General features: G+C 44.1%; 1 protein-coding gene and 1 pseudogene across 3 annotated transcripts; one reads left to right on the top strand and one right to left on the bottom strand.

Moving 5' to 3' along the window:
• Nucleotides 1-5,581: 5,581 nt before the first annotated feature.
• LOC132436648 (60S ribosome subunit biogenesis protein NIP7 homolog pseudogene) lies at nt 5,582-6,391 on the bottom strand (annotated as a pseudogene).
• Nucleotides 6,392-49,745: 43,354 nt separating this feature from the next.
• CCBE1 (collagen and calcium binding EGF domains 1) lies at nt 49,746-285,398 on the top strand. Of its 3 annotated transcripts, XM_060029157.1 has the most exons (11): nt 49,746-50,210; nt 50,649-50,729; nt 242,208-242,260; nt 251,177-251,311; nt 253,615-253,767; nt 263,550-263,653; nt 272,495-272,615; nt 278,089-278,228; nt 278,309-278,344; nt 279,088-279,123; nt 281,380-285,398. In XM_060029157.1, the coding sequence occupies exons 1-11, from the start codon at nt 50,080-50,082 to the stop codon at nt 281,611-281,613; spliced, it is 1,224 nt and encodes a 407-aa protein (XP_059885140.1). In that variant the 5' UTR covers nt 49,746-50,079; the 3' UTR covers nt 281,614-285,398. The 3 variants fall into 3 exon arrangements, with proteins under 3 accessions (XP_059885140.1, XP_059885142.1, XP_059885141.1); XM_060029159.1 differs by lacking the exons at nt 49,746-50,210; nt 50,649-50,729 and adding an exon at nt 233,511-233,708; XM_060029158.1 differs by lacking the exons at nt 49,746-50,210; nt 50,649-50,729 and adding an exon at nt 233,729-234,783.
• Nucleotides 285,399-288,358: the final 2,960 nt, after the last annotated feature.

The raw sequence follows: 288,358 nt of genomic DNA, 5'->3' as shown, positions 1-288,358 counted from the left end.
AAAGCTTTTAAGATGCTTTACTCAAAGTAGATGGCTGTCATCTACTCAGATGAGAAGGGTGTCTTCTTTTGAAGGTTCTCTAGAGATACAGAAACCACAGAAACTGTTTTGGGGGTGGGGTGAAAAATGTAACAGAAATATAACAATGTCGTGTCATCAAAGTGAGGGTTTTAAGGATCATGATGTTAGATCTGCAGCCTCCTTGCTGAGGCCCTCATTCCCTCTGGGGGATGATTCAGGGGTCAAATTACTGCATATTTACGTACAGACTCACTTCTGAGGGTAGCAGTTTCCCCCACTCTCTAACGGTGTTTATCACTCCTAAGCCTTACTCCTTTACCCCCTAATACTTCATTGTGTTCACTCTAAAAGCAAGATATTCTCGTACATATCCACAACACAAGAGCCAACTTCAGGAAATTGAATATTAATACCACAATGTTGTCCAGTCTCTAATGCATATTCCAATATTGTCCATCATCCCAATTAATGTCTTTTAGAGCATGCAGCCCAGGATCACGGCGTGCATTTCATTGTCATTTAGTCTCCTTTGTTCTGGAACAGTTTCCCAACCTCTCTTTGTCGGTTAGGACATTGGTATTTTTAAGAACGCAGGCCACTTATTTTATAGACGATTCCTCCATTTGGTTATGTCAGGTGTTTCCTCAGAATTATATTCAAGTAGATTCTGAAGGCTCTTCCATGAAAAGTTAGAAATCATGGACTCTTCCAGCGGCTTCCCATCTTCTTTAGAGTAAAATTTATATACTTTATCAAACCCTACAAGGCCCTGCTTCTCCGCTACGGGCCCCTGGCTCTCTCTCTGCCTCGGGCCCTTTGCACTTGCTGTTACCACCTCCTGGTACACTCTTCCCCTGGATCTTTGGCTGTCTTGTTCCCTCACTTCATTCAGGTACGTTTAGCCACAAACTGAGTGATAATCTCAGATTCCAGTCCACACCTTCTTTCATTGTTTGGAGCTCCCTTCCTGCCAGACTTCTGAAAGCCTTCCTCCCCCTCTCTCCTCCCCCCAGAATGTACCTGTAGTATGCAACTAACCTGGGGTCCCTTCAGTGTCATTTTATAGGTGGAGTTTGTATTTAGAGCACTATTAATTTAGGTGAGAGTGACATCTAGTGGACCCGTGGTGACAGTCTTTGAGCTAAAATCTCTTGATTAGCCCCAAAGATCCAGGGAGGGGCACAACAACAACAAAACAACAAAAAAACCCCACCCTGGTTCCTAGATAGATTCCATTGTGAGATCTGGAGAACTCAGTGAGATTCCTGTTGACCTTTGATGAGTTAAAGATTTAGGTTTCTATTACGTGTGTTTTGGAGGAAGAATAGAGGACAGGTCTAATATGAGAAAAAGAGACTTTGGTATGTGAAACAACTTAAGCTGCTATTAATTCGTTTTTTAAGAGGTTGATTTATCACCCAAAAGGTATGAACATGAAATTAGTGTATTCTGTCACCAAGTGGTGGTAATGATTCACTATTTGCGAACTAGTGTTCCAGCTGCTGAATTGTCCCAACCTCATTCATTCAATAATGTACTTTTTCCCCAGTGATTTAAAATACCACTTTTACTATATACTAAATTCCTTTGTGCTTTTGAGCAGCAGTCTGTTTTCGTTATCCATCCATGTTGATATACAGAGATGGGAAGATTTTAAAAGATGTTTTGTTTCTTCTCTCCAGGATGTGGTGGCTGTAGCCCCACCTTTCCCTCCCGCTCCTGCTGACTGCTCTGGTTTGTTTTTTGTAATAAGAACCCCCCTTGACATGTGCACTGTTTTCACTTTCTCTCCTTCCATTCCCTCCAGAGCTCTATCAATCAGGCTTTTGTGCCCAACAGGTCACCAGAACTGTCCTAGTCAAGGTCACCAGTGATGCGGGTTCTGGTTTGCCCAGGATGGTCCTGGTTCTTACCTGTTGACCTGGCATAATTATGAATTGTGTTCCCTTTCACTCTCAAAGGTGTTCTGGTTCGAATGACAAATTATCACCTTCCTACCAATAACAACGAATACGATACACTCTACCCTGATTTACACAAGTAGTTAACATATTCCCACATTTCCTGTATTATCTGTGCTTCCTCTGTCTTTCCTAAGAGCGGGTATAGTCTCTTACGTAGCCACAGCACAGCAATTACTTTCATAAATTTCCCCTGAAGCAATACTTTTACCTAATGTACTGTCCCTGTTACAGGTTTGTCTGTTGGCCTAATAATATCCCATACAGCATCCCTTTCCCCCCACCCCTGTAAGCCCCGCCCCTGTGCCAAGTATAGGATCTAATCTAGGGCCAGGCTGTGTATTTACCTGTCATGTCTCTGGCTTCCTTTAACCTAGAACATGTCTTTGTCTTTTACAGCATTGACATTTTTGAAGAGTACAGTCTTCCCCTACCTTTTTATTCCAGAACATTCCACCTTTTCTGTGAATCACACTCTTTTAATCACAGAGCTCCACTGCCTCACTGGGTGCTGAAGAGAAATTTATGGCCACATTTCCTCCTTAATTTTCCCAGAGAACTGGGTCCCAGGCTCCTGGCAGGAATCTGGGCAGTGGGGGGAGGGGGCAGTGAGGGAAGGCTGGGGTCTCCTGACACATTGGCTGCGGGCCCCGACCCTTTCCCCATCTATGCCCCATTGCTCTGTTCTAGAAAGCCCTTGGCTTGGCCACTGGCTGACCCCAAGTCTTGGGCAGAAGGTTGGATGTGGTGGGTTCTGCGGGGTGGAGGGGAGCCTCCTCCATGTCATGGGACCAGAAAAGGAATCATGGTGCCTGCTTAGCTGGCCTCGCCCAGTCTGATCTCCCTTCCTCCCTCCTGCCTTTCCCCTGCCACCCAAGCCCCTCCGCTCACAATTGTCAGTTTTTCTCTCTTTCACCTAAAGTCATTCCAGGTGCCTCCAGGGACATGGTTACCATCTGTTGGGAAACATGGCTCTTTGGAGCTGCTGTTCCCTCTCTTCAAGGCCTCCATAAACTGCTGCTCTCCCAAGTCAGACTCAGAGGAATCTCGGACCAAATGCTATTTTCGCAACTGAACAAGAACTCCTTCATTCTCACACCAGGGCCCCCAAATATCTGTGCCTCATTCAGGTTAGAGAAAGACCTCCTCCAGCCAGCCTTCCCAGGGAGCCTGGGGGAGCTCTGATAAACGTAGCCTTTGACCATGAGCCCATGGTGCTGTACGTGGCCTCGCTGGAAGAAACCTTGGCAGGGGTCTCCTGCCGTGAACTGGTCCTGATGTGGCTCCCACTCAGCTTTGCTTGTTAGGGGCAAGGCTTATGGGGCCTGCTTCTGCTTCTCCCTATCAGACTGTCCCAAGGGAGTCCCCACCTGTACTCCTGGGCTATCCCCCCTACCCACACTTGCCTCCCACTGATTCTTTTCTGGCTTGACCCCTGACCTCCTCGATGAGCACTTGTTGATTCCCAACTCAACTGAGCCCACGGGGACCTCTGGACATCCGACCAACTTGCTCACTTCTTTTCTAAATATTAATTTACAAGAAGTTGACACAGCTAAAACCACTTCAACCTGGCAGGGAGAGGCCCCAGCCCTGCCCTGGCAAGTCCTTGCTCACTGGAGCCCGGACTCAGCAGAAGGTTGCACCATGGGAGATCTGGGAAGGACTGAAAGAAGATGCCAGGGTTCCCAGGAACATCCTCCCTTCTTCAGAATCCTAAGGCTCTTTGTCTTACACAGAGGCACATGCTTTGGCTGTGCCTTTGTTCTACAGAACACTAGGCCTAGGGCTAAGGAAAACAGCACGTTTACACATCCAGAGGGTCTGTCCATCATGAACAAATGATTTACTGCTCACCATATGAAAACATGGACTTTCTCTTCTGAGAGTTTGAGAAAAATCAAAGGAAAAGTGAAATTAATGGATCAAAGAGAGCTTGGGCAACAAACTGAACAAAGACATTCGCTTTCCAAAAGCATGTTTAAACATTTTATCTAAAAAAATCTTCCCAAAGTTTATAAATAGCACCTATCTATCAGATCCAGCTTCAACCTTGGAGAAGTACTTCCAGCTTTATGACTGAGTTTGTGGGCCTGTGGCCAAACGGGTTTGGAGGGGAAACATTTTTTTTTTTGCTTATTGTTGCTTCCTTCTGAGGCCACACTATTTATCTGGGTCATGGGGTTACTCAATCAAATATTTATTGAATAACCAAACAACCATTGGAAAAATTCGATTTAGACCATATTGTATTTCCTATCTGCCTTACAGTCTCAAGGCGGTTGAGATCACTAATGCTTCTCTTTAGTTTTGGAGCTTAGAAAAGCATCCACTTGGTTAGAAAAGGAGGAATACATACAGAAGCAAATATGTTCCTATGACATTTGACAAATAAAGTATCCACACATTCAGTTGCCCCATTCCTGTATCTGTTTATGAATGTTTCTCTCCATTTTAGCTGTTTTCTCTGTACTATGTTGACTGTGCCAATGACATCCACTTGAAACTGGGAATTAAATTTTGGTCTCCTTAATTTACTGTAGGAACAGGTCCCTAGAGACTATAAATCCAACATAAATAGTGTGTGTGTTGGGAGAAGAGGATATACACGCCTATTTCTACTAAATGGGTGTGGAGAGAATCCCTAGGGCTATTTACCAATCTTTCTGCTTCTCCGCTTTCTGGGGACATGGAAAGATTTCACTTCTCTGCCCACTTGAAGTTAGGGTTGGCCATCTGAGGAGCCAATGAAATGTGATCAGAAATGAAAGGTCCCACTTTGGGGTGGATGCACCCTTTTCCATGTTCCTTTCCATCTTGCGTGGCAACCGGTCACGTTTCAGTTGGTAGAGATTCCACCAGCATGGGTCCAAGGGTGAGGACAATATAAAGAAGTATCCCCCCACTGACCTGAGATGGACATGTAGCAGGAGAGGAAAATAAGAATTTACTCTAGGCCACTGAAATATCAGGGTTGTTTCCATGTCGGGGAACAGAAGGTTTCCATGTGCCCCTGTGACAGGCCCCAGACTTTATGAGGACAGACACTTCTTTGGTCAGGACCTCGCCCTGTGTATATCTTCATCTAGCTATTGGTTCGTATCCTTTTTTTTTTTTTTTTTTTTTAACTCTTACCATTTATTCAACACTCTCATTTGCCAGGCACTGTGCTAGATGCTTTACGATCACGATTTCCACTTCTAAAAACTATTCTTAGGAAGACAGCTAGGCTGCTTTTTGAAACAGAAGGAAATGAAGCTTATTAAAGTTTAATGACTCATCTAAGGCCATACAGCTGGTAGATGTGAGAACTGGTGTTTGAATCCAAGTTTTTTTTCCACACTACACAGCACCTACCGTAAAGAAAATCGGCAGAATAAACTGCTCTTACTGTTTTATCCAAATTTCATTTGTAAAATTCCACACACGACCTACTATTCTAATGGCAATATCTCTTTCATAGTATTAATAAATAAGAAAATTCATTACGTTCTTATCATGTGTTTGGAAAACAGTGTTATCACAGATAACAATACGCTATTCTTGTCCTCAGTTCCAACAATTTAGAACCTGTTACTCAAAAACAAGAAGCCCTCTGATTCAAATATAAAACACAGCATTCTAGTTAGTCATAATCACAAAGATCCAAAACCCCGTTTTTGAGCCATTTCTGCATAATAAGAATCCAGCCTGCATTTGTCCATAATAGAATATTAAACTAAGAAGTCCCTGAAGAGGTCACAGTGTTGACAAAATTCAACATGATGGTGGAGCCTACACAGACACAGGAAACAAAGCTAGGCCCTTCCACACAGCCACAAGTCCTCGCGATGATTTCATTTTAAGTCAATGTCTCTTCATGCCGCACATATTCCCCAATGTCTGCTTGATGAAATACCACAATCGCCATGGGGTCTACTTTCCTGCAGTCTTGTGTAGACTTTGCTGCCACCCCAAAACCCAAAGGGATGTCTGCCATGGAGTGCACCACAACTCCCTGGTACTGAGAAGTATTTTCAGTGATTCGACCAAGTCCAGATTTCAGCACATGGTTCCCATACAGGAAGGATTGCTCTGCTCCAGGTTTTATCCACACTTTATACTTGGCATACGGTGCTAAGTAATCCAGAGCCGTGATGTGCAACCGAAACTTGTGGGTCTTCGTGAATTTTCCGAAGCACGTCCCCAGCGACACCAGCTTGTCACCGGAGATGCTGGCGGCCAACTGCAAAATCTTCTCACTCACGTAGTACACCCGGTCATTGTGCAGCCTGAAACAGTAGGTGCCGTCGGGCCTGTCGACCAGCAGCTGCAGATTCTCCCCGATGTATTTTGCTATCTTCTCAAACATTACTCGCGTCTCCTCTTCAGTCAGAGGCCGCATTTTCCCGCTGGGTTGGAACGCCGGATCCTCGTTGGTTCGTATCCTTTAATGTCCTTCTATAATAAATCGGTAATCTAGTGAGAAAATGGTTTTCCTGAGTTTTGTGAGCTGTCCTAGCAAATTAATGGAATCCAAGGAGGGGGTCATGGGAACCTCTGATTTGTAGCCAGTCCGTCAGAAGGCCAGGTGATAACCTGGATTTGGGGGTGGTATTTTGAGTTGGAGGGGGTAGCTGGGACCTCCAGTTTGTAGCCGGTACCTCAGAAGCATGGGTAACAGCCTACACTAGTGTCTGAAGTGGAGGGCAGTCTTGTGGAACCAAGCCCTTTCCCTGTGGAATCTGATTCTATCTTTGAGTAGATGGTGTCAGAATTGAGTTGAATTCTCAGACACCCCATTGTCATCTGAGAATTGCTTGTTGGTGTGGGGAAGCTTCCGCACACACAGGTCTGAATGCAGTTGAGAACCCTTTTACAACATTACAAGAAAGAGGCGAGCTCAAAAAGAAATGGGCTCATTTTCAAGCAGGAAGGAACAAAATAAAGTTAAGGGATTTAAAAGGCTAAAAGAAGGCTCAGTCCTAAATAGCAAATGATAAAATGAAGAAAACTTAAAGCAGCAGAGGGACAAATTAAAACTCAACCTTATATCAAAGGACAAATGAAAGGTGTGTATGATCATCACACTTGATGCTAAAACCTGTTAATGAATTAAGCCGTCTCTGAGTAAAATTCCCATTAATGGTGTGTCCAAAAAATCCTTTCGCTTGTACAAAATGGCTCAAGAAAAAGAGATGAAGCTTGCGTGTGACTCTCTGTGAGGTCTGATGGCTTCAGGGAATAGAAATTAAACCGATAAAAAGAGGCATAGGAGCAAGAAAGCAAAGAAATACAATAAATATGAGACAGGTCTGAAAAGAAACTATAGCTATCGGCATATGGAGCTGACTGGAAGAAAATGAGACAGGCTGGGACCTGGGACCCTTTGCTGCAGTGCTGCAGTGCTCGCACCTGGACACAAAAGACAGAGAAACTATAAGGAACTAAAAATAACGAATTGCATGCCTGCGCAGTTGGGACAAATTCTGGACAATGAGATACAAAGAGACCAAAAAGCCCAACTGCCACTTCTGAAGAGCTAGGAGCAAAAGCAGGGGATGGGGAACAAAAGCAGGGTACCACCCCACCCATGCCTCCTGCACACCACCTAAGGGGTGAGCAAACCTACTAAGCTACCCCTGCAGCCCGACACCTGGACACAACCGTACCCTCACCCCCACATAAGGAATCAGCTTGCCCCCCACCTCCGCAAGTGAGCTAGCTAGGGAACCTCTTGTTTGTCCTCACTCCCCGCTGCTGCAGCAGGGGCCCCAATAAAGCCTTGCCTGAATTTCTTGTCTGGTCTCTGATCAATTTCTATTGATTAAGGAGGCCAAGAACCCTGGTCGGTAACAAAAATATACAAGAAGCTATGTTTTTGACCAAAGAAGTATTAACCAGCCTGGACAAAAGAAATGGGGCTTATTTATGACCTACCTGACTTTGGGATTCTACTCATCTAAGAGCAGGAAGTGGGCTGAGAAAGCCGCTCATCCCAAAGAGGAAATATTCTCATCGCCCACTTCACATGTGGCCACAGAGAATAATGAAAAAGAACTCGAAGAAATTGGACCCAGGCTTCAGGACGATGATTGGGTCAGAGCTTTTCCCAGGAAACAAGATCAGAACATAATCAAGGGACTTTCCCTGCCCCGGGGTAGGAGCCCTCAACATGTCTGCTGTTGACAAGTATCTCCCATGGGTCTCTCATGCTCTCATTTCTGAATGGCGGTACTTCTTGTAGTTATCCTGTCCTTGTTCTACCATTGAAGGGTGGTTGTGTGGAGGGCAGATTATGTGACTTTGTTGTTCATAGGTCCCTGAATCAGTAGGTGCTATATCCAGACCTGACGTAAAAATGGCTGTGCATCTCCCCCAATCCTGGGTTTAGAACTAAAAGCTGTATTGAGATGAAACTTGCTGGCATATATTCCAGCAAATACACTTGGAGGAGCGTATTTGGCATGCAGAAAGGAAAGTGAACTGAATATTCAGTAGCAAAGAGGTCAGACTCTAGTAGTCATTAGGGCTGTTCCCCAACAATTCCAGTTCTTCTAAGCATTAAAGGGATACAGCATCTTGCCACCTTGATGTTTAGCAGGCCATGTGAGTTGCCTTGGGCAATGAAACAGGAATGAAAGTGACTTGTACCACTTTCAGGCAGAAGGCTTAGATTCAGTACAGTTGACCCTTGAACAACACGAGTTTGAACTGTGTGGGTCCACTTCAAGGGGGATTTTTTTCAATAAGTACATACAGTACTACACCACCGCAGGTGCGCAACCATGGGTACCGAGGACCACCTGTGAGACTTGAACATCTACAGATTTTGCCACATGCAGGGCTCCGGAACCAATCCCTCGCTGGGTACCAAGGGACGACTGTACTTGATTTGCCATTTTCCCTTCCCCCTACCATGGCAATCAGCAATGTTCTAGAAAGTGGATACTCTGGCAACCTAGGTCCCCGAGTAAGGACAATGCTGAGTAGAAAATCATGCTCAAAAAAAAAAAGAAACAATAGGAAGTCCTGCTCACCCAGGATGGACATGTAGCATCAACGAGAAATAAACTTTGCTGTTTTAAGCCTCTAGGATATTGGGGTTTTTTGTTTTTTGTTTTGTAAACTGCAGTACAAGCTGGCTAAGGCTGACTAATGTAGGTGAAAATGTTTAAATTGAATATTAAAATCTGAAAAGGTTTTCCTCATAGATAAAAGGCAGTGTCCCTTAACAGATAACCTTGCTTTTACTGAGCAGTTCTGCTAGTTGGTTCTCCTAAAATTCTGTTGAAATTTTAGTGAAACAAATGAGATATTGGTTTTTTTTGTTTGTTTTTGTTTTTGTTTTTGTTTTTCGCGGTACGCGAGCCTCTCACTGTTGTGGCCTCTCCTGTTGCAGAGCACAGGCTCCGGACGCGCAGGCTCAGAGGCCATGGCTCACGGGCCCAGCCGCTCCGCGGCATGTGGGATCTTCCCGGACCGGGGCACGAACCCGCGTCCCCTGCATCGGCAGGCGGACTCTCAACCACTGCGCCACCAGGGAAGCCCCAAGATATTGTTTTTTTTTTAATTCAAAAAATTAAAAATTTTTATACAGTTTTTAAAGGTGACTTTCCATTTATAGTTATTACAAAATGTTGGTTATATTCTCCATGTTGTATAATACATCCTTGAGCCTATCTTGCACCCAATAATCACCTCATTATGGGATACCAAAGATGTCCCATGCTCTCACTGTCTGGTAACATCTTTTTCTTACCTTCTTGACATTTGTATTATACCAAAATTCAACAATATATTCAATTTTATTTGTTAAAACTCACCTGTCCTAAGATAATACACAATATTTTTAAATAGATGAAAGAAGACAAACACATTTATTTTTATATATTTATAGGAAGAGGAGAGCTGTCCTGAAGCATTTGGTGGGAATTAAATTACTGCTGTTGAACACTAAATCGGCACGTTAATGGTACACGTTATCCACAGTGTGTATGATTTTGCAAAAGATAAGAAAACATTCTTCAAATCAATGCTGTATTCCTCTTCTGCAAAGTCCAAGGACATCATATTAATTAATCTTAATTCTGTGAAAGTTAATCTGTGAGAAGTCAAGATAATCGAGTTGAGGATTGTTGATTTCTGATGATCTAATTTGCTTCAGGGGATAGGGCTTCACAAAATGTAGAGAAGTGGAGAATTAACAGATTTCCTTCAAATCCCAGATGTGTAAAGCAAACTTTTGGCAAGTGCTGAACTATAGTTAGTTCGTGAGGGGATTCTTTGACAAATGCCTGAAATGTGTACATCTTCACTGTTTACTCTTTTGTTAATATTGTCCCTTCAGCTTGGAATGTTCTCTTTTTCTCCAACCGTCAAAATACCACTTGTATTTCCAGATCCAACTACAATGCTAATCCTTCATGAAACATTTGATAGAGGCAATAATGATAATATAATAGATTATATTTTTAGTTAGAAGTAAGACAATAATATTTAGGTTCCCATGTGCCAGACACTGGGTTAATGCTTTGGGTGATTATCTCACTTAATTCTCATTGTACTCTTATGTCTTGGAACAGTTCTAATCTGCATTAGTCATTCATTGGCTCCGAATTCCATAATTACAGAAATGCTCCGTCTTGTCTTTGCAGCAGATCTACCTGGGTTTGATTCCTAACTCAAAAGCTCACTAGACTAGCTGTGTGATCTTGAACAAATTATTAAACTTTTCTAAACCTACGTGTACAAGGATTAATAGAACTAAAAAGTCATGACCATAGCTGTGGTCCTGGGATGGTCCTTCATCAACAATCCAGGATGCCCTGGGCCTCCCTTTTGTGTTAAAGCCCATGTCATCTTGGTTCTTGGCTTACTCTTTTATTTTGGTAGAACACATCCTCCAGATGCTTTTCTAGGAAATAAACATGAGCCAGAAGGCTGTTTGTGAGACCTCACGTGTCTGCAGTGTTACTGATTTGACTGCTTCTTCAAGGTGCCTGGAGCCTCCTCTTCCTGACCTCTGCCGATTCATCTATGTTAATCGGCTTGTTTCTGGGTTTTCCCCTCTCTTTGTTCTTGTGGGGTTATGCTTCTTTTAAAATCCCTTTATTGTAATGCAATTCTGTTGGAATTTTAGCAGGAACACAGATACCCACAATTATTCAATCCACTATATTTGATCAGAAGTAAGGACTTGTTATTGTAGCATGAAAATTTAGAAGGACAACTAGAGTTCTAGAAGGCCATACCTCTTTTACAGAAATGTTGGAATATAGAAAGAGGAGTTGGGGAATGGAGTGAATGATTCTCATTTGGAACAAATTGATGTTGAAGTGCCTCAAGGACATTCAAATTGCGATTTCTTGGAGACCTTTGGATAGAAGAGCCTGGAGCTTAGGAGATAATTCTAGGTTAGATAAGGTTACATGCAAGCTATCAGGGAGGAGACAGTGGATAAGTGTGTGAGGAGAGCAAAGGATGGAGGACAGAATATCAGTAAAATATCAGATAAAAGAGAGCATTTTGTAAGGACTAGATTATTACCCAGGAGTTTGTTTTGTTTTGCTAAATACCTTCCAGTTTCTGGGGTTACAAAATATATTTTAAAGCAAAGCTTCAAACTCCCCTCTTTATTTTTCAAATAGACTTTATTTTTTTGGAGCAATTTTGGGTTCACAGCACAACTGAGCAAAAAAGTACAGAGGGTTCTTCCCATAATCCCCTGCCTCCACATACACACTCCCCCTCCACTATCAGCTTCCCCCACTGGAGTGCAACAGGGATTATAATCAGTGGACTACACTGACACATCCTTATCATTCATTTCCAGCTAAAGTCCATTGTTTATTTTATTCAGTGCTCACTCTTGGTGTTGTACATTCTATGGGTTTTCACAAATATATAATGACATGTATCTGCCATTATACTATTGGACAGAATAGTTTCACTGCCCTAAAATTCCTCTGTGTTCAGTTCCTTTTAGGGAGCTGGGCAACTTACCCTGATCTCCAGTACTGCTTTCTGAGTCTTAGTCTTCATGAAACCAGAACAGTGAGATAATGGAGCGTTGCTCCAAAAACTGTGGATTACCTTAAAAAGTCCAAGTGATTTATAGCACTTCACTAAAAACTCCCCTCCTCCTTAACACCCACAGACTGCAGACAGGCTAGAACCAGTCACCTCCCCATAGAAATGGGTCATCCTAGCTCATGATCCAATAAAAGCTGACAGGAAGCCAGACACTCTTGACTACAGTTCCCAGGCAAAGTCACACATACACGTACTACATTCAAATGTAGCATATGAAACATCCTCTGAGGGGGGGGAAAAAAAAGCTAATCACTTAAAGTGGGAGAATTTGCCCCTGTCACAACAATGATTCCATAAATCATTGCCCAGGATGTGGCCCCTTTGAAAGGAATTAGAGGAATATAACTCTCAACTGATGATGAGAGTTTCTCTGGCGGGGGTTGAAAGAATTCTCAGGAAAGAGCTTTGAATCTGCACAGGTGTGTGGCAGCTATTTGATTACGAGCTCAGCGTTCTGTGCCATGCAACAAGACAGAGACAAGTTTGATCTGAAAACATTCAAGGGCAAGTGTCACCGATCATTCGCCAAGATGATGAAAAGATCACTGTGGGGCCTTGTAGACTGTTTCTGAGTGAAATTACCCCCAATATATCCTATTGTTCTCGAGGACAATGGCTCTCCATCTTGGTTGCTCGTTAGAATCACCTGGGGAACGTCTCCAGCTAGTGATTCTCCAGGTGTCCTGGGTAGAGTTCTGATTTAATTGGACTGAGTGGCGCCTGGGCGTCTGTCTATCTGAGAGTTTCCTTCTGGTGATTCCACATGCAGCCAAGGTTGAGACCTCGTGTATGAGTTAGCTTTGCCTGCGCTCCCAATAGCTGAAGAAGGTCCCTTCAGATGTCAGCATCCAATGGGCAAAGGGACCCAGTAAGTAACAAGGCCGCAGTTACACGATTTTTGTTGCAGGAGTGTTAAGCGAACATCCTCACATTACAGATAAGGAACCAAAGCTGAGGGAGGTGAGGGCCCTCACTCCGGGTCATGAAGCAATAACTGTAACAGCTCTAGAATCAAGTTCTCCTCTAGGGACCAGATTTTGTTCTTTTGCTTTTCTGTCACGTTGTGTTCTAGTCCACATTCCATATATCAGCTCACCAGGCGTTTTTCAGAAAGCCCTCGTATGTTAGCACTGAGAGGGGCCTCTGTCTACATTCTTGACTGTGTATTAGGGGTTTGTTTCATGCAGAGGTGGCTGGGGGTAGGCAGGGATGGAGGGAAGGATCAGAATGGGTGAAGACTGGATGCCCTGCCCCTGTTTCCATCAGAGCAACTCACAGTATATTTTGGTCTTCCAAAGAAAAAAACATTTGAAGGCAAGTGTCCAATGCTAAGAAACAGAAAAGTAATATTAAAAGTAATAATTGAGTCCAACTAATCCTCCAGTGTTATAAAAGGGGAAACAAGGCCAAGAAGTTAAGACATTTCCAAGCCTCAAGCAGATGATGGCCCAGTCAAAAGTAGCCTCTCACTCTGTATCCTTATTTTCATAGTTATAACAACGGACCATGAAGTGACCAAAAGTTTCAGAATGATCCTAAGTAACAGTGATATTGAGCATTACCGTATTATTTCTGATTTTAGTAAAAACACAGTGTTTGGGGCTTCCGTGGTGGCGCAGTGGTTGAGAATCTGCCTGCCAATGCAGGGGACACGGGTTCGAGCCCTGGTCTGGGAAGATCCCGCATGCCGCGGATCAGCTGGGCCCGTGAGCCACAACTACTGAGCCTGCCCATTGGGAGCCTGTGCTCCGCAACAAGAGAGGCCGCGATAGTGAGAGGCCCGCGCACCGCGATGAAGAGTGGCCCCCACTCGCCGCAACTAGAGAAAGCCCTCGCACAGAAACGAAGACCCAACACAGCCAAATAAATTAATTAATTAAATAAATTAAAAAAAACCCACAGTGTTTGAGTGTGAAGCCTCATTGTAGTCTAGATGGATCTGTGTAGTGATGTGAAGAAAAAAATCTGTTACAAGAAAGTTCATTAGAGTTAATGAGACCATTATAAGCATCTGCAAAAATCACATGACTTCTCTCTTATTTCAGCTATAGGTGTGAAATATTAGCAGACTTCCAAAAATCAAACTTCTTCGTATTTCCAGGTAAATACTTCTTGGTTGTGGTGGCTCACTCTTTTAATACATTCATTTTATTTTAACTTTTCATTTTGAAATAATTATAGAGTCACAGGAAGTTGCAAAGACAGTACAAAGTGGTCCCAAATTCCTTTCACCCAGTTTCCCTCAATGGTTACAGTTTATGTTAACTATAAAACAGTATCAAAATCAGAAAAATTGACCTTGTTACAATAGGCAATGTGTAGTTTTCTCTCTCTCTTTTGTTACTTTCATAGTATTGTTTTGGTGATTTTTTTATTGTGGTAAAATATAACCTAACAAAAAATTATCCTTTTAACTGTGTTTAATTGTACAGTTCAGTGGTGTTAAGCACCTTCATAATGTTGTATAACCATCACTACTATCCATTTCCCATACTTTTTCATCATCCCTAACAGAAGCTCTCTACCCATTAAAGAATAACTCCCATTTCTCCTTCCCTGCTGCCCCTGGTAACCATTGTTCTACTTTCTGCCTCAGTGAATTTGCCTATTCTACGTCTTTTAATGTGTTCTTGATTTCAATTTACAGTTTTGCATGAATGTCCCTATTTGTATAGTTTGATCATTTTGGTGCTTTACCAGCTACTCTGTGTAGCTGAGAGCGTCACAAATACACACATTGGGGAAAAGAAGATGTTGGTCAAAGCGCTACAGACTTCCAGTTATAAAGATGAAAAACATCCTGGGAATCTAATGTACAGCATGGTGACTATAATTCACAATACCATATTATATACTTGAAAATTGCCAAGAGAATAGATTTTAAATGCTCGCACCGCCACCACATCATGGTAATTATGTGAGGTGACGGATATGTTAATCTTATTGTGATAATCATTCACAATAGAAAAGTGTATCAAATCACCAGGTTGCACACCTTAAACTTACACAATGTTATATTGTCAATTATATTTCAGTAAAGCTGGGGACAAAAAGGTAGAAGCAGTTGAAGGCCCAAACCAAGCCACTGACTTTACTTCCTCCTCCCATGGAAGATACAGACCCCTCCCTTCTCAATCAGGAAGCCCAATTACATTGATCGATATTAGACCTTTTTGAAACAGGCAGAAGGAAGAAATGTTGCGTTCCCTTTTATAGACTTGGAATCAAATGTAAGACTGCTTAGCTTTACAGAGGAAGTGACTGTTCTCTTAGCCAGCCCTGGAAATGGTTTAAAGATGAGACTTCACATTAAATACAAACAAATAGTATATAATAAAGGATAGTTTATTTAATTGACTCTGTTATCTTTATCAGGAATCATTAGTGCCTTGATTGTTTGGTAGATTTCATAAAATAATCTGTGCTTTTCTTTATTCTTTGCTTAGGCAATATTCTTTCTAGCCTTTTTATGACTCCTAATGAGGATAGTAAGTTATAACATGAGACTAGATTTTCCAAAATGTGTTCCAATAGATGTTGTGGGGAGGAAAAAAGAAATTTTCTGTGGCCAAATACATTTGGGACAAATTGGATTAAACTAATTTAAACGAGTTTTTTTGCTACACGATTTCTCAAACCTTTAATATGCCATGTGTGGTATGACTCTCCAGGCCATGTAGCATGTAGTGTTTCCAAAACTAATTTTTCTGTAGAATTCCTTTTTCGGGGCCAACTTAAAAGCAAGGTGCCAACAGAACACACTTTAAGGAAATCAAAATTAAGAAGAAAAGAAGCAACAAAGGCATGTTATGTAATTTGTTGAACATCAGTGGGCTTGAGTAAGTTGACAGACTTCAGCTGTAACATATGTCAATCTGGTATATTAAGGAACGTGTTAGTTTTCAAATACAGTAGATGATTAGGGCATACTGCCAACAGAGAGTTGGCAGTACTGTCAATGATTAGTAATGAAGTAAAGAACGAGCCTGTGCATTCGTCATACGGATGCAAAACCATTTGGAGTTTTCTTAGGAGTATAACAAAGCTGCATTATTGCTTAGAACTTGTGAAAAGATTTAAAACAGAAGAAGTTGTCTTGGACCTCAGTAAAAGGACTCGAGGAGCGATCTCACCAATAAGTGAAGTAAAAATTTTGTATTAAGAGAATAATTGTGCTGTCACCCAAAAAACAGTCCTTAAAGATATATATGTGTGTGTATGTATATATATCCACATACAGTTGACCCTTGAACAACACGGGTTTGAACTGCATGAGTCCACTTATATGCAGAGATTTTTCAATAGATGTGTACTATAGTACTACACTATGGCGCAGTTAGTTGAATCTGCCGGTGCGGAACCACAGATACAGAGGGCCGACCATAAAGTTATATGCAGGTTGTCGATTGCATGGAGGGTCGGCTCCCCTAATGTCTGTGTTGTTCAGGGGTCAAATGGATGTAGAGAAAGAGAGAGAGGCTGATGTTTAAGGCACTGGCTCACGTAATGGTGGAGGCTGGCAAGTTCAAAATCTGCAGGACAGGCCAGCAGACCAGAGATCCAGGGAAGAGTTGATGTTGCAACTTGAGTCTGAAGGCAGAGTGTAAGCAGAATTTTCTCTTCCTGGGGGAGGTCAGTCTTTCTTCTCTTAAGGTCTTCAATGGATTGGATGAGGCCCACCTCATTGTGGAAGGTCATCTGCTTTACTCAAAGTCTGTTGATTCAAATTCTCATCTCATCTAAAAAATACTTGGACAACAATATCTAGACTAATGTTTGACCAAATATCAGGGTATTGTGACCTACCGAGTTGACACATAAAACTAACTAACCATTACAGTGACCTATGATATAAACTATCAAAATTATGTAAGCTTAAAATGATCTGTGTCAACTTCATGTTGGGTCCCTAAAATATCTTAAAACTTAATAAATCCATCAGCAAAAATATTCTGTGAATCAGCCAACTCTTCTCTTGAAGTCATTTAGACCAGGGGGTGACCAAATATGGCCTGTGGCCTTGTTTTTGTATAGCCTGGGAACTAAGAATGGTTTTTGCATTTTTAAATCATTGGGAAAAAATCAAAAGTAGAATAATAGTTCATGGCTCATGAAAATATCATGAATTTCAAATTTCAGTGTCCATCACTAAAGTCTTACTGGAACTCGGTTCCTTCACTTATGAATTGTCTACGGCTGTTTTGTACTATGCTGACAAAGTTAAGTAGTCATAACAAAGACCATACGGCTCCCAAGGCCTAAAATGTTTACCATGTGACCCTTTAAACAGAAAACCCTGTTAACCCCTGTTGTAAACAAACAACTAAGAGAAAGAAATTTTAATATGTTACTGGATTGAATTGGCATCCGATTACAGGCTGAAGGAGACATGTGGAAGATGAGTAGGTATAATGGGTTATTTGCAACAGCAAAGGATGATCTACCTTCTGTAGAAGAGTTAAGCCCCAAATAACGACTTTAATGATATGAATTCTATGCTTTTTCTTTGGGTAAGGCAGGAAGGACAGTTTCCCTCAGTTAGCAACTGGTATATATCCTACATTTTCGTGATCCATTCATCTGTTGATGGACACTTAGGTTCCTTCCATACCTTGGCCTTTGTGAACACTGCTGCAATTTTCATGGGAGTGCAGATATCTCTTTGATATCCTATTTTCATTTCCTTTGGAAATATACCCAGCCTTCCTGGCCACCTGAGATAGCAGTTTCCTCACAAGTCAAGCAAAATCCTCTCTTGGGCAGGGTCTCCTAGACTCAGAGCCACAGGTCTGTCAGATTTCCAGCCACCATAGTGGCTCTAATCACACTAACTTAATTCTTTCTGGAGTTGGGACACAAAGGTTGTTTGCCTTTCTGGGTCTCTTAAAAGTGCCAGGTAGAATGCATTTGTTAAAATGAATTCATATTTATTTTGCTTTGAGCAATTTGGGACCACTGAGATAATTTGGAGTTCTAAAGTTTAGAATCCCTTTCTACAAACTTTTAAGTATTTGGATACCCCAGAAAGAATGATTCCCTTGTCCTATCTCTTAGAGCTAACAATGAAAAGTTTGAATGGGCCAGAGATGAATATTCAAATAAATAAGAGCATTTTTCGAATTCTAGCCTCTATTGGTTTCATACGGCAATGGCACCCATCTGATGTGGCCAACCCGGAGGGAGCTGAGTCACAGACGGGCTGCCTCACAAACAGATGACTAACACACCAGGCACTGGTACCCACAAAAGGGGGGTGGGTAGCGGAGTTGAGAGGGAGGAAAAGGGGGGGAGGGGCACTCAGAGCCCAAGCAGGCAACCTTAAGATTATTGCCAACTGACACGTCTAGGAGGTCTTTTTGGATCGGCCCTTTTGCCACCATTTCACTGGACCTGGAAACCAGCACGATCCCAGGCTGTTTGTTCTACCTGACTGTTAAATGGGGTCTCTGGCCACACTTGCATGTGATATCAGGAAATACTGACTAGGATTAAATTACAGGGCTCCTTTTTCTCTACTACAGAGAGTAGAGATTCAAGTTCAAGGTCTCGTTTATGACCTTTGATGAGTCCTTTAGTGGGTGGTCTCAGTTTTCTCATCTGTGAACTGGAAACAATAAGGAGATGGATGGCAGTCTTAGCATATTCAGCTCTTTGCATGACACCTTCAGAGACACCTGGACAAATTGAACTGTGCTGAGGAGAGTTGGCCAGGATGATGAGGGGGATGGAAATCCATACATTTTTGAAGAAAACGGGCATGGGCAACCTGAATACAAAAACACTTCGGAGGGCAAGATAATTGTCTTTATTCTAAGAACTCTTATGTGGAAAAGATAGTAAGTTCAAAAACTTGGGCCAAGGTGGGCCAAAGGGTGGAAGTGACAAGATTCATATCAAGGAAGATTTTTTTCAGTAGTCAGAGGTATTTTTTAAACGGTGTGCTCTGCTTGTGTGACGGTGAATTTCTTTTTACTAGAGGAATCTAAATAGCGGATGAACAACCACTTATAAGTGACTTTGGGCTTCAAATGGCAGAAGCAATTGGAACACAGTAAAGTTGTCCTCAACTTGGAAATTCTAATTCTCTATACCTGTCCTGATTATTTTATTAAAAAATGAACTAATGGATGAGAAAAAACATTGGAAAGACTTAGATTTATGGATGTCAGAGATGTCACAGATACAGTGATGACAACAGGCGTAGCAAGAGGGCCTTTCAAAGCTCGTGTTCCTATAATGGTGCCGGCATGCCGTCAAAGGTGAGTGGCTAAAAGTACACTCTGTTCAGTGAGAGGAAGAGAGCTGAAGCTTTTAACCACAAGAAGGAAATGGTTTCAACTTTTCCTTGATCTCCACCCATTTGTATTTGATGGATTTGTTGGATGAAGAAATGGAAGGTTAAGATGGGATTAGGGGAAGGAAAGAACAACTAACATTCATTCAAATCAACGACTAGTGTTAGAGCTACCCTATAAAGAGAGAGGAACTGTGGCTCTTGTCTTTGCCCTTTTGCCCCATGGTGAGCAGTCATGGGACTCACCAATATGTCCCACAGAGGGTGACAGTGAAGGGTGTCTGCATGATGGGGACGAAAGCTGCAGACCCACTCTTTCTGAGCAACTCACACTTAGAATTTCCTGCTCAGTGTCAATGAAACGGAGACCAAGACGTCATCCTACAGAAGGTTCGGTGCATGACAATGCTTAGACTATATTAACTCTTGGGTATGCAGCCTTGCACATGTTAGTTTTCAAGTAAATGTCATGCATTTTATACACAGGGTATAAAATATTAGCACACACTTTAGTGCTGGAAGTATTTTTTGTTTTATCAGATTTATTCACCGTTAAGTAAGCCATGTGTCACCAACCTTGTCCTGCAAACAGTTCCCATTTACCACAGAATGGTGAGTACACTCAGAATTACTCGGTGGGGGCATTCTTGAGGAAAGTGACATCTCATTTATATTAAATCCAATGTTTCTTCTACTTTAATAGTTCAGACTGTCCCTCCTTAATGGTCAGCTGGATAACTGCACTTATTTGGATTACCTAGAAGAGTATATCTTTCTTGGCAAGGCACCCAGAGTTGGTGGTGGCCTCAATGAAATCTTCAACAGGTTTTTATTCTGATGATGATTAAGGGTGTGACCTAATGTTCTGTCTAACCACTTGAGTATGAGGCCAAACTATTAAATATGATTTCCGAGAACTCCTTAGAGGCAACAACTTTAAACAGAGTAGGAAGGAAAGGAGCCCCAGAGATATATAAAGAACTCTGTTCTGCTCAGGAAATAATGACCATCAACTGCAGAAATCCAAGAAAAAGCCTCAAGACTGAACCAGAGATGAACAAAAAGAGTTGATAATAAGGCAAAGGGTTAAAGCAGGCTTCATTAGTATTTTCCAAATGAGGCTATACATGGGCAGGAAGTGGTTTAAGACTGTTCGGGAACCCGAATCTATGAAAAATCAGAGTGAGGAAATAGGGAATATTCATTTAAAATAAAGTAAATCATGAAAAGGGAATTCTCTTCTTTATTCATAAATTTATTTATTTATGGCTGCATTGGGTCTTCGTTGCTGTGCACAGGCTTTCTCTAGTTGCGGCGAGCGGGGGCTACTCTTCTGCGGTGCGCAGGCTTCTCATTGCCGTGGCTTCTCTTGTTGCAGAGCATGGGCTCCAGGGCACTTGGGCTTCAGCTGCTGTGGCTCGCAGGCTCTAGAGTGCAGGCTCAGTAGTTGTGGCACACGGGCTTAGTTGCTCTACGGCACGTGGCATCTTCCCGAACCAGGGCTCGAACCCGTGTCCCCTGCATTGGCAGGCAGATTCTCAACCACTGCGCCACCAGGGAAGCCCTGAAAAGGGAATTCTAATCCCTCTCTTCTGTGACCACTTGGATTCCTCCTCCTTAAGAGTAGACATAAATACTACATTATCTAATAGAATGTGTGAGGGATGGAGAGGCAGATGAGAACAGAAAATTACTGTAAAGTGCTTCCCGATGGCATAGAGATACCTTTATCATCCACTTGTGTGAGCCTGAGGCTAGTGAGGGCTGGGCGTACAGAGTTTACACCATCCCTAAAGCAGTCTGCCTGTGACATGGGACAGCCTTGGAAGCTTTTAGCTCCCAGTTGGTCTCCCAGTGGAAAATAGCTCCCCGAGGTCACCCAAGGAGGACTCTCTGGAAACTGCCTTAGTTCACAGGCTAAGTCCACTCCAGCTCCCCTCCCTTCAGGAGCAGCCCATCCTGTAGCTCACCCCCACTCTTCCCCAGGAGGAAAAGAAATGCAAGCGCTCCAAGCTGAAGTTAGGACATGGTGAGTAATATAGAGATGGACTGGGAATGAGTGAAATCCCATAGAATTTTTCTCTGTTTCAAGACTTTTCTCCTCCTGTGAGCTGGCGAGGCAATTCTCTGATGTCATGACTGCAAACACCCAGCATTTGATACTCCAGAAGGGAAGCAATGAAGAAGGTGGAGCATGGAAATCAGGAGTCCAGCCAAAACATCCCAAAGTGAGAAAGACTCCCTGCCTGCCCTGAATCACTCTGAGGAGCAAGTGGTTATCAACACCTTGGGAAGCCCTAGCAGCTTCCATCCCAGAGGTCCTGGCAATAATCTCCTTGGTAAATCCAGGGCTAGTCAACAGTTCAGAGAGTGCTTGCTCCAAGTTGCTGGGCTAGGCCACGCAGAATACACAGCTATGAAAAACGACATCTCAAGGCTATAAGTGTTAAGTAAGAAGGATGATACGGGAGTCTGTGAGTTCTCAGAGCGGGAGAAAACCAATGACAAACTCTTGAGTATCTGTCCTTCCATTTCAGGCTAAGCGCGTGCTCCAGTGACCTCTAGCTTTGGCCTTGTCCCAAAGGCTTAAGGTAGGGACACAAGCCCAGTCTACATTATGGAAACCAGGATTGTGTTATGACAATGGCAGTGACTAACTAAAGGAGCGGGGAATCCGCCAAGTGAGCACATTCTATTTACTGATTCTTTTTTTTTTTTTTTGGCGGCACGTGGGCCTCTCACTGCTGTGGCCTCTCCCGCTGCGGAGCACAGGCTCCGGATGCGCAGGCTCAGCGGCCATGGCTCACAGGCCCAGCCGCTCCGCGGCATGTGGGATCTTCCCGGACCGGGGCACGAACCCGTGTCCCCTGCATCGGCAGGCAGACTCTCAACCACTGCGCCACCAGGGAAGCCCTATTTACAGATTCTTAAATGGGTCACCTACCTTTTTTTTTTTTTCTATGAATCTATTAATGTTTTCAGGACCATAGAAGCAATTCAGCAATGGAAAAGACAACTGTAATTTATTACCTAACTCTCTGCCTAAGTTTTGGGCTAGGATGGGAGAAAAGAAAATATAGATTTTTGGGGGAACTTTATGATCTAATTTGGAACTTATGATCTAGTTTGGAACATCAGATGAACGTACAAAATGACTTGATTCTTGGGGAGTGAGGTGGGGATGTGTCAGTGTCAGAGGTTGAAGAAGCGAGACGGGTTAGTGAGCCTGTAATGACACAGAGAAGAAGGGCTTGGGTTAGACATACAAAGGTTGGGTTGCATTTGGGGTCTGGGTGCCTGGCAAGGGCAAAGGCAGAGAATTTTGGGGTGTGGAGCACAGAGTGATCCACCTAACAAGAATAGAAGATTTGGTAGTGAGGAGTAATCAGAAAAAGAGACGGGAAGTACAGGAGTAAGGGCATGGTTTTGAAGTCAGATTTGAATCCCAGCTCTGTTTCATTGTAGCTGTGTGATCTTGAGCAAGTTAGTTAACCTACGAATCTCAGTTTCCTCATCTGTAAGATGGAGCTGTATACTTTATCAGGTTTTAAGGATTAAAAGAGACAACTCCATACCTGGACTTAGAAGGTTTAAACAAACACTAGCTCTTACACTTTTTTAGTCTCTATGAGCGTAGGGACTATCTGTCCTATCTGTCATTGTTTTCTAACACAGCGCATAGTAAACTGTCAATACATGGTTCTGAATAAATAAATGAGTGAATGAACAGAAGATATGAAAGAGCAAAGTAGCCTAAGTAAGCATACCCATAAGGTCACCAGAAGTACCAAATTTCTTTAAATCAATTGCCACATTTATTTAGATAGAATTTCCTCCTTTGGAGTATTTCCTCCTTGGGTCATGGGAAAAGCAAACACACAAAACACAGAGAACCTGATATCTCATTGATGGCATTAAAAAGAGGATTATCCAGGGCTTCCCTGGTGGCGCAGTGGTTGAGAGTCCGCCTGCCGATGCAGGGGACACGGGTTCATGCCCCGGTCCGGGAAGATCCCACATGCCGCGGAGCGGCTGGGCCCGTGAGCCATGGCCGCTGAGCCTGCGCGTCCGGAGCCTGTGCTCTGCAACTGGAGAGGCCACAACAGTGAGAGGCTCGCGTACCGCAAAAAAAAAAAGAGGATTATCCAAAAGAATAATGCATGGTAACATTATCATGTTCAAATAAATCCAATTATTTATTTGTAAAAGTTCAATGAGTGTTCAGGTTTCTCTATAGCAAAGCAACAAATATCTCTGTCCATTATATAAAACCCTAGCTCATTTGTTCAGGTGCACAATAGAGAGAGCTATGGCACAATTTGAAGAACAGTATTTCTTCAACTGATAAATGATGCGTATACAATTCCGATTAGCCACAATAGCCAAAAAAAAAAAATCTGATATTCAATTTAGCAGGTTAGTTTATTGTAATATAAATTAATTGGAATTTTAAATCTGACTCTGCATGCACCTGGAATATTGTATGTTGTGTCTGACTGAAAGAGATAAACGGATTTGGCTGGGAGGCCAAGAGAGGAAGGTTAATAATATTATCGTCACACCCATTGGGCGCTTGCTTCCGATGTGTGGTATCTCATAGTCCTCACAGTTCCAGGGATTAGGGCAGGTAACCTTGGAGGTCCAGTTTGGAATTCTGTCTCCCGCAAGCCCTCAATATGATCCATGTGTCTTATTCATATCTCCCAATGTGCCTTCATATCTCCCAGCATCTTTCACAGAGAATCCTCTTCTAAGAGTAAGTTCACTTTGCTTGCATTGTTCAGACAACTGCTTAGCTCAGTTCTCGTCTTTATTTGGCCTGCACGCACATCGCTAAAGTCTTTTGAACTCAAGTGAATCTTTAAAATATGTCCCAGACCCAGTGTTAAGAGAATTGAAATCACAATAACATGGCAAATTCTTGCTATTTTACCTGATCTCATTGTTAATTACAAAATTATGCAGAATGAGTCTTCGAACTTACAATGACGTCAGCGTACATCCCGTCTACTGCTGTTCCATGGGCCCAAAACACTTTCAATAGATACAAATTGGAATAGGAATTGGAAAAACTTTTGCCCTTTGTGTAGCCGGTTTTCCAGAGAAGTATTTTTCACTGACACGGTGGAAATCTAGACAGGCTTCTCCCTCAGGATCATCATAAGAGTGTGGAAATATCAATCAGCCCTAAATACAGTCCAAGATTTTATGTTTTCTGGTTTTTACAAACTGTCAGTTTTGATTCTCATTGAGCAACAAGCAGTTTCGTTCTTTATTGGAATAAACAGGGCGAGTAACAATTCCTTCTTTCCAAGTGCTGGATCTTTCCATTCATTTAAACTAAAAAAATATTTCTGGTATGCCTATAAGAGGCAAGAATGTAGGACGCAGAGTATGCATTAGAAAGGATTTGCAATGCCTCCCTCAGGTCATTTCCCTCAGGTGATCAGACTATCTGTGTTTTGTTTTCTATTTAAATCTTTGCAAACACAAATTGGATACAAATTCTCTTGTGGTGGAATTGGAAGATACCTTAAGAAATGAATAAATTAAGAATTGACATTCCTGACTAAATCTTCATTTTAAAGCAAACAAACCTAGCATCATATCTCTGAGCAAAGAGCTTACATATAATGAGCCTGGATACCATCCCCCACCCCCACCCCCGCCCCGCTCTGAAGCCTGAGGCTCTGCAATGGGGTCAAGGGACTGTGGGTAGAGGATGTTCTGTAGGTAGATGATGATGGTAGAGAATTAGTCGCTGACACTCAGGATGGGGATGTGAGCACAGCTGAGGCCATAAGCTTAGGTCTTTTCCTCATCCGATTGAAGGGCACATCTCATTCCCTTCTGTCAAGAGCACCATGTTTTAAAGGCTCCATTTGAGGCTCCCTTGCTCTAAACTGGAGAACAATCACAAAGGAAGGGATTTTGTTTTTTCTCTTTTTACACTTCAGGAGGCTTTCCTTCCAGCATATCCTAGAACCAATATCCTAGAGCCTCTGAGTAGAAATAGATTTTTTCCACCATTTTTTCTGTACATGTTATGGAAATTCTTTAGCCTGATCACAGATCTTCACATCCCAGCCAGTATATTCAACTGATGGGTTGGTGGTTTTAGAAATCAGTCCTGATCACCCATCATAATTCCCTGGGATTTCTTTCTCGTTTTATTCAGCGACTTAGTGAGATTACTGTGTGGAATCCTCCTCTTCTCTATCTTAAAGAGAACAGTCTTCTTGTGGCATAATTTTCTTAAATCTGTTCAGTTTCCAGTGACAAATCCATGAATTTTTTTCTCCCTACTCCCTTATTGGTCTAAATCCATCTCTTGATGGGCCTCCAAGGAGAACAGAAGGATTCACTCCATTGGCTTTGAGCGTGTTTTGCTGCCTTGTGTAAAAATCTTTGCAGGCAAATTGCTTGAAGCATGAGTCAGATTGTATTATAAGAAACTCCCCAATACTGCCCAATTCCTTTGTTGTGACAAACAAACTATTACAAAGCTTAAAGAATGTTTTAGCTGAAAGGGGTCACAGACCCTATTGAGTCTAGCCTTCTCATTCTGCAGACAAGGGAACTGAGATTCAGACAGTTTTAATGAATGAGCCTAAAGGGAAATTGCATAGAGACTGAAGATCTTGTACCAGAGCTCCCCATGTTAAAGTACAGTTCAATCTCATCTGAGTTCCCCTGAAAAGAGTATAATCATGAATACAAGCTCTGTTTTGATGTTAATTTTAACCACATGTCCCAGAGTCAGGTTTAGCACTTAACTGGCTCTTGCCGACATTCCTGCTAAAGCATATAAACTGCCAGGATATTAAATTTTGCTTCATCTTTTGTCTGATAGAAATGGAATCTTTGAGTAAGGTGGTATTTGAAATTCCTCATTTATAGTTAGAATTCCACTATTCCCTGTTCATTTTTATGAAGTGTTAAGCTGGTCATGCGGCCATACCCAAAAAAACAATGCCCAGGGTATTGCTTGTCCCATCAAGCTGCCTGTTACTGTGTGTAAAGGGGAAATTTTAGCCTGACTTTGGAGTAGGCGCAGATGGGTTCAGAAAATCTACCTGTCAGGCCATTAACACATTTTTCGTTTTTCCCCCACTCATCAGTAACAATATATTTATGATGACCATAAGAATCAGAAGTTCCAGAGTTTGGGACCGTATTTAAGATCTTACTGTATTTTTATCACTGTCTGAATTATTATTAACCTAGCCTTTAAAAAAAAACGGCCAGTGGTTTCCGCCATTTGACTTAACCAAACTGAATCCTAATTTTCTCTAAAACAGTGGTTTTCAATTAAGGGTAATTTGGCTACTCCTAAGGACATTCAGAAAAGCCTGGAGATGGTTTTTTTTTTTTTTTCGGTACGCGGGTCTCTCACTGGTGTGGCCTCTCCCGCTGCGGAGCACAGGCACCGGACGCGCAGGCTCAGCGGCCACGGCTCACGGGCCCAGCCGCTCCGCGGCATGTGGGATCTTCCCGGACCGGGGCACGAACGGTTAGAGAAGTAATTACTAAATTAGAGAAGTAAATTAGTAATACTAAATTAGAGAAGTAATTTAGAAGTAATTTTTGCCGATGCTGAGAGTTTGGAAAGTAGCAAAAAGTGTAAAAATCACTTGAAATCCCACCCCATAACAATTGTCTCTGTTAACATTTTTCTATGCACAGGGTTTGTTATATTTATTTGGTATCAAATTATATCTGAATTTTTCATCCTTACTTTTCTCACCAAAATATATGTTAACTATTTCCTGTGTCATTCAACATGCTCTGCAAACAAAATGTTAATAGCAGCCAAAAATTCAAGCACAAGAAGCAAGAAGAACTAGAGTCCTGCAGCCTGGGGAACAAAAACCACATTCACAGAAAGATAGACAAGATGAAAAGGCAGAGGGCTATGTATCAGATGAAGGAACAAGACAAAACCCCAGAAAAACAACTAAATGAAGTGGAGATAGGCAACCTTCCAGAAAAAGAATTCAGAATAATGATAGTGAAGATGATCCAGGAACTCAGAAAAAGAATGGAGGCAAAGGTCGAGAAGATGCAAGAAATGCTTAACAAAGACCTAGAAGAATTAAAGAACAAAACAAACAGAGATGAACAGTACAATAAGTGAAATGAAAAATACACTAGAAGGAATCAATAGCAGAATAACGGAGGCAGAAGAATGGATAAGTGACCTGGAAGGCAGAATGGTGGAATTCACGGCTGTGGAAAAGAATAAAGAAAAAAGAATGAAAACAAATGAAGACAGCCTAAGAGACCTCTGGGACAACATTAAACTCAACAACATTCGTGTTATAGGGGTCCCAGAAGGAGAAGAGAGAGAGGAAGGACCCAAGAAAATATTTGAAGAGATTATAGTGGAAAACTTCCCTAACATGGGAAAGCAAATAGCCACCCAAGTCCAGGAAGGGCAGAGAGTCCCATACAGGATAAATCCAAGGAGAAAACACTGAGACACATAGTAATCAAATTGGCAAAAATTAAAGACAAAGAAAAATTATTGAAAGCAGCAAGGGAAAAACAACAAATAACATACAAGGGAACTCACATAAGGTTAACAGCTGATTTCTCAGCAGAAACTCTAAAAGCGAGAAGGGAGTGGCATAATATACTTAAAGTGATGAAAGAGAAGAAGCTACAACCAAGATTACTCTACCCCGCAAGGATCTCATTCAGATTCGATGGAGAAATCAAAAGCTTGACAGACAAGCAAAAGCTAAGAGATTCAGCACCACCAAACCAGCTCTACAACAAATGCTAAAGGAACTTCTCTAAGTGAGAAATGCAAGAGAAGAAAAGGACCTACAAAAACAAACCCAAAACAATTAAGAAAATGGTCATAGGAACATACGTATCAATAATTACCTTAAATGTGAATGGATTAAATGCTCCAACCAAAAGACAGAGGCTTGCTGAATGGATACAAAAACAAGACCCATATATATGCTGTCTACAAGAGACCCACTTCAGACCTAGGGACACATACAAACTGAAAGTGAGGGGATGGAAAAAGATATTCCATGCAAATGAAAATCAAAAGATTTCATTTTGATTACTCCAGCTGGAGTAGCAATACTCATATCAGATAAAATAAGACTTTAAAATAAAGAATGTGACAAGAGACAAGGAAGGACACTACATAATGATCAAGGGATCAATCCAAGAAGAAGATATAACAATTATAAGCACCCCAATACATAAGGCAACTGCTAACAGCTCTAAAAGAGGAAATCGACACAATAATAGTGGGGGACTTTAACACCTCATTTACACCAATGGACAGATCATCCAAACAGAAAATTAATAAGGAAACACAAGCTTTAAATGACACAATAGACCAGATAGATTTAACTGATATTTATAGGACATTCCATCCAAAAACTGCAGATTATACTTTCTTCTCAAATGTGCACGGAACATTCTCCAGGATAGATCACATCTTGGTCACAAATCAAGCCTCAGTAAATTAAGAGAATTGAAATCATATCAAACATCTTTTCTGACCACAATGCTATGAGATTAGAAATGAATTACAGGAAAAAAACGTAAAAAACATAAACATAAAAAACATAAAAACGTAGGCTAAACACTACGTTACTAAATAACAAAGAGATCACTGAAGAAACCAAAGAAGAAATCAAAAAATACCTAGAGACAAATGACAATGAAAACACGATGATCCAAAACCTATGGGATGCAGCAAAAGCAGCTCTAAGAGGGAAGTTTATAGCTATACAAGCCTACCTCAAGAAACAAGAAAAATCTCAAACAATCTAACCTTACACCTAAAGGAACTAGAGAAAGAAGAACCATCAAAACCCACAGTTAGCAGAAGGAAAGAAATCATCAAGGTCAGAGCAGAAATAAATGAAATAGAAACAAAGAAAACAATAGCAAAGATCAATAAAACTAAAAGCTGGTTCTTTGAGAAGATAAACAAGATTGATAAACCATTAGCCAGACTGATCAAGGAAAAGAGGGAGAGGACTCAAATCAATAAAATTAGAAATGAAAAAGGAGAAGTTACAACAGACACCACAGAAATACAAGGCATCCTAAGAGACTACTACAAGCAACTCTATGCTAATAAAATGGACAACCTGGAAGAAATGGACAAATTCTTAGAAAGGTATAACCTTCCAAGACCGAACCAGGAAGAAATAGAAAAATGTGAACAGACCAATCACAAGTAATGAAATTGAAACTGTGATTAAAAATCTTCCAACAAACCGAAGTCCAGGACCAGATGGCTTCACAGGTGAATTCTATCAAACATTTAGAGAAGAGCTAACACCCATCCTTCTCAAACTCTTCCAAAAAACTGCAGAGGAAGGAACACTCCCAAACTCATTCATGAGACCACCATCACCCTGATACCAAAACCAGACAAAAAAGAACATTACAGACCAATATCACTGATGAATATAGATGCAAAAGTCCTCAACAAAATACTAGCAAACAGAATCAAATGACACATTAAAAGGATCATACAGAATGATCAAGTGGGATTTATGCAAGGATTGCAAGGATTCTTCAACATACACAAATCAAGCAATGTGATACACCATATGAACAAATTGAAGAATCAAAACCATATGATCATCTCAATAGATGCAGAAAAAGCTTTTGACAAAATTCAACACCCATTTATGATAAAAAGTCTGCAGAAAGTGGGCATAGAGGGAACCCACCTCAATATAATAAAGGCCATATATGACAAACCCACAGCAAACATCATTCTCAATGGTGAAAAACTGAAAGCATTTCCTCTAAGATCAGGAACAAGACAAGGATGTCCACTCTCACCGTTATTATTCAACATAGTTTTGGAAGTTCTATCCACAGCAATCAGAGAAGAAAAAGAAATAAAAGGAATACAAATTGGAAAGAAGAAGTAAAACTGTCACTGTTTGCAGATGACATGATACTATACATAGAGAATCCTATAGATGCCACCAGAAAACTATTAGAGCTAATCAATGAATTTGGTAAAGTAGCAGGATACAAAATTAATGCACAGAAATCTCTTGCATTCCTATACACTAATGATGAAAGATCTGAAAGAGAAATTAAGGAAACACTCCCATTTACCATTACAACAAAAAGAATAAAATACCTAGGAATAAACCTACCTAGGGAGACAAAAGACCTGTACACAGAAAACTATAAGACACTGATGAAAGAAATTAAAGATGATACCAACAGATGGAGAGATATATAATGTTCTTGGATTGGAAGAATCAATATTGTGAAAATGACTATACTACCCAAACCAATCTACAGATTCAATGCAATCCCTATGAAACTACCAATGGCATTTTTTACAGAACTAAAACAGAAAATCTTAAAAGTTGTATGGAGAAAAAGAAGACCCCAAATAGCCAAAGCAGTCTTGAGGGGTAAAAAAGGAGCTGGAGGAATCAGACTCCCTGACTTCAGACTATACTACAAAGCTACAGTAATCAAGACAATATGGTACTGGCACAAAAACAGAAATATAGATCAATGGAAGAGGATAGAAGAGATAAACACATGCACATATGGTCACCTTATCTTTGATAAAGGAGGCAAGAATATACAGTGGAGAAAAGACAGCCTCTTCAATAAGTGGTGCTGGGAAAACTGAACAGCTACATATAAAAGAATGAAATTAGAACACTCCCTAACACCATACACAAAAATAAACTCAAAATGGATTAGAGAACTAAATGTAAAACCGGGCACTATAAAACTCTTAGAGGAAAACATAAGGAAGAACATTCTTCGACATAAATCACAGCAAGATCTTTTTTGATGCATCTCCTAGAGTAATGGAAATAAAAACAAAAATAAACAAATGGGACCTAATGAACCTTAAAAGCTTTTGCACAGCAAAGGAAACCATAAACAACATGAAAAGACAACCCTCAGAATGGGAGAAAATATTTGCAAACAAATCAAGGGACAAAGGATTAATCTCCAAAATATATAAACAGCTCATGCAGCTCAATATTAAAAAAACAAACCCAATCCAAAAATGTGCAGAAGACCTAAATAGACATTTCTCCAAAGACGACATACAGATGGCCAAGAGGCACATGAAAAGCTGCTCAACATCACTAATTATTAGAGAAATGCAAATCAAAACTACAATGAGGTATCACCACACACTGGTTAGAATGGGCTTCATCAGAAAATCTACAAACAACAAATGCTGGAGAGGGTGTGGAGAAAAGGGAACCCTCTTGCAGTGTTGGTGGAATGTAAATTGATACAGCCACTATGGAGAACAGTATGGAGGTCCCTTAAAAACCTAAAAATAGAATTACCATATGACCCAGTAATCCCACTACTGGGCACATATCCAGAGAAAACCATAATTCAAAAAGACACATGCACCCCGGTGTTCATTGCAGCACTATTTACAATAGCCAGGTCATGGAAGCAACTTAAATGCCGATCGACAGACAAATGGATAAAGAAGATGTGGTGCATATATACAATGGAATATTACTCAGCCATAAAAAGGAACGAAATTGGGTCATTTGTAAAGACATGGATGGATCTAGAGACTGTCATACAGAGTGAAGTAAGTCAGAAAGAGAAAAACAAATATCACATATTAACACATATATGTGGAACCTAGAAAATGGTACAGATGAACTGGTTTGCAGAGCAGAAACTGAGACACAGAAGTAGAGAAAAAACATATGGACACCAAGGGGGGAAAGCGGTGGGGTGTTGGGGGTGGTGGTGTGATGAACTGGGCAACTGGGATTGACATGTATACACTGATGTGTATAAAATGGATGACTAATAAGAACCTGCCGTATAAAAAAAATAAATAAAATAAAATTAAAAAAAAATTCAAGCACATAGAGGTCCTCTATCCAATCACTTATTTAACTTACTTTTATCTTCATCTGTGGATACTCTTAAGATAGTGCTTTCTGCACTAGTTATAGAGCACATCTTTGAAAAACAAATACAAAAGGAGTGTATCCCTAATATTGTCAAATTCTGGTTTTATACAACTTTCACTAGTTGACATAGTGATTGAAACAACTCAACCATTTCTTGCAAGGATAATCAGGACAGGAGCCAAACTTCACCAGTGCCAGGAAAAGTGACAATAATTCTTTAAATGTTCATACCTGGCTTATTTATTCTCCTGGAACCAATAGTAACCTATGCTTTCCTGCTGATACTGTCTAGTGATTTTCTTCTAAGGACTGACAGTATGATATGTATTCCATGTGGTGATTGTGTAACTAGACAAAGGCATATTAAGGCTTTAAATCACAGAATTTTGACAGCTTACAATTTGAATTACTTTTCATTAGAAGGACTTGTGGGGCTGCGTGTGGAGTCCTGGGAGCCATGTGAGCCCTCTGGTTGACCACTTAGCAGTGACAATACTCGCACATGGATGAGGCTTGAAGTGTTAGCAGATGCAAATGGTTTCAGGATTAAGTTTTTTTTTTTTTTTTTTTTTTTGCGGTACGCGGGCCTGTCACTGTTGCGGCCTCTCCCGTTGCGGAGCACAGGCTCCAGACGCGCAGGCTCAGCGGCCATGGCTCACGGGCCCAGCCGCTCCGCGGCATGTGGGATCCTCCCGGACCGCAGCACGAACCCATGTCCCCTGCATCGGCAGGCGGACTCTCAACCACTGCGCCACCAGGGAAGCCCAAGGATTAAGTTTTAAATGTTTACCTCACTATCCTTTTATACACTACAAATCGACATCTCATGTTAAAAGAGATGTACAGACCAGGTGTGTTCGTTTTCTAGGGCTGCCTTAACAAAGTACCACAAACTGGGTGTCTTAAAACAACAGAAATTTATTGTCTCATAGTTCTGGGGGCCAGAAGTCCAAAATCAAATTGTCGGCAGGGCCGTGTTCACTGTGCAAACCGTAGGGAAGGATACTCCTTGCCTCTTCTGGCTTTTGGTGTTTTCCAGCAATCCTTGGCATTCCTTGGCTTGTACATCACTACAATTACCGCCTCTGTCATATGTCACACAGCCATCTTTTCTCGTATGGCTTTTCTCCTCTTTATAAGGACAGCAGTCATATAGGATTAAGGGCCCATCTTACTCCAGTATGACTTCATCTTAACTCATTAAATCTGCAATGACCCTATTTCCAAGTAAGGTCACATCAGAGGTACTGGGGTTAGGATTTCAACATTCTTTTTTTTTTGGCCACATTGTGTGGTATGTGGGATCTTAAGTTCCGTGACCACAGATTGAACCCATGCTCCCTGCAGTGGAAGCATGGAATCTTAACCACTGGACCGCCAGGGAAGTCCCCTCAACATATTTTTTGAAGGACACAGGAAAATGGAAAGTTAAAGCCCTGAGTAAGTGAAATACCCCCTATGAATATCTGTTCCTATTGCTTAGCTGGAAACAATGAATACATAATAAAAACATGTTTCTGGAATTGTGGGATGGATTTAATGATTAGAATAATGGATTTGTAGAGACATGGATGGATCTAGAGACTGTCATACAGAGTGAAGTAAGTCAAAAAGAGAAAAACAAATATCGTATATTAACACATATATGTGGAACCTAGAAAAGTGGTAGAGATGAACCGGTTTGCAGGCCAGAAATAGAGACACAGACGTAGAGAACAAATGTATGGACACCAAGGGGGGAAAGTGGAGGGGTGGTGGTGGTGGTGGGATGAACTGGGAGATTGGGATTGACATGTATACACTAATATGTATAAAATAGATAACTAATAAGAACCTGCTGTATACATTTTTTTTTTGATTAAAAATAAAAAGAATAGTGGGAAGTTCCCCTTTGGGCACTTACCAACATATGTTCTGCTTAAATTCTAGACTTCAAGAGTATCATATGAGCATTCTAGAAGCATAGCATTTCTACGTATAACGGTCATAATTTTAGCAAGGAAACCTCCTGAGCTAACTACTGTTTTCTGGGAATTTCCCAGATTTCTCTGGATTTCAACATGAGTGATATGACCCATAACATTACTGTGTGATATAGGAGGATATGGCTGGAAAGAACAAATTTTTCTAATTCCTCACATGGTCCGCAATTTGGCTAATTGAGTCCATCTCTGTTGCAGATGAGCCAAAGTAGAAGACAGTTCCCAGAATGAGCCTTGATTAGAAAAGTCTGCCCCAGTATATTCCAGCTACAGGCCAACTGGCAATGTCTTGAATCACTAAGGAGAGCACTGCAATGTGGTTTTCCTCATACTTGCTCTCCTCGTCATTCTTGATAAGTCATTATTGGCCACTAGGATCTTTCAGAAAGCACTTATATAAACCCCAAAACTCACTGATTTATTCATTGTCATGTAATAAATCAATTAGGTACAGACATTGTCTGTAACCAACATGCCTTCTTCAACCAACTGTGCTTATAGAATATCCGTAGCTGTATGAAGAATTTGTAGCATGTAAAACAAGCCTGCTGGTGGGATGATTTATAGAATACTCCTAGAATAAGTTCAACTAAGATACTTACAAAGGTTAAGATGATTTTTCTTTACTTTAGAACTGATGAGGGATAGCAGAATGACATCTTGTATTGATTATATGCCACTTAGTAGAATTGAAAGCACTATCTAAATGTTACTCATTGCCCCTGTCCTTGGGGCAGGCACATCAATTTATAGGAGGGAAATCTGAGACAGAGATAACTAAGTGACTTTCTTCCGATCCTAAGTGTTAGATAAAATCAGTATGTTTATTTATGATTTCGATAGTCACTAAGTGCATGCTCACAGGAACATGTACACAGTATGTGTACTGAGCACATTTTACATGCCCAGTACTCTCTCCTGTGTAGGACTTTCATGTATTATCTAACCTCCCTGTATCCTTTGTAATGAGAATTGTCATCATCTCTACTTTAAAGATGAGCAAGCTGGGGTCTAGACAGCTTAAGTAACTTGACTATGGCCCAAGCTTGTAAGGTACAGTGTGGCTAGGAACCCATGGGGTACTTCCAAAACCTATCCTCTTCCTAAGACTGGTTTATTCCCATTCCTTTAAATAACATCCTTAAGTTGTCTCCTCTGCCTCTTTTGAAGACATCCTATAGCTGTGTTTCCAGCTGATGCCCATTCCAGAATATATCATTGATTTAAGGATGAGCTTAGTCCTGTGAGCAGTAAAGTTTAGGATCCAAGATGCAAAAAGCAGTACCGCATCCGGTCAGAGCCATCATCCTTGTCATTGTCTATGTCAGACTGCCCGTCATGTCCCTGCTCAAGGTCAGCATGCACTGCCGTAGAGGCCCAGACAAGTGTGTGTGAGGGGCCGTCATTTCTTTGCCCCAGGAGGCCAAGACTCTTCTAAATTGCACGCGGTTGGAGGTGTCAGGAGTGGCAAGTGCCTCCCTTGCATTCCTTCCAACTCACGTGAGCTGTTATTCTTCCCGTGGAAAGCAACCACTGGATGGTTTAGTATGAGAATGAGGATTATGTGAGATTATAAATAACACTCCCTTCACCTCCCCCCCACCCGCCCCCCAGGAGCATATTCCAGGAAGACGTTTTGGGAGGCTAGAGGAAGATGAATAAGTAGAAACAACCTTGGCCATCTGGGACTGTGTCTAAAACATGAGTTCTGAGGTTAGAGCACTGTGATTTCAATCTGCAACCCTGTGCTGCTGTGAGGACCACCACTTCTCTCTGACTTGTTCCTAAAATGTATGATTTATGTACAGAAACACTTCCCCCCAAAGCAAAATAAACCCAGACAAAATACAACCAAACAGCTGACTCTCATGATTGAATTATATGAGGCGTCAGAAAACTGTCTGGATGGCATTCCTTGATGGGGAACATAAGCGATGGGAAAGAATAGCTTACTAACTCCATCACTGTGAAATTTCTTTTACAAGTTTTTTCCTAATGTTTCATTGGGGGAAATGACAAAGCTGTTTCCATTCAGTCTCATTGGCTTGTTGGCCCTGGAGGATGGAGGAAGGCGCTGTTCCTTTTTGATACTCGTAAAATATCTGTCGCTATCATCCTTAAATGTGAGGCCATAGCCTCACAACTGCCTGCAAGGGGGCGGGTTCAGAGCGAAGCACAGAGACGCCTCCTTCCCCACCCCATCCCCACGGTGTCTGCCCTCCATTGCCTCTGGCAGACCTCACCATGATTACAGTAACCTCCCAGCAGGGACCCGGCCACCTCCAACAATCACATCTCATTAAACAGTAACTTCCAACCTCCTCTCCCTCTCGGCCTCCGAGCTGAACGGTGCCAATAGGGAAAACTTCTGATGGAATTTTCATTCAATTTCCTTTCCCTCCTCCAGAGAGGGAAGGTCTGGTGACGTGGCTAAGCAGTGAAGAACTTCAAGAACTGTAATCTAAAGGGTCTAGAAACCCACAACCATCCGTTAATTAGACGAATAATAATTGACCAAGCCATGAGCGTTAACCCAGATTCACAGAGAGGGAAATGGAATTCCAAGCCCGTGTCTCATCCTTAACACCAGCTGCAGAGAGCGCTTAGGACCCTCATCTCCAGATGCCTCTGCTTCAGCCCTCAGCCCACCCAGCGAGGCAGCTCAGCCCCTGCTGGGGTGGGTGTCAGTTTTCTGTCTACTTTCTATTTCTATTTCTGGGGCACCTACACATTCAGTCATTCCTCTGCTACTTGTGATTTTCCTCAGGAAAGCCAGCTACAGCTGGAAGTCCTCAGAAGCTGCGTTGATAGAAAAGAACCAGAAAATCAAATAACAGAGGGCCCAGCAAGGTTTCTGACCTACCCTGTAGCCCCCAGCCCAGCTGAGGGGCAAGTGAATGTGGTTGGGGTGAGACAGGCTGACCTGGACACTGGACACCAGCTCTCAGGTTTGGAACCCAGAGCAGCTGATCTTCCTCACCGTGATGATGATGATGATGATAAAACTTTGCAAATGGCATCATAAGTGACATGTGAAACGAGGATACTCAAGTCCCTTCCTTCAACCATGGTGGAATCATTTAACAAATAGGAGATGTTCATCCCACGTGAAGAACACGACGATGTGCAAAATAGATCTTTTCTTTATTCAACAGTCATTTGTTAGGAATGTATTATGCACGAGGCCGAAGTGAAATATTCAGAGATTTACACATTTCCTTGTCTTAAATCCTAAACCAGGGCTCGAGGCTCTAGCCAAATCCTAAGTGGCCCTGAATTACTTTCTTGCCAATAATGTAGCAACATGTCCTCCTTTTGTTTGCACGTCCACCCCTCACCCCCCCCTCCCTGCCCCCAACCCCGGGTGCCTGAGGTTTCTCTGACTGTGATAACAGTTGCAGGCATACACTTCCGTTTGCTTGCCAAGGTCCCTCTTGACTCCTTATGAGTTTTCAGGTGGCTGCCTGGAATTACGCACGGTCTGTGGCCACGGAGCTCAGCAGAGCCGTTGGCTCACACGGGGACCGCTCCTAGAACCTGAAATAAATCACCCAACTTGGCCAACTGCTCATAAATGGCAAGAACATGCCGCAGGACACAGTGCGGAATGAACTTCAGAGTCACTTCCTCTTTCTTTAAGGGACCCCCAGGCCTTGTTTGCAGGCAAAGCCCAAGCTGTCTGGCCTGATGACTCAGGCCATTAAGGGAGATCAGTCCAGTCCGTGAAATAATGGTAACAGACCCAAATGAGGTTTCGGTGGGGAGGGTGGCCTGGATAGACGCCTCATGCAAAACAGCCTTTGTAGATAAGAGCCAGAGCCAGTCCTTAGTGGCTAAGCATGTGCTCTCCCAGACCAGACAGCCAGCATCAGATTCCAGGTCCCACCACTTACTGATCCAGGGACCTTGGTGGCATGACTGGCTTTCCATGCCTCAGTTTTCCTCATCTATAAAATGGGGCTAATCATATCTACCTGGCAGGCTTGCTGGGGAACTGGATGACATCATCTCAGAAAATCACTTAGAACAGCTCTTGGGATATAATGAATAGTTGATAAAGGATGGTCAGGACTGTTATTGAAACAGGATGGGGCACAAGCTTAACAACCAGGGGGACGCCGGGAGGCCCGTGTTCTCACCATGAGCACATGAATTTCACAGAGCCGTGAAGAATGTGCACATAATCCCCAGTCTGGCACTGACACCCCAGCCTGGCAATAGATAGTGATATCACAAATGGGGTTACGGCCCTTTCAGGGACATCCCCACCCCCTCCACGGCCATGGGGAAAAGGCCCATCTCGTGGGAAAATATAAGGTGCTCATGCTCAGGGAAGGGGGTTTCGAATTGTGTTGGTCTCAGTTGGATCTCGGGGGAAAAAAAATGTCTTCCTTGACACCCAGTTTTCTATACAAAAGTCCCCCCTCTCCCAGGAATGACAGTCTTTTTAGCGCTTAGGCTCAATCTTACTGTTTTCCTTCAATCCCCTAAACAGCTGCTCTAAGTTTTCTTAACCTTGACCTTAGATTTCAGGGAATTCAGGGTAGAAGAAAAGTAAAGCCGGCCTCAGAAGTAGTCACCGCTGGCTGCAAATGTCTTCATGTTGTGAAGGCAGCCTATCATTGAGCTGGGGCCACTTCCACACTGTTCAGAAATGTCCTGATTTCCAGCGACAAGGCCTAATAACTCCTGACTGGTAAAGTTTCCTAATCAATGACACAACTCAACCCGCTCTGACTTATTAATTGTATGGAGGACAACGGTTTGGCCTGAAGAGCAAGAAAACAGTTTTTGTAGGAAGCGGCTGTTAAGTGGAGGTGACGGAAACCACTTGTCTTCTGACCCTTTCCTTTGAGACTTGATTGATTGTTGATGGTGTTTTTGCAAGAAGTGAGAAATAAATAAATAAATACAGAGGCACGGAGCTGTTACCCGTGGTATGGGAGCTCCTGAAAGAGTCACGGGTGTTTTGTGCGTTGGGGTCAAACGCAGGAGTCTCCAATGACGGTGGTCTTTTTCAGAATGTTGGGCTTGGGTGCTGGGAGTACGGAGGGGAAGCTATGCGGCTTGCTTGGCTTCCTGTGGCAATTCCACTAAGCTACATTGGGGTCCAAGTGGATGGCCACACTTCACAGATCACTCATCTGTAAAAGAGGGATCTTAGCTACGAGGATTGTGGGAAGGAAGCTGAGGAACGGTGGCCTCTGATTCCTGTGTCCTTGCTTTGCTGTCCCCACTCCATGAAGGCTGCCTACCTCCTTTATCCACGAATTCATTCAGCGTTCATTCCTGCAAACATTTAAGCAACCAGTTCTACGCTGGAGTCTTCAAAGGAAGTGAAACCCTAGCAAACCTGCTCCCAGATCCTGCAGAAGGAAAGAAGCCCTGTTGACACTGTGATTTTAGCCCAGTGAGACTGGTCTGGGACTTCTGACTTCTAGAGCTACAAGATAATACATTTCTGTTGTTGTAAGCCACTACACTGTGGTCAGTTCTCGTAACAGCCGCAGGAAACTCATACAAGGTGCTCTTTCCTTTCTGCTCTGATTGCCCCTCACCTCCTGCATGCAGCACCCAGCTTAGCTGTGGCTGGGTGTCTCGCTTGCCTCCGGGTCAGAGCTGGAACTCTCCGGGGACATTTGTTCTCTTATTTATTTTAGTTGCTAACACATCCAACATTGCCTGTTGTACAGCAAATACAGCAAAATCATTTGATTTTTTGTTTGTTTTTTAATGAATGAAGGTAGGGAATGTATTTCTCCCTTCTCTTACAGCAGGAGAAGAGCGGGCACAACCACGCCATGCCACGCCAACGCAAGCAACACATAAACATCGACATCGGAAAGAAAGGACCAGAGCAACCGCTCCGGCCAGCAGCAGGTGAGCTGAGGAAAGCATGCAGGAAGGGGCGAGAGTAGTCAGAACAGACGGCTGTCTGATATACTCGAGGGAGTCTGAAACCAGAACGTTTAAGGGCTGCTTTGGGTTTGGGAAGACTGAGAAGATAAACAGAATTCTAAGAAAAATATTTTCACAGTTCCTCTCGTCAGTGCAGGACAGCGGAGAGATAAGGTAACTGCTGAACTAAGATAGGAACACGAAGCCAGGAGGAGACAAAGAGTCTAAGAGGTGAGATCTGACCACGTTTAAAGGCGTAAAGGAGATTCCGCCAAGGGGATGGATGCCGTGACCAGGAAGAAGCGATGAGAAGATGGGAGCTGGACTCCAGGGCAGGCTCGGGGCAGAAGAGGATGAAGCAACAGGGATTTGGAAACAGGAGATGAAAAATGAGAGTGAGAGGTGGATGAATATCTGTTTCGAGCAGTATTTCTCAACCTTGACACCGTGGACATCTCAAGCCAGACAATTCTTTGCTGTGGGATGTGGGGTGGAGGCTGCCCCGTGCACTGCAGGAGCGGCACCCCGGCCTGTGTCCACTAGATGCCAGAGCGCCCAGCCCCCCAGCTGTGACACCTAAAATGTCTCCGATGTTGTCGAATTTCTGCTGGGTGACAGAATTGCCCCCCGGGTGAGAACCAATGATTTCACAGAAGAAAAAGGATTGGGGAGGTAACGTACTTTAAACTTGTGTACTTGGGGAAGGACACACTTTAAGGAAGGGCAGAGCAGCAGAAGGAAAGCAGAAGAGACCAGGGAGTCAAGCTGGGGGACAGAAAGTGAAAATTGGTGGGTGAAAGGACAGAATCTGACCAAAGGAGGAATTACAGCAAAATGATTGATGAAAGAGAAGAACGGACCAGATGGAAGCAGAAATCAGAAACAGGAGAGAAAAAGACCCGAAAGGAAAGCAGGGATGACTGGCCAAGAAGGAAGGACACAGCCTGAGAGGGAATGGACTTCAAAGCGGGTCACTCGGGGATTTAATGACGGGTTACTGACACGAGGGGTCTGGCCCATTAGTCTTGTTATCAGGACGTGAGGATTTGAGAGCCAAATACATGTCAGGCTACATACACATAACTTTCAGGCTCATTATAATTATCCCACAGATAAATGCTGGAACCGAAAGAAGACTTGACACGTCCAACTCCCTTTTTGATGAATTATCAAGGCGGTCATCAGCGATCAAACCAAAGAAACAACACTAAAAGGTACACCTCAGGTCTAAACATCACGGATCAGACAGAAGGAAGGTAAACAATTGCCCTGATACACCCCAAGCCAAACGGGACGCATGTGGATTAAACGAACCTAAACCAAGGCCGCTCGTTTTATCTGACATTCCTTTGGGATTCTGCATTGTTGGTAAAGATTAGGATGGAAGAATGCAAACCCATGCTGATCTGAAACATCCACAAGCCCACAACCTCTGAGGAGTGTGTGTGTGGAGGGGGAGGGGCGGTGAGAGGGAGGGAGGGTGAGAGAAAGAGAGAGGGATTCAAAACTCTTCCAGCTTTCTTGAGCAAACCTTGGTTTGCAACTGCTTACCCTCCATTATTCTTTCTAGATCTCAAAGAATCAGTTTCCAACCGGAAGGTGATTCCACGGGACTACGCTGTACTCTTGATATTTTCAAAGCATTTTGCCTAGGTATTTCTCCGTGGTGACTACAAAAATGCCCCGCCCCCCCCCCCCCCAACAACCCTGCATGCTTTCCTGACAGCCTAGTTCCGTGAGAGTTCTAGGTCTGATAAAGACCTGTCTCAGGTCCAGGGCTAGAATGGAAGGATGGTGTGCAAACGTGCCAGAGCTCCAAGGGTTTGGAAACTGGATCTCAATCTTCTCATGTCAGCATTCCCACGTAACTCAGCAGACTCTCTAGCTCCACAAGGACAGGTCCCGTGGATAAAGCTCAGCATTGCTGCAAAGAGAGAGGTCAGCTAATACACAAAGGTGAGGACTTATGGGGTCAGCTGGTTGGCACAGAGCTGCCGAGGAAGGACCGTGCCTGAGCACGAACCGTGATAGTCTCAGGGTCACTGATTATCATGGTGGACCTTGGGCTTTCCCTGGTTCTCATTACATCCCTGGGCAACCATCCTGGATGTAGTCTGTCTCTTAGGAGAAAACTGCCCAGATTCTTACTTCTCCAAAGGGCAGTTTAGTGTAGTGTTAAGAGCATGAACCCTGGGGCTAAAAATGCCCCAATTCAAACCCAGCTCATTACTCATAACTCTGTACCTTAGGCAAGTGAATTAAAATCTCTACCTCAGTTTCCTTATCTGTAAAAAGCAGGTGATAATAGAATCAGTGACAGAGGATTATAATAAGGATTAGATGAGATAATACTTGTAGACTTTCTTTTTTTTCTGTTTTTTTTTTGGCCGTGCTGTGTGGCATGCGGGATCTTAGCTCCCAGACTAGGGATTGAACCTGTGCCCCCTGCAATGGAAGTGCAGAGTCCTAACCACTGGATAATACTTGTAAAGTGCTTTTAAAAATATCTGCATGGGGCTTCCCTGGTGGCGCAGTGGTTAAGAATCCGCCTGCCAATGCACGGGACACGGGTTCAAGCTCTGGTCCGGGAAGATCCCACATGCCGCGGAGCAACTAAGCCCGTGCACCACAACTACTGAGCCTGCGCTCTAGAGCCCGCGAGCCACACCTACTGAGCCTGCGCGCCTAGAGCCCGTGCTCTGCAACAAGAGAAGCCACCACAATGAGAAGCCCACGCACCACAACGAAGAGTAGCCCCCACTCGCCGCAACTAGAGAAAGCCCGCACCCACCCAACGCAGCCAAAAATAAATAAATAAATATATCTGCATGTACCAAGTGCTCAATAAGTATTTGTTGTTATTCTGTCTGCCAAATTCTTGGAAAATTATCATCATCCATTAAAAGCACTCAGGAATGTGGCTTTCTTGGTATTTTATCGTGAATAGGTCTCATTGCGGATAACAGATGTACTGCGTGTTCTGTCAGACTCTAACAACCTTTACCCTGAGTGCTAAGATTTTTCTGCCTCATATGGACGGCCTCATTTTCTTTAAACAGAACTGCCCTACCGAAGACTGTGGCCTCCTTAGGCAGGGCCCATTACTCTGCTGCAATTTTTCCCAGCCTGACCCAGTTAGAAACGTTCAACAGAAAATAATGCAGTCACGCGGATGCATAGGTTTGAAGAGAGGTTCACACCACTCTAGAACTGACCACAGGTGGGTTTTAACTAGCCAGTTCCTTGAACACACTTAGATCATGATTTGGTTTAAAATATATAAAAGTCAGACAGGCACAATATTCAGAAGCACGACTATTCTCTAAGGCAAAGTATGTACATTCTAATTTCTAGCAACTGTTAATGGACTTGACTTACCCAGGGCCTTAGTCACCCCCTAACATTTAATTAAAGCACAATGGTAGGGACTTCCCTGGTGGCGCAGTGGTTAAGAATCTGCCTGCCAATTCAGGGGACATGGGTTCGATCCCTGGTTGGGGAAGATCCCACATGCCACGGAGCAACTAAGCCCGTGTGCCACAACTACTGAACCCGCATGCCACAACTACTGAAGCCCATGCTCCTAGAGCCTGTGCTCCGCAACAAGAGAAGCCACCGCAATGAGAAGCCTGCACGCCACAGTGAAGAGTCACCCCCGCTAGCAGCAACTAGAGAAAGCCCATGTGCAGGAATGAAGATCCAATGCAGCCAAAAAATAAATAAAAATAATCTTAAAAAAAAAGCACAATGGTAGTGACAGCAATGTGAATGCTGCTACTTAGTTTAGTCTGTCCTGTGACAGGACGTCTCTACCCTTAGCCATCCATTTCACAAGGTATCTTTTATGGAAAGTAAGTTAAATGTGACAGGGTGGATGGCCCACCATAACTGCACTCATTTTCAAAGATAAACAATTAAAATAATATTTGCTTTCATTTATTATCTCTGATGCAGCAGTCATGTTATAGATCTCATTTACTTTTTTCAATAATCCTGTGACTTGGAGATCGTTGTTTCTAATTACCTATGGATAAACTGAATCCCAGGAACTTGTTCAGGGTCAAAAAGGTTTTAGGTTTTGGAGCTGGATTTCAAATCTAGGTAGCTCTAATTTTTAAGTCTAATTCCTTTCTTTTCCCAGTGTTATTTCTCTAAGTCCATTTTTTAAAAGGAGGGAGGTAAAGTAAACCTCATATCCACAGGAAAAAATATTTTTAATAAGTAATAAGTAGGTACTTTTAATAAGTAAGTACCCATTCTCTGCTAGCATGGGCATTATATTTATTCCACCATAAAAGATACCTTGGCTCAAATAAGAAAACTTTTATTAAAGTCAACATTGTTATTAGCTGTCAAATTGGCTTGATACCATATTACTGAGCTAAGTATCTCCAAGTTCTCAATAAATATTAAATAAAAACTCTTACTTCTATGGAGGTAAGGGGTATAAAGAGAGTAAGCTCTACAAAAATAAAGCAGAGAAGTTGTGGTATAGAAATGGCTGATGCTCCAAGGAGTCAGCTCATAAATTCTGGGTTAATTCTAATGCCACGTTCTCTACCAGAGACCTCATAACATGGGGCCGGTGGCCATACCTCTAATGCCAGCCCCTCATCCTTCCTTTTCATGCTTGTGGGGACCACAAGAGATGGGGCCCTCCCAGTTGCACGTCCTGCCTTCCCTATTTGTCCCACAAGGAGCTGCAGAATTGAATGGAGCTAGAACGCTCTTCTAGAAGCCCTGGGTTTGATCCCGCAGCTGTGACTAGTCAAGGAGACTGCCGACACCCATGGTCTCGACAAACTGCTTTTGGAACAAACCTCAGACAGGGACTCAGAGTGTGTGTGTGTGTATGTGTTAGAACTTTCAAGAACATGACACCCAAATCACATGAATAATTTTTCTTGATGTTTTTGAGACATTCAACCAACTAACAAGAAGTCTTTTTAAAAAAATTTTGCACATTTTTCTCTTAGCCGCCTATATACATATAAGGTTAACTAATCTTTTAACATTACCTTTATTTCAGAGTTTGGCAAAAATTGTGTGATTCTGTCACAGACAGGAATCAGATGTTTCTTCCTGTCTTGGGAGAAAATTCCAGAGACCCACAGCTTCAATACACTTTCAGAATTTGTACAAGTTAAAATGAAGGTAGACTAAGTGCAAAGATAGTTGTATACACCCCCAAACCAGGGCTTTAAAACCCTTTTACTGTGTGAACATGTTTGAGTCTTCTTGCCTTGAGCATTTCCTCACAATGGCTTGGAGACTGGAGCATTTTAACAGTCTTCAAGGTTTACCCCTAATTCCCTAAGCAGACCTGGCCATATGTCAATCAAAACTGAAACTGAAGGAAAGGTATCAGGGTAACCTGTTTATTCTAGGGATATACGGGATATGTGAATCACTCACAGTTCTGTAGGGGCTCTACCCATGCTTGTTGGGTCTCGTTTCTATGAAAATACCTTTAGATGACTGCTGCTATATTCCAGGGAGACCAACAGGAAAAATCTGTGATGTTTTTGGAGAAATTTATAGGCTTTTTCTTCATGGCTACCTTGAATCTTGTAACTGATCATGCAGTTACACTGAATCGATGTCTGAGAATCTGAGAAGTGATTTGTGATCTGCTTTACACATAGCACAGGACTTATACAATCCTACAAACTAACTTCACTTCAGCTTAATTTTATTGCCCTATCCTGATTCTTCCTTTGTTTTTTTTTTTTTTTTTTCCGTACGTGGGCCTCTCACTGTTGTGGCCTCTCCTGCTGCGGAGCACAGGCTCTGGACGCGCAGGCTCAGCGGCCATGGCTCACGGGCTCAGCCACTCCGCGGCATGTGGGATCCTCCCGGACCGGGGCACGAACCCGTGTCCCCTGCATCGGCAGGCGGACTCTTAACCACTGCGCCACCAGGGAAGCCCCTTCCTTTGCTTTAATTGCTTTATCTAATCCTGCTCCATGCCATATATAATACTATAAATAATGCATATACTATATAAAGAAATGTGTACCCTGTAAAATAGTATGTATTTTTTCAGCCACCATAAATCCCTTTCATAAGGAAAAATTTAAGCAAACAAATAATAGAGGTATGAACTGCGTCCCCACTTGGTGGTGTTTTGCCCTTTAATTTGTCTTTTTATTGATCGTTCTTTTCTAATACGATGTTGATCTTCTCCAAATAAGATGTTGGAGTTCCTCAAAAAGGAGTGGGGAAAATGGGTGAAGGTGGTCAAAAGGTACAAATTTCCAGTTCTAAAATAAATAAGTCCTGGGAATATAACGTCCAGCATGGTGACTATAGTTAATAATACTGTATTGTATATTTGAGAGTTAGGTCTAAGAGAGTAGATCTTAAATGTTCTCATCACAAGAAAAAAAAGTGGTAACTTTGTGTGGTGATGGATTAAGTGGACTTGCTGTGCTGATCATTTTGCTACAGATAACATATGGAATCATTATGTTGTACACCTGAAACTAATACTTTACGTGTCAATTTGCCTCAGTTAAAAAAATAAAAGCTAAAAATAAAAAAAAAAAGAGTGGTTCTTATCTCCAAGGGTACTCTCTGCCCGATGGCCTAGTTTTTTCACTTTGTTTGTGTATACTGGCCTCTATGTTCTCCAGCCCGTCAACCCCTCTTCTCCCCCCAGCCCCAGACAACTCAGCAGCCCTTAACAATACCTGGCCCACCAGGGAGTTGAACCTACAGCACAGTCTGCATTCAAAGCCCTTGGTACAGCCTCGAACCCCTAGGACATGGCAAATTGTATAACTATGCACGCTCTGCTTTGTCTCAGGGAAGCTGACAGGCCTATATGGAAAACGTCGCAGACAGTGCTATGCTGAAGAGAAATAATCATATGCTCCCCCGAGGAGTATTTAGGTCCGTATCATCAGTCTTTGTAACACGCCTATGAAAGAGGCAGGAGGTTCGTCCTCTCAGCCAGTGTTTCTTAAGTGAGGGAATGGGGCAGATCGTTGGGGAGCTTATGCTTGGTTGGGGAGAGAGTTAGGGTCTCAGGAGAGACAACCGAAGACCCCAGAGGTCCCTGCCATACTCAGCTGCATTCCGACATCTCCCATGCAGGGTGCAGCCTGAGCCAGTGCAGGGTTCGTCTTTTACAGGAGTGTTTAACTTTTCAGGGGACTGGAATCCATACAGGCCATCCACATCTCTTTCCGCTCGGCTGTGCTTTCCAGCCCAGCTCCCAAAGCCCCACAAGAAATGTCTTGTGCGGTCAGTAGCTGCCAGTGAGTTTAAACTCCAGGCCTCCAGGCAAAGGTTTTAAAAAAGGTCTCTGCTCCAGCTCACCTCTTCCAGAAATGCCCCCTGAGCACCCAGCCTCGGGGTTTCCTCCCAGGCAAACCTGGCCTGTTTGCTGGACCCCAGCACCTCCTCTGACACCTCCTTCTCATCTGTGCTCAGTGGAGGGGCTGAAAATAAGGAGGCCTCAAAGTCAGCTCAGTCCCCAATCTTCCGCCACACAGCTGTGCGTAACAGACATGATTTTGCTTTTATCATTTGCAGCCTGAGTTACTTTCTCCGTAAAGCTGCATGTCCCCATATGTGGCTTATTAACTATTTAAGGAAGCCAATAACAAATCTCCTATACCATTCTCTCCTACTTGTAGAACTAAGACCCATAATACAACAGTGGAAAAGCAAAATTGAGTAAAGAGGAGAAAAAAAGATAGCCAGATATCGAAATAGAGCAATAGGGAAGAAAATAAAAATAGAACCTCCTAGGGACTTCGCCTTGTGTGTGGTCCAGTCAGGGGTTAGGCCTCCAAGCTTCCACTGCAGGGAGCATGGGTTCTATCCCTGGTCTTGGTACTAAGATTCTCACAAGCTGCATGACTTGGCCAAAAAAAGAAAAAAAAAAAGGAAGAAAAATGAAATAGAACCTTCTACAGAATGGCCTCTTCTCTGCAAGACGGAGACTTTTTTTTGGCACAATCTAAAGTGATACAATTTTTATAATCTCCACCATGGGTTTATTTTTCAAGTGCTTAGAGAGGTATCTCTTTAGGAACCCAAACAACTGTTGTGAAATAAACTATCTAGAAAGCAGAAAGCTGGAAAGTTAAAACTGAAAATCCTGTGCAATATAATCATTTAGGTTAAAAATGGTAACAGTTAATGTCTACTGAGCGCTCAATATACGCCAGGCACTGTGAAAACATCATATGCGTTACCTCATTTATTACTCTTAAACACTCAGGGAGTTTTCTCCATTTTACAGATGAGGAAACTGAGTTTCAGAAAGGTTAGGTAACTTGCACGAGGTCACGTAACTTATGCAAGGTCACAGACCAAGGAAGCCACACAGCCTGGGTTTGAATCCAGGTTTATTTGTTGTTTTTTTTCCTGACTGTATGATGGTCACTGGCAGGTTTGGCAGCTTCTGAAGTGTCTCCTGAACTACCACGTGAAAATCCACTTCTCTTGTATGTAGCACCGTATTCCAATATCAAGTGTGTTTTATGCTCTGCCACGTCTAAGTTTTGTAGGAAAGAAACCCACCTCGCTGAAGTCGCACTCCTAGTTTCAAGGGATATGGTATCAAATAAAATCGTAAATGTGAAAAACCTTTGGAAAATACAAAAGCAATCTACAGAGAACTGAGGATACCATTGCTATTTTAAAATGTCAAGATGTATGTGATATGCACGGTGATTCTCAGTTGCCCAGAATATTTTGAATCAAAACACCTGCTCACCTAACCAATTAGCACACCGGTAACTTGTGAACAAGCTACCTTTTCACCTCCTCGGGCAACCTCCTGCTCTTGCAACTTATTTCTGGGCCACGACCACTTGCTTGCTCAGCGGGGCAGGTTTATGTCACGAGCTTCTTTTTAACAGGCACAGAAACGCCTAACGTGCAACAAAGTGTGAAGATGCAGGCGTATATATATGAGTTACAATTGGGTCACCACCAGGTGAGCTGATTTACCGTACCGCCCCGCAGCCCGGGTTTTCAGAATACCCGTTAACAACCCCGCGTTAACTAGCAGGGGGCAGGCGCTGATTAACGGCCCCCTTCCGTGTCTCACCTGATCTTCCAGGAGTTTCCAGCTTTCGCATGCGTGCGTGGTTTTGAAGCAGCATTAAAGCTGCTCAGGGCAAGAGGATTTAAACCCCCCGGCCCCCAGAAAGAGCTGATGAGAGCTCGTTGCTTGTTCGACCGGAGGACTAAGAAGCTTTAATGAAGACAGACCACGCTCTAGAAATGGTGAAACCATTTCAGGTTTCAGAGAAGGCAGTTTGGGAGAGCCGCTGGAGCCTTCACCTCCTCCTTCCTCCCTTATTCTACTAAGGAGAACCGAGGTAGCGGGAAAGGACAGTGTAGGCGCTCGAGGGGAGAAGCCAAAGATTAGCCTGACCCGGGTCCTTGGAAAGCAACCGACAACAGGAAGGAAGCTTATTAACCCCTCTGCTCCCCCTCCCTTTTCCCGGGGTGAGAATCGGCTCCTCCTCCCGGGCGTGCGACCCCGGGGTAAAATGCAAGCTGTCGCCTGCTTTCCGCACCCTGCGCGCGGCGCCCGGCGGAGGAAGAAGCAGGCGGCAAGGGCGCCGCCCCAGGCCGCGTGGAGCGAGTTCGTCTCTCCGGCGTGAACCTCCCGAGCGAGACGGCCTGGACCCCGCGACCGTCGCGCCAGCTAGGCACCGCAGGCGCCCCATTTCCCGGCCTCTCTTCGGAGCTGGCAGTCTGCACCCCAATCCCTAGCCTTAATCCTCCTCAACACCACGGCGCCACCAGCCCCGGTGCCTCGCGCAGGTGGCGCAAACGCCCCCGCCCTCGGGCGCCCCCTGCCGGGGAGAGGGAAGGCGGCGGTGGACGCGGAGGAGCCGGGCGCAGGGCGGGGAGAGAGCTCCGGCGCCGGGAAGAAGCCGGGAGCTTCCCTGATGGTGCCGCCGCCTCCGAGCCGGGGAGGAGCGGCGAGGGGGCAGCTGGGCAAGAGCCTGGGTCCGCTTCTGCTGCTCCTGGCGCTGGGACACACGTGGAGCTACCGAGAGGAGCCCGAGGACGGCGACAGGTAAGCGCTGCCGGTCCCTGCTTGGTGCGCCGCGGCTCTTGGGGTGCAGCCGGTGCCTCTTCCCCCCCACAGCGGTGAGCCTCACGCCCTCGCTTCCCCGGGCGCTCAATTGTTCTGGCTGACGTTAAACTCTGCTCCCGGGTGAGACCCTCCGCGCCCTTAGCCCTGGCTCCTCCATCTGTGGGTCGGGGCACCGAGATACCCGCGCGCCGCCTTCCTGCCGCCCTCCAGTGCCCCGTTTCTTCACCTTTTCTTTCCCCTGGGCCTGGGCTCCCTGCGTTGGACCCTCGCCGGGTCCACCCCTGACCCTGGAGTCCGCTCCGCGCCCGCGTTGGGGGAACCAGCGCCTGGTCGCCGCGCGGGACGCGGATGCCCAACGCGCGCTGTCCTCCGCTCTCCAGCGGAGAACCAATGAAGTTCCTCCAACTTTTTCCACAGAGAAATTTGCTCGGAAAACAAAATCGTCACGACCACATACCCGTGTCTGAAGCCTTCAGGCGAGCTCACGACGTGCTTCAGGTAAGTGTCGGGGCTCCACCGACTCCGTCCGTGCGCGCCCGGGCTGTTCGGGGAGGCGGCGCCGCGCAGGAGGGGCTTGGAGATCCGCTCGGGGACCGGGGCCACGGTGGTAGGTGCTGGGTGAGTGCCCCTCGGTGCAAACGCGTTCTTTTCTTTTGCGTGTGGTTTCTGCGCCGGAGCAATGATGGGCAACTGAGTGGCGGCGGCACCTAGAGTTCGTGCTCTTAGAACCTGAGGGGAGGTGGTTTACTGCTTCCTCGAATATTTGCGTGATGGTTGGAGGAAACGTTGAAAGTTTCGTAAAGAAAGCGGGTCGGATGGTGGGTGTAAACTATGCGGCATAACAAAGGTGAATGGCTGTTTTTGCGTTTGTTTTGAAAACCTAAAGGCATACAACCAGGAAATCCTTGGTTCTTGGCTATCTTTTGACTTTCTGCCAGGACAGAGTGTAACAGTGTCACGGCCTCTGTGGGCAGGAGGATGGGGGAGGACTGCGGGCATGACTTGGGTTAAGTGAAAGCGAAAAGCGTCAAGATGGTTGAGCCACAAGAAGAGGATCAGTCTTCCTGAAAATTCAGCTCACAGAGCCTGGGTGCTTGTTAAAGCTAAGCATGAATAGGGCTAGGGATTCTATACTGTGAAAAATGCTCCCAGGTGGTTCTGATTCTCAAGGTGAATCAGTGTTCCCTGCTTGTAATTTCTGGAGGTGAGGGTTGACTTGTCACCATAGGCTTCTGTGCCAGTGCCCTCCTTGGAAGGAGGTACCCACCATAAGCGCTTATCAGTTGCCTGCTTTTTAAAGGTTCTGTGGGAGGTACAGGGATCACACACTCCACCAGACTCCATCTCTGTCTCTGGGAATCGTGCACTGTTTGGGGTGCTAGGCTGACTATTGGGTAGTATAAGGTAACACAGCAATCCTCAAAAGTGAACTTGAAAGAGAAGGAAGTTGCACTAATGATGCGGTAGCAGATGAATCCTTTGAGCTGTTAAAAAAAAAAAAAAAAAAACCAAAAAAAGTGCTCAAAGGTTCAGGTGTAAGTGGTTACAGGGCTGGTCAGTTTAGGGGTACAAAGGCACCATCAGTTACATCACGTACCATGCTGCTTAAGTGAAGCAACGGTCAAGTCTTAGCCTTGGGAAGGGCGCCTTCTCTGGGAAGTGGGTGGTGACACTGAACGAGACATGTGAGTTAGTGGGGAAGAGGGAGTATGGTTCAGTTGGCACGTGAAGACTTGGAGAGGTTAACTGGGTAAGCAAGGTCACCCATCTGGAGACCTGACCTGGTGCTAGCCCTGTGTTTCATCCACACTATTTCTTAGGACACATTTTTTCCCCTGTCACCGCAGCATAAAACCTGTAATCTAACATGGAACGTATCCCTGAGACGGTTTGCTCATTTATTTGGTCCCTGAAGGGTAGACTGCACATAAGTCGGTGACAGTTACAGAAGGCACGTCCGATTTTCAGAAACCATGGGTGCCTGATTAGTGTTCGAAGCTGATTTCATTCGTTCAGCTGTTACTTGTTGCTTTTTATTTTTTAACAGAATTTAAAAACTGGTGTTTTTCTGCACTAAGCCTCTGTAGGAGACATTAGCAGTGTCTTGATATGTTTTCATTAACAGCTACTCAAAGAAACAGCTTAGAGAGCTAACAAAAAGGATATCTTATTTGTAGGAGAAAAGAGCTTAGAGGAGTGGGAGGATGTTTTCAGCTGAAGAAAATGGTAATGGTCCCTGTGAATGTTGTTTCTTTGGTTTTCCTTTAAGAGTTCTGTGTGTACTTCATTAGTCTGATACAATTGCTATAGTTTAGTACCTTCCTAAAGACAGTTGGCAGTTCCTGCCCCCGTTTTAGCCCCAAGAATGGAGGAATGCTGTGTGCTCTTCGGTCTGTGAATTCTGATTGTCCTGGCCCTGTAGACCCTTGCTACTCCCGGTGTGGTCTGGCACGGGCGTCTTCTGGGAGCTTGTATTGTCTCAGGCCCCTGCCCAGAACTCCTGAATCAGAACTTGCATGTGAACGAGATACGCATTAAGGCTTGAAGCGCTGCTATAGTAACCAGAGTCATGGTGCAGACCTGTTTGGACAGATCCTCTGGAGCTCAGAGGCCCCTGCAAGTGAGTTAGCTCTTCTACCACAGTAACTTAAAATCAGACAAAGAACCAGCCTTCCAGGAAATCGGACTCGTGGACTGTTGGCTGACCCTTAATTAAAGTGAAAGTAACGTAGCAGAGCTACTACTGTTCTGGGAATGCTTTCTGACTGCCTAGAATCCCACTCTTAGCAGATGTCTCTGGTGAATGGCTTTTTGCTGAAGAGAATGTATACCGGAAGTCACTCCTGAATTTAGAAGGTGGTCTTTTAACACTGGCTTTTGAAAACCCATGGACATGGAGGTATAGTAGATGTAACGTCTGATTTGCCATTATTCCTAAAAGTCATATGGAGACTGAGGTGATATGGAAAAGAGATGGGGTCGGAATACTCTGTCCTGGACCCCACCACGCTTGTACACTTCTGTTCTCCATGGTTTTACGTAAGCAGCACCTTTCCACTTAAGCCTTATATGAAATGACAGTTGGAAGATTTACTGTGTATTCACCAGTGTCCTATGCACTTTACATACATACAGCTGTAATCCTCAAAGCCACTCTGTAGCATGTGCGTTGCCTCAGTTTTACAGAGAGAACCGAAGCTCGGATTAAGTCCGCTTGCCCAGGGTCGCAAAGTTAATCCACGGGAGACTCGAGGTCAGACCCAGGTTTGTCTGAGTTCAAAGTCTGGGCCCTTTCATCATCCCGGTGGTGTCTACAGATGTGGCTGAACTTTCCAAATCTGACATCTAAGTAAGGAAGAAAACTATACATTTAGAGGCTATAAACTCGAAAGAAGTAGATAACTCTAGCAGCCCCTGTGACCGCAGTGGTTTTCTGAGTTACCGCTGCTCTTGATCTGTCTCAAACAATTGAGCTTCCCTTACCGTGTTATACACGACGTTGGTTCCTACATGCATAGCTTTCCTTCCTTGTAGGATTTCATCGTAATCACAGGGTCCGTCTCTAGGGACTCTACCCCAGTGTGCATTGAGCCAAGTCCCCAAAGCTGATGAAACACTGAGCGAACGCCTTTGGCAGCTTCATCGTAGAGGGCATGTTTGCTCAGCGCTACGCTCTGACATGGAGCGTATCGTTTTACCAGTAGTTAAGATTTCAGAGTGTGTGTGATTTATCTAGACTCTAAATTTATCCTAGCCAAAGCAAGCCCATAAAGTTATAATGGCACTTACCCCTCTGTGGCTATTAAAAGTTCTTCCTACAAGTTAACTTTTTTCCTCCTTTCCCAGACGATGTAGTTTTTGAACGAAAGGTCTGTGTTTACCTTTTCTTTATGGGGGTCTCATCAAGAAAATGATAGTCTTTTTAGAAATAACATGAGTGTAGGAAACATCAAGAAATCAACTTGTATTGAGTGAGCCTGTGTCCAATAAACATGTGCTAATTAACTCTTTGGATCCATTAATCAATTAAGGACTTGAGCCTCTGTTATGCGCTTAACATATTCCTAGAAAATGCTTGAGCGTAGTCCCTGGTCACGTTTTACAGACTTGAGTCTTAGACCGAGGCCTCTACGACTGTAACCAGTATACAATGTACATGATCGAGTTCAAAACTGTGTAGTTTATACTCTGATGGGGAAGAGATTAGAAGCAGCTACGAATGGCTTTATGGGCGGGAGAAGACTTGATTGTCCTTCAACGTGGTTCTTTAACAGAATGTTCGGTGTTTGTTGCATTAGCTGTGATCTTCAGCTCTGTGGTTCACAGACCTACAAGTAGAGGCTCTCAGCTGTATTTGTCCCATCAGTGCTGTCTCATGAGGGTCCTGTTCCCATGGGAAATAATGATATGGGGATGCAAAAACTCCCACTTAGGGTTTGGCAGCACTGTTGCATTATCTCAATTAAAATGTGGAAGTTAACATATTTCTGCAAATATGTTTATTTGGAAATTAGAGAGCAAGAAGGTGGCTTAGTTAGGGCGGCACCACCAGAGGGAGAGCCCCGGACTTTAGCTAAGTTTCCATTGGAGGAAGGGCTGGAGAATGTGCTATCTGGCAGGTTTCTAAGTCGCTACACAGGGCTTTGATGTCAAAACATCCACAGTAGAAACTCTCTTCCCCAGTTTGAATTCCAGCTCTACTGCTTCTGTGACCTTGAACATTTCTCAATCTGTACTCTAGTGCTCTCCTTTAAGTAAATGAGGGTCACGTTAGTACTGCAGTGATAGGGTTATAGTGAAGATGTAAATGAGTTGATATACATAGGAAGCGCTCAGTGAGTGCTGCCGCTCAGGCTCGCTGCTGTGTCTCCCCAAGTCTGGCGTGGTGAGTGCACAAGCTGGGCGCTCAGTAGACATCTGCTGAGTTTTGAGCTTTGCAGTAGACATTTTTGAAAGAGCAAATTCAGACCCTAGCCAGAAACCCTGAGGGTGTTTATAGCAGTCACACGTCAGCTGTTTTTAGTTGCCTCTCCAATTGTAGGCTGGCCCAGAAATCTAGTGCCTTGGGAAAATTATCAATACAAAAAGGATATCTTCTGCTTCCTGCCTCCTACCTGACTACACGATGTTCTCTATTCACGTAAGTATAAAAGTAGGCAGAAGGCATAGTTACCCCATTTTAGAGGCTCTTAGAGATCTGCCCCTTGTCCAGGGTCATGAAGGGTTTTATTGGCAGAGACAACTAGCGATTAGGTCCTCAGCCCAGTTCTGGTCCCTCCCTTCTCCCTCCCCGTTCTGTGGCCAGCATAGCTTAGAACCTGCTCTGAATCACTGTTGGCTTATTCAGGGCTTGTGGGCCCCCTTTAAGAAAGCATTTGTATCTTCATGACTACTGTCCATATTCTAACCATAAGGAGGAAGTAGTCCAAATATTAAGAACAGAGCAGGGGACGGATGGGGGTGGCTTGCGTGCAAAACTGCCTGAATCACAGATACGTTGGAGGCAGCCTCATGTTTCCCTGTTAGACCCTATCTCCCACTGGATGGTTAGCTTGCTGAGTGCCTGGTTCCTCTGTCCTCTCATGACTGTAGCCTCAGAGGCTAGCCCTGTGCCTGGACAGGGTCCATACACATTGTCACGTACACAGGATTCGGGGGATGAATGTTAATTTTACAAGTAAACAAGGAGATGTGACTGAAATCTTTCAGGTCTTCCAGAACTTCTGTTGCTATCCGAGTATGCCCGCTGCTTTCAGCTGAGTTTCTTTCTGCTGGAAAGCAGTTTGCTTACACCTGTGAGCTGCTGCCATTGTTTGCGTTAGTTCCCACCTTGACCGTTAAACTTTAATTGCTAATGTGTTACAGGTGCTGCTTCTGGCAGTTACATAGCTCATTCCATGGACTTGTTACTTTAAATAATACCTGAAGAGGATGTGGGCAGTCCTGCCCAGTGTGTTGATTGCCCTGTGGACGCTGGCTTTGAAGTGGTGGTGGATGCAGTTTTAAAGGGGATCTCGCTCCCTACCCACACCCTTTTCTTTAGCTTGAGCAGGTGTCAGGAGAGAGGGGGGGTGGAGGATGTTGGCCCAGGCAAGGTTCTCTCTCACTTTTCACTCATTCTCTAGGGAACAAGACAGAAGGGTAGGAAACAACCAACAATTGAACTGGCCACAATTGTGAACAGGACACAACTGGTGTCCTTTGAGACCAGGTCCAGTTGCTACACATTGTCCCCAAAGTTGTTGATGCCTGACTCGCTACATTCACTTCCCTTCATCTTTTCTAAGTGAAGCTGTGGGGTGGATGCACCCGGAAAAAGCAAATATGCTCTTTTTTCTAGAATACCCTATTTTCTCAGATGGTAGTTTGCATTCCAATCGGTAGTTTAAGTTCAGTGGTTCAGCTTACGCAAACTCACTACCTTCCTGTGCAGTGGGATCCTGGCTGCTCTGCGTTAGAGGGTCTGCCTGATTCGGGGCATTGCTGACTATCCAGCGAACGAAGGTCTCCATCCTTTCTCAGCTTATTGCTTCTAATTTGGGGGGTGAAAAGGTAATCAGCTGTAACATCGGCAGCTTCTCTTCTGCCAAGCCAGGTTCTTTTCCATATAAAGTCATTTACCAATTTCAGAGTTTTACCAGCGATTGCGTTCCTTGTTCAGAGCTTGCTATGTGCCGAGCACATTCTAGGCACCCAGAATACATATGTGAATAAGTCAGGAGAAACCCCCAAACCTCTGCCCTCATGGAATGCATGGATTTTAATTCAATTTATCTTTTTTAGTAAAGGAATTTCGAGCCAAGGATGTCCTTGGGGACGTTTGTTAGATGATTATCTTTGGCACACATCCGATGTTACATTTGGGGGGCCTAAGAGCTTAATTTCCTGTGGCCCAGCTGTATCGTTTCAGCAAAACAAACCCTACGGCTCCAGGCAGGGACACAAGAACCCGGGGACGGTGGTAACTAATGTGTTTTTCTTCTCCTAGCAGGAAGGGAACTAACACGTGCCACAAGTCCCTTCTAAGAATTATTGGAATGTGAAAGCATTCCAAAGAGAAGGCCAGTTCTCTGGCTGTGTGTCCTGTGAGACAGCATCAGAATGGGCCAACTAGGAACAGATACCTCGTGTGGACCCGGTTTGCCTCAGCCTAGGTTGCCCCATGTTTGCCAACAGTAACTTTAAGCAGCGTGTTAAGAGAAGGCGTGCCCCTCCTACATTCCTCGACTCCAATAACCCATTACAGGTCTGTGTTCATAAATGCATCTGAACTGTATGGACAACTTGTTTACATCCTGAAGTACCTGTATAGGGGTCGGAGTGGTGTTAACCTCTACATGTTTAATCCCAGTCAAGCAAAGTACATCTTTCTAGCTCCAAGGTATGATTCATGTGAGTCAAAACTAGGTGTGAAAGCTTGGAAGAACAACTATATTGCCTCCTTGTTTGGTGTGTTAGGACGTGAACCAGGTTATCTTTCCGCGCCCTTCATGACTTTAGAAACTTGGACCACGTCCATTCTAGCCTTTTCCATTCGCCACCTTTCCACCCCTTGGCCACTGCTCTGGGGTGTTCTCTGGTATTTGCCCGTGCTGGCGTGAGGCCCCCATCCTTAGTCCTCTGGGAGAAGTTGGAGCAGCTGTCGGTGGCTGCTGGTACAGAGAACCGGTGGGAAGCTGGGAGGGCCCTCTGCACTGGGATCTGGCTCGGAAAGTTTGGTATAAAGCAGGGATTGGCCTGCTTTAGTCGGGCAGGTGGCATGTCTTTATACAACCCAGGATCTAAGAATGCTTTTTACCTTGTTTAAAGGGTTAAACTGTGCAACAGACCTTACTTGGCCCCCAAACCTCAGATATTTACTGTCTGGCCCTCTTCAGGGAAAGTTTGCCAACTTCTAAAGTGCTGTCTTAATGCAAATACATCCATATATGACCTCATCCACAGGTCTGAGTCCTCAAGGGGGCAACCTTGAGGACCTTTAGGCTGCTGCCTCTTTGAGGCCTTTGCCTTTGTATTGCCTTATTGTATCTGGGTCTCTGGCCCGAGCATCTTTTCATTGTGACTTGATTTCCTGATCTCAAGGAATCAACTATAGTTATTATTGAGCTGGGACTTTATTTCCAGTCATCTTCCCTTAAATGATTCTCTAAGTGAATGTAACTCGTCGGGATGTTTTTAAGAAGCTGATTTTACTGCAGCTAGTTAAGTGCTGACTTACTGCTGCTTTTCTCTGTGTTCCCAGACTGGCCTTCCTTGCCAGTTGAGTAATCCTCGGATTGCCTTGGCTAGTTGCCCACCATCCTTAATTCCATATGTCCTTAATTCTCAGCTTGTGTAGTGATTGTCACATGCTTTGACTCAAAGCCAGCTCTCCATAAACTTGTTTTGAATTTCTACAGTGGAAGGCCTCACATTCAAAAATCCAATGAGAGTATAGATCTTATTTGAAGAACACACATCTAGAGAAAGTTATTTTCAATGAAGAGTGTCCTAAATCAGTGTTGCAACATTTCACTTTTCCTTTTACGGCTAAAAAGTGTCATAGGTTGGCTCAGTTGCACTGGGCCCAACATCAGTAATTAAACTTTTGAACTTAAACTCTGAACTGCCTTTTTAACAGTACCAGCTCTTTGATTCCATGAAGATCACGGAGACTCCTAGAGTGATGCCTTTCGACACTGAGGGTGGGGCAAAGCGGAGAAGGAAAGAACTACTGAAATACTCTGAGGAGAGAGAGGCAGAGTCTAATGGTATTTTGGAGAAGGGAAAGGAGGAAAATGTTGGAATGCACCGCTTGACATATTAGGCAGATAAAGAAATGCCCTGGGGTATAGCAAAGAAGAAAATTATAGGTATAAACACTTGATAAGGAGTAGAGAGTATCCTATGGAGATGAAGGCGGGTGAGAAAAAGATGTGGATATCAGTCATGTAGGAGCCTCTGACCTTGGTAACAGCCACTTTAATGGACTCAGCTGAACGGAGGTTAAATGAAAGGCAAACTAAGCTTATAAAGGTCGACAGATTGACAAATGCAATTTTTGTAACGTCCTGTGTGTGTTCAGCACTATTCCTTCAGAGGTCGGAGGCCGTCTAGAAGCCAGTGTGGAGACCAGGCTGTTAACTTCCCCTCCAGCTCTCCCCTCTCTTTGCTTCTACTTGGACTTGCTCTTGGTAACGTGTCCGTGTGTCACTCTGGAATCTTCCTATAGTGAAACGACTCACGGCTCTTGTGAAAAATGACAGGTCAGAGTGGAGGCTGGCTTCCTGGGAGCCCAGCAAGACCACAAGACTGTTCATTGGAGGCAAGGTCATTGCCCAGAAGGTGCACTGGAATTTAGTTCTGGCAGATTCTGAAAGCTTAGAGGAACCTAGAATGTAACATCAGTGGGGTTTTATCTCTGAGAAAGTTTGGCTGAAGGATTTTAAGTCTGTAAAAATCGACTTCAATTTTATGTCGGTTTTCTGGAAATCACTGCTGCCCATCAGCTGGGAGGGCATAGGGAAAGGTAAGTGTGAGGCTCTGCATAAAATCTACTTGGAGGTCACTTAATCGGGCTGCATTTTCTACCTGGAACACAGGTGAGAGGAGGGGAGGGAAAAGGGTGGGTCTGGGGGAACTTTGAACGCAAGAGCAGAGATCACAGAGAAACGCAGGCTTGTGTGATTTCCTCTGGTGGCCCTGTGTGAAGGCTCGCTCTCAGGAACTAGCTTGTTGTCCTGTGAATGCTCAAGTCCCGGAGCAGGTGTGTGGTGGAGCCAGACAGGCTGACGCCAGAGCCTGTTGTTAACCACTAGGCTCCTCTGAAAAGCCTGACAACTGTGGTTACCTTGCCTGCTGCCAACCATAAATTAAAGAGACGTTTAGACGAGGGAAGGAGGACGCTAGAAATAAGGATGTCAGTCCTGCTGGTAAAAAAAACATAAGTTGGACAAGTTACCAAAAGTAGACACATGAACCAACAACCTGTCCTGCCCCATGTTTGCCGGGAACGCCTCGGCAAACTACCGTAGACTGGGAAGCTTAAACTCGAGACTTTCTTGCAGTTCTGGAGGCTAGAGGTCTGGGACCAGTGTGGTGGCAGGGTTGATCCCTTCTGAGGCCTCTCCTTGACTTGCAGGTGGCTGTCTTCTCTCTGTGTCTTCCCAGGGTCTTCCTTCTGTGCTTGTGTGTCCTAATCTCTTCCTCTTACAAGGATACTACTACATACGGCATTAGAGCCCATTCTCATAACTCATTTTAACTCTGGCCTATTTAAAGCTTTGATCTCTAAATAATCACATTCTCCGGTACTGGTTTTAGGACTTCAATGTGTAGGTTTTGGGAGGACACAATTCAGCCCATCGTATCCCCCCACCAAAAAAGCCCAGCACACGCTGGGGCCATGTGACAAAGGGGACGGTTTTCATACACACTGATTTCCATGGGCGTCACTGTGCACGTGGTGACACTGAGTTATCCAATGAAATTAAAGTATCGTTAATACCGTTGAAGAAGAAAAACATGAAACCATAATGTTGTTTGTAGTGATCCCTTCTGTGGTACCTCCTCCTCTAGCTAAATGATGGAGGCTGTGATCTGTTCTAACTCCCTACATCAAGACGTCACTGTTGCAAATGCTGAGGTCCCCCCCCCCCCAGACCTACTGAATTAGAATCTGCATTCTAACAAGCGTCCCTAGGTGTTTCCTACGCACATTAAACTGGGAAGCGTTGTCCTGAACATCACTGTACCGTTCCGGGACTCCTTCCTCATGCGTGGCTCTTCTTTGCTTCCTACTTGCAAAACACTGCCTGTGGCTTTACAGCCTAGACTGCGCTTGGAATCACCTGGTGAGATTTATTTTCCTGCCTTTTTTTTTTTTTTTGGCGGTACGTGGGCCTCTCACTGTTGTGGCCTCTCCCGTTGCGGAGCACAGGCTCCTGACGCACAGGCTCAGCGGCCATGGCTTACGGGCCCAGCCGCTCCGCGGCATGTGGGATCCTCCCGGACCGGGGCACGAACCCATGTCCCCTGCATCGGCAGGCGGACTCCCAACCACTGCGCCACCAGGGAAGCCCACCTGGTGAGCTTTAAAAAAAAAAAAATTCCATTGTCCAGATTGATACCCTAGACCAGTTTCATCAAACTCTGGAGGTGGGTGCCAGACACTGGGAATTTTTGAAGCTCCTTGCACGATTCCATTATGCAGCCAAGGTTGAAAACCTTGGAGCAGAAAGCAAAAGGGGGTGAGCCGCCTGATTCCTTGCCAATGGAGAAATGGTCCCTGTTTCTTCCTTCTATGGCCATTAGGCCTGGGTCCTCATGTCTTGTGCAGTTACTGCAGGTCCACGCCCCTCGGCAGGGAAATTTACAGTTAGAGCTTGTGTTGGTGCCTGGTGTCTCCTGCTTCTTCTGTTGGGTCCTACTTTTTCCCTCCTGGCATCACCTTTCTCTTCTGAGTTGGATGGTTCGAGGGCAGTCAGGAGAGTGATGAAGTGGGCTGAGGTGGATCAAGAAAGGTGGTCCATTCCTCATGAGTGTTGTTTCTTAAGCTGATCAGTCCTAAATCGCCTGGTGCAAATTCCATCACTTTTCATTTCCTCTTGCAGCCTCTCAGCTTGGTGTCTGGAGCTACTTGGTGACCTTTGTTGAATTTTTTAAAAAATGTTTTGTTGCTGCACTGCATGAATTTTCTCCCAAGATATAAACATGGCTCAGCATATTATAAATGAAAGCTCTTCAGTGTCAAGCTGTGTCTTTCTTCCCTTGCAAGCATCAAACACACAGTTTTTTCCACTTAGTGTGATAGGAAATCTATGTGCTGGCAGAGATTCTCTTCCCATTCTGTTTTTGTGTTCCTCTTCAACTCTTCAGGCCTCCCCTCTGATAACTGAAGAAACTTCTCAACCCCCACCAAACACAAGGCTTTTTCTGGGGTTGCGTTAACTTTGTGCAAAACGCAACAATGTGCTCTGTGGTTTGACTGCATAGGTGTCACCTAAGCCCTGTATATACCATATGGCCGCGAACCAGGCAGTCCCCAAGGAGGTCCATATGGAATGCATCGTTACATACGTGTACAGTAAGTCCCCTACCTATGAATGAGTTCCCTTCCGAGCGCACATAAGACCAGTTTGTAAGTCCAACAAAGTTATTCCACTAACACAATCGGCTATATAGTACCGTACTGTAATAGGTTTATAATACTTCTCACACAAATAATATATAAAAACAAGCAAACAAAAAATATATATTTTTAATAGGAATAGAAAAGAATTTTATTTGAGCCTGAGGACTATAGCCCAAGAGAGACAGATTTAAGAAGTACTTAAACTGTGTTCCACCTGACTGCAAAATGGGGGAGGCTTATATAAGCAACAATCACAAAGTTAGTTAGTCACGTGAGTCGTGTATCAAGAATCATAATTGGAGCCGGCAGGAAGTCAGGATGCTTGACAGATAAGGATTGGTTGGGGTCTGAAGTGGTTGCACAGGTACAAGGGGAGACCTTGAGACCTAGGCGGCTGCTAGCAGATATTAAGAACGACTGATGGTATCCTTGAGTCTGATACAGTACAGAGAATTCAAGTTCTCAGTGATACAGGAACATGTCTGAAAGCACATCCACGATGGCCACCCGGCTCCATTTTGAATGCCTGAACCACAGTTATTCCCTTTTGATTTTTAAATGGTTAAATCAGATTTTAGTGGTTAAATCAGATGTACAGTGCCTGTTTGACAGGCCAGAAGACAGGCTGTTGTAGTTAGCATAAAGGTCAAGCCAAACCATGTGTAAGCCAGAATGACTTCCCATGTCTGTGACAATTACTTCCATCACTGGGTAAGATGGGAAGCCGTCGGAGGTTAGGAAGTAAGGGGGTGGCAGGATCTAATTTAACCTTAAAATAAAAGTCTCCCCAGCTACCGAGCAGAGACTCACTTGTGGGCCTCTCTCAGCCGTGGAAAAGAGGCTTTATTTTGAGGAATTGCGCAGGAAACCACGTATCTGAAGTATGTCAGTCATAGTTTCCAGGGGACAAACACGCCTGGGTAAAAGTAATCAGTTAAGTAGCATTTATTTTGAGAGTTGATAGTAAAGAATTATTGAAGAAAAAGCAACAGTAGTTGCATTTTCAGGCTGGTTTTGTGAATGATGTAGCAAAATGTTTGTGAAAACTGAAGAAGCACTTGATACCATTCTCCTTGGATATACGTGTATTTCTAGCTCAGAGGAATTATATATAATTTTGACAAATTCATTCTCCTGAAGCTGTCAAAAAATTAGGTCTTATTTTAGTTCTCCCTAAAAGTACTAAAATTGGCAGGAATAAGTACTATCTTTAGAATATACAGGTTAACATATATCCTTATTCCTTTGAGATCTTTTTGACCCATTTTAGAAGCTCTGGTTCTTCATCTTTATCAAGGGCAGAACTACCCAATTTTTTTTTTTTTTTTTTTTTGCGGTACGCGGGCCTCTCACTGTTGTGGCCTCTCCCGTTGCGGAGCACAGGCTCTGGACGCGCAGGCTCAGCGGCCATGGCTCACGGGCCCAGCCGCTCCACAGCATGTGGGATCTTCCCTGACCGGGGCACGAACCCGTGTCCCCTGCATCGGCAGGCGGACTCTCAACCACTGCGCCACCAGGGAAGCCCCAGAACTACCCAGTTTTTAAAAATACGCTGGATTAGGAAAAAAAATACCAAGAACAAAAACTTTGCTTGGTGTAAGAGACACCAGTTAGGGGAGGGTATCTTCTTGCTTAGAGTCAGACAGCTCAAGTGTTCAAGTATTCATCGGCAAGCACTTTCTCTTAATTTTCCCCACACTAAAGAACATGGTCCACGTGGATAGCCATATGAAGATTAATAATCTCATACTATGTAGTATGAACTACTACACGAGGACTAAAACATTTTTAATCTTACAGTACCTTGCAAAGTACAGTACAACAGCTGGCATCCAGGGGCTGGCATCGAGTGAACAGGCAAGAAGAGTTACTGACTGGAGGAGGTGAGGGATGGTAGAGCTGAGGATCGTCAGCAAGGGGAGACAGGGCGAGCTGCAATTTCACGCCTGACGCTGATGCCACAGGTCCCGGTTCCTTGCTGCATTCAATTCTATCTACCCTCTTAAAAAAACGGTCCAGTGGTGTTGGGTAGTAGCTTTCCTCTTTTCTCATCATAGATGACATCCTGGGTTTGAAATAAAGATACTGTACTACTGTACTCTGTATAGTACTGCACAGTAAAGTACTCAAAAGCACAACCACTTGTAGAGGACGCACGCACGTGACAATGTACGCCAGACACGTGAACTAACTTACACGACTGGGCGTGGGAATGCGTGAAAGTTCGCAACTTGTATGTAGGGGACTTACTGTAATTGCTATTCTAGTCAAAAAGAAAGATGCGGTCATGCTGATTAAATCATAGAAATAGAAGTTACTATAAATTAAGGAAATATAATTGCATTTCCTGGGTAGATGTGCTTCTGAGGTTCTTAATGAGGGATTTCTTTGAATTGGAGGCTGGCAAGACGCGAAGTGGTTCCTAAGTGACCTGAGTTCTTAAACTTCCAGAGTCTGTGACAGCATGATGAGTGTGGCATTCTATTAGAAAGTATATAATAGGAACGGGTAGTTAAAACTTTAGGCGAAGATGTGAAAGGATGCTGACGATTTACTAGGCATGTCTGCCACCCCAACTATCTTCGAGTCCTTTCCCAGAGACCCCTAGTATTTGGGAAACACATTTCCAGGTCATGGCTCACATGAAAATGATCATCTGTGGAGGGCACCTTGAGGTCAATGACAAAGGAAGCTTAAGGCTGGAGGCTCCGGTCCAGGAGGCTTCGGCAGTCCCGACTGCCGCTCTGGTGTGCCAGAGCAGGAGAGGTTGAGGTCGTGGCACACCTGGAGCCGTTTCTGGGTAGTCATTGCTGCTGGGGTCGGGGGGATGGTGTGCACCCATGGGGATGCTCCAGTGTAGACAACCCCCTTGCAGCGTTTGGCCATCGAGCTGTTTATTCACGCTGTACCTCCAAATTTTGCCTCTCCAGTGACTCCTTTCTTGGCTGTTATTAAGTCCAATTTCTCCTGTCCATCCTTTAAAATATGACTTGCATCATCTTTAGGCTGTTTATTCATCCCTTAGTTCATACACAGCTTGACTCTGGGTGGTCCTGACACACTTGGTATGTGCTCATTCCATTTGATGCGATGGAAGCCTTAGTTTGGGGAAGCCTACGGTGCTGCAGGGACCATAATTAAGTCCTCTTGCCCTGAAGAGGGGAAGGTTTCATCCATACTTCTTAGGACTCTGCAGCTGAGAGGCTTGGCTCCCAAAGGAAAGTACCATCGTGAAGATGAGGGGAAAACACCTTCTTAGAGAAGCGTGTAAGGGAAGAATCGTGCTTTCTAGTCGCTACAAAAGAGCGCAAGAAGGAGGTAATTGTCTCTTTTTAAAACTTTACCTTTTTGTATATGATAGCAGTACTTGCTCTTTACGTGTTTTACATCATGAATGACTGGGAACTGGAGATCCTCCATAATCTTGCCCCTCCAGGATAATGACAGCCAAGGACTGGAGTGTATTTTCCTGATCTTTTCTGTGCCTTTACTAACGGACATACTCGTAGTTATTACTTGCGGACATAACGTAGTTATTACTTACAGAAACAGGTTTGTTCTGTGGTCGCTTTTTTCACGTAACAATAGGTAAAGAACGCTTACCATTACGCGGAATGCTAATTCATTTTTACCACATAGTATTTTTATTGCATGGATGCATCCTAATTCATCTCTTCACTGGAGAGCTGCTTCTTAAGCAGTTAGCAGACGCTGAGGGTTTTGGTGGGTTCAGGCTTTACATTTAAGGTGCAAACTTCAAATATATCAGGTTTTACCTAAACGAATCAGGAGGGAAGAATCTAGAGTCACCAGATAGCATTTTGGTCTGGAAGCTGCAGGACATGGCCTTTAGTGTACAGCTCTACCGCTGCCCTCCTAGGATTCCTGTAACCCTCTGGCTCTGGTCCTAGGTGTGGGATGGTGGGACTTTGACCAGGTTCCTTCTAACTCTGGTGGTCTGTGACTGATCTCTCCCTTCCTCACGGAGAGCTAAGCCAAAGGAAGCCGGCTTCGTTTATAGCCCAGGGGATTTGCTTCACCTGGAGATACTGTGGGACAGTCTGGGTACTTATCTCTAATCAGCCTGAAAAGCAAGATAGCCATCTGTGAGCTGTCATCTCTTAAATGCCTTTGGTAGTTTTTCTTAACCCAGTTACTTAAAGGGAAAAAAAGTCTTTTTACTCTCCAGGTATATACTGTTGAAAGTGAGGTCCTCTTTGCTGCAAACGCATGCTGGGTGAGCACAGGGGTCCATCTTTCTCGGCACAAGTGTTACGCTCTCTCCTTACGCCCGCCACTGCTGTTTGCTTTTCCTTCTGCTTTCTTTCCAGGTGTGCTGCCCCACAGAATAAGGAGGGTGGAGTATCAATTTCCTCTCCTAAGGCAGAGCCTTACTGCCATGGCGGACCTCCCCCTTTCTAGAAAGGAGAAATTGTTTAACTTGGGGAGACATGGTAATAAAGATGGGAAGGAAGGGTGACCTCAGGTGACAAGGCTTTCTCGTAAAATCTCCTTCACATCTTTTATCCTAACGTACTGGGCTTAATATTTGTCTTAAAGTTCCACAGAAATTTTATTACAAACATGTTTCAACACATGTATATCCTTTGGAGTTTACTTTTCCAAGGGTCCTTGGAAAGACTTCATGTGCTAATTGGCCTCCTGCAGCCGAGTTGCCAGTATGATCATGCCGCTGCCCTCGTTCTGGCTCCATATTTGGCTGTCTGGCCAAGGGGAATAGATGATGAAACAAGGCTGTTAGCTACATAATTTAGATTAAGGGCTTTTTTGGGTGTGTTTGTTTCAGCCAGATTTACCCACATGAAAGGATGAGGCTTCTCTCGAATTACCCAGATAATGATCAGATTTTTAATACCCTTCTCCATGCTTAGGTGGTCCTAGTTTTTAACAAAATGGTATTACACTTGAGTTTTGAACTAAATCAACAGGCTCCTCGTTCATTTGAAGCTTGATTTTTTATTTTTCTGCTCACTTTCTCTTTTGCACCCTAGCTTGCCTTGTCCACATCTTTTTTTTTAACATCTTTATTGGAGTATAATTGCTTTACAGTGGTGTAAACTAACTCTACAGTTAGTTTCTGTTTTATAACAAAATGAACATATATCCCCATATCTCTTCCCTCTTGCGTCTCCCTCCCACCCACCGTCCCTATCCCACCCCTCTAGGTGGTCACAAAGCACCGAGCTGATCTCCCTGTGCTATGTGACTGCTTCCCACTAGCTATATTTTACATTTGGTAGTGTATATATGTCCATATATATACTACCACTCTCACTTTGTCCACATCCTTTTGAAAGAGTTTTCGTTAGGGTGGGCTTGTAATTTGGATGGAAATAAATCTCTATGGCAGCCTTTGCTTTTCAGTGTACTTTACTTGCGTCGTAATCATAAAGAAAATGTGCAAACTTACCTTTTTTGGAAGATGAGGAAAAGCTGACCATATTTTCCTTCCATGTATTTAATTATGAAAACTTCAAATAACTCTACAAGAAAATTTCCATGTGCTCATCAGTAATTAAGATTTTGCACCATTTGCTTTATCTCTTTTATTTTCTAAAGTATATTAAACTCCAGACATGTCATTTTACCACAATATATTTTAGTATTCATCCCTAAGAGAGAGTTTTTTCACACTGCTAAAATGTCATCATACCCAAAAGTTTTAAACATCCCCCCACAATAAACTTTGGGTTTTGTGGAGTTCTCTCTCTTGAATTAAGTCATATGGGTGAAGGGGGTACCTCTGTCACCACTAATGATTGATCTTACTTTTGAACAGGTGTGTGTATTTCTGAGAGTTTCTAGAATAGAAATCCCATACTGTACCTAGCATGCCACATTGTAGCACCATTTGTAGTAGGGTGGAACTCTGTATGAGGCCATGGCCCAGGGATAGTTAGTTTCACAAGTATTGTGACATTTTATACTTATCGGTATTTATATTTTACTTACATTTAGGGTTTAGGGGCCTTTTAAACCCAAATGAACAGGCCTTTAAAATTTTTTTTTAAAAATTTATACAGTTTTTAAAGGTTACTTTCCATTTACAGTTACTACAAAATATTGGCTCTATTCCCCATATTGTATAATACATCCCGAGCCAATAGTTTGTACCTCCCCTGCCCCCCCCACCGCCCCACACACTGGTACCCACTAGTTTGTTCTCTATATCTGTGAGTCGTCTTTTTTTGAACAGGCCTTGCTTCGCACTATTGGTGGCAAAACTGTATTCACTGACACTCAATACATTAGCTTCACTAATAACAAAAACAAAGCAACTTAGATTTTCTGAAATGAAAGGGAGCCATAATTGTTCTTTTGTCTTTATTCTGATGTCTATTCATGTACCTTTTCAATGTTTTGTTAAAAACATATTTAAGGGCTTCCCTGGTGGCGCAGTGGTTGAGAGTCCGCCTGCCGATGCAGGGGACACGGGTTCGTGTCCCAGTCTGGGAAGATCCCACATGCCGTGGAGCGGCTGGGCCCGTGGGCCATGGCTGCTGAGCCTGCACGTCTGGAGCCTGTGCTCCACAATGGGAGAGGCCACAACAGTGAGAGGCCCGCCTGCGGCGAGCCGTTTCTGACCGGCAGAATAACGAGCCGCCACACGCAAGATTCTTCTCGTATCACACTTTATTGAAGCACAGCTTGGTTGAAGAAAGATGGAAGGAAGACCCCGCAATCCTATAGCAGTCTGCTTATATAGGGATTAAGAACATGTGTCGCTCTGTGATTGGCTTTCGCCGATGGTGCGATTTGTGAGCCAGCATCGGATAGGTCGCTACTTTAAAACCTCATTAGTATACTTAGCGCAAGCGCAGTGGCCACAGGAAGGATGACTCAACTTATTTCAGCTTCCTGCCGCGTAGCAGTTAGCTGACCGCGCCCTACACCCGCCTACCACAAAAAAAAAAAAAAAATTTAAAATCAACGGTATAATTTACTCTCTGCGTAGTTAACATCTTACAGACACGATAGTTTTAAATATTTAAATTACACCAAGGCTGGTAAGACAAACAGCGGGCCCTCAACCCCTCTCAGACCTTCTGGTTCCACAGAAACTGTTCCAGTTTTTCAACCTTATTCTTAATGTTTGCGTCCATACCGCTAAATAACTTGTATTACAGCATAATTTATTTTTATTTTCCGGTACTGTCTTTTGACTTCCCTCTATGAGAGGAGAGAGCTTGGCTGTCAGCCACCATCCACACTTATTTCCCCTCTTTGCATCGTCTCGGTATAGTTCTGGATAGGTTGGTTTTCGTTGTCTACGTTATGACTGCAGAGATGTTATTGACATCTCATCCCTACTTGAACGCAATGACTCCTCTTTTTCCTACTGTATTTTGCCTTCCCTATAATTCATAATTGTCCTATCTTTTGCCTTTTAAAAAAAAGTACAGAAATACGAGTCCAACCCCCAAGCTGCCCTCATTTGTATAAAGTCCCTCTCAATATAGTCAAACTTAATAGGTGTCCTATCGTTTCACCCATCTTGAAGAAGTTCCTCGCAAAACCTCGAGGTCTGCTGTGATCCAGGCTCGTTTCTTTAAGCCTGTTGTGGCCTCGGGAGTTCCCTTACTGTCTTGTGAGCCTGGGAAATCTCTCTGGTGTCAGGTTCCAGGTTTCCTGGATCCCATATTTTCCCCTTTCCTGATTTACTCCTTTAGGTGGAGCATATAGTCTAGCACTTCCCCGAGAAAAAAGGGTCTTGGGAGGGGTATTTTTTGGGGGGGGTTGGCAGTTCATGCATCCAGCCGACTTGGTCTCTGCCGGATGCCTTTATGACATTTCAAAGGTAACACGTCCAAACAGACTGATTTTGACTCTCCCTCCCCGCTCCCGACACACAACCTGCTGCCCTCACTTGTGGTGCTAATACCCGGTGAGTCGCTCTAGACAGAAATGCAGAAGCAATTTTAGATCATCGCTTTTCACATCCTCTGCATCCGGTCTCTCATCACATATATTCGAGTCTGGGCTCTGTCTCCTCTGCTACCATCACCTTTGGCCTGAACCATTGCAGCTCTTTGCTTCCTGTCCTGTCTCTTACAGTCTGTTCCCGTGCAGCAGAAAGTGAGATCCTGAACCTTATAACAGATGCTGTCTAACCCAGGTTTAAAATCCTTCAGTGCCTTCTCATTACCCTCGAAACAAAATCTCTACTCCTCACCCAAGGCTGTAAGACCCTGAGTGATCGGACCCCTGCTCGTCCCCCCTTGTCGTGTGTTATCCTTCCTCAGTTTAGCTCAGTCTCCTCCTGTCTTGGAATGACCGTCTTACTTGTCTCAGCTTGTTGCTCGTTCTGTTCTCTCTGCCTGGATAAAAGGTCTTCCCCTTGCTTTTTTAAAAACCACTAATCCCAGCTTCCAATAATTCAGAATTCAGTGTCACCACCTCTGTGAGGTGTTTCCCAAGCCCCCTACTGACAAGTACATCTCCCTGTCCTTATGGGTCTCTATTTCAGGTCCTTGTTTTATTCTGTTATAGCACTTAAAACCATTTGTAGCTTATTTTGTCTCCCCCTGACTAGAGGAGGACAGGGGCCGTGCCTGTTTCAATTATTTTTGTATCCTGTGTGCCTAGGGCAGTGCTTGGTCCATTTTCCCTGCAGAATACATGTCTGTGATAAGGGTAAATGAATACATATGGTTTCTGTATAGTAAGATCATTCTCTGAAACAAAGCCATGTTTATTATGTGGATTTGAATTTATCCTTGGATCTATTCCAGATATGTAAGGCAGTTTACAATACATAAAACATGAAGAGATAGCATATATTAAAAGGACAAAAAAAGGCTGGAAACTTAAGAAATGGAGCCAGCTTTGAGGGTAAGAATGTGCTACGGGTGGGCCATTGGGCTCTGAGCTTTTTAGCAGCCAGTGAGAAAAGATCGGTTATACGAGTCCATGTGGTAAAAAGCTGAACATTGCCTGGGAGAACTACAGCTGTTCTTTGTGTTAAGACCAAAGAGAAGTTTCACTCAGGCATCACTGTGAAAATACATAACGTGATGAAAATCATCCCTATACTGGACACAGTAAGTTTCATAGGAACAGTCCTTACAATGACCTTCAAATGTAGACCGCCGCTGTCCTGTCAAGTACAGCTTGCTTAAGGCCCATGGATGGGGCCTGTATGATGCCGTCGAGGCTCTATGTGCCGCATAATGACTGCTGTATGTGCTGTGTGATGGTGGCTGTTGTTAATTTGGTTTATGGCTCTGCCTGTTTCAGGAGATTACCTACGTGGTGGGTGGGGAATACACTTTTGGGCTTTTATTTGTAACTTCCTCTGTGTCCTAACCAAATACTGGTGGCCATTACCACGGCATTTTCTTTCGTACTTGATCCTGTTAAAATATCTTTAGAGATCCCACTTCTTTCCTTCCAGACTTCTCTGCCACCTTCTATCCAATCTCTAGGTCTGGTGATATACTTCCTCTGGCAGCATCTTCTAGCTTAAACAGTGTCTGTCTCCCAGATGGTACTCTGAGAACGTCCGAACCTTCTTTATCTTCATATTTGGTAACTGTCCCTTCACTGTGGATGGACCAGCTATCTCCTCTCTCCTGAACGCTGTGGGCCTTTCCCTTAAGAGCTTAGACATGTTCACAGTCACTGGGATTCTAAAGAGAGTGGAGATTAAAAGACTGAGGAAGTTCTTTTCCTTAGCTTTGTAAAGTCAGTCTTTGAATGTGGGAGCTGTCCACTTAGAGTGAGGCTGCACAGAGCAGATCTGTACTGCAAGGAACAGAAACGTTCATGAGAATTTCATAACCCTGTGTGTGCGTGTGCACGTGTGGGTGTGTGGGTGGCAGGTGATGTTGCTGTACATTTTAGCTGACGTTGCTTGATTTTTTTTTCCTCTATAAACAGCCCAAAGTGAAACCAGTCACTGGACATAGCAATCATAGAGGATGAGCCGAATTAAGAGATTTTACTTAGCACCACGGGTAGGATACAGTGCAGACATTCCTTCTGCGGGATCAGCTTCAACACCACACATTGGATACAGTGCAACAGATTAGAGAATGCCCTTTGCATCACAAAGCAATCACTGTCCGTAAGGAAGCTTTCCTTCAGGAGCTAGACGTGCTCGTGGCAACAGCAGCTGTTGGGACGCTTGGTTTGGGCAGCTGACTGGCTTTGGGGGTCTCTCCTTCAACGTTCTTCCTGACCTAAGTTGCATTTAACTTTGGGGGCTTTAACCCTCCCGTTTCCATTTGATGCTTTATGAAAAGCCATTGGCGATAAAGATGAGTTTAAGAAAGTACAAATGATAGTCTTGAAGATAGAAAAGGAAAGGCCTTTTGAACAAAATTTGGATCTGATTAAATGCTGGATTTGCTCAGGGATGTTTAGGTTTTACAGCCACAAACCATTGTTACTAATTCCTACAGAAAATAACTTTTATTGTAAACCTGAAGCTTGAGATCCTAAAGCCATTTTCGCCCTGGGAGCAATTTTTTTTTTTTTTTTTTTTTTGCGATATGCGGGCCTCTCACTGCTGTGGCCTCTCCCATTGCGGAGCACAGGCTCCGGATGCACAGGCTTAGCGGCCACGGCTCATGGGCCCAGCCGCTCTGCGGCATGTGGGATCCTCCCGGACCGGGGCATGAACCTGTGTCCCCTGCATCGGCAGGCGGACTCTCAACCACTGCGCCACCAGGGAAGCCCGAGCAATTATTTTTATAATACAGTTGCTGATTATACAAGATTTCTTAGACATGCAAATACTGTGTAATAGCAGAAGAGATTGTATTGTTTTTCTGGACAGTGCCAAATATGCACTTAGAAACATAAATTTTGGTTGTGTTCAGAAATACGGACTTTGCTTGTAATAACTGTAAATATGTATTGAGCACGTACTGTGTCCCAGGCGCTGTGTTAAAGCAGTATGTGATTTTCTTTACCCCTCTGGGCAATCTTCTGAGTAACTGCAGTTACCCTTTGAACAATGCAGAGGTTGGGGGTGCTGACCCTCCACAGTCAAAAATCTGGTATAACTTGTAGTCGGGCCCTTCTGCACCCCTGGCTGTATTTACTGCTGAAACATATTCGAGTGTAAGTGGACATGTGGAGTTCAAACCCCTGTTCAAGGGTCAACTGTTCTTGATCATTTTACAGTTGAGATAAATTAAAGCTTATCCTGTCGAGCAACTTTCTCAACATCACTTGGCTTGTAAGTGGTAGAGCCATGGTATAGTGTGTCCAATTTTTAGTTTATCCTTGATTCATTCCTTAATCAGCACTTTGTTTCTTCTAGTCATCTATTGCTGCGTAACACACTACCCGAACTCTTCGTGGCCTGAAACAATGATCTTTTGGCTCGCGGTTCTGTGGGTTTGTAGTTTGGGCAGGACTCGCCAGGGATGGGTTGGCTCTGCTCCATGTGGTCCTGGCTGGGGGTTGCGGGGAGGACTCAGCAGGGGCTGGAGGAACCAAGATGGCAGGAGTCATGTCGTGGGAGGTGTGCTTGGTGCCGGCCGCCAGCCTCAGTGCCTCCGCTGTCCTCCAGGTCACCCCTCCCCACCTGTACCCTCATCGTTCAGTAGTCTGGGCGGGCTACTCATTCCAAGAGCACAGAGATGGAAGCGGTGCAAGGTGGAAGCTTCGAAGGCCTAAATTATTGAAGGCTGGAGCTTGTATTGGTCACTTTCACTGTATACTGTTGATCAAAGCAAGGAATAGAGGGCCAGCCCAGATTCAAGGGAGGTGGCCTGTGCAGCTGCATGGGAGGATTGTTGGAGGCTGTTTTTGTAGGTCTCAAAGCTGTAGATCTCTAAACACCACCACCCCGTGGACCATAATCCTTCTTCACTTGATGTCTTTTTTTTTTCCTCTTGACTTCTAGTCTCATGGGGCTAGTATGATTCTCCAAACAGCTACTCCAGCCATTCTTTTGCTATGTCTTGTATTCCCTCTTGATTTCTGTGCATAATAGCAGTTTAGAGCTCTTGGCCCCAAGTTCTAGTCCAGTTATGCCTGCATTAATGCACTATTATCCAATGAATAAAGACAGTCCCCATGTCCACCACTAAAGGCCTTGCTACTTTCTTCTCTGTCCTTTTGAATGTTCAAGTTCCATTCTTCTCTTGCTTGAATTCGTTATCTCTGTACTTAACTCCAAACCAGCATCCTGCCTCCCTTCTTGTTGCCGTGGGGCCACCATCTTCCTGGCTCATTAAACCTACTTTTTTGGTGTGAGTTTTGATCTTCCTTCCATTCCCTCCATCCTTTCCTCTATCTAATCCAACACCTAATAAGAGCCTTTGAACATGCCTTTTTTTTTTTTTTTTTTTTTTTTTTTTTTTTTTTTTTTTTTGCGGTACGCAGGCCTCTCACTGTTGTGGCCTCGTCCGTTGCGGAGCACAGGCTCCGGACGCGCAGGCTCAGTGGCCATGGCTCACGGGCCCAGCCGCTCCGCGGCATGTGGGATTTTCCCGGACCGGGGCACGAACCCGTGTCCCCTGCATTGGCAGGCGGACACTCAATCACTGCGCCACCAGGGAAGCCCCTGAATATACCTTTTTTTCTTCCCTTCACCTCTCATGTTCAGGCTTGTATCACCTCATCCCTCACTTAACAGTGTGTTCAACGTAATCACCCTCCCGGCCTTATCTCTTCCTACTCCACTCCTCTTCCTGCAGCTGCTGGTCTTTGGAAATGCAGTTAACAAAACCTACGTTCTTGTCACTTACCTCCTCAAGGACCCTCTCCTCCTTCTGGTCATTTCTTATTGTTGGGCACTTGAATGGCTTTCTTAGTTTGCAGGACCTGCCAGCAGCTTGCCTCCCCCAAACTCTGATGTTTAAGTGAGAATTCTCCCCTAGTGGTATTCAGCTACTCTCTGCAGAGCTCTGTGCGAGGCCAAATTGTAGCACAGCTTTGAATGTCAGTCTTTGGGTTTAGATTTTACTTGGAAAGCTTTCCAAAATGCTTTGTACAATGGAGTGATAAGATGGAACACTGCTTGGGAAGACTGATGTAGGCTGGTGGGGTGCCTGGTAGTGAATAGAATGTTTTGCTAAGGAAGAGACAGGCAGATCTACTTGGAAGTTGTGGCCCTGGGGAGGTGGTTACATAGTTGGGGTTGTATAGGCTGTAAGCCATCCCATTGCTGTGAACACACATGCATGACTTTAGGCAAGTCTGAATTATGAGGAAGGCTGATAACATCTCCAGCCTCATACGTCTTCCCTTTAGGGATCATCCTTTCCATCCTAAGCCCACATTTCCTCATCTCAGACGTGGGTCGATATTTCACTTATTTTTTCCCCACCTTAGAGGAAAGAATCTGTTACCGTTTATATATTGATTGAAAATTGCAGCGGATAGAATGCTTGTATCCTCCCCCAAATTCATGTATTGAAACCTAATTCCCAGTCTGATGGTATTTGGAGGTGTTGCCTTTGGGAGGTGATTAGGTCAGGAGGGTGGAGCCCTCAAGAGCGGGATTTGTGCCCTTATAAAAGAGGCCAGAGAGCCCTTTGTGCCATGTGAGGCTACAGCAAGAAGACAGCCGTCTGTGAACCAGGAAGAGCTTTCACCAGACACTGAATCTGCTGTCACCCTGATTGTGGACTCTTTCCAGTCTCCAGAACTCTGAGAAGTGTATGTTGTTTAAGCCACCCAGTCTGTGGTCTTGTTACAGGAGTCTGAACAGACTAAGAAAAACATTCTTACAAAAGTGTTCATTTCTTTAGTTGTGGGATGAAAAAATTAATGGGAATGATACTGTAACCATAATAAACATAACACTTCTGGGTCTTGCCTTTAATTAAACAAAAAAAAACCCAGCATACTCTTCTCTTCTCCTGTCCTGCTTTCCTGCTGCCTGGAACACAGACATAGTATAGGAGCTAAAATAGAATTACATGTTGGGGGTGGAACAGCAAGATGCAGTAGCCCGTCAGCACATTGCCTGGGTTGTTCACGCACATTGTAGAAGCAAGAGAAATAAACATTAATCAAGTCAGTTATTTGACTCTGTAGCAGACAAATAGACATTCAAGCTAATGGAACATCTGTAATGACAATGATCACAGCTCCCATTTGTTGAGCACCCAATCTGTGCTGCACACTGGGTGCATTTTATACAGTGACCCCACAAGGTTGGTAATCTGTACATCTTTCACCTAAGGAAACAAGCTGGATGTGGCTAATAAACTTGACCATGGTCCTGTTCCTGGGAGGTGCCCCTGCAGCCTGGGCTCCATCTGGGTCTGCCTGACCCCCATCTGGGTCTGCCTGACTCCAGGCTCAGGGGCTTCTCATTGTGCCGCTGACACCCATGTCTGCCCAGAAGTTCATGGAGAGACCTGAGGAACCCCAAGTGATACCCAGGCTGCTCATTTCTAGTCCTTCATGATGTCTGGGGGCAAAGTCATCAGGGCATAATAGGTCTTTCTCCTGTCTGAGCCTTTGGGCACATGAAGCTCTGCTGGAGACCTGGGTCTGCAGGCAACTTTCCTGCAGCTGCAGGGACAGGCCTGGGCTGCTACCACTGCACACAGGTCCTGAGGGGGATGGTCCCAAATCTCCCCTCCCTTGCCTTAAATCCTCTCTCAGCTACGGGATTCTCCTTGTTACTGCACCCTCCAGCACTGTGGTCATGGCCAGGATATCTTTGCTGGTTCAGGGTTGGGACTTTCAGGGAGGGGTGTAGCCGTTGGTCTCTCTAGGTTTCCTCAGGGACAGTGGGATGTCTGGTGAGGACAGGAGTAAATCGGCACAGGCGGTGTCAGCCTGGACAAGGGGACATGGGACGGATCCTTGTTACTCAGGAGTGTGTCCACTTGTAAACATCATCTGTGAGTGTGTGAGGGTGGAGCAGGTTAGAGGGAGAGCTGGCCAGTTCTGTATTGGAAATAGAAAAAAGTGCAACTAAAAAGGTAATACTTGATAAACCATTTACAAAAATATTACATGTACAGAACCACCACCCAGTGCAATAATTATGATATTTCAGTTTATAATACGCCTAGTAAGTTAGCTACACACACTGGAGGCCTTTGGCAACATGCAGAATCCATGCCTAGGGATTTATCTTAAGGAAATAGGATGTGCAGAAAGATACAGCCAGCCGTAAGGTGGTTTAATCTGTGTTGTTTTTGGTTTTGGATTCCATATACAGGTACCTCGATATTTGTCTTTCTATCTGACCGACAATATGATAATCTCTAGTTCTATCTGTGTTGCTGCAAATGGCTGTTCTGTTTGTTTTTTAATATAAAATTGAACAAACCTAAAAATGCAACAGTGGGGTTGTTCTTTAGAGCATATCTATACAGTAGAATGCTGTTTAAATGAATATTTTCTGAAATAAAAGGATACTCATGTGAAAAGTCACATATGAAGTGTATCCATTGCTGTAAATTGTGGGTATGGATAATACTTGAATTTTTATCCAGTCTTAACTATTTAGGTGACTGTGTAACTCATGGCCTGGCTGCTGGGTAGTGGGGCTATTTTTCTTCCCAATTTTTTTTGTGCAGGTTATTCTTTGTTCCTCCAGACCTACTCTCCACCCTTTTCCATCCTCCTTTGTATCCTGTGTTCCAGAGCGTGACTCTGTAGAATGAATCAAATGCCTTCTGGCTTTCTGCTGGGTTTAGCCAATAACCACCCAGCAGCAGGGCAGAGACTGGGAAGAGAGAGGTTGGCATATTTCTTCCCCAGCTCCCTTCTTCCACTCCTGTGGGTTGCTGTTGGCTGAGTGTCTGTGAAAGGCCGCCACCCCTCCCAGACCTTCAGCCTCCATCTCTGGATTCCTGCAACCGTCCCATCCTCTTGCCCATCAGGCCGATAGGGGTGGACAGCCTCCTGCTGTTTTTACCCCTCGATGCTTCACATCCTGGATTGGTTTCCCCAAACCCCGTGGACATCTTCGTAAATAGCTCTGTCGCAGAACTTCCCTCCTGGATCCCAGAGGACTACATCGATAGTTTCTAAGGTCTGCAGTGAGCATACATAGGAAGTAGAAAAATGTGCCTTGGAGCTTTGTCGTAGCTTTTATGATAATAGCAAACTCTGTCCGTGTTTGGACAGTTTCCACGAGCCCTGCATACTTCTGAGTGATCAGTTTCTGGCTGTATCCTCATGCAGAATTTGCTCCCTGCTTTCACAAAAATAGAGGGAGCTTTCCCAGCAGGCCATTAAAATATTGATGCTTTTTCTCTCTAAAGGGACTCATCTCGAAACCCTAATGCATACACTCTAACCCTTAACCGCCCCCGCAAAAGACTAATCTCCCACAGGGGAGTCTGTGTGGTTTGCTCCCCGCTCCTGTGGAGTTACCGCCAGCTTTATTTACTAGTGTTTGCATGTTCTGTATCCTTCACGTGTTGGTGAACTTGATGGATTAACCTCAGCCCCCAGTGTCCTGCTCAGTTAAAGCCACATTCCTCAGCGGATAGTAATAGCCACAAAGCAAACATGTTCACTGGACCCATTTGCCCTGTCTCCTGGTTAGCAATATGCTTTTCAACGAGGGACACTTACCCAGGAAGAACCTGGTCCAAAGTATGTAAATGAACTCCGTTTATATGAAATGTAACCATAAACACGGCTGCTCTTGAGCGCACCGCTCCTCGACATCCAGAGGTTAGCTTTTATTTTTGCCTTCAGAAGGAAATCACATTTTCCTGTTGTCTACATAGTGAAATGATACCCAGATATCTCCACAAGATTGACGTGTTTGCAGTTGGATCTATACAATGAGCATCGCCACATAAATTAGTGGTTAAAATGTTGTGGTATACCCCAAATTTTGAAGAAGAATTTCATATTAGATTGCTTTACTGGGTGAGCTTAATTATCCAATACTTACTTGGAAGGAGACAAATTCCTGTGGATTCCTTCCTCCTGTGATTACATGCCATCTAGTCTGGTGTCTTAGTTGCTGTCAACCATGGGGATGTTTAATGTTAATACACTGAGCAGAAGTCAACACATTTTCTGAGCTGTAAGCAGTCAAATCAGGCTTAAAATGTTGATACAGGGAACATCCTCTGTAGCTAAGAAGATACAATTATTATCTTGTGAACAGAGATCTTTGCCTGTGTCCTTAGGAGTAGTCAGCTGCTGTCTGGGGGCGAGCACCCTTGTCGATGGTGGCACAGGCTCGGCCTTCGGGGTTTTCAGATGGTTGCACGTGCACTGAGGAGAATGCCAGCTGATGCATAGAACTGCTTTGGCCTTTGTGTATGATGACTCCTGTGCCAAAACCAAGCGGAGATCACGAGAAGATTACAGTGGAATCTTTTTGAAGTCGAGGCTGACTTTAGCTACTGGCCTCACAGATGAATGTGTTCCCTAACAGGAAGTGGACAGAAGGGTATTTAAGAATGCGGACCCTATTCCTCTTGTTATCGGTCTTTCGTTTCGCTTCTGCCTCAACTCACCCCTTAAATGTCGGTGTTTCTCAGATCACTAGAGCGTCAGGAGTTCGGAAGTGGGAGGAGGTACTCAGTGGAGGCAACCTAGTTCAAAGGCCGGGAGTGGAGGCGGATAGAGGATTTACGTTGAAGCAGCGTTTACGTGGTACACCTTCTTTTCATGTGGAGTCATGTGACCATTGGGCATGTCTTGGGCAGGGTGGGTTAATGCTCAGAGCCCTTACAGTGGGTCTCTTCTTTCAGTCTGTGCTCCCCACCTCCCCACCCAGTCACTACCCAGGGAGATCTCATCTGTTCCCATTTACTTCATCATGAACTGCCCATTGCATGTGGACGGTTCTTTCCCTTTTCCAAAGCTCTGGTCACCCACTCCCTGGAGATGCTGCAGGCTCCACAAACACACTATATTCAAAGCAGAAGGCATTTCTCCTGCCTCTCGCCCCTCTGCCTCTGGAGATCATGGTTCAGTGGCTTTACCACCAAACCGCAATCCTGGGAGTTACCCATTTCTTCCCTGCCCTTCAGAACTCTCCAGGTTCATTCAATTCATATTGAGGCCTGTCCCTTTTGCCTCGTGAGTCTCATGAGCTAGGTCTTTTCTGTCCATCCCCATGGCCATTCAGCTCATCATTTCTTGCCCTAAATGTCCTCTGGTCTCAAGTCTCTGAACTCTTCCTCCTGACTTTCTCCCGCATTGCCTGACATCCTCCTAAGAAGACCAGTCTGAAGGCATCCAGCTCCGCTTGGCTCGGCATTGCACAGACACCCTCTTAGCTTGGCCGACCATTGACACCAGTCCACAACTCCATCTCTTCCCCCTGCACCCTGCTCCCAAGTCCCAGCTTCTCTGAACTCTGCCATGTCAGTGAAGACTTGGTCATCCACATCAGGACGCTTCTGAGAATAAGATGCTATCGATAATTACACTGACATAATAGGCAAATATGGAGACTGTCCCAGGCAAATGAGGACCACTCTTCCAGCAAATTCCCATCATCATCCTTAAAACTCAGCTCAGATTATTACCTGCTCTGTGCTTTCCATAGCCACTCCAGAGAAAAATACAAGTTTCTCCCTCTGTGCTTGGCATTGCTTTTTTCAGGCTGTTATACTGAAGCATGTGTGTGCTCGTATCTCTCCCATATGAGGGTCTTAACCACCCTCCCTGCAATGATCATGGGCTCCATGACAGTGCAATATTTTATCCTTTTTTGTATCCCTAGCACCATGCCCGGTGTCAGGCACATGGGAACTACTCAGTACATTTTTAAAGTCATTCATTCATTTTCTAAACCTAAGCACCTTGAACTTGGAGCCGTTCTCTAGGTTTCATTCTGTTGTATACCTTTAATATACGTGACTTGATTTAATTACACGCAGGCTTGCCTTAGGGCTCTTGCATTTATGCTGCCTGTCAGCTCTCCCTTTCCTCCGCGTGGCCAGCTCCAACCTGCGCTTTGGTACTGAACTCAAATGGTATCCTCCTCTTGAACCTGCTGTCGCATTCTGACCCCCCCCCCGTACATTCCCAGATCTTCTATTATACATCACATTTTGTAATTTACATATTTGGGTGACTCATTCCTCCCCACCTCCACTAGACTATTAGTACAACGAGGAAGGAACCTGTCTATTCTGGTCACTTTCCTGCCACAGTGGCTGGCATCCAGGAAGCACTCAATATTTAGGGAAAGAATAGAGTTGATTCTCATTGTTTGTGGACTGCATATTTGCAAACTTACCTGTTCATTAGCATTTATCTGTAATCCCAAAATCAGTACTTGTGGGACTTTTGTGGTCATTCAGACACATCCAGAGGAGTGAAAAATTTGAGTGTCCTGATGTGCGTTTCCAGCTGAGGTTGAACAAGGTGATACTGTGCCTTTTTTCCCTGCTCGTACTGTAAACAAGAGTCCTTTTATAATGATCCTTAGTGGCAAGTTTTCCACACTTTTGTGTTTTTTGTTGGTGATTTTACTGCGTAAAATGCCCCTAAGCATCATGTAGAAGTGCTGTTTAGTATTCCGAAGCATAAAAAGGCTGGGATGTGCCTTCCAGGGAAAATAAGTGCGTTAGATAAGCTTTGTTCAGGCATGAGTTAGTGCTGTTGGTTGTGACATCAGTGTTAGTGAATCAATAATATTTATTAAATGTCTTCAAACAGAAACACACATAAAACAAGGTTATGTATTGGTTGGTTGATAAACATGTTGTGACCAGAAGCTTTCAGGAACCTCAACCTCCCTAGGAGCCGTGGCTCAGTATTTGCTAATTTCATGTTTGTTGCAGTTATAGTTGTGGCAGCTGTAGTAAAAGGTAACTACCATGAATAATGAGGATTAATTGCCCAGGACCCATTTCTTTAACTGGAAATTAAAGCTCCAGGAATTTCAGTGTCTTATATCAAGGCAGACAGCTAGTGAGCACAAGCCTTGAAGCTTTCATTCATTTAACAAATGTTTATTGAGCCCCTACTCTGAGTCAGACCCTGCGTACATTCGACCCTCAGATCCTTAACCCCCAAACCGAATGGATGTGAACACAGAGTCCTGACTTCTTCAGTAAATCATTATAAACAAATAAGCTCAGTCACACACGTCACCAAACTCGTTTTGAGCTGGACCAAAAAAATTTACTGTGTTTTTTTTTTGGTCTCCAGTCTGCAGGTCCATAGAGACGCCTGTTAGATGGCTGAGATGTTTTTTAAGTTGCAAAATTTTCTAGATGAATTCCATAATGGGAGTATGTTAACAGTATATTGTTGGAACATCTCCAGGGAAAATAGCTTCGGTCAAGGGGGGAAAATACACATTAAAAAAAAAAAAATTACCAGTCCATGATCATCAAGTAGTCACAGGAGGAAACACTTTACAAAGATGTATTTATTTATACATTTCCCCTTAGTTCCAAAGTCTGCCAGGTATTGGGATGTCAGGGTAAAAAAAAGGGCATTTGTATATCTGTGGTTGATTGACCTTTTGACCATGGAATTATGAAATTATTCCAATGAGAGAATAGTTCCTGCTGATTATTTCCATGAATTAATTTTTTAAGCATCTCAGGAGGAATTTTGGGATTACTTTATATCATCTTTGAAAGACAGATGAGGTTGGGTTTTCATTTATTGTAGAGGCAGAAAACAGGAACCATGTCTTTGACTTAGGTGGACATGACTGTTTATAAATTTTCCCAACAAAGGAGGCAGTAAAGAACACATACAGACAAGTCAAAGCTGAGAACTTGTGCAGTATTTATATAGTGTGTTTAAAATAATTTATATTCACCAAATGCTTAATCTTAGGCTCAAAAAGACTTTGTCCTCTGCACAAACGTACCCAGAATATAACAAGGGGAATACTCTGAAAAGAGCAACTAAAGTTGGTGTTTAGGAATCAGAACATAGTTGCTGAGAATGAAACATTACACTGTTTTCCTTAGTAAACAAGACTGATGCTCAGATAACCCCAAGAATCAGGGAAAGCAATCCTTGTTGTTAAGGAGGATTCTGAGAGTTGATTCTTCACTTTGAAAGTGAAGATGGTGGCTGTGTAGCGAGTGTCCTGCCTGATCAGATAGGAGGCACATGTAGTCAACATTTGTCTTGGGGTCTCTCTTTTCCCCTCTCCGTTCTGCCTTTCAGAGCTGCTCAGTTCAGCCACCTTCTTGGGGTTCCCTGGCTGTTCAGTATCGCTCACTACACATCGGCCTCAAAGCTTCAACGCCTTCCCTTCTATTCACCTACAGGCCTGGCTGAGGTCTTGTCCCCTGCATGCTTTGCTGGGTAGCTTGGCTAAATCTGAACTGCTTTGTGTTGCAACACAGGTATGTGATTGGTGGCTTTGGAAAGTAATTGCGTTTCTATACAGGACTGCTAGAGATCATGGGGCCAAGGAAATGGAAGGCCCAAGATAGACCCTCAGGCAATGAGGGCAAGGAGTTGGAGATATTGTGGGGGGCCCTGGCCTGTCCTTCCATTGCCCCAGGGAATTGTCAGTGAAGCCAGTAAACTGTGTGAGACCGTAGATTCATCTTCCCAGTTGTAATCGGTTTTTTCCCCTGCCTTGTAGGACCTCTGGGCTTAGCTAATGGCTGATTATAGGGGTGGCCTCTGGGTACATCTTCCCAGAGGTAGATGCTTTTGGCCCTCCCTACACTCGAACCAAAAGTTACGGTCACATGAGTAGAAAGTAATACTTTCCATAGTGGAGGAGGAAGCCTGGGAAATTAGCATTTGGTATGTAAGAATCTTTGTTCATTAGACAAATAATAAGTCCTGTGTTTACAACTCCATCACTAAAAATGCTGACCTCTTAAAATATATTAGTTAGCCAAACAGTTGCCCACTAGATACACATGTGAGTAATTAGGCCCAGATGCTGTTCCTGACCATCAAGAACTAAAAACTAATGACCTGGAATTCATGGCCTCAAAGCAGAGTCCTTAAAAATTCTCCCTTTGTTAAGACCAACGTAAAGCAGTGGCTCTCTGGAAGGTAAATTAACTTCCTTCCTTATGTCGCAAGCTAGCCATTACCGAATACCCAAGAACATTTAGTGTTCAAGCAGTTAGCTCCTCTCCTAAGATTTAATATAGCTTAAAATACCCCTTCACATGTTCTACAGTGACATGAGCCACAACTATGAATGCTTTGTAGGGTTTTCAGAATTTTTCTCTGCTGTTTAAAAATAGTACAAAACATAATTGGCTTTCTTTTTTCATTAAGTATGAGAATTTCAGTCATCTGTTGTGTCCTCTCCAAATCCTACCCCATCCTCTTGAAAGGAACACTCTTCTTTCTGATCCACTTGAAATGGACCTGCTCGTTGACAATCTCATTGTAAAATTATAGTGTGCAAGTTCTGTTCCTTGGGAGTGGTCATCAGTCTTTTTGGAAGACTCCAGAGTGGAAATTATATTTTAAGACATCTCATTGTCCCTGCCTTTTCCTTCTACTCCCCCCGCCCCAACCACCATGTTCTGTAATCATGGGTGCCACGTTCAAAATAGAGTCGGCATTTAAGCTGAATCACCAGACCAGAATGCTTACAGGTTTGTGAAAACATCCCAGACTTGTTATCATGCTTCATAAAAAAGTGAATGGGGTGGTTCTCTTTGCTTTCCAAGTGGTGTGTGTATTTCTGGCATGTTTAGATGGGGCTTAAAAGTCTGATGGCTGAGTGGCAGTCCTTTGGAGCCCAGGTACTGGGACCTCGTGTGGAGACGGGCTTTGGCCAACAGCCGTGACCTATGGGCTCTCTGCAGCCCCACCAGGCTTTTGTGGGATGTTTTGACGCAGAGGAATTATTTCTGCCTCAGGGGTTGGTAGAAGGCTCCTGCGCTGAATCTGGCGGCTGCCTGATAACGTTTTACTGTCACACAGCCCCTCCCATTTCCTTCATGTTGTTTATAGCAGCTTTCCTGCTACTGTGGCAGAATTGAATAATTGCAACAGACTGTGTGGTCCATAAAGCCTAAAAACATGTACTATCTGGCCCTTTACTGAAAACTTGCCAAGGAGATGCTAGATGCAATTTTTTTTTTTTTTTTAACGAATCTTTGAATCCTCTCTCCTCGTGGCACTCGCCTTTCTACTCAGTGGCTCGGCCCTGACTTTCATCACGTTACTCCCAATGGGTGACCAGTCTTGCAGAGCTATGCTTGGGGACTGGTTCTCCTGACCCGTGGTTGCAGACTTTGTTCTGGGATTTCTATGTTGAATGGGGCCCATCAATGTTAGTCACAAACGTTATCTACAAGTGTGAAGCTGAATTTAAAAACGGAAAGACACTTACCCCTTCATGGTCAGGCTCCCTCTCTGTTTAGATGACAATGTCAAGACCCTCAGGGACTGAGGGACTGTCTGCGGTCACACGTGCGGGTAGTGGCCGTCAGGGTCTACTCCGGGTCTCCTGGCCTTTGTTTCAGTTCTCTTGCCACAAACACCACACACACTTTGCTGCCACACAAGTGCGCTTGCCCAGACAACACGTGCTGTGTAAGCTTTTGTTTCATGTGAACATTTTCTTCCTTCGTTTCTACTGTTTGACTTTTTACTAGATTGGCCAGAGACATGACTTGTATTCAGAAGAAAAAGCACAAATCCTGTTAATGCTGAATATGCATCACATTTTCCTTCTTCACTGTTTATTCAGTCAGTACTCAGCCATCAAACAGAATAAAATGTGTGTTTAACTCTTCCTGTCTGCAATTCTAATGCTAACCATTTTTTCCAGCCGAGTTTTTTTTTAATAAATTTATTTATTTTATTATTTATTTAGGCTGTGTTGGGTCTTTTTGTTGCTGTGCACGGGCTTTCTCTAGTTGCGGTGAGCAGGGGCTACTCTTCGTTGCAGTGCACGGTCTTCTCATCGCGATGGCCTCTCCTGCTGCGGAGCACGGGCTCTAGGCACATGGGCCTCAGTAGCTGTGGCACACGGGCTCCAGAGCACAGGCTCAGTAGTGGTGGCGTATGGGCTTAGCTGCTCCGCAGCCTGTGGGATCTTCCCAGACCAGGGCTCGAACCCGTGTCCCCTGCATTGGCAGGCGGACTCCTAACCACTGCGCCACCAGGGAAGCCCTCCAGCCGAGTTTTAAACCATCGAATTATGCTGCTTTCTCGCTTCAATGTGCTATTTTAGCAATGTTAACGCTGCCTGGCTACATATATAACCTTCTAGAATCAGCAGTTTTATTATTAATCTTCCCTCTTGAGCTGACATGTTTGCTTATCGTGTATCTAAGTGTTTACATTTTGTAAATAACATGGTGGTCTTCAAATAATCCATTTCTGATATGACTTTCTATGTCCTGCTCATCGGAGGGATCAATGTTAAACTGGATAGTAGCTAATACTATTTGATTTTGAATTATAATAAAGGATTAGTCCAGTGGAAAACAGTACTCTACCTACTTCCCAATTTTTTTTTCCACCCTTCACTGTCAGCATGGAATTTCTCTCTTACAGAGCAGCATTGATGTTGAGGATGAATTTGGGGGCTTAGTGGGTGACCTGGGGCAATTTTCTTAACTTCTCTGAGCTTTTTTTTTTTTTTTTTTCTCTGAGCTTTTGATTCCTTACCTATAAAGTAGAACTAATGGTACTAATCTCATAAAATTGCAAGGGGAAAACTGGTAGAATGAGTGAAAAGCACATAGTACTGTGTTTAGTATGCTGCAAAGCCTCCAGATAGAAGCCTGTAAGCTCTGTGATTTGTTAAATGGCTTTTCTACTTAAAGCCATGAACCCTCAAATACATTGGTTTTTTAAGCAGGTAGACTTAAAAAATGACTAGATTGAGTTTGCCCTTAATTGGGCGTGAAGAGTTTATCTTGCGCCTTTCTTGAAGGAGTGACCCTCAGCTGTGTTCAGGGTGTCTGTCAAAGGCCTACTTTGGTCTCCCCAGGCCCCTGGGGAAAAGGAGGGATGTTTGCCAGCTCTGTGGGGTTGGGAGAAGAAGAATAGCGTAGTTCTTTGAGAGAGCTGGAGGGAAGGGTGTGGCATCATCGGGGATGTTTTGTCCAGGCTGATGCCACACATCTACGTGATTATTTTTTCGGAACATAGCAAGAAAGGGGTGCTGGGAAGTGAAATGGTTAGAACAGGCCGATGCTGCTGCTTTTTCAGCGTTTTCTATAAACGCACTTTTACAGTGGGGCTGGCGTCAAACTATACTGGAGCTGAAATTCCCTTCTGCAGCTGGAGAACTGGCTTTTCTCACTTAGCTCTGAGTCCAGTTGGGATGTCAGTGGAAGCTTCTTTCTTCCTTTCCTCTTTACTGTCACAAAATGTTATTTGTACAGACTCAAGCTTTATTAGAGTATTATAGCATTTTATTCTGAGATATGGATTTAACACTTTAGAGAAAGTCAAAAGGGAGTCAGTTTGTTGTGTTACCTTTACTGCTCATAGAAACAAAGGATGTAGAAAGCCTAATGGTCCCATTATCCTTCGGGCTAAGGCTTGACCTCTGCCAATGTGACAGAAAGAGACCTGTTGCTGCTATGATTGGCAAAGAGATTCAGCTGGGCTTCTTGTAACTAACATCCCATCAGTGATGGAAAAGGGCTGAATTTTCCTTGATTCTTTGATTCCAAGGCTGAAGCTCCTGGGAAAGGTATATTATATAAATGACATTTCTTTTCACTTTGCTTCCCCAAACATGAAACTTACATGCCGTGGTTTCTGAAGGCACACGGTGATGTCACTAGGCTCTGATCCGTAACTTGTGTACTTCCTTACCCCCCACTTCCCTTTTCCCTGAGGGTCTTGCCTCGAAAATTGCCATACTTAGAACTGTAGAAGGTTAATCCAGTCTCCGACAGTCACTTTCCATCTCAGCACAGGATCCTTGCTAAGTGCATGCTTGACCCTAGCGAACACATTTTTTCTCAGAAAAAAATCAACAGTGCAGAGAAATCTCGATTAGTTCTGTGAATGACTGTCAGCCTAATCACTTAAAGAACCTAATAAACTCAGTCTAAAGGGAAGAACCAGCATTTAGCACGCCCTCTTGGCAAAGCCTGTCCTGAAAAGGTGGTAGTGGTTTTTCCCTTAGCAGTGCCTGGTTTTGTTTCCTAGCAAGGCAGTCTGTGTACTCGTTTTGTTTCCTAGCAAGGCAGTCTGTGTACTCACTTTTAAACACCTGCGGCAAATCCTAGTGCCTGCGCCTCCTCTCCCTAGATCTGCTTCATTGTGCAAAGGAAAATTATCTAATCAGCCCACATATTTCCCCCAGAACACACTGGAGTTGGTGGGATCCTGGGGCTTTTTCTCTCTGTAGCCTGGGCTTGGGGTTTCTGTTCACACCTTTGGCGAAAGGGAAGTGGGTAAGAAGTCATCACCAGCTGGGGGGAGATTAAGAAATCCTACCCAAAATCCAGGTTCATTAGCTGGCCATGGCCTAGGAACAGTCTGTTCTTAAAGTCTTGGAAAATTCACTGTGACCCCTTCTGTGCTATAGTTTTTCAAGCTACACTAAAGTCCCTTTCTTAAGGTTCTGTGGCTACTCCTCGTGCACGGGAAGAGAATCTTTGTTTCCTTCTAATTCATCTGTTACTGCTGTTTCCTGACCGCTGATGGTTAACCCTGTTTCCCGTTTGAGCCGCCTTCCCAGGTGCGGTTTGGCTGGGGGGCGGAGATGGATGTATGTTTTCAGATGGGAGCTGCAAGGCAGTAAGAGTGGAGGAACAACTGGAATTGAAGATGCTTAGTAGCTGAAAGCGGGGAGGTGGGTGTAAGATCCAAGCAGAGTGGGTTAGTGGGAGAAGTGTGGGCCTGGCATGTTTGGGGAGCTTTCCCAGGACAGTCGAAATGCTTGACCATTCACATTCCAGCTGGGATAATAACTTCAGAGGAAATTGCACTTAGCGCACGTTTTCTCTGAAACCCTTATCCCTTGCACTGAAAGGACTGGGCACCTTTTAATGTGTCTGAGGCTTTCTGAACCCATTCACATTAGGAAGTTTCCCAGGGAATGATAAAAGCTGATGGGAACAGAGGTTGGATGTCATTGGCATGCAGGCCCCTGGGGAGGCATGAGGCACTTGGGAAAGAGTCGGAGCCTGTTTCGAGTGGAGTGGCCCCTGCTCTGTGGGTAACTGGGCTTGGTCCTTCCCCATCCCGTTTAATATGCTTTCCAGGCAGAGGTGTGGGCCCTGGAAACTAGCCTCTACTGCTGTGCATTTTTTAAAAACGGAACAGGTCCTCTTAAATAATTCTATGGAAATTGTTTTTGGTTCTGTGGGCGGAAGCTGTTCTAGGTAGCTCCGTGGATTCTGCCGTGTTTCACATCACCTCTGTGGCCCTGAAGCTGGGCTAACATGCAGAGGAGGGAGAGGGGGCTCCGCAAGGTGGCTCCCCAGCTGGGACCATGGCTCTCACCCACCCCCAAACTAGTACCAACACAAGTGGACAGAGCCAACCAAGCCCCCTCCCTCCTTTCCCATGTATCCCTCAAAGCAACCTTGTCATAGTTCCTTCGTTCCACTGGGGACTCCGTGCCCTGAGCTCCTCGACGGTGGCCTTGGCTTAGTCACTCTTGGAGCTCCTGCACCTGGACTGGAGCTGCCCAGCCCCCCCTTGCATGCCGCACGCCGGCATGCCACGTGGAAGGATGTTTGTTCCATTAAAATCCAGCAGTAGCTGAGGTGGTTGGAAGAGCATGTGCTTTGGAATCAGCAGGATGTGGGCTGCATCCACATCTGCCACTAGGCAGTCACAACGGCAGTGGGGCCCTTTCCTTAACCTCTCAGAGGCCCAGTTTCCCCATCTGTAAAGTGACTCTGCTGAGGATGAAATAAGCTAATGTGTGTAAAATGCCTGTCACGTGTTCGTAAAGTGCTCTGTTGTTAGGAAGAATTGGAAAAAGGTGGTCAAAGGCACAAACTTCCAGTTTTAAGAAAAACTAGTGCTAGGGGTGTAATGTACAGCATGACGACTACAGTTAATACTGCTGTGTGATACATCGGAAATTATACAGTTAAGAGAATAGATCTTAAGTTCTCATCCCAAGGAGAAATTTTTTTTATTGAAGCTGTATGAGATGATGGATGTTAAGTAGACCTATTGCGATCTTTTGACAACACATCAATCAAACCGTCATGCTGTACGCCTTAAACTTTTACAGTGAGGTATGTCAAGTATTTCTCAATAAGCTGGTTTAAAAAAATAACAAAAGTGCTCTAGTAAGTGTAGCCACCCTTTTGCAGAAAGCCTGAACTTAAAAAGGACTTTTTCCATTTGATAAATGAGGAGAGCTGGGTGTGGATTTGTCTCGCATTTCAGTGTGGAACATTGACTGCACCTGGGGCCGCTGCACACATGGAGGGAATTTTCTGGGCTTGTATAGCTGACTGAGGAAGTCCTAGTAGGGACTGGACAGGGCTGAGCCCAGAGGCACGACCGCCAGGTTCCACGGGGCACCGCACCAATCTCCTGGAGGCCATTCTTCTCCGGAAGATAAGGGGGAGGGATAGAAGTTTCCTGAAGTTTCTTGTGTCTTAATAACTAAACAGTAATCATGTGCTGCACTTCATGGGCTGCTTCCTGTCCAGGCTTAGAAATACACACTGAGCTTTATAAAATAAAAAAAAAAAAAACTGGCTTGATAGATCATTTTGGTTTTTTAAAATTTATCTTATTGAAGTATACTTGATGTACAATAATTAACTTACAGGTGTACAATATAGTGATTCACAGTTTTTTGTTTTTTTTGTTAAAGAAGATGTTGGGGGTAGGAGTTTATTATTTTTGCTGTGTTGGGTTTTCGTTTCTGTGCGAGGGCTTTCTCTAGTTGTGGCAAGCGGGGGCCACTCTTCATCGCGGTGCACAGGCCTCTCACTATCGCGGCCTCTCTTGTTGCGGAGCACAGGCTCCAGATGCGCAGGCTCAGTAGTTGTGGCTCACGGGCCTAGTTGCTCCGTGGCATGTGGGATCCTCCCAGACCAGGGCTCGAACCCGTGTCCCCTGCATTAGCAGGCAGATTCTCAACCACTGTGCCACCAGAGAAGCCCTGATTCACAATTTTTAAAGGTTATACTCCATTCATAGTTATTATAAAGTATTGGCTATATTCCCCACGTTGTACAATATATCCTTGTAGCTTATTTTATACCTAATAGTTTGTACCTGTTAGCCCCCCACCTCTGTATTGCTCCTCTCCCCTTTCCCCTTGGTAACCACTAGTTTGTTCTGTATATCTGTGAGTCTGCTTCTTTTTTGTTATATTCACTAGTTTGTTGCATTTTTTAGGTTCCGCATATAGGTGATACCATATAGTATTTGTCTTTCTCTGCCTTACTTCATTTAGCACAACGCCCTCCAAGTCTTGATAGATTACTTTGAATGGTCCACTTCTCAACCACTCTCCCTTCCCCTGTGTTTGAAATTCCCGCAGTTAATTTGTGTCGAGAGAGATCAGATGTACCAGCAATGCCAGCCATTAGTCTGAGATCCTCACAGCTCTAACCTGGGCGTCTCAGAGGAGCTGAACATGGTTGAAGAAGTAAAGGGAGATGAGAGGAAAGTAGACAGAGCCCGACTGTCAGGCCCTTTTCAAAGCCAGGTTCTGGGCTGTGCTGGAGGTTGCCCCATCGCGAGCTGAGTTGCTTCACAGGCACCAAAAAGTTGTTCAATTCCAGCTGCTGATACCTGGGTTGACAAACCATCAGCCAAGGGGTTCCAGAAACATCTGAGCTTGGGTCATCTCAAGGGTTCTGTGAGGCCAGCCACCTGTTCTCCAATCATTTGTATCCCCAGGTCTTCAAGACGAGCAGCCAGTTCTGTGTGGCTCCGTTCTTCTCTTTTCTCCATCACTGGATTGAGGGGAGGGAGCCATGAGAGTGGTACCCACTGCTTCATACTCGCTGAGCAGGCTTCTAACTTGGTCTGTCTTGCGAGCTGTCCTCAGTCAGGGCCCACAGTTCCTAGTGTTGTATGGGGAGACCTGACATGAGTCACCCTGGGTTTTCACTGTCCTTCCTGCGTTCTTCCTGTTTGGCCTTATTTACCTTTGTTCGTCCTTGTCAGTTTGATGTAGGAATTTGCTCATACTTGGTTATATCTAGTAGCTCTGAGATGGTCTGGAGATGACAGTGTGTGCAAAATCTAAAATACTTCTCAGCCTTTGGGAGTAACCCAGTAAATTCTTTAATTTTTATTCATGATTTCTCTCTCCCTGTCTCTCTCACATGCTCACAGTGAGAACACTTTTTTTTTTTTTTTTTGCGGTACACGGGCCTCTCACTGTTGTGGCCTCTCCCGTTGCAGAGCACAGGCTCCGGACGCGCAGGCTCAGCGGCCATGGCTCACGGGCCCAGCCGCTCTGCTGCATGTGGGATCTTCCCGGACCGGGGCACGAACCCGTGTCCCCTGCATCGGCAGGCGGACTCTAAACCACTGCGCCACCAGGGAAGCCCGAGAACACTTTTTAAAGAAATTTTTACTCACTTAAAACTCCTTAGGTTTTAAAAGCCTTGTTTTATTTACTCAGAACCAAACTTATGTTCAGTTTGTTCCATGAAAACAATTGAAATATGCACCAGGGAACAGAACATGTGAAAATTCTGTCCGTCCTTAAGTATCTAGTTGAAAATTGCATATTTTAATAAATCGGAGATCATCGTTCACAGGTGGAGGGGACAGGTCTGTAACCCGCGTGCGTTTATTTTTTGACTCTGGACTTCACTGTGCAAAGTGGCCAGAACCTTTTAAAGAGAAGAAATGAACAGACACGGGAGTTTGCTGCCAGCACAGTTGTTAGGAGTAAGTCCTGCAGACTAAGCTGGGTCATTACAAAATCTGATGGAAAAGAACATGTTCATTGTAGAAAATTTGGAAAATACAAAAACCTACCAAAGTATGAAAATAAGTCAACCATAGTTGCATTATTGATGTTTTAGTGATTAGCCTTCCAGTCTTAATGTGTATGTGTGTGAGTATACATTTCTCATTACTGCTCTCATATGTACATATTTTGAATCTTACATTTTTCCATATAGGGTGACTATTCATTCTCATGTCATTAATTAGACCCATTAAAATAATAAGGGAATTATATTTGGGGATGGCTTTTTTAAACATCTTTATAGGAGTGTAATTGCTTTACAATGGTGTGTTAGTTTCTGCTTTATAACAAAGTGAATCAGCTATACATATACGTATATCCCCATATCTCCTCCCTCTTGCATCTCCCTCCCACCCACCCTCCCTATCCCACCCCTCCAGGCTGTCACAAAGCACCAAGCCAATATCCCTGTGCCATGCGGCTGCTTCCAACTAGCTATCTACCTTACTACGTTTGTTAGTGTGTATATGTCCATGACTCTCTCTCGCCCTGTCACAGCACACCCTTCCCCCTCCCCATAACCTCAAGTCCATTCCCTGCGTCTGTGTCTTTATCCCTGTCCTGCCCCTAGGTTCTTCAGAACCATTTTTTTCTTAAATTCCATATATATGTGTTAGCACATGGTATTTGTTTTTCTTTCTGACTAACTTCACTCTGTATGACAGACTCTAGGTCCATCCACCTCACTACAAATAACTGAATTTCATTTCTTTTTATGGCTGAGTAATATTCCACTGTATGTGCCACATCTTCTTTATCCATTCATCCGATGTTGGACACTTAGGTTGTTTCCATCTCCGGGCTATTGTAAATAGAGCTGCAGTGAACATTGTGGTACATGACTCTTTGAATTATGGTTTTCTCAGGGTATATGCCCAGTAGTGGGATTGCTGGGTCATATGGTAGTTCTATTTTTGTTTTTTTAAGGAACCTCCATAGTGTTCTCTATAGTGGCTGTATCAACTTACATTCCCACCAACAGTGCAAGAGGGTTCCCTTTTCTCCACACCCTCTCCAGCATTTATTTTGGTAGATTTTTTGATGATGGCCATTCTGACTGGTGTGAGATGATATCTCATTGTAGTTTTGATTTGCATTTGTCTAATGATTAATGATGTTGAGCATTCTTTCATGTGTTTGTTGGCAGTCTGTATATCTTCTTTGGAGAAATGTCTATTTAGGTCTTCTGCCCATTTTTGGATTGGGTTGTTTGTTTTTTTAATATTGAGCTGCATGAGCTGCTTGTAAATTTTGGATATTAATCCTTTGTCAGTTGCTTCATTTGCAAATATTTTCTCCCATTCTGAGGGTTGTCTTTTGGTCTTGTTTATGGTTTCCTTTGCTGTGCAAAAGCTTTTAAGTTTCATTAGGTCCCGTTTGTTTATTTTCGTTTTAATTTCCACTTCTCTAGGAGGTGGGTCAAAAAGGATCTTGCTGTGTAGGGGATGACTTTCAATAGACTCCATTTTGTGACCATTTCAAGGCTGTAATTTTTTTGTTACTGAATACATGGTGGATATTTTTAGGCAGAAATGAAACCAAATATAAATAGGGATTAAAGAAGAGAGTCTGGGAAACTGTTACCAGGGTTTATTTTTATTATTTATTTTTTGAAGAGTCTAGCCTCAGCACCAATTTGTTGTTTTAGTCGCTATTTCTATTATTGGATAAAATCAACTCAGCAAATTTCTTTTGGAATTTATGCTCCCATGCATAGACCACAGAACGATCAGAGCCTGTCACATTGTTTCACATTGTTTTTCGAAGGCTGGTGGTCTCCAGTGTGTGTTCACGGGTTAACGTGGGCTCAGTGACTTTCTAGGGGGAAATGCTGCAGGGCCCTGGTCGTCGCCCATGTTCATACAGTGCTGGTGGTTCTATTTGCAGTTTGGCTGATGGTTAAAGCGGATGGGTCAGCACCTAATCAGCAGAGACTCGCTGCACACCAGGCCCTCATCAGGAGGTAGTTTTGAAATCATTGCTACACAAGACCCATCAAAAACCTCTGCAGAGAGATTTTAGGGTGGGATAATTATGTCTTCAGGGCAGTTGTTCTAAACCACATTAGGTCACAGAGCTATTGAAGAGCTGGCCATATACTCATGCAATTCTGCATTAATTTCCCAGGGTTTCTAGCCCCCTAGAACCGAAGCTTACTGTCTTGACTTAGATGCTCTAAGCTCTCTCCCTGCATTGCACCCCCTCCCCCTCTTCAGCATTGTCTGAGCACTGGCCAGTGTTCCTCTAGGTGACCGTGCAGGTTCTCCTCTTAGCAAGTTCTCGGCCACTCCTTGGCTGTGGTCACCTCTTCCTGCAGGCGGTCCTCTAGGGTGGGGTCCTTCTCAGGACAGTCGAGGCCTGCTCCTTTGCCTATGTCCAGATCTGACCCACAGGAAACTCACACTTCCTCGGCACCAATAAATTCTGAGAATGATCATCCGTCTTGGTAGCCTTTTAGGCTTTTATGTTGTGATTCCAGCATGAGTCCCTATGCCTTACAGACTCCAGTGGACAGTGGTTGCACTTAAGTTGTTCCCTGGAACCCCTCTCAGTTGGTTTGAGGCAAGAGGAGGGAGGGGGTGGACCCCATTTCTTCAAAGAAATTCTCGCTATCCCTCTTACACTGCTGTCTTTTGATACCCTTAAGGTAGGTGGTGGGCAAAACCTAAATGAATTGGTTTCAAAACCACTTATTTGGGACTTCCCTGGCGGTCCAGTGGTTAAGACTCCTCGCTTCCACTTCAGGGGCATGGGTTTGATCCCTGGTAGGGGAACTAAGATCCCACATGCTGCACAGACAAAAAACAAAACAGACAAAAAACGCTTAGTAGGTGTCGGATAGGGTGTCTACAGCTCCCTTGGAATAAGGGGGGGAAGGGTCTTTGCGCAGATGATTTCGTCCTAGTTTATGGACAATCTGAAACAAAGTGTTTGATTTTAACATCTTAACCTGGCTTGCTCTTTCCATGGCCAAGAGTAGGGACCCCAGCGGGATGGGGGTCTAGGAGAAGGGAATGCCTTTGGATTGGGAAGAAATACTATGGGTATGCTGAGGGCTTCTGCAGGAGTGATTCTGGAAGGAAATGGGTAGCTTTGAAACCTTGCTTTATTTTTCGCTCGCTGAGAAGCACGAGGACTTGTCCAGCATTGGCGTGACATTTTCCGTACGCTATCAAATACCACATGTGTGAAATACCCAGATATAAATTCTGGTTCTCAGAAGCCATCTGTGGATCTGTGACATTCCTAGGATTTCTAAACCAACAGATGACTTACATTGGGAACAAAAGTAGTGTTTTGTTAAAAAATTTTTCATTGTTTTTTTTTTTTTTTACTGAAGTATTGTTGATTTACCATCTTGTTTTAGTTTTAGGTGTACAGCATGATGATTGAGTATTTTTACAGATTAGGCTGCATTAAAAGTTCTTGCAAGATAGTGGCTATGATGACCTGTGCTATGTAATATATCCCTGTTGCTTATCATTTTTCATATGTAGTAGAAAAAGCAGACTTCAGAGCAATAATTTGAGATAATATCTATTTTTTCATTAATATCTTGTGGGAGAAGCAGGAAAGTCTTTTCTCTGGGCTTTAATTCATTTGTAAATGATACTCCTACTTAGGGATTGGCAAGGATATTCCTTTGTCGGGGGTGGGGGGTGAGGGGTGGATGAAGCGTCTCTCTCCCCACTGCCAGCAGCCCCCCAAGCTTGGAGTTAGCAATAATATATATGGAGGGAGGAAAAGAGGTACCAGGGAGACATCTGTACACAGAAACATTTTTCCCACACATTGTACCAATTAGAGAGTCATTTTTATTTAGTAAATTCTTTGTAATGGCAAATGGTCCTTGAAAGGATTAACCACATGGGCATTTAATTACATAATCAAATTGCTCTTTTCCTGGGTGTGGTGGTTCTAAAAAAAAAATAACTATGACTGGGAAAAATTGTGTTTTTTGGAGCATGCATTTCTTTACTTGAGGACAGGTTAAAACGGCTTGCTAGGATGATCGGGTCTGGGAGGGGTACTTTATATAGCCAGAGATCATAGGAACAGCAGACTTGATACGTTCAGTCAATAGACTGCTTAGATCAGAGGTCCCCAACCTTTTTGGCACCAGGGACTGGTGGTTTCTTGGAAGACAATTTTTCCTCTGATGGGGGGCGGGGATGGTTCAGGCGGTAAGGCAAGCGATGGGGAGTGGCAGATGAAGCTTTGCTCGCTCGCCCACTGCTCACTGGCTGTGCGGCCTGGTTCCTAACAGGCTTCGGACCAGTAGCAGTCCGAGGCTCGGGGGTTGGGGACCCCCCTGCCTTAGATGATCTAGATCAGTGTTCAAATTATGTTCCACAGAAGGTTCATCCCGTGGGATGTTTCATAGGGGGAGAGTAAGGGTCTATGGTCAAATCTGTTTGCACGCACTCCTTGTATCCCTGATTTGGGCATTCGGGTTCTGAGAAGACTTGCTGTCTTCTCAGAACCCGAATTAAGGCACATTAAGGGTTCTGAGAAGACTTGCTGTTTAGAAACTTGGTTAACTGGATTAAAGTGTTTCCCTAAGTAACTTGACCAGGGAACACCCTACACCCCAAGCATTAGGACTTGTGCCTTGGGAACATTTGAGTGTCCCCCTCTTGGGAATGTTCTAAGCTTCCAGACCAGCTGCTATGACTTGAGATGCTTTTCAGGATCCAGTTAAATTGCTTTGAAACCAGCAGAAAATTTGCTCTAATGGCCTCTGGTGTTTTGTTTTCTTTACCTCAAGGGTCAGTTTGAAATTAAAATCACATATTTAAGTTAAGATCTGATGAAAGTTCAAACAGGATAAATAATAACAGAGAGGGATAAATAACATGAAATAATTGGATATATAAAACGCACACCAGTATTTATTTGTGTATACACACACACACAGGCTTTGAATGCAGTCCTAAAAAGAGGGCTTTGATAATGATTCCATGCAAATAAATAACTCCATTAAAAGTAAACAAGAAGAGTTGGTCTAAGTCTTCTATTTTGAATACATCCAGTTATTTTATAACTATGCTTTAAATTAACACATCTAGGTCAGAAGCCATGGCTGGTCCCTGGCTCCTAGGTAACTGATTTTTTGGAGAAATATATTGGAGCTTAATAGCAAGTAAAAGACACTTGGGAGAAGACAGAAAGGAAAGCAATTGAAGGTAAATTTGCAGTCTGCACTGGTGCCACCCGAACACCCATTCACGAACTCACTAATTTTTAACAGGATGACCTTTTTTTCCTACATTTACCTTCAGTATTCCTCCTGTGACTTGCTTTATTCCTTCAACATTGTGTTTTAAAGAATCAGTTTTTTTTCTACGCCATTGACTCATTTTCACTGCAGCATAGTCTCCCATTGTGTGAGAACATCACAGTTGATTCTACTGTTGATAGACGTATGGCTTGTTCCTAGGTTTTTGCTTTTACAACACTGCTGCTATAAATGTGCTTGGGAATGTCTCCTGTTGTACACGTGTAAGTTTTTCTAGAGGGTGTCCCCAAGAGTGGACCTGCAGAGTCATGGGGAAGGGGGCTGGTGAGCTTGGCTAGAGAGTGCCTGTTTTCTCCAGTGGTGGTGTCCGTTTAGACTCCCACCAGTGATGGATGAGGGCTCTCATTGATTCACACCTTCCGGACAATAGGCGTTGTCTGACTTTGAAGTTTTTATCATGTGGATGTGAAATGGTATCTTTGTGGTTTTAATGGGCATTTCTAATTCCTAATGAGGTTGGGCATCTCTCCATGAGTTGTTAGGTCATACGTGTTTCCTCAGTGAAATGCCCTTTACCCATTTTGCTACCAGGTGGCTTTTCCTTTACTAGTTGATTCTTCATGGATTTTGAATACTACTACTTTGTCAGTTCATGTGCTACAGAAACTTTTTATGGTGTCTTTGGATGAAAAGATATTTGTAAATTTAATATAACTGAATTTATGAATCTTTTGATTCATAAATACTTTTTGTACTTTTTGTCTTAATATTCACCTGCATTGTCTCCTAATGTTTTATAGTTTTGCCTTCTCAAACCCACCTGGAATTGATTTTATGTACAGTGTAAGATAGAACTCCAACTGCATTTTCCCCTGATGGAAAAACCAGTTGTGCAAGCCTCCCTTATTTAATACTTCATCTGATCTTCCATGCCATCAGTCATAAATCAGTTTTCAACATGTGCATGTATCTGATTTTGGACTCTTGATTTTTTTGTTCTGTTCACCTGTTTCTCCACTCCAGTATCAAACTTTTGATTACTATAGGTTTATGTACCTTGATATCTGGTAGAAAATTATCCCTACCTTGTTTTTCAGAAGTGCTTTGGCTCTTCCCGGCTATTTGCATTTCCTTTAAAAAAAGAAAATTTTTTTTAGAATCAGCTTAGGTTCCACCAAAAGTAATTGAATGTAAAAATCAAAATTTTTTAAATTAGTTATTTGCAAATTGAGTCTTCATGTCCATGAACATAGTATATTTATCCACTCTTTTGTAAGTTCCTTAATACCTTTTAATGAAAATTTCTATAAAAAGCTTATGTCTTTTATTATATTCCAAAAATTTTTAATACTATAAATGGAATCCTTTTTAAATTTTATTTTCTGTTCCTTGACATTTGAGATTTATATTTTTTGTATCCTGTAACAGTGATAATCTGTAGATTACTTTTTAAAATAAGAGTGATCATATCTACAAGTGACTTGTTTTCCTTTCCTTTCCAATGTATTTATATATTTTCATACATTTATATTTTTTACCTTATTGGTTCACTTAAAATCTCTAATATAGTGGTTCTTAAACTTCACTGTGTATCAGAATTCCTTGAAGGACTTCTTAAAACACAAATTTCTGGGCTTCACTGTCAGAGTTTGATTCAGTGGGTCTGGGGTGAGGCCAGAGTATGTGCATCTCTTAACAAGATCTCTGGAGATGCTGATGCTGGTCTGGGACTACATTTCAAGAACCATTGTTCTAGTACAATGTGCAGTATAATTGGAAGTTGATACCCTTATCCTGCTTCTGAACTTAAGAGGAATGCTTTAGACATTTCTCCATAAACTATATTGTTTGCAAGGAATGTGTGTGTTCTCTAGCAAAGTATAATTCTATTCCTTCTTTGCTAAGAGTGTTTTGAAATTATGAATTGATGTCGAATTTCATCACGTTTTCTTCATGCTTCTGAGAATTTTTTTTTTTAATTTATTTTATTTTTGGCTGTGTTGGATCTTTGTTGCTGAGCACAGGCTTTCTTTAGTTGCGGCCAGCAGGGGCTACTCTTTGTTGTGGTGCGTGGGCTTTTCATTGTGGTGGCTTCTCTTGTTGTGGCACATGGGCTTCAGAAGTTGTGGCACGCAGACTCAGTAGTTGTGGCACACAGGCTTAGTTGCTCCGCAGCATGTGGGATCCTCCCAGACCAGGGCTCCAACCCGTGTCCCCTGCATTGGCAGGCGGATTCTTAACCACGGTGCCACCAGGGAAGTCCGGGAGTTTTTTTTCTCTTTTATATTGTTAAGGTTGTGAGATAATCAACTTCCTAATTTTAAACAAACCCTATATTCCTAGGATAAACCCATCTTGTTCATGATGCCTTACATTTGTGGTACATTGCTAGATTCACTTTAATATTTTTGCATCATGCTCTTAAGATTTCCCTGTAATTTTCTTTTCTCCTGGTGTCCTTGTTTGGTTTTATTATCCAGGTTATGCCAGCCTTATAATGTTAGTTGGAAATTGTTCCCTCTTTTCCTCTTATCTGGAAGAGTTCGTGTAAACTGGAATTATCTGTTCCTTGCATCTTTGGTCAAACTTTCCTGGAAAGCCATCTGGGCCTGGTTTTTATTTTGTGACCCATTTTAAGTTGGCGTTAACTTATTGAATGGTTATAGAAATATTCAGGTATTCTATTTCCTCTTGAATCACTTTTATTAAGTTGTATTTCTCTAGGAATTTGTTTCCATGAGTTGCTCAGTTTTAAAATTTATAGGCATGAAATTCATTATATTCTTATTTTTTAAATCTTTGCTGCATCTGAATTTATGCCCCATTTTTCATTCCCAGTATTTATTTTCTGTCTTTTGTTTGCTCATTCTCTCTCCAAGTTTTGCCTAATTTCTTTCTAAAAACTGTGCTTAAAATTTTTTTCATTTAATTTTTCCTCCCTTCTACTTCTTCGGTTTAATATCCAAAGTCTAATTTTGTGTTCTGCTTGTCCTGCTGCTTCTTGTTTTTCTTTTTTACTTTCTTTTGGATTGACTGAGATTAACACACCTCTCTCAGTAATTGATCAATTATCTTTTTTTCTTTCTACTAGTTCTATTCTGTGTTTTATTTTAGTGAAACATCTGCTAATTTTAATTTTGTTGGATTAAAAAATCATGCAGTGGGCTTCCCAGGTGGCGCAGTTGTTGAGAGTCCGCCTGCCGATGCAGGGGACACGGGTTCGTGCGGTCCGGGAGGATCCCACGTGCTGCGGAGCGGCTGGGTCCGTGAGCCATGGCCGCTGAGCCTGCGCGTCCGGAGCCTGTGCTCCACAACGGGAGAGGCCACAGCAGTGAGACACCAGCATACAGCCAAAAAAAAAAAAAAAAAAAACAAAACTATGCAGTCATTAAACATTAAAATGTGAGACTAATGTGAAAGAAGACATAGCCCTAAAGATAGAAATCCTAAACATGAAAAATTACGATTACTTCATATTGTTTGTAAGACAGACTTGATTTATAATTGCATCTATAAATTTCAGATATGCTGCTGGGATTTAACTTTGACTTTCATTTGCAGGTTACTCTTTACATGCCTCCATTCTTGATCATTTGAGAGTGCTACACATAATTACATAGTTCTAGCATTTATTGAAAATTTTTTTCAGAAGACTCTGCATTGTAGAGTTTTACCCTGAGAAAAATGAACACAAACATTTGATCATTAGGAGACATCACACCAAGGATTAATGATATTTATTTGCACATTTAAGACCCTGCGTAGGTAATCAGTATCTTCACCCTCCTCTCAAATAACTTGAAGATCACCACTTAGAATGTAAATGCTATTCTTACTCCCTGACAAGACGACTTAGACATTACTGTTAATTTTTGCAGTCAGTGTTTGTTTAGATATGTCCACATATACTCAGCATGGCTGCTCACAGTTCCTTCTTGTATCTCTGACCTTTTGTGTGGGATGATAAAGGTGCATCTTTTGGAAATTCATTTACTGAGGATCTGTTAGTGGTAAATATTGTTTTCTTTCTCTATAAATGTTGATACTTAATCATAGTTGATAGAAGCCTCTTATTTCTTGAAATATCAAGTGCTCTTATTTTCAGAGTGTGGTAAGTCTTCCTCTGTGTGGGTTCCTTTTGTGATTTTTGACTGTGAGCTCTTGTCCCTTGGATCTTCATCTGTGGGAATTCTTAAGGCCTGGGATCAAGTTGTTTTCCTTCAGAGAGAATTTGTGATCCCGTCTCCAGATACCTAGACCTGAGACCACTTCATAAGATACGTATTGTTGTGTGCTTTTCATGCAGACCTGTTTGAGGACAGGTCTCTGGTTAAAATGTACAGAGTTTTGTTTTTTCCTCCTCTCTACATAGTGCCAAGATCAAAATGAATCTGTTTATCCTAAATGGTTTTTACCTTAATGTCTATTTTGTCTAATTTTAATATTGTTTTTTTCATCTTCTTCCACCCTGCTTCTCTTTTCTATGTCTTTATATTTTAAGTATGTCTTTTCTAAGCAGCACAAGCTAGAGTTTAGTTTTTAAAATCTAATCTTATTTTTTAAAAAATCTATTGGGACTTCTGCTGTGACAGATTATTTCTACCATGTCATTTTGTGCTGTATTTTTCCTTTGCTGCTGCTGCTGCTGCCTTTTTGTTTTCCTGTTTTCCTTTGGGTTTCTCAACTAAAAATATTTTCTTCCTCCTTTTTAGGAAGTTGAGCATTCCACTTCTTGTCATTAAGTGAGTTACTCTTAAATTTTTAATATGCGCACTGACCTTCAAGTCTATCTTTAACAAATACCTTTTTCTCCTAGATATTGGGGAAGCTCTTAGGGAAAAACCTGAGTGAACTTTTTGGTCAATGCCAATAATACAATATTTTATTAGAATAATTTTGACCATACCTTCTGTAAGTTTTGATCAATATTCTAGCTATTTAGTTGCTGATTTCTTTAGATTTCACCATGTCCATCCATTTCTTTGCTTACTTTTCCTTATTGCATCTCGGACCTCCCTTTGGAGATAATTGCCCTTTCTAATGAAATATATCCTTTGGCAATTCCTTTGGTGACGGTGCTGTTCATACTTTCTCCTTTTTGGTTTGCTGAAAATCCTATTTTATTTCTTGAATGCCAGCTATATACACAATTCCAAACTGATAGTTATTTCCTAACAGCACTTGGAAGTTATTTCACTGTATTCTGGCTCCCGTTTATAGTTGCTAAAGTCTGATGTCAAATTGTCCCTGCTTTGAGGTAGTCTGTCTTTTCTGTCTGCCTATAAACTATCTCTGTTTTCTATATTTTTATAGTATTCTGTATCTAGCTGCCTCCCTCTCTTCTCTTTCTTCCTCCCTTCCCTAATTAGAATGAATTGTGCTTTCAGAATCTGAGCATTCTGTCTTTCATCAATTCTGGGGAATTCTCAGCTGTTATCTCTTCAAATGCTGACTGTTTTTCTGTTCTTTCTTTTGGATTTCTAATTAGATGTATGTTGGACCTTCTCATTCTCATAGACCTCCTGTCTCTTAACCTGTCTTCCATTTTAATTTGGTTTTATCATTTGAAGAGTCATTGATACCAGTGGGTTTTCTAAATCTTCATTTGGTTTGTTTTGGTTTTGGGTTTTTTCTTTCCTGACTCTGGCTCAGGGAGTTTTGTTTCCTCAACATTTTGTAATTTTTTTTCCTTGTGAACTCATATTTAGCCATCATCAGCTGCAGGAATCCTGAAAGGCCTGGCCTTTTTGAAGGTTTGCTCCTCCATTGAGACTTGGGTTGGGTTCTGCCAAGTACTCTGAAGTACCTTTTGAATTGGGACCACTTCAGTTAGTCTTCAGCTTTGGGGATCCCATTATCATGCAGTTAGGTTACATGTAAACCCTGAAGCTCTGAACACAGATCTGTGGTTACGGATTCACAGGGGGGAGGCCTTTTTGTTCTACTTGAGTTGAGGCCCAAAGAAGTTTCCTTGTTGCTTTCTTTTGCTGCTCAGCGGGTTTTCCCTAGCATATCCTTTGACTGAGAGTGTAATCTTTGAGGGCCCTGTTACCATTTTGCAACATGACAGTATAGTTGATCCTTGAACAAAGAACGGTGTGTGTGTATTAATCCACATATAACTAATGGTCAGCCCTCTGTATCTGCGGTTCCTCTGCATCTGTGGATTCAACCAGCCATGGACTGTGTAGTACTGTAGTATTTACTGTTGGAAACTAACCATGTCTAAGTGGACCCATGCAGTTCAAACCCAAATTGTTCAAGAGTGGACTGTATTTGACTTCAGTTTGAGCTTTAGCCTATAAAGTTCTAGATTGTACTTCACAGTTGGGTTCATTTCCCTAGTGTGTTCAGGCTATTGAGACCCAAATTACCGGGGAGTCCTTCATTTTTTTGTCGTGCATTTACTACAAGTCCTCTGATTTTGCAGACACATCTGCCGGGCCTGTTATTTCCCACATTGACTGTCTCCTTTAAGGTCATGGATATTCATCTCACAACTTGATGAATGTTTTCCTATGGTTAAGTCAAGATATGACCCTTCCTTTTAGTGTTTGTGCAATTAAAAATTTTATTTTTGTTTGGGCCCCATATCAAGTGGAAGGAATGTTCATACCATAAAAGAAATCCAATGTTTCTCTACAAAATTTATGCATAAAATGATTTTTTTTAAATTAAGTTACATAAGAGTGTGTGTAATACAGGAAGAAACAGCTTGTCTTTGGATAGGTTGGCTGCCCTTCATTCTCCTGGCTACTTAACCTCTTAACAATTTAGGCACTGCTCTCAGTGTTTTGCCTCAAGGGCTCTTGCTGGCTGAGTGTCCTTCAATAACTATATCAGGGATCCAGAGGAGACTGGAAACCCAGTTTAATGAAATGTACAGATGATGCTAAGGGCAAGAGAAGTGTTTCATTCTCATTGGGGACAGGAGCTCAACAGCAAGAGGAAAAATTAATGCTATAAGGAATAAATAACGGAACAAGAGAATACGCCTGAATTTGAACTAGAGAAAATTAATGTACCTTTGGAAAAACGATCTGCAGTAATTCTCAGAGCTACGATCCTAGAGGGAAAATTGGATCATCGAGAGAAGAAATGTGAGAGCACAGGATGGGAAGTTAAGCTGTAGTTATTTTCAGCTAATCGGTCATTAGCCTAACAACAGGGGGCTGAGGAAGTTTTAGTCTTTTTAATAATAAAATAAATTGTTATCCTTGTATAACAACATAAATACTTGCAGAGTGCTTTACTGCTTTGAACCTGTTTACATCCATCATGGTAGGTTATTTGTTATATACTAGATTTTATAAGACATTGTCTCTGTGAGCTCCCAAAGCATGAATTAGAGGTGCACTTAGGGTAGAAGGAGGCTGTTTTGAATCATCCAATTACTGATTAAGTTATTTGAGCATAGAATGCTTAAAGCCAATTTCAAAAAAAGTGTACAAAGCCAAGCCTCAAGAGTGAACGTCCAACTTCAACCTTGTGATCCTCTTCCTTGGTTCGCGCTGTTCCCTTCTTGTTGGTAAAATCGTTACTAGCTGTGAAGTCACAGCCTGGAACCTCTGTCCACCAGGGCCCTTCCCTGACTCCCAGCCCTGAGTTACATCTCTTGTGGCCCTGATGTGCTCCTGCAACCTTTGGGGGCCTTTGTTGGCTGTCAGCAAGTAGCTTAGAATGGCTTTTCTAACACAAGTCTATGGAGATTCCTACTGTCCCTCTACGCACTGAATTTTGTGCCATAGGCTAGTTATTCTCTTACTGGACCTTAAAGAGGTTTGTAAGTTCTTGTGGATGTTCATGTCCGGTTCTGTTTGTATCCAAAGTACAAATGATGGCAATGCAGGGCTGAATACAGAGTAAGGAATTAAATGAGTAGTGGCTGACCCAGAGTTTTCCTGTGTCAGATTTCCTATTACCTTCTCACTCTATAAGATTCCCATCCAAACCACCAATACTTCATTTTAAGGGTCTTAATTTTAGTCTGTTTCCTTGTTAAACCCCATATTTCAGCCTCTCTGATGCAGGGGTGCCACCTAGTGGGAAAAGATGGCAACTGTAGGTTGTCTTGGTGCCATACTCTTTCTCTCAGGTTCTTTTTTTTTTTTTGCGATACGCGGGCCTCTCACTGCTGAGGCCTCTCGCGTTGCGGAGCACAGGCTCCGGACGCGCAGGCTCAGCGGCCATGACTCACGGGCCCAGCCGCTCCGCGGCACAGGGGATCTTCCCAGACCCGGTCACGAACCCATGTCCCCTGCATCGGCAGGCGGACTCTCAACCACTGCGCCACCACGGAAGCCCTCTCCCAGGTTAATTCAGCAGGCCAAGAAGGAGGCGCTTTGGGGTGAATTGCAGCAGTGGGGCTAGAGCCGATGCTCTTACACGTGGTACAGCAGGCTGAAGTCTGCATGGTGTGATCTGAGGGTAGCTGATCTAGACACTGCTGCTCAGAGGTCCTTGTCCCAGTGGCCTTTCATGAATTCTGAGTGCCCAGGTCTTGTGCCCATCCCAGTTACATGAACTGAAAGAGGGAGACGGGATCATTCCCCACTGGGAAATGGAAATATGATTTCCAAAAGAGGAGGAGGTTTGGATGCCAGACTGGCAAAGACCAGATGTCCATGACCTTGGCCATAGCACTTGTTGGCCCATTACAGGCAGCATGTCATTTGTTTTGATACCTGCCAGCGTTTGTGCATTGCTGGATATCTAATACATGCTTAATAATTACTGGCTAAGTGAGGAATAGGTGGGCAGGGAGGCCTGTGAGCACCACAGACCACTGGATACCTGGCGGAAGGGTAGAAAATCAAGCATGTGTTGTGTGGGTAAATTCCGAAACAATTGTATGGTGGTTTTAAAACGTAGCATCACGTTCTTTGAAATTCTTTTCACCGAGAAGTGGTGGTTATGTTCCCTCCCCTTGAATCTGGATGGCTTAGTGATTGTATCGGTCAATGGAGTAGAGCAGAAGCCCTGCTATGAGACTTCCAAGGCAAGGTCATAAAAGACCCACCCTTTATTCACTGGGACAACGGATCTTGGAGGCTAGATCCATCACATAAGTTGAATTTGAGCTCACCATGCTGGAGAGGCCGCATGTAGGTGCTCTGGTCAAAAGTCCCAGCTGAGCCCAGGCTTCTAGTGGTCCAGGCTAAACTACCAAACGTGAGAGTGAAGTTGGCACAGACCCTTGGCCCAGCCCATCCACCAGTTGAGTGACACCATAGGATCTCTGATGCCCCATGGAACAGAAGAGCCACCCAGCTGAGCCCTGCCAGAATTCCCAATTTAGCCAAGTATCAGATAATAAAAGGGTGGCTGCTTGAAGCCACTAAGTGTTGGGGTACCCTGTTACCCAGTGATACAAAACTGACACAGACTGACATCTCTTCAACAACCTTAAGGAGAAAGTCAGTACCAAACACGTTTCATGTTACTTTGACTATGATCTTAACCCAAATATGCTATAAAAAGAGCTGTTTATGAAGAAAGATTAAAAGATTGTTTTTTCCTCAGATGTCTTTTAAACAATAAATTTGAATAAATGTCTTCCTCCTGCCAGCAGCTCGTTGGCAGGCTGCCTCAATTTGGGGGTGGGGGAGGCTAAGGCAGCAAGAGGCAGAGGCTCAAGTCTCGCTTTGCTGTCACAGCTTTGCTGCACGTGGCAGCTGGCTTACAGGTCCCCGGGGACCCTGAGAACGTCTGTTTCCTCGTGCAGATGGATCTTGGCAGGCAAGTGGAGCGAGTTCCACTGGCACTATTGCAAAATAGAAAGTAGGTTCCCTTTCTGGAATTTTGATTCGTTTTTCCCCCTTTTTCCCCCTGCAGACATACAGCCTGTCCTTTGCCCCCGAGCCCTGTTAATGACTGGGCAGGGGGAGAGGACGAGGGTGACGTTTGGGGGGGCCCAAGGACTTGGCCCTCATCTTCTATAGGCCTGACCCCTTCTGCCTGCCTGCTGGGCTCTCCTGGCCTCCCCTCCCCTCCCCCTGCAGACACCTCCCCCACCCCTGCCAAGCTGTTCTGCACCACCAGGAGCATGTGCACATGTGTGTTTGAGAACCCACAGTTTCGTCCTCAGGAAGTAGTCTCAGCTCAGGCTCCCGGGACCACTCCCAGACACAGCACTGTTTTCCTGACTGCTCAGCTAACAAAGCAAAGTGACTTCATGTTGGAAAGTATGTCCTGAAGGGGACACAGCAACTCCCCCCTTTTGCTCCCTCCTCAATCAACCAACAGTCAGTCATGAAGCTCATACTCTGTGCCAGAGAGCGTTCTAGACTCTGGGAATGTATTCGTGAACAAAATGGCTTCCCTGGTGGTGCAGTGGTGAAGAATGTGCCTGCCAACACAGGGGACACGGGTTGGAGCCCTGGTCCAGGAAGATCCCACATGCCGCGGAGCAACTAAGCCTGCGCACCACAACTACTGAGCCTGCGCTCTAGAGCTCGTGAGCCACAACTACTGAGCCTGCGTGCCGCAACTACTGAAGCCTGCCCAGCTAGGGCCTGTGCTCCACAACAAGAGAAGTCACTGCAATGAGAAGCCTGTGCACCGCAACGAAGAGTAGCCCCCACTCACCACAACTAGAGAAAGCCCACGTGCAGCAACAAAGACTCAATGCAGCCAAAAATAAATACATAAATTTACTAAAAAAAAAAAAAAAAAGAAAAAAGATGATGTTTGAGCAAAGACCAGAAAGACATTAGATGAACCAGTAACATGGTTATCTGGGGGAAGATTATTTTGGCAAGAAACTGTTGGTGAAAAGGCCTTAAATTGGTAGCAGGGAAGAGGCCTGAGCCACTGTTTGTAAGTAGGTAGGAATAGATGAGGTCAGAGGGCCATGTGGGCCACTGTACAGACCTCAGACTCTGAGAGACGTGGGAGAGTTTTGAACAGAGGTGATAGGAACTGACTGGTCTTGGATGGATCTGGCTGCGGTTTGAGAATAGACTGTAGGGGGGCCCAGGGTGTCCACAGGAGATCCTGTAGGAGGCTGTGGCAGAAAAAATATGGATGAGCGTGGGTGGTGATGGAGCCCACAGAGGTAGCAGTGGAGGAGGTGAGCAGTAGTGAGATTTTGAGTGTGTTTTGAAGGTACAACCAGCAGGATTTGCTTAATGGATTGCGATTTGGAGAGGAAACGGAAGGCAAGGATGGCTGGACTGTAACCAGGAGGCTGGGGCAGCTGTGAAGGTCTGGAGAAGATGAGTAGTTTAGCTTGGGCACTGTTGCCTTGGGGAGGGAGGGCTACTGGACAGCCAGACAGAGATGTGAGTGGGCACTTGGACATGGAGGGCTGGTGGTCGGGGCGAGGGACCAGGGTTTTAACAAGGATGCCCTTCCCAAAAGGCTGCAGGTGTCAGGTTAGATTAGGGCTCAGAGCAGAGTGGGCACACGGCTTTGCCACTAGGTTTCAGAATATGCTCCAGCCCATCAGGTCACATGAATGCCATCGTTGCCACAAAGTTGTGGACGTGGTGGTGATGAAATAAAAGATGTCTCAGGGGGCTTCCCTGGTGGCTCAGTGGTTGAGAGTCCGCCTGCCGATGCAGGGGACACGGGTTCGTGCCCCGGTCTGGGAAGATCCCACATGCCGCGGAGCGGCTGGGCCCATGAGCCATGGCCGCTGGGCCTGCGCGTCCGGAGCCTGTGCTCCGCAACGGGAGAGGCCACAACAGTGAGAGGCCCGCGTACCGCAAAAAAAAAAAAAAAAAAAAAAAAAAAAAAAAGATGTCTCAGGCATCATCCAGGATCGTCAATGGTGAATTGGCTGGCCTGGAGCATGGGTAGACTATTGGCGTGATAAGATTAAGAGCTGTCTTCTCTGGTACTGTGTGTACCTAAGTTTGGAGAGATGGAAGACAGGTTTTTTTCCCATCACTTCATGTCACTCGGGGATTGAGACTGGAAGAAATAATAATTGGGAAAAATACCATTTTTATCCTGAGAAGCCAATGAAAGAAAACACTTTTTTCTATCTTATTTCTTCTCTCCTTTTTATTTTATTTTAACTCATTTATTTTTGGCTGTGTTGGATCTTTGTTGCTGTGCACGGGCTTTCTCTGGTTGTGGTGAGCGGGGCTACTCTTCATTGTGGTGCGTGGGCTTCTCATTGCAGTGGCTTCTCTTGTTGCGGAGCATGGGCTCTAGGCACATGGGCTTCAGTAGTTGTAGCACAAGGGCTCAGTAGCTGTGTCTTGCGGGCTCTAGAGCGCAGGCTCAGTAGTTGTGGTGCGCAGGCTTAGTTGTTCCGCAGCATGTGGGATCCTCCTGGACCAGGAATCGAACCTGCATCCCCTGCATTGGCAGGCAGATTCTTAACCACTGCGCCACCAGGGAAGTCCCTCTTCTCTTTTTTTAAATGAAGAATGGTGACTTCCACTTAGTTGATCCTTATATAATATTTACTAATAGAAAATGTTATCTCGAAAGATGAAAGTCCAAATCTGGCATTTTTTTGGAGGGGTTTGTGTTAGGTTTTTTTGGCTGCACTGTGTAGCATGTGTGATCTTACTTCCCTGACCAGGTGTCGATCTCTTGCCCCCTGCAGATGACATGATACTATACATAGAGAATCCTAAAGATGCTACCAGAAAACTACTAGAGCTAATCAATGAATTTGGTAAAGTAGTAGCATACAAAATTAATGCATAGAAATCTCTTGCATTCCAGTACACTAATGATGAAAAATCTGAAAGTGAAATTAAGGAAACACTCTCATTTACCATTGCAACAAAAAGAATATAACATAACTAGGAATAAACCTACCTAAGGAGACAAAAGACCTGTATGCAGAAAACTATAAGAGACTGATGAAGAAATTAAAGATGATACAAATAGATGGAGAGATATACCATGTTCTTGGATTGGAAGAATCAACATTGTGAAAATGACTATACTACCCAAAGCAGTCTACAGATTCAATGCAATCCCTATCAAACTACCACTGTCATTTTTCACAGAACTAGAACAAAAAATTTCACAATTTGTATGGAAACACAGAAGACCCCGAATAGCCAAAGCAATCTTGAGAAGGAAAAACGGAGCTGGAGGAATCAGGCTCCCTGACTTCAGACTATACTACAAAGCTACAGTAATCAAGACAGTATGGTACTGGCACAAAAACAGAAATATAGATCAATGGAACCGGATAGAAAGCCCAGAGATAAACCCATGCACATATGTTCACCTTATCTTTGATAAAGGAGGCAGGAATATACAGTGGAGAAAAGACAGCCTCTTCAATAAGTGGTGCTGGGAAAACTGGACAGCTACATGTAAGAGAATGAAATTAGAACACTCCCTAACACCATAAACAAAAATAAACTCAAAATGGATTAGAGACCTAAATGTAAGGCCAGACACTATAAAGCTCTTAGAGGAAAACATAGGCAGAACACTCTATGACATAAATCACAGCAAGATCCTTTTTGACCCACCTCCTAGAGAAATGGAAATAAAAACAAAAATAAACAAATGGGACCTAATGAAACTTAAAGCTTTTGCACAGCAATGGAAACCATAAACAAGATGGAAAGACAACCCTCAGAATGGGAGAAAATATTTGCAAATGAAGCAACTGACAAAGGATTAATCTCCAAAACATACAAGCAACTCATGCAGCTCAATATCAAAAACAAACAACCCAATCCAAAAATGGGCAGAAGACCTAAATAGACATTTCTCCAAAGAAGATAAACAGAATGCCAACAAACACATGAAAGAATGCTCAACATCATTAATCATTAGAGAAATGCAAATCAAAACTACAATGAGATATCATCTCACACTGGTCAGAATGGCCATCATCAAAGAATCTACAGACAATAAATGCTGGAGAGGGTGTGGAGAAAAGGGAACCCTCTTGCACTGTTGGTGGGAATGTAAATTGATACAGCCACCATGGAGAACAGTATAGAGGTTCCTTAGAAAACTACAAATAGAACTACCATACGACCCAGCAATCCCACTAGTGGGCATATACTACTGGGCATATATACCCTGAGAAAACCATAATTCAAAAAGAGTCACGTACCACAATGTTCATTGCAGCTCTATTTACAATAGCCAGGACATGGAAACAACCGAAGTGTCCATCAACAGAAGAATGAATAAAGAAGATGTGGTACATATATACAATGGAATATCACTCAGCCATAAAAAGGAACGAAATTGAGTTATTTGTACTGAGGTGGATGGACCTAGAGACTGTCATACAGAGTGAAGTAAGTCAGAAAGAGAAAGACAGATACCGTATGCTAACACATATATATGGAATCTAAAAGAAAAAAAAATGATCGGAAGAACCTAGGGGCAAGACGGGGATAAAGATGCAGACCTACTAGAGAATGGACTTAAGGATATGGGGAGGGGGAAGGGTAAGCTGTGACAAAGTGAGACAGTGGCATGGACATATATACTCTACCAAACGTAAAGTAGATATCTAGTGGGAAGCAGCCACATGGCACAGGGAGATTAGCTCGGTGCTTTGTGACCACCTAGAGGGGTGGGATAGGGAGGGTGGGAGGGAGGGAGATGCAAGAGGGAAGAGATATGGGGACATATGTATATGTATAACTGATTCACTTTGTTATAAAGCAGAAACTAACACTGTTGTAAAGCAATTATACTCCAATAAAGATATTAAAAATAAATAAATGATGGAGTTGGTTTTGTGCTTCTCTGAAATGGAGAGTAATCAAAATAAAGTGATGAGGGTGATCTGGGAATGGAATGTACATGTGTTTCTAAGACCATGGACAAAGTTGGGAAGCATGGGGACAGGCAGAAGAGGGTAGGTTCAGGATAGCCCAGTGTAAACCCCAGCCCTTAATGCCTCCAGGCGTTAATTTTCCTATCTGTAGAATGGGGGCATTGACTGTACCAATCTCATAGGATTCTTTTGAGGGTTGATCCACGTGGAGGTGGTGCAGTGCCGCAAGTAAGAGCGTGGATTCTGGAGTGAGATGGCCCCGGGGGCCCATGCTGCCCCACCACCTACTCCCTGAGTGGCCTTGGACAAGGTGCTCAGCCTCTCTGTGCCTCAGTTTTCTTTTTAAAATGAGGATAATATCTACCTCATTATTGTTAAATAAGTAAAATGTAGAATCCTTAGAACAGTGCCTGACACAATAAATGCTATTGAAGTGTTTCCCATGTTAAGGTGTTTGAGTGCCAGGACCATAGTATAAGCCCAGCAAGTAAGTGTTAATTGTTCCTATCATAGTTATATTCTCCTCATCCTGTCCCCGAAAGTAGTGTCTCTGAGCCTTCTCTGCTCTCATCTAGGTCCTGAAAAAATGCTTTCATAAGGGCATTTTACTTTAAGAAAAGCTTGAATTTTCAAAATGGATGCATTGAGAAGTTGCCCAACTTACCGCAGGACTTACCGTGCGATTCTTTAACTAAACTACTTAAACCACTTAAAGATGGAACTTTATTTACAGAATTACTTTCTCTATAAGCCATCTTTTCCGGAACTTATTGCATTAAAGTGAAAAAGATGCTGAGATTGGATAAACTAAACATCCTGTTCCTTTGTCCATTGCACGACTGTGGTGGTATCCACTTCTGGGCTTTGGTACTTTGACACAACATCGTAGGCCCCTGTATTTCCTTATTAACTAAGTGGTGATGACTGATTTAAGAACTCCAGAATGTCAGTGTTGAAATGGTGCCTTAGAAATCCCCAAAGGCACCCCCTGCTGGTTCTGCATTTAAGAATGTTGGCTCAAACAGGAAGAAGGTGGCTCCCTTTCCAGAACTTACTCCGTCTCCTTTACACACAAGGAAGCTGCAAGTCTCCAAAACTCCCTGTAGACACTAGTATCTGGCTACGATTAGATACCATTGTGTGGACCTAACCTTCTATTTATAGCAGGGCATCTTTGCAGGTCCAAGCTCGTACTGCTCGCCACATGACAGGCCAGTAAATCAAGAGACAAGTTGTTGGGGCAAGGAATAGTGACTATTTGGAAAGCCCACAGACTGAGAAGATGATGGACTAGTGTCCCAAAGAACCATCTTACCCCAGATAGAATGCAGGCTTCTTTTATACTAAAAGGGGGGGGGTGTGGTTGGTTGGCGCAGACTTCTTGGAGTCGGCATCCTTTGGTCTTGCGGCTGTCCACCTAGGTCAGGTCATGATGTTCCTGTAAACCCTTCAACAAGACAAATGCTCTTCTCTGTCCTGCAACTTCTTATCGCTATATGAATGGAAAAGTGTTATACCTTTAAAGGTCAGAGCCTGGAGAATGGGCTCTCCTGTATGTTTCAGGCTCTAGGCAGCAATTCTCCTAGCAAAAGCAATAGAATACAAAGGTTCAAGTAAAAGCAACAGATCCAATGTGGAATCAGATTTGTTCTTCCCTTTTAGACTGTTTCTTTTATCCATGATAAGGTGTTTGGCTTCTTAAGGTCAGTGAATAATGCCAAGTTAAGTCATAAGAACTCAGGTGATTACAGGAATGACTGAGGGTTGGTGAACACAGATGAAATGCTGGGAAGTGATGTGGCCAACATCACCCCAGAGCTGGTGGCGAGTCTGTCTCTGAGCTTGTCTGAGGCTCCTTGTTTTTTGTTTTTTTTTTCCTATTTGGCATGTCTAAAAGCCTGTCAGATTTGAAACAGCTGTGGCTGTGTGCTTGTACTAAGGGGAAGCTGAGGACCCCTTGGTCTTCGGTCATCCTGTTTTATGGCCCCTGCCTCTGCAACAACATTAAAAAACTCGGTTGTGTCTTCTGTTTAAACATCAGGAAGCCTAACTCTGTTTTTTGTTCTCTTAGTCCCTGGAGTATATCGAGGTTGGAAACTTGTGTTCACTAGATGTTGGTAGGCCAACAATCACAAATTTTTAAAACTTTAGAAAACAATTGAAATCTGCATGTCTCAGAAGTAATGCCTACATCCTTTCTCCACTGCTTCCTACCCCCACCCTCGCATCCCCTCGTTTCAGCTCTTCAGATGCTCTTGTATTTCCGGCTGAGTCCCAGGTGTTCTATCATAGCCTTGGAATTTGAGGCTGCAATGTTAAGGTCTGGCCAATGAAAAGGAAATATCAATAATGTTCTCTTCCAGCCTTGCAGTGGAGAATAAGGGCAGCTAGAGTTGCAAAGCACTTCTTTACCAGAAGCTCTGAGAAGCGGGCAGGCAGCTACCCATCTTAAATTGCATTTCTTGTGACCTCAGCTGTGCCTTGGCCAGACCACCCTTCATTTTAGGCAGAAAGGTAATTCTGCTACTAAGGTCAGCTCATCATCCCTCCCCCGCCGTGCAGTCATTTGGAACAAGTCATTCCTAGTGGCCTTGTGGTTTGGGTCTTTATGCGCTAGGGAACATGTTTAATAAAAACCACACCATTCATTCTGACAGCCTTGGACCATCTCTCCCAAAGTGAGGAGCTGCTCATGACTGACTGACTTCTATTTTCAGCCTGTGTGTTTTTGATTGCAAAATCAGGCATTCCTTTGAATTCATGTGTGTCCTTAAAAACAAATCAGCCATGTTTTCAATAACACAAACTCTTCCCTTCTCTGTGGTTGCTGGTGGATGTATTTATCCTTCAGAGTGGAGAAACAGTAACAATGCGGAAACAGTAATTAGTAAACAAAACGTCCCTGTCCCTGTCCACCCCCACCCCCCCCCCCCACCCCCCGCCCCCAGGATCCCACTGCTTCAAGCAAAGGTGTAACCCGGAAGTGCCGCTCTAAGGCCCTGGGCTCCTAGTAGGTACAGGATGAGTCTTCGGAGAGTGGAAGGTCCACCACCATTCCTGTTCTGCGTGGGTGTATGTGTTTCATGGGTGTGAGCCTTCAGGGTAATGACCTCGGAAGACAGTGTCCTCATGCAGACTTTGCTCAGTAAGAAGCAGGGTGGCCCGAGCAGAGAGCGTGGTTGGTGGAAACTAGAAGACAACTGCTTAAATACTTGCTGTTTAAATACTTGCTCTTCCGTCTCGTAATTCTATGTCTCAGACATGTACCTTGACCATGCCTCTTTCCTTTTGTAGAGTGGGAGACAGTGATCGTTCCCAGTTGATTGAAGAGTAGATAGAATTTTCAAAGGACGTAGCAGAGGCACTCACCAAATGACAGCTGTTACCCTGCCGTGGAAGTGGTCATCAGCGCAGTCAGTGGGCCCATCTCATCCTGTAGTTTGCACTGCCTTTCAAATCCCAAACAATGTTAGGTTTCTCTATCGTTTTTTCCATCAGAGTTGGGCCTGGAGGATGTTTGACTTTTACCGGAAACCTAAACAAATTTGGAAGAGTTGCTACTTATGAGAACACTTAAAAGAATATGTTGCAGACTGTGAAAGTAACTTCAATAAATGAGTTCCCCCAAAGTTCTGAAAAACAGTAGGATTGTTGAAATCTGCAGCTGCTTGGAATGGCCACTTTTTGAAGGTCAGACCACTCATTTAGGCAGATCAGACTAAAGGACCCCATACAGTATTGCATCGATACAGAACTTAAGCTGGGTGGCCTTGTGGGGGTCCCGTAAATGAAGGCTCTCTTGAACACTTCGACAGCAGGCAGGCAGCACCCTTGGAGATTGCCTCGCAAGAGAAATCAGCAAGGGAGCATCTGACCTGGCAAGGAGGTGGACACATACAGACAAGGTGGAAAGATGCTGAGAGAAGGCAGGCTTCGATTTATTCAGGGCGGGGGCTGGGAGTCTGAGAGGACACGGGCACGTGGATTTCTTCGCGTAGCGGTTGTGGGATGTCTGATAGGTTGGGGTGTCATTTAGATGGACTGTAAGTCACCGCCGGACTCCGTAACCATGGGTGACGTCTGTGAGCCGCCTGCTGCAGGCTCCCCATGTGGAGTTAAGCTCGCATTTCTGACGTGAAGGCAGAGAATGAAAGGGCAGGGGCTGTGCTTCTCCTCACCCGCAATGCAGGCTCTCCCTTTCTCTCATATGGGGGCTCGGGCCACGCAAGCATAACAGAAGGGGAGGCTTGGCTTTGGAGTCGGGAGATCTGAGTGCACGTGGCAGTGTGACTGGTAGGTTTCTCCCCTTTCAGACTCTTTTTGCTCATCTGTGGAATGGAAACGATCCCATATTTTTTTGGCGGGTTGGATTGGGGTTTGGTTACAACCTGTGTAATGGGGAGGGTATGCAGTAGATGCTTACAATGGCAGCAGTTGTTATTTAGGGTTATGTATCCACGGATCTGAGCCCTCCAGACGCGAGGGCCACAGGCCCAGCAACGTCAAGTATGAGCAGCTTCACTGGGTGGTTTTGAAGAGGAAACCCGTGACTCCAGCGCTCCAGCTGACGTTGTCAGGCAGTGCCGGGCATCTAGAAAGAAGACTGACCAGTCCAGCTTCGAGTCGGATGGGAATGAGGGGCTGAGTCAACTTATGCTGATGGACTGTCCATCTCCACACCTTCAGGATCCCCTCCCCTCTTAAATGTGCTTGATCTGAGTGTGCGCGGGCTTTGTTTTGGGCTGTTTCCCGGCAGCCCCTGGCTTCCCAACACCATGGTGTGCTGTTCCAGAGTCCTGGGAAGCCCTTCTAAGAAAGGGGTGGTCTTTCAGGTCATTGTGTACGTGTCATTACGTTCTCCCAGCTTCTGAAGAGGACTCCGCTGGACTGCACAGCCTCCTCCTCGTGCCCGCTCTGCCGCTGTGCGGTCTCCCTCCCCCACTGCCACCTTGCATCAAAGTTCATCTGCCCTGACAGGCCTGGCCAGGGCACGACCTTTACTCTGGAAACCCCTCCCATTTGCAGCCCAGCTGAGATCCTGCCCAATACAGTATTAGGAATTGTACAGACGCAAACAGAAAAAGCCTCACTTTAAAGTCACGAGGGGCTCAGCTCTTTCTTTGGGTGCTCCCTACACTGCAGAGGGGGAACTGGAGCCCTGCAGGTTGTCCTTTTCCAGCCACTTTCCCTCCAAGCAGGTATATGCCCAGGAAGTCTTAGGAGAAGTGGGTCTCTCCCCCTTAGCCAGGGAATCTCTCCAGGACACTGGGAGAACGAATGAAGAAGCAGCAAGGCCAGAGGTGACAGGGGGACATTTAGGCCACCGAGGAATCCTGGCGTCGGGGTTCTCATGCTGTGGGGAGATGTGTGCATGTCTGTCTCCCTGCACCTGTGTGTGTGCTCCACCGGTCCCCCTGTCCCCATCTCCCTCCCTCTCCTGACTCGACTTACATGGATGAAGGCCAGAAGCCGTAGAAATGTTCGATGGGACGGTGAGTAAGTGCCCTTTCTTGTCCACCTCTCTGCCGTCAGTTTCCCACCCACGTGGCTGGCTTGTGTTCAGATAACCGGGGTCTCTTTTCTTCCCCAATGATGTGTGGACCACTAGGAGTTTGTGAAAACTCTTGTGTCAGAACTGATGTTAGCTATGAATTTAGCTGGAATAATTTGACCGCTTCCCCTTATCAAAATAAGGGAAGGTTTTAAAAAAAAAAACCAAAACTCTATGGGTTTAAAAACATACCTAAAATTTATTTGGGGAATTTCCTGGCGGTCCAGTGGTTAGGACTCGGTGCTTTCACTGCCGAGGGCCCGATTCGATCGCTGGTTGGGGAACTAAGATCCCACAAGCTGCATAGCGTGGCCAAAATTTTTTAAATAAATAAAATAAAATAAAATTTGTTCGGAGCAATAAACCAGTGAGATGAGGACGGAAAATTTCAAACAAGGAGAATTATGAGATGTGGCCAGTATGATCAAATAATAATAAATATAAAGATGAAATCATTTAAGTCTGTATTGCACCCTCCCCCAAATGTTAAATGGAATGGGATACATCATAAAAAGAACTGTTACATCTGAGGCTTTAATATATAACCAAGCAGATAAGAATTAATACATAGTTTTAGAACAACGGGCTTGGAGTTTGGGAAAAACAAACTTAGTATCCCTCCTCTCACATGATAGTCTAACTAACTAGATACTGGGGAAAAAGTAAAATATTTTGAAATTTCATTTTAGGATTCAGGCAAATATGTAATGTATAATGGTGGCATCATTTCCAATGTGATTGTTTAAATCATTTATGCTTTTGAGGTAAACAGATACTTGGGGGCTGATACAGATTAAGATTTTCAGGGGATTTTCTATTTTTCTTTAATTCAATTCATATTTATTAGAGAATTTCTAAGTGCTAAAAACTAGTATGAAACTCTTACGATTTGTAATTATGAATGTTCGACAATCCTAATAGAACATTAAAATCAAGTAACTATTTCACACAGTACCTGAGGTAGCACACGTTGGTTCTATTTCTCCATCAACCTCTCTAAAGTAAAATAGTTATATACAGTTTCTCAGGCTCAAATAAAGTAGTTAAAAAACTGTCACTTAAAAAAATATCTGGGTAGTTCACAAGCACATCGTAATATGAGCACTTTCTTTCATCGTAAGTGGAGACAAACACCTTTAAATGGCACTCAAGATTTAGTTCCAAAGGAGGGCTTTTCTTATGAGAACATCTTGGATGTAGATTTCTGAAGGTTATACAGTTAGACTTCTGGGAGTAAGAATTGGCTGCTCCAAATTTTACATCTTTAAACTGTACAGAAACCACCGCAGAGCTAATATAAAATATTATAGTTATGGGAACATTTAACTTTTATACACAATTAAGTACAGTTAGTTCAATTTGGCTATCTTAGATGACTCAGATTTTTACTTAACTCTTAGATAAATATTCCTCAGCCATAAAAAAGAATGAAATAATGCCATTTGCAGCAACATGGATGGACCTAGAGATGGTCATACTGAGTGAAGTAAGTCAGAGAAAGACAAATGTCATATATCGCTTATATGTGGAATGTAAAAAAAAAAATGGTACAAATGAACTTACTTACAAAACAGAGTCACAGATGTAGAAAACAAACTTATGGTTACCAAGGGGGAAAGGGGGGAGGGATAAATTGGGAGATTGGGAGTGACATATACACACCACTACATATAAAATAGATAACTAATAAGGACCTACTGTATAGTACAGGGAACTCTACTCAGTACTCTGTAATGACCTATATGGGAAAAGAATCTAAAAAAGAGTGGAGGGCTTCCCTGGTGGTTGGGAGTCCATCTGCTGATGCGGGGGGCATGAGTTCGTAACCCGGTCCGGGAGGGTGCCGCAGAGCGGCTGGGCCCGTGAGCCGTGGCCGCTGGGCCTGCGCGTCCGGAGCCTGTGCTCCGTGGCAGGAGAGGCCACAACAGTGAGAGGCCCACGTACGCAAAAAAAAAAAAAAAAAAAAAAAAAAAGTGGATATCTGTATACGTGTAACAGATTCACTTTGTTGTACAGCAGAAACTAACACAACGTTGTAAATCAACTATACTCCAATAAAAATTAATTTAAAAAAGATAAATGGATCCTAGATCTACTGATACAAATCTTCGTTTGAAGTGAGTGTTATGCTCCATCAGTTAATTTATCGAGTGTCTGATGAACTATCGTTGTATAATTCACGTTATACAATGTGAAAGTTGCATACTGACTTGATTAGTTCAGGCACTGTGCCTTGTTTTTTTTTTGGTGGGGGTGGGGTGTGTGTGATGGATCAAATAGGAACATTTTTAGATGTGGAGACCCCGAGGTCAGCAGAGCTCAGGTCTAGCCTTAGTAATCCCCAAGTCAGAGAAGTATTGTCTCGAAAAATGTTTGTTAACACAATGCCTTCTGAGCTTAAAAGTGAAAAGCCCAATGGTACAATTCTCCAGGGAAAGGTCTGAGTCAGAGGCCAGCCAGGACAGCGGGGGCATTGCTTCCAACCCCCTGGGGAATATATCTGAAAAGTGCCCAAGCGATGTTTGTCTCCTGCTTTTATCCCACCTCCTGCCCTGTGATCTGCTCTTGCCGAAGGACAGGCAGTCACCCCTCTGATGGAAAATTGCTATTTCTCCATTTTAAATAAAATCCCTGTTCTCATGTTTCCTGTTCTTTTTCTCAGCCCCTGACCTTTGGGCTAAGGAGCATCTTTTCAGGTGATGCCTTGGCCGTAGTCTAGATTTGTGATAATGCAGTTGCCATTTCAAAGGTGCTTTTGCCGAACAAAGAATCTCAGACTAAAATCTGTAAGCCTTTCAAAATTCCCTTAGACACCAGAGGAGTTACTGAATGCCTAAAGTGTGCAGGAACGATGGGAAACGCAAACGAAACGTATGGTTCTATTTCTAAGGAGATTGCAGAATAATTTTCAACTCCCCAATCACATGAAGCCACAATCTAGTGATTATTATATTGAGCATCATTTCTGCTATCATTGTATTGAAAATTTCTGTGGTGCTGTGGTTCCTGACTTAACTGCTCATTAGAATCCCCTGGAAAGCATTTAGGAACACTGATGCTTGGGCTCCGCTCCCAAAGATCCTGCTGTAATTGGTCTGGGGTGAAACCTGCACAACTGGATTTGCGCAGGCAAGGTTGAGAATCAGTGGCTTCCCATCAACCCTGTGAAGCAGAGGTGACAGACAGTATTATTCTCACTTAGCAGAAGCGATGAACCATCTTACCCAACATTACCCAATTAGTCAGTGGCAGCGTTAGGATGAAAAACAAAAGGCTTCCATCCGAGTGGACTTTGAAATTAAATTTGACAATCCATTCATCACACTGTGGCCGTTGCGTGAAATTCTTTGGCTGTTACTTTAAGAATCAGTTTCTGGGAAACGTAATGCAACTTGTTTAATCCTGGAATCCCTCCAATCTTAATACTCTCTTGCCCATGCCCCGAGCTTCTGGTGCTGGTGGGAGACAGATGAAGGCAATGGGGTCCTTGGAAGAGCCTGGACTGAAGGAATGGGTTTGGCACCAAGTCTCTGAGGGAGTCTCACATCAGACAAGCTCCAGCCAGGATGGCACTGCCTCCCCCTAGCCCAGGGGACCTGTTTCCTCCCTGGGGAGTCAGCATCCCGAAGGAGAACGGAAAGGGGCAGCTCTTCTGTTTGTCATGTTCTTAATACCTGGGCTTGAGACCAATCCAACTTTCCAAATATTTTAAATATTTATTTATATTTTTGGCTGCATCAGGTCTTAGTTGCAGCATGTGGGATCTTTCGTTGTAGCCTGCAGGCTTCTCTCTAGTTGTGGCGCTTGGGCTTAGTTGCCCCGAGGCATGTGGGATCTTAGTTCCCCGACCAGAGATGGAACACATGTCCCCTGCATTGGAAGGCAGATTCTTCACCACTGGACCACCAGGGAAGTCCCCAAATATTTTAGATAATGCCACTTAACCTGACACTACTTACCGCAGAGTTTGTGTGAACTGTATTTGGGGTCTCCCATAAATCTTTTCACCATCGTTTTTCAGGGCCCCCTCTGGCTCACCTTTGTGTTTTCTTTTCCCATTTTGGCCAACTTTTCATTTAAAACAAGCATTCCCCATATCTGTCATCCCTTGATCTCCCTCCCTTCCTCTGCTCAGTGCCACACGCTCCCCTGCACAGAGCCCAAACACACCCTTGTTTGGCAAGGCTCCCCACATTCCACAGTTCTGGAGGGTCCTCGAGAGCGCATATCCCACTGACCCTCAGTCGTGTCCTCTGGTCAGGAGGGATGCTCTGGGTGTGTGCGAGCTGAAAGGCCAGGCCACCCGTTCATGTGATCTGTACCTTGTTGGAGCACAGCAGGGCTCAGTTCCTCCTCTTCTCCAAATATTGAGTGCCTACTGTGTGCACTGATCTAGCCGTGTCAGTGAACAAAAAGTTTCCGGGTGGGTCGCGCCTTCTAAGGTGCTGTCTGTGTGGTATGTGGGAGGATATTTATTTAGCACCTACTTTGTGCCAAGAATAACTTCAGATACTTTATGGAACAAGGCAGCGGGTTAAATAAATAACATGCCAAGTACTGTGTTGATAAAGGATAAAACAGCTCCTGGCCCTATGTTCACAACCTCTTTAGGAAAGAAACTGAAAATTAATTATAGCTTAGTACAGTCAAGATGTATAACATTCAGTGGAAACCCACGTAAGGTGAGAGGTGATCAACTTTTTTGTGTGTGTGTGGTACGCTGGCCTCTCACTGTTGTGGCCTCTCCCGTTGCGGAGCACAGGCTCCGGATGCGCAGGCTCAGCGGCCATGGCTCACGGGCCCAGCCGCTCCGCGGCATGTGGGATCTTCCCAGACTGGGGCACGAACCCGTGTCCCCTGCATCAGCAGGTGGACTCCCAACCACTGTGCCACCAGGGAAGCCCCAACTTTTTTTTTTTCCCTAACAGCTGATCAGGAAAGGCTTGACCAGTGCAGATGCCATTGGGAATGACTTTGGAATGAGGAATGGCATCTGGGTGGACAGAGTAAAGGCAGTTCTGTTCAGGAGGAATTGGGTGGGCCAGAGTGCAGAGCATGGATGATCATGGCATCAGGGAACCAAGAGGAGCCGAGAATGGCATGAATTCCCTTCATTCTGCCAGGGAATGAAGCTGGCAGTAAAGCTTTGAACAGCCTTGTGAATCCTCAGGGAGGACCCTGTAGATAATAAGAAACTCTTCCATGTTTCACAGCTCAGGGGGTGATACCATCAGAACTGTGTATTCCAAAGGTCACTTTGATGGAGTGGAGGAAATGTACAAGGCAGACTGGTGAGGTTGCCGAGCTATGGGTGTCTTCTAATCAAGGCACGGTGAGGTTCTGGTCTTTGTCACAGGGCGAGTGGAAAAGAGTAAAGGAAACTGGACTCATGGTTGTCCAGCATTTGTACTTGGATGTGCTAAGTATGAGGCAAGCAAGGAGTCACAGGAGACATGGGTTTCTGGCTTGGGCATCTATATATGCCGTCAGCTAAGAATTGGGATGTGCTGGGGTTTGGGGTGGAGGTGTCTGGGAGCATAATGAGTTGTGATTGGCACACATTTCTTTCTCACATTTGAACATTTGTCCTGAAGTCGATCCTGAGACATATGTAGGTGGAATAACGTCACCCCATTTTATACCAAATTAATGGAAGCTGGGAGACCTGTGTCATCAGCTTAACTTTAGAACTGTGACCACGGAGGTCAACGAAGCCTTGAGAGGGATGGGTTAAGAGTCAAAGAAATGCAACTCCAACTAGGCTTCTAGGAGGTTAGCTACAATCCCAGTGTTCAGACTCAACAGTATTGAGAAATTGCTGACCTCTCTACTAAGTGCTAGGGATGTGGGCTGAGACTCTTTTTTTTTTTCTGAATTGCATAATATAACAATCATAACATAGGGTGTTGAAAAATTCGCCTCGGCTGTCTGCTGCTCCAGATCTAGTCAATGTGCAAACTCAGCCAGATCAGAAAAAATCCCCTAAAATTAGGACGGCAACTTGGCAATTATTCGGGAAAGCATGGTTGTTTCCTTAGTGGATTAAGTGAAAATTAAGAAAAATGATAAAATAAATCAAGCACTTATTTTTTTGGTTAAAGACCAATCTGTGTACATCTGTTATTTTAAATATTAGTGATTTTTAAAATTGTTCATGAGAGAAAACATCCTTGTGCTTAAATTTAAAATAGGTAATTGAGTAAGAGGTTTGGACTTCTATTTACAAGTATAGGAACATGAGAGACATTTAGAACCAGTCATAGCGAAGGAAACTGAAGATGATTCAAAGAAATGGAAAGGTATCCCATGCTCTTGGATTGGAAGAATTAATAATGCTAAAATGTCTACACTTCCCAAAGCAATCTACAGATTTAATGTGATCCCTATTAAAGTACTGATGACATTTTTCACAGAACTAGAGCAAATAATTCGAAAATTTATATAGAACCATAAAAGACCCAGAATTGCCAAAGCAGTCCTGAGGAAGTAGAACAAAGCTGAAGGCATAACCCTCCCAGACTTCCGACGATACTACAAAGCTACAGTAATCAAAACAGTGTGGTATTGGCACAAAAATAGATATATGGATCAGTGGAACCGAATAGAGAGCCCAGAAATAAAGCCACACACCTACAGTCAATTCATCTTCGACAAACCAGGCAAGAATATACAATGGAGAAAAAAGTTTCTTCAAGTGGTGTTGGGAAAGCTGTACAGCTGTATGTAAATCAGTGAAGTGAGAGCACACCTTCACACCATACAAAAAAACTCAAAATGGTTTAAAGACTTAAATATAAGCTATGACACCGTAAAACTCCTAGAAGAGAACACAGGCAAAACATTCTCTGACATAAATTGTAGCAATATTTTCTTAGATCAGTCTCCCAAGACAATGGAAATAAAAGCAAAAATAAACAAATCGGACTTAATCAAACTAATGAGCTTTTACACAGTAAAGAACACCATAAACAAAGGGAAAAGACAGCCTACCGACTGGGAGAAAATGTTGGCAAATGATGCGACTGACAAGGGATTAATTTCCAAAATATCCAAACAGCTCATGCAACTCGGTAACAAAAAACAACCCAGTCAAAAGGGCAGAAGACCTAAATAGACATTGCTCTGAAGAAGACATGCCGTTGGCCAACAGGCACATGAAAAGATGCTTAACATTGCTAATTATTAAAGAAATGCATATCAGAACTACAGTCAGGTACCACCTCACACTGGTCAGAGTGGCCAACACTGAAGAGTCTACAAATAAATGCTGGAGAGGGTGTGGAGAAAAGGGAACCCTCCTACATTGATGGTGGGTATGTAAACTGGTACAGCCACTATGGAAAGCAGTATGGAGGTTCCTCAAAAAACTACAAAGAGCGATGCCCTGTGATCCAGCAATCCCCCTCCTGAGCATATATTCAGAGAAAACTCTAATTGAAAAAGATATATGCACCCCAGTGTTCACAGCAGCACTATTCACAATAGCCAGGACATGGAAGCAACCTAAATGTTCATCAACAGATGAATGGATAAAGAAGATGTGGTGTGTATATATATATATATATATACACACACACACACAGAATGGAATATTACTCAACCATAAAAAGAATGAAATAATGCCATTTGCAGCAACATGGATGGACCTCAAGATTATCTTACTAAGTGATGTAAGTCAGAAAGAGAAAGACAAATACCATATATCACATGTGGAATCTAAAATATGACACAAACGAACTTTATTTAGAAAATAGAAACAGACTCAGACATAGAAAACAAACTTATGGTTACCAAAGGGGAAAGAGGGTGGGGGAGGGATAAATTAGGAGTTTGGGATTAGCAGATACAAACTACTATATATAAAATAAACAACAAGGATCTACTGTATAGCACTGGGAACGGTGTTCGATATCCTGTAATAAACCATAATGGAAAAGAATCTGAAAAAGAATATATATATGTATTACTGAATCACTTTGCTATACACCAGAAACTAATAACATTGTAAATCAACTGTACTTCAATTTAAAAAAAAACCCAATCATAGTGGTATTTTAAAACTAAAATTCCAAGATTAAGTTTTTAGACATTGAAGTACTCTAAAAAAAAAAAAAAAATTGAAAACTTCCAAATGCAGTTTAAAACATTGAGTATAATTTGTGAAGCCCCCCTTAAAAACAATTGCGAAGATGTGCTTATATACATTTGTACACTGAACTCTTAATTCTTAGGGGATTTGGATTTGTCAATTTTAATACATTGAGTCTTTTTTAAATTAATAACTCAAAAGTAACTTTTGAATGATTTTCTGTATATAGAAACCACTCAAGGGGGCAAAACACACATGGACATAAAATATACTGTTTGCATTTTGACACCGTTTATATGGTGACGAATGAGCCCTGTGCCTTCCAGCCGCTGTGTGGCTGTGTGGTTATCCTCCTGCACAGGTGCACGCACACACACACAGATGCGGAGGTGCCTGCACACACCTCCTGTTTCCTCTGCAGTCTTGGCTCCTGAAGCACAGGTCTCTGCCCTTCCCCACTCTAGCCCCCAATTCAAGCCCCGGATCAGGGAGCGTCCTTGAGGTCTGCCTTCTTTGAATTCCTTTAGGGTTTAAAGTCCATACTGTGCAATTTAGCGCTTAACCATATGCCTTCTCGTCACAGTCTCTAATTCTTTGTGTATGTAAGTCTTAATTCCTGCTCTGGCTAGGAAGATATGTCTTTATTCCTCACATCTTAGTTCCAGCCAGCCATCTCATAGATATGCTTAAGGAAAAAGAAAAAGATGGCCCCTATTTTAAGCGTTGTCTGTGTCAGGTGGTTCCCATAGCACAGCACGAACACAGGCTTTGGAATCCTGTGGAATCCTGTGGGTCCCCTCCTGGCTCCGTTACTTTCTTAGCTGTGTGAACTTGGCTAATTTATTGAGGCTGTCCAGGTCTCAGTTTATGCAGCTTTTTAGCCCAGCGCCTGGCAAATTATGAAGCCCCATAAATACTCATTGTTTTGGTAAAGCCAGCTGTCCAGAAAGCTTCCACCTTCCAGGGAAGAAGGGAATTGGCACCAACTCCAGCTAGAGATGCTCCTCTCCTCTGAGCAGCCCAGAGGGAGGATGGGGCAGCTGGGGTGACACCTGTGCTCCTCTCTGATAGCCCTGGAGTTGCTGTTGCCTCTTCTGCTGCCCTGGAGAAGGTCGGAGGTTGGCATCCTCTCCGGAGCACATGGTTCTAAGCTGCCATCACATCGCTGGCTGGAGGGAGGGCTAGGGAGCGTGAAGGATTGGTACTTCTGCCAAAGGATTAAGATCTTATCTGACACTTTGCGATTTGTCCCAGTCACTTTTAACCCATTCAAAGGTGAGCAAAGACTTGTTGACTAAGAAGCCATCCTTCAAGCCTGCCCTGCAGGCTTGCCGCTTTGCCTCTGAACTCCAGGAACTCTTAGCAGGGGCATCCGCTGACTCCAGAGTGTGAGCAGTCTTGTAGAGTCCCAGCAGCCTCGCATCCAAGCAGGGCTCAGAAGTGTGCAGACAGACTGAAGAGCTTCAAGCTAGCAAACCAGCTGGACCTCATCCTGCTCCTTGGACCTTCTTAGGTATCTGTTTCCTCGGTGATTATAGATCTCAGTCAGTATATACTTCAATCTGAACTTTGTATTTAAGCCTCAGGCTCAGTTTCGAAGCCTTTAGTCCAGTATTAGAAATGCCGTTTTTCTGCATTCAGTAAGCAGAGAAATGCTTTTTTACAAATCCTCTGCTTTGCCCATGTGTGGGCTTCTCCTAAAAAGGGTTTTCAACTGTGGTCTTTCTGTTTTCTGAAAAATCTGGGTTGCTGTGCTTTTGACTTATGAGCTGTGTTCAGATCAGAAAGAAAGGCTGCCTCCAAACAGGTGTCCTTGGGGTCCTTTGCTTTTGTTATCGCTCTCTAATCCTGACCGGCATACTTGGCAGCCCTCAGCCGGAAGCAGGTGTAGATGCTGAGTGCGCCAGCTCGGTGAGACCTAAGAAATTACAAAGGATATGCATTGATGTCACGTGATGTCTGAGCACAGCTCACGACTGCATTGTTCTCACGCTGGCACGGCCAGGGCAGCTGGGAGGTCTGCCAGTTGATGTCTCAGTACCTGCCAGGTGCACTGACCTTCCAGTTCTTTGGAAAAAAGCATGGTACTGCAGACAGTTTCTGTCTTCATTTTCTTTCTGCTAAAGCATGAGACCTACACAGTGAAAGCAGTTCAGAAAGCTGAGTGAACCTGATTCAAGGGCGTTGGCTTGGAGGCATCTTAAAATTAATTGTTCATAAAGGGGCATTTGGGGTTGTGCTTGCCATTCTCCCGTTGGCAGCCCGTGAATCCCCAGGGGCTTTGGTAGAGAAGGGAGGCACTGTGTGCTGAAGGGCACTCTGCTAGCTGGATCTGCAGAGAATAGACCTGGTCACCTTTGGTCTCTGTCTGAGGCTCGGCTCAGCTCACGTGTCCACCTAGGGGGTGGTAGGTTATTGTCTGAGTGAGCTTTGGAGCTCTCTCAGGAAATGGCTACAGGTGCCAACGCTTTTTTCCCGCTTCAAAGACAGGTCAGACAACTGCAGTTATGTAAGGCCCATAAAACAAAAGTCCTCTGTTTTTGTTTTTGTGGTACGCGGGCCTCTCACTGTTGTGGCCTCTCCCATTGCGGAACACAGACTCCGGACGCGCAGGCTCAGCGGCCATGGCTCACGGGCCCAGCCGCTCCACGGCATGTGGGATCTTCCCGGACCGGGGCACGAACCCGTGTCCCCTGCATCGGCAGGCGGACTCTAAACCACTGCGCCACCAGGGAAACCCAACAAAACTCCTCTAAAAAGGAGCATTCTGTCAGTCCCCTTAGAGCACCTTAGACCAACTCTGGGGTGTTCCAGAATCTGTTATTGTTCTGAAGTTTTGTTTTACCACATACTGCTCGAGGATAAGGTTTCTTTTGGCTGGAGTCTAGCAACCCTTTCTGTTCTGGTGGCATGTTGGTCTGTAACATGATTACAGGGTGGCTTTGGGGGAACAAAGGGAAAGGGTGAGGAGGAATAGAGCCTAGAACAATGTTAGATGGTCTCTGTAATAAGATCTTTGCTTAGGAATTACTTTTAAACAGTTTATTAAATAGTGCTTAATATGTACCAAAAGTATAAACACACAATAAACGTCATTGGATCCAACACCCTTGTATCCAACATTCCAGTAAAGTTAATACACCCCTTGGTCACCCCTTCCTGATTTTGGCCCCCTCTGTGCCAGCCGGATTTAGCTACTATTCTAAACTTAGTATTTGTTGTTCCCACATATTTCCTTATACTTTTATTGCTTTTATGTATGTATCCCCTAAGTGATGTATTTTTCATGTTTTTAAGCCTCACATAAATGAAATATTTTGCTCTTGTATGAGTTTTCCCTCGCTCAGTATTAGGTTTGTGTAATATTAGCAAGGTCTGGGTAACCCATCTTAACTTTTCTATGAAATCCCATTGCGTGAATATACCAAAGTCCAGAGTATTGATGGGTGTGGAAATGTTTCGTTCATGTTGTCTTGGTAGTAAATGGGAATCTTTCTCTTGTCCTCTCTTGTCCAGTCATGTTGAAATAACTGTCCCCTGTAACTGGATCATTGCCTGGTGTGGGTAGATTTTCTGGTGTAGCTTATGATTTGGAAAACTTACGCTTTGGTAATATTTGTTACTAGAAGAGAAGTAGAGCTTCGCAGAAAGTGCCGATGCAAATTTACTCAAATAATCAAATCTGGTCACATGAAGACTAGATTGCAGGAGGGTAAAGCTGATATGAGGTAAAGATACTTTGAGTAAACTAGGCCAGAAAAGTCTAAAGTTCTTGACTCAACAGTGGCAGTAGGGATTGAGAGAAGTATTGGGTTGGCCAAAAAGTTCATCTGGGTTTTTCCATAAGATGGTAACACGAACGAACTTTCTGACCAACCCAATATAAAGATGTAAGAGGACAGAACCTATAGTAGTTGGTGGACCAGATGTGGAGGAGACAATAATTTCTGACTGGCTTTGGTCTGTAATGAATAATGGAACCATTCTCTAGCATATGAAACTCCTAAGGAGGGAACCACGTTAATGGCGAGGAGGGTGGTTGAAGGTTCGGACTTGTTGAATTTGAGAGACCTGTGATGTCGAATAAGCAACTGCGTATATGAGTCTGGGGAACAGGAGAGGGACGTAAGCTAGAGGTAGACTTCTGAGAGTCACTGGCATATGAATGTTGGGTGAAGCCACAGAAGTAGATGTGCCTCCAAGAAGGAATGTGTACGTGAGAAGGGAAAATGGCTGAAGGCAAAACCCATCAGAACACTAAGAGGAGCCTGCAAAGCAGTGTGAAGGGTAGAGGCCTAAAAAAGAGGGAGACAAGTGCTTTCCTCAAGACAGAGGGAGAAGTTTCAAGAAGGAGGAATTGCTCAACAAACCGGAAGTGAGAAAAGTCAAGTTAGGCAAGAACTCAAGGCCATTGGATCTAGCATCAGAGGACATTGCTGACCTTCTGGAGAGCCATGTCAGTGGAAGGGTAGGGATAGGAACCAAGTTATGAGTCAGCAAAGGCTGGATAACGGGAGAAAGGAAACAACAGGTGTAGACTCGTGTTTCAGGAGATTAGGCCTGGCCTGAGCGAAACAGATGGCAGCAGGAGAGTAATAGGTCGAGGAAAGTTTTGTTTTGAACATAGAAGCATAAACATGTTTATGTGCCAAAGGGGAAAGATCCAGTGTAGAAGGAAAACTTGATGATAAGCAAGAGAGGAAGTGATTGAATTGGTACATGGGAAGGAATGGAATCCAAAACAAAAGTGGGAGGGGTCAACTCTGGGGAAGAGAAACTGTTTCTTTCCCACTGCGGAGGAATAGCAGAAGCAACAGACTGATGAGTATGTGGATAAATCTGTAACGTGAGAGGCCAGGAAGCTGAGGATGTTTCTGCCACTGTACCTCTTCAGATACCTTTCCTTTATCTGCCACCGATCTGGAGAAACTTCTAATTGTCTTGCAAGCATCATTCAGCATCACCTCCTCAAGAGTTGCACTGTCCAATATGGTAGCCACAAGCCACCTGTGGCTATTTAAATTTCAGTTAATTAAAATTATGTACACTTAAGAAGTTCCGTTCATAAATATACTAGCCACATTTCAAGGCTGTAGTAGTCACATCGTGCCCCCCATCTTGGATATCAGAGCTGAAGAGTATGTCCAACATCATAGAAAGTTCTGTTAGCCAGTCCTGTGGTAGAGGCCTCCCTGCAAACTCCCCCGCTAAAACCTCAGCCTTCTGTCTGAATTCGACATCCTTCCTCTGAGTTCCTCTGTGAGGATACTACATGTTATTCCCCTCAAGTGTCAACTACTTGAAAGGCAGTTTTAAAAATATATAAACTTCATATCCCAGTAGCCAGATCAGATAGTGTCTAGTCACAGGGGATGCTGAAAAATGGTTCATTTAAAACGCAAATGAATGAACAAACTGGAAAGTGAGGGAATGAATAGATGGTTGGGTGCATTGGCCTAAGTCTCTTTGGGCCTTAAGGCAGTGAAGCTTGGGGTTCTGTAGGGATCAGATAAGTGCTGAACCATCCACAGCAAACACCTCATTTATATTAAAGCTCCATTTGAAATATTCACAGTTCAATCTTCAAAGTTTCCCCTCAGAAATCCTTACCTTTCTTGAGTAGTTGACAAATTTTAGCTTCAGACAAAGTACCTTTCCCAGATCATTCCACTGCTGATATAAAATTAAGATCAGATGTTATTCCTGTACGTTCCTGGAACGTATCTCTTAAGAAGGCAGTGGAGGCCCATGGGACCTTAGAAATGCAAAGATAGTCCTTGGTAGGGATAACACGAAGTCATTTTGTCTCCCATGTAACACCTTGGCCTGTCAAATAGTCTCTAGCACAAGCAGGAAGGGCTCTGGGGGTGTGGAACACAAAGATCATTGTAGTGTTGACCTATAAGAAGTTAAAAAGAAAACAAAAAAATTCCTGGGAAAAGAGTTCTGTAAATAGCACAACAATAATACCAGCTAATGCTTACTAAGTACTTGTGAGTCAAACACTGTATGTACTGAGTAGCTTGTTAGACGTTTATTTTTAATCCTTAATATCAGCCCCTCACATCCATGCCTTTTTTTTAAATCCCTATTTTGTATACATTAAACCAACAACCTAAGGCTTGAAGAGATTAGTAACATTGTTAGTGTTACATAGTAAGTGGTTGGAATTTGAAAATGGGTAGATTCTAGAACCTGTGTTTAACCACTGTGCTGCATTAGCTCCCAGGCTCCGAGCTCTGGGATAAAATCTGATGCTCTCGAGGGCAGCTGAAGGGCACGGAAGCAGGGCAGTGAAAGAACCAAGAGGAGAAGAATGAATGTTGACACGCAACTACGCCATCTTCCTTTTTGCTTAGATTGGTCTGTAGGACTGGAGCAGTCCTGCCTCAGTTTTATTTTCACAGGGAGTCCCCAAGTAATAAATGTTGTGCCCCATAGTTCATTGTACGTCAGTTACTTGAAATTTGGAATGATTGTGTAAACTGAACAGTATTGTAAATGGTGGTAGGTGTCCATTGCAGTGCATCCACACCCATGTAATGATCCATCCTTCAGTTGGTTCACAGATGATCAGATACTGGATGTTAAGACGAGGATCTTCATGTCATACATAAGCTTATGAACCATGGTCCACAGTACTGACTGGTATATGCTTACATAAATACCAGCCCAAACTATGCAAAATTAGAGGACTAAATCCTCAACTGAAAAAATACTGTACATTGCCAGGTGTACTGGACAGGATTTTTGGGTTAACCTTTGTCTTCAAGAGTTAAGTACCAGACTTCCCTGGTGGCACAGTGGTTAAGAATCCGCCTGCCAATGCAGGGAACACGGGTTTGAGCCCTGGTCTGGGAAGATCCCACATGCCACAGAGCAATTAAGCCCATGTGCCACAACTACTGAGCCTGCTCTCTAGAGCCCGCGAGCCACAACTGCTGAGCCCACGAGCCTAGAGTCCATGCTCCGCAACAAGAGAGGCCACCGCAATGAGAAGCCCACGCATCACAACGAAGAGTAGCCCCCGCTCGCCGCAACTAGAGAAAGCCCGCACGCAGCAACAAAGACCCAACGCAGCCAAAAATTAATTTATATAAAAAAAAAAAGAGTAGGTACCATTCTTTCCCTTCATCAGTCTGATGCAATGAGTGTGCTTATGGGTTTCCGTTTAGACTGTGGGTGTCCACTGAAAAAGGCTTTTCTGAGCAGCTGGTAAAATGTAAAGCGAGAGAACTAGCATCCGTGTCTATAAACGTAAGGTTAACCCGTTTTGGTTAAGACAATAGTTATGCTCAAAAGTCAGATTTCTTGGATAAAAAGCTTTAACTGGGTTTTCTTTTCATTATGAAACAGCCAGAGTGACAAAAGATCCAAGATAAAATACAGCCCCCAGAGGTTATTCTTGGTGTGTTTCTTGACACCCGTCCATGGTTTATGTCACCTTGTGGCCCATCGAGATGCTTGACTTACAGAAACTTAGCTGGCTCTAGGACGGGGCCCAAAGCTGGTAGAGGGTTTACATATGGATGTTATCTTTGAAGATGAAAGTTACGTTTACTACTTTATTTGAAGGCAACTTGTAATGGAATGTCATAACAGTCTTGTTAGGTTTGTAGATAATTAAAACAAAGTCTGATTAACAAAAACAGAAGAAAGGCACATAGGAAGTAAACGTTTCGTGGGTGCAGTTTGTGGTTGGCTGTGTGGTCACTTTCCTCATCTTAGATGCCTTTGTGCTTTCCCTGAAAGGTCACTGTGTCCCTGAGTGACCTGCAGGAGAGCCTGCAGGAGACAGGCGAGTGTGACGGGCCCTCCGAGAGCGCTGCAGAGCATTCTCCAGAAACAGTTACTGAACAGTTAAGGATTGAGTTGTGTTATCCATGCTTAGAAAACTGCTTGTCCAGCATTAACTCTGAGGTACATTGGAATTTATCCCAAAGCCCAGTAGGAGCTGAGAGTATCCTGGTTGCTTGGGAGGGTAACTTGCTTCGGGCAGGAAGCTGTAGCTGGGAGATTCAGACACTGATTCTTGAGAACCCCAGTTTCCTGGAGCCTGGCCTAGAAAGTTTTCAAGGGGAGCAGGTCACTTCTACCTTCACCTTTTCCCATAAAAACTACAAGGAGGAGGCCAGGTTGTCCCATAGCTGCCTCGCTGGGCAGTGGTCCAGTTAGTGCTAGGACAGTCGAGGCTTTCCCCGGCTTTTCCTCCTGATGACAACCCAAGTGCATCTGAACTCTCAGTTTGGGGGTGTCCTGCTTCATCACCCACCTAGGAACGTGTCACTGGGGTAACCGAGAGAGGCAGGGTCCCTAAAAGCACGAGGCAGGGAGGGCCTGCATGGAGGCAGAAGAGGTCCCGCTTTCTTTAGGTCCCTAGTTTCCCAGCAAGGTCTTAGCCTGTGAGCGGTGATCAGGACGTAGTTATTGGGTAGGTACCCACCGCCGCCGGTGAATGGGATGGTCAGGAATGAAGGGCTAGCACAGGGCGTGGTGCCACTGCCTCCCCTTGCCTGGCATCCACCTGGACCACTTTTGTCCTTCAGGGCTCAGTTGGAGCCATGCTTCTTCCATGAGAAGCCCTTCCCATCTTTCCCCAGCAATGAGGAGCTCCCTCCAGTCTGTGCTAGAGCCCCGTTCATGCCTTGGACCCACTTTACCCGCCTCCCACCCTTTCCTCTGTGTTTTTTTTTTTTTTTAAGATTGCATATTTCCACATAGAGGCTGTATTGTCCGTAAAAAGTTTAGCTTTTACCTGTAATATGTTCCAGAAGATGTTTTCTCAAAAAGAGCAAAGCTCATATCACTGCCAGACTCCTTCTCCTCTTTCTCTGTTGCTGCTCCGTTTGCCTCACAGGGGGCCAGGCCTCTGCGGGGGCAGGTCCACCAGCTCCTACACTGCAGGGGACGCGGCCCAAGTGGATACTTAGTAATAGCTGACGAAGAATGAATGGTAAGTTTTGAAAGACTTGGACTGTATCTTCCAAATACATTTAGTGCTAAGCTGACAAAAATCGGCAACACACAGTAGTATTTTGAAGGATCAGGAATCCTGGTCTAGCGGAGATCCAAACCATCATCGTGAACTGTAGTGCAAATAGGCCCTGGGTGCAAATACCTACTGAAGCAATCCTAAACAGTGGAAACTGTTTCTTTAGGAAATCGCCCATGTCTGTTTAACGAGCACTAAATTAACATTTAATTGACACTTTTCTGCTGTGAAAGTAGATGAAGAGGAATTAACTCCTAAAAACAGGTGATTGTCACCAGGCGCTTAGGATGCGTGTTAGTTTAGATCGAGGGAGTAGTGAAGTTGCTGATTTTTACATCTGGTAGAGCGGTCTATTGAGAAAGGGGTCAGTTTGAGACCCTCTTCTGCTTTTTTTTTTTTTTTTTTACTGGGCACCTGTTATTGCGTCTCCTCCATCCCCAAGTGTACGGAGAGCAGCTCCTGTCTGGCTGGGACCGTGGCTCTGTCCAGTAACCCTTTCGGCTTTGTAGTGCCCTGTAGCCCTGAACCTCTTCCTGGAGTGAAGAGGGGCCCTGTTTGGATAAGGTTTCCAGTCCCTTCTGCCTCTTTTCTCCCTTGTATCCTTCCTCATCGGCCTGCCTGAGATGGGATAAAGTACCAGAGAGAAACGGGAGAGACCTTTTCCTACTTTGACTTTTTAAAAAGTAATAGATAACAAGATCAGCGGTCATGGGTATTGAGTGCCAGGCTTTCCCCTTCATCTCTTTATAGCCCTACAAAGGGCTCCCTTTTTGGATGTAGAAACCGAGGCCTGGAGAGGATCAAGACCTTTCAGCCTGAGGAAGTCGGGGTAGAACTTTCGAGGTCCGCCCATCCCCTTTCTGATATATGAGCTGCGTTTTATCTCTTTTATCTGGCGATATATTTGCTCCGTCTCCAGTATTTTCACAAGGGTAAGAGGTTCTTGTTCTCCTAAGATGAAATTGGTATGTTTCTTTATAAAAGATAAGAGAGTTTTTTGGGATGGAAGAAAAAAACAACTTTGTAGTAGGAGATGGATGCTAATTTCATTTTGTGTTCTTGTTGAATTTAACAACAATGTAGGAACATAGAATTACTTAGTAGATAATTGTGTAATTACTTAAAGATGAGCAAAAACCTTGTTTTGAAGCAGGGAGATATGCTCCCTAGAGAAAGCCAAAGACTACATTTAAGTCAGATGTTTTATGGAGAGATGAGCCTTTATTATCTGCAAAGGTCAGATTCTGCCTCTTCACAAGGTAGGGGAGAAAGATTGTTTTAGAAATAATGAAAACTTTATTTATAAAAACCATTTAGCCAGGACATCCCTGGTGGCGCAGTGGTTAAGAATCCGCCTGCCAATGCAGGGGATACGGGTTCGAGCCCTGGTCCTGGAAGATTCCACATGCTGCGGAGCAACTAAGCCCATGCGCCACAATTTCTGAGCCTGCGCTCTAGAGCCCGTGAGCCACAACTACTGAGCCTGGGAGCCACACCTACTGAAGCCCGTGCCCCTAGAGCCCATGCTCCACAACAAGAGAAACCACCGCAATGAGAAGCCCGCGCACCGCAACAAAGAATAGCCCCCGCTCACCGCAACTAGAGAAAAGCCCGTGCCCAGCAACGAAGACCCAACGCAGCCATAAATAGTTATTTATTTATTTATTTATTTATTTTTAAAAAACCCATTTAGCCAAGGACCCGAAGGGCCTAGTTGACATGAATTGATGAATCCTTGTAACACTGAGCTGCTCTGATTGCTTCAACTTCTGAAAGAAGAGCTTCCAGCCCCAGGAGCTACATTCGGTGCCTTGATGTTTGAGGCTGCAGGAGCCATGGCTGCTTTCCTCCCAGTGGTCATTCCAGGACCTTCTGAGGGAGTGGTTAGCATTTGGCTATGGTGCCCACAGACGTTGGATTTTGCCTAGGATAGTTTTAAACTAAGTATTTTGTCCTATTAGTCTTTGGTGCGTAACAATAGCTAACAAATTGAGCATCCTGTGCTCCTGGGAGTATGTGAGTGCAATTTAAGCATCCTCTCCTCGAGTCCCCACAGCGACCCTCTCACTTCATGTTATGGTTCCAGACAGTAAGACATGGAGGTTTAGCGAGTTGTCCCAGGCCAGGGAGCCCATGAACGTGAAGCCAGGTTTTGATCTCAAGTCTTATTTCAACCCTGAGCGCTTTACCCTTTGGCTGCACAATCTTTCGTTTTGTCAGACCAGATGCTTTGATTTGGAATTGGAAACTGACCGTCATCTATCACCCCCTCCGTGGTCTTGGGGTCCTACTACTAGTGGGCAAGATAATTTATGTTCCCCAATTCTCAGGGCTGCTTTTACCCGTCTGTGGCTCTGTGGGTTTGCCTCTGTGCTCAGGCCTGTGGAATCCCCTTCCCCGTTCTGTTCTCACTTCCCCAAGTCCTACTCCTGCTTCAGGGTTTCCCGTAAAGTCTTTGCCTCATTATTCCAGCTTATTGTGATACCTCCTTCTTGATTTCTCCCAGCTCAGAACTTGGAGTTTTCCCTTTATACAGTGACTTGTTACACACACATCCTTTCTGTGTTGCATTTTCTGTTGTCACAGTGTGGTGTTTTCTTTGAGTTCTTTATGGATGGGAAGATTTAGCCATTCATTTATCCATCCAGTGGTTTTATACTAAATTTTTACTCTGTGCAAATGAAATATAAGGGGAAGGCCAGGTCTCTGAATCTTTAATGTATAATGTTTATAAATCTTGATGAAAGAAATAAAAGGGTCACGCGAAGATGATGATGCTTGTAACCTCATGGTCTTTCTCTTGACATGATTATCAAAAGGCAAAAGCAGAATAAGGAAAGACAAATGGAAGGAGGTCATGAAAAATATTTAGCTCATTTTGCCACTCCAGCCTCTTTGCCCTCCTGTTGCCCTAAAGGATCCTGCTGTCAGGAACCTCTACTCTTAAGTTTTCACTAACTTTATGGGACCCGATCTGTCATGTGAGTCAAGGAAAGCGAGTAGAATTCACATTTGTAATAACAAATGGTCTCTTGTAAGCAGTGAGCACTCGCGTGAATTGTGGTTGATCCCTTTTCGCTATTTCTCATTCCAGTCTTGTCTTAGGTCTATATGAAAAATATTTCAAATTTGTGGATATTAACTTTCCTATGTAAGAAAGCTAATCAGATGTTGAATGTGCTAATTATTTAAAGATGGGAAAAGTGGAAAAGAAAAGGTCCTTTTGGAAAAATTGACAGAGGATGATGAAGGGGGTATGTGTGGAGGGGTGGGGAAAGGCACAGTTTCTTCTAAAAATCAAATATTTAATTAAAACATCTGGATTAACATACAGAGTGAAGTCAGAAAGAGAAGAATACTGTATGCTAACACATATATATGGAATCTAAAATTTTAAAAGTTGTGATGAACCTAGGGGCAGGACAGGAATAAAGATGCAGACGTAGAGAATGGACTTGAGGACACGGTAAGGGGGAAGGGGAAGCTGGGACGAAGTGAGAGAGTGGCATGGACACATATACACTACTGAATGTGAAATAGATAGCTAGTGGGAAGCAGCTGCATAGCACAGGGAGATCTTCTGGGCTACACATGTGTCCTCTTTTGCTCTTAGGTGGTAGGTAATGAATGTACAGTAATTAAAAGAAAACTGAGACATAGCTGATAAAGCAGGCTCCTGTTTAAAGCAGAACATGATTCACTTAAGGAAACAAAAATGCCTGACATTTCTTACGACATGGAAAAAATCAGAATGGTTAAGAGACAAGGGATTCACTGTAGAATAACCTGTCTCATTGGGAAACACCATAGCTCTGTGGGATTAGCATGAAATTTTGCTCTTCAACAATGAAAAAGAAACGTTTACTCTCAGATGGTGGATGGAATAGGAATGAGCCAGGAGTGAGTGTCTTTTTTTTTTTTAACCAACAGCAGGTGTCCGGAGTTGTGATATTTTCATTTCATAAACTGAAGTGGCATCAACTCCAGTAAGAATTTGATTCCCACCAGCTACAGTTTTCATTTTCTAGAAATGCTTCATTCTGTTTGGAAGCTTTTCATGTCTCTGGACTCCAGCTGTACACCCAGACTATGTGCGTCGCCTACGTTAATTCTGCAGATAGGAATTATCAGCCCAGGGCTACAGATGGAAAGGTTAGGGCACAGAGGGAGTAACTTGCTTGGATTTCACAGTCAGGAAGGGAGGTAGCTGACATCTGAACCTATATCTAACTCCGAATTTTGAGCTCTTAGCCACCTCGCCATAAAGCATACTATCATAGCAATATACGTAATACTTTAGTAATGCCCATGGGTAGTACGTGACTTACCTGAGTAAACCATGTTTGACTATTTACTGCGCTGTAGTGTTGAGAATTAAGGAACAGCAACAGAGTAGTTTCCAATTTTAGTCTTTGTATAATTCAGTGCTGCTTCTGTTCTGTCCAAGTATGATAATTATATCAATATATTAGTTTTAGGGGCTTGCTGGATCCCAAACTGTACATGCAGATCTGATGTGATTTGCAAAATCTGAGAAATGCAAATTAAAATCACAGTGAGATACCACCAATAGCCAGAATGGCTATGATCAAAGAGAATGCAAATAACATGTTGGTGAGGGTGTGGAGAAAAGAGAGCCCTCCTACACTGTTGGTGGGAATGGAAATTGGTGCAGTCACTGCGGAAAACGTTATGGAGGTTCGTCAAGAAGCTTACAGTTAGAACTATCATATGATCCAGCAGGTCCATTCCTGGGTATATATCCAAAGAAAACAAGAACACTAATTCGAAAAGATACATGCACCCCAGTGATCATAGTAGCATAATTTACAATAGCCAAGTTATGGAAGCAACTTACGTGTCCATCAACAGGTGAATAGTATTCCGGACATAAAAGAAATGGTGTTATATTCAACCATAAAAGAAGACTTGCCATTTGTGACAACATGGATGGACTTAAAGGGTATTATGCTTAGTGAAGTCAGAAGAGCCATCTGTAGGGTCTTCACTTAGTGAAATAGAAGAAATCTTCACTTATTGAAATTTAAACAGCTGTTTTGTCCTTGAGGAGGATAGAGGATCAGAGTTACCTTTGTTTGGGGCCCCAGGGCGGCAGGAACCATGAAGGGAGAGAGAATTTACTTTTCATGAAGTTGCCTTGGCTTGTTGGTCTCTGCTGAAGCAAACATTTCCTGTGTCTTCATCTAGATTTGCAGGATGCTGAGGGTAGAGGGAGACTGCAGTTCTGCCTGGGTTTATCAGGGGGCCATGGTTCTTGAATGTGCAAGGTGAGAATGAATGATACTGATACTGGAATGAAAAGCCCCCCCCCCCCCACCTTGGGAAATGGTGCCCATGCAGTTACCTGCTAAGTCGTTTTTTGGCTTTTTTCTACACCAGAGGCGACCACCACTGGCGATCAATTGAGTTAACAGCTCATGTACCAGACTTAATCAGTTACAGTTTGTACAACTGATAGAAGTTGGACAACGTGAACAGCCTTGATGAGGCCTACCCCCATCCCAGCAAAGGTTTTTAGTGTTCAGATGTCAGCACAGATCAAGAATCTTGGGAATACTCAAGGCAGAACTGCCTGCAGCCAGGGTTATAAAGATCGTAAACGTGTCCGGCAAGTTCACAAAATTTGAGGCCTTGTCTTATGTAAGAACCCTAGGGCATTTTTTTCTTTACCTTTCTTTGTTTTTTTCTTAGGAAAATGAGGTTAAATTTTCATTTTTTTCCCGTTGTCTATGCTGTTGAGGGATAATGGCCATGCAGATAATCTAAAACAGCTGATAGAGCAAACAGAATTTATAGTTTGGTGCTGGAATGCACTACACAAGTTATTGTTGGCAACACTTCAAGCCTCCTATTCATGTTTTTCTTAAGCTAATCTGAAAATTGGAATGTGTTCTCTGATCACGCAGCTTCTAGTGGAAGGAGCGTATTAGGGATTGCACCGAGTGGCAGAAAAGTGCTCGCTAAAGATTTAAGGGTGCCCACAGATAAGCATCACACAAACAGCTGAGAAACGGCCAGGAGTTGAGTCTTTTCTCAAAGCTTTTTATTTGAAAATGAGATACAGATCTAGAAGACCACTCAAAATAGCTGTGCAGCTTAATGTAAGGCAGATAGCTCTGTAACCATCACTTAAGAAATTTCTGCGTCAGCCACCTAGAAGTCTCCCCATGTTACCATAAAAACATGAACCTTTCATCCTTCCAAAAATAACCACTCTCCTAGTACTTCCTTACATTTCTTCATATTTTTATCATCTGCATGTGAGTCCCTGAATCCTGGAATTTGCCCATTTTAAAATTCAAACTATCTTTTAAATCTTTAGGTTTCTGTCTGTCCCTTTTTCTTACAGTTTGTCTGTTGAGAATCTTGGGCCCTTTGGTCTGTGGAGTTGCCCACACTCTGGATTTTGCTGATTGCACTGATTTGCTTATTCTTACTGAGGTACTTTTTGAGTATGTGAAACATTAACATGGTTTCAGAAGGCAACGCTACACAAAGTATAGTAAGACCCATCACTCCCCACCGCAGTGCAGTTACTCCATTTTCACCCAACAATCTCGTTAGTTTATCCTTAGTTTTTTGCAAAAACAAATAGACGCATTGCACATATATACAAAAATATATAGTTCCATCCTCTTCATTATAGCAAAGTTAGCGTACTGTGTGTTTTCATACTTTGCTTGCTTTGCTTACCAGTGTATTGTAGGGGTCACTCCATGTTGGTTTATAAAGCTCTTCATTCCTTTCATTTTTCTTCAGCTGCAGAATATTCCATTGTGTTGGATATACCCTAGTCCATTCATCTTCAATTAGAATAAGGTTAATGATGTACTTACTCCATTATTTTATAATTACATGTAATCTTGCAATGAATATTCCTGTGCACATGTACTTTCATTTTGAGATACATATTCCCCAAAGTGAAATTGCTAAGGTCAAGAGGTAAAGGCACATGTAGGTTTTTATCCATCTGTTTTAGGTGTTGCCTAACTTTTCTCCATAAGGGATGTACGAGTCTGTATGCCCACCAGCAATGTCTGAGCATTCCTGCTTCCCTAAGCCTGGGCAACAGTGTTTTCGAGCTTTTTAATTTTTCCCAGTCTGATAGACAAAACATGCTGTCTCAGTGTAATTTTAAATTGCTTTTCTCTTACAAGTAAACTTGGACATCTTCATACATTTAAGGGGCATTTTTGCCTTATGAACAGTCTGTTTATGAATTTTGTCCATTCTTCTATCGGACATTGGCCCCCTCAATGTTTGAATATGTAATATATATCCAAACAATATATATAATATATAGTTTGTATATATATAATATCAGCCTTTTATTTCTGGTATGTATTGCAAACATTTTCTCCCAGGTTGTCACTTGACTTTGCTTCTGATATTTTTCACTGTGCAAAGGTTTTTATTTTTATGAGGTCAAATCTATTAATTTTTTAAGATTGCATCTGGAATTTGCTTATAATTAGAAGGCTGCTTTTTGCACCCAGGTTATAGAGGAATCCCCCCATATTTTCTTCTAGTACTTTTGTGGTTTCAGTTTTTACATTTATGTCTCAGATCCACTTGAAGCTTATTCTTGTGTATGGAGTGAGGTCTGGATCTGATTTTCTTTTCTTTTTTTTTTTTTGCAAATGACTCTCCTGTTGTTCAAGTACAACTTATTAAAAAGTCCATCTTTTATCTCAGGGATTTGAGATACCACATTTAATATACTAAACTTCTAAAATAGTTGGGTCTGTTTCTGGATTTTCTATTCTAGTCCGTTGATCTGTCTGTCCTCTTGATATACAAGTACCAACTGCCCTGTTTTAATTCCAATAGCCTTTGTTGTATGTTCAGTATCTTCCAGTGCTATATCCCTCATCCCCTGCACCAGCTTTTTGTTATTCGTGTTTTCTTAGCTCTTCTTGCATGTTTGTTTTCCCTATGAACTTGTCTAGCTCCATAGAAAGCAAAGTTATTGGAGTTGGTAATTTTATTGGAATTAATAAATTAATTTAAAGAGAACTGACATCTTTATAATGTTGAGTTATCCTATCGAAGAATAAGAGATATCTATTTGTTCTAGATCACTTTTTGTCTTTCAAGAGTGTTTTTAAAGTAGTGTGCACATAGGTTTTGCAAATCTAAGCATATTCGTAAGTAACTTGTATGTTGCTATTTGTGCTACCTTACTAAATTCTTTTACTGTGGAGGTATTTTTTCATTGTTTCTCTTAGTTTTTCTAGGTACACTATCCTATCATATGCACATAGAGTTTTCGTTTCCAATTTTTATGCCTCTAATTGACTTCTCTTGCCTACGTTGGCTAATTAGAATAATGTTAATGTTAAATGGTAGTGGAAATAGCATCTATATTTTGTTCCTGACTATAGTGGAAGCGCCTCTAATGTTTCTCCATTAAGAAAGGTAAATAAGATGCTAACTTGAAGACTAAGGTATATGTCTGTCAATTCCTACATTCTTGCGCGTGCGTGTGTGTGTGTTTAAATCAAGAATGGATACTGAATTGTCAGACTTCTTACTAGCACTATGGAAATATTATGGTTCTTCTTTCTAGATCTGTTAATACCATATATTTATTGATGCACTTCCTACTGTCGAACCTAACATGCATTCCTGTAGTACCTCCCAGTTGGGATTTCCTAAACACAGTTGGCCATGGTGCATTATTAGATGCTGTTTGCTATATCCTTTTGGAAATTTATATCAATATTATTTTGTAACGTCGGTTGTAATACTTTTGGAGAGCTCTCTGTGATAGGCCATTTATTTAACATTGACTCTATGTAATCTTTAACAGTTTGGTAGAATACCTCAGTAAAACTGGTTTGTGGGGAATAACTTTCTATTAACATTTCTTAAATGAAATTGGTCTGCTTCTGCTTTCTATCCCTAGTGTGGTCTGTGTTGATGAACTGTATTCTCCTAAGAAGTAAGACATTTCAGATAGGTTTGTGAGTTGACAAAATGAGGGACTGACTACTACCTGTAGGGCTGAGATTGAGCACCGAGGGAAGAGACCCCACCCCTACTTCCAGGGCTCCCGCAGGGTGAGACCGAGACATTGCTGCAGAGGGCGTGGCTATGGCTCAGGGGCTGGTGGAGAAGCTGTTGAGATACTGTCAGTGGAATCTGCTAGAAAAGTGCTGGGGTGGGGGGGACTTCCCTGGTGGCGCAGTGGTTAAGAATCCGCCTGCCAATGCACGGGGACACGGGTTCGAGCCCTGGTCCGGGAAGATCCCACATGCCGCGGAACAGCTAAGCCCGTGCACCACAACTACTGAGCCTGCACTCTAGAGCCCGCGAGCCACAACTGTTGAGCCTGCGCACCTAGAGCCCGTGCTCTGTAACAAGAGAAGCCACCGCAATGAGAAGCCCACGCACCGCAACAAAGAGTAGCCCCCGCTCGCTGCAACTAGAGAAAGCCCGCGCGCAGCAACAAAGACCCAACGCAGAAATAAAAAAATAAAATGAATTGCTGGGGAAGTCATCCATCAGGAAGCACCGTATGTGGAAAATCACTTCAAAGCCACCCAGGGAGGAAGTGGGGTGATTCCTTGCCAGCCACGCTCTGCCTCTCTGAGCCTCTCCCTCTGCTGGAGGGAGTGCTGCAGGAGGCTGATGGATGCCGGACACTGCTGGTCCCTTAGCCCCTCGGGAGCTTGGAGCCGAGTGGCAGCTCGCTGCAGGAGCAGGTGCTAGAGAAGCTTCAAGCTGCCGCTTGCCAGCACCCACTGCTAGAGCTACCATGCACTGTTGTCTCCTGCAAGCACACTAGAACCAGAGGAATTATTCTTGCTATCTGGTGGAAAAATTGCCTTAGGACAGTCCTGATGTAGGGCATGGATGTGAGAGTGTCTGGGCCACCCCTTGGCTGCTGGGGGCAGATCTTGCTGCTCTGTGGCTCTGCAGGTGCCCCTCCCTCTTTCCTTCCCCGCTACCAGGGCGCGTGGTGCTGAGTGGAAGAGCCTGTCTTCTTAAGCCAAGGGTCTCTCTTGCCTCAGTCTCTGCTGAGAGCCTCCAAACAGACCTTCAGGGTCTGTTTACACAGAACATATTTAAATTCCAGCCTTTTCTTATCAAGTATTTGGTATTAGTGGTTGTGATTACAATGAGACTGGTACTTGGTGGAGCCTCAGGCTTGAACAACACAAGCCCTGAGGTCTAACATTAGACCTAAGGTCCTATAATGAAAATACAAAGGAGCCTGCAATGTATCTCGTTAAGATGCAGTTTTTCTGTTCTTCACAAGAATGTAAATTTAGCAGAAAGTATAGGAAAAAGCTAAAGGAAGGTGAGATGGTATAGAAAGGTCTCATGGGGGAAGCTTTTTTTTTAATTGAAGTATAGTTGATTTACAATGTTGTTAGTTTCTAGTGTACAGCAAAGTCATTCAGTTATACCTATATATATTCTTTCTTGTACTTTTTTCCGTTGTAGGTTATTATAAGATATTGACTATACTTCCCCGTGGGAAGCTGCTTTTGACTTGGACCTTAAAGGATGGGTGGGATTTGGCCTGGCGGAGACAAGGGAAGAGAACTTTCCAGAAGAAAGGGAAGAGGGTCACAGCTTGAGGAACAGAGACAGGCCCGTTAAGTGGGTTCAGAGGTTTTGTGAGAGGAAGGGGAGCCCTGAGCCTGGAAGGTGTGTTAGGGGCCAGACAGTAACCTCTCATTTTCCTTACTGTCTCATTTCATCTTCTTGCTTATTTAGCCCATGTGACAAGGAGGGTTAATATTATTAGCATTAAGATGAGGATAGAAAACCCAAAACATTAAACATAATACAGATGAGGTTTAAGACACGAGTGCAGTGGTCCTCGGTTGGTTGGTGCAGACTTATAACAATGTCTGGAGACACTTTGGGTCTTCGCAGTGGACGGTGGATGCTCCTGGACTCTAATGGGTAGAGGCCAGGAATGCTGCTGCACACCCTACAGTGTTCAGGACCGCCTCCCTCCCTACCCCTCAACAAAGAAGTAGTCGGCCCCAACTGTCAGTAGTACTGAGGCTGAGAATGCCCTCGTGGTTGGTTATTTGGAGGGGCCAGAAAACCCCCTTCGATTCCTCTTTTCCTTAGGTCACCCAAAATGATAGCAACCATGGGACATCTGTAAGCCCTAGGACGACACGCGTAGCCTCTGTTACCCAGTCTAGTCTGGCATTTCCAAGCTTAGATCCACAGGTTATCCTTGGGCATGGCTCTTACTCCTAGGATCCAGTCTCTGTTACTTTGGGACTTTTCGAGAAAGTCAAGGAGACATGAGTGGGAATGCCTTGAACATTTTCCACAAGAACTGGAAAGCCTGTCGGGTAAGTTGATATTTCTCCTGTCAACATATATTCTGCTTGGCCCCCTTTCAGGGTTAAGCAATATGAAAAGCCGTTGCTTCAGCTTCAGATGTGTTGGCAACTGTTGCTCAAATGAAGGGAAATAAATAAAACAAACCAAAGGAAATAGGGCAGAACTCTGGTGCCTGTTCTCATCCACCCCCAGGCAACTTTGAATGGAAAGTATGCACGGAAAGCATGCAGATGGAAAAGGCAGACGGAAAGCACTGTCAGGCCCGGAGCCTGGCCAGCATGTGGCAGACACTTGAGTGTTCTCTGGTCCCCAACTGATCACAGCAGGGACTAGAACTGGAAGCAAGTAAAAGAATTCAGTGGGAACATGACAGGCTGAGTCAGCGGGCCACCATCCCTGTCATGGCCCAGCCAGCAGCTGATATCTTACAAGTCATTATGTTTCAGGCCTCCATGGCCTAATATCACAGGTGAGAATGTTGACCTAAGTTAGTTCCAGGGTTTTTCGAACCCGAAGACTCCATAATTGACAACTGCCTTCACTCTCTTAGACTCTCTGTTTTCCGTAGAAAATAAATTCTATTCAGAAATAGAGCAGCTTCGGAAAGATTTTCTTAGGCTGTTCTGCTGTCTTCAGATTTCCAGAGGTGTCTTTCTCCTCTTGTGCTCAGCGTCACCAGTTATTCTAGCAAAGACAGTGAAGACGAGTGCTGGTAGCTCAGCACACTCAAGGCATGTTCTGTTGTAACAGGGAAAGTCGGGTCAGCGTGTGCTGTAAAGTAGAAATCCCTGGACTGGGAAGAAAAGGCCGCTGTTCAGGGATAGTCCCAGGCGGGTCTCACTGATGGGGCGCTGATACAGCAGGAGCCCAAAACATTTCCTTTAGGCTTGCCCTGCTCCAGGGAATGCAGGGAATAATGAAGGTCCCTGGAATTCAGTATTTTGGGAGGGGGAGTCATTTGGTCAGGATATGGACAAATGTATTATGAACGATGATTCAATGAAAGTTGTCCTCAGTTGGAACCACAGTAATGGTAGTTTTCAGCCTCTGCTGTGTGTTAAGAGCTTTTAAGGCATCCAGGAGACACCAAAGCATGGCCATTAGCATCTTGGAGAGGGGGATCCAGGAATGCACCTTTTTAAAAGATCCCCATGAGCTCCCATTGTGCAGCTGAAGTTGGGAAAACTGTTCTTGGGAGATGTTTACCCAGTCCATGACCCAGATGCATTTGTGGAACTGTAAAATGCTGATTTCATCTCTGTGCTATAATTCCTTTTGCTTTTCTAGCGAATTTTAACAAATCCAGAGGCTAATAAATGCATTTGCCAAACATGCAGCTATAGCAGTTGTCAAAAGAGATGAATCACCTGTCAGGCTTTGGTCAAGGGGATTCTTTGTTTTGAGAGACGTGGAATAAGAGATTATATAATACTCTGAGAATCTAGTGATTAGACTTCAGTCAGCGAGGCTGAAATTAATCTGTCTTTAAGCTGGCAACATGACAAATATCTGTGTTTGTACTGTGACTTGCTTCATGTTTTTAGTAGTTAAGGCAAGTATCTTTTATTTAAACTACCTCAGCTCTGTAGAATTGTGACCGATTCACTTCAGTCAAATAAATCACATATTGACTTTTTTCCCTTGACGTCTGTTCAAAATTAGTTTGATACAGTAATACGACAACTCCTGTCTTTGTGGGTTTTCCCAATGAGATGCATGGTGTGTGTGCACGCACAGGCTTGTTATAGTCTATATAAGTTATGCACTCATGTTTTCATAGGTAGAATTGATTCTTAAAAATCCACAAAGCTTATTAACCCTTCCTTCTTCATGGCAAACAGATTGGAGCATAGTTTCATCAAATGTGATCTATGATGCTTGGGGGAGACCTTGTGATATTAGCTTTAGAGCTTGCAGAATAGCAGAAGTGCTGTCAGTCAAGAAAGCAGCTTAAGTTGGTCTGTTGTGTCTTTTCCAGGGGGCTTTCATTTTACTAAATTAATCTGCAAACCCCCTATTGCAGTGCCAGACTTGGCTTTTGCTGGAGAGAGAACCAGCTCTGTTGCCCAGAGGCTTAAAGCAGCCTCCCAAATAGAGATGCTACCCCTGGGTCCCCATAAACTGTCCTCCCCCTAAGAGTGCACTGGCACGAGTGTGTAGTTAATGCTCATGCCTTTCTCTCTCAAACTCCATCCCTTTCCCATCTACGTCCGGATACACGATAGCCAAATGCTAATCAGAGACGCTTCTTCCCACAAGCCCAGGTGTGCACAGGGACCCTTCACAGGAAGGAACGAGGGTATTGGGTTTCTTTTATGCGAACCAGCTGGCCTTTATTTAGATGCACTACCAGGATTTCTCTTGGTCCTGTGCATAGAGGCACATCCGCGACTGGAGTCAAGTTCAGAGGGAAAAAGGGATCAGGGAGGAGTCAGAAAAAAGACCTCTTTCGGGTAGACAAACCCCATCTGCAGACTTGCGGGCATCCTCACTTTGAAAGGGGACAAACAGGCTGCAAGGGGCAATCTGGGTGAGATGCAGGAACTCTTTGCAAACAGATGCATTTCACCTCCTCCGTCCTTTTGAAGTGATTGTTCATTTGTTTGGCACAGAAACAGAAGCCTTGACAAGGCGCCTGTGGTGGGAGCAGCAGGTGGGAGGGGGGAGTAGATGGGGAATGATGGCGGAGGAGGGAGGGTGGGGAGTGAAAAACCACGTCCTGGCTCCACTCGCAGCTTGTCACTGCAGGGGAGATGGCAAAAGTGATTTAATCCCACATTGAATCAGAAACAAAATAAAGGCAGAGGGAAGTAGCTTTTAGTCTTAACTTATGCCTCTGTCTCCTTACAGCTTTGCTGTGTTTGTTTTTTGGCCTCAGTCATAAATATCAAGGTTTTTGACAAGCCTGAGACATCGCCCCCATTTAACACTGACATTTTTAAGTGAAGCTGCTCACCAAAAAGCCTATTTGCTGACCTGCTTTACACTTGACGTTTCAGGGAAGAATTACTGTGGAGCCCAAGTGGGCGGAGAAAAAAAAAAACTACTTGAAAAATGACGATCTGAATGGTACAGCCATTTGGGAAAATGGTTTGACATTTTCTTACAAAGTTAAACATACACTCATCATATGACCCAGCAGTTCCGCTCCTGAGTATTTACCCAAGTGAAATGAAAACGAATCTTCACACAAAAATGTGTATGCAAGTAATTATAGTGACTTCTATTGAAAAAAAGCTCCAAAAACTGGCAACGAGCCAGAGGTCCTTCATCTGGGGGATGCACAGGGCTGGGTGCATCCACACCATGGAAGTATTACCCAGGAACCAACAGGAACGAACCACTGTTACACGTAAGGACTTGAATGGATCTCAGATGCATTATGCTAAGTGGCAGAAGTCAAATGCATAAAGGCCACGACCTCTTGTACGATTCCACTTACGTGATATTCTTGAAGAGGAAGAATTATAGGAACAGAAAAAAAAAGATTAAAGAGTAAAGAAAGAAGATCCCCTGGGGCTGAAGGGGAAGGTGGTAGCTAAAGGGGCATTTGGGGGAGAGTTTGGGGGAGGATGGACGTGTTCTATGTCTTCATGGCGATGGTAGTCACTGACTATACATTTATCAAATCTTGGAGAACTGTGCACTGAAAAGGTTGTAGTTTACCGACTGTGACATATGCCTTAATGTATATGAAGAGAAAGCAAAGGGAGGGGTAGGGCGACAAAACCACCTGTGGGAGGTGGGGGGGGGGTCACGCTTGCCCAGTGTTGCCAACCTGGGGCATCAGAACTGTGGCTGCCAAAGTGAGTTGGGGCCAGTCTTCCAGATGATTATCTCTAACCACTTTAACTTAGGACTTTATGAATGACTCCCAAGGCATGGGTTAACAGGGACTTGAGGGCACACGAATGAAATGACAACTACGCAGTGAACTATGACTTTCCAAGGCAAGACTCTGCAAGGACTGTCTGGTCTCCATTCCCCTTCTCTTCACTCTCCAATTCTGTTGTCTTTTGTCTACACTGATCGTATTAAGCTAGTCTGTATTAGATACTCATTCCTGGTATCAAGATCCTGATTAGAATTTGTTGAACATTCTCAGTCTCTGAGGTCACTTTTTTTTTTTTAGTTTTTATGGGAGTATAGTTGATTTACAACATTGTTTCAGGTATACAGCGAAGTGAACCAGTTATACATATACATATATCCACTCTTTTTTTTTTTAAGATTCTTTTCCCGTATAGGCCGTTACACAGTACTGAGTGGAGTTCCCTGTGCTATACAGCAGGTTCTTATTAGTTATTTATCTAGTTTATATGTAGTAGTGTCTATATGTCAGTCCCACTCCCTCAATTTATCCCTTACCGCTCCCCCCCAACCCCCTGGTAATCATAAGTTTGTTTTCTACATCCGTGCTCTGAGGTCACTTTTATAAACATGTATAATCATTCCTATAGGTTTGTTGTCCCGAATGTATTCACTGAGATCCTGGCTGTTGGCTTTACGGATAACCTAGGAAGGGGCACGCTCTTTTTTGACTCGTTCTGCCCTTAAACCTCTTGTACTGTGATGTGTGCAGTCTGCCCCTCTGTGTGTTTCGTGTGAATTTTGTGGTGAGTTTTGTGGCACCATGGGTTGGAGTGTGGATTAGTTTTCTACGGCTGCTGCAACAAAGTAATACAAACTGGGTGGCTCATAGAAGAGAGACTTACTGTTTCACAGCACTCAAAGCCAGAAGTCTGAGATCAGGGTGTCAGCAGGGTGGGTTCTCTCTGAGAGCTGTGAAGGAGAACTTGTTCCATGCCCTCTCTGCACCTCTGGTGGTTGCTGGCGGTCTTTGATGTTCCCTTGGCTTCTGCTGCATCTCCCCGATCTCTGCCTTCCTCTTCATGTGACGTTCCTGGTGTTCGTGTCTGTATCCAAATTGCCCTTCTTTGTAAGGACCCCAGTATATTGTGTTCGGGGTTCCCCTACTCTAGTATGACCTCATCTTAACTAATTACATCTCCAGATACTATTTGTAAATAGTTCTGAGGGTAGGGCTTCAGCATATGAATTTTGGGAGGGACACAGTACAACCTATAACACAGTGAATCAACTGCTGCTTTGTGGCCGGAAAGAGTCAACTACCTAGAGGTATAAGCTGAACGATTTCTCCTCACTTCCAATTGGGCAAACACATGCATGCCACAGGACCATGTACTAAAGTTAAACATCTTGCCAGGCTGCAATATAATCTATTTCATGAAAGCTACATCAAAGCAGACTTAAAAAACTACGAATAGAACTACCATGTGACCCAGCAATCCCACTACTGGGCATAAACCCTGAGAAAACCGTAGTTCAAAAAGAGTCATGTAGGATTGGAACCAAAATGGCAGAGTAGAACGACGTGCTCTCACTCCCTCTGGCGAGAACACCAGAATCACAACTAGCTGCTGGACAGTCATCGCCAGGAGGGCACTGGAACTCATCAAAAAAGATATCCCACATCCAAAGATAAAGGAAAAGCCACAATGAGACGGTAGGAGGGGTGCAATCACAGGAAAATCAAATCCCATAACTGCTGGGTGGGTGACACACAGACTGGAGAACACTTATACCACAGAAGTCCACCCACTGGAGTGAAGGTTCTGAGCCCCACGTGAGGCTTCCCAACCTGGGGGTGCAGCGAGAGGAGGAAATCTTAGAGAATCAGACTTTGAAGACTAGTGGGATTTGATTGCAGGACTTCGACAGGACTGGGGGAAACAGAAACTACACTTTTGGAGGGCACACACAAAGTAGTGTGCACATCGGGACCCAGGGGAAGGAGCAGTGACCCCAGCGGAGACTGAACCAGACCTACCTGCTAGTGTTGGAGGGTCTCCTGTATAGGCAGAGGGTGGCTGTGGCTCACTGTGGGGACAAGGACACTGGCAGCAGAAGTTCTGGGAAGTACTCCTTGGTGTGAGCCCTCCCAGAGTCTGCCATTACCCCACCAAAGAGCCCAGGTAGGCTCCGGTGTTCGGTTGCCTCGGGCCAAACAACCACCAGGGAGGGAACCCAGCCCCAGCCATCAGCAGTCAAGCGGATTAAAGTTTTACTGAGCTCTGCCCACTAGAGCAACAGTCAGCTCACCCACCACCAGTCCCTCCCATCAGGAAACTAGCACAAGCCTCTTAGCCTCATCCACCAGAGGGCAGACAGCAGAAGTAAGAAGAATTACAATCCTACAGCCTGTGGAACAAAAACCACATTCACAGAAAGATAGACAAGGTGAAAAGGCAGAGGGCTAGGTACCAGATAAAGGAACAAGACAAAACCCCAGAAAAACTAAATGAAATGGAGATAGGCAACCTTCCAGAAAAAGAATTCAGAATAATGATAGTGAAGATGATCCGGGACCTCGGAAAAAGAATGGAGGGAAAGATCAAGAAGATGCAAGAAATGTTTAACAAAGACCTAGAAGAATGAAAGAACAAACAGAGATGAACAATACAATAACTGAAATGAAAACTACACCAGAAGGAATCAATAGTAGAATAACTGAGGCAGAAGAACAAATAAGTGATGTGGAGAACAGAATGGTGGAATTCACTGCTGTGGAACAGAATAAAGAAAAAAGAATGAAAAGAAATGAAGACAGCCTAAGAGACCTCTGGGACAACATTAAATGCAACAGTATTCACATTATAGGAGTCCTAGAAGGAGAAGAGAGATAGAAAGGACCTGAGAAAATATTTGAAGAGGTATAGTCAAAAACTTCCCTAACACGGGAAAGGAAATAGCCAACCAAGTCCAGGAAGCACAGAGAGTACCATACAGGATAAACCCAAGGAGAAACACGCCGATACACATAGTAATCAAACTGGCAAAAATTAAAGACAAAGAAAAATTATTGAAAGCAGCAAGGGAAAAATGACAAATAACATACCAGGGAACTCCCATAAGGGTAACAGCTGATTTCTCAGCAGAAACTCTACAAGCCAGAAGGGAGTGGCACGATATACTGAAAGTGATGAAAGGGAAGAACCTACAACCAAGATTACCCGGCAAGGATCTCATTCAGATTCGATGGAGAAATCAAAAGCTTTACAGACAAGCAAAAGCTAAGAGAATTCAGCACCACCAAACCTGCTCTATAGCAACTGCTAAAGGAACTTCTCTAAGTGGGAAACACAAGAGAAGAAAAGGACCTATAAAAACAAACCCAAAACAATTAAGAAAATGGTCATATGTACATATAGATAATTACCTTAAATGTGAATGGATTAAATGCTCCAGCCAAAAGATACAGGCTCACTGAATGGATACAAAAACAAGCCCTATATATACGCTGTCTACAAGAGACCCACTTCAGACCTAGAGACACATACAGACTGAAAGTGAGGGGATGGAAAAAGATATTCCATGCATATGGAGATCTGAAGAAAGCTGGAGTAGCAATACTGATACCAGAAAAAAGACTTTAAAATAAAGAATGTTACAAGAAACAAGTGAAGGACACTACATAATGATCAAGCGATCAATCCAAGAAGAAGATATAACAATTATAAATATATATGCACCCAACATAGGAGTACCTCAATACATAAGGCAACTGCTAACAGCTATGAATAAGGAAATAGTAACACAATAGTAGTGGGGGATTTTAACACCTCTCTTACACCAATGGACAGATCATCCAAAATGAAAATAAATAAGGAAACAGAAGCTTTAAATGACACAATAGACCAGATAGATTTAATTGATATTTATAGGACATTCCATCCAAAAACAGCAGATTACATTTTCTTTTTAAGTGTGCACGGAACATTCTCCAGGATAAATCACATCTTGGGTCACAGATCAAGCCTCAGTAAATTTAAGAAAATTGAAATCATATCAAGCATCTTTTCTGACCACAGTGCTATGAGATTAGAAATGAATTACAGGGAAAAAAACACAAACACACGGAGGCTAAACAATACGTTACTAAATAACCAAGAGATCACAGAAGAAATTGAAGGAAATAAAAAAATACCTAGAGACAAATGACAATGAGAACGTAATCCAAAACCTATGGGATGCAGCAAAAGCAGTTCTAAGAGGGAAGTTTGTAGCTATACAAGCCTACGTCAAGAAACAAGAAAAATATCAAGTAAACAATCTAACCTTACACCTGAAGGAAATAGAGAAAGAAGAAACAAAACCCAAAGTTAGCAGAAGGAAAGAAATGATAAAGATCAGAGCAGAAATAAATGAAATCGAAACAAAGAAAACAATAGCAAAGATCAATAAAACTAAAAGCTGGTTCTTTGAGAAGATAAACAAAATTGATAAACCATTAGCCAGACTGATCAAGAAAAAGAGGGAGAGGACTCAAATCAATAAAATTAGAAATGAAAAAGGAGAAGTTACAACAGACACTGCAGAAATACAAAGCATCCTAAGAGACTACTACAGGCAACTCTATGCCAATAAAATGGACAACCAGGATGAAATGGACAAATTCTCAGAAAGGTATAACCTTCCAAGACTGAACCAGGAAGAAATAGAAAATATGAACAGACCAATCACAAGTAATGAAATTGAAACTGTGATTAAAAATCTTCCAACAAACAAAAGTCCAGGACCAGATGGCTTCACAGGTGAATTCTATCAAACATTTAGAGAAGAGCTAACACCTATCCTTCTCAAAGTCTTCCCAAAAATTGCAGAGGGAGGAACACTCCCAAACTCATTCTATGAGGCCACCATCACCCTGATATCAAAACCAGACAAAGATACTGCAAAAAAAGAAAATTACAGACCAATATTATTGATGAATATAGATGCAAAAATCCTCAATAAAATACTAGCAAACAGAATCCAACAACACATTAAAAGGACCATACACCATGGTCAAGTAGGATTTATCCCAGGGATGCAAGGATTCTTCAATATACGCAAATCAATCAATGTGATACACCATATTAACAAATTGAAGAATCAAAACCATATGATCATCTCAATAGATGCAGAAAAAGCTTTTGACAAAATTCAACACCTATTTATGATAAAAACTCTCCAGAAAGTAGGTATAGAGGGAACCTACCTCAACATAATAAAGGCCATATATGACAAACCCACAGCAAACTTCATTTTCAGTGTTCTCACCGCTGTTATTCAACATAGTTTTGGAAGTCCTAGCCATGGAAATCAGAGAAGAAAAAGAAATAAAAATTATACAAATTGGAAAAAATGTAAAACTGTCACTGTTTGCAGATGACATGATACTATACATAGAGAATCCTAAAGTTGTCACCAGAAAACTACTAGAGCTAATCAATGAATTTGGTAAAGTTGCAGGATACAAAATTAATGCACAGAAATCTCTTGCATTCCTATCCACTAATGATGAGAGATCTGAAAGAGAAGTTCAGGAAACACTCCCATTTACCATTGCAACAAAAGGAATAAAATACCTAGGAGTAAACCTACCTAGGGAGACAAAGATCTGTATGCAGAAAACTATAAGACACCGATGAAAGAAAGATGATACCAACAGGTGGAGAGATACACCGCATTCTTGGATTGGAAGAATCAATATTGTGGAAATGACTCTACTACCCAAAGCAATCTACAGATTCAGTGCAATCCCTATCAAATTACCAATGGCATTTTTTACAGAACTAGAACAAAAAATCTTAAAACTTGTATGGAGACACAAAAGACCCCGAATAGCCAAAGCAGTCTTGAGGGAAAAAAACGGAGCTGAAGGAATCAGACTCCCTGACTTCAGACTATATTACAAAGCTACAGTAATCAAGACAATATGATACTGGCACAAAAACGGAAACATAGATCAATGGAACAAGATAGAAAGCCCAGAGATAAACCCATGCACCTACAGTCAACTAATCTATGACAAAGGAGGCAAGGATATACAATGGAGAAAAGACAGTCTCTTCAGTAAGTGGTGCTGGGAAAACTGAACAGCTACATGTAAAAGAATGAAATTAGAACACTCCTAATACCGTACACAAAAATAAACTCAAAATGGATTTGAGACTTAAATATAAGAGTGGACACTGTAAAACTCGTAAGGGAAAACATAGGAAAACACTCTTTGACATAAATCACAGCAAGATCTTTTTTGATCCACCTCCTAGAATAATGGAAATAAAAATAAACAAATGGGACGTAATAAAACTTCAAAGCTTTTGCACAACAAAGGAAACCATAAACAAGATGAAAAGACAACCCTCAGAATGGGAGAAAATATTTGCCAACGAATCAACAAAGGATTAATCCCCAAAATATATAAACAGCTCATGCAGCTCAAAAGTAAAAAACCAAACAACCCAATCCAGAAATGGGCAGAAGACCTAAATAGACATTTCTCCAAAGAAGACATACCGCTGGCCAAGAAGCACATGAAAAGCTGCTTAACATCACTAATTATTAGAGAAATGCAAATCAAAACTGCAATGAGGTATCACCTCACACCAGTTAGAATGGGCATCATCAGAAAATCTACAACAAGTGCTGGAGAGGGTGTGGAGAAAAGGGAACCCTCTTGCACTGTTGGGAATGTAAAGTGATACAGCCACTATGGAGAACAGTATGGAGGTTTCTCACAAAACTAAAAATAGAACTACCATACGACCCAGCAACCCCACTACTATACCCAGAGAAAACCATAATGCAAAAAGACACATGCACCCCAATGTTCACTGCAGCACTATTTACAATAGCCACCTCATGGAAGCAAACTAAATGCCCAGCGACAGATGAATGGATAAAGAAGATATGGTACATATATAAAATGGAATATTACTGAGCCAGAAAAAGGAACAAAATTGGGTTATTTGTAGAAATGTGGATGCATCTAGAGACTGTCACACAGAGTGAAGTAAGTCAGAAAGAGAAAAACAAATATTGTATATTAACGCATATATGTTGAACCTAGAAAAATGGTACAGATGAACCAGTTTGCAGGGCAGAAATTGAGACACAGATAAAGAGAACAAACGTATGGACACCAAGGGGGGAAAGCAGCAGGTGTGTGTGTGTGTGTGTGTGTGTGTGTGAGTGAGTGATGAATTGGGCAATTGGGATTGATATGTATACACTGATGTGTATAAAGTTGATGACTAATAAAAACCTGCTTTATAAAAAAATAAAAAATTAAAAAAAAAGTCATGTACCACAATGTTTATTGTAGCACTATTTACAGTAACCAGGACATGGAAGCAACCTAAGTGTCCATGGACAGATGAATGGATAAAGAAGATGTGGCATATATATACAATGGAATGTTACTCAGCCATGAAAAGAAACAAAATTGAGTTATTTGTAGTGAGGTGGATGGACCTAGAGTCTGTCATACAGAGTGAAGTAAGTCAGAAAGAGAAAAACAAGTATCATATGCTAACACATATATATGGGATCTAAAAAAAAAATGGTTCTGAAGAACCTAGGGGCAGGACAGGAATAAAGGCACAGACGTACAGAATAGATTTGAGGACACAGGGAGGGGGAAGGGTAAGCTGGGACGAAGTGCGAGTGTGCCATGGACATAGATACACTACCAAATGTAAAACACATAGCTAGTGGGAAGCAGCCGCATAGCACAGGGAGATCAGCTCGGTGCTTTGTGACCACCTAGAGGGGTGGGATAGGGAGGGTGGGAGGGAGACGCAAGAGGGAGGGGATATGGGGATATGTGTATGCATATAGCTGATTCACTTGTTATACAGCAGAAACTAACACAGCATTGTAAAGCAGTTATACTCAAAGATGTTAAAAATAAAATGTTACGAACAAAAAAATAAAAAGACCACAGGGCTTCCCTGGTGGCGCAGTGGTTGAGAGTCCGCCTGCCGATGCAGGGGACACGGGTTCATGCCCTGGTCTGGGAGGATCCCACGTGCCGCGGAGTGGCTAGGCCCGTGAGCCATGGTCACTAAGCCTGCGCGTCCGGAGCCTGTGCTCCACAACGGGAGAGGCCACAGCAGTGAGAGGCCCTCGTACTGCAAAAAAAAAAAAAAAAAAAAAACCACAGAAGTTTAAAGGTACATTTTCTTGGAATCTATGTGTAGAGCTAAACTGAAACACTGAGCAAGGAGGTTGCTGAAATTTGTGCGTGGTTTTGACTCAATTTTTAACAAGACTTTTTTTTGGCAGTAGAATTCCTGTTACAGTGTTTTAAACCTAAATCCTCTTTCTCTAAGGCACAGCGTTAGCAGTTCATTGCCTTGTAAGTGACGTATTAAGGAAATATTTTATTGTATGACTTTGAGCTTCAATTTTAGGTCATCAGTCAATTTCAATTAAAGTTCTAGAAGTGTTAAAGAATGCGGCAAATCACCATACTACGAATTATTTGGAAGTATCACACCTGGAGTCAGTCTCAAAAACACTGTGGTCTAATCTAGATTCTCAGAAAATGCCATGTCATGTTACTATAATTAGATCCCATGGGCCACATTGGTGTGAACCAGCGATGACTCAGCTCTGAGGTAATTCAGGAGTTACTGGCACCTGTGTGGTCTTTTTAATGCTAGCTGCTGTTCCAGTTGGCCTAGTACAGATAGAGTATGTCCCACCATGAAGCGGGGAGCTGTGAAGGAGCAGAAGAGCATTAGAATGGTATTTAATCTGAAGATTTAGACCGTTCGTTTAGCAAAAAAATATATTTAATTCCCATCATGTGAAGACTTAAAAATTCAGATAGTTCCTGTCCTCAGGATGCTCACAATGAATTAATGAACGAAAATAAATGAATTACATTACATAGTAAATAATGGGAGTATAAATGAAGTTCTGTAGAATTTCAGCTCTTTATGGCAGTTACTCTAATTTGTAGGAACCATAATACATCGATAACTTCATTTTCTATCTGGGAAGTTGTGGCACTTGGATTTATATTGACTCTAAGAAGTTTATTTATGTACATATGTATGGCTGCGTTAGGTCTTTGTTGCTTTCTCTGGTTGTGAGCGGGGGCTACTCTTCATTGCGGTGCATGGGCTTCTCATTGCGGTGGCTTCTCTCGTTGCGGAGCACAGGCTCTAGGCACGTGGGCTTCAGCAGTTGTGGCATGTGGGCTCCGTAGTTGTGGCTCACAGGCTCAGTAGTTGTGGTGCATGGGCTTAGTTGCTCTGCAGCATGTGGGATCCTCCTGGGCCAGGGCTTGAACCTGTGTCCCCTGCATTGGCAGACGGATTCTCTTTTTTTTTTTGGATTACCAACTGGTTTTATTTATTTATTTTTAACATCTTTATTGGAGTATAATTGCTTTACAGTGGTGTGTTAGTTTTTGCTTTATAACAAAGTGTATCAGCTATACATATACATATATCCCCATATCTCCTCCCTCTTGTGTCTCCCTCCCACCCTCCCTATCCCATCCCTCTAGGTGGTCACAAAGCACCGAGCTGATCTCCCTGTGCTATGCGGCTGCTTCCCACTAGCTATCTATTTTACATTCGGTAGTGTATATATGTCCATGCCACTCTCTCTCTTCGTCCCAGCTTACCCTTCCCCCTCCTCATGTCCTCACATCTATTCTCTATGTCTGCATCTTTATTCCTGTACTGCCCCTACATTCCTCATAACCATTTTTTTTTTAGATTCCATACATATGTGTTAGCATATGGTGTTTGTTTTTCTCTTTCTGACTGACTTCTCTCTGTATGACAGACTCTAGTTCCATCCACCTCACTACAAATAACTCAATTTCGTTTCTTTTTGTGGCTGAGTAATATTCTATTGTATATATGTGCCACGTTTTCTTTATCCATTCATATCAATTTTGTTTATCTCCTCAAAGAACCAGCTTTTAGTATTATTGATCTTCACTATTGTTTCCTTCATTTCTTTTTCATTTATTTCTGATCTGATCTTTATGATTTCTTTCTTTCTGCAAACTTTGGGGTTTTTTTATTTTTCTTTCTCTAATTGCTTTAGGTGTAAGTTTAGGTTGTTTATTTGAGATGTTTCTTGTTTCTTGAGGTAGGATTGTATTGCTATAAACTTCCCTCTTATAACTGCTTTTGCTGCATCCTATAGGTTTTGGGTCATCGTGTTTTCATTGTCATTTGTTTCTAGGTATTTTTTGATTTCCTCTTTGATTTCTTCAGTGATCTCTTGGTTATTAAGTAGTGTATTGTTTAGCCTCCATGGGCAGGCGGATTCTTAACCACTGTGCCACCAGCAAAGTCCCAAGAAGTTTCTTGATTCTTTTTTTTTCTTTCTCTGCAGTTTTGACCAAATTATGTCAACTAAATGGAGAACAAAAGAGTAGCATAAATTTTATGAAGCGTATGGGTCCAAAGTTAAGGTTTGGGGGCTGTATTAGAGTTTCCTAGATAAACAGAACCAGTAGCATCTATGTCTAGAGGGGGAGAGATGTATAAGTAATTGACTCATGCCATTGTAGAGGCTGGAAAGGCTGGGACAGCAGTCAGGAGGTTTGGGGAAGAGCTGGTGGTGCAGTCTTGAGTCTGAAGGCTGGAAACTCAGGCAGGCTTTCTGGGTTTTACTTTCTGGAGGCAGGATCCCTCAGGAAAACTCCCTCTTTGCTCTTAAGGTCTTCGAATGACTGCATGAGGCCTGCTCACATTAGGAAGGGTGATCTCTTTTACACAAAGTCTACTGATTTAAATGTTAAGCACATCTAAAACATAACTTTCCAGCTACATCTAGACTAGTGTTTGACCAAACAGCTGCTCACCATGGTCTGGCCAAGTTGACACATAACATTAACCATCTCAGGGCCACATGCATCTCTGTCGTCTTCAGTGTCTTTAAGACGTTGCATCATGAATGAAGCACGAATGTTCAGGGGTCAGAGTTCATTCTCTTAAACTGTCCTGGGTTTCAGCTTTAGCTTCCTGCTATCTGAGGGCTGTCCTGAGACCTCTGGGTCACCCTGCTTGTCTCTATTTGCTGAAGTTTGAAAGTAAATGAAGTTAATCCAACCAAGCTTGCCCCAGCAATATAATTATCTTGACTGATTTACATATTTTGACACGTCTCATAGAGCAGATTTTTTTTCCCCAAAATCATCAGTGTGATATAAAATCGTGACAAGGATGTGAAGTGGGAGGGAAGCTGTTATATAGTCACTTTTCTTCCTTGAAGTAATTCACTTGGAAACATTGTCAAAACAATCTGTGGCGAAGTCTGTGCAGTGCCATTTCACGTGGGTTTAATTATGTTACCCCCCAAAAACCCAAACACACATATGATATTATTCTGGCATCTCAGAAAATCGACCTGTAATAACAGGAAATCCGGGACCTGTTTTATTTAGTCTCCCTATAACAACAATTGGTTCCAGCTTCACCAGGGCAAGGGAAAAAACGTGAAATTGGTGACAGCTACAATAATACTGCCTCAGCTAGATTAAACTCAATAGCAAAGCTGATCTGATGCCCTAAGACACTTTTTTAAACTCACTTTCACTCACTGTTACAGGCTTGCCTCATGGTTTCTTTCTTTTCATGCTCAGTAACTATGAAAGTGCTGATGAATGCCAGGGTGATGCCAAGTAATATGTTGTTGATTTTTGTTTTCCCCCAGATACCACCTCTGCCAAAACAACCACTGCAAAGACCCATTTTGGTGTCATTCTTAGGTCATTCTGAAAAGGATGTACGTTGTCACTGGGTTTCTCCAGTGGCTAGAGTCTAGACAAGCCTAGACTCTAGGAGTCTAAAGATAGCTCTGACCAGGGTCCAGACAACATTTACTACTGGCTCAGAGAGCTGGGCCCCTCTCCCAGATTTTGATGAAGTAGGTCTGGGGTGGGACCTGAGAATTTGCGTTTCTAATAAAGTCCCAGGTCTGGACCATACTTTGAGAATCACTCTTCTGTGTGTATCAGAGAGAAAATATATTAGGTTAAATCAACCTTGTTATAAGACCCAGGGGTTTCTACTGATTGTCCATTTTGTTTCATTCATCTATTTGTTTATTTTAGTGGAACTACTATATGGGTAGGTATAAAAAAAACACAACACTGTCATCAAAGAACTTAAAATCTTTTTTTTTTTTAAGAAGAGCAAAAAGAAGCACGTAAGGAAAATTCACGTGATAATGCAAAGCAATACGCGATTTTGTGCCGAATGCTTCAGTCTCTCCTGATGCCCTTAAGCAAGCCAACCTCTAAAAGGAAACAAGTTAATCCTGACTTGCTCCATTGTGGACGAAAAAAAGAGAAAAGAAGCACGTTCCACTTTGGGGGGTTGACAATTACTCTAATCAGAAGTGGTGGGGTGATTTTCTGGCTTAGGCTCATATATATTCCAACTCAGCAGTCAACTCACTCCTCTGATGGAGCATGAAATTGAAGCAATATGGCCTCCCAGCTGCAGGACCAGCTTTGTGGGATCTGGGCCCAGGGCACTGCTCAAGGACCACATGAATGACAGAGGCTCTGATGTCTCTAGATTTTCATCCTGGTTGGTGGGCAGTGGAGGGGGCCTCCGGCTCTCTTGGAGCCGGGGTGCTGGGATTCTACTCTGATTCCTTTGCCCAGCAGTAGTTCTGCCCTTTGTCCTTTCTGGAAACCTCACACACAGAGCACTTTTAATATCGCATTGATGAGCTTCCCTGGCCCCCTGGGAGGTCCTGGCCCCCCCAGCATCTCCCTGAGGGCAGCTTCCCTTTCATTTTCTGGGAGGTCACTGCCCTGGACTCTTCTCCCCTGGCTGTGATCTCGGGGATCCTGCCCTAGACTCTTGCTCACAGCTGTTTGGGGCTTAAGTCAAATCCCAAAGAATACATGCAAAGCCACACAGAAGCCAGGAATGGTGCAGCCGGACACACCTCCCTTAAACACTATTGTACTCCCTTGATCAAAACCCTGCTGCTAACTCTTTTCAGCTCTGGCTCAGAGGCCTGGCTTTCAAAGCCCCTCCTTACCAAACACAGCCTCTGTTTCCGAGGGTGGCTCTGCTTGGCCTCACTCACCGTCTTGTCCCTCCGTTGTGTGGGCTCGTGTCCCCCAGCACACGCCACTGTTCCTCTCCCTTGTGAGCAGCAGTGGGTGGCAGTGATGGTCAGTAGCACACAGCTTCCTACTTAATTCCTCTCTCAGGCTCTCCCTGGAAGCTCCCTCCCCACAACCAGAACGCAGAAGTTACTACACGTGACCGTTCAGTGTCTCTTCATATTTTGAAGCCCCAGCCTTCAATGTGACTATATTTGGAAAAAGGGCCTTGATGGGGGTGATTAAGTTTAAATAAGGTCATAAGGGTGGAGCCCTGATCCAATGAGATTAGTGTCCTTACTTAAAAGAAGAGACAAGAGCAGTCTCTTGCTATCTCCCTCTCGCTATCTCACTCACTTGCTCTCTCTGTTGCTCTTGCTGGCTCTCTGTATCACTCTCTCTTACTCTGTATGTGCACAGGCCCTGAGGAAAGGCCATGTGAGAACAGCGAGAAGGAAGCTGTCTGCAACTCAGTTCTCACCAGATGTGAGCCCCTGCTGGCACCTTGACATTGGACTTTCAGCCTCCAGAACTAAGAGAAAATAACTTTCTGTTGTTTAAGCCATGCAGCTTGTCTGAGCTGAGACAGGAGGGTTCGTTCAGGTTTGGGAAGTGCTGGAAGGACCCCTGCAGGGACCCATTTTTGCCCCAGAGGGATTTTCCTCGCTGTGGTTCTTTCTTTGTGAGTTCAGGTTTCAAAAGTTAGAAAAATAATAGCCGTGGCAGCAATTTTTAAAAAGCCCTTATGAGTAAGCGGACACATTTAAAGTTCAAAACAAGTTAACAATTTTTTAAAATTGTACAATTCAAAAATAACATTGGGAAAGGGCTGTCTTAGATCAGTGCTCTGGTTGGTGCGTGAAATATGAGTCCATTGATAAAACCTGGAGTGAACTGGGTCTGCTTTACATCTGCACATTATTGACGCTGACTTTTATCCCCGTCAGAAGCAGCATGGTGTTTACTTGTTGTTGAGCAAAATCACATTGTTGGCAAGTGTTGGCTACAGTCTCAGACAGTTCTAGGCAGAGCAGTAGGACGTCAGCCCTGAGAATGGACACACTGAAGGGACATTAGTTACCAGTAGAGGCACTGGTCACCTCACCAGTAGAATCAATACATTATCATGGAATCCACTGGGTGGCAGCTGGGGATGGTCTCTAGGGTGGAGTCAAGAACAAAACATTATGGCCGTCAGTCCCCTGCTTCTCCACCACCTCCTCGTGTGTGTGTTTCCCCATTAGCTAACTGAAGCGTTGGTGTTCTCCATGGTTCACACAAGCAAGAAATGTGTCATGAAATGAGATAGTGAATGAAAGAGTGCCTAGCATTTTTCAATAAAGCCAGATGGAGACACCTTGGAAATGACCAATTCCTCTAGCCTCTTTGCTTGACAAATGGAAAGGAAATAATCTGCAAAATGATTTGTGGTGGTGAATGTGGTAGCCTTAGGAAACTTGTCTTAAACTAAGTGGAGTTTTTTTCTTTTTATCTTAATTGCTCGTTTCACCCTGACTTTCATCTTTATTCTCAGTGTCTTATGAGGCTTTACAGACTTTTTTGGTAGCTAGACATTCCAGGAAGCAGCAATTTTTTTTTTCTTGGAAAAAAAGGCGGAGGGCATGATATTTCTTAAGAAGCAAATATTAGCCAACCACTCTGTCAGTGATGATATTTCTTAAGGGAATGGAGGGATTTTATTAATACGTTCAGATAAGATTAGCAGCATCAGCAAACAGGATCCTTGGCAACATACGGCAGAGCAGAACAGTTCTGTTCCTTTCTCAGGACAGTGAAGTACTTTTTTCCTATTTACTGTTATTGGGGCTTTTTCCAAACACGTGTGAAGAGCCTGTACTAAGGATTTAACTGGCTGTGTGTGTGTATATATACATATGTTTAAAGCTGTTTAGTGACATAGAACTTCTGTCCTCTTAGGTTTCTTTTCTATGTCTCTGCTTAAATTTCACAGCATTTCTAAAGACAAGTGTAATTAGGTTACTAGTAAATGATACGTATGAGCCTTAAGCAAACCTGTTCAATATTAAAGTGACCTCACCTCTCCCCCCGGAAATTTCCCATCTATAAATGGTCACAAGAGGCAAGTGGCCTGTTAAAATAAAGAAGGCTGTGAAAAAGCTATGCCTCTGGAGCAGAGGTCAGAGGTCATGACTCACGGGTCCTGGGTGAGGGTGACTGACTGGGGCCAGGGGCTCTGGACAAGAGTCCCAGAGCAGCCGCCTGATAAGCTCTGCCGTAGACTGTTTTACTCATTAGGTTGGATTTTGTGTTTGACTTTCTTGGGGGAGGAGAAGGTTTGAAAACCCGACAGTGTGTTCGAGAATTTAACAGGCTCTTCATCCGTGCTGTTTAAAAAAAAAAAACAAAAAAAAAAAAACCCAAAAAGAACACAATCTATTGACAGCCCGCGTTCCCCTCTTTTGTTCCCCCTTATATTTCTTTCCGTTGATGGATTTGTTTGCGCGCCCGTGCTTACCCAGCCTTCTGGAAGTCTCCACCTCAGCCAGTACGGGTTCTTCTCTCCAGAGCGGAACCCTCACTTCCTCCTCGTCTCTTGCGCAAATCAGCCCTTAGTCCCGTTCTCTGCCGCAGGCTCCGCAGACAGTGCCGTTTCTTCTCTAAACCCTGCGCTACCGCCGACTTGGGGGTTATGATCTCGAACAACCTTGTACCATTGGGGAACCGGTGCGCGTGTCTTACCCCGAAATTTTGAACTCCTTTCTTGGGAGGAACCGGGTTCTCATCATGTTTCATATCCTTGGTAGCATAAGAATTCTGTGCACCCCGTAGGCATTCAACAAGGACTCAGTGACCAGATTGAGGCCCAGGGGACCTAGCTTCCAAGCGTCCCTTAACCTCGGCTCACTTACCCCAATAGGGGCCTCACTCCGTGCATCCAGGGCCTCTCAAGCCTCTGTGCCTTGGAAGCCCATCCTTCAACCTCTCTGCATCCTAGGCTGACGTGTGCAGCGCCGTGGGAGAGGGAAGAAGCGGGGCCAGCGGCTGCCCCGTGAGCTCTGGCGCCCCTTGGTTCAGCAGCAGCCTTGAGAGCAGGCAGAGCGGGGCGGCTGCTGCGCCTTCCCTTCCGCATCTTGCGCACATCGGCTCTGGGGCCTGGCGCACCTGGGGAGCTGGGAATGCTGAGAAGGGCAGTCCCATCTTAGTTGAGCCACTGCAGCCTGAATGCAAGAATCTGCAAATGTATAAAGATCCCCATAAACAATGCAGACCATTTCATCTTTGTTTTAAACGTAAGCTCTTTATAAAGTGGACTTAAGCGTGGAGTACCTCTTTCCTTGGATACTGCCACTTCAGGGAAATAAACAAAAACCCCCCAAATCCCAGTGTGGCTTGGAGAAGTTACAAGCTATGATGATACATTAATTCTCCAAATAATTATTAACTTCAGAACTGATTGGAGCATCCTAAAAATGATTAGTTCTCTGAACAGAAGTGTAATTAAATTCTGACGCACAAGGTCATTGCCCGGCCATCCACTTGTTCACACCACAGGGCCTCTGCCTTTAATGTTGCATAAACCTTTGTCTTCTGCAGCTGGGTCATATTCAGTAAGTAATTACAGCGCATCTGAGGAAGGTCACTCCCAGAGCTTCCATTAATCATCTCCAGGAAAGGAGGCTGGAGAGGCCAACGTTACCGCAGGTCACTTTCTCCTGTCACGATGATCCGAGGCCTCCTCACGCCCTGGGCTCCATCACAGCCCCCGCTTTAATCGCTCCTGGAAGTCAGAACACAGCTAGGCCTGAACACCCCAGGGACTTGTCCATCGCTGGGATTTGGCCCCGTTGAGATCTCGGGTGTGCTCTGAGGATAAGATGCCTTGTCTGTATTTCACGTGTTTCCCAAGAGAGCCCAGCCCAAGGCCATGGCAGCTAGGTCAGCTGAGACATCATTCAAGTCAGAAATCGGACAGGAGACCAGGTGTCAGAGGTAAGAGGGGTGGAGGTCCTGGGACAGGTGTAGCTCACCTGGGAACTTGCAGAGCTAAGGCCTGCAGACCGGGGTTCTGAGTGAACCTGGAAATGATGAGATTCTGAATAACCTGCGATGCCTAGCAAGTGCCTTTCATGAGCCACGCTGCAGGCAGCAAAGCTTCCTTCTGGCACTGTCTGCAGTACCCCCAAGCTCCTGAGCTCTGGTTTTACTGCGAAGATGGGACGTCATTTGTAACGGATGGAGTTGGTCTGTTTCTTCAGGATGTCCAAGCTGCGGCGGTACACCGACTTCCCTTCACACAGTATAAGGAATGACTCTAGGTCAGTGACATTCACACATGGTACAGCAACATTTTTTTTTTTTTTTCAACTTTTGCACATTCTGAATGGAACCGAAGATTTCCACTGCAAGTTAGCTCTGTATCTATTTCTTTCTAAAGCAACTACATGGCGTGCTTGGGTTGCTGTCCTTTCTACTCTTTCTGAAATTGAAGACAAGTTGTGCCAGAGAGCTGGCACAGGAACCAGACCCTTGAATTATGACATTGGACCTGGGATTCTGGAGCAGAAACTTACTATCACCTTTTGGCAAACGTAACAGGAGACCACGAGGGCTGAGGGTGTAGGTTGTGCGGGTCTTTGTGCAGCTGTAAGTGACTGTACCATACCTGTTAAAACTTGTCCTCACATGCAGCTCACTCTCCCAAGAGCGAAGGATCCATTTGTTCTTTTAAACTTTTAGTCTTTTACCTTTGAGTGCAGGGCAATCAACAGATCTTCGTGTTGAAAGATTTTTTTAAAAAGAAAAAAAGTTTCGAATTTTGAAATGATTTATTACTAAATGTCCCATTGTTAGAGCAGAATGGGTAAAACTGGCCATATGTATATGTTAAATTATGAAGAGCACACACACCTGTTTATTAAGTTGGTGGGGAGAGAATAAAACGAAGGTCTGAGCCAGAGGAATCCAAGAAATTGTGTCCTCCAACCGTCTTATTATATGAATGCCTTTAAACCAATGCCTGGGTTAATTAAGGCCCATGCTGGTTACTGGCAGAGAACTAGAATTTGAATTCTTTCTTGAAGACATTTCCACAGTGACTGGGCCATGCCCTGATGAGCCCCCAGGAATCTTTCCCCATCATCTGCCTCCACAGACTGTCCTATCTAGCATGGACGAGGCTGGTCACCCGTGCTGGACCGTGGGACACCTTCTCATCACCTTGTCACACAAAATCTCTGATGTAATAGGGAAAGAGGAGATCCTAGTAGCTCGTGGATATCTGGCAGGTCTAACTGTTGAGTCCTCAAGAGTTGGCCGTTTCGGTCTCTCATTCTTCACGGAGCTCATCTCTTATCAGAAGTCCTCTGGCCTCCTTGCCTCTTGGACCAGTGACCCAAAGGAAAGTGAGAATGACACGAACACTGTCAATAACAAATAGCTGTTTGGGTTGCTCAAAGCACCTCTGTGAAGTCAAGAAATGCTTTGTCTGTGATGGATATTCTGTTTTTAGGCCAGACGATCATTTAAAACAGACTGTATAATAAAGTCAACATACAGTGGAATAATGGAATGTGATGAACTGTACTTAGGTTGTAAAAATCGGACATAAGAGACAGAAGATGATGAGCCAGCTCCCCTCCTTAGTTCCTTTACTCCTGGTCAAGCTTCCGATCTGGAAGGTGCACTCTCATTTCACTGAACATTGATCAGTAACCAGAATTCTCTCCTACATGCTCATTTTCCACAGCAGTAGCTTATCCGACGTCTGGAAGGGCACGGAAAGCTTCTCCGTCATGGGCCATGCTTTGCGATACCACAGATATGTTTTATTTACACTTCCAGGACTTTGCTCCTTGGGCCTCCAGGTCACCACAGTGGTGACAGGGCCTGCAGTGTTGGAGTCTGTGGCTGAAAACAGTGGTGGCATTTCAGTATCACTTGTCAGAGTTTGGGGCTCAGAAGCAGAAGACAGCCTATGAGGCAGTGTCTGCTCACCTAAAAAGTATGCTTTTCCCAAATAAAAATGGTACCTGGGGCTGGTCTGGATTCTGCCCCAAACCTTCTCCCCTTTCCTTCGCCACTGGAGCAGGAAGGATTTTACTGGCTTGAGTTCAGGATGCTGCTGACAAGGCACTGTTGGCATCTCTCAGCAGCTGTAACTCTGTGCCCACTTCTAAGGCGGGGCTGTCGCTGCATCTGCGTTACACATGCCTGGCTTGTGTTACGGTTGTGTGTGACAGTCTCTCTGGTTGAGTGTGACTGTGAGGATCTCTTGGGGCCTCAGTTTCCTCATCTGTCAAATGAGAGGGCCCCCCGTGCCTCTGAGGTTGTGATGTTACGTGTGCCTGTGCTCAGATGGGGTTGAGCTGCATCTGCTGAACTGTAGTGTACCTTTGCCCCTTCTCAAAGTAATGACTGATTAAATAAGCAGAGACTCTCCCCCAGTTTGTTTGGCTCCGGATGAGTAGAACAGGGACCGTTACAAAATTGTCTCATTAATTTGGCTGGGACTTTGCTGTCTTTTACTGATCCCAGGATTCGGATGGTCACCCTTCTGATGATACACACAGTGCAACCAGCTTTAGCTAGTGGGGATATCTCCCGGCACACACAGATCTCTCCCAACAGGCTGTATGAGTGTAGCTGTGTAATTAGTAGAGACTGTTTTTTCCATCTCCATCCTATCTCCCCAGTGTTACTATTTTATCTTTGTGTGGCTGGACACATAGGACAATTATATGATCAGAGGAAGACCAGCTTCAATTCAAGGGGGAAAACTGCACCCGTAGCCAAGTCTAAACATGCATTTCAAGGACATAGATAAACAGCATTTCTTTTCCCCAAAATGATTGATTACATGGTTCTTCTATTAAAAAGGCAAGTGAAAATACTCCAACACGTTTTCCATAGGCTGCCACTTAGCGTTTATTGTGATACGAAATGAATTTGATCAACTATTTTCCTTTTTGATTTAGACAACTTCCCAGAGTAATCTTTGCATACCTGTTAGAAAAATGACGTTGGAACTGTTGCCACCTCTGACGTACACTTGTTTCACATTATTAAGTGAACAAATGGGTACTTAGGGTAGCTGAAGCAGAGGGAGCTGGAAGATGGCCTCCAGACACCACCAGAATCAAGATGCACGTCAACAGGAGGAATGTCTTTGTTAAGACGTATAATCTTGCCAAAAACTGGATGAAGAGTGGAAAAGTTCTTTCTCTCGCATCCCAGATCGTCCATGAACTGACCTGCTGATGAAGCATTCTACACGTGTTACCTCAGTGATCACAATAAACGCAAAAGCATAAATACCCTGGGGAAAACATGGCCGCAGGACTTTGTAGCTCTTTCCATCAAGAGCTGGAGTCCATTTCCCCGCCCTCATGGCTTCCTCTGGCCAGTAGAATGTGACACAAGTGCTGACATGCCTTAGACCACAAGAGGCCTGACAGCTTCTGCCTTCACCCTCTTGGAATGTTCCTGCCCCTGTGAAGGAAGCCCAGTCTAGACAACTAAATGATGAGAGGCTCATGGAGAGGCCCGGATGACAGCCAGCATCCAGGCACCAGCCGTGTGAATGAGTACCTATTACACCCTCCAGCCCTAGACCAGCTGCCCAGATGACCAGAGCCGTGAGTGAGCCAAGGCAAGAATTGCCTAGCTCAAATGGAGAATAATGTTCAAATAAGTAACGGTGGGTTTCAGCCACTGAGTTTTGGGGTGATTTGTTACACAGCAATAGGTAACTGATACATCCCCACAACCCAGGTGAAGAAACTGAGGATCAGGAAGGTTAAGTAACTCGCCCAAGGATTGTAGAGGCAATAAGTGGCAGAATCATGATCTGAACTAGATCTTTATAACTTCAGATTCTCATTGGCTTGTCCCAAAACGATCCCACTTCAGTTAAAAAAGTCCTGAAATGCTGGCAAGGTAAAGTTTTTTTTTAAGGACTAGTCTCTTATAAACAGAAGATAAGGACAAGCTTTAAAACATAATTTTGTTGTGTTTTAGTCTTTATTTTTCTGTTTCTCTTCAATAGGAGGTGTTTCCCAAATCACCTCCAGAGACTGCTCTTTGGGAGCAGGATTCTTGAGCTAACAGGCTTTTTCAGCTGCTCATCTTCTAGCCTCACGGGGCTTGAGCAAGCATAACTCATCTGAGGTCGGGGCTTTCTAATTATAAGAACTTTCTGGTCCAATCTACTTAATGAAGGAAAATATTCACCAGGGAAGGCAGCCTGCTCTAGCAGTTGGTATTTTGAAGTTTGTGAAGTACAGTCACCCCTTGGTTATCCCCAGAGGATTGGTTCTAAAATCCAGGGGTGCTCAATTCGGCCCTCTGTATCTGCAGTTCTACATCCTCACCTTCAACCAATCAGTGATGTTGTAATACTGTAGTATTTCTAAAAATTTTTATTGGAGTATAGTTGCTTTATGATGTTAGTTTCTACTGTACAGCAAAGCGAATCAGCTATATGTATACATATATCCCCTCTTTTCTGGATTTCCTTCTCATTTAGGTCATTGCAGAGCATCGAGTAGAGTTCCCTGTGCTATACAGTAGGTTCTCATTAGAATACTGTAGTATTTATTGAAAAAATCTGCCTGTGAGTGGACCCGCACAGTTCAAACCCAAGTCGTTCAAGGGTCAGCTGTATTTTGGGTGAGGGCCCTTCTGAGGAGCTAGGCCATTAATAAGGGTCAGGAAACCTTTTCCGTGAAGGACCAGATAGTATTTTAGGCTTTTCAGGCCAAATGGTCACTGTCACAACCACTCAGTTCTGCCACTGTAGCTTGTAATGAGCCATAGGCAATATGTAAACAAGTGAATGTAGCTGTGTTCCAATAAAACTTTATTTACAAAAACAGATGGCGGGCTGTATTTGGCCAGTGGCTCATAGTTTGCCAACTCCTAAGTTAGAGGAAGCCTGCCCACCAAGAGACCACCTGTCACTGTGCTGCTGGTCTAGGTGTCTGTAGGGTCTGAATGATCACATAGCTTCCAGGTAGCTGCTGTATAGACAAACTAGAGGTAGGAGTCAGTACACCGCATAGGATCAGACGGCAAGAGATGCTTTCCAAGGATTCACGGGAGCACCCCCTCCAGTAGTGCTACCATTCCAGTGGACTCCCAAGAAAGCCGGATGGCATCCAGCCAGCCATGTGGCACAGGGGAGCTTCCTCAGCTGTGTCCTTGGGCAAAGTTCTTTGAGTCTCAGCATACTTATCTATATAAGGGGGAGGTTAGTGAGGAACAGACTCTGCGAAATGTGTGGGTTCTTTATGCCGCACCGGTGTGGTCTTCACCCCGTGCTCGTGGAGTGCCATCATTGCCCAACGCGGGGAGCACCTGTAGATGATGAAAGTGGTTACTGCCCGCGGGCTTGGCTGGGGGCGAGCTAACGGCCTGGCCGGGCCCCATATCTCTGCAGCTCTGTTGACTGCTGACCTTGCTTGTTCGTCTGATAGTCTGAGTTTGGGCATCTCTCCCGTGGCATTCACTCAGTTGGTGATAGAGGCAGTGGGGCAGGTGAGAGTTCAGTGCCTGCTGTTCCCAAGGGCTTAAGCAGCTGAGTGAAAGGTTATGTTCCTGGGCCCAGGCATAGCAGATGGAGTTTATTTTTAAAATCAGCCTCAATCAGTGAGATCATATATTACATGCTTTGAATTCAGTTTGCTTTTAGGGACTCTTTTCTATCCCTCCATAGGGTGCCCATTAATATTGTTTGCTCCTTCTAACTGCAGTGTGTCTAATTCAGTAATTTTGCTGGAATTTGCTTGGAGATGGTGGAATAAGAATTGGAGTAGCTTAGCTAATTCATCACGGTGAATGTAGGTTTTATTTTCACCAACGTTACGTTTCTGTAATACTGCCATCTTTTAATCAGATGTTGCCATTTTGAAGTGTGGGTTATCTTACATTTTAAAAGCACACGTATAACAGTCTGATCTATATTTCCAGGAGAAATGAAGAGCCTCGCAGTGCAAAGTATCTTTCTTTTGGTTATACTCTTAGTTTTAAGGACTTTCTGCGAATCGTTTGTCGGTCCATGATTTCATTTTCTACGGTAGCAGCTGATTTGCCCGATTTGGGGTTTATTAGAGCTTCCTGGGTTTTTCCTTCCATAATTGTTCCCTGCCGATCTGAAAGGAATCTTAGTGATTAGCCATACCGTGCAATCCCTACCCTTCCCCTTTTATAGACCAGAAAATCCAAGCCACCTTCCTCAGGTTTCCATTAGATGTTGTTATGGGCTGAATGTTTGGGTCCTCCCCAAATTTCATGTGTTGAAATCCTAGCCTTCAATGTGACGGTATTTGGAGGTGGGGCCTTTGGGTAATTATTAGTTTGTGAGGATAGAGCTCTCATGAATGGGATTGATGTCTTTATAAGAAGAAAGGAGAGGACTTCCCTGGTGGTTCAGTGGTTAAGAATCTGCCTGCCAATGCAGGGGACACGGGTTCGAGCCCTGGCCCGGGAAGATCCCACATGCCGTGGAGCAACTAAGTCCGTGCGCCACAACTACTGAGCCTGTGCTCTAGAGCCCGTGAGCCACAACTGCTGAAGCCCCTGCACGTAGAGCCCGTGCTCTGCAACAAGAGAAGCCACCGCAATGAGAAGCCTGCGCACCGCAGCGAAGAGTAGCTCCCGCTCGCCACAACTAGAGAAAGACCGTGCACAGCAGCGAAGGCCCAACACAGCCAAATATAAAAACAAACAAGTAAATAAATAATTTTTTTTTAAAAAAAGGAGAGTTTGTTTTTCTTTCTCTCTCTCCTCCCCGCCACCATGTGAGAGCACAGCTAGAAGGTGGCCATCTGCCTGCACGCCAGGAGGTGGGCTCTCACCAGACACTGGATCTGCTGGTACCTCCATCTTGGACTTCCCAGCCTCCAGAACCATTGTGAAATTGTTGTTAAAGCCATCGAGTCTGTGGTAATTTATTATAGCAGCTTGAACTAAGACAGATGTAGTTCACTCTATTTGGATAATGGAAACCGTAGCAATCTGAAAGTGTCCACGTAATTCTAGTTTCTCACCGGTGCAAATGCTCCTACTTGTACTCATAACAAAGACACCTTTCTTCTCAAAGAAAGAACAATGGGCTGAGAGTAAAGAGGAAGCTTAATGTCTTAGACCAGGTGAACCACTAACCAGCCACATGGTCTGCACCCTAGTTGCCTTATTCATAAGACGAGACAACCACCTTGGATGAACTCGAGTCCTCTCTAGCACTCCTGAACATTTGACCATCAGATAGTTGGCATCATGTGACGGCACAGCTGCTAAGACATTTTCAGTTTAGTGTTAAGCGCCTAAAACCTCTTAATGGCTATTTCTTCAGCTATGGGGCGAATACAAGTGAAATGTGTTTAAGTCTTCAAAATCTTGGCTGAGATGCCCAATGCTTGTCTTTTGGTTGGGTTGTCCTTCCCTGAAGGAGAAGGACCATTTCCGATTGCTACACACATACCAGCAGCAGCAGCCTAACCAGGGTCAGTCCTCCTGGTGACCCCAGCGCGCTGCTTCTGCTCGCATGTTTCTGGGCACTGCGCAAACAGCCTGTGCCGTCCGGGGCTCTGGAGACCCCTGGAGGGCCAGGCATCACTTTCTCAGTTTGGATGATATAGAGAATGTGGCCCAAGGTATTATCAGCACTTACTATTTCAAAATTGTCTTCAGCTGGAAGCAGATGATTTCCTGCGTTGAAATATTTATCAGGTGTGTGACCCGTGTCCCATTAGTACTTTAGTGAGTTGTGAGATGTTCTTCATCTGATGTCACCTTTTGTTTTTCATGCTAATTTGAGGGGCTCTATTCTGATGATGCCCTAATCAGACTCTTCAAAACCATCCTCCCCTCTGAGGCCCATCTTCTCCCTTCTGTTGCGTCTGTACACTTCAGCTGAGAGTCTCTGCTGAGATCTTGAAAACCAAGCCCCTCATCTTATCCCCTCAGTCAGCTTACTTTCCCAGTTTTAATTCCTGCCCCGAGCTCTGCCACTGACTCAAAGGTAAGCTCTGAACCTTAGTTCTGTGGCGGCTCTGCCTGGCCTGTGCTTGCTTTCCTCCACCGCCATTTCCAGTCCAAGTCCCATCTTGTTTTCCTCCAGCGTGTTTCATCCTTTTCTCTTCCCCTCTCATTACCACATGCCTACAGTATAGTCATGGTCCTTGACTCCACTTCTTCAACCCTCTCCAGTCTTCCCGTTCAAAAAAATCTTCCTGGTTTTCTCGTTGCCAACTTAAATCAATCTAAAGCTCTCTGCTTGGTTTCGAAAGTCCTGGATATTTTCACACTCGTGGTCCAGTATGGAAATGTGATTGGTTCTGGTCAGACTCCAAACTATTTCCCTTTACTCTTGCTTCTGTGGCTTCATTCATGGTTCTCCCTTCACTTGAAATAAAAGCAGGAGTTCAATATAACACTAGCATATAACAGCTTTTTTCCCCCTCAATGAGTGTAAAGTAAATCCTTTCAAGACATTTTCTTAGCAGCGGAGGAAAAGAGCAAGCCCTAGAGACTGGATAAAATGAGATCACTGTGGATAACCCAAGATCCTGTTGATTTAGATAATAAATTGACTTAAAATTTCTGTATACATAAAACCTGGAAGATTAACAAATTTGACTAATCTTTCGTCATACAGAAGATTAACATGTTTAAAATGCTGACTGGGAAAAACATTTACAGAATATATAATGGGACAAAAGATTTAACATTCCTCAAACATAACAAGTTTCTACAAATCAATAAGAAATAAAAAACTGGATCAAGGATTTTGTTATCTATTGCTGTTGAACAAACTACACAAAATGTACTGGCCTGAGTGAACACTGAGTATTACAGGTCATGATTCTGTGGTCTGAGACTGGGCCCAGCTGAGTTTTTTTTCCCCCATGTGGTGTCCACCGGAGCTGGAATGTCCAAGATGGCTTCTCACTAAGGTGCCTGGGGCCTCAGCTGGGCTGACTAGAACAGGCAGGCATCTCTTTCTCTGAGGTCTTTCTTGCAAGGAAGCTGGACCTTCACATGGTGGCTTAGGGGTCTGAGAGTGAGCTTTCCAAATGGAGCAGCCTCACTGTGCAAGCACTTATCAAGCCTCTGTTTGTATCATGCTTGCTAATGTCCCATTGGTCAGAGCAAGTCACATGGCTGAATCCCGCCGGTGTAGGGGCCGATCACACAAGAGCATGAATGTGAGGTATGATCCATTGTAGGTCCCCAGTGTAACAGTCTGCTACAGGTAGGGCAGGCAAGTCCCTGAAGAAATAGGAATGACTAATAAACAGTAAAAAGGCACATTTCTTTAGAGGTCAGGTAATACCAATAAAAATGATGAGACTGCTTTCATCTGGAAATTGATGAATATGCAGTATCTAGTTGATATCTAGTGTGGACAAGCTTATGGGAGAATCTCATTTCCCTGGGAGTATAAGTTACTGTGGCCTTTTTAAAAGGTTATTTGGCGGTGCCTATCAAAATATAAAATGTGCATGACTCAGCAAATTCCCCTTCTACATATAAAAATACTCGCACAGGTTACCCAGAATGTATTATATAGGGATGTTTATGTGTCATTATTTGTAATGGCAATAAAACCAGAACACAAAAGCCCACCACTAAGAGAATGAGTAAATTATGATAAATCTATTCAATGGATATTGAGCAGCTATATTAAAATTAGTTAAATCTTATGTACTGATGTGGAATGATACCAGATATGTTGTTGAGTAGAAAAATATGCATTATGCCACCATTTTCATGAAAACCAAAATTTGGGGTTAAGTACACACTCTAGAATGAGAAGTGGAATTGGGAGTGCGTTTTTACTTTTTGGTGTTTTATGAGCTTCTGATTATTTGCAACTTTTTTATAATGAGTACGTATTCTCATGATGGGTAAAAAAAAGGAAAAAAATGGAGGCCACTTTAAAATACGTATGTAGGTACACATCACACACACATATAGATAGATGGATACACAGAGAGAGAGGAAGAGACAGTGTAAGAGGAAGTAGGAGAAAGTTACTCTGATCCTGAAGAGAAGATCTTCTGCCCGTGGAACCTCTCTTGACCTCTTGTTCTGTCGCCGGTGCCCTCCAGGCTTATCCTCTATTGTTCTGGAAAACTAAAGGTCTGTGAGTCACTTGGAATTCATGTAATAAAAGGCATGTTTTCATGATTTAATTTTGAGCTTTTAGCGTTGCACATTGATTCTATTAACATAAAGCTTTACAAAGATTTTTTTTTTCCCGTGTCTGGAATGCGTATTAGGAATGAAGACTTTTAGAAGATGTGACTCATTAATATACCCGTTGTTCAGGTTCCATGTGGCATAACCTGCAGTGTCCTCTGACACCAGCATGCAGTGAGTACAAGCCAAACCAGGGGCTTCTCCTTGGAAAGGATAATGGAAAAATGGGCCCTTTGATATCCAAACTCACTCTGGTGTGGTAGTAAGCTGGACGGGCGCCGGACGGGCATCTGTCTGGTGCATTTCCTTCTCATACATAAACAGATCATTGTTCTGTTCTCATTGTTCCTGTTCTCTCCTCCTCTCCTTAGTAAGGAACCTTGAGAGCAATGTCATTAACTTCTCATTTTGTGCTGTAAGGCTCTTTAAGCCACACCAATGGAAAAAGACAGGACCTGGGAGAAAGGATTCTTTTCTCTTCTCGGTCAGAGCTTCTGCAAGGTCAGGTGTGCATGAGATGCAAGGGTTGAAGTCTCATTTAGTTGGAAAAGATGATTTGCAAGGTGGTGTCAAATCTTGCCATGTTTGTGAAGAAGAAGCAATGGTGTAGAAAGATGCTGATAGTTTTTATTTCATAATGGAGGGCTTAATTTCCTTAAAGTTTCTTTATTAATAAAAAGCAACTGGAAGCAATGTGGTTTTTACAGACAAACATGTTTAGAACTATTTCACCTTGGTTTGTAGTTACCTAGAAGGGATTAAGCTTTAAGGAGAACCAAAGGTAGCACAGAGAAATTCTGGTTTCTTGGAGTTAGGAAAAGGTACTCACTATGTAGCTGATAAAATATATTAAAGTTCCTGTTATGCCTTGAAATCAGCCATTTGTGTATTATCCTTATTCTCCTGGGTATTTTATACATTGTTTCAATCTTTGTGCTTTATGCAGTATAAACAGCAAAATTTAACCAGTACTCAATATTTTCTTAGGAAAGTATTTTTATATACTGAAAAAAAAAAGATATCCTGCTTCCAGAATACCTGTGTTCCAGCTTTTGTATTTTGTGGGAAAGATGCTGCTATTCATATAATACAGACCAAGAATCCCAGAACTGTGAGAACTTGTCATTTCAGAGTCTCACATACTGGTTTCATAGATAGAATCCTTGTAATAGTTTGTCTTAAAAAACCTTAGCTGCCATCGTGTTTTCCTGTTTAGACAAGTTGCCTAACTTACCTGAAAGACATATCTGTATAATTAAACTATTTCCTTCTTACCCTAAAATATTAGCTATAGAAAAATTTATTTTAAGTCTTTTTCTGGCTGAAAGGAAAGAAAAATAAAACTACCTAACATTGCATCTTTCATTTAAAACTCTTTCCCTAAGTAGTGTTTAATGGGGGTTTGCGTAGGCCTGCCACAGACTTCTAGAGTCTTTACCAGGATTTCTCCAGGTGTGGTCCAGCGTAGGGGTGTCACTTGTGCAGGATCCTAGTTTCCCCCGCCCCCATCAAGGACAGGGCCCTGGACTCTGCATTTTAAACTACTCCCAGGTCATTTTTAAACATTTAGGGTTGAACTAGGAAAATCTAGGACTCCTTGAAGGAAGCCAAAATTCTGAGGAGAATTCTAGTTAATGCTTGCTGGCTCGTTCCTTAAAAAATTTGAAAACTATTCAGCAAGAGGGAAGAGATCACTTCTGGGTGGCCTGGGTGTGGCGAGATCTTGGAGAAATCGGTCTTCCTCCCTAGTGGGGCTTGAGAGGTTAGCAGGGATGGGGACACCGACTGTGGCCAAGGGAAGGGGGACGTTGGCAGGTCAGTGCTTGGAGGAGGTTCAGTCCCCTGGGGCACTTCCACAGGGGCCCTGGGGGCACCAGGAGGAAAGGGAGCTGGAATTACTGCTGAGGGGGGAAAGGCATCCGTGGTCGGTGGTGCTTCCCCATGCTAAAGCGCTCCATCCCTGCCTGCCTTGGACTGTCTCGGCCAGACTCATTTTAGGAGGGCTACTAGTTTCCCAGCAATGTGACAGGAATGCTTTAAAATGGTGCTTACCTCTTCTAGTGTATTTCATGTTTCAGAGGGGCACAAGAACATTAAGAATGACTTCCTTACCAATTGTATTAAAGGGATAATATCATTTCTCCTGATCCATTATGGTATTATTTTCATTTTTTTTCAGATTCTTTTCCCATATATGGGTTATTACAGAATATTAAGTACAGCTCCCTGTGCTATATAGTAGGTCCTTGTTGATTAGCTATTTGATATATAGTAGTGTGTGTATGTTAATCCCAAACTCCTAATTTATCCCTCCTCCCCACGTTTCTCCTTTGGTAACCATAAGTTTGTTTTCAAAATGTGTGAGTCTGTTTCTGCTTTGTAAATAAGTTCATTTATATCATTTTAAAATTAGATTCCACAGATGAGTGATATCATGATATTTGTCTTTCTCTGATTTACTCCACTTAGTATGATATTCTCTAGGTCCATCCATGTGGCTGCAGATGGCATTGTTTAGCTCTTTTCTATGGCTGAGTAACGTTCCATTTTATATATGTACCACATCTTCTTTATCTATATGGTATTATTTTAAAACATTGATATATAATTTTTAAAAACTATTGTCTTCAGTTTTTGTAATTTCTTATCTCTGGGGCTTTAGGTTTGCACTGAGAACAGACTTCTGCCTTTGTATGAGAACTAATAATATATCATGTTATATGGGCAACTTGTCCGTAGAAATTCTGGAATCTCATGTTTGGAAAGGTGCTTAGAGCTCCCACTAACCAAATAGCCCTTAAATTCTTTAAACTTTCTAGATGGGCATGTACCAATACAAGACATTATTCAGCAGTAGTGACCCAAACTGCACTGAGAAAGGGAAGTTCTTTAAGGGACAGCTCTGAATGGAAAGGAGATTTCTTAATTAAGCAGCTGTCTGTCTCTTGGCTCCAATGCTCACCTTGGTGAGAGCACCGGGAAGAAGTCTAATGTCTTCTCCGTCCCAGCCTGTCACCTGTTTGAACACAGAGAGGGTGTCATCCTATATCTTCTTCCTCTGAGCTCTTCTCCCTCAACGTGTCCTCTCGTGGTCCAGTTGCCTGGCCCCTCACCCCTGCTGATCTCTGGATGGCTCGTTATCAGTGACCCTGAAGCTTGGACACCCAGAACTGAATCCCATCCTTGAGGAAGTCTGGACAGCCACATTCATCAGGACTGTTACCCCTTTCTGGATACCACATTTCTGCTGAAGTATTCTTATCTTTTTTTTTCCTAGTTCTATTGAGATATCACTAAAATATATCATTGTGTAAGTTTAAGGTGTATAACATAACGATTTGATTATGTATTGCGAAATGATTATCACAATAAGTTAACATCCATCACCTCACGTAGTTAAAATTTTTTTCCCCCTTGTGATGAGAACTTTTGAGATCTACTCTCTTAGCCGCTTGCAAATACACGCTGAAGTTTGCTAACTACGGTCAGCATGCTGTATATTACATCCCCAGGACTTATTCATAACTAGAAGCTTGTACTTCTTGACCACCTTCACCCAGTTCCTCCACATCCCATCAAGGTGCCATTAATCTGGCAACCATTAATCTGATCTGTTCCTATGAGTTTGGGTTTTTAGATTTCACATGTGAGATCATGCAGTATTTGTTTTGCTAGGTCTGAATTAACTTCACTTAGCATAATGCTCTTAGGATCCATCCATGTTGTCGCAAGTGGCAGGATTTCCTACTTTTTGATGGCTGAGTGGTATTTGCAGTAGCCTTATCTTGACTTATCTCTTACAGCAGCTGTACCATAGAGCAGCCCACACTTTGGGTTAGCTAAGAGCTTAAACTCTTGGGCAAGTTGAGTGCTGTTAAGCCCCTTCTTTCCCATTCTAGCCTTCTGAAACTGGTTTTTAGAATCCAGTTAGTTACTTTGTTAGATGTGGCTAATTTTACAGCCTGTTGATCCTTGGACACCCTGCCTCAGCTCATGCATAATGGAGAGAATGTGAGACCTGTCACCAGAACACAGGATTAAGTCCCAGTTCTGTCACTTGTCAGTGGAATTCTGCTTGATCCATGTAAAATGAAGATGGTAATGATACCCACTCAACCAGGCTTTGTAAGGCCCAGATCATTTAGCAGGTGGTTACTGAGCTGCGAAGCATATAAAATGGATATGAAAATATATTTAGACAGTGAACTATTATGGAAAATTTTATAATCTGTGCATTTGCTATCCATATCCCATTTTCAGGTCACCTGTACATTTAAGCAAATTTTCATCAAAATTCTTGTCCAAATCATTAAAAAGTATGTGGAACAATCCTAGGCCAAGAATGGATGCTAATTCATCGGTCCTCTTTGGACCAGTTGATTTAATGGTACCTTCCAAACACAGTAATACATTAACCCAGTTTGTCCCAAAGACCAAAAGAGACTGTTACATATCTTGTTTAAATCCAGATATGCTCACAACAGACTACATCCACTTCCTCTAGGCCTGCGACCTTCTTCAAAAAGAAATGAGGGCTCAGTATCAGTCATAGGACTGGATGAGGTTACCAAGAAGTGGTTGTAGAGAGAGGAGAGAAGAGAAAAGGAGGAACTAGAGGGGATGGGAGGGGAGAGAAGTGGTTCATGGCCTTAAAATCCTTAAAAACTCAAGGCTCTTCTTAACACAGACTACGTGGGATACATACAGGAGCACGTTGCTGGCAATGAACATGGAGCAGCTGGACTGTCAGATAAAACAGATACAGCAGAGGGGCGGAATCAAGATGGTGTATTAGGAGACGTCTATGCAGAAAACTATCAGACACTGATGAAAGTAATTAAAGATGATACAAACAGATGGAGAGGTATACTATGTTCTTGGATTGGAAGAATCAACATTGTAAAAATGACTATACTACCCAAAGCAATCTACAGATGCAACGCAAATCCCTATCAAACTACCAATGGCATTTTTCACAGAACTAGAACTAAAAATTTCACAATTTGTATGGAAACACAAAAGACTCTGAGTAGCCAAAGCAATCTTGAGAAAGAAAAACAGAGCTGGAGGAATCAGGCTTCCTGACTTCAGACTATACTACAAAGCTACAGTAATCAATACAGTATGGTACTGGCACAAAAACAGAAATATAGGTCAATGGAACAGGATAGAAAGCATAGAGGTAAACCCGTGCACATATGGTCACCTTATCTTTGATAAAGGAGGTAAGAGTATACAATGGAGAAAAGACAGCCTCTTCAATAAGTGTTGAGGGAAAACTGGACAGCTACATATAAAAGAATGAAATTAGAACACTCCCTAACACCATACCCAAAAATAAACTCAAAATGGATTAAAGAGCTAAATGTAAGGCCAGACACTATAAAACTCTTAGAGGAAAACATGGGCAGAACACTATGATATACATCACAGCAGTATTTGTTTTGGCTCACCTTCTACAGAAATGGAAATAAAAACAAAAATAAACAAATGGGACCTAATGAAACTTAAAGGCTTTTGCACAGTATATGTATAGGTGATTCACTTTGTTATAAAGCAGAAACTAACACACCATTGTAAAGCAATTATACTGCAACAAAGTTTTTTTAAAAAAAAAAAGAGGGCTTCCCTGGTGGCTCAGCGGTTGAGAGTCCGCCTGCCGATGCGGAGACGCAGGTTCGTGCCCCGGTCCGGGAAGATCCCACATGCTGTGGAGCGGCTGGACCTGTGAGCCATGGCCGCTGAGCCTGTGCATCCGGAGCCTGTGCTCCGCAACGGGAGAGGCCACAACAGTGAAAGGCCTTCATACCGCAAAAAAAAAAAAAAAAAAAAGCTTTTGCACAGCAAAGGAAACCATAAACAAGACCAAAAGACAACCCTCAGAATGGGAGAAACTATTCGCTAATGAAGCAACTGACAAAGGATTAATCTCCAAAATATACAAGCATCTCATGCAGCTCAATACCAAAAAAACAACCCAATCCAAGAATGGGCAGAAGACCTAAATAGACATTTCCCCAAAGAAGATACACAGATTGCCAACAAACACATGAAAAGATGCTCAACATCACTAATCATTAGAGAAATGCAAATCAAAACTACAATGAGGTATCACCTCACACCAGTCAGAAGGGCCATCATCAAAAAATCTACAAACAGTAAATGCTGGAGAGGGTGTGGAGAAGAGGGAACCCTCTTGCACTGTTGGTGGGAATGTAAATTGATACAGCCACTATGGAGAACAGTATGGAGGTTCCTCACAAAACTACAAATAGAACTACCATACGACCCAGCAATCCCACTACTGGGCATATACCCTGAGAAAACCATAATTCAAAAAGAGTCACGTACCACAGTGTTCATTGCAGCACTATTTACAATAGCCAGGACATGGAAGCAACCTAAGTGTCCATGGACAGATGAATGGATAAAGAAGATGTGGCAGATATATACAATGGAATATTTCTCAGCCATAAAAAGAAACGAAATTGAGTTATTTGTAGTGAGGTGGGTGGACCTAGAATCTGTCATACAGAGTGAAGTAAGTCAGAGGAAAGCAAATACTGTATGCTAACAGATATATATGGAATCTTAAAAAAAAAAAGATTCTTATAAACCTAGGGGCAGGACAGGAATAAAGACGCAGACATAAAGAATGGACTTGAGGACACGGGGAGGGGGAAGGGTTAGCTGGGATGAAGTGAGAGAGTAGCATTGACATGTGCACTACCAAATGTAAAATAGCTAGTGGGAAGCAGCTGCATACTGCAGAGAGATCAGCTCGGTGTTTTGCGACCACCTAGAGGGGTGGGATAAGGAGGATGGGAGGGAGACGCAAGAGGGATGGGATATGGGTATGTACATGTACATATCAATGATTCACTTTGTTATACAGCAGAAACTCACACAACACTGTAAAGCAATTATACTCCAGTAAAGATGTTAAAAAAAACAAAACAAAAAGAAATGAGGATTTTTGGAAATGCCTGATCTCAGTAAACCCACTTTGATCCCCAGTGACCTGTGCATCTCTCATTATTACAAAGTTCCATTTAAATTACTTATCTAGGATTTTGCCTTTTATTGTTGTAAAGCTCCCTGATACATAGTGATGACCTTGACTTTCTCCTCTTTGTCCTGATGTTTGGTTTCCTATCATGACTCTGCGTTTTTCTCTGACTTTGAAAGGGTGCTGAGCAGAATTGAACACATTCTCAAGATAATTGTACTTGATTTCTCAAGTTGAATAGTAGACCTTATACTAGTAAACAATGAAAAAAAGATGAATGGTTTTACAAAGTTACCCCATATAACCTCAGAAATGGGTCAGATATTAATCTCATTTTATAACGAGAAACAGCCTCAAAGACATTAAATGAACCACCCAAGGTTCTCATGTCAGAGGGATGAAGTAAAGATTCCAGTGTGATTCTTTGGACTCCAAATTCCGTCCTGCCTCTTGGGAAGGGACAGCTAGACTATATCAGTGATTTGTTATTTTTCTAAGAATTCTATCTACTTTATTGTAAAGCACTGACTGGACAGACACTGTCTGTTCCTTAGAGTTCCTGTCATTTTTTAGAACAGGAATATGCAAATCTTTTCTGTAAAGAGCCAGATACTAAATACTTTGGGCTTTATGGGTCCATATGGTCTCTGTCATAACTACTTAACTCTGCCCTTGCAGCATGAAAGTAGCCATAGACAATATGTAAATGAAGGGCCTGGCTGTGTTCCAATAAAACTTTATTTACAAAAACAGTTGGAGGGCTGTAGTTTGATGCCATTTTTAGAACTTGAATTCATTTAGAAAGGAATAAAACCTTGTGACATAGAAAGATTGGAGTCGTTTGTGGAAGTGATTATGCTGAGAATATCAATGCTGGGGAAAGGACTGCTTTGGTACTGTAACCTTAACCACTACAGTTTGAAATTGTAAGAAGTCAAAAGGGACCCCTTGTCCCCAACCCCCCCCCAAAAAAGAATGACAACAATGCCTCCCTTCTCCCCATGACTGCCCACACTTAATACCAAGGTTGGCCACAGTCCAACTATAACATGGGCAAAACTGGTACTCGCCTTCACTGGAACATATTTGACCCTGAATTCTTCCAATTTACTTATGAGGCTGAAATTGCACTGCCTTTCTGGGTCCTGTATATAATTCTCTCAGATAATGGATAAAAATTGAGCTGTTGGCCCCTTTGGGTGTTAGAACCGATATGAAGAACACAAAAACCCTGAACAAATCAATTAAAATGTTTAATTGTAATGTTTCACTGCCTTGCTTTGTGGAGGAAATGTTAAAAAGTGCTTAGAGTAAATTCATCAATTTCTCAAAGATAGTAGCAGTGGATTAAATATACCCGAATCATTTACAAATGCGTCCGAATTTCCATTATTTTATTCATCATGGGAAATGAGGAGTTTATTTCAGAACTCAAGATTTTATGGGCTCTGGGAATTCCCTGGCGGTCCAGTGGTTAGAACTCCATGCTTTCACTGGCAAGGGCGTGGGTTTGGTGGGGGGGGAAAGGTTTTATGGACTCAAGCTTATGCAGTCATCTTTAAAAGCAACCAAGTGTATTAAAGAGGGTTCTGAAGGTAGGGAATGAGGTATGACCCCCAGGGAAGATTTACCAAATAGAATCCTCCAAGGGGCACAAGGGCATGTAGAATTTGAAAAAGCTTGTTTACTAGTACAAAATAATTTTGTATTTCAAAAACAGTGTCTTTAGAACTAAAGCTTAACAGAAGGCTCAGTCTGGTATAACATGATTTAAAAGAAGCTGAAAATCATGATTATTTGACTGTTCATGTGGGTTTTAAAGCATATTCGACAATACAAACTTGGGGAGAACAAGAATTTCTCATTTTAGTTTCCAAACTGATAAATGGGAAGTGTAGAGGTTTTGAGGAACCAGAAGATACTGTCAGATTCATCCAGCCCTTGGAGAATCAGGGTGATGTTATTGCAAATCTCATCTGATTTTCTCATTAGTTGATAGATTTTGTGTTTGCTATCTATTGCTGCATACCAAAATTCCCCAAAAGTTAGCAGCTTAAAACAATACATGTTTATTATTTGTTTCTTTTGGTGAGTAGTTCAGGCTGGATCCTTTCAGAGTTTCTCACAGGCTATAATAAGATGTCAGCTGGATTGTGGTTTATTCAAAGTTCAACTGAGGGAGAATTTGTTTTCAAGGTCTCGTGGCTGTTTTGTCTCTCTCTTTTTTTTTTTTTTTTTTTGCGGTATGTGGGCCTCTCACTGTTGTGGCCTCTCCCGTTGCGGAGCACAGGCTCCGGACATGCAGGCTCAGCGGCCATGGCTCACGGGCCCAACCGCTCTGCGGCATGTGGGATCTTCCCGGACCGGGGCATGAACCCGTGTCCCCTGCATCGGCAGGTGGACTTTCAACCACTGCGCCACCAGGGAAGCCGGTCTCTCTTTAAGCATTGATTTTTTTTTTTTTTCAGTTTGTCATGTGTAGCACCCTTAGTCTAGTAGTTCCCGTACTTGAGCACACTTGTCCTTTCAAGAATAAGTGTTATAAGCCATGTAAGATATAAGATATATGTATATATCTTATATGTTATAAGATAGCCAAGAAAACATGTATGTTTTCTAGAGAGAAGGTGGGAGTGGCAGCTTTGAGGTGTCCACTGACATACTTTTTTTTTTTAACATCTTTATTGGAGTATAATTGCTTTACAATGTTGTGTTAGTTTCTGCTGTATAACAAAGTGAATCAGCTATACGTATACATATATCCCCATATCCCTTCCCTCTTGCGCCTCCCTCCCACCCTGCCTATCCCACCCCTCTAGATGGTCACAAAGCACCGAGCTGATCTACCTGTGCTATGCGGCTGCTTCCCACTAGCTAGCTATTTTACATTTGGTAGTGTATATATGTCCATACCACTCTCTCACTTCGTCCCCGCTTACCCTTCCCCCTCCCCATGTCGTCATGTCCATTCTTTATGTCTGCATCTTTATTCCTGTCCTGCCCCTAGGTTCATCAGAACCATTTTTTGTTTAGATTCCATATATATGTGTTAGCATACAGTATTTGTTTTTCTCTGTCTTACTTCACTCTGACTTGTTTTAAATTGTTCCTTTTGAAAGTATCTCGATAATAGATACAAACATATTTACAATTATGTTTAATGGAGCTAGGTTCTGAGGAACAGTGGCTTCTTCGGAGACCTTTAGGGATGGAAATTAAGAGAAAACATCTGTGTGTGTATATTTTGAGAACTGAAGTTGGACATTTCTTTGCAGTTTGGGTAGCATCTGAAATTTACTGTGGAGTTTTTGAGAATGAACTCATCTGTTTCATGGCTTTTACTCTAGCTATCCTATAACATATGGAAACGTGCTCATTATTCCTGACATCCTTGGTGTAGGAGACTCTAAATCTTTAGATGCATTAGCTATTGGACATGTTTAATGAAAAGCAGGATGTTCAATATCACCTTGTCTTGCCAATGTAGCCTATTTATAACCGCACTCATTTAGAATACTTGCTGCATTTCCTATGTTCCAGGCACTCATCAAGGTATTTTAAAATAACTCATTTAGTCCCCATAGTAGCCCCATGAAGTAAGCAGTTTTATTATCTCCATTTTACAGATGTGGAAAATGACATAGAAGAGGTTAAGTGACTTGCCCGTTGGCGCACAGCTAGGAAGGGGTGGAGCTGTGACTCGGATTCCATTAAAGTACTTCATGTAGTTCAACTTCGAGTTTGATGGATGAGATGAAAAATGTGTTAAGACTAGAAGGATTAGCTAAGGTCCCTTTGAATAGACACATTGAACGCTGTGTACTTCATTTGCTTGCTAAACGAAGAAACTTGACAGCTGTATTCTGAGTTTATGTCACCTTGGTTTAACAGGCATCGTATCATCAAGACTGTAAATATAACACAGATCACTCCAGAATCTGAGTTTGAAATTTAGGGCCAAGATTAGAAAGTGGCAGTCTTGAACATTGACCAGAGCTAATAATATCAAATGGATGAGATTAACTGTTGAGAAACCCCAGCCTAAAAGATAGTTTTTAAGTCTTAGCTCCTGAGGTCAGAAGCATCCCAAATACACACAGGAGCTGTGCTCTAAGAATTGTTGTGCTTTTTCTAGTTTATAAACTAGCACAAACAAGAAAAACAAAAAGTGTCCTTTTATTTCCTTGATTTAGTGTCAAGAAATGAGCATGCCTATCCAATACCATTGTGCTCCATGAGTTTGTGTCCATCATTCTTAATTGTTTTGGTACCAAGTTGTGGTTCTCCCGGTACTTCGTTATTCTCACCTCCATTTTTCTCAGAAAGTTGGTGTTTCCTCAGCTCAAGACAATCTTCTCTTCCTTTGTACTCAGAATTCTCCCATACCAGATGAGAAAACCAAGGCTCACAAAGGTTAATATGACCAAAGTCTCACTATTAGTAAGGGCTAGAGTTGATACGGTGTTCCTGTCTCTCTAGATTCAAAACACATTCTTTAAAACAAAATATTTTAGGGGCTTCCCTGGTGGCGCAGTGGTTGAGAGTCCGCCTGCCGATGCAGGGGACGCGGGTTCGTGCCCCGGTCCGGGAAGATCCCACATGCCGCGGAGCGGCTGGGCCCGTGACCCATGGCCGCTGAGCCTGCGCTCCGCAACGGGAGAGGCCGCAACAGTGCGAGGCCCGCGTACCACAAAAAACAAAAACAAAAAAACCCAAAAAAAACCCAAAATATTTTAGATCTTTGCAAATGTTAGAGAATATAACAAAAACACTGTATTTATCTGCAAAAGATAAAATGTTACAAACACAAAGCTTATACTGTTAATTTTTCAAGTATTTAGACTTTGACATAAATGGTATCATGAATATACCTATCCCTTCACAGCTCGCTTTTTATATTTTACATTATCAAAACGTGATATTTTTCTGTATGAGTAAACCACAGTTTGTATATCCAGTCTTGTTGACAGACATTTGGATTATTTCCCAAGCTTTTAGCTATTAAAAACAATCCTGCAATAACTGTTTTCTCTCTTGTGTGTGAGCCCTTGTGCTCGTGTACTTGGATTTCTCAGTGTTCTAGTCCTCAGTGTACTTAGGACCGGAGCTACTGGGATAATATGCACATTTTCAACTTGACTGGGCATTGCCTGCTGCTCTCAAATGGTTATGCTAATTTTCACTTACAACAGCAGTGTAGGAGAGTTTCTGTTGCTCTCTATGCTTATCAACACTTTCATTATGTCAAGCTTTTGGGTTGCTGCCAGTCTGATAGGTCTAGTGAAATGAATTTGATTTTCTATAATTACTTCGAAGGATAAAGTTACTTTTTACAAAAGAGAGCTAGTTCTTATTCACTGTCATCTTGTCAAATCTCAACACAGTCTCCCCTCACCAACTTTTTTTTTTTTTTTTTTTGCGGTACGCGGGCCTGTCACTACCGCGGCCTCTCCCGTTGCGGAGCACAGGCTCCAGACGCGCAGGCTCAGCGGCCATGGCCCACGGGCCCAGCCGCTCCGCAGCATGTGGGATCCTCCCGGACCAGGGCACGAACCCGCGTCCCCTGCGTCGGCAGGCGGACTCCCAACCACTGCGCCACCAGGGAAGCCCTCCCCTCACCAACTTTGACAGTCTCAACATTTCTTACGTTTCCAGCATCACGATTCAATTATGCTGTTGATTTCATTTATTACTGAAGGCAAAGACTACAGCATTCTGAATTGCACGCCGTAAGATCAAATAAATGCTAGTACAGTTTTTCTACAGTCTTTCTATTACACGGACTTAAGAAATCATATGGAGAAACTGTAGAAATTGTGCTGTGGAGCAATTATGGCGTAACATTTCATTTACCTTTCAAAATTACAAATAATTTGTTTAGTTTGGGAATCAAAATGGATAAAATGGGACTTTCTGTCTTCTAAACCCTAGCAGTTACTATGGCTTCTTTTCTCCTCACTCACCAGTGAGTACTTGATTTTTATGTGCATGGTCAATTTGGTGACATTTGAGAAAACGTGCAGACTGAACTCCAGCTCTGGATCCTGGACCAGAAGTTCTGGGAGGCGTTCCTGAAGGAGTGCTGGGGTTTTTGGAACCAAAATGAATCTGGGTAGAGCCTCATTAATTAGAGCAATGGTTCTCAGATGTAGGTGAACATCAGAATCAGCTGGAGGGCTTGTTAAAATGCAGATCGGCTGGCCCCATTTCCAGAGTTCTTGATTCAGTGGGTCTGGGTTGGAGCCATAAAATTTACATTTCAAATATGTTTCTAGTTGCTGCTAATGCTGGAGGCCACTAGAATGACCACTTGAAAGAAATTTGTCCCCAATAGGGAAGGTACTGGGCCAGGAGGGAGCTCTGAGACAGAGGGTCAAATCCAGATGTAGGATTATGTAATATGACTGTGCTGAGGTCTGGCTGGTAGGTATATGGATAATTTCTATTCTCTTCTTTGTGCTTTTCAGCACGTCTCACTTATTTTAAGGCAAGACTGAGTAAGACTAAGTGAAGCCTCAGGGCGTCACAGGTTAAGAACCATCTGTTATTGAATCCCTATTTTGGTTTGAATTTTTAAAATTCTAGCAGGGGTTTCAGGCCATGATACAAATGTGACAGGTGTGTTATTTTTAGGTCAGTAGACTTTGAGGAATGTATGGCTGGGCAGAAACTGTTTCTAAGATGGTGATGGTCATGTGCTTATTTGGCATTAGCCAACATTTATAATCTCCGTGTGCCAGGTTATGAAGGGTGAAACAGTTTTTAAAAGGAACACGGAGTGGTTATGATGAGTCTCCAAATCAGAGTTTTTCAGTTACTTGGGATCTCTCCGTGAAATGGTTCAGCCAGGGTTCGTGGATGCACAGGGCATGTGACAGTAGAAACATCTGGTGATTGCCATTACAAAGTGCAGTTATGACTTAGGTAAATGGATAAACCTCCTTTTGCCGTATGTGTCTATTATAGACACACACTTATACAACCCATATATATGGACCACCTAATAACTTGGACATTACACCCAAGGTGATCTAATCTTTCTGTGATGGAAAAGCAAAATAGTTTTGTTTAAAAATGTAATTGTGAGCAGACACATGGTATGTAGGATGAGTTTTAGAGTGCTGGTGAAGATCTGTGTTTTAACATGGATGAATTTTTATAGGTTTTTCTTGATAAACAATCTTTACACTAAATATATAACTTTCATGCTGGTTTTTTATGTATTTTGTTTTTGTATGTATTTTATGTTTCACAGTGTGCTTTGAATATGAATAAAATTAGAACCAAATTATTTTCTTTCCACATTGCTTACATTTCTTTAGGAGAGTTATGCATACTCAGTAAAGTTAGTATATTTATATACGTGCATGTGTGAATATAAAAGTTGAGAAGTATGGACTAAAAGCAATATAATAGTGTTATTCTCTTTGTAATCTCTGTTTTTGTAAATAACTGGGCTTATCTGGGAGCATTTATTTTAACGTTCCTAACAGAGTTTGCTTTGACTTAAGTTTCAGTTTTTCTTTTCTGTTTCAAAAGACAGATACAGATTCATGATCTGAAATAATGCGAAATCGTATGCATGTCCTTTTGCTATCGCTAGCATTTCGTTTTAACCTAACAATTTTATGAGTCGATTTCTTTTGAACTTACTGTGCTCGGAATAAAATGTAATTTCTTGTTGTAATCTGCCTTCTGTTTTCTGTCTCTAAAGATTTTGTTTGAACATATATTAAGCACAGTGGAATGAAAACCAAGAATAGCTTGGGGAGAAAATAAAGAACTAGGCTCAAGGTTTCAAAATATTATGAAAGGGAAATAATCAAATGCAATACTTCCTTTTCTGTTGACCTCATTCTGGCCCTTCACCCTGCATCCTCACTGAAGTGTTCTGAAGCCTGCGGACACTGGTGACCTGCCAAACAGAAGGTTACACTTACCAGGCAGAGATGGTAGTCCTGTGCGCCATTGATGGGATTTGGTGAAAATGGACAAGGAAGGCCTCCATGTGCTTCAGAACAATTTTTTATTTTGTATACCTGTTCTTACAGGAGGAAAGTTTAATCTGAAATCTCTGCATTCTGAATTCTCAAGTGACTTCACATGGGAGAAAGAACTTGAACTTTGGAATCAGACAGATACACACTCCCCTCCTATTCTAGGCTGTGTTATAATTCCAGTTAATTCACCAACTTCAGGAGAATGGTTCAGTCTGTGGAGTGGGTATCATCGTAATGTCACAGTATTTTGAGGAGGACATAAGACAACGTATGAGAAAATGTGAGGCACGTTATTGACAGAGAGTGACTGTTAGTTCCCACCTCTTCCTGCCCCATCTGGTCTTCAAAGCACAGCACCAGTGGCCTTCCCAGTTCTTAACCTTTGTAGGTTAAGCAGGCTGTTGGTTCAGGTCCACGTTGCTTGGCCCCATCATTAAAAGGAATGAATTTAATGTGCTGCAAACCGTGTTCCTTTTCTTTTTTTTGGCCACTCCATGCAGCTTTCAGGGTCTTAGTTCCCCGACCAGGGATCAAACCCATACTCTTGTCAGTGAAAGCCTGGAGACCTAACCACTTGACTGCCAGGGATGTTCCTAAACCGTGTTTCTTGACACAAGTCCTGCCTTCTAGACATTCCCCACATAAAAAGTCAATAACAAAACTAAAAATAGAACTACCATATGACCCAGCAATCCCACTACTGGCATATACCCTGAGAAAACCATAATTCAAAAAGAGTCATGTACCACAGTGTTCATTGCAGCTCTATTTACAGTAGCCAGGACATGGAAGCAACCTAAGTGTCCATTGACAGATGAATGGATAAAGAAGATGTGGCACATGTATACAATGGAATATTACTCAGCCATAAAAAGAAATGAAATTGAGTTATTTGTAGTGAAGTGGTTGGACCTAGAGACTGTCATACAGAGTGAAGTAAGTGAGAAAGAAAAATAAATACCGTCAGCTAACACATATATATGGAATCTAAAAAAAAAAAAGGTTCTGAAGAACCTAGGGGTAGGACAGGAATAAAGACACAGACGTAGAGAATGGACTTGAGGACACAGGAAGGGGGAAGGGTAAGCTGTGATGAAGTGAAAGAGTAGCATTGACATACACTACCAAATGTAAAATAGATAGCTAGTGGGAAGCAGCCACATAGCACAGGGAGATCAGCTCGGTGCTTTGTGACCACCTAGGGGTGGGATAGGGAGGGTGGGAGGGAGACGCAAGAGGGAGGAGATATGGGAATGTATGTATAGCTGATTCACTTTGTTATAAAGCAGAAACTAACACACCATTGTAAAGCAATTATACTCCAATAAAGATGTTTAAAAAAAAAGTCAACAACATAAGAACATTAAATGAAGAGAGATATAGATGGTCATGTGTGTATTTATTCTATGTCCGGTAGGTGAAAATGACACAGAAGTAGGTTTTTAAAGCAAACTCAACTGATGTGGCACATGCTCGTATGGGCGGCCTAAGTGAGAAGCAGCGGCACTTGCACTGGGTCCCTTTCAGAGGCCATAGTGAGCTGGCCTGCCCAGTAATTGACAAGTCTCTGGTTTTCCCTCGAGTGCCCCTCCCCGCATCCTTAAAGTCCAGAACTCATTCTCAGCACTCCCAGCATCGGGCACAGCACCTGTTACTTGGATGAATGAATCACCTGTATTTGAGTGACTAAATGACCTGTAGGTGCGCCCCAGCATACGTGTATGTTCTGTGATGGTTCAATCATACTCTCAAAGAAGGATCATGTTTCTTGAAACTGAGGACTGTGGAGCTCTTCAGAAGAACAGTGCCCAGGGCCCTTGCCTCGTGTGTGTGTGTGTGTGTGTGTGTGTGTGAAGTTTATGTTTGTTTACCTTTTTATTGCAGTATAGTTGATTTACAATATTGTGTTTCAGGTGTACAGCAAAGTGATTCAGTTATACACATACATATTTTCTGATTATTTTCCATTATAGGTTATTACAAGATATTGAATGTTGTTCCCTGTGTTATACAGTAAATCCTCTGTTGCTTATCTATTTCATGTATAGTAATTTCTAACTTAATCCCATATTCCTAACTTATCCCTCCCACCCCTCTCCTTTCCCCTTTGGTAACCGTAAGTTTGTTTTCTGTATCTATGAGCCTGTTTCTGTTTTGTATATAGATTCTTTTGTAGTATTATTTTTTTTTCGTTTGTATTATTTTTTTAGATTCCACATATAAGTGATATCGTATAATACTTTATCTTAGCATGATATTGTCTAGGTCCATCCATGTTGCTGCAAATGACAGCATTTCATTTTTTATGGCTAACATTCCATTGTGCACACACACACACACACACACACACACACACACACAGATATATACACTACATCTTAAACCAGTCATCTGTTGATGGGCATTTGGGTTGTTTCCACGTCTTGGCTATTGTAAATAGTGCTGCTTTGAACATTGGGGTGCATGTATCTTTTCAAATCAGTTTTCATCTTTTCTGAATATATGCCTAAGAGTGGGATTGGTGGACACATAGTAACTCTGTTTTTAGTTTTTTAAGAAACCGCCATACTGTTTTCCGTAGCGGCTGCACCACCCTTCTCTACTTTCTTCAGTTTTTCTTCAAATAGTTCACTGAAGTTTTTGTTGTTTGCTTTTCTACTAATCGGGACACAAGGACTCATAGATCATCTTTGTGCTTTGTAGGTGCTTTAAATGGCCAACACACCTGTGATGAACTGGAGGACTATCCATTTGAAAGTAGTAACCAGCCAGGAGTAATAGTTAACGTTCCAGTAGTGTTGGCTACTGGCCAGGCATGCTTCTAAACACCTTACATTTTTAAGATTATGGACTTTTCTGAGATATTAAGGTTAACAGCAAAACCGTAGAAAGTGTAAGACAGAGTATCTTGCAATCCAGTATACTCTAGTTTTAAGGTGATATCACAATATCTTTGTAGGTGAACTCTCAACCATTAAAGTTAATTACTCATTTCTCCAAATGGATAGGTAGGCAGTCTATTGAATTGTGTTAACTTAAGTCACGTTGTAATCGTAGCGAGCCACCAAATTCTAAAATAATTAATACTACCGCATCACATGCCACGGACATTAATACTACCGCATCACATGCCACGGACATGAATACTACCGCGTCACATGCCACGGACATGAATACTACCGCGTCACATGCCACTGACATGAATACTACCGCGTCTCATGCCACTGACATGAATACTACCGCATCACATGCCACTGACATGAATACTACCGCGTCACATGCCACTGACATGAATACTACCGCGTCACATGCCACTGACATGAATGCTACCGCGTCACATGCCACTGACATGAATGCTACCGCGTCACATGCCACTGACATGAATGCTACCGCGTCACATGCCACTGACATTAATGCTGCCGCATCACATGCCACTGACATTTTTGAGTGCTTACCATGTGCCGGGCATCGTGATAAGTGTTCTACACGACTTGTCATTTGTACTCACAACAGCCCTGTGAGGTAACTGCTAGTACATGAAATCCTAGATGTTGGAACTGTGGGTGGAGACGTGGTCATCTGACTGCACGTTGCCTCAGTGAAGAATCGGGACAGGTGACCAGAGTGAGTTGTCTCCAGTCAGGAGGACAAACTGACAGAGTTGGGGCTGGAAGTCAGATAACCTAACTTGAATTTCAGTGCTCTTTCTCTTACACTACATTGTCCTTAAGATTATTTTTCGGGTTCTCTCTTTACTTTTTATGTATTTCTGGGACCATACGTAAGACAAAATGAGATTTTAATGATGAAAAAGTTCAGTGTTTGTGTCAGCTACCAGGACCACCAGGACTACTACACACGCCTCCCCACCGTCCAGTTTCCTCACTGCCGTACCCAAGGTCCTTCCGCCACGGCGCCCCCGCTCTCCTCTCCAGAGGGATCCCTATACTTTTCCATATGCATCTTCTGCTCTCGCCAAGCCCTGGAGAAACTTCGTACAGTCTTGAACTTATCCCTTTGCTCTCACCCATTTTTCTTTTCTGAAATGTCATAGACATGGCTGGTAATCATTATTTAAGACCTAATTCTACTCCCGTGTCTTCTGAGAAATCTTCCTTGGCCATTGCCCCCTGTTATGTTACATTCTCAGGAAGCCTGCAACGTTCAAGTCTCTGCTGCACATTTGTGCTGGCCAGCTACTAACTTGAATGGATCTTTTTTATTTTATGCCTGTGTGTCTTGGTCCCTGAATGAGTTGCTGTTTTCAGGCATCGTTTTTTTGTCTTACACACAGTCCCATAAACACACAGTAGGTACTTAATCGTTTTGTTCCTGAAGACAAAATATTTTTTGGCTTCTCTTATTTTTCTTTTATTCTCTCTAATAAGAAGCCTGATTTGATAGCTCATGAAGAGTCTTGGACAGGAGAAGGAAAAGATCACATGTGGTTGAAAGTAAATGTGGTTTTTATTTTTATCTTGAATGTGTCTCTTCTTGTCTTTCGCTCTGGCAGGAGCAGTGATGACACAGGATTTCCAGTGTCTGGGTCATTCTTTTTTAATGTTGGGAGTTCTTTTTGTTCAATAATTGCATGGCCAGATCACTGATTTGAGGGATATCAAATCATTCAGCTCACCCTGTGATCCTTTATTCTGTTGGAAGAACACTGAGTACTCGGATGTATTTAACAAGACAGTCCTCTCTAGAGGATGTTCTCACTGGGATTTTGGTGTTTTACTTAAATAATTTTGAACCCATCGATTCATGGCCATTACTTAGACAGCTGACACAGTCAGAATGGAAGAGTATGCACATTCTAATAAAGCATCAGATTAAAATATTTGTTTTCTTAAACATAATATTTTAGATAACTCAAGTAATTGGATCTAGTGCTAGCTGGATCATAACTTGGAAAGTTGTATCTACAATAAAAACAATACACAGTGCTATTGATTAACAAGGCAGTGGAGAAGAAAACTATTTGAGAACAATGGGAAAGTGGTGCTTTATGGAAATTGTTCTCTGTGTGTGTTTATCACTCTGTCCATCCTTTGTTCCTCTGTTTTGTGTGGTAAACCATAGCTTAAGCCATATTTTCCAGAGAATTCCAGAAGCCGTGTCACTTTTATAAGTGCCAGCTAATAAAAAAAAGACAGGAGAGAAATTGAAAATTAGTATCATAAAATGGGATGTCCAGAAAAAAGGATGTCCAGCCTCTTATTCAAGGTAAACCCTGACCTTGACCCCATTCCCTCCTACTTCCTCAAAGACCTTGCTCTGTTGGTCATCTTAACTCAGTTATTTTCTGACTACTTCCCCCTTAAAAAAATACTCCAACACTCCTGCTGGCTCTTGGCAGTCTCTCTCCCCTCATTTAGCATCCAGATTTCTTGAAAGAATCGTCCAGGTTTACTCTCTCCATGGCTTCATTTTCCTCTTTTCTCCCCAGTGCCATAGTGATCAGGTTTTTGCCTCACTGCTCTTCTGAAATTGTTCTTCTTGAGGTCGACAAAAGATACTCTTACCACATGCGGCATTTATTTTTCAACTCTTATTGAGTCCCTTGTTTCTCGTTGAGGCTGTCTCCCCTCAGTTTTCTTGAGCATACTCGCGCTGGTTCCCGTCTCTTTGACCTTCTCTGCACAGCACACTCACTGCTGTTCTCCAAGGCTCCATCCTCAGCTCACAGCTCCTCTCTCGCTGCTCCCTGGGGACACGTCTCTTAAGATTGCACCATTCACTTCCCCTCTGTGGCTGATGACTCCAAATTTTCCCTCCATTTCAGGCTCATTGATGGCTGAGCTCATCTACTTGATATTCCAGAAGAACTTAAGATTCCGGATTTTGCCCCCAACCACCACTTGCTCATTCTTTGGTTCCAACGTTAGCAACACTGCCCACTCACAGCTTTGGTAGAAACATAGAAGTTGCCCCTGATTCTTCCTCGTCTCCCATATCCAATCCATCAGCACGCCTCTGGGTTAAATTTCTAAGTAATTATTTCTTGAATCCATCCCCGATGATGTTTATCCCTTGTCTTCTCTCGACCTTGGTAATGGCCTCTCCTCCTACCCGGTTCCTCTGACTTCAGTCTTATTCCCATAAGATTCTACTTTCTTTCTAGAAAGTTCCATCTGTTGGTACCAAGCTAGACTGACCATGTGTACCAGTTGGATAGCTATAATCCTTGGAGTGTAAACCTATTGAAGACTTGGTTATTTTTTCTGCTTAGGGAGGGTTAAATCAGAGGGGAGCCCCTTGCTGACTTGTGAAACTCAGCCCAGACCTAGTAGCTGTATACCCAGCAGGAACCTGACATCTCAGAAACCAATGATGGACTTGAACTAATTGAATCTGCTTAATTGGGTAACAAGGTGATGGGGCCAGAGACATTTTGCGGTTTGGGTTTTTTTGGTTGGGTGGGTTATTTTGGTTCTTTGCGGGGGGGGGCATATTTTTGGTGATATAGATGATTTTAAGGAGGGTTTAATAACCCAACACCAACTTAGTGCATAGCACTAAGCTGCACATTTAATGCATCTAAATGTGAAAGAGGAAAGTTGACTTTTGGTTCCTGGACTCAAAAAATAGTCCAGATGGAGGCTGGAGCTGAGGAACCTGCTGCCGCTTAAGTCCTGAAAGGCACATTCTTGGTCCAGGGGCTGAGTTTGGCTTTGCCCCTTGCCCTTATGGCTAACTCATAAAGCAGATGCTAAAGCTGGCTTTAGATCATCTCCCAAACAGATTTCCTTTTCTAAACAGCTTAGCTCGACAAGGAGAGCATCCTGAGTCCTAAAAGGGGCATTTAGTGGATGTGAGCCAACAGCACAGGCCCCGTGGGGGACACAGTGCAGGGAGGCACACACATTCTCTGTGAGGAAACAAGCCAGAGACCCAGCCAGGATTCGGGGATTTGAGCCTTGGGTCGCCGTACCCTGTGCTCTCTAACCTACACAGCAGACTTTTTGCTCAGCCAGTAGCCTGGCTTCCTTTACGGAAAGTATCGATATCCTAGGACCAGGTTTCTTGTGGCTTTGTAGGAATGAAGTTTGAAGGCCCTTTGTAATCAGCAATAAAATGACTCCCTGTAAAGGCTTGTTTTAGTTAAGGAGGTGGCCGGTTGTTACCTTACTCCTGGGTGGAGAACTCGTCAGTCACAGAAATGTTTCTCTCAATCAAGCACATAGAAGGGCAAATATCTTAGGATCACATCACTGATGCCAAAGGCTGTCCCATGCAAATGGGTGTCGTGTGCGGTGCACAGAGCCCGGGGTGGGGGGGAGACCCAGGATTTATCATTGTCTTCAGAATAAAGTTTAATAAGTACATGTGAAATCACCTGAATAGTTATTATGGCTTATAGTTTATAACAACAGTAATAGAATGTTCATATTTATTGAGCATATGCTGTGAGCCAGGCATTTGAACTTCACTGCCCTTGAGGTATAGATGTTCAAGTTCCCATTATACAGTTAAAGACATTGAGACACAGAGAGGTTAGGTAACTTGTCTAAGACCACCCAGCTGGTAAATAACAAACCCAGAATGACTGACTTCCGGGTCTGGGCACTTTATCGGTACACACGCTGCCTCTCTACTGAAGTACCTGCCCACCGAGATTATCTGCCCGAGCCGTCTCCCTAAGCTGGGAGTGGAATGTATCTGAATTCCCACCACTATTCCTGCAGCAAGATGAACACGTGCGTCTTCAACTGGCAGACAGTTTTTTAAACTTGGTACTCAATGCTGATGAGGGTGAAAGCGGATGGATGTTTTTACATCATGCCGACAGGAGTGTTGGAACTTTCTGGATAGTGATTTGGCAATCAAGAACCTTTCAGTCCTGTTTAGGAACATATGATAAGGAAATAACCAGGGTTCATGTAAAAGGTGTCTATTAAAGGATTATTTGTCTTAGCATAGAACTTTAGACCATACAAATATACAATAAAAGGAGAAAAGTTAAACATGGTGTAGCCCTCTGATAGAATAATGTAACCAAAGTCATGTGTTCACAAAATGTTTCATTGGAGAAGATAGGAGATTTTCACATTAAAGCCAGGAATAAAATAGTATGAAGAGTTCAGTCCTAATTTTGTGTAATATGTGTATATGCATTCTACAATAAAATGTAAACAGTGTTTACAAGAAGTGGGATTATGAAACATTTGTCATTTTTTTACACTTTGCGTTTTTCCAAATGTGTATAATCAGATAGTGTTTTAGTATTTAGTATTGAGGAAAAAATAAGCATGACTTAAGGAACATTTTCTTGAGAGAAAAATTTAAGTCCAATGAATTTATTACTCTTTTAAAAGTAAAACTCACACATTTTTCATTCTGCAAAGCCTACAGATTTCCAGTAGCACTTTCTCCACATTAAAAAACAAAAACAAAACTAGGTCAAGTGGCATGATGGCTCGGTTTGTGAGAAGAGGCCAGTGATGATGTCTGGTTTCTTTTTACACCACCTGTGCCTAGAGTGAGGTAAACACAGAAGAAGGAAATCCTTGACAGGCAGCACACTCAGCGACTGTAGGGTGAAAAGTAGGAACAGACTCTACGGAAGAGCCCTTGAATCTACTGATTATAAGGGCCATGTGCTGTTCCCAAAAATCCTCTTGAAATTCCCTGTTGACCCCTCATATTTTTGGGAAATGCTTCTCAAAAAATGTGATTTTTTTTCCCCATGGGAAGGACACGTTCTAGCCAGACTCATCTGTAGTCCTCGTAACTCATGCATACTTTTCTGCATCGTCACCGCAACCAAGAACCAGGGAAGTCTATATTGTGTTAAAATCATGAAATAGATCCAAAATCACAGTTGTGATGCGTATCAAAGTCAGAATTGGGGGATTTTTAGGCGCATAATGCTCTTCAGAATTTGGCTCTTAATTTTCAGCTTAGCAAACATTCTTGTTTGCTTAAAATAGTCATCTTGGCTCTTATGGAGCAATATTTGAATGTGAGTGTAACACATGGGATTAGAGGATGTTGGTAGGGAAGGTTAAATATTCCACTCTGGACTATAAAATCTGCACTCTGACTGAGGGATGAAGACAGATGGATTAAGTAACAGGAGAAGTGCAGCATTAGGAGAATATCGTTCCAGAAAAATAGCTCTCTGGTCCTTTTGTGACTGAAAATCAGCAACAATCTATTAGTTTACAAAAATCGTGATTTCAACAAAACACCCAACTGTGTGCACTGCTATAATTGTGAGAAGCGCTGTGCCAAAGTGGATTCATTTACATTTGTTTGGAATCTGTCAAGATCGTAAGGCTTTTTTTTTTTTAACATCTTCATTGGAGAGTATAATTGCTTTACAATGGTGTGTTAGTTTCTGCTTTATAATAAAGTGAATCAGTTATACATAAGCATATGTCCCAATATCTCTTCCCTCTTGCATCTCCGTCCCTCCCACCCTCCCTATCCCACCCCTCTAGGTGGTCACAAACCACCGAGCTGATCTCCCTGTGCTATGCGGCTGCTTCCCACTAGCTATCTACCTTACGTTTGGTAGTGTATATATGTCCATGCCTTTCTCTCGGTTTGTCACAGCTTACCCTTCCCCCTCCCCATATCCTCAGGTCCATTCTCTAGTAGGTCTGTGTCTTTATTCTTGTCTTACCCCTAGGTTCTTCATGACATTTTTTTCCCCTTAAATTCCATATATATGTGTTAGCATACGGTATTTGTCTTTCTCTTTCTGACTTACTTCACTCTGTATGACAGACTCTAGGTCTATCCACCTCATTACACCTAAGTGTCCATCATCGGATGAATGGATAAAGAAGATGTGGCACATATATACAATGGAATATTAGCCATAAAAAGAAACGAAATTGAGCTGTTTGATCATAAGGCTTTGAATGAACATTTTTCAGAGAAGGAAGTGACGGTAAATACGATGCTCATTTTGGTAACAGCCAAGTTTAGCTCAACTCAAAGTCATTATAGAAATTGCCTCCATAGGGCAGCATCTACCAGAATGACATCCGGAAACAGGAATCCAAATATTCTGAATCGAAGGGGTCAACCTTGTTTCCTTCTGTGGGTTTTGTCAGCTAGCTGCTCTGTGTGTGCGTGTGTGTATGTGTGTGTGTGTGTAAAATTGTAACATGTTGCCCCTCCCTGTGTGGATATTCTGACATTTACCTGAGAAGTCCCTATTTCAAGAAGTTCTGGGAATTCCCTGGTTCAGGGAATTAGGATTCCGAGTTTCCACTGCGGGGGGCACAGGTTCGATCCCTGGTCTGGGAACTAAGATCCCGCATGCCACGGCCAAAAAAAAACAAAAGTTCCTTGGAGAAAGTTTGAACATACTTTCTCACTAGAAAACTGGCTTTGAATTGTTGTTAAGTCAAGCAGGTAAACATAGCCTGTACTGAATTCCACTTCATCCAAAACTCCTCTTGTTGACGGACCAAAATTACATTTGACACCTTAATTTCGATAATGGCAAGAATCCTACATAACAGGGGACGTGTTTCCTTTGGAAGAGATGAGATCTTTCCAGTAGATGCCGTTTCTTCTGGATATTTAGTAAAAGCCATTAATTTTATGTAAAAGTTGATCAAATTCAGGTGTTACTTTTAAACTGAAGTGTGGAGAATAAGCTGTTTTTCTAATTTTAAAAAAATTGTTATGATTTCAAAACCTTGAAAATACCCCAGAACTTGGACCAAGTAATTGAGTTTAAGCAAATCTTAAAGATGAGGCCAAAGATTATGAAAAGGTCTGTTAAATATAGCACAGAAGGTAGTAAAATTGGGTCTAAAAATAGCAAAACTTTGTGGCCATCAGACATTAAAGATTTTGAGGTAAAATGTTCATGCTGTGAATGAAGTGAAAGAAGCAGCCTACACACAGTAGTATATCAGTATGATCTCAACTATTTTTAAAAAATCGAATGCATATAAGAGAGTGGAAGGATAATTGCCAGAGGCTTAGTATTCTGTGTGTGGAATTATGGGTGACTATTTCAGCCAGCATAGTATGAGAAGGCTTATTTCTTCAGATTCTCACTTACTCTGGCTATTATCATTTGAAAAAAATGCCTTTCACACTTGCGGTTCTGTATGTGTAAGATTTAACAGCATTCTCCCACACTGGGCTGTAAACTTTGAGGACAGGCTCAGCATCTTTTCTGCCAGCACCTCCCATGGTGCCTGTCACAGAGTAGATGTTCACTAAATTACTTGGATGGATGGATTAAACATACAGATATACGTGTGTGTACGTATCACTTTGAATTTGCATTTTAATTAGCTTTATAACTTCGTGTTAGGTTATTGATAAACTCCCAAAACTTCAGAGTACTGACTCCGTAACACTGAGAGTCATCCCATCTCAGTCCCAAATCCTGCATGTTGCGAAGTGGTGATGGTGTATCACTGTCATCACTGCTTTTTCTGAGATAAAACCAGATCTAGGTATACAGTACTGGGTGTGTTTCCTTTTGTCCCCTCTCTCCCTGCCACACCATTCTAACAGTCTTTAACCAGAAGAGAACTGATTTATTTGATTTGAAACAAAGACTCTGGGAAGCCCTACATTTTCTAGCTCATCCGGAATCGCCAGCAGAGTCAATCTTGCACCCAGAGGACTCATTCTCACATTTACTATAAGATTAGCCTGCAGCCACAACCTGGTATCTGTTTTTTCTCCTCCTCTGTCTTTTATTTCATTCTTCTTAGCGTGTTCCCTTCCAAGGAAGCCTGGGGACCTCAGAGCTGGCATTGACTCAAAGTGAGACTCTTGGTGGAAGGGCTGTAGAGCTGGACAGGATCCGAGACCCAGGGGGAAGCCTCTCTCAAAGTGCGGGCGGGAAGAGCAGCCTGCCTGATCCGAGTCTGCGCATCCACCACTGGCCTGCTCTGATGGCTCTTTTCTAGCAACGGAGGTGTACTTGGTAGTGGGTTCTAGTTTGGTCCCCCCAGAAGCTGATCCTGCACCCAGGATTTAAGCACGTGTAGTATTTCTGGGAGCTGATCCCAGGGAACACTTGGGAGGAAGTGAGACGGGGTAGGGAAGGTGGCTGGCAGAGGGTGTGCTTGAAGCAAGTTACCACCGTTGGGGGCTGGAGCTCATCCTGCTGGGAACTCTGGGAATAGTATAAAATTAGAGCCGGGGGCCAGGAGCTGCCAGCCATTGGTTGAGGGCTGCTCCCAGGGAGGTGTTAATTCCCTGGCACGTCTGCACTTTGGGTGGCCCTGCCAGCAGGACTGTAGTCTCCAGGAGCCAGAGAAAGGCCCTCAGGTAAAGTGATACAGGTGCCGGCTGCTGCATGTTGGCCACGAAAACTTTGGGTGGGACCCCAGTAGTATCTGCTTCAGCACGTTTCCCTGTAACTTAATGGCCACACCATCCACGTGCCACCGATACTCCGTTCTACGCTGTTTGAGGGGAAGTGACCCACTAATCTGCCACTAGGCAAGCTTAACATACGGGCCTTAAACTACTTGAAGTATAAACTAAAGATAAGAGAGTGATGGGCAAACAGGGAAGACCCATAAGGAAACACATGACTGAGAATTATCTGTAGTTACCTTATGAATGGTTTATTTTTTGAATTATGACCGTTTAACAGAATGTGCTTAAGTGTTAACAGGACACTCTGCCTACTATTGGGTGGAAACCAAAGAAGAGGATAAACACACAGGGGCAGAGGGACTCCCAGTGGGAATCCGGGCAGCAACTCAGAGTTGAGCTTTGGTTTCCTAATCTGTGAATTTGCAGGGATCGGGCTAGCTGGCCACTAGGTACTCTCAGGGTGCCTCCCCAGCCCCCCGCTCCGAATCTTCATATGCTAATAATTCATGGACTTCTTGTCTTCCTCCTAGCCTGTGTGACATATAAACATATTCACTCAAATACATAAGCCACGAAAAGAAAGGAACTTCAGAAGATTCTCACCGGAGAGATGGTGATGGTTCTGAAGAAAGAACATTTTTAAAGATAGCTTTGATGTTTTTTTTTTTTTTTTAGCTCTGATGTTTTGAAATCTGATTTTCCAAGAAAGTAACTACCCATGTCAAGGAAGGGATAGGTATTGAAAACTCTAAGTTCTTGACACAGATGTGTGTGTGTACACACATATATACACACGTTTGTGTTTGCATGTGTGAGCGATTAGAACAGTGACTGGAACACAGTGAGTATTAAATGTGTTTGATGTTGCTATATTATTGCATACTGACTCCCATCCAAGATCTGAGAAGCCCCCTAGAGGGGAAGCCTGAAGAATTGGTGTTTTTTGTTTTTTGTTTTTTTAGAGCTACCTTGAGTGTATCTTCAGAAAAATGTTGAACCACCCCCGGGGTCCCAGTAATCTTTCGATCCTACTGTTTTATGCCCAAACCCACAGAGCATCATCTCCTCCTTTCTCAGATGCTGATCACAGGCCAGGCAATAGCGGTGCGAGTTTCCTCCACCCCAACTTCGCAGAGAAGTGCCCTACTGGGTTCAGAACCACGGACAGTGTCGTGGGACGTGGCATTCCCCCACCACCCAACAGTCATGGACGTGCTGAGCTGTGACGCATCCATTTTAATCTTTGAAACTCCCTCATCCCTTTGACTATATGTGTTGTGTGGTCAAGAAAGTGTTATCTTTTCCAAACTCTGTGGCTATGGCTCTAACCCACTGCCTGCTCAGTTGCTCATGGCTTAGTAGAAAAACCAAGTGCCCAGAGAGCCCATTTCTTTGTTTGCTTGCTGTTAGGAGCATCTAGTTTTGTTTTGTTTTGTTTTGTTTTTTGCGGTACACGGGCCTCTCACTGCTGTGACCTCTCCCGTTGCGGAGCACAGGCTCCGGACGCACAGGCTCAGCGGCCATGGCTCACGGGCGCAGCCGCTCCGCGGCATGTGGGATCTTCCCGGACCGGGGCACGAACCCGTGTCCCCTGCATCGGCAGGCGGACTCTCAACCGCTGCGCCACCAGGGAAGCCCAGGAGCATCTAGTTTTAAGTGCAAATTACAAAGGACTCTAGGGATAAAAAACACAACTTATCAGATGGTCTCACCTAATCAGTGCACACACACTCAATCTTAAAATGAGGCTTCCACGTGATGGGGGCTCCGGGGTCCAATGATACTTAATGGATCAAAAATAAGATAATGGTGTGCATTATAGAACCAGTAAGCTTTGGTTTAAGGTGTATGTAGGTCATATGTAGTGCCTCCATGGCACTAGATTCTTTACATATGAATAAATGACTTTTTTTTTACCTGAAGCAAAGCAAAACTAGCCCTCATTGTGAACGCACATTAAAAACGGCTGAAAATTCCTCCTACCCCAACAAAGGGAACCTTGCCCCCAAGGTAGCCAAATTGAATATTCCAAGAATGCCACATGCCCAGGATTCCCTACCATTAGTCAACAACAGTGTAAAAGAACAACTTGTTTGAGGGAACTTATGTTTGCAGTGATACAGTTTAGTTGGATGCCCTGCTCTCTCAGCATCCTCTGCTCAAAAGGGCTCTAGCAGTCTCATCTATTCCCCTTCTTGCAAAAATGAGGAACTAGAAGCATAGATGTTACGTGACTAGTGTAGTTCAAGAACCCCATCTCCAATGACCTGTCCCACCTGCCATGGGAACAATGTGCACCCTTGATTTAGACACTTGTGATTGTGTAAAGTACGGATAAAAATACCAGGCAGAAAAGTGGTATTCAAGTGATCTGGCTGGCAGCAGGAAACTTCATCAGTATCTGGTTTATTTCAGGGTGACCTGAATATGAGATATTGATAGGAAAGATGGTCACGAGGTGCTAAGGAAAACCCAAGTGAAATAGTTGAGTTTGGACAGAGACTCTGTCCTGGCACACAGTGACGTGGACAGCCATCGTGGACACTCCAGTACGTTCGCAGCATTTGCTGTGATGCTCTGGCAGCCGCTTTGCAGGTTATCATACACCTTCACCACGTTACACTATAACCCTGCGCGCAGGGACTGAGGGACTGAGGAGTCTCAGGGACCACATCACGATGTGGAGGCCAATTAAATAGAAATTTGGTTAGCAAGCCAGGAAGGTCCGTGGTAATGAGCCACATCATCTCCTAAAAAGAGAAACAGACCCTGAAGATGAGTCATAACAGAGGGTAAACAAAGATAAACCCTGGTGACCCTCCCCCCACCAACTTTCCTTTTTAGCACAGATCATTTTACCCCCTATCAGTGGAATGTTAATGACTTACAGCCATCCACGAGGTACCGTTGCAACAACAAACATTGACCTCCGCTATCGGCTACTTGACATGCTCGCTGGCCCTTCTCATTTTCACAGGCTCTTTCTTATCCCTCAGCTTTAATGAAGAGTTGGAGATATTTGCATTCCTAGCCAGAGAGAGAAAGTAGAGGCCTTTCTGAAGAGGAAAATCTTTGTCCTTGGTCCCTTTCCTTGGCACCCTAGCGGCTTTGAATAAGGGCGGTTGTGCTCTGCAACGTTAATTAGAAGATAAAAACACAAATGTGTCTTGAGCACCAAGATAAGGCAAGCAGCATACCTAAGCGTGACTTGCGTTATCCCCTCAACCTCCCCTCAGAACCTATAAAGTAGATCCTCCTATTGTGCCCATTTTGCAGGTGAGAAAACTGAGGCTCAGAGAGATTAGCTTGTCCAAGACACAGCAGAGGCAGGATTTGCATTTGGGCAGCCTGGTACCTCAGCCTCTCTTTCCTCCTGCCTCCCTCCAAAGATGATTTTACAAGGACTGGAGGAAAGCGACGCAGAGCCAACACAATCTTTAAGGGGATGGTGGTTTTGCCAAAGCATCCTTTTTCTTACTATTAATTTTCATCAAAGATGAATGAATTTTCAAAAATCACCTTGGCCTTCTAACCTGAAATTTTATCCAAGATAGGCTTGTAGGAGGATCTGTGTTGACAATCCAAATGAACTGCTGAGATGGAATCCGAACGCCGTGAGTTGCTGCTCTCAGAAACTCAGAGCAGAGCAGCCCAGAGAAGATCTAAGGTGAATCTTAATCGCCCAATTTTGGAAATGAGACCATTTATGGGCAAACTGCAGCTCAAGGTCCTTCTTGGGAGAAGCAACCCCTCTTGTTTGCAGAGAAAGTATTTAGTACCACCCCTGGCATGTAGTAGGCGCTTAATAAGTAGTTACTGTTTTCATTACTAAGCTCTATTATAGTGATTCTTGAACAGTTGGTCTTTAAATAAAACATAGCTCTTACTTGCGTCACTACAGCACCGGCTCGAAAGCTTGAGAACCTAATTCGTGGCTCGTCATGGCCAATAGGTGGGTTGTGACCACCGCAGATTTTCTACTGGGGGCTTCATTCTAGGTCTGCTTTTTCTTGCCCTCTCACTTTTTACCCTTGTTCATGTATCACTTTACACTACTTTATATCATCTTTGGAGAAAGCTAGAATGCGCACAAATTTTAAAGGTAAAATAAATATCAGAACTTCCTGCTTCTTGACTTTGCAAACATAAAAGTAAAACCATATGGATGAGAACCCGGTCCCTGGTTATTATAATTCCTGGCGTCCTCCGTAGTACTACTGAGCTCGAATCGGGAGGGTCAGAAATTGGAATTAGAGATTTATCGACGACCACTGAAAAATCTAAGGAACTATGGCCAAAACAGCTTAAAGTGTACCTCCTAAAATGGATGACTTTTCCCTTGCGTTTTGATGATTGAAACCAAAAGGCTTATCTGTGTCATGGCAATAGTGCTCCGGGGTAAGGATTAAGTGTGTGTGCTTTAAAGTCAGCAGATGGCACTTAAATTAGGGCTGCAGCCTTTTTATTTTATTTTTGAGAAAAAGAAGAAAACATGCCTGAATTCCCCAAGGGACGTCTGTATTCCACAGCAAACAAAGCTCCGGCCAGAAGCTACTCCTACACGCACAGGGCTTCAACCTCAGGGTCTGAGCCAGCTGCAAATGTTACCCGTGCTTTTCCAAGTCAGACGAGCCCATGAGGTTGCTGGTCTTGGGAAAACCAAGTGCCAGACGAAAGCAGCGAGGACCTTGCTCTCCGCTCCACTCACTGGGAGGGCCGTGTGTTGATGGAGGAGCCAAGTAAGAGGAGCTCCCAAGAGTCCAGACAAGGTAATCAGCACTTATTAAGTGCCACTGTGTACTGCGCTGCCTAGCAGCAGTCTGCTAGAGGCTGTAGAAGATGCAGGAGTGGTCCCCTCCCTTGGAGAGCTTCCTGATCTTCCGAATTTGGGAGAGGTGAGCGGTATGGTGTGTGTGGAAGTTCTTGGAAAAGGATAACAAAGCCGTGGCCCCTACCAGGTGGTGGTCACACCGCTTTTCTTGTTATGATTACGGGGGTCCCCAAACTCCAAGCTGCTGCTGTCCGATGGACATCAGCAGGGCCGTTCAAGCCCCATGTCCCCCAGCTGCCAGTCCATGGTGGCCCAGGCACAGTGTACAGCCTGCCCCAAAGCAGAAAGGGGTCTGCCCTCCACCTGTTTCCTAGGAAACAGTGTGGACCACAGAAGGAACAGTCAGACTTGGGTCTGAATTTCTGCTCTAAGTCTGTTTCCTTACCTCTCATTCGGGCTCAGTTGGAGATGAGGCTCTGTCACCTGAATGTCGCCTGGCCCCTCCCCTCTCAAAGTGTAGCGTTTGCCAGTTTGCAGGGCAGCCAGGGGTATCTTCTGTGCCCCCTCCAGATTCACAGGCTTTCTTCGGCCGCCGGAATCTCCCGGGAGCTCCACACTCATCCACCCGGAAGCCCACCCTTCCCATGTCCTTGATGGAGCTTAGAGCTGCCCGCCTGTCCTGCCACTTCCACACCTGGCAGGTGTCAGGAAGTCTTGGCTGACGTCTCGGCACCTGGCAGTCTCAGAGAATTCACCGAGAAAAAAGACTACAGCTGAGATTCAGCCTTTCCTGGAAAGCCAGACAGGAAAGGCATTTCCCTCCTTCTGGACTGAACTGCTTCCCCTCAGACTCCCCCTGGTACCTGCACCCACGCTGCTTTTCAGTTCTCTTAAACTGAGAAACCTTGCCCCTTGCTTCAAGAAAACTACACATTCTCTGAAGAAGGAACTCCCCTTTTTTTTTTTTTTTTTAACCCCCTGAATCTTCTGTTACAGAGGGACTTGGTAGAGCCCTGTTGTCTGCCCTGCCCAGTCCGGGTGGAGGGTGGGACCCAGGGAGGAGGCCAGGAAGAAGTGAGAGCCGGTCTTTCACACACACACATCCATCCCTCCCCCGCCCCGCGTGAAGGCCGGGGACCTGCTCTTCCTACCAGGGGCCTGTGCCCTAACACATCCCTCAGTGATACTGATTTTCCCTCTCATTGGCAACCCAGCCTAATCTCATCCAGCAGACGGCATGCTGTTCCTACCAGCCGGACTCTGGGAAGGTCCACGGGAAAGGGGGTCTCCACTGCGGGCTGCGGAGCCCCGCGCTCTCTTCTGCTGCTCCCTGGGGGCTGCCACAATCAGGCGAAGATGCCCAGTTCTGCACACCTGCTCGGCCTGGTTTACAGGGGATCGTGAGGTGCCCGGCACGTTCTCAGTTCCATCTCCTGATGGCTGAGTTTGGGGATAGAGTTCCCAGCTTCTCCAACCATAGCCCTTCTGGTTGCCAGAAGCCAAAAATCTACCTCAGATGAAAATGAGCATTAATTGTAAGGCTACAGAGGAACCACCAAACCCAAGGACAGAAAATGAAGTATGCCCGAGCCTCACGTGATCAGGAGTTGGAAAGTCAAAGGCCAAAGTTACTTTTCTCTCGCTCCTTAAGCGCCTATTCACTCTTGGTACAACTACTCTGAGTTTCCTCATTCTGCCTCTTCATTTGACCATCTTCCTGCGGTTAGTCAACACATAGCACCTTCCCCAACCCCGCAGAAAAGGCTGCCCCAGCTTTAGGGCTGATTGATGTTCGGCTCTGCTCTGTTGCCCACAGCTGACTGATGACATCGATCTCTGTCCATTAAAACTCCAGCGCAAATTTGATTGGCTTAGCCCAGCTTATGGGTGGGCCCCTTCAAGACTGGTGCTCACCCGTGGTGGGAGGGAGCGGTTCTGAACGATGATGCACTGGGGACCCTCGTTCCAGAGCTGTGAGATGGCCAAGTTCTCTATACTAGAATGCGATAACATTTGATATTTGGTTGATGATTAAATGTCATCACTTCTAAGGTAGCTATTTTGTGTGTGTGTGTGTGTGTTTAACATCTCCGAAATTGGGATGTGTTTTTCATTCACAGTTAGGATATTTTTGTCAGTGCCTACAGGTGCACAAACAGCAAAGATGCCAGCCTCAAAATGTGCATCAAGGGTTTTAGCTGCTGGGGAAAAAGTCCTAGAGACACAGTAAAGCGTTATTCAACTTAGACAGTTGACTTTTAACTCCATGGACATATATACACTGCCAAACGTAAAATAGATAGCTGGTGGGAAGCAGCCGCATAGCACAGGGAGATCAGCTCGGTGGTTTGTGACCACCTAGAGAGGTGGGATAGGGAGGGTGGGAGGGACGGAGATGCAAGAGGGAAGAGATATTGGGACATATGTATATGTATAACTGATTCACTTTGTTATAAAGCAGAAACTGACACACCATTGTAAAGCAATTACACTCTAATAAAGATGTTAAAAAAAAAAAAAGTGGTAGGGCAGTGGTGAATCCAATGTCTTTGGCATCATTCCCCGAGCAAAAGTCAAAAATAGGCTCTAGGTACTCAGGGCCAGCTTTGGGGCTAGTACTAATGATTGTAACTTTTGTGTGATTCTTCTTTAAAATGCTGCATCACCAATGCTCCCAATGGCTCAATGTCATTAGATTGGAGGTTGGAAGTCTCCAACTAAAATGCTTCTATAATGGACCGTGTTTTGTGGTAAAGCACAGGAATTGACTCTCAGAAGAGTGATTCCCAAGGGTCAGACTCCATATGAGAAGACATTTTAAGAACATTTTAACCAATCTCTTGTTTTCCGTTACGTGTATCCACACATGTCACTATATGACAATTTGTGTCTATTTAGGATTAAAAGAGGTATTTTTGTAAGTGGAAAAGAATTTCAGTGATAAAGCATTGTCCGTTTGACAAATTATTTGTTACATAAAATAATGGTGCTTCTTACAATTAACAGTGTCTCAGATTCAGTGAAATACAGTATTGCCATCAACAGTAGAGGCTGCAGGATTCGAAACAGCAGAAGCTTAGGGCTAGGGATCTGGTTTTGCGGGGAGAAATGATGGGGACTTGTCTTGAAGCTGAATTTGCATAGTAAGCATGTCTCTATATAAAATGTATGTGACCTGTCCATAGATACAGCAGCATTCCTGCAGAATTGTTTTACTCGCACTTGACACAGATGGCTGAAATTCTGGCATTTTGATGTCTAAGGAAGAGGAGGAATACCAGGAGTGATGAGGCGTGGTTATGAAATGAAGAAGGTGGCGGAAACAGGCCCATGTAGCTGCAGTGCAGGGGGCCAGGGGGGACCCTCATTCAGAGAGGGATCCAGGGACTTGAGCACATTGGCCGGCCGCAGCGGGGAGCTTGAACGCTGTTCTGTGTGCAGTGGGATGTCCCTGGGGGAGTCTGAGCAGAGGAACAATTGGCTTTTTTTTTCTTTTTTTAAAGATCATCCTGTTTACTAGGAAAACATGTCACAAAAATAGTAAGGGAAAAAAAGGTGAGAGATCAGAGGTTGATAAGGGTTTGGAACTAAAGACAAGGGGAGGGTTGGAGGAGAGATGAAGAAATATAATTAAATCCTAATAAACATATCACCATATTCCCTCCCTCAGAACTCACACACGACAAAATATGGCAAATGGTCCCAGCATTCGCTGTCATTCCCACAGTAGGGAAAATTGATGGTCCTGCAGAAGCATTGATGGTCTAGCTCTGCAGCACAAGAGCCACTGCTCCGTAAGAACCTCTGTCTTTCATGGTCAGATAAGAGGATGTTTCCAGACTGGGCTTCCGGTGTTGGAAGCCTTTGGACTCGTGGTGACAATAGCGACCATGGCTCACAGTTCACAACTTGAACTCCCAGCATCCCTGTGGCCTGGTGTCCAGGTTCATGGATTTTTCTGTCGGCTTCCAATTCTGCTGGCAGCGAAATTTGAACACTCTCTTCCCCAGCCTTCCCCTTAAAAATCGCCATTCCATCACTGTTTGTCTGTTTTCTATGATGACTCATACTTGCTTTATGAGATAGGTATTTTTTGATATTTCCAAATATTACCTCAAAGAGTTTGCCCAGGGGCTGATTGATTTCTCTTTAACAATTGTCAAAAGTTACACGTTTGAGGGATGACATATGGAGGAAACTTGTCATCAGGTTGGAGATTTGAAGCCTCCAACTAAGATGCTTTTGTAACGCGTCCTAATTTTGCTTCCTCAGAATTGTCGTTATCCTAAAGATAAGTTAATAATTAATTCCAAAGCCATGCTTAACTAGAAAACATACTGTGCTGTAAGATATAAAGTATATAATTTTTTTTTTTTTTTTTTTTTTTTGTGGTACACGGGCCTCTCACTGCTGTGGCCTCTTCCGTTAAGGAGCACAGGCTCCGGACGCTCAGGCCCAGCGGGCATGGCTCACGGGCCCAGCTGCTCCGCGGCACGTGGGATCTTCCTGTTCCAGGGCACGAACCCGTGTCCCCTGCATCGGCAGGCGGATTCTCAACCACTGCGCCACCAGGGAAGCCCCTAAAGTATATAATTTTTAAAATATTAGTCATACACTTTATAGTAAGAAAACAAAAAAAAAGTTGGTTTAGAAGCTGCCTTAACTACACTAAACTAAAGGCAAACCATGACAAATTTCACTTAATAAAGAAAATGTTTATGTTCATGTCAGCAACCGCAAACAGGAATGGAATGCAATTTGCAACTTAACAAATCGTTCCATCACTTTGAAAGCATGTCGGGTCATTTAAACAATTATTCCGTTTCTCACCCAGCTCATTAATAATGACATTCAATAAATCAGCCCTATCTAAAATACTTTCAGAGCAAATAAACCATCTGGATTTCAGGAAGGTCATTAGAAAGCACACATGAAATAATTGTTTGCTAATCCCCTCCTGTATGATTCTGGCTTGTTTCCATGAGGCACTGAAGTTCCCCTTTGGTGTGGCATGCTCTGCAAACTTAAGAGATGTGTTAGATTCCAAATGTGTCCAACAATCTCATGGTTTTAGTGTGTGCCCGTGAGGGGTTCTGGTTAAGGACCAAATTCTTTGTTGCTTTTCCTTTTCTGTCCCCTTGTATTAATTACATTCCAAATGAAAATGTTGGCATTTTCTTAGTATTTATAATGCATCAGTGAATGCACAACAGTAAGGATAAAACTTGAATTGCCAGCATTTTCCTTTACGCATTCAACAGTAGCCAGTACTTTATAGAAAGTATCCTGAAAAGTTTTGATCAAACTAGATCACTGTCCATTACAGCTACCGCAATGTATGCATATAATTTTTTATTCGTGTTTGCATCTTCACATGGATGACCTTTCAGTTAGCCTGATTTTGACGGTTAAGCTGCTAAGAGGTAGCTATCCACGTTGGTATATTTGATGGAAATAATATGACAGCCACTACCCACTGTGGCCAGTTTCTCAGTCTGTTTATTGAGGATACAGGACAATTTGGGATCCACAGAAGCACTGATTTCTGGGTTTGGTTGTTTGGAATAACCATGGCCTAGAAGCTTATTTCTGCTGGTTCCCAGATCCAGCATGGCTGAGCAGAAACGTTGGAGTTAAGAAGACAAGGGGAATGGAAACGGGGACCTTATGATGTAATCCAGCAACCAGATGTCCGTTATCTGGCTGCATGAGACTAATAACTAATTTCACGTGTTGGCCTTGAGTATAAGTTATGTGACTTTGCTGTTCATTGTTTATATTATTAAGAACCTTACTTAATGCCTGCAGTGTGCTGTTTTACACAAATTAGGAATTCTTGCCTTTATAATAACACTGAGGCAAGTTTCAAATTGCCGTTTTACAAATGAGAAAACTGAAGCTCAGAGAGGAGGTCGGTAACTTGCAAGGTCACACCGATGGCCTGTGGATGGGCTGAAATTCTAACTCTGGTCTGACTCCAAAGCCCAGACTCTTGATCTGTGTTACAATATCTTCCTTAGCCCAGAGAAACATGAACTGCCATAACACATAGCTTGTAGGTTGATCTGGAAAAGAAGGATGTAGGTAGGGAAAGACGTAAAGCGTTCTGATTAGGTACATATTTACTACTGATCACAAAGGAAATGCTGGCTGTGTGTATTGTTGTAAGATTTTTGAGAAATGCTTTCGGTTCTGTTGGGTTCGTGGTAGACCCCGGTCCACACAGTATAGGTAACTGGTCTCATCGGGTGATAAAGGGACAGGCATGAGCACAGCGCGGGGGTAGGACAGGAGAGGCAGTAGCTTGGCCATACCGAGGCTCTTCTTGACCGATGATGGGAAGTGAGGTTGGAAAAGTAGAATGGAGTTGGAATGTGAAGCTTGTCAGAAGCCAGGGAGAGGGTTAGGGATCTGACAGGGGAGGACATGATGCAGAAAGGGTCACTGGAGAATTTAAACGTAGGTTCGGTATGAGAAGGATGGTAATATTGCCTTGGCCATGATGAAATTGGAAGGCCTGGGAACCCGGAGCTGGGAAAGCCAGCTCAGAGCTTGTTTGCCGTTATCCGGATGTAGACAGTGGCTCAGATGCAAGCAGTGGGAGTTGTTGAAACGGGGGAAAAGGGGTGAGTGGAAGCCCAGTGTCCTTATGAAAACTGACAGGACCTTGATGTCTGGGGAAAGGGGATGAACGGGAGAGTTTAAGGTGAGATGGTTTAGAGAAATGAGACGAGGGATTTCATAGACAGTGTTGGTTTTGGAAAGAGGATGATATGGTTGATTTTTTTCCAAACGTGTTGACTTTGAACAGTTCGTGAGAGATCTTGTGAAGTTTTCCCAGGGTCATTGGAAACGGACTTGAGCTGGAGTGAGAGATTGGGCGGATGCAGGGGTCATCAGTTATGGTGAAGGCTGTGTGTGGAGCCGGAAGAAAGTAACAAAGGGCCAAAACAGAGCTTGAGCTGGAGAAACCTTGGCTCAAGAGTGTTGAAGGAGAAGAGAACCTGGTGCAGGAGAGAGACCAACATCTTCTTTTCTGGGGACAGTAATAGTCACTTTACAGGAAGGAAAGATTTAACTTGACACTTTTCAGCTTTGTCATCCCAGAAATGATCCCTGCGAGATTTCATCTCGTGCTGGTAGCTTTCATCCACCCCTCCAAATGCGCTTTCCACTCTCGTACCTCCTGCTCTCTGCCTGTGTCAGCAGGGCTACCACATCCTCTGGCTTCCTGTTGGGTGTAACCAGTGGGGAGCCCCAGGTGGAGACTGGAGGGAGGAAGGAAAGAGATTGAGGTCGGGACATAGATTCCTCTGGCTCTCTTCTTGCAGGGTTGCCTCTGATTGGCTCTATCCCTTGATGGAAGGTCACTGCTCCACTTAAACTGACCTCAACGAATTTTCTCCCACTGGGCTCAGTTACTCTCCTTCCTTTCATCCTTTTAGGGAACGGGGTGGTATATTAGTTTCCTGCAGCTGCCGTAAGGAAATTAGCACAAGCTAGGTGGCTTTAAACAACAGAAATTTACTCTCTTACAGTTCAGAAGTGTGAAATCCAGGTGTTGTCCGGGTTGGTTCCTCCTGAAGGTTCTGAAAGAGAATATCCCATGCTTTTCTCGTAGCTTCTGGTAGCTGCTAGCGATCCTTGGTATTCCTTGGCTTGTAAACACATCGCTCCAATCGCTGCCTCCATCTTAAATGGTCACCTTCTCTGCGTCTCTATGTGAACTTTTCTGCTCTTCTGGCTCTTACAAGGACGCTGCCATTGGATTGAGGTCCTGACCTAATCTAGTATGATTTCATCTCCCTCCTTTGCACATTTCCAAATCAGGTCATGCGCTAGGTGGACACAAATGTATGGGGGTGGGGAAGAGAGACGGTATTTAATCCACTACAGGTGGCAACAGCTCCTCTGTGGTCAGCCCCAAGTTCCTTACTTGCCCTGTGGTTCCCTTGCACCCTCTCACATATTTATACTTCAGTCCCTTTGTAAACAGCCCTTCCCTGGATTAACCTAATGTTAATGTGACTTCTGTTTCCCGTTGGGACTCTGAGTGATAAACATCTCCTTGGCAAATTTCTTCCCTCTGGTAAAAACCTGTATCAGAACTAACTCCTCTTAGCTCCCCTTTTGGACTCAGCTGTCAGGCAAATCAGCCCTAAACGTAGTACTCAACCGTCGAAGCTCTCTTGAGCCTAAACGCTGTGCATCTGTCTTTTCTCTTGAATGACTGTTATTTTGTTCTCATTCTAACATGTCTTTATAAATTATTTTAAAAGATAAGAAGTTGTGTAATTTAGTAAGAAAAATGCTGGTTCTCCATGACTCTGTCTCTTGCCAAATTACTTACAGTTTGAAGCTCATCCTCGGAGGAATCAGATTTGAGCATCTATGTTTCACATTTCGGGGGAACGTATATTTGGCTAATCTAAAGCATTATGTCTGGGATGCACGCTGGTTGATGGTGTCTGAAAGGAATGTTTAAGTAGTTTTACTTGCGTGTGTAATTCTGAGTTTGTGTGGAATTGGGAGAACCCGACTTTATCATGATGAACATTTCACAGTATAGTTAACAAAACCTACAGCATCCGTTACCCTTGCACTGCTGGGCCATCTCTTGGTTGCATGTTTAGTTTGAAGATGTCGTCATGTGGTGGTCCTTTGGAAAACGTAGAGGATCATAACATCCAAATCATTATTTTCAACTCTTAACAGTTTGAATGTGGCCCAAAGTTCTATTCTTTTGCATTTCACCTTCCACACCTCTAGGGAACTTTCAACTAGGACTAAGATATCTGGCATGATAAAAAGAAACAAAATTGAGTTATTTGTACTGAGGTGGATGGACCTAGAGTCTGTCATACAGAGTGAAGTCAGTCAGAAAGAGAAAAAGAAATACCGTATACTAACACATATATATGGAATCTAAAAAAGAAAAAAAGAGTTCTGAAGAACCTAGGGGCAGGACAGGAATAAAGACGCAGCCATAGAGAATGGACTTGAGGACACGGGGAGGGGGAAGGGTAAGCTGGGACGAAGTGAGAGAGTGGCATGGACATATATACACTACCAGATGTAAAACAGATAGCTAGTGGGAAGCAGCCGCATAGCACAGGGAGATCAGCTGGGTGCTTTGTGACCACCTAGAGGGGCAGGATAGGGAGGGTGGGAGGGAGACACAAGAGAGAGGAGATATGGGGATATATGTATACGTATAGCTGATTCACTTTGTCATACAGCAGAAACTAACACCATTGTAAAGCAATTTACTCCAATAAAGATGTTAAAAAAAAAAAAACTATCTGGCACGTTTTCATAGTCTTTTAGAGCTGGAAGGAAGCATAGAGGCCATGTAACCCAACTAGTCTAACTCCCTCATTTTGCAGTGAGTAAACCAAGGGCCAGAGAGGGGAATCCATCACCTAGAGCCCCATGAAGTATTCATGGTACAGCAGGGGTGACGTTCCCATGGCAGTGTCCTTTCCACTGTGATTTGCTACACATGACCTTGAACAGGGTCTGAGGGGCACAGAGAGCAAGTGTTATGGGAGTTTGGCGGGGGCGGGGGAAGTCATGTCCTGCTTGGCTCAGAGCCAGGGCCGCAACAAAGAGGAGGGAGGAAATGGAGATAAATCTTGAAGCCTGGGCAGAGGTTAGCTAAGTTCCCGCTCACACTGGGGGAAGGCAGGAAGAGAGTGCCGGTTCTATTGGGATGACCAAAAAGTTTCTTTGGTTAATGAGTACGTTCAGTAAAGTTCTTGGTGAAAATGAAAACTGTGTCTTCTTATTACTTAAGGCCGAACAAATTTTTTGGCCAACCCACAAAAGGCAGTTACCGTTTGAGTGTATTTGCCCTGGAGCCTACCTAGTCCTGAAACACAAGGCGTAAAATGCAACTGTCTTAATACATCTAAGGCACACCTAATATAATATGCTGGTCAGCTTAATCCAGGCACCGGCTCTTTATTTAAACAAGGAATTAAACCAGAATCTCCAATCAAGAAAACTGCATTTAGGCTAGGAAAGGAAAAGGTAGACGTTCTAGGATCAGATACTACTGCTAATAGCTAACTGTTGGTGAAGAAAATACTTTTGAGTGGAAGAAAGCTAGACTAAAATGGCAAGGAAACATGTTTTAAGCTAGAATTTAATTTTTAAATGAATTTCCTGTGGTTATTTCAGAGATAAGTAAAATCTGTAAAACTCAAGGAATTGTTAAGAATGATTGTACTGAGACCCCATGCATATACGGTCAGTTGTCAAAAATTCAATGATCTTTGCTGATTTATTTTCCCCAGCTTTGAGGTTCTGTTCGTTCAATCAGTGAGTCAGCTAGGTAACGTCCATTGGCACTCGCCCTCTGCCAGGTCTGGGGGAAATCACAAGCATGAACAAGACAAGCTTCTTGCTTTCTAGGAGCTCAGTCTGGGTGGAGAGACAAACATGTAAATAAGTGAGATCGGAAGGAAGAGACAGGATGTTTTACACAAGGGATCTTCTGAGATGGACATTAGAGGAGACTAGGTCGGGGGGGGGGGGATGATAGCGACGAAAGAGGTGGAGTGGGACCACCTGTGCTTTGCAAAGGACTGGACTTGAGACGATATCACATAGGGTGATAGGTATATTTTTAAATATTTGCACTTGACAGGATGAGGGAAAGAGTGGAGGCGGGCAGATGAATTTAAAAGGCCATATAAAAATGGTAAGGGTGAGAGAGTTTAAGGTCTGAACTAAGGTTGTCAGGATCAGAGATAGAGAAGAGAGGTGAATTCCAGAAATATCTTCAAGTGTCTGTCCTGGGACTAGGGAGGTCGTATAACAGCATGATTAGGAACCCCGGCTTTTAAGTCGGGCAGATCTGGGTACAGATTCCAGCCCTGTCACTTATGGGTCACGTGGCCTGGTAAATTGCTTCATCTCTCTGGACCTTTGCCTGGTAAGGGTAGCGCCTCTCCACGGTACAGTAGTACAGCACATAATATGTACTCAAACGGTAGCTTTTGTTACTGTCGCTGCTCTTAACACCCAGGTGTCCTGACTTCCAGCTCGTTTATTGTTAACAAATCACTCTTTTGCTACAGCTGACGCTGATGGCAAGTGAAGGGGTACTTGATTTCCATAGGAGTCATTCCCATTGCTCACTCTCCGCCATCAGCTGTACCCGTGGCACAGCAGTCTGGGTCATATGTGCATCACAGGCCGGTCCTTCCAGGGAGGAGGCACAGACCCATCCCCAAGAAGAGCACCTGTCTTGCTGACAGCGAAACAGAAGGCTGTCCTCACTTCTGAGACACGGCCTTTTCCCCGCTTACATTTGTAGATCGCTGTTGGTTCTGTGTTCCTTTTTGACGGGATTTATTATTCATTGGTGACATAGAATGTTATGCATCCTTTGATGGGGAAGACAGCGCAAAACTGGAAGGGATTCAGCGGTCCGCCTCCTTGCCAGTGAGTTATGACTGTTTGATTTAAGCAGCCTAGCAACAGGATCACACCAGCCACGAAGCCCGGCATCCTTGCAGCTCAGCTCTGGCACGCCTTTCATTTCTGAAATGGAATTTATGGCCTCCTAAATAGTGTGCCGTTGTTTTTCCTTTTCTCTCTTGCTTCGCCCCCCCCCCCCCGCCCCGACCCTCCGTCAAGGAAACTGGATCCACAAAACCAAGTCATGTAAGCTTAAAAATTCCAAGGACTCAGAGCTGGGCTCGAGTTCATCAGGCGGGTGTTTACAGCTGCCCTCTGGCTCACCTTTGTTTAGATAAATAATTGAAAGTGTGCCATTTACAAGCTTGGGCCTCAGAGGCGCACAAAGGAATCTGGCTGAAGCCTCCTTAATTGAAAGCAGGAGATAACCAACAACACAGCCTGTTCCTCTCTTGGGACGTTAGCACGCTGGGGGTGGGGGGGATTTATCTTCTTTGGAATTTGTGTTCTCGGGTTGCCCAAATCCGGATGACACACACATGACTCTTACCTCACACAAAAAAAGGAAAACATGCCCCATATCCCACCCCGGGTTTGTATGGATTTTCAAGTGAAGATGCAGTCACTCAGCAGAGGTTCCACGAGCGCTGACTACTTGCAAGGCCTGGGCTCGGCGTTAAGGGTCTTGCCCCAAGGAGCTTCTGCCTGCATGGAAAGAAAGGACAGGTTCAGATTTCAAGGCATTAGAGCCCTGGTTCTCAATCCTGGCTGATTTTTGTAAATGCTGATTCCCTGGTTCCAGCTCCAGAGATTCCGATTTAATCATTTAGAGGTTGGGCCTGAGCATAAGCATTTCTTCATCTTTTTTTTTTTTTTTTTTTTTTGCATTCAGATCTTTTGAATTGAGCGAGCGTTCTGAGCCTCACACTCTGGGGACTGAGGTCCTGGCTCTAACCTTTTTTCACGGTATGACCTTGGGCCAGATTCTTGAGCTCTGGCACTCAGTTTCTCCACTGTGAGAGGGGGATAATCACAGATTGTCCTGTTGCTCCTCGTGAGGATTTGATGAAACTCCACGGGATGTGGCAGTTTCTCAGCTTGTGACTCACTCTGGGAACCAGCCACAGCAAATACCCTCCTGCAGCTCTGCCATCCCGGGGCGGAGCCCCCACCCCCCCACCCCCCCCACCCCGCGGCAGTGGGAGCACAGCCTTTGGAGGAAGGGCGGGCAGGGCCGACCTTGCCCCACTTCCAGGTTTTATCAGACGGTGGGTCCAGGCAGAGCCTCCTCCCTAGGAAGATGGGATGGAGACTTAGGGCATCTTGGCAGTTTGTGGATGGAGCCGGCTATCGTCCCTGGTCCCACACCTGCTGGGAGGCTCTACCCAGGAGGATCCTCAGGAGATCATGGCCGACTAGAGTCATGGTCTGTTTTAGCAGAAAGGAGCCAACAAGCCAAAGGGGAATCCCCTACCCAGGACCTGCCTGACCTCCTTCGGAAGGTCCCCACTGCTGTCGGAGCTGCCTTCTCTGCGACCGGAAATACGGAAGGGGGCGGGGGGGGGGGGGTATCACAATGGCCGTCTTCCAGAGTGAGTCACGAGGTGAGAAACTGACACTAAGGGTGGTGTCCTGGGATCTATGGGAGAGGACTGTGCTCTGGGTCCAGCTGGTCAGCATCTGTCCCATCAGCACAATTTTGGAGTAGAGCTGGGCTCAGGGTGGCACTGAGGGGCATCCTTAGACCTGAGGGAGGTCTAGGTGGTCCTCAGGATAGTTTTTCTCCCTTCTCCAGGGAGTTCTCTCTTGGTTCAGGGCAGCCCCTGCTGGAGGGCTAAGCCCTATGTTGTAGAACTGGGGCACCTAGAAGTGGACCCTAATTCCATAACATACACCCCCCGATAGCCTTCTGCACAGCAGTCCAAAACCCCCAGGATGCCAGAAAGATGCTGGCCAAGCGGAAAGTGCCCAGAGCAGCAGTGGTGGCTCCTTGGGAAGGCCCTTCTGGTCTACACCTGCACTCCCACCACCATCGCCCCATCTTGCCACGGCACGTAAACACTCCAGTCCCCGGAGAGATCTCCAGATCTCCCCAGTGTTGAAGTGGTACCTCAGGTCCAGCGTGAGAAGACAGTTGCTTACCTAGTGTCATTCATTAACTATCAGAACACATTCTCCATCCCTTCCCTTATCACAGAAGCATCACTCCCATCACAGTGCCTGGGATTCTTCACTTTATCATAGTGCCTGAAATTGCATCAAAGAGTTACTCCTCTGAGTTCAACGCCATCCTTTTCACAGTCAGTGCCCTAAACTAGTGGTATCTTCTTTGGGTGCCCAGTTCTTCTCATGGCCTCTTGTCTGCTGTCCCCTAGAGTTAAGTGAAATGAATCCTCTGTCCCTAGACATCCTGGCAGGGCTTGGGCTGTGTGAGGACGCAACACTAAAGCTGCCATGGCAGGTTTTCAAGGCTACGTGTATCGCTTAATCACAGAGCACTATTTGCTCTTTATCTTAAATGCCATACTTCGGATAGGAAAGAAAAACTGTGCTCTCCAACTTCTGAGAGCTCCTTGCTCTGAGATTACATCAGGAGACCAGATTAGAAAGCGTTTCAAAGATCTGGAGGAGGGAGTCAGTTAATGATACAGCAGCAAAGAGGGGTCAGCTGCGTGAAACAGCGATGCATCTGAGTGTGTCTTATCACGTCTCTCTAATGGAGCCCACAGAAGGGTTTCTTTTGTGTGGAATAAAGAGCCAGACCCCAGGGAAAGCCAAACAGAAGACAGAGAGCACGGGGCATTGCCAGTGAATTATGCGCTCACATGGCCAGAGGCACTAGAACTTCCGTGTTATTTAAAGAAAAAACGTTTATGAAACACGCTTTCTCACTCCTCTTTGCTCTGCCTGGTACAGCTGGTTTCCCGTTATTTAAACCTAACCTACAACTCCTTCTCAAGGTTGCCAGTAAATAATTCACTAATGCCGGAAACACCTGGAGGTTCAACTGGTATTGACAGAATCCAGTGCTCATGTGTGATAAGGGCTGTGTCTGCAAGTTAATGAAGACATTTATGTTTGTCACCATCCAGGGAGTGACTTCTGTCCGTGAAACAGAAATTTGTTCTTTGGAAAAAAAACAGCCATTGTGGAAACCCTACCTGGAATTAAGCCCCAAATCAAAAGCCTTTTATACTATGACTTCCAAAAACTGGATCTTTGCTGTGTTACCAGGACAACTGGGAAAGAACAAGATCTTGGTTACAGAGAACTGAAATGCCACTTGATCTCGGGGATGAAAGGAGTTGTGGTTAGGATGCCAGGGGTCAGGATGGAGGAAATGTCAGAAAATGAGCTGGCCCTGGGGTGGGCGCCCACGGTTCAGGTGCCCCTTTCCAATCTTCTCCACCTAGAGGGGCAAGAGCATTGCCTCTTGGTGCGAAGTAGGACCATCCAGGCCACCCGGTCAGAAGCAAGCACGGACAAAGTGGTTTTCCCTAGAAAGGGCCTGTGGACAGCAGTGACTGTCCTCTCTCACTCGAGGGTACCGGGGTAATTCGAGGGTTTAGCTAATAAGGCATTGCCGTCTACTGCCGTGTAACAAAAATCTCTGTGCTGCGTTCCTAAAGCCAAGATAACCCACACCGCTGCATGCTTTTCTGGTTGCCCTGTCTCTGCCCTGGGTGGCCTTCCATTCTCTTCCCTGTCAAGATACAACTTAATCATCCTGTAAGATCCAAGTCCAACTCCACACACAATTCCCAGACCACCCCAGGCTGCACCGGCCCTGTCCTTTGGTAATTTGGGGCAGACTTGAGGGCCTTTTGACATCTTGAGCATTTCATTATTTTCAAAGGCCATGTTGTGGTTGAACATTTCTTATGTTCTGTGTCTTTACACAAGTGATTATACAAGCGATTGTGTAAGCTCTTTTTATCTTATGATTCTTTCTACTTCCCAGGGTCAACATTCAATTATTAGTTGATTCAGTGTAAACTAACATACTGTTTAACTTCAGGCTTTCCCGTATTTCACAGGGCTTCATCAAAACATATAAATATTCATTTACTATATCCTTTAACTCCATATGTTGAAGGAAGACAGAAGAGAGTAACAACAACAATAACCACTGTTACTGTTACTGCTGCTCTCATTATCATTGTCCCTTTCTTGGCCATTTCCTATATAAGAGGAACTATACCAAGTGCTTTATCCATCTAATTTAGTGTTCAAAATAACCCTAACAATGTATATATTGATACTGCATTTTTCGGAAGAAGAAACTGAAGTGTAAGTTTATAACTTGTATTTATGAAACGAGGAAGTGGTGGAATCAGGTATCAAACCCAGTTCTGCCTGACTTCAAAACAGCTGTCCAGGACTTCCCTGATGGCACAGTGGTTAAGAATCTACCTGCCAGTGCAGGAGACACAGGTTCGATCCCTGGTCTGGGAAGATCCCACATGCCGCGGAGCAACTAAGGCCATGCACCACAACTACTGAGCCTGTGCTCTAGAGCCCATGAGCTACAACTACTGAGCCCACGTGCTCTAGGGCCCATATGCCACAACTACGGAGCCCATGTGCTGTAACTGCTGAAGCCCACAGGCCTAGAGCCCCTGCTCCTCAACGAGAGAAGCCACCGCAATGAGAGTCCAGCGCACCACAACCAAGAGTAGCCCCCGCTCGCCACAACTAGGGAAAGCCCGTGTGCAGCAACGGAGACCCAAGCAGCCAAAAAAAAGAGTTGTCCATACTATGATACCATTCAGTGTCTCCAGGTTTTTGTATTTGTTAATAGTTTTGATTCATTCAGGCCTCCTAAATGCCGAGGCCTACGTTGCCACTAAGAAAGGGTCGAGAATGAACGTCCTGGGACACCTCAGTCTGGACAGGGTGGCCGAGTTGCCATGCATCCCCTGAATGCTGGTTCCAGCAGCATCACTGAACAGTCTTGGACAACTTGCCTAGACTATCTGAATCTCCCAGGTCTTGATCACAAACAGCAGAGCACATATTATTTACTCCAGATAAACTTGAATATTTTTGGCCCCTGGAGGTAACTGATTTGTCGTTATTTCATGCAAGAAACATTACTGGAGTTACACACTCCTTACTCTCTGCCCATTACTCCTGCCAAAGCCTCATTCCTTCTGTACCTTGTAATACAGAAAAGGAGGAAGGAAGGAAGGATGAGAGCCCACAGGAGGCCAGGAAAGATAAAAAGAAAGGGAAGATAAAGCCATAACCCATAACTTATAAATAGTGTCCCAAGGAAAGAGTTCCGGCCAAGTTCAGTTCAGCCAATATGTGTTGAATATGTGGTCTTTCAGACATTGGACTAAGTGCTCAAGGAAACTAAGACTCGATTCCTGCCTTGGAGGAGTTCGTGATCACTTAGAGGAGACAGACTGAGTATGATGATAGAGACGTACATGTCCTCCCGTGACCTGAAGGTATTCTCTGTAGAGCTACCTTTATCATAGAGCCAAAAACTATACCTTGTTGTCACAGATCATACTTATTTCTCTAAGGCACTACCTCTTAAAATTTGCAAACAAGGAAAGGAATCATAATAAATGACAGACTCCAGAATAGACTCAATACAGGGGTGTGGGCAGCTCTCCCTTCTAATTAAGTGATGCTTCCGCCGTCAAGGAGTTTAAGTTGTTTTAAAGATGGAAATACCTTCCACCAGGAACATCCATTCCTGCACCTTAGAAATCGTCATCGAATTGAGCTGTGTGTTGACCCACACGTGTTATACTTCTGCGAGCCATCACTCGAATGTCTAGAGGTCATTACTGAGCTGTAGGTCCCAGCAGAGCCAGGGCTGCCATACTGCTTCCCATGGTTCTTGGGCTGTCCTGCAAAACCTACCACACATACCACATCTGAGAGTCCACCGGAAGTTCTTGTTACTTTCCCATGAGTTTGCAAAACACTTCAAGATGTCTGCTCACTCATAACGAACATTCGGAATGATCAGGGACTGATTTCTTAAAACAAGTTCTTGTAATTCATGGTAGTGTTTTGTTTTTTTTTCTGGGGGTGTGTGGGGGGGTGGAATTAAGGGTATGCAGTTTTTGAACCATATTTCTTTGATGAAAAAATACTCATAAATGGAATATTTCATACTACCATTAATAGTTTTGCATAAAATGGATAATTTCTTAGAGACGGAATTTTTTTTAATCAACCTCAATGGAGCATATAAGTTACATTTGATAAAATGCACCAATTTTAAGTGGACCGTTCTATGAGTTTTGACAAAGTATACACCCATGTGACCACAATGAAGATACAGACATTTTCATCACTGTAAAATCCAGGGAAGACATTAAAGATCACCCTAGTCCAAAGCCCTTTGTTTCCCGGAGTGGGAAGCAGAGACCCAGAGTGAGACAGTGATTTGCTTGAGCGCTTATGTCTAGTTTGTCAGCTTCCTTGATAGCGTTTCTCTCACCAGTCCTTCTCTTTGTCTCTCTGGCTTCCTTTCTCGATCCAGTTCTTCCGGGAGGAGGTCTCCCCAGATCATGTCCTTGGCACACGCCTTCCCCGCGCATTTTTTTTGTTGTTGTTGTTTTTTGTTTTCTTTTGCGGTACGCGGGCCTCTCACTGTTATGGCCTCTCCCCTTGCGGAGCACCGGCTCCGGACGCGCAGGCTCAGCGGCCATGGCTCACAGGCCCAGCCGCTCCGCGGCATGTGGGATCCTCCCGGACCGGGGCACGAACCCGTGTCCCCTGCATTGGCAGGCGGACTCTCAACCACTGCGCCACCAGGGAAGCCCCCCGCGCGTTTTAATCCAATAATCTTCTTCACCTGTCCCTCTGAAGACCGTCTCTAGCACACCTCCTCCCTCACCATGCGCTTGAGCCGTGTAAGGCCTCAGACATCCTAAACAATTATGTCCACAATGGATGTCATTAATACCTTCTAGTCTTCCCCAAATTCGTGCTATAGAAACTTCTGTATTTAGCTCTTTTCCGATTTAACCTGCCTTGGTTAATGGTGACCTCATCCTCCAGACAGCTATACTACAATCAGTCTCTAGTCTTGGATGTCTCTGTTTTCCTTCTTCCCCACATCCAGTGTGTTAGGAAATCCTGTAGATACTCCTGCAACGTTTCTTTAAAATCTGTTCTCATTTTGCAATTCGCACTGCCCTGTTTCAGCCCTTCTGAATCTATTGCCTGAAATATTTCAGTAGCCTTTTTAACGCCTTTCTGTGCCTGCATCCTTTTCTTTCCAATGTCTCCACTGGGCCTAGACTGTGGCTCTCTGACCTACTATTACATAAGGTTGAGACTCGGGAGGCACAGCCTAAAGGCTGTCTGAGGATATCCTGAGCCAAGGACAGGACGTTTTTTCCCAGAGGGAAGCTGAGATTGCAAGACAGAGGAGCTGGATCGGGGACCAAGCTGGAGAAGCACGACTGGTAGGTAGTGAGCGTGGGAGCCCCTTCATATGGGGCCTGCTACATCCTCTGGGACAGGAGCCACTCCAGTGGGCCACACACTTCTGCAGCCCCTGAAACGGACTTCATACTCTTGCCTCTGTACTGAGAGAATACATTTTACTCGTGTTACTGTGCTTTGAATGCTCTGTCCTGTGTTATGCGGATTTGTGTGTATATGTATATATATTTCTCCCACGTTCGTTATCTTCAAGGACCACATTTAAATCTTAATCATCTCCACATCTTCTGTAACACCCAGGTCAGGGAAGAGGTGGCCTCTGGAGGCCTGCAGTCTGGGTTCATGTCCAGCTCAGCTACTAATTTGAACAAGTCACTTAAATATTCTGGGCTTTCCCATCTGTTAAAAAAAAAAAAAAAAGAAAAAGGTGGTTATGAGAATTAAATAATCTATGGAGAATGCTTGGCTTCGTGTGTAATAAGCCCTCAATTAAGTGGTGGTTGAATTAAGTCAAACTTAATGTTTCCAGTTCTGAATTAATCTGAATTGAAATTTGTAATGGGACATTGGATCATTATTTATGTAGTTGGTATCTTAAATAGAAGATCCCTGCTCTCATCTGTAAATGATCTGCAGGTAGCAATCCGACTCTTGGTGTTGTGTGAATTTCTCCCTCCAGTGACTTACACCTGAAGTCATGTCAGTTGTATTTTGTTTTCCATAAGGAATTTATGTGTGTGAGCTATGGGATATGTCAGGTCATATGATTAATCGGGTCCCTTCTGTCTTTCAAAGACATTACAAGTAAGATCTCTAAGAGTTCCTCATTTAATTCCCAAGTGATTGACCCCAGGCAGAAGTGTGAATCAGCAACTTGTGTTTACGTGTTCCTGTACCGAGCTCTCTCTGGAAATGCCTCATTTACATGGTGAAGTGCAGGAAAGGGGGCCAAGCAGTGCCGGTGAACTCTACCCAGGTGAACTCTACCCACTGTGTGGAAAGAAGGATCGTAGCCCTGTGAAAGCAGAGAGTTCTTTAGCTTTGGGTAATTTACAAGGAAGGTTCAGACATTTACATTTCAAGGGTCAGCATTTCATAAGGCTCAAGGGCTCCATGCACAGTTGCTGAGCAGAATAAAAGGCTGTGTCTTCTCTAAACGCAATTTGGGTTACTAACTTTGCATTTCAGTAGCCTTTCTCCCCTGACTTTATTTCCTTCAGTCATTTTAGTTTTTTGGGGGGGTGAAGGTGGGTGGGAGCAGGAACGAGGCTCCTATAACTGAAACCAACAATAATAGCTTAAACAAGATGGAAGTTTGTTTCTCTTGCACGAGGCTGTTCAGGCGTCCTTAGCTCATATGGTGGCTGGGCGGCATCACGCGCTTACCTCCGTGCATGTGATGCCCCCATTGCTGACGTGTTGATCTCATTGTCCGAGACGGCACGCCGCCGCCAGTCGTGCGTGGGTCATTCGCACTCGTGGGAAGGTGAAGGGGGAGGGTCGCACCCCTTCCGCTTGAGGGTGACACCTGAGCGGGCATCAAGGCTACTCCCATCCCCCCGGCCAGGCTTATTCACAAGGCCGTACGTGGTGGATGAGCGGCTGGGAAATGGCTCCTTCATTCTGGGTGGTCATGTGCCCAGCTATAATTTGGGGTTTTGTAACAAAAGAAGAAGAAGAGCCAGTAGAGGAGGGGGAACAGCTAGCTATCTCTGCCTCAGTCATGACTTTCTGAAAATGCAGCTGTTGTGGTTAATTTGAGGCTTTTCCTAGGGAAAAAAATAGAAGGCAATATATACTTTTAGGCCAACCCTGCCTGCCCACCACCCCCAGGCCCGAGGTAAGCCGCAGGATTCTGTGGGCCCATGTTAGCCTTGTGGTGCACCCACCGAGGAGATGAGCCCATGTAAGGGTAGGGGGTGGTCTGTGTGAGCTGCCGGTCCAAGTCTTTGCTTATGAGTATAAATACACTTGACCCCTAGACAACGCGGGGATCAGGGGCTCCAACCCTCACACGGTAGAAAAACCCCCTGTAACTTATAGTTGGTTCCTCTGTATCCGAGAATTCAACCAGCAGCAGATCATGGAATACTGTAGTATTATTTACTGTTGGAAAACATCCTCGTATAGGCGGACCCACATTGTTCCAGGGTCAGACGTAGATGTCTGAAAGTCAGTAGAAAATTGACAACTTTTAAAGAGAAGAGCCCGTGGGCCTGCAGAGTATATTATCCCCAGTGAAACACAGTTAATTGTGGGGTGTTTTTTTGGGTTGTTTTTTTTTTTGTTTTTTGGCCACGCGCCATGTGGGATCTTAGTTCCCCGACCAGGGATCGAACCCGTGTTCCCTAGTGGAAGTGCAGAGTCTTAACCACTGGACCACCAGGGAAGTCCCAAAACAGAATTAATTTAGAAACTGGAAAGAATTTTTAAAGAAATTCTCATTAGTGCCCTCGAAGAAATTCTAGAGAAGGATCGCATCTTAAATAAAACAAGCCCTGTGGACCAAAGAACATTTGGAAAGAAGGAGGCAATGTTTAGAAACAGGCTTATGGGTTATTTGCCTTTGAGCTCTGGCTCCGCCCAGGATGCTATTCTATCCCACGCTGGCAGTGAGAAGTTAACTTTTTCCTCTGAATTTTAAAATATAACGTCTTCTCTTTACGAAAGTAACACCTGATGACTATACAAAACTTAGAAAATACAGGCAAGCAAAATGAAGGCAGTTTCGCTGCCTGGAAGTTTGCAGTTTAGGTGTCAGAGAGGTGAGAGTTGAGATCCTGAGGCTGGGTCCACCTTTGAAGAAGAGAAAAGAGTGTGTTGTATTCATTCGGGAATATAACCAATATTTTGTAACAACTTTAAATGTAATATAATCTATAAAAATATTGAATCACTGTGTTCTACATCTGAAACTGATATAACATTGTAAATCAACTATACTTCAATAAATAAAGAAGTTAGTAAATAACCAAAGCGACAGGAGTGAGGAAACAAAACTGCAGAGAAAGTCCAGAGTGGGAGGAGAAGGAAGGAGGAACAGTCAGGAAACTTCTGGACTGCATTGGAAACCACCGCAGATGACTTGTATTGCTTCATTTATCATGAATATTTTAGTGCCTGCAGATAGGATTTTCTTGATGAATGCTACCCTAGAATATTACTAATAACATTGAGGTGTTTCTAGAATACTTAGAGAGTTAAGAATAGAATAAAAATAAATCAACAACTAGGGCTTTGGGTCCTACAGTGTCAGTGCATACGATGAACCACGTTGCTGCAAGGAATAATCTCCACTTTCCAGGCTGTGTCCATGGACAGTGACCCACGGAGTAGGACACGACTCACAACTATCAGCGCCTCGGAAAATTAGCAACCGTGGGAACAAATGTGAGCAGAGCTGCACTGGTTTAAATGTGTCCCACAAGCGGGGGAAATGGTTCCATTAAAATCCTCCCTAAGGCAAGCCTATTACACCAGTTATTTGAGGTGCAAAAAGAATGAACATCCTATTAAATAGCACACTAAATCCCTAAGGCAGTTTCTTAATAAATACTGTATATTGATTCCAGGTGACTTGGTCAAAAGCAGTTGGGTTGAAACCTAGTTGGTCCAGTTTGTCCAAAATATAACTGCTCAGTTTCTGGGTAAAGCGAGTCATGCTGGGTGCCTATCTGCTCAAACACGTTCCCGAACGTGACTCCTTACCCAACTTGCAAAATCACAAGCTTCTGAAACTGTTGTCAAGCCTGGCGTTAGAAATGTACCAGACCACCCTGAAAATCTCTAAAGACCCCTTTATTATTTTATTTTCTCTTACTACATACAAAATCAGTACCTGGTCGTTACAGAAAAATCCGGAAACACACAAAAACGAATATGAGGAACCCTCTTGTAGCTCACCCGCATGAAAAGAACCACGAATACACAGTGTCTTCATTTTCACTGTAAAAATTTCACCACCTGTGTATATATAAGCATATACATAGATACAAGTTTGTTTTATTTCGTTTTTCACAAAGGTAATACCAAACTACCTTTTCTCATTTTTTATAATTTTTTATTATGTTTCAGAAATGATCAACTTATCACCTGATTAGGGAAAAGGCAGTCAGCGAACAAGGTGATAACGAGGGTTGATGAGGTAGAAAACTCATTTGGGGAGGCAAGGAAGGAGGAAAAAATGTGTGAGAAGGGAGCTGGGGTGTCTAGTGTTGGCATCGTTGCAAAGAGGAAGTTAATCAATCCCAAGTTCTTATCTCTTTAACGTCAGCCCTGTACTCCAGTCAGCCCTTGGCTGAAGTCCTTGACCCTGGGGTCTGAGGAACACTGATGTACCAGGGAGATAGGGAGACGCTGGCAGGCATATCACGTGAAGGTGCCTGCACGTGTTCTCAGCCTGCAGCCGGGGCTTTTGTCCACACGTCCCGCCTCTGCAGGGCTCCAGGGTCCTTGAACGTGGCCAACACAGTGAGGACACAGCAGGAAAACCACATTTCCTTCTACATTTTCCAATGGACTTAACATATGCCAGCACGGTCCTAAGCTGCATCTTATTAACTCATGAAATCCTCTCACCAAGCCAATGAGGTGAGTACTATTACTTTCCCATTTTACACAGAAGGAAATCAAGTTAGAGGGATTTTACATCGCTTGTCTAAGGCCCCACAGCTGGAAAGCAGTGGTGCGTGGATTCAGACCCAGGTGGTACATCCCCAAGGAGCAGGGTCCTAACTACCAGCTCTTCTGCTTTTTGGGTAGGTGCGCGATGAATGTTTGTTGAATGAATAAATTATCACTTGCAGCCTTGGAGGATAAATACCTTTTGGTTATAACTTTAACTCCATCTGAGAATAACCTTTTCACACGCGCTTAGAGAAATTAATTTTTCTGTAATTCACACAATTAAAACCCACATGAAACCATGACCAGGGTGTTCATGGTTAAAGGGATCACTTCAACAGTGTTCCTTCCTCACTTGATCATTTTGTGTATATGTGGTAAAATACACATAATATAAAATTTACCATTTTAGCCATTTTTAGGTGTGTAGTTCAGTGGCATTAAGTACATCCACATTGTCGTGCAAGCATCACCACCATCCACCTCCAGAACGTTTTCATCTTCCCAAACTGACATTTTCGACCCGTTTGTAGCCTGTGTCGAAATTTCCTTCCTTTTTAAGGATGAATAATATTTTGCTGTGTATGTACCACATCTTGTTTATCCAGTCATCTGTCGATGGACATTTGGATTGTTTATACCTTTGGCTATTGTGAAAGATGCTGCTATGATCAAATATCTACTTGAGTGTGCTTTCAGTTCTTTTGGGTACATACCCAGAAGTGGAATTGCCGGATCATGTGGTAACTCTGTTTGGTTTTGTTTGGTTTTGCGGAACCACTAACTGTTTTCCTCATTTGACTTTGACCACCAGTAATTGTGCATAGAAGAAGAGCAGATTATACCTAAAATACTCCATAGGAGTCTTTTAATATCGTCACTGAGATTTGGCGGTAACAAGCTTATATGTAGATGAATAAATAGGTTTGTTTGGGTTGGCTTGTTAGTTTGTTGATGCCGTAGTAAACATGATATTATTCCATTTGCCTGGGAGGAGCATTTTCTGGTTAAAAGGCTGGAAGCAAGCATGTCTAGCTGGGAGGTGAGTCATTTCGTTGGGCTCTGTTCTCAGGTCATCTGGTGTGAAAGGAATTCTAGTAGCTCCTACAAAGTCGTGCAAAGCTCGATAAAAGTTTCCACAAAGGAAGAAAGTTCAAAGGAAGAGAGGAAAGCTTCCTCACTCTAAGGAGCTTGACCAAAAGATCCAGGACCACTATTAGATGCTCAAGCCTTTAATATTAGCCCCAAGGGATCCGTGGTCTGTGTTCTTCCTGGCAGAAGTTTCTCATGGGCCCCCCAGCTCGGGCATACCACAGTGCGGTTGGGCTGGTAAGAATAAACGATGTAAGTTGGCTCTACGCTTCCTCTGTCTCATCTGTCTTCATTTAGGACTGACTAGTTGAGGATGTGAGGAACCCACCATCTGTCTGCCTTTAGAAGCCATCACCAGGAGGGCTTCACTATCTTGGAGTGAAATATTAAATTGGAAGGTTCTTTATTTTTTTAATCTTTATTTTATATGGACTAGAGTTGCTTTACAGTGTTGTGTTAGTTTCAGGTGTACAGCAAAGTGATTCAGTTATACATATACATGTATCTATTCTTTTTCAACTTCTTTTCCCCTTTGGGTTATTACAGAATATTGAACAGAGTTCCCTGTACTGTATAGTAGGTCCTGGTTGGTTATCTATTTTAAATACAGTAGTGAGTATATGTCAATCCCAAACTCCCAGTTTATCCCTCCCTCCACCACCTTCTTTCCCCTTTGGTAACCATAAGTTTGTTCTCTGTGTCTGTGAGTCTGTTTCTGTTTTGTAAATAAGTTCATTTGTATCATTTTTTTAGATTCCACATATAAGCTGTATCATACTGATATTTGTCTTTGTCTGACTTACTTCCCTCACCATGATAATCCATGTTGCTGAAAATGGCATTATTTCATTCTTTTTAATGGCTGAGTAACATTCTCTTGTATTTATGTACCGCATCTTTATTCATCTGTCAATGGACATTTAAGTTGCTTCCATGCCTTGGCTATTGTAAGTATTGCTGCAGTGAACACTGGGGTGCATGTATCTGAAAGGGTTCTTTAAAAAACATTTGGGAACTCTGTGTGCCTGGGCAGAATTATCTACTCGTGGGTGGGTTAGGTGCTACTTGGTATCCTAGTCTGGAGCCTCTTGGGTACAGTTTTCCAAAAGAATATACCTTCTGCCTCTTGCCCAGTAGGCAAAGGGTATCAGGCTAACTTCTTCGGTTTGAGGTGGGAACAGGATGTCTAATTTCTCATGAGACTTTCAGGTCAGCTTGCTTTCTTCTGGCCTCCACTTTCCTCAGTATCTGGCATCTCCAGTTTCGACGGCTTACCTAGGTTCTGCAGGGTAGGTTGGCTGGTCTCTCCATGATCACCTCTTCTAGAAGCCCTCAGGTTTGAAGTTATCCCACTTTGCAAAATCACTTCCCATCCTTCTGTCCGCAGGCTATGTTCATATTCAGCTAACCCTTGAACAACATGAGCTTGAAGTGTACAGGTCCACTTAATACACAGATTTTTTTCTTTTTCTTTTTCTTTTCTTTTTTTTTTTGTGGTACGCAGGCCTCTCACTGCTGTGGCCTCTCCCGTCGCGGAGCACAGGCTCCGGACGCACAGGCTCAGCGGCCATGGCTCACGGGCCCAGCCGCTCCGCGGTATGTGGGGTCTTCCCGGACCGGGGCACGAACCCGTGTCCCCTGCATCGGCAGGCGGACTCTCAACCACTGCGCCACCAGGGAAGCCCACAGATTTTTTCAATAAATATTCAATGCACAGTCGGCTCTCCACATCTATGGACAGATATGGAGCACCAACTGTGTTCATTGTACTCTGCCATTTTATATAAGGGGCTGCAGCATCCATGGATTTTGGTATATCGGGGCCCCTGAAACCAAGCCCCTGCAGTTACCGAGGGACAACCGTGTTATGGTCCAGAGTTAGAAAGGTCTCCTAAATCCATGGGATATGAGTTTGCATTTTATTTCTTGTTCCCCTTGTTATTTGGAGTTAACTGGTGAAAGAAGACGATGACAAAAATGTTACTTTTCTATCATCTTGAAATCGGCAGTTTCTCTCCCTCCCCCCCCTTCCCCTTCTCTCTTGTTTTTGGAAGAAGCGATGGCATCCGCCGTTGACTAAGAAATGGAAGAAAGAGATGAGTCATGAGAGGAAAGCATCTGGGAAGAGCTGCTTTTGCTGTTTTCTTGTTGTGTTCATAAAGCTGCGACTTAGAACACCATTCTGATCCCAAACCAGACCCGTTCTAGGCACCTTTATTTTATTATCTATAATCCTTGTTAATCCTATAAAGCAAATTTTATTGTTCATGTTTTATTCGTGAAGAATCTGGAGCTCAGCAAGTTTAAGAAATGAGCCCAAGGTCACATCCCGAGCTCTTTTAAAATTTTTTTAATTTTTAAAAAAATTTTTATTTTCTTTATTTTTTGGCTGTGTTGGGTCTTCGTTGCTGCCCACGGGCTTTCTCTAGTTGCGGTGAGCGGGGGCTACTCTTCGTTGTGGTGCGCAGGCTTCTCATTGCGGTGGTTTCTCTTGTTGTGGAGCACGGGCTCTAGGCGCGCAGGCTTCAGTAGTTGTGGCCCACGGGCTTAGTTGCTCCACGGCAAGTGGGATCTTCCCGGACCCGTGTCCCCTGCATTGGCAGGCAGATTCTTGTCCACTGCGCCACCAGGGAAGCCCACATCCCGAGCTCTTCAGAGGTCAGAGGCAGAATTGTAAGCCAGGTCTGCTTAACTCCAAAGCCTTTGCTCCATCTAGCTTGGCACCAAATTCTCTAAAAAGTGTAGTTCTTTCTCTCATGTTTTAAAAAGCCTGGTATATTTGGTGCATGTCTAGGCAGCTGTGCAAAGGAAACCTCAAGTAAATCTTAGGAAAATTTACTGTTGCCTTGGAGCAAGTGTTGAAATACGTCTTGCCTACTAGCTCACTTGACCTTTTGAGGTCCCTTCTTCTGGCCCTCTAATTCTGTAGGCAGTGGTGGTGGTGTTTTTTTAATTCTTTTCGAGAATCTGGTAACTCACAGCAGACAGTTGGATGATGAGATCTCTGTTATCTTCATTTTCCCGATTTAGTTTTTCCTTCCAAAAGCTTTCACACACACTTGGCTGGTGAGATATATTTCTGGCTGCATAGTTTTTATTTATGATTTTTTAATGTGTGTTAATACTCAGGGGCACCCAGGGGAAACATCCACAGACTTTCCTGATTACCAGATGTCACCCTTTCTATGTAACAACCATCTAATCGCCACTTCCCCTTGCCAAGAAATGAGAAAAGCATTTGCATTTGGAAAAACCACGTTGTGACAACGTGAAGCGTATTAAGGACTGCCTCCCCGGATTCCACATGAGCTTTTCCTGTCTTAGTTTGTTTTCTAAAAGATGATAACCGCACAGCCATGCTCGCAGTTAGATCTAAAAAGTGTCTGTGCTTGCATAATGAGATTTCAGTTTGGCTGGCTCAGCTTCATTATACGTGAATTATGTTGTAAGTAATCTCTGAAACAGTATAACATGTATGGCCAGTGTTTATTTGTGATGCTTTGGACTATTTCATTGTTTATGTGGTGATTTATGATTGATGGGTGTTTAATATGCAAAGTAATGCTGTGTTCCCGGGAGGGTACAGTGGAGCCTCCGACCTCCTCCTCTTGAGCAGAGAGAGAGTGTTAGTTATGCAGTTAAGAAAAAACAGCCAAGCGGGGGGGGCTTCCCTGGTGGCGTAGTGGTTGAGAGCCCGCCTGCCTTTGCAGGGGACACAGGTTCGTGCCCCGGTCCGGGAAGATCCCACATGCCGTGGAGCGGCTGGGCCCGTGAGCCATGGCCGCTGAGCCTGCGCGTCCGGAGCCTGTGCTCCCCAACGGGAGAAGCCACAACAGTGAGAGGCCCGCGTACCGCAAAAAAAAAAAAAAAAAAAAAAAACCATCAAAAAACAGCCAAGGGGAAGTTAGTTCTTCGCTGAGCAGATATTTAAATGAAGCATGTCCATCCTGAAGCTCAGATTTTCTGACAGAGCTCCATAGCCTCTTGAAAGCATATCAAATCACTGTGTTATTTAATTCCATAAAAAGGAAATGACAGGTGACTTTTGGCTCCACTGTGTGCGTGGTCCCAAGCCCTTGAAATGCTCAGGAAGGTTAGAGTGCCCAAGTTTAATGTCTTAGATGTAGAAAAACAGATTATAAGGATTTCATCCATTTGCATGAACTTTAAAATGCCATAGAACATCTCAGAGGCAGTACCTTAGATGTGCCACTTAGGTAGAAACAAACAAATAGAACCATATGTTTAAACGTGGTGTTATACTTGGTGTATCAAAAGCACATGTTTTGCCCCTCCATCCAACTTTCTCATGAATCACTCGAGTTTCGAATCATCTAGCACACTGCTTCCTCCTATAGTTTTCTGTAGGACAGCCTTAAGTAATACAGTAAGTAATATCCGTGAAATTTTAATGAATGCTCTGTTAAGCCAGTTTTCTTTTTGGTTGTTAGGAACTTGGACTTTCTTTTTTTTTAATTAATTAATTTTATTTATTTTATGGCTGCATTAGTTCTTTGTTGCTGCACTCGGACTTTCTCCAGATGCGGCACGTAGGGGCTACTCTTCATTGCGGTTCACAGGCTTCTCATTGTGGTGGCTTCTCTAGTTGAGGAGCACGGGCTCTAGGCACCCAGGCTTCAGTAGTTGTGGCACGCAGACTCAGTAGTCGTGGCTTGTGGACTCTAGAGCGCAGGCTTAGTAGTTGTGGCCCACGGGCTTAGTTGCTCTGTGGCGTGTGGGATCTTCCCGGACCAGGGCTCGAACCCGTGTCCCCTGCATTGACAGGCAGATTCTTAACCACTGCACCACCAGGGAAGTCTAGAACTTGGACTTCCTTAAACCATGGAAAACTAGGCAGAGTTTATTTCATAGAATGTAATGGTAGGTCTTCTACCACTGTTACAAATAATAATCATCATAAATTTATACCCCACGGGCTTTTCCTGTCATGTAAAATTACAATGTGGTTGCAGATACTGGGGAATTAGGTCTAACTGGAAGACTCTGGACGTTGCCCCAGATCGCTCATACCAGTAAATTACACACACATAAGTATTTCCTTTTAACATAAAATATGTCAATGAGAGATTATAAAATAATATATACTGAGTGGACAAGTACAGGCAGGCAAATGTATCCTTTGTTGAGGGTGGGGTTGAGCTTAGCTATTTCACTCAAGTCTGCTTTGGGAGCATCCCAAATGCCATTGTTTTTATAATGGAAACCCACTTATTTTGCTTTGGAAGTAGGATTATCTGCTGCATCTGGGCTGCAAGTGAGATGTTACAGGAAGGAATGAGGTAATACTGCTAAACCCACTTAGGTATCAGAATGTTCTCGTACTAGATGTGATGTTTATAAATTGTATAAAGTAATAAAAATTTTAAAGCTTGGGGAAGAGATTGCTTAAGTTTCTCCTATGAGTGGTCATTCACTTAGCAGACCAGTTCACAAAAATTGATTTGACCAGTAAGATTACACTGACTTGCAAAAGTAGAAAATAATGCTGTTATTAGAGACAGAAGGTCTTGTCTAGTCCGGTCGAAGGTTCTAGCCATTTGATGAAAGTGGAAACTTACTTTAAGACACAGATAATGCCTGATTTTCCACATCAGTGGTTTGTGCCCCTGATTCGTATATACAGATGACATGTTAACACAGGTGGCATGATAGGTTGCAGGTGATATGCAGTTCCTAGCTGGTAGATCCTATTAAACTTAATCCCTTTCTGTTCCACCTGGAAAGCATATCCAAATGCAAATGAGTCAGAATGACATTGCGATGAGAATAACCTTGAATCTGATTTCTCTTAGGGTTACAAAGAAGAGTATTTTTAATGGTAGTTTAACCATTATAGTCAACTCAAAATATCTTGGTAAGTTCTTGAGATTTGCAGATTCCCAGGGCCCTGGTTAATTCTTGCTCTCTGATTTAACATACACTGATGTTGGAAGTGGTAAAGGGAAGCTTACTTAGAAACCAGCTGGGAGAGAAGGGAAGGGAAAAGTGATGGAGACTGGAGAGATGGAGAGCTGAGATTTCCTACTTTTTCATTCATTACAAGTATATCTTCCTTTATATCATTGAACATAGTTATATGTTTGCGTCTGATAATTCCAACCTCTGGGTTATCTTACAGTTCACACCATTGATTGTCTTTTCCCTTGAGAATAAGTCACATTTATACACGTTGTGTTGTAGAGACCCTGCATCCTGATATATTCGTCCAAAGAGTATTGATATTTTCCTTTTAGCAGACAGTTAACTTGATTAGACAAAAAGTGAAAACTGGCCTGTAGAAGTGGCAGCTCAAGTCTTCATTCAGCCCCTTTTGTCTTTAGCTGAGATGTTTTGGATCTGCTTCTCACACACATGGGTTAGGGGTTACCAGAGACTTGGACAGAGTTTCTACACAAAATTCCGGGCTCTCCTTCTCTAGCACTATCCTTTCCAGGATTCCTTCTCAGTTTCTCGTGACTCTGGATCCCAAGGCTTTGTCCTCTGTTTGACCAGGCCAAAAAATACTGCAGGTTTTCTCTCAGGCTTTTAACTTCCACATGGCAATTGTGATCTGCAGACAGGATAAAGCCCTAAAAAGCAGGAAGATTACCCTCTGTCAGTCCCTTGTTGAAAATTTCAGCTCTCCTCCTAAATCTGTCTGCTTTAACTCTCCAGAATCATCAGGTAGTTGTTTGCTTCTGTTTTGTCCAGAGTTTATTGTTGTTATCTGCAGAGGGGGCAGGTCTCTTAGGAGCTCACAGCTCCATACCAGAGATATGATCCCTACAGTGGGGATTTGCATTTGGAACTGATGGTGCCATTTCTTGGGCAGAGATGTAAGTCTTGGATGTTTATGTTAAAATTTGCCAGTTAGCCGTTCTTAAAATTCAGATACTTTAGGTATCTTTAGGTACCTTATGTGGTACAGGTGTTTTCAAAAAAAAAAAAGAGGGGGGAGTCAGAATGCTTGGGTTCTAGTCCCAGGCTTGATAATAATTAGTTACCTAATTATTATATGGTAATTATCAATCATTATGTTATAATTAGCCTAATGTTACTATAATTAGCTCATAATTAGCAAGTCATGTGAATCCTTGACCTGTAGGATGATAAGCCACTAATCATCTAATATAAATATCTTGAAGTCTCAGGGTTAATTCACTTCATAGGATTCAAAGGATTAATGTCCTGTATTAGGTGGGGAAAAGGTGTGGGTCATATGGTAGTGATAGTATTTTTTCTTTTTATCTCAGATTCCCTCTACCCTGACTTTCCTTTATGCCTCAGTTCTTCCTGGGCACAAGTTATTTCATTCAAACTCGCTAATTGTAAAGAATTTTATTTTTAACATATCACATTTTGTTTGTCTCTTAGGCGGAAGTGCTGCAAAGGGTATAAATTTGTCCTTGGACAATGCATCCCAGAAGGTATGTAATATAATGGATTATATCTTCTCACCTTGTTTATGACTAATAACCAGAGGTCTTGTAAAGTTCAGATGTACACGGAACATATGTATGTTATCGGTGCATGCATGTGTAATTTCTCTCTTTTTTTGGCTTTAAATTCTTCTAATGCCAATTTGGTTATACATGTCAGGCTCTATCTAAATCATTACATAGCGTTTACATGTATATTGAGTAATTCCTGTATCTCTGGTTTTGTGTTGTAGAGGCTATAATTCCCTAGTCAGTATTTCATGCACAGTTAGAACACAGCCATCTTCCCCAACCTCTCTACCTGCTTTTCATCTGCTAAACGTGAAGCCCCTTGATCATCAGCAAACACTGCTCGGCCCAGCACTGAAGAGACAGAGTGTTGTAAGACGTGGGCCCAGCCCTCAAGCTGGGAGACAGCATGTGGATGGCATGGAATCAGAGAGACCTGGATTATAATCATGCTTCCATGTTGCTGTAATCCATTTGCACTGCTGTGACAAAAATAAGTTAGACTGTATGGAGGCTGGGAAGTCCAAGAGCGAGGCACTGGAAAGTCCAATGTCTGGTGAGCGCTTCCTGGTTCATAGACAGCCATCTTCTTGCTGTGTCTTCACATGGTGGAAAGGGCAGGGGAGCTCTCTGGAGTCTCTTTTATAAGGGCACTAATTCCATTTATGAGGGCTTCACCCTCGTGATCTAATAATCTCCCAAAGGCCCCCACCTAATACCATCACACTGGGGGTTAGGGTTTCAAAATATGAATTTCAGGAGGACACAAACATTCAGTCCGTAACACACATCCTGCTAGCTATGACCTTGGGCACGTGACTTTCTAAACCTTAGTTTTTGCAGAAAGTGTTAGTACTTGACTCATGTGGAGACTTTAAGAGGATTACCGCATGTAAAGTACTTGCAACAGAGGCTGGCTCTTATTAAGTGCTTGATAACTCGTGGTTCCTCTTATTACTAACAACTACAATATGCATAGTAGAGACATGCATATTGCAGAAGGGGCACATAGTCCCAGAGACCAGGGCGGTCAGAGGTGGTCTCGAGAAGGTGAGGAGTTTGGAGCTAGGTTATGAGGAAGGCTGCCCAGGACTTAGACAAGAAGGAGGAGGAGAACTGTAAAAGATTCCAGGCAGAGCACTGATACAGAAAACACTAAGAACTGTTGGAAGAGCATGACATTAGTGTGCCCAGGGCTGGGCTGGGGACAGGTGAGTAGGTAATGTGAAATAGTTTCCTTCACTGTTGGCCAAGAATCCAGGTCTCGCTAGTAGACTTGGAGCCCAGCCAAGCTAATTATGTTGCATTATCTCATAGGGAGCAGTTTCTTTATCAGTTAGAGATAAATGAATCCTTCTTACTTATTGCTCTCTTTTGCAGAAGAGTTCATTAAACCATAGCTGTCAACCCTGAGAAAGCTGCTTTAGGAAGGCTGGTTAGGAAATCTCTTCACATACGTTGGTTTATATTGGTCTCTCCAAGACGGAATTTCTCACTGCCAGCTAGTTCTGTTAGAGCTCGGTGGGAAAAAAAAAAACACAGAGGTCAAAATAATTGCATTCTTTTATAAGCCAGCTTTTCTCAGCCACCAGCTGAGTCCTTTATGTTTCAATTTTGCAGATACAGAAAGATAATGAAGTTTAGGCCCATCAATTTAAGATCCTAGTTAAGGACCTTGCCCAACCTGATTAAAAACACATTACATGGATACCACATGCTTAGAATTTCTTTAAATGATAGGTGTTGTGGTTTCAAACATCTAAGCCTAAATCCAGTCTCCCTCACTCTACAGTAAGACGTTATCAGCACCTAAGATTAATGTAACTTAGAACTGAATATTTCCAGGAAAAGTGGTCCCAAGTGCTGAAAGTTGCTTTGCCGTAATTAACTCTGTTCTATCGCTTTTCACTAGAACACTTTTTAAAGTTGATTTGTTTTCCTCTGTGGGAATAAGTCAGTGTGTTTGTGTGTGTTTGTGTTTATGACTAAAGGTATCTTTCATCATAAAAGTTTCTGTTACCCAAGGATGCAAAGTGTAGGATTTCAGAAAAGATGGTGTATTGGTCATGATTCTCCAGAGAAACAGAGATTTATTTTAAGGAACTAGCTCCCGAGATTGTAGAGGCGGGCACGTCCAAATCTGCAGGGTAGGCCAGCAGGCTGCAGACCTCAGGAAGAGTTACAGTTTGAGTCTGAAGGGCCATCTGCTGGCAGAATTCCCTCTTTATCAATGGAGGGCCATCATTTTTCTATTTAGACCTTCAGCTGATTGGAGAAGACCAGCCCACGGTGTGGAGGGCAATCTGCTTTACTCAGTGTCTACTGATTTAAATGTTAATCTCATTTAAAAAAAAAAAAAACAAATCTCTGCAGAAAATTCTAGAAAAATGGCCAGATACTTGGGTACTGTGGCCTAGCCAAGTTAACCCTTAAAATTAGCCATTACAGATAATAGGAAGAGACTAGAATTTCTAAACAAATATGCTAGCGAGTAGAAGCTGCAATTTAAAAGTGTTGTTGCCTCATTTGTTTAAGTGTCAGCAACTTGTGGCCTGTGAGCCAAATCTGGCCCACCACCTGGTTTGTAAATAAAGCTTTATTGAAGCACAGACATACCCATTCACTTCAATATTGCCTATGGCGACTTTTGCCCTGCAACAGCAGACTTGAGTAGCTTCAACAAAGCCCTGCAAAGCCAAAAAGTATTATCTAGCCCCCTTTACAGGAAAAGTTTGCCAACCCCTGCCATAAGTGTTATCTACATTGCCCAGGGGGTAGGGTAATCAGATTTGTTCTAGTTCAGCAACTACTAATTGTACTTAAACTGTAGGAAGAGAATAGTGCTGGTTGCCCCAGGGGACACAGTTCCTTTCAGCTATCCAAACAATCATTAGAACTAATAGTAAAAGGAGCTAAAATGCAGGTCAGGCTTTGACTAGGTGTCAGGCACTGTGCTTAATGTATCATCCAATTTAATCTTCCTAAAAGCACCGTGAAGCTGATCTTATTGTTCTCCCTATTTTACAGGTAAGGAAGTTGAGTCTTAAAGACCTCAGGATCACAGAGAGAGTGGCAGAGTGGGGAGGGTTGGCTCCAGTCCCTGTGCTCTTCATCATACCACTTCATGCCTCCTAGAATAGAGCCTGGCACAGAGTAGGCATTCAGCAAATACGGCAGAGCAGGATTGAGTCCTGTGGGGATTGGTGGGATGCAGAAACTAAACTCTGTTGAGGACTTCAAGGAAGTCTTCTTAAAACAGTGACGTTTGCATTGAGACTTGAGAAACTAGATAGGGTATCAACGGTAATAAAATGCTGAGAGGAAGAGTGGAGGAGTAGATTGGACATTATAAAGGGTGAAAACAGAATAAACAAAAACGTAACAGTAAGCCACGGATGTGATAAGGGATGATGGGGAAAAGAGTGTATTCCTTATCAAATTGTAAGGAATTCATAAATGAGTCTTAAGGTTGGAAGCGTAGTCTCAGGGATAGAACACCAGACCGCAAATGCAAGAGTGAGCCATTTATATTTAATGTTGATGAGCATAGAATTTACAGGCTTTGTGAGCGAGGTAGTGACACTCACAGAGGTATACGTTCAGAATATTACCGGCCTGACGGTGTTACATAGAGTGGACTTAAGAGGGAAGAATCTTGAGATGAGGATTTACAAGGGAGGTTCTGAAGATCTGAGTTAGAATGGTGCCAAGAGAAATAGGACAGGTGAAAACAGAGGAACTGTAGAGGGAAAAGCTACAGAGCAGGAAGCTGGTGGTCTCTGGAAAACCATCAAAAATGGAAAGTTGGGGCTTCCCTGGTGGCGCAGTGGTTGAGAGTCCGCCTGCCGATGCAGGGGACGCGGGTTCGTGCCCCGGTCCGGGAGGACACGCTGCAGGGGACACGGGTTCGTGCCCCGGTCCGGGAGGATCCCGCATGCCGCGGAACGGCTGGGCCCGTGAGCCATGGCCGCTGAGCCTGCGCGTCCGGAGCCTATGCTCTGCAATGGGAGAGGCCGCAACAGTGAGAGGCCTGCGAACGGCAAAAAAAAAAAAAAAAAGTCCTAAAGAAACTGACATTGAAATGTACCAGGCAAATCACTTAAATGAAGCCCGGGCTATTTACAGTAGCCAGGACAGGGAAGCAACCTAAGTGTCCATGGACAGATGAATGGATAAAGAAGATGTGGCACATATATACAATGGAATATTACTCAGCCATGGAAAGAAATGAAATTGAGTTATTTGTAGTGAGGTGGATGGACCTAGAGCCTCTGTCATACGGAGTGAAGTAAGTCAGAAAAAGAAAAACAAATACCATATGCTAACACATATATATGGAATCAAAAAAAAAATGGGTTCTGATGAACCTGGGGGCAGGACAGGAATAAAGACTCAGATGTAGAGAATGGACTTGAGGACACGGGGAGGGGGAAGGGGAGGCTGGGATGAAGTGAGAGAGTAGCATGGACATATATACACTACCAAATGCAAAATAGATAGCTAGTGGGAAGCAGCCACATAGCACAGGGAGATCAGCTTGGTGCTTTGTGACCACTTAGAGGGGTGGGATAGGGAGGGTGGGAGGGAGACGCAAGAGGGAGGAGATATGGGGATATATGTATATGTATAGCTGATTCACTTTGTTATACAGCAACAACTAACACAGCAATGTAAAGCAATTATACTCCAGTAAAGATGCTAAAAAAAAAAAAATTAAGCCCAGTGTTTATAAAGTCTACCACATGCAAAGAGCTTCTATTTAGCTGATTTTATAGCCTTCTCTTCAATATTTAGCTAATTTTATAGCTTTGCTTCTATGTAGCTATAATTTTTTTATGTTTTAGCTATTGTATTTAACCATGAATCAGTTACAGCAGACGTCCAAACAGGAAAAGGATCACCAGTCATTAGAGGGAAACCTACAAAAGAAACATACAGGAAAAAAAGAAAAAGAGTCTTAGAGAAAACACCACACAGAAAGAAGAAAGCTTCAAAGTAACTACCATTTATGCGTCAGTGAGTTACAAAAATGATATAGCATCCATGGGACCAGAACATGGTGTTATTAAAAAAAGATCATTCAAAGAAGAAATAAAGAATCCTTGGAAATTAAAAGCATGATAAAATGAGAACAGGAAAATGGTTGGGAGATGAGATTGTGAAAATCTCTCAGGACCTGGAGCAAAAGATCAAAGAAATAAAAAAATAGTAGAAGAAAAGTATGAGAATATTATTAGAGGACCAGTCCAGGGGATGCGACATCCAAATAAGAGTTCCACACAGAACAGAGGAAGAAGAAGAGAGTAAATCATTAAAGATATAATTCAAGAAAATTCTCTAGAATTGAAGGATATGAATTTCTAGATTAAAAGAGCCTACCAAAAATTGAAGGGGTCCCACATAAAGACGTCATTGTGAAACGTTAGTACCTTGGGGCAAAAAGAAAATACTAACATTTTTCAAAGAGGGAAAAATGAGATTTGAAAGATCAAGAATTAGAATCTTATAGGACTTATCCATAGCAGGACTGAAAGCTAGAAGACAGGGGAGCAGTTCCTTCAGAATTCTGAGGTAGCTTTCCAAACCTAGAATTATATGCCCTAACTAGCCATAAGGGTCAGGCACACATGACTTCAAAATTTTAAATCCTGTAAGACCTTTCTCAGTCTCTCTCCTCTTCCACCTTGCTCACTCTCCCAGCCCTGTTCTCAGTACTTAATAAGCCAGCAGCCAACAAGGCAGAAATGTGGTTTCCAGGGTACCAGTCACAAAGTAGCTCATGGAAGTGGAAGTTTGAAGCTAAGAGAGAAAGTTCACAACTACCCCCCCCAAATATACAAAATAATAATTATTTTTCATTGAAGTATAGTTGATATTCAGTATTGTTAGCTTCAGCTGTACAGCAAAGTGATTCAGTTGTATATATATATTTTTCAGATTCTTTTACATTATAGGTTATTACAAGATATGGAACATAGTTCCCTCTGCTATACAGTAAATCCTTGTTGTTTATCTATTTTATATGTAGTAGTGTGTATCGGTTGATCCCAAACTACTAATTTATCCCTCCCCCACTCTTTCCCCTTTGGTAACCATAAGTTTGTTTCCTATGTCTGTGAGTCTGTTTCTGTTTTGTAAATAAACTGATTTGTATTATGTTTTAGATTCCAGATGTAAGTGATTATATTTGTCTTTCTCTGACTTATTTCACTTAGTGTTATATGCTCTAGGTCCATCCATGTTGCTGGAAATGGCATTATTTCGCTCCTTTTTGGGGCTGAGTAATATTCCGTTGTATATATGTACCGCATCTTCTTTATCCATTCATCTGTTGGTGGACATTTAGGCTGCTTTGCATGTCTTGGGTATTGTAAATAGTGTTGCAATGAACATTGGGTGCATGTGGTACTAGATAATTATTTTAATTCCAGGGAAAACAAAACGGTCTTCAAGAAAGGATAGGGAATTAGAGTATACTTCCAGGCTTAGCAAAAAGTAGCTTTTATATTGTCATTATGCTGCCAACACTGAAGACTTATAAAACCAAAATTTCAGTGTAACGACAGGGGCAAAATGCAGGAGTAGGATGCATGGACGTGGTTGAGGAAACCGTGATAAAGCTGAACGTGTCTCGTCCATGACTGGAAATCCATAAAGAGTATTCACACAGAGGAGGAGGAAGCAATGCAAGCTGGCTGTTTAGAGATGCAGAGGGAAATCATAAAAGAATCAGCTGCAGGAGCTGGAAGTGGTACCTCAAGGCAGCTGGAAGGGAGGAGGAAATCAGGGCCGCTGTTTTTCAAAACAGGTCTTTTTCTTTCTCTCTCTTTTTTTTTTTTTTTTAGCATTTTGCTATCTTTTTTTAAATTAATTTTTATTAGAGTGTATAGTTGCTCTACAATGTTGTGTTCGTTTCTACTGTACAGCAAAATGAATCAGCTATACATACACACATATCCCCTCTTTTTTGGATTTCCTTCCCATTTAGGTCACCACAGTGCATTAAGTAGAGTTCCCTGTGCTATACAGTATGTTCTCATTAGTTATCTATTTTATACGTAGTATCCATAGTGTATATATGTCAATCCCAATCTCCCAATTCCTCCCAGCCCCTTCCCCCCCTTTCCCCACCTTGGTGTCCCTACATTTGTTTGTTCTCTACATCTCTGTCTCTGTTTCTGCTTTGCGATTAAGATCATGTAGACCATTTTACTAGATTCCACATGTATGTCAGAAAGAGAAAAACAAATATCGTATATTAACACACATATGTCAACACAGGTCTTAGTGAGCATAGCAGTCAACACGGGACTCCTGACTCTGCCCCTTTCCTCCCCTCCCTCCCTGGCAGCTGCTGGACGACGGGTACAGCTGGCCGAGCAGGGCAGCCCACAGCCAATCACGGCTGAGACCTTGCTCTTGAGCGAAAAGAGCACAGAACATGGGCTGCCTAGAGGTGATGCCTCAGTGAAGAAAACGCATTTGACCAGGGACACATGCAGGAAGCGCAGGCCTGGAATCCCATCTGTGGGGAGGAGTATTTAGCAAGGGCCGCCTTCCAGGTCGTCCTGAGATTGGCGTGATCCTTGTCTCGCTGACCCCACCCACATCGGGGGCTGACAGCCCACCCATTCCACTTTCACATGTGGCAGAGCAAAGCCAGGCTCACTCTGTTTCCAGCGATAGTGTATCTGTCAGCACCTGGGGGAGACAGTGCAGTGATTAATGAGATGCTGGGTCTAGTCTGGAAGTAAATGTTCAGCCTGAGCCTCCTGACTTAGAGCCAAAGTCCCTTCAGAGACTCGTTAAATATTAGTTTGTTTGTAAGGACTGAGAAAAGAGGAGATGCCCTGGTTCTCGACGAATAGAGCGTCCACCCCAATTTGCACAGACTTAGAGCTGGAACGAGATCTCTGGCCATTCTGCCTTACCCAGACGCTGCTCACCATGCAGAATCGACCCTCCCCCACCCCATCTGCATGCCTACAGCACAGAGACATCAGTCAGCCTCCCTCAGGCTCCTCCCAGCCTGCCTGACTTCCAGCACCGCCCCGCCCCTCACGTTAGGACGCCAGTGCCCATAGCCAGGGCTGGCTGTTCAGTATTCAGCTGGAAGGAATTCCTTGTCTCTCCAGCAGTTGGTGAAAAAGAGGAAGCAGGCCCCCAGGTAATTCAGCAGAGCCTGGCCACCTAAAGCTTCTTTGCTCTCTGGATGAATGACAAAAATCAACTACTGAATTGCACACTATAAAAGGGTAAATTTTGTGCTATGTGGATTATATTTTATTAAAGGTGTTCTATTTAAAATGAAAAAAGGAAAGGCAGCAAAAGAGAAATACAGTGACTCTTGATCATGGTGGAAATGCTCAAGTAGATCAGTTTTTAGAAAGAATAAACATGAAAGTTTAATATCTGTAAATTGACCCTCCTGAATTTATATGTGTCCCAAGTAGCCACAGGACAATCTCCCTTTCCGCAGGGATTGCATACTTTGGTTTGAAGGTCTTTGCGCTAGATGAATTTATTTGAGGTTACTTTTACATGGTAAGCACATTCTTCTTACATAGATTGTGCCAATCAATACACCATTAAAGTTTGTAGTGATGCTCTTATAGAAAGAAAAAAATAAGGATGGTGAGGTGACCCAGGGAGTATCACAAGTGATATTTCCATTTAACCATTGAGATTCTGAGCACTCAGTTACCCATTGCAGCCCTCCTGCAAGATGCCCCATGGCCTGAAGAGTTAACTCCCTCTACACATAGCTGGTCACACCACCGTTCCCCTTGAGCGGAGTGCAGCCTAGACAGTCTGTTCCCGACCAGGGCTGGGTGGGCCCCGCCTCCGTCTAGTGAATGACTGTGGTGGTTTTGAGTTCACACTTTTCTTTTTCAGATTATGATGTATGTGCTGAGGCTCCCTGTGAACAGCAGTGCACGGATAACTTCGGCCGAGTGCTGTGTACTTGTTACCCAGGATACCGATATGACCGGGAGAGGCACCGGAGGCGGGAGAAGCCGTACTGTCTGGGTGCGTTGGTGATGCGCGTTATTTCTTGGGTCCTGAGGATGTGCCAGATTCTGATGATTCTTTGGAACATTCTTCATCAGTGGGGACCAGCTCTCAGGAGCCACTTGGATGCCTCCCCTTACATCCTGATACTTGTTGGATGGAGTTGGGTTGGTACTATTCTAGGGGTCACTACCTTTCACCATGATTATTAAAACAAATGATGACCAAGGGATTCTTCAGGGAGTGGGTACCAGTCAGATCCTAATTGGCAGTGAGATATAAGAGCAGGAGAAGGGGAATATTACCAAGTGAAAACTAGAATAAGGTGAAACAGAATGTAAGGGGGCAGAAATGTGAAAATGCAGGAAGAACGAAACAAGAATAAGCCTCCTCTCAGAAGATGACCTGGAAGAGAGACTGGGAAAGAGGAGGTGTCTGTATGGCAGACAGGCTGGAAATGACTCAGAGGGAGCTGACGCCAGCCCCCGGGGCACAGCTGAGCAAAGCCAGCATCATCCATCGCCACCAGCTTGCTTCCTCCCCCCTCACTCACTAGGCTTCCCAGCCCTGCACTCCTTGGGTTCTGAGGCAGGTTTATGGTCGTTGGACCCTGGAACTGCTTGTATCAAAGTGTGGTCAGTGCATGTCTAAACTGTCTCAGAAACATCTGGGCTTATGGCTTAAAAAAAAAAAAAAATGTTCCTGGCCTCCCCTCGAGACTCTGAGGGTGGATGCAGAAATCTGCATTGCACAGATGCACAGTGCAGTTTGAGGATGAGCTCAAAGATGAACTTAGGAGACTGCAGAGGCATCTGGATAGAAAATAAAGCAGCTGTGATGAGCAGCCCCCTTCTCCGTCCCAGGGGGGCTCTGGAGAGCACCACTTAAGAGAGGTTCTAGGTGTTAGCTCTCCTGGTTTCTCCCCAGTGGCCCCTGGCATGGCGCCCCCCACTGAACAGGAATGGAATTGAGACCACCAAGCAAACGGAGGGGGACCCGTGGGCTCTCCTGCAGAGAGCATCGTAAACCCGTGTGTACCACGATCCGAGGTCCCAGGTGCCAGGGCTCTGATTTCAGTTGCGGTAGCTCTGGTACCCATTTCTTTTCTTTGGGAGGCTTGGGGACCAGCAACACTAGCAGTCTGTTAAGAGTCCCACCTGTTTCTCTCTCCTTTCAACCTTGTCCTTCCCCCTGTGGACAGTAGAGGCAGCCTTGCCCTTAGGTTGAAGGCAGGGGCACGTGGACAGACGTGGTCAGCCTGGGGAATTGCAGAGGAGGCAGCAGCTGTGACAGCTTAGCTTACGGGTGACGTAGTATGAACTACCAGGGAACATCCAGATGACCACATGCCCCTCGTGGGCACACAGGCCTGCCGGGGTGGGTCCCAGGCAGCTTGTCCAGGGCGTGGCTGGGACGTTGTCGGCATCCTGGAGCGCAAGGTTGGGCTCCGTCCGCTGGCCACATGTGCACAGTCTGGGGCTGTGTGTCCTGGCCACCACCCAGTATCTTCAGCCAGTGAGCAGGAAATGGGTTTGGGCCTCCTTCTCTTGCCCTGCTGGGAAATGGCTTTGTTTCCACCCGTTCAGTAGGGGGGCAAGTCTGTGATGTGCGCAGTTCACGTGGACTTTCTCTGGTTACTTGTTTGATGGTGTCGTGGCTCATTTCCACCACTCAGGAGGGGTCTGTTTGGGTCATGGATGGGGCTGAAATTTCCTGGGGAAAACGCTCTCCGTTAGACCCATTATGACTATTTTCTTTTATCAGAAGTGCCTTTTCCCAGGTATCATCACGTCTCCTAACTGAGAAGGAGCCGTTCCTAGTGGCCTTGGGTCACCACCATGCTGTTAGGAACCACTGGTTGTAAAGGGAACATAAAAGCCCTCGGCACACTAGGGTCTTTGCAGGAAATCATTTCTACGATAGTCGTTTTCCAAAATGTGTTGCCATCTGTTATCTCATTTCCTCTTCCAGGGAGCCCTGCAGAAGTATTTAGGGCAGGCTTCACTGCCATGTTCTATGGTGAGAACTTCGGAGGCTATAGCAGTACCTGCACCAAGCCACGAGAATTGGTGGCGGCAAAGCCACAACCAGGAACCCCATCACTGATCAGTTTGTAACCATGGTGACACTGCCTGAAGTGCTCTTGTCATGAATGGCCCACATCTTTAGCTTCCTGCTTTGTTCCAGGCTTCAGTGACAGAGGTCTGGCAGAGTGTCCTTTGCAGACATTAACAGAAGGGCCAAGCCTGAGGTCGCCTGTTGTGTTGGAAGTGATCTCTGTGAAACTGTCTTAGCGTTCTCTGCGTTTGGTTCAAACCCAGATATCGACGAGTGCGCCACCAGCAGCGAGACGCTGTGCGCGCACATCTGCGTCAACACCTTGGGCAGCTACCGCTGTGAGTGCCGGGAGGGCTACGTCCAGGAGGATGATGGGAGGACGTGCACCAAGGGAGACAAATACCCCAACGACACTGGTGAGTAGGGCAAGTAAAATTATCCCCCTAATTGGAGGGAGGGAGGGGAGGGATGGGCAGGCAGGCACTTGGAAACCCAGTAGGCTTCCTCAGGAAGCAATGGGCAGGAAGGGGCATTTGTATGAATGGTAGGTGGGATCTGGGTAAGAGAAAGGTAGAAGGTCAAACCCCTAGAGAACTAGTGAAAGAGCTGCCTGCTAGCAGCAAGGCGTGCGGCTGGTTTTGTGCTGGGAGCTCTGCACCAAGCACGGAGGTGTGGTGTGCTCATGGACAGATCGGTGGAACTTAGTTACGAACTGAGATCAAACAAGGAGGAGCAGAGATGAGGCCAGAAACACTGGGTTCTCTCAAGGAAAAAAAAAGGGGGGGGCTGAATAGCAACATGAAACACTTCTGTGTAACGCAGCAATCCATTTCAGCGCTACTGAAAGTATAGTCTGTGGCCCCGTGCCTGCCTGTGAGCTGTTATTTGGTTCATGTTCAGGTTAAAAAAAACCAGAAGTTGAGAGTGTTGAGAAGCACTTTGCAGTCGTTCATTTTTATTGTATTTAGCAAGCCCAGTCCACCCTGACGTGGAGGACTTTTAGATGCTGGCCTTTCTTTGCAGAGTTTGAGAAGCTGCTTTATATTATTTTGACCAGATTCCACCAAGATGTCTGATCACTTAGGGATGTGATCAGCTGGAATGTTGGGTCATTGCCTTATTTAAGTGTGGAGGGGAGGGAGGGAGGAAGGAAAGGGCCTTCCTGAATCTCCAACCCTTGTAGGCCAGGAAGCTGCCGAGCTCAGAGTTCAGCTCTGACTCCTCGGGAGGGCAAAGTGGCAGGAACGCTATCGTCTGCTGGGAGCGGTTAGCTGGGCCTGGGCCATCTCTGGGTGGTGAGGGGCTCCCAGGGCAAATCATCTCTACCAAGAAATGCAGGGGAACGGAAGGACCAGAAGTGCTGGGCGCTCAAGAGGTCGCGGTTCTCCCGTGTAACCTGAGATTCACAAAAGGGTGGAAGGCCGTTGCCATCAGCTGGGGACAGCAAGCAGCTGGGGACCAGCTGTCTCACATGGAAAAACTACAAAGCAAATCCTGAAGAGCAAGCGGGTTGAGTCATGAGGAAGCCACCATGCATTAGAAGTAACGCGAAAGGTCTGCTTGCAGTCAGCTCCGGCTTGGGCAGCTTGGGGTCATTGGAATGACTCAGCTTGGTGTGACACTCTTTAAAGCCTGAAGCATGTGGGACCTGGGCGCCCAGAGGTGCTTAAAAGCAGGGGTAATCAGTCTTTGGGGCATTTTTCAGACATTTTCAAAACATTTTTTCAGACCACTTTTTAATTATTACTCAGAATTAAAATCACTTCACTTTTGTCCCATGGTGGAGAAGGTTTGGGGGAGGGGGATGTGTAACTTACCTCTTAGATTATGTCCTTCGTGGAAAGGAAGAATCTCACTGAAAAGTGAGGTGCAGATTTTTAGCCGCTGATATATTAGTGATGGGCTGACTTGAGAGTTAGCAAGGAGAAAGCAGCTTTCTAATTTTTCATTTTGGAATTGGATTTCCAGCTGTGCTCCAAGCCAGGGAGCCCGTGGGCTTGGACCGAGGGGTCCTCAACCTCGTAACCCTGTTGTGTCTTTGCCTTATATTTCTATTCAGGTGAAATCCCGTTTACCTGGGCGTGAAGGGCAGCCTTGAGCAACCCAATCTAGAGGAAACCACAGAGGTGGCAGCAACAACTGCTGAGTATCAGGATGGGGTTAGACGGTAGGGATCTCTAAATTGTAGGAAGCAGGCCACCTGTGAGCACTTCCCACCTGGTGGGGTAGAGTGGTCCGCTCAGAGACCCAACCTTAACTAGCAGAGACCACAGGAGTCGGATGGAATTTCCAGAGCCTAGAGGAAGATTTTATACACTGAATCTACTTGTTCTTTGGTCTCAGGTGGCCTCTACCTCTTGCACTAATTCCTAGTGTTCCCAGCCTCATCCCTCTGAAGTCACCCTGCTTACTGTGTGGTACCCCAGGAATGGGTCTGAGCCAGAGGCAGTGACAAGGTAGGGCCTTGGTGGGACATGCTCACCCCCTGCCTCGCTCTTGGGCAGTGTGGACCCAGAAAGGAGCCCAGCCCAAGGGCCAGGGCATGGGAAGGTCCCACTGAAGCTTTGATATTAGCAGTCTCTTGTGCTGAGTCGGTCCTGGGACCACACTCCTCTGTTTCCTTTCCTGAGAGATGAATTGTACTTCTTTAAAAAATGTCCAAACACACAAAATTTTCAGTATCAGAGGTCAAGAATTTAAGTGATAACCATTTTGACTTCTAAGGCTAAGAATTCAGTAAAAAAATCTGAGCATACTTAATTATTAATTGGTTTTGTACCTTCTGTATTATTACTGTCATTTAAAGACATATTTTATCAACCATTTATTACAGCATTTCCCCATGTTGTCATCTATAGGACTTTGGGGTCCTGGGAGGTGTTAATTAGCCTTTCTTTGTTTGAAAGGTTCTGTGTTCAGGTGTTCGGGGGAGAATGCATTAGAGCACCAGCTTCTGCAGGGATTCATACTGTGAGTGCGTTGAAAGCTCTGAGGTTGCCATTAAAAGATGTTCATTTTGATGAAACCTGCACTTCCCAAAATTATTTTCTGAAGAAACACTTATAAGCATCTCACAGATGATGGTGTCCTGAAAAAAAAAAAAAAAAAAAGTTCTAACTTATTAGCATCAAAGAGCTGAGCCCTGGGGCCCAAAGTCGGTAAGTCATCTGGTCGACTTTCAGGCGAGGATGTTGTCATCGCCAGAGGAAGGAGCCAAAGCCAGAGGCGGGGAGCTGTTGGCTGTCGGCTACAGAGCATCTAATGAGTGAAAACAGGCCACTCTGCCCTCCGGAGAGAGAGTTTGTTCCTGCTTACAGTGATTTAAATGGGCAATGTCCTTCTGTTTAATCAGTAAGAACGTCTAGTGGTTATAAGGCTGGGCTTTCTTGTAACACCACAACTCACTTAGTTTGGGATTTTTTTGGGGTGGGAGTGGGGGGGGTGCCGTGCTGCGAGGCATGCGGGACCTTAGTTCCCCCCACTGGGGATGGAACCCACGGCCCCTGCAGTGGAAGCGTGGAGTCTTCACCACTGGACCGCCAGGGAAGTCCCCACATAGTTTTAAAAACTGAAACAGTCCCACTGTTTCTATTGTATCCCAAGTGCCGCGCCCGCAGCAGCAGCATTCTAGAATTTCTCAGTATTTAATTTTCAGTGACTGGTCTCTCCTGAATTCACCACACAGGCACAGAGGACTCACGTTTGGTTTTAGTGTTTTATTAAGAAAAACATTCCAACACCGGTAACCAAGGGCGTCGGGGGGTTAGGGACTGAGGGGAGTAATTCGTACCCATAATTAAAATTATGGGAAAGGACAGGCACGTTCTATGCCTTGAACGTTAGAATCAGTACTTAAGTGATGGGCCCCTGAGAAGATGGGGGGCTGGTTTTGATGATTCGGGCAACAAAAGCAAGCATCCTGGATTCATCTCTGCAGCAGCTGTGATGCAACGGAAAGTTCCTTGGCTTGGAAGGTAGGAGAGCTGATAACCAGAGAGCCACTTCAGCGTCTACCAGCTGGGTGTCGTTGGGCAGCTCTCCGGATCTAAGTTTCCTCCTCTGTAGACACACAGGTGTTGGATTAGGTGAGCTCTAAAGACCCTTTTACCATCACAAATCTTTTTCACAATTTGGTGTGATTTAGCATCAGCAAAAGTGGTCGAAGCCCTACCAGCCCCGTGAGTCCCCGTGCAGTTTTCATTTCTTTGTCCTTTATCTAGGCAAGTGTCAGGACTTGAAGGCATGCCCAGCTCAGCACCTTCTAAACTGAGAACTTTCCCTACAGTATCTAAAAGATGAATAATTAACATCCAGATATTCAGCTCAACAGTAAGGAGAGTTAGGGGGCTGGACCAGCCCTGCATCTGGAACATCAGAGGCAGCCATGCAGTTTCATCCGTTTTAGATTAATTAATAAGCCCAATATTTCATCACAGTCATTTTTTTCAAGAAGAGATAATGATGATGGAGTACAAGCACACGTGATCTAAATCCCCCTCCCCTCCCTTTTTTTTATTTTTTTAACTTTGCATTGACTGGTGTCTGTAACCTTCCAGTCAGGAATTTTAAATCGAACACAATGTCAGCTCATTCAGGAAGTGAGTGGACAGCAGCAGGGCCGGCCTCAGAACGGCCTCTGCCCGTGGAAAGGTGGTCATGTGCCCACGGGCGTGGGGACACAAGCCGTCTGGCTAGTGGGCGGGAAGGGAACTCTCCATCACTTCCAATTTTTTGTCTTTGCAAATATATGTCTGGAGCCAGTGTAGGCACCCCAGGGCGTCTGTAGCACTGACGCAGAGACAGATTAAGGATATGTTGGCTCCGTAGTAATTAGCTTTCTGGTCTCTGTTTTTCAACTTTTGTTTCTTTTCTGATAAAGTGACCTTGACCCCCAACATCAGTTATTTCAGGGACGGCCAGGTGTTTCATGTAACTTTCAAGCTCCACTAATCCATAGGTCAGCCGTTGTCAACCTGGGGAGCTTTAAAAAGGCTGACAGCGTTCCCTTGTTGTGACCCCCAGATGGGTGGCATGCGGCATGGTTGGCAAGAATTTTAAACCCTCACCCCCGCCACTGTCCCTAGTGGTGGTAATGTGCCACCAGGGCTGAGCACTACCGCCAGGGCACAGATGTGCACGATCAACTTTTAAAACCAAATGTGCTTGGTGACTGCCCATATGAAATACGTCGAGAACATTCTTTAGTTTTCCTAAGTTGGTTAAATATTACTAAGATGGCATCTCAGGAATTCTGTTTCTAACGCTTACGAGGTATAGCCTGCTCAACGTCAGTAAAAATTAGAGCTACGCGACCCCCTGTGGCTAGTCAATAATATTGCACCTCTAAAATCTGAACGAGTTGGAGCAGAATGTTAAGCGATGCCTCACTTAACATGGTCATGGTCATACTCAGAGACACCACATCATGAGTGGAGAGGACAGAGAACATGCCAAGTCAGAGATGTCTACCCAGATTTCTAAACGAATTATTCATGTAGCCTATGCAAGATTGTTTTAGCTCCACGTTTGATGTTACTGTATCCTGTACCACAGCAGGCTAGATGAACCCCAATTCAGAATAGACGGCATGTGCCAGGTCTGCACACACAATTATTTGTCTTCAAACTCTCTGGAAGTTCTTTCCAGAGGATGGTGCAGAGAGCCCTCCCCCCATCTGTAATTTTGTAGGGAACTTAATAAGCAGTGATACCAACCATGACGATGATATTAACATTTATGGGGCACCTGCCGCCTGCCAGGCGCTGCTCTGCGAACTTCCAGGGGTTATTTCCTTCATGCCTCACAGCAACTACAGGTGACGGGGTCATTGTCGTTCTACCGTTCAAGGAACGGGCAGTCACAGAAGCTGTGACTTCCAACCTGCAAGGCACGAAGTGGCAGCCTCAGGGTTCGAATCCTGATCACCTGACTCCACCGGAGCCTGTGGTCCTTACTCTTCCTCTGTGTGCACGGGAGCTTCCAAAGGCTTTTGGACAAAGTTACCCTTGTTCTCTGTGTTTTGATAATTCTGCAAAGGGACAGGAAACAGGCCAGGGATTTTCAGGTGAGAGGTTGCTCAACAGAGCTGCTTCCCTGGAGCGGTCTTTGTCGAACTTGCACGTGCTTCAGAGTCACTTGGAGACTTTGATAGAACGATGCACCAGGCCCCCCTCCTGAGATTTTGGATTTCTGAGAATGGATACCCAGAGGCTGGCGCTGCCGCTGCTCGTCCAGTGACCACATGGAGAATTACTGCCCTGGAGCCCACCTGGCAGACAGCTCTCCAGTGTCCTGAGCAGAACCCCCAATAGCGGGCTCACTGTGCCCCAACAGTGCCAGATGCGGACCCTGTAAGTGCTCGTCCGCTGCACGCGGCATTCCGGGAAACCTAAAGCAAATTACTGTCCTCCTCTGCCTCTCACTTCCCTTGTCTGTAAAGGAGGCTGAACTAAAGATGTATCAATTCTAACATTCCATGATCTAAATGAAATAGAGTCTAGAACCTGGTAAAGAGGTTATTATCCTGAAAATATCAGGTTGCCCTATTCATCCCAACACATGGTAAGTTGAGCTGCATATACAAAAGTACAAATGGACAGATGGGCTTTTAACTCTTGTTCACGCTGGCCTGGCTCTGCCAGCAGGGCTGGTTCCTTAAAAGGAAGGCCCGTCTCAAATCACTGAACAGGTATCCTCGTTTATTTTGCATTCTCCATGCCTCCCATGGGGCCTGGTGAATAGCAGATGCTCCATGATGGCTAAGAGGGAGGGAGGGATGGATAGATGAATGGGTGGATGGACAGATACATGGATGAGAGAGAGAAGTGGGTGGGGAGATGGGATGGATGAGATTGGTAGGCGGGTTATGAGATGGGATTGCATATACTGGCCAGTAGATGGCATGGAATGAAAGAGTGCTAGGTTGGGAGAGACGGATGTCACCCAGTTGCCCTTAAACCTAACAAACCTAGAGCTGGGGTTATCTATATATGCAGGAGTCCACCGTTGTCTATCATCAGTACAACCAAAGTTGGGTAAAGCTTCAGTCCTTTACCACCAAGTGTATTCTTGCATGGAAGTTCCCTTGTGTCACTGTTATGTTGGAGACCAATCGAAATAACTCTTGTTCTCCTCAGATGTGTTCAAGCTCCCTAGGCAAGTGGGGCTGTAAATGGTACATTAAATGGGGATAAAGAGCCTAAAGGAAATTGCCTGATTTGTAGGAAAGGTATTGGGCTCAGATTCAGGAAACCTCAATTCTAAACCCACAGCGGTTAATAACTTCCGGACGTCACGGAACCTCAGTTTTCCCTCATTCTGTTGTTTGTGTTAATCCCAGAATCCTTGAAGAATCCTTTTATCAGGCAAAGAGAATTCAAAGGGCTTGGTGGGCCTGAAGGCTGCCAGGCACCCTCTCCCATTTACTAGAACCCAACCTTGTGCCAAGGATTTCATAGGCATCACCCCCATATAATCATCGCAATAGCCCTGTGTCTTAGGTTTTACTGTTCCAGTGTTATGGTTGAGGAAATTGGGTCTCATAGAGGTTAGATAACTTGCCTGAGGTCTCTGAGCTAGTTAGTGACAGAGCTGGGATACGCACCCCTCGCACTGTGACCCTGGAGGCCATGCCCTTAAATGGCATTTCACCGTCTCCAAGCGAAGACCTTTCTCATGACCCGGCTCGTTGTGACACAGCTACGGTGTGAATGGAAACAATCCCCCATGGCTTCTGGTTGAGCGTGGTGGAAGGTGGGCAGAGGCCGGGGAGGCGGGGAAGCTCCTGGTGGGACAGAATTAGCCTAGAAGATGGGGATTAACCAGGCACCCCTGTTAGGTTATACACACACATGGAAGGATTTAAAAAGAGGCAGCCTGTTTCCCGGAGGTTCAAGTGCTTTTCCCAATCACACGCTGACAACCTAAGCTACAGTCTGTGTATTCAGGAATCGCAGTGTTGCCTATGGCAACGCAACCAGACAGAGCACTGCTTCGCCCACCTCAGCCTGCTGGCTTGAGAAGCGTGTTCCTAGCGTGTGCGCACACCAGGCCTCAGGCCTCCCACCGGCTGCGGGGAGGGCTAGGGCCAGTGGGCCCCCTCCCACCACCCCGTGCTGCAGGGAAGGAGTCTGAGATCTCGACTGCCAGGTTGCCCCTGGGTGCCCTCACCTCCCAAAGAGCAGCAATACCGGTCACCGTGTAGACCACCAGGCAGGCACAGACCCCCTTGGAGAGGCACTGGGGCTGCATGAGGAGGGATCACCTGAGCGTGAGGCTCTCCCGATGCCCACTTCCTCCTCCCATGTACCCGTGCCCTAGGCCTGCCGTAACCACCGTGCCACCATCTGGGTGGCTTAAAGGACAGAGGTGTGAGGCTACATGTCTGAGATCAAGGTGTCAGCGGGGTTGCCGCCTTCTGAGGACTGTGAAGGAGAACGTTCCAGGCCTCTCCTCCAGCGCCTGCTGTTTCACCAACAACTCTTTGTCATTCCTTTGCTCCTGCTGCCTCACCCTGACCTCTACCTGCATCTTCACATGGTTTCTCCCTGCTGTGTCCAGATTTCTCTTTTTTATAAGAACATCAGTCATATTGGATTACGGGCCCACCCTACAGCAGTATGACTTCAACTTAACTAATTACATCTGCAGGACCCCTATTTCCAAATGAGGCCACATTCTGAGGCACTGAAGGGTTAGGACTTCATCACGTGCACTTGGTTGGGGAGCGGGGGGGACACAGTTCACCCTGTAATGTTCCATTTCGCTAACTGAGCATCCGCCGTGTGAGGTACCAAGAAGCAGCTCCAGTTCCTGGGCAGCCCCCGCTGTGGCACATGCACGAGAAGCTCCTCTCTAGGGAAGCCCGGGATCCCCACCATCTGAGTAGGCTGCGTGGTAAAAGCTGCCTGACTGCAGAGGACAGGGCTTCTCTGTGTATGGGGAGGGGGGTCTCAGGCAACCCGTGAATTGGGTCTTGGTAGCTCATAGGAATCCACAAGTGGAGACGGCAGAGAAGGCTTCCCAGAAGAAAGGACGGGAAGAAGAAAAGCACGTGGGCCCTGGAACTTACCTGGCGGTCCAGTGGGTTTGACCCCTGGTCGGCAAGCTAAAGTCCCCCATGCCGTGTAGCACGGTCCAAAAAAAAAAAAAAAAGCACATGGGCCCAGAAGCAGAAGAAATGACCTGGAGAGACATGTCAGTTGACTGTCCCTAGCTACTTTCCAGATCCTAGTGTTATACGTGTCACGCCAACAGGACACCTGGCCCAACACCAAGGGCTTCAAAGGTAGGAGAGTTGACACTTGCCTGGGTGTCAGACTGTCCTGCCACCACCCTGACCAAAACTGTCACCTTCCCCCTGTCACTTCCTCTGGGCCCATATTGCACAGCTACCATCTTTTACAAAGGCCTATGGGAGTCTGCACCTGCCCTTCTGTAGCAAATGACCTCAGGCGTCTAGTGTCCCCAGCACAGGCTTGTGTGGCCTGTTCAGGTGCCAGTAGGATGAGGGCTATGTGGATACTGGGCCGTGTCACCATTTAACTCACCTATTCCTTAGAGAAATATGATTTTACACAAAGCCCATGGAGCTCCTGATGCGCCACAAGGTTGCACTGGGACCCTGCCCTGTGCCTGTCCCATTATGGCCCTGGATGGGCATGTCCAAGGTGCCTGGAGCATCTTCCATCTGGCTTTACATCTTCTCGGAGGTCAGTGCCCAGCCCCGGTCTGTGACCCTGCCTGGCCTGGCCGTGCTCCCTTTGAACAGCTGGATTATCAGAGGTGATAAAAACCAGCTTCGTGAGCCCTGCACCCGAGTCCCATTGCCTGGGCTTGGGGGATAATTTACGGCGTGTGAACGTTGGCCCTTGGAGGGGAGTGTAAGTCATGTCAGGTTGATAGAGCCTGCCTCATGGTAAAAGGGCCACTGTTGACTTTTTCACAATGAAAGAGGAAGGTGCTAGGTTGCCTAAGTGGAAACAGCTGAGCCCAGAGTGTAGCGGGGGAGCCCCTCCCCGTGTCCCCGCTGCCCCGGGCATGCTGTCAGCGACCCAAGAACTGTAAAATCGCCAGCCCACATCCCTCGCACGTTTCAGTATCAACCAGTCCGCCTGGAACTGCCCTTCTTGACACGGTCTCCCTGGGTCTGGATGTCCCCCAGCCTCCCAGGCAGACCCCAGCCCATCTTCTCTCTCAGGGCACGATGAGAAGGTGGAGAACGCGGTGAGAGCCGGCACCTGCTGTGCCACGTGCAAGGAGTTTCACCAGATGAAGCAGACGGTGCTGCAGCTGAAGCAGAAGGTACGTGCCGGGCGTGTTAGAAACGGTCGCGTAAGATGAAAGGAAGGCCTGGTGGAGGCAAAGTGGAGGAACATCTGAAAACAATAAGAAGATGCCATCCACAGCCTCACTGGGTATTCTCTGAGCTTGCTGCCAACTAGGTTTGGCCTGGGGCGCTTCGCCCACCCACCTTTGGAGCTCATTATCTATAGCTCAACAGAACAATGAAGGCAGGGGATCGACCAGGTGACTAGTAAAATAGACCACGAGGTAAGGGGCACGTGGTGAAGCAGAGGGTGAGGAACGACTAGTGTGACTTTTTGGGACATGAACATCCAGACACGTGGCCCTTACACAGTTCTAAATAGAATACGGTAGAATCATTTACCGACGTTTTATCAACAGAGAACATCTTCTCTATAAACGTTCATCACTGGCGATGCATTTCTGTAGCAGCTTTATTTTTCACATTTAAAAGTTACGACCTGTGCTTTCTGGGCTCCACACACCTCAGAAAGCAGCTGCTCAGATACCCGGTGTCACCAAGGGTGAGGACTGACTCTCTTTGTCAGGCTCCCACGCATGCCTGACAGCATCATATTTCTGGTAACATTGCTGTGCCGTGAGTAATGCCCCTGGGATGCGCTTAGTGCCCTGAAAGCTTAAGCAACTGTCCGGTGCCCGGGTCAATGGTGTTTATCATACCTGAGGTCAGTGAATTCACCAGTCTGTCGGCAACTCAGAAACTGCTCTTACGCTTGTAAAACGTAAACTTGCTGGTTTGTTTGTTTAATTGCTTCCCCTCAAGGCTCTTAGTACATCAAAGAGGTGTATCTAATCTGTTTAACTTTGACATCTAGTTATTGTAAAGGGCAGCAGGGTAAGATTAGACAGTATTGCTTTTCACGTCTTCAACAAACATGCAGGCAGCCCCTAATGAGATCCACAGCTTCCAGTGGAACAGGCAGGTCAGTAGGCTGAGAAGATAAATGGCTTTGCGGGCCTTTGGTACGTTGGTGGTGAAGATCTAGCAACTTTAGCAGAGGCATATATGTGTATGATGTACAGATTCCAAATAGCTTGTGATCCAATAGAGAGACCAGGCAGAAAACCTTGCAAGTATAGCATATAAATTCAGAGTTATCAGTAATACATCCCACACAGATATCCTCACGTTGGACTTGGATTGATATTAGTATTTACTGAGCGAGTCTGAAAAAGCGTTCGTGGAAGAAGTTTGCATTTCGTGGGCCAGAGGATTCGGGCCTGGGCGAGGCAGCTGATGAATGTCTCAAGGCCTAAGGCTACCCTCTGTTTTCTTCTCTGAGAGTCAGTAATCCAAGAGCTATGGGGAAGCTCCTTCCAGCCTGAATGTTCTTTAGGGTCAGTGACGCTAAGTCTCACTAGTTGAGAAATTCAGTTGCTAATTCAACATCTGGCTTTCCCTTAACCTCCCCGCAGTGTTTTACAATCCATGAAAGAAGAAATGTTACGAAGAAGTTGAAAATTTTATGTTACCCTTAAAGCCCTTGCGGCAGAGCTACACACAGATCCAATAATACTTGTTAGTACTCCAGTAACTGTCCTGCACTGGGGTTGGCCTGGAATGGATCCACCTTAGACCGATTTCTCCTACAAGTGCGTTGTGTCAAGTCTGAGCTAAAGCTGGCATTGAAGGAACGTCACAAGAAACAACGCATTTTTAAAGGCGCCTAGTAGAACATGTCACATTCTGCAGTTGATAAAGCTGTTTTATATCCAGGACCCCATTTAATTCTCACCGTGATGCCGATATTGGCAGAGAGGAGCGGTGTCAGCCCAAGACACAGGCCAGACCCTAAACCCTAGGTCTCACTGCTGCTCCTGTGCTGGTGTGGGGCTTGTCCGTTGATTTTTAACTTCCTCTCACTACTGCTGATGCCATCTGTTCTGTTCAAAAAAGAACATGGGACAGCTGCCCAAATAAACATTGGCTCAGAAGTAGGTTACCGGGTGTCCTGGACCGTGGCCAGCCCCATAGTATAAAACGGTATGCAGACGTGTTGAACAACACCATGAGTGTACAGTCAGCAAAATCCCAACCGTGTGAAACTCTACAGGGCCAATGCCCTGTGTTCTTCAGTGGATAGATTCTAAGAAAAGTGGAGCAGCGACCTGCAGGTTAAAAGCAGCTTAAAAGACATATTGTTTTTTCAAGTGGGCAAGACTAGACCATAGTGTCTGGGCCTGCACAGTTGGGTTTGATAAATTATTTTTTTAAAACACAGGAAGTGATTAAAGTCAGAATAGTAGTTACTTTGCGGGGAGGGAGGGAGAAGGCTGTGATTGGGTCAAAGCATGTAGACAGAGTTCTGATTTTTTTTTTTTGGCCGCACTGCATGTGGGATCTTAGTTCCCCCACCAGGGATCGAACCTACGCCCCCTGCAGTGGAAGCGCAGAGTCTTAACCACTGGACCACCAGGGAAGTCCCTGACAAATTTCTGATTTTTGACTTAGGTGTTCAATAAAAGGGTGTTTGCCTTATAATAATTTGCTAAGATAGAGATTTGTTTTGTGGGGTTTCCAGATTCTGTGCCTTTATTTTCCAGTGAAAAAGTTTTTTTGAAATGATGTGCAGATCCCAGTGCCTTCACCTCTACAATTTCTTCTGTGTTTTGGGAAGGAAAAAAACAAACAGGTGATTTAGCTAAAAAGAGAGTTTGGGGTATAGATAAAATACCCGTCATTTGACTTGCAGAGAGGGGTCTCTGTCCCATCAGAACACTGAAGAAAAATCTGAGCTAAAGAGCCAGGTTTTTTTTTTTAAATGAATTTATTTATTTATTTTTAAAATTTATTTTCCGTTGCATTGGGTCTTCGTTGCTGTGCGCGGGCTTTCTCTAGTTGCGGCGAGCGGGGGCTACTCTTCGTTGTCGTGCACGGGCTTCTCATTGCAGTGGCTTCTCTTGGTGCAGAGCACGGGCTATAGGCACACGGGCTTCAGTAGTTGTGGCACACGGGTTCCCGTAGTTGTGGCTCGCGAGCTCTAGAGTACAGGCTCTGTAGTTATGGCGCACGGGCTTAGTTGCTCCACAGCATTTGGGATCTTCCAGGACCAGGGATCGAACCCATGTCCCCCTGAATTGGCAGGCGGATTCTTAACCACTGCGCCACCAGAGAAGTCCCAAGGAGCCAGTTTTTAATTAATTTATATATTTTTTTATTTTTTACTGGTATGAAGAAATTTTTTTTTCAGGTATGACTTTTTTATTGAAATATAGTTGATTTACAGTGTTATATTGGTTTCAGGTGTTCAACCTAGTGATTCAATATTTTTATAGTTTATACTGCATTTTAAATTATTATGAAATATTGGCTGTATTCCCTGTGCTGTGCAATATTTCCTTGCAGCTTACTTATTTTATACATAGTAGTTTGTACGTCTTAATCCCCTACCCCGATTCTGTCCCTCCCCCATTCCCTTTCCCCAGTGTTAACCGCTAGTTTGTTCTCCGTATCTGGGAGTTTGTCTCCATTTTATTATATTCATTCATTTGTTTTACGTTTTAGATTTCACATACAAATGATAACACATTTGTCTTTTTCTGACTTACTTTACTTAGCATAATGCCTTCCAAGTCCATCCATGTTGTTGCAAATGGCAAAATTTCATTCTTTTTTATATATCCAAAGAAAACAAAAATGCTAATTCAAAAAGATGCATGCACCCCAGTGTTCACAGCAGCACTATTTACAGTAGCCAGTGGAAGCAACCTAAGTGTCCATCAACAGACGAATGTGTAAGGAAGATGTGGTGTATATATATACACAATGGAAGGAGCAAGTTTTTAACAGGTCCCTGTGTTCCTGCAGCAGGGGTGATCTGAGTTGAGAGCAGCGCTGCTGCGGAGCAGTTGAGGAAGTGAGAGTGTTTGTTGAGCACCCGCTCTGGCCTGTGATGGGCTGGGAGATGACGAATGACGAGAACGGACAGAATAAAGGCCTGCCTTAAACAAGCTTCCTGTCTTAGCTGGGAAACCAAGCCCACAGTGGAGTTAACACCATGGCCAAGTGGAGTGGGGCAGGCAGCGGAGGCTTCAGAAGTTAGAGGTCAATGCGATTTCAGAAGTGTGAGCAGATGTGCAACCTGACGGCTGCGTTTGTTCGCTTCAGTGCTGCCTTTAGTGCTGGGCAAATAGATGGCTTCTCAGTGGTTCATGGTTTCCTCTGCTACCTTGATCTAGTTGCTCTGTAAAATGGGTCTTCTCAGGATGGCTGGGAAGACTATTCTATATGAAAGTAACTGTAGATTGCTTTGCCAAGTATCATGAGTCATATTAAGAGAGGCAGCTGGGTGTTGTGGTGAGGACCACAGATTCCAGAACCAGACTGGCTAAGTTTAAGTCCTAGCCCCACTACTTCCTGGCTGTGTGACCCTGGGTAAGTTACTTAACCTCTCTGTGCCTCAGTTCTAGAGAAAGTGGATAACAGTGCTACATACTACGTAGGGTTTTCATGATGATCAAATGAGTTAATATTTGTAAAGGACTTAGAACAGTCCCTGCCACCTAGAAAGGGCTCTGTAAATGTGTACCGAATAAATAATAAACATGAATTATATGCCCTAATAACGTGCTTTACAGGCAGCATCTGATTCGTCCCAACAGCCCCGTGAGGTAGGTATTTTTATTACGAAGGCTAATACGAGATAATGATATTCATAATTGCATTGACCGGAATCGAGGAGAAATGCAGACTCTTCATGCAGACTTCTTCCCAAACATCTGCACCCCTCAAGCCTGTCATCTGCTATGTTTGGGTAGACGGTCAAGCCAGGATTTCTGGAGGGCCGCCTCTAAAACGCCAGTGCCTTTCCATTCCTCTCATCCTGCTGACACACAGAGGAACTGGCCGGAAGCGGGATGTAATCACCCAGCAGGAGGTCAGCCAGGAAGCTGAGGTCGGCGTTTACCGGGTCACCTCCTGGCTTTTACAAGGGAGCGAAGAGAGCTGGAGAGGGCCCAGGGTGGGTGGGGACTAATCTCTGAAGTCCCTCCACGTGCCGGTCTCATCCTCCCAGCTTGCTTACGGAATTTTACATCCAAAGACTTGTTCGTCTGGCCCAAACCTCTCATTTTATAAGCATGAAGGTGAGAACCTGGAAGGGTGAAGGGACTTACCCAAAGTCATCCCGCTATTTAGAAACAGAGCCAGGAGCATCCCCTCAACCCCTGACCCCGTCCCACCCCAAAGAGCATTTGCACTGTGTCCGCGGTCCTGGCTGCTGGTGGTTACTAGTCTGGGTGCTGGGCCAGGCACGTTCAGGACATCGTCACTTTCATCCTCCCAGCAGCCCTTCTTAGGTGGATATTACGATCCTCATTAGATGGTTGAGATAATCAGTTCTATAGATCCCACAGGTAGAACATGGCAGGGCTGAGATTTAAACATAGATCTGCCTAATGCCAAAACCCACAGATAAAATTCACAATTCAGTTTTTCTCTTGGAAGCAGATAATAAAATTGAACCAGGCTTCAAGGGCCAGTGTTGACCCTCTGTCCTCTAGTTAGAGTAGTTTCGCTTCTAAATTCTCCTCACTCAGGGATTCACCCCCGTTCCACCCCAGGACCCAGGCATGCAGTCACAGATTGGAGTGGCCTCTCGCTGTGACACAGTGACGCCAGCACCATTGTAAATAAACCCCTGGGACGTAGCTGGGTCCTGGCAGTGACATTGAACCATGAACCCTGACCTGAAATTGTGCAAAGCTGGCTTTCAGATTGCGCAAGGTTGTGATTCTTATCGTTTTCCCTACTGAATTCTAAATGATGATCATAGGGGAATTGAGTGTGTTTCCTTGCATCTTTCGGGGAACACTGGGTCTTCTCAAAGCGCAGAAGACGACTGTTTATGTGGAACACACTGGATGGTCAGGAATCTTCTAGCTCATGGACCCCCAAGGATTTTCATACTAGCTAAGGGGCTCCAAAAGCACTGAGGGACCCTTCGGAAGAGGGTGTCGGTGCTTCTTTGAGCTTCCTGCCCTCTGAGCATCCTTGCACCGTGAACTGAATGGATTTCAGTAAGAACTCCGAGAAAAGGAAAAAAAAACTGTGGAGGAATTTCCAGGCAGAGGAGCATCCTAGGCTCAAATAGGCCACCTAGGGCAGCTGAAGCAGGGAAAAGGCCTTGACCCAGGAGAGCCTGACGTGTGCTCTGCAGGCGAGCGAGGGGGGTGGACAGGAGGAGCAGGGCAACACCTCAGGCCTCGTGGCCTCGCCCCTTCTGTATGCCAGGCTGCAGGGATACCACCAGAACCCTCTCGTGGTTTCCCACGGTTTCACCTTTTAGAGACCTTGCAAGCACTTCATTAAGGGGCTAATGGGCTACAGGACTTGGACAGTCACCTTGCAGAGAGCTGGAGGAATTTGTTCTCCATCAGATGTAGCAGGTACAAGTCGTTTGCCAACATACAGACCACGTATTATTGTGATGTTCGCTTTTTGTTCATACTGGATTTCTTCTGTTAGCGAGAACATCTGTCTCTGTAACTAAGAAAAATCATCGCTTCTACATCTGGCTCAAGATGACCCCAAACCCAGCAGCCACCCAGCAGGAGAAGGGGATCTTGGGGCAGGGATGTCCTCTAGAGTCATGTTTCAAAATAGTCATGCTAATCATTCCCAAACCTCCATGCTCAGAAACAGACACCAGTGCAGGAGGCCGAGGACTTTATGAAGCCAGAGAAGGTCATCTGGACAGCAGAACTTTCCCAAGCCTCCCAGTGCCATTCACACACTGGTCTCTTAGCTGCAGTTCAGTGGGTAGATTTTGTAGTTTCCCCATAAATTCCTCGGGCCTAGGCTTGGGGGGGTTCAAGATCTCACGATCATCTTTTACTCCACCTCCCTGCTCTGTTACTATCAACCCAGGTGACCTGAGACCCCAGGGGTTATTCTTGTGGCGTGGTTGAACTCAACTGGGACTGTCTAGTCTCCCTGGGGCAGGAGGAAATCCGTGGGGAAGAAAAGGAGAGGTGAGAAGGTGACTTGCCCGTGAAGTAGGAAAGTAAACTCGGGTTTTTCTTTCTTTTTTAATTTTTCACTTCATTTTTATTTATTTATTTATTTTTGGCTACATTGGGTCTTCGTTGCTGCGCGTGGATGTTCTCTAGTTGCAGCGAGCGGGGTTCTACTCTTCGTTGCGGTGCACAGGCTTCTCATTGCGGTGGCTTCTCTTGTTGCGGAGCACAGGCTCTAGGCGCATGGGCTTCAGCAGTTGCAGCATGCGGGCTCAGTAGTTGTGGCGTGTGGGCTCAGTAGTTGTGGCACACAGGCTTAGTTACTCTGCGGCATGTGGGATCTTCCCGGACCAGGGATCAAACCCATGTCCCCTGCATTGATTGGCAGGCGGATTCTTAAACACTGCACCACCAGGGAAGTCCCCAACTCCACGGTTTTTCAAATCAACATTCAATTCTATATTTCTTATCACCAAAAGCTGTAGTAATTTGGAGTTGACATAAGCCTCAGAGGGAGAACTTGCACAATTTCTAATTTAGCACTCTGTGCTGATGCTGAACCCACAGAGCACAACTCTGTCACAGTGGCAGTTGGCCACCTCTGATCACTAACAGGTGGTAGGAAACTCTGTCCGCAGCTCAGATCCGAAGATGGGTGTAGAGCCTCGGAGCGCTCCACAGGCAAGGATGAGATATCCACGGACCTTCTCGTAACTTGCATTGCCCTCTGGCCAGAGGGTCCTCAAGCAGGGCCTCGTCCAGGAGGACGTGGGTGACAAATGCAACTTGCTTCAGAAAATCGCAGTGATACTTGGTTTCTGTGGGACTCCAGGATCCCGAGTGAAACCTCTGGGGGTAGCTCTGAGCCTCAAAAACGCAGTCTCCACTGGATTTTACACCCCTGAATCAGCTTCCTGGAAGGAAGAGACTAGAACTACCATTTATCAAGCACTTAGTACATTTCAGGTCCTGTGCCGGGCACCTGATACACACTACCTGTGTAATCCTCACGTCTTAACGGTGGGCGTTATCAGTGAGGAAATGGACATTAAGAGCATGCAGTTCTTACCAAGGGTCTCACTGATTCCTGACCTCAAGGAATGCAAAGGTCGTTCACGTGTGTGGTCCCTCTGGCTTCCCCTAGAATGAGCTCCTGAAATCAGAGAGAGAGAGAAAGAGAGGCAGGGAGCCACGGTGCCTTTTATGACTTTATCTCAGAAATTACACACCGTCACTTTCGTCATTTTCTATTCATTAGAAGCAAGTCCCCAAGCACAACCCACACTCAGAGGGCAGAAAATTAGCCTCCACCTTTTAAAGGGAGGAGTGTCCAAAAATCTGTGGACATATTTTAAAACCATCACAGCCACTGTGTCCCAAACACCTGAGCGTACACGTGACCTGTAAGTCATATCGTCCATCCTGGCTCTCAAGGCGGAGATCTGTTAGAGCCGGGACCATGTCTTGTTCACTGTTGTCGCCTTAGAACGAAGCACAGGGCCTGGCACGTAGTAGTTTCTCAAATGTTTGAGACATGAGTTCTTAATAAAAGTCTGGAACAGGTGGATTGTATTAATTATGAAGATGATGAGTCTAATGATATCTCGGCAGGCTGGAACTGATCCGGGTTCACCCACTAAGCAGCCAGGGGAGTGCTCTTGTACAAGTTGTTTTGACTAGAAGGCCTCCGGGTTTACAAGGAGGATCTCTACCGTCCGTCTGCACGCTGACTGGCTCGGATAAGGGCGTATGCACAAGGAAAGGCTCTGTGCCCTCTGCAGACCACACACGCGCAGGGCATTCCCTGGCAGCGGTGGGGCCGTCGGTGCTTCCTGACCCAGGTTCCTCTTCTCTTTGCAGATTGCCCTGCTACCCAACAGCGCTGCGGACCTGGGCAAGTACATCACTGGCGACAAGGTGCTGGCCTCAAATGCCTACATTCCAGGACCACCTGGCCTGCCTGGGGGCCAGGGCCCCCCCGGTGAGCATAAAGAAGGGCATAAAAGCATAGAGTGAAGGCAAATAGCATAAAAGGGCGATAGGCTCACCAGCCAGGGCCTGCCGAGAGCTCACGTTTAGTTGGGGGGGGGGGGGTGACAGAGTTTTTTAGCTCCCATGGATGGGAGCAGAAGCCGGGGTCCAGGGAGTTCCATGCCCGTGTGGCAAGAGGGCCTCGGGGAATTGGGTCAAGCCTGAGAAACCCTTCTAACCGATAGTAATCAGGGAGAAAAAAGTCATTGTCCTGGGTTTGGACAAGATTCATAAAGATCATCTCAAGTTACAGAGAAACAAAATGAAAACTATTTTTAACACTAACATATAGGATGTTAACATATCCTATGTTAACATCCTAACATATAGGATGTAGGATGGCGTAATGAACTCCTGTGGGCTCATCGCCCGGTGCTAACACCTTATGGCCAGCCTCACTGCCACTCTTCCCCAATCCTGTCTCCTCCTTCCCCTGTTATTTGTGAACACACTTACATTGATATTTATTTTGATATTTATCTCTCTGTTTTCCTTTAAAAGTCAGTCTCACTGAGATACAATTCTATACAATAAACTGTACACACTTAAGATACAGTTGGACGAGTTTTGACAGATGCATACACCCTATATCAAGCACTTCCTAACCACCACCCTATATCTGGTCTACGTCAAGGGGTAGAACATTTCCATCATCCCAGAAAGTTCCCTTGTGCCCTTGGCAATCTACATCCTCAGCTCTAGGCAGTCACTGACCTGCTTTGTATTGCTGCAGTTCTGTCCGTTCTACAACTTCATAGAAAGGAATCTATTCCTTCTGTCTGGCTTCCGCCGCGTACTGTTTTGGAGATTCACCCTTGTTACTCTGAAGAAAATCCCAAATTTCCTATCATTCCGTCAGGCAATATGCAATGAGAACTTTAAAAAATAACAACAGGGTGTTTTCTGTTTTATTAGGAGTCCCTCCATAGATACATCAATACTTTTTATATTAGTGTTAACAAATGACTCTAAGACATGGATGTCTTATCCCTCATGTTCATCGCCTAGCAGTGTGCTAGGTGTTGTGAATGACCTCCTGACATTCTAACGAGGATGACAAGACACATAAAGTGAAAGCAAATAGAATAAAACAGTACCTGCCTGCCCCCAAGTAAAGTATGCAGGTACTTCGTGCTGTAGAAGCTTAAGGAAGAGAGAGATCACTGTAGCCTGCAGTGGTCAGGGGACTTGGGGTTTGAGTTGGACCTGGAAGAACACGAGAGGTAGGATTGGTCCAAGCACAGAGGACACGGGCAGATTTTAGGCTGGAAGGTCAGCAAAAACAAAGGCTCAGAATGCTTCCCAAACTATATGTTTTCTTCTCCACTTATATCTTCATCTCCTGGTTTCCATCAAAACCCAGGTGGCCTGGGTCTCAGTCTGTACAGAGACCAAGAACTGGTCCAGGACTTTGGTTTCTCCTCTCGTTCACTCTTTTGGCCTCTGGGTCATGGTTGAGTTTTCTCCAGCAGATGCCACACACAGGCAGCCTCTTGCTGCTTCTAAGTAGACTTAGGTCTCTCCTTACAAACTGATTGTTTTCAGTGTTCTCCATCCTTCTCTAAGAGAATGTTCTCGCTCTGCTTCCCTGGAGGAAGTTCATCCCCCCAGGCCAGCCTACCTGTCACTTCAACAAGGACAAAGTAGGAACAGGGGAGCCATTGGCTTCTTTCTTCTTTTTTTTTTTTTTTTAACATCCTTATTGGCGTATAATTGCTTTCCAATGGTGTGTTAGTTTCTGCTTTATAACAAAGTGCATCAGCTATACATATACATATATCCCCATATCTACTCTCTCTCGCGTCTCCCTCCCACCCTCCCTATCCCACCCCTCTAGGCGGTCACAAAGCACCCAGCTGATCTCCCTGTGCTATGTGGCTGCTTCCCACTAGCGATCTATTTTACATTTGGTAGTGTATATAAGTCCCTGCCACTCTCTCACTTAACGAATGACTTGCTAGCTTTCCTTTCCAGTTCTGCCGTCTGGTTTCTAGCATGGTTTGAGCTGTCCAGGGTCCTTGCTGGAGCAGGGAGTGATTGAGGACTGGCTTTGGCAATGGGCTATGCCCTTGCTTTCTCCTCCAATCCTTATTCCTTCTCTCTCCTTACTTCTAGCATCATCGTTTGTGATGCCCTCAGTTGAGATGTGTTAGGGCAACTAGAGAGAGAATAAGATTTCTCTTACCCTTAACTAAAATTCCAGTCCTGGAGTCTGTGATGAATCACAGCCTGGGCCACCAATACCGGAAGCTCTACTAGGCTGGAACCCTTTGGCTTTGGTGTTGAGGGAGCGGCTGCTGTTCTGTGCTTCCCACTCTTCCTTTATAAGGTGCTGACGTTTGTACATCAAAGCCCCACACTTTAAAGGCACTTGACATAGCGATCTCTGAAGTTCATTGACTGTGTCAATGAAGGTGAGATATTACCTCTGGCCTGTCCTTGTGCTATCAGAGGTAAAATATTTATATTTTATATAATATAATATATTGTATTATATATAATATATATTATATTTTATATATATTATTATAAATTATTATATATAAATATAATATAATTATTATATTATATAAAATATTATAATATTTTATATAATATAATATATAATAAAATACTATATTTATATTCAGAGTTATAAGAGGGATCTGGTTCCCTTCCCAGATGAACTCTTTCAGGATGTACCTGGAACCAGCATTGAGAATAGGGGGTGAGAGACATACTTGGATCGAACATTGACTGCATTTTATGTTGGCTCAATTATTTTGTGAGCTAGAAAAGACGTCCCCAAACATGATAAGTTTGAAGTCTTTGTTTTGTTTTCTGGTGCCTGAAAGCCATTCCATCCTATCACTGTGCTCTGCCGATTGTAGGAGCCGCGTACGATCAAGAAGTAATTACTGTGTGCGTTTGAAAGAGAGGAATCATTATAGCACTAAGGAATGCATCGCTGAGGAATAATTATAGCACAGCAGTCAGCCCAGCCTCTTCATTGCAGTCGTTTGACATGACACGTTTACTAAGCAGCCTTCTCTGTACCTGGGCCTCTCTGAGCGTGTGCTGACGATTAAGATATAACCCATGCCCTCATAAAGTTGACGGGCTAAAATGGGTTAAAACACAATATCCTCCCCCATGCAAAAGAATGAAGTTAGACTCTTGCTTTATACCATATACAAAATGGATTAAAGACCTAAATGTAAGATCTGAAACTGTAAAACTCCTAGGAGAAAACAGGCAAAAACTTTCATGACATTAGATTTGGTAGTGATTTCTTGGATATGACGCCAAAAGCACAGATGACAAAAGCAAAAAGAGACCTGAAATTCCCTCATCTGTTCAGGCAAGCTGTCTATTCCTCTAGCACCTTTAGCATACGCTGTGATTTTAAAGTCCCTGAATGATAACCTTAACATCTGGGTCGCCTCTAAGTCTGATTCTGTTGATTGCTCTGTCTCTTGAATGGGGGCTGTTTAATCGGGGAGGGGGCTGGTTTTTGTTTGGTTTTTGGTTTTTTATAATGTGCCTCAAAATTTTCGACTGAATGCCAGATACCGTTCGGAGAGGACCAGTAGAGACTGGGGGACAAAACAGTTACTCCTGGAGATGGGTATCCAGGCTGCTGGCAAGAAGAATTGGGTCAGTCTAATGAATAACTGAGCCAGGTTTGGGTGTGTTCTCACTGTCTCTACCTCTAGTGTTCCACAGTCTTCAAGTTTTCAAATTCCTCCGATGGCAGGATACTGTTACTCTATGGTTAGTGGGGGCCTAGGGTGCTGGTGGGTGTTTCTCAGTGGTTCTCAGCTTTCAGCAGCCCCTGCAGAGCTGTGCCACTCTGAGCTCCTCTCTCCACGTTCTTGCTGTTCTCCAGTGGGAGACTGCTGCGACTTACTACCACGAGGTGGGGCTGTGGAGCTCAAGGATTTTTCAGTTCTCCTGGTCCAGCTGCAGCACTAAGCATGAGCTGGGCATCCAGGCTTTAGGGTAAGGTCTTCTCCCCACCTGTGGCAGCCCAACTCTGGCTTGTATCCGTGGCAGATCTTGAGCCGGAGAGTTTGCTGCCCCTCCTCTTATAGTAACAGCCATCCCCCTGGGTCCTGCAGGAGATTTGCTGCCCCACGTCAGTGGCTTGAGGCTTTTGCCCCAAACGGTTGAAAGTAGGAAAGTTACACAGTAAGACTTGCTCAGAAATAATATTCGTATAGAGGTGTGAAGAACAGGTGAGGGGTGAACAAGACTGATGGGAAACAGAGGGACTCGCTCTGAGGCGAGAGTTGAAGCAAATGAAAGGAAGGGCTACAATGAAGAGTAGGCCATGCTCACCGCAACACGGGGAAGCTGGCGTGCAGCAACAAAGACCGACGCGGCCAAAAATAAAGAATTTTTTTTTTTTTTTTTTTTTTAAAAAGGAGGGCTTCCCTGGTGGCGCAGTGGTTGAGAGGCTGCCTGCCGATGCAGGGGACACGGGTTCAAGCCCTGGTCTGGGAAGATCCCATATGCCGCAGAGCGGCTGGGCCTGTGAGCCATGGCCGCTGAGCCTGCGCGTCTGGAGCCTGTGCTCCGCAACAAGAGAGGCTGCGACAGTGAGAGGCCCGCGCACCGCAGTGAAGAGTGGCCCCCGCTTGCCACAACTAGAGAAAGCCCTCGCACAGAAACGAAGACCCAACACAGCCAAAAATAAATAAATAAATTTATTTTTAAAAAATCATTGATTCTAGAAAATGTTTTAAAAAAAAGGAAGGGCTAACATAGGTTTTTATTTTAGTGCCTCAGTGTGTGAGGTGCTACACCAAGTGGTGTGTACGTGTGTCTAAAGGCTCATTCAATGCTCAGAACTGCTCTGTAAGGTAGATTTTTATTAGCCCTGCTTTACAGATGAGGAACTAAGGTTCAAAGAGGTCAAGCAGCTTGTCCAAGATTTAGAGGCAAATCAAATGCTGCTGAAACCTGGACACTCACACTCCCCAACTGCATTAACCACCGCCCTGCGGTGATGGGGGGCGCAGAGGAGCAGATCGTTGTGAGCTGTTACAGAAGTGAAATGCACGGAACTGGTCACTGATTGGATAAGGAGCTTGTGGAAACAGGGAAATCTGTAGGAAGACTCTCAGGTTTCTGGCTTGAGTGGCTGGGGGGCTGGAGGTCCGTGAAAAGAATGGGGAAGTCTGAGTCACTTCGCTGTACACCTGAAACTAACACAACATTGTAAACCAACTGTATTTCAATAAACATTTTTTAAAAGAATAGGGAGGTCAATTTCTGGCCGTGTTAAGTTCAGACTGCCTATGGGACATCTCAGTGGAGAGGTCAGAAAGCAAAGGTCAGAGAGGGAAGAGAAGTGGCTGAATGGGGCTCCTGGACTCTCTTGTCAGTCAGCCTTGCCCTCCTCGCGGGCTGTGGACTAATGAGGTGTTCTTTGATTGCAGGCTCACCAGGACCAAAGGGGAGCCCAGGCTTCCCGGGTATTCCAGGCCCCCCCGGGCAGCCCGGCCCGCGGGGCTCCATGGGACCCATGGGACCGTCTCCTGATCTGTCCCACATTAAGCAAGGCCGGAGGGGCCCCGTGGTCAGTATTTCATCAGAGCTCCCATCTGTAGTTGGGGAAGGCGCGTTCCTTCTGTTAAACTAGGTCCCTTTGTCTTGTAGGGCCCACCAGGTGCCCCAGGAAGAGATGGTTCTAAGGTAAGTCTTCTGGGGGGTCCTTACACGCCTTAGGTTTCTCAGTTTCCACCTACTGGGCAGGCATCACGTAAAACTCAAGCACAGTTTGTTGTCCCTATTTTGCATGTGGCGAAGTTGAGACACAGATACACCTTTTGTCCCCAAAGCTGGGAGGAGAATCTAAAAAGCCATTTTCTTAAAATACGGAACAACCGTAATAACAAAAACAACCGCCAAAACCGCTTCTAAGAAAAACCACCCTATAAATGTTAAACAAGCCTCCTTGCTGTCAGGGTAGCGTGGGTTTTTCTCGTTAGCCAGTGTTACGTGTGGGGCTGTTTTGTGTGTGTTCCCATTTCTTTGTGGTGTTTAAGTCAAGAACAGGAGAAGTCCCATTCTGTGCAAGTGGGTGGTTCCACTCTGAGGGCTGCCTGCCACTTGCCTCATACAGAAGTCAGTGTGAGTTACTTTGGAGGCTTCTAAGTTATTCCACACACTGCCTGGAAATAGCAGCTTTCCTGCTGTCAGATCTGGTTGGAAAATATATGGCCTCGGGGGAAATCAAAATGAGAGGCACTTGACTCAAAGCAGCTCGGTTCAAACCAGCGATCCCACGTGTGGAGCTTCAGGCTTAACGTTTGTTTCCCGTAGGAAGTATTTTCTGTTTTGTGCAGGCAGATGGTAGTGGTGGGGTACCTAAATAGAGACTGGGGTGGTGGCATCCGTGTTGCCCAGAAAGCTAACCCTGACCCTTCTGTTCTTAGGGGGAAAGAGGAGCACCTGGCCCCAGAGGGTCTCCAGTAAGTAGCACCACCTGTCCTGCTTCCCCAGTGCAGTGTGCTCAGGGCTGCAGCTCTGAGGAGCCTGTAAGTTGGTCTTATGAGCAACAGCCAGCCCCTTCCAGCTGTCGCTCAGCTTGCCCACAGAGAACTCCGTGGTTAGAAGAAGAATCACAGAAGTCTTTAGCAGCTGGTTGGGGTTTACTTTTGAAAATTCATTTCCTATTGTTGTTTCTATGATCATAGCTAATCTCTACTTGGAATGTCTTCTCTTAAGATTCAAAACCCCAGTATGTCGTGAGTCTGTTTCCAGGTATGTCTTACAACATCTGAAGGAGCTAGAAAAGAAATCTACGGGGTTAAGTCATAACTCTGAAGGTTTAAGAATGTAGCCACCACTAGAACCCTAGCAGGTTGGATGACCGTCCCCTCCAGAAAGCTCAGACGTGCTCAGCTACTCAGGACCATTGAGACAAAATTAGCTGGATTGGACGTATAGTGTCTGGGAGATTAAAAGCGAAAATTAATCATATCCAAAAGCACAGATGATTCAAGCAACCCCATTGCTTGTGAAGAAGTCAGTGTCACTTCTGAAGAAAGACAAAGATCCTTGACCTTAGAGGTAGGAGGTCTGAGATGCCATCTCCACTCTTCCACCTGTTAGCTCTCTGATCACGGCCATGTCACTTAGCATCCATCTCTGGGTGTCCATCCCCTAATCTGTGCAATGCCGGTGGCATCTGAACTGCCACACCTCAGGTGATCATCCACTGATGTCAGAATGCTCTCCGTGCAGCACTGAGTGCTTTGCAGAGTTACGTAAGCTGCTGTCCTGCTGCTTGCTAAGGTGGTGGCTTCAAAGCAGGGGTTGCAGAGGCTGATAAAGGTTGAAGTCCAGGGCTTCCCCGGTGGCGCAGTGGTTGAGAGTCCGCCTGCCAATGCAGGGGACACGGGTTCGTGCCCCGGTCCGGGAAGATCCCACATGCCGTGGAGCGGCTGGGCCCCTGAGCCATGGCCGCTGAGGCTGTGCGTCCGGAGCCTGTGCTCCGCAACGGGAGAGGCCACAACAGTGAGAGGCCCGCGTACCGCCAAAAAAAAAAAAAAAAGATTGAAGCCCAGAACACTCGTGTTCACACATTATTTTCCCATGTTCCACACAGCACTTCGTAGAAACCAAGGCTTAGTAAATAGTTTATAATGACAAAAGGTGTTCACTCAGTAGAAGAATTAGGAAGCCTTCGTTTGGACCTTTCCTGGTCAATGAGGAATGGACGCCTTTACCATATACTGAACTTCGTTTAAATTACAGTTATAGGGCTTCCCTGGTGGCGCAGTGGTTAAGAATCCGCCTGCCAATGCAGGGGACACGGGTTCGAGCCCTGGTCCAGGAAGATCCCACATGCCGCGGAGCAACTAAGCCCGGGTGCCACAACTACTGAGCCTGCACTCTAGAGCCCGTGAGCCACAACTACTGAGCCCACGTGCCGCAACTACTGAATCCCACGCACCTAGAGTCCATGCTCCGCAACAAGAGAAGCCACCGCAATGAGAAGCCCGCGCACCGCAACAAAGAGTAGCCCCCGCTCGCCGCAACTAGAGAAAAGCCCACACGTGGCAACAAAGACCCAACACAGCCAAAAATAAAAATAAATAAATAAATTTAATTTTTTTAAAAATTGCAGTTATAGTCAACCATCCTTATAGACATTTTAATAATTTCATTTTTAAAAAGATAACATTTAAAAATGTGTTATGCTACATGCCCTGTACATGCATTAACTCATTAAACCCTCACTTATGAAACCCTACAGAGTTAGGATTATTATTATCCCCGTTTTATGGATGGGAAACAGAAACCCAAATCAATTAAGTAACTTGCCCAGGGCAACACGGCTAGTAAGTGGCAGAGCTGAGGTTCAAACGCAACAGAACCCCAGCCTCTTAACCACTACTCTCTGCCTTCGTAAGTGTCTTCCAGGGTTCTTTGGAAAGTAACCTAGGAGGGTTATTCTCATATTCTGTCATTTTACCGGATTTGATAGAGCCTAGAGCTACGAGAGGTCAGCGTGTCACCATAGCTCATCCGGGAGCTGAAGGAATAGAAGGCAGAATCCCCCAGGCTGTTGTAGTCCTTATGTTTCGTCCCTTTGCGACACAGTTGACTTAAGTAGTTGCCAGCCAGCAGCAGGACAGCAGACCCCGGAGCCCACGGAAGCCATCAGTCGGCCAGGGGTTGGGTGTGTGGTGGTCTAGCTTTGACACCTCTCTCCTGCGCAGGGACCCCCTGGTTCCTTCGACTTCCTGTTGCTCATGCTGGCGGACATCCGCAACGACATCACCGAGCTGCAGGAAAAGGTGTTTGGGCACCGGACTGACTCTTCAGCAGAGGAGTTCCCGTTACCTCAGGAATTATCCAGCTCTCCAGAGACCATGGACTTCGGCTCTGGAGATGACAACCCCAAAAGAACTGAGACAAGAGACTTGGGAACCCACAGAGACTTCTATCCTTAGCACACGCCGACATCTTCACGCCAAAGGAAGAGCAGTGTTCGCCTGCAGTGAAATCATCCAGAGAACAGAACAGAACACCACTGGAGACCTAGAAAAGATACGTCCTTTTTTTCTTTTTTTTAAACTCTTTTCCTTTCTTCTCCGTACTTCTCTTATCCCAAACACTATTTTCAGGCTAGACATACTAAAGACAAGAGGGAGGAAATGATTGATTTACTTGCTTCCCCTGGAGAATCTGCATGGAACTTTCCTTTGACTTCCTTATTTCCCAGGGCCTTCTGATTTCTGAATCAGGTACTCTCACAGTGTCTTAAAATTTGGCAGACTATCAAAAAGTGGGGAATGGCAAGGCGAGTTCTAAGAAAATGTGAGTTTACTTATTAAAAATAATAGATACGTGTCCAAAATAGACTATTACACCTCAGTGTCAAAGTTAAATCAAATTAAATGAATTAAATCAAATTAAGTCAAATTAAATCAAAATTTTCAGTGAAAAGGGAGAGATGACAATGTATATTTATCTTGGTGGATAATTCTTTTTCCTTGTCAATCTAACAGATTTAAAATATTCTGTCCTCTTATCCAACCTTGTTTCCTCACTTTGATTAAGGAAAGGAGAGAAGGAGTGGAGATTAGAAAAGATGGAGAAAAATTACAGTCCCATATTGACTGTCCTATAAGCTGCCACATACTGACACTCAAGATGTGACAGTTAAGGGTTCCTACCACGCTTATCTATAACTATCCTATTTGAAGAAGAAAATTACTGTCGCTGTAGGAGTAAATTCCATTGTCAAGACAAAAAGTAAGTGAATGCAGTGCCCTGGTTCACATTAGAACAGCGGGCTCCCGGTTGGCCAGGACGTTTTAAAGCTATCTGATCGATTGAGTGAGCTTGCTTAGTAAACCATAGATTATTTGTTAAACAAAGGTAACTGACCCTCAGGGAGAGGTGCCAAATTCCCTGGCTGTGACCGGGTGCCCGCCAGGCGCCATTAGGCTGTGATCCAGGTTGAATCGGTGTACGGTGGTGCTCAGGCTGGAAGAGGCTGCCTGCTCGGGTTGTTGGCCATGGGGCAGAAGAACCTTGGGCAGGGGACCTGCTGCGTCACAGAGGCAGGTAAATGTGCTGTCTGTGGGAATTAGAAGCCCTTGTCAGGGGCCAGCCAAGCTTGCCAGCGTGTTCAGACTGACACATGATTGAAAGATCTCTTGGATGAGGGAGGGGCAAAACAACAGTTTTCCTCGTTTGCTAAAAACTTCCTCCCGGTTTTTCCTTAATTTTCCATAATTTAGTCCTAGTTGCAGTTCTTGCAGGTCTTCTTGATTTCCTTTCCTCGGCAAACACAGGAAGCAGCTGGCAAAGTATATTCCCAAACCTCCCCTGGAGTCAGTGTTATCTCTTACCCGCTCTTATGTGGGTCTCAGAAGGACACACATTCCGGAAAAGGCTTTCTCTGGAACCACAGGAGCACGAGTGCTCAAGGGAGGGGCAGGAACATCTGCCACTTTGTAATATTGTTGGGGAACCTCTTGGTTTTAATGGGCAGCTTACAGGCTCCTTCAAGTTCACTTTGTGGCTTTGTCGTTTGACACCCAGAATGACGTTTCATCGACCTGTTCACGAGACCTTTGTACTTGTATTAAGCTTCACAAAGGACCACTGTTACAACTTCTCTTTGCTCATGTTCCCATTTCCCACCCTGCAGTGTCCCCATGACTTTCTGGGCGGTTTGTGTTTAATTTTCTTTTTCCATCTCCTTTTAGCCTACATCATTTCACTCTCCTGGGAGAGCTTGTTTAAAGACAACCACCGTGGGTGTTTATATTGCCACTTTTCAATCTTTCTTCAGAACGATAAGAAGGGCTTGTGTTTGCAAATCTCAAGTGACACCAGCCTTCCTTCTCTCGTCCCCGTCCTGTTAGAGACACAGGGCTCCAGTCAGCCAGCCAGTGGCTGAGTTTTTCACCAACACTTGACTCCGCTGTTTCTTACTCACACAAAGTCCCCGGTGACTGTCCACCAAAGTGTTACAGCTGAAAGCGAACGCATCCTCAGTGCTCCTTTTCTAGGATCCTTCCTGCCCCCTTTCAGCCTCTCCAGAATCTAATCTTCACAGCAGAAGCACTCGCCAGCCACGGGTTCGCAGAGATGAACTGAGCAGATGTTGATTCCCATCTGGTATATATATTTAACGTTTGCCTGCTTGTGGGACGCAGTATTTAAAGTGTGTGGATGGATGAATGCTAAAAAAAAAACAAAATCATGCACAGGCTCTATGAGAAATGATGAGGTTCATCTTTGATTTTTTTTAATGAAGAATTTAATTACCTTTTTAACCATGAACTGTATGTAGAAATAGAATTTTCTTCTCTGTTGTTGAGTACTCATAAAATGCAACGAAATTGCGTGTTTAGCCAGAGGCTAGGGTAATATATTAACAGAATGAATGGAAGGTGGTAATATCCGGGATTTGTGAGACGATTCTGGATAAGATTTTCTAACAAAACACACAGTAACCTGTATTTTATCATCTCAATCTGCTGGATCAGGTCAACTTATACAATAATTATTTATCCTCAGAGTTTCAAAACTTGGACTGCTACCGTAGGACTGAATATGTACTCTGTATGCCCAAATTATATTTGTCAAAGATAAGACATAATAAGGCATTGCTATTCCTAATGTGTCTTTTAGCTATGGGTGGAAAACCAAAGCTTCACTGTCTAAACAGGACTTCCGCTTAGAACCTAATGGAAAAGGCTTTTGGGGGTAGGGGGCATAAAATTTGCTACTTTTGGTAATCCACTTCATGTGTCATGGGGAAGAAAGGTCTTTGTACACTCCTCAATTCTTTCCCAGAAATGCTGACTTCAATTTTTTGCACCCTGATAACTAGAACTTAGAATAGGACTCCATAGATTGCTTCTGTTTCGGAAAGCGATGGGCATAAAACTCTCCAGTTCAAAATAGCGCAAGGAGGGGATACATTTTAGTGTAAGAAAATTCTCCTCCCTTTCCAGTTCCACAGGGAGAAATTATAAGCTTTATGATGCCAACGCCTACGGGGATACACAGGGAATGCTGTCTTGTCTCTCCTTCTGTATTAATTCTAACACCTGCCACAGAATGAATTGGTCAACTAAAGTCATTTCTACCGTATAAACTCAGGCAGGTGTGTTCCTAGCCAAACAGGTAAATAACAAATGCACATTGGCATCCAGGGGTCGGGGCTTTGTTACTCCACCAGATGCCAGGTGAAGGGCCCCCTGGTTCTGGCCATGCTCCCTTTCTAGGGTTCATACTACTGTCGGCCTCGTGAGGCCTGCTGCCAGGCATGCAGGGGGAGGATCTTCTTCGTGACTAGGCACCAGGCATCTCCTTGGGGTGATAGCAAATCCCTCCTCATACTTCGAGTGTCCCTCGCCCTCTCGCCACTCCAGCCTGTCACAGAGCAGCAGTATCACCTTAACATCTTTCAGATAACCTTTCCTGAAAAGGAAATTCATTTGCAGGAATCCAGGCCAAACAACTAGAAGAACAGAGCCATCTAAAGTTATTAATAGGGGCTTCCCTGGTGGCACAGTGGTTGAGAGTCCGCCTGCTGATGCAGGGGACACGGGTTCGTGCCCCGGTCCAGGAAGATCCCACATGCCGTGGAGCGGCTGGGCCCGTGAGCCATGGCCGCCGAGCCTGTGCGTCCGGAGCCTGTGCTCCGCGACGGGAGAGGCCACAAGAGTGAGAGGCCCGCGTACCGCAAAAAAAAAAAAAAAAAAAGCATAAAGTTATTAATAATGAGTTCAGGAAATAGATGAAATTTGTCCTGGCACCATCAGCATGTATGTTTCACAACAAATCAAAAAATAATTTTCCATTTGAGGAAAAAACACAAACATGGCCATAATTGTTAACACATAAAACCTTGGACTTCACGTGCTCCTGCAACAAATATTACTGCTTTAGGGATATCATAGAAAGAAGACCCTTTTACACATCCCCCAGGGGCCTCAGCGTTCTTTATGAGATCCCCAAAGCAAGCACCCTGGGGAATTCCATGTGTGTCGTGACTCTGTTTTTATTTCCAGTGGCTAGTCATATACTTCAGTAGCTATGTTCGTTATTTATAACAGGTCCATATAACAGTTGAGCTAGTATTCAGTTATGGATGTGATGCTATGACCTACTTTTGATAAGATTATATATGTCCAATAACAAAGTTATTTTTCTTATGTGGTTGTACTGTGCTTTATCCTGCTGCTCAGTCCTGAAGAAGTAGTCTGTTTATCAGATGGATACGAGGTGATGGAGAGACATGTTTCCCTGAGGAGCCGGAATCTGCCTTCCGGGGGGGCCACCTCCTGGGGGAGTGTGGTCCCAACATTTGAGTCTGAGTCAAGGTCTGAGGGCCCAGCTTCCACTGAAGCTGAGTCTCAGAGGCCCACGTCCCCAGATGGGGGGGATCCTCTGGGACTCCCGTAGTGGGGTTTTCAAACCAGAAACTCTCTGGGGATCATTGGAGGTGCCTTAGCGGGAGGCTCGTGAGGGTTCCACACCTGCCGCAACTCCCACTGCCCCGTGAACAACTCAGCCTTCAGTTGGATTTGGATTGGGATTCCACATAAGTTTTCCTTTGGAAGGAAAAAAAAGTTGACTACCTAAAAAAAGAGGTTACAGTAGAGTTAGGGGAGAGAAAGAAAGCCCCGTGAGTTGGTTCCCTTCACATAAGTTCCCTTATGTGAAGATTAAGAGGAGGGGAATTTTCATCAGTTGGGCCACACGGGAGATGGAGTTATGTAGTGAAAAGGGAGGTTACTTCTAAGAGATGTACAGCACTCTTCAGCAGGGTGACTTTGGCATCCCAATCTATTAATCTGTGTTTGCACATCTCACTTCCCTCTAGCAAATAGTTATCGAATGCTTGCTGTCAGCTGCACACCGCGCTTTGCGCAGCGACACAGGGAAGCAAAAAGTCATAATCCCCATCCTCCTGGGGATTTTTGGCAAAACAGACACGGATCCTTCCAGGCAAAATAAATTAATTCCGTAAATATGCAATTACAAACTGTGATCAGTGCTATGAATGAAAAGTATCGCAGGAGCCAGTACCAGCTCGTGCCAGTAGGAACCGCCCTTCAGTCCCGTGCCCTTCTTCCCAAAATCACACACACACAGCACCCAAGAGCATTCACGCCAGAGCCCCACGAGAGCTCTAGCCCTGGCAGAGAAAAGCTGTCATCCTCTGGATGAAACAGCAGCCGATGGAAATCTACAAGACCCCTTCATATATGATACTTCCAGGCTTTTTAATTGAAAAAGGAGCTTACTGAACCAAAAGCTGGGTGATTGCCTCTGGATGTCCCATTTGTGCAGTTGGCTGGTAACCTCATGTGCTCTGGTCTTGATTCCCAGCACAGTTTGAGGCTTGTTTCCTCCCAACCAGGACACTGAAGTTTTGAAAAAACTGGCTGTGCTTTTGGACCACCCCCAGCTCCTGTGCAGACTCTCACCACCTGCTCACATCTAGATGCAAAGTTACCCGGTGGCCAAGTGGGAACCTGCACTCAGCTGCTGGGGGCTCCACACAAAAAAGGTGACTCAGTGAGGGGCTCTGGGGACAGCTGCAGGTGAGTTGCAGGGTTCTGGGGAACTGATAGAGATGTGAGGAAGAGGGGTGTGTCCATTTCCTGGGGCTGCTGGAGCAAAGTACCACAACTGGGGACTTAAACAACAGAAATATGTTTTCTTGCAGTTCCGGAAGCTGGAAGTCCAGTGGGTGTCAGCAGGGTGGGCAACCTACTGGAGGCCCTGAGGGAAAGCCATCCCATGCCTCTCTCTGAGAGTTTCTGGTGGTTGCTGGCAATCCTGGATGCTACGTGCCTCTGACGTCACACGCCATTCTCCCTCCGTGTCTCTGTGTCCCTGTGCCTTCCCACGGCATCCTCCTTTCCGTGTGTTCTGTGTCTCTGTTTTCTCTTCTTATAAAGACACTACTTACTGGATGAGGACCTACCCTAATCCATTATGACCTCATCTCAATTTAATTATATCTGCAAAGACCCTATTTCCACAAAGATCACACTGAGAGGTACTAGGTAGACATGAATTTTGGGAGGACACTATTCAACCCAGTACAAGAAGAAAATGTTCTCCCCAGTCATTGACTCTTGTCACCTGGCTTATTTCCTTTAATAGCATTTTTTCCAATCTGAAATTCTTACTGGCTCCCTTCATTCAAGACAAGTTTATTGAGCGCCAAGGATAGAGCAGTGATAGCACAAAGTCTCTGCTGTCATGGAGTGTGTCTCTTGGTCCAGGAAGACAAACAGATCTATGTTTTAGGGTTCTCCAGAGAAACAGAACCAATAGGATATATATATATGTGGGTGGATGGATGGATGGATATAGATGCGTGTGTATGTATGTACACAAACAGAAAGACTTAAGGAATTGGCTCATGTGATTGTAGAGGCTGTCAAGCCTTAAAACTGCAGGGTAGGCTAGCATCCTGGAGCCCCAGAGAAGAGCTGATGTTGCAGTTTGACTCCAAAGGCAGACTCCTGACAGAATTCCCTCTTCAGGGTCAGTGTTTTTCTCTTAAGGCCTTTGACTGATTGGATGAGGCCCAGTCACATTACAGAGGGCAATCTGCTTTATGCAAAGTCTACTGATTTAAATGCTAATCTCATCTTAAAAAAAATGCCTTCACAGAAACATCTAGAATCACGTTTGCTCACATATCTGGAT

The sequence above is a fragment of the Delphinus delphis genome, chromosome 13, assembly GCF_949987515.2.
Source record: "Delphinus delphis chromosome 13, mDelDel1.2, whole genome shotgun sequence".
Taxonomy (NCBI): domain Eukaryota; kingdom Metazoa; phylum Chordata; class Mammalia; order Artiodactyla; family Delphinidae; genus Delphinus; species Delphinus delphis.
This window is presented reverse-complemented; position numbering and strand designations above follow the sequence as displayed.

What these genes read in the sequence shown, in the direction of transcription:
- CCBE1 (XM_060029157.1), top strand. Translation starts at nt 50,080, where the DNA reads ATGGTGCCGCCGCCTCCGAGCCGGGGAGGAGCGGCGAGGGGGCAGCTG. An exon ending in TGGACAATGCATCCCAGAAG is followed by an intron (nt 242,261 to 251,176) that starts GTATGTAATATA and finishes TTTCTTTTTCAG; the next exon opens with ATTATGATGTATGTGCTGAG. An exon ending in CAGGAAGAGATGGTTCTAAG is followed by an intron (nt 278,345 to 279,087) that starts GTAAGTCTTCTG and finishes TTCTGTTCTTAG; the next exon opens with GGGGAAAGAGGAGCACCTGG.